Here is a 244,488-nt window from a genome sequence, read left to right as displayed (position 1 = left end):
CTGGGTGAACCCTGATCCCCACAAAGTCCCACCCAAAAGCTCTCATACCACAGCTTGACCTCAGTAAGGAATGGATCCTGACTGCTTCTGCTGGTGACTGACAAAGACGCAGTTGGATAATGATGAAGGTTTTACAGACCTGTAACGGTCTATGAGTAGTCAGGAACTGCATACCAGTGTCAGAACATTGATGATTAGAGGGATTTTTACTGGTGGGCATGAATATAACCATCAAAATATAACCATCATCTAATCCTTCTCAGATGTGCATTTATGTGTAGCCTATTCCATAAAAGGAGGTCTGTTAGAACATCTGACAACGCTGGCCAAATTTGCTATAGCAACCAGGGCCAAACCATGGTTTCAGTACCCCCATGTTCAAGGGCATTGAGGCTGCCACTGAGTTTATATAGGCAGCTCAATTCTGATTTTCCAATATATAGGCAGCTCAATTCTCAGCTCTTCAGAAATGGGTTCTTGGGTAACATTTACACAGGCAACCCAATTCTGAATATTGGCCCAATTGACTTGTCCCCCAAACATTCAATGTCTTCCTGTCTGTCCACATTCGGTTTTACATGTGACCCCTATTGGATTGCGCAGACATTGATATAGCCTCTGAAGTAGCGGACAGATGCGATGCTCATTACCTTTCACTGTTCCTTTAATTGTTATGGTGATTGACTAGGTATCGGTAGGTCATAGGCATAATAAACAAATGTCAGAGCAAAGCAGACAGTTAAGTGTCTGGACTAGGTTTGCATACCAATCATTGGAATTGTACACGTTTACAGATGCAGCCATTCATTGGTGAATGTCTTTCTTATATCCACCCTCCTTTCGTCGTCTGTAGTTTATGAATGTATGCTATGAATTTGGGAGTGGATATCAGTATCCGCTCTCAGTTAAATAAAACCTAGTGGCAGCTAAATCTCGTTCTTCAAAGGAACGCTGAGAGAAAATTGAGAATATAGTCTGGTCTCGTGTCAGTGTTCTGTGCACCATGGGTGTCATGGTAGCACACCCTGAGCATTGTACTAAGAGGAGTCCGTGCTTCCTAAGAGGTGCATGTTTTAACAGGGACGTTAGCCATTGAGCTGTCAGACAGCCAAAACATTGGGAATGTAGATTTACAGGTAATGGCGACCAGTGAATGGGCGTGGGTGGCGGACTTGTGTACCTAACAGCACTAACAGATGAAGGTGTGACCCGAGAAAGGTGAAAGGGGAGGGAGAGAGCAATTGAATGAGAGGAGAGGGAGGGTGAGGTACAGCTAGAGCGAGAGGGAAAGGGAGGGTGAGTAAGCTTGTCAGCGAGGGAGGGATCTGTTTGAGCAAGACTGTGCCCAGACACAGACAGAGACAAAACACCACACATTCCAAGGAGACAGACATGGGTGGACATGCTGGTGGAGAAGGAACCAGAAGAGAGATACTGAGAAAGTGCTAGATGAACAACAAGAGGAGAACAACAGATCAGATCTTCCCGGGCTGCCAAACCCCCTAGCGAACGGACAGTGCCCCCCCCCCCCCCCCCCCCACCTGCATAGATACCGCAGAAACCTCTGGATTATTTATCAGCCCCTAGCTGGCCTGCGGAGCTCAACATGCTGCTGCTGCAGTGCTGTCCTGCTGGTGTCAGTGCTGCGGGTTGGGTTTTGCTGACTCTGGGGCTGTCTCTACCGGCCACGCCACTGACAGAACTAGACCCAGGCTTCTCCATCTGCAGACAGAGCTTCTACAGACAGACCCCCCCTCTGGGCCTCTCCGGGGGCGACGGGGCACTACTGGCCCCCCTCTGTAACAAGCTACCGGGGGGACAGTTGTTTGCCACGCTCTACCACCCGACCTGTGACGCAGCTGTGTACTCGGGCTTCCTTGTCAGCCAAGGATGGGGGGAGACGGGGGAAGAGGTGGGGGTAAGGAAGGATTATTGTATTACTGCCATGTGGGAACAGTGCATTCATTGTAATTGGGGGTCATTGTAATGCAAGGACCGAAAAATCACTAGGTTGTACAGTATGGGTTTGTTGTTCTATGATCAATAGTATTGTATCCAGGCACTCTGTTGTGGCCCCTATTCATGGAACATTTGGAATGTAACACACCCTCTCATGCCTTATTGCTTGAGTAAACTAGTATTTGTATTTATGTGAATCTTGTGTTGTGAAGGCAGTCATCTTCTGGTTGTACCTCCATGACACTTCAGTAAAATACATCCTCCTTATTCCTACACTACTGTATTTACAAACTGATATGATACTAACTGCAGGATATATACAAATATAGTTAAGACCCATTCATCATGATGTTAATACTAATTGTATAAGGCGTTAAATATGTGCATTTATAGACAAATATAATTAGCTATTCAGTGGTCTCCATAATTATTTGGTATGATTATAGTTTTTTTCTGTCCATAAGCTTATATATAATTTGTTCTCTCCATAAGAGAGCTATCAGAGTCTAGTTTTGGAGTTTCTATGTGTTTATTAAAAGAGGTGTCAAGGAAGCATGTACAAGGCTGAAGAAAGGAACACCATATCCAACATAGCCATACCAGAAAACTAGTCAGGAAATTAATTAAAGAAGACAGAAAGCTCTGGTGAGTTTAACAGTTACACATGGTTTGGCAGGCCCAGGGAGCCCTTAACAGTGGATGACCAAATAATTCTCACCATATAAAAAAAAACAGACAGATCCAGAACACTTTCCAGGAGGTATGCATTAGCGTGCCAGTCACTACCATCTGCAAAGGAAATACGGACTCTACATGACAAGTTGCAAACCTGTAGTTTAACAGGAAAGCCAACGGCAGAATGAATTTTGAATGCAAAGGCATCTTGCCTGGAGAAGTACAAGCAAATGGCACCAAACTCATTTGACAGGGCTTCAGCACCGAGACGATGAACCCAAACATCATTTAAATCCAATGCAATGTACCTTTCATTTGCTGAAGCTGAGACCTAATACCTTAAAACAACTGAAGATGGCTGTAGGGCAGAGCATCACCTGTCTGTTCGGGTCAATAGGTCAAAGGCTTCAGGCAGTTATTGCATGCAAAGTATGTGTGCTTTGATTTTGACATTGTATTAATATGAACCAATATGTTTGTGGCCCTTAAATCGGGGACTGTTGCCATGTGTTGCCATTTCTAAATTGTGAAATCCAAATGTATAACCTCAAAGAAAAGCTGAGAATCTGTACTAAAACAAAACAGTTGTTGTTTAATTTCAAATATATTTAAGTGTATAGATCCAAAAAGACAATAAGCTTACCACCTCAATAATTCCAGAAGTTACCTGCAAATGTGTACTTTACTGTCAAAATAACCTTCTCTCACACAGACAGAGAAGGAGGAAGAGGATGACGAGAAGAAGAGTCTCCCCAAAGTGATGACTCCAGCCCTGTTCAGAGGGGCCACAGAGGAATTTCATCCTGCCCCCGACTCTCCGTTCCACCAATGGGACGCTGTGGTCGCAGAGCTGATCCGGAGCAGTGTCCTGCCCCAGTGTGGCTCCACAGGGGGCCAGCTCTATATCCTGACAGGGGCCACAGGACTGGGGCCTGAGGTGGAGGAGGTTGGGGATGAGGGCTGTGAGACTGGGGTGCTGTGGTCCGCGGTGTGCTGTGCTGGCCCAGAGGGACAGAGCGGGTTCAGCCTGGGGGTAGTTAGAGAGCCCGGAGGACAAGATGAGAGGGTGGTGGGGGTTAAAGAGCTGGAAGACATTATTGGGGTGACGGATCTATTTTCAGAGGGTTGCTTGGGAACAGATAGGGACAAAGAGGGGGACATGGTGACATTGCTCAGCGAGGCGATGGTCGGTATTGCAGCCACGAGGACCGTGACCACGGAAGAAGTTGAGGTGGGGGAAGAGGAGGCTGCAGAACCACTCATTAGTCCCTCAGTAGACAATGCCACTCTCTCCTCTGAGTCAGACATGGAGTCAACCAACAGTACTCTGCTGTATGTCCTCATATCCTCTGTCTCGCTGCTCAGCGCTCCACTGTGTCATGTAGTCTCCACCCTCAGCAGGATCCCTGGACAGGTGACTATGGATGGAACACATTACTGTCATGGCTCTTTAATGCAAAATGTGTGTCTGTGCGTCCGAGGTGGCGCAGCAGTCTAAGGTGCCCTTTCGTAGCCACAAGCTGAGCGCCAACATCTAGGTTTTAGCCTTGAATGTATTGCTAACTAATGTGCAGCTGGAAAGCCCCATAGCTGATGGGAGGATTGTGTAGGGAAGTGCATATGGCACCAGTAAAACACTCAGGCACCAGTAAAACACTAACTGAGGCTGTCAGCTGAGTGAGGGTGTCAGTGGAGTGAATGTGTCAGCTGAGTGAGGGTGTCAGTGGAGTGAATGTGTCAGCTAAGTGAGGGTGTCAGTGGAGTGAATGTGTCAGCTGAGTGAGGGTGTCAGTGGAGTGAATGTGTCAGCTGAGTGAGGGTGTCAGTGGAGTGAATGTGTCAGCTGAATGAGTGCTCATATAAATTGGCCCACATGACGCCCTGGTGTTAACAAAATCAGAATGGCTCGTCATGGAAACCTAATTTGCTGTGAGACAGACCTGTAGATGTCATTGGATATTGCAAAATTAGGGATATGATAAAAGGAAGTGAAAATCATAATAATATATAAATATTTATTTGTTTTTGTTAAAATGGTAAATTTGTATTTCCTCTCCCTAATTTCCTTTTGTCTTTTCTCCTCTTAGGTTACCTATGTCGTTCAGGAGGACATGGTGGTCCTGTGTGCTCTGCCTGGTGACACCCTCAGAGTGTTCTACAACATGGTGTCTGACCTGGTGTCTGGGGTTGGCTCAGTCACAGCCCTGGTAGTTGGGGTGGGGGAGATGTGCTTCTCCATCCTGTACTCCATTACAGCCCCTCTGGTGGGCACCCTGCTAACCAGCTGCCAGGACGGGGTCACTGGGGTGGGCACTCTGGTCTGGGATGGTGTGGGCATATTCCAGGGGCTCATGGACAGTGCCTGGTGGGCATCTGGGGTGGTTGGGGACCAGGCGTGGGAGCAAGTTGGGGGGTATGTGGGGGTGGTGGGGTCTGAAATTGGGAAGCAGCTGAATGAGATGGGTGGGGGACTGGGGAAACTGGCATGGAAATGTGGGAATGGGATGGGGAATGTAAAGAGGATGGTTGAATGGCTGGTGGTAGGAAGCATGGAAACAGTTGTGGACAATGTTATGGAAGCCTTTGGGCAGAACCAGAACTGAGGGTAGTTAGGGTGTACAGAAAATGTTCATAAATAACATTGCTGGCTTTATTTTCTTTTATTATAAATGATTTAAATACGCACCAGATCAAGACATGTATGCTGCATAATGCCAATGCCTCTACCTAACCTGTCTCTAACAACCATATCGGTACACTACATATTTTCAGATTTGTTGCTCCCTGAATTAGATTACTTCTTAATAGCTGTAAAGAAACAAGAGGCCATAAGACTACAGGCAAAGTGACAATGGGAGGGGAGTCAGAAATAAGCTGGATAGTCCTATGGATGTGTAATCTGACCAATTACAATATGGATTTGGGTGAATGGGGATACTGTATGACGTAATGTAGTAATTGCTGTTAGAACCAAAGTTATTTCATGAACTATATGCTTGCTTGAATAAAAAAGGACAATTGGTCAAAGTCATACAGACTGGTGCAATTTATGTATTTTATTTATTAATTATGAGTGCATTGGTTGATTCATTAATTCATTTTTATATCAATATATTTTCCCCAGTGTCTCCTTGTAATTTGCCCTTTCCTGATGCAAATAATTTGTCAGAAGGTATCTTTGCAAAATATATAATTTCGAAAAGGCATTCTTAGAGACCGCCGAGGTGTGGCAGAAATGAATCGAACCAAGGGGTCCTTCGAACCACATGTGCGCCAGATTGCATCACACGGATCTCACCACACCGCCGACTACAGTGTTTATCTGCATCACATATGTGACGTCTCTTTCTTCTTCATTCAAAGGTATGGGTAACTTCTTCAAGTGGTATTTGTTATGAATATCTGATTCTACTAATCGTTTTATGCGTAATTAATGGTATAGTTTAATAACTGAAAGTTCGTGTTATTAGTAACTAACTTTGCTAGCTAATAAGCTACTGCCTGCTGAAGTTGTGACATGTTGAATGGTTTGGTTAGCAATCTGGCTATCCGGCTAGCATCCAGTTCCGTTTTGACAGGTGGTAATATGGTAGTTAGCACTATCAAATAGTGCTTAAATCTGAAATTATCTGTAGACGTTTTGATCTAATGCTTATTTCCTAGATTTGTATCTAGTTCCTTACTAGAAAGACATGTAATGTTTACATAAAATAAGTTATGTATAGGTTAACAAACATGCCCAAGCCGGAGTGTTAGCTAATTATATCGCCTAGTTATCGTGCTGAAGGCTAGATTTAGTTGATGAGAGGATATCATACTTTACAGTGGTTTGCATCCAAATGCACATCTATAATATTTATTGACGCAAGGTGTCTTTTGCCTGCCACAATCTCTGATACCCCCCTTGTGTTCAGGGATGGCTTCTCTCTATGTCTCCCCCCACCCTGACGACTTCAGGAGCCTCCTGGCTCTGATTGCAGCAGAGTTCTGCCCCTCTCCGCCCCGCGCTCTTACAGATGAGCCGCCAGCTTCCCTAGCCCTTCACTCTTGCCCCAGTTTGGTGCTAGGTGATGGGGGAAGTGAGGTCCTCTCTGGAGCCAGTGCTGTTGGATGGTACCTGGCCTCTCAGGGCAAGAGGACAGGGTTGGATACTAAGCAGCAGAGCCAGGTGTGGCAATGGCTCAGCTTTGCTGACAATGAGTTAACTCCTGTGGCCTGTGCTGTGGTTTTCCCCCTGCTGGGGGTGCTGGGAGTGGACAAGAAGGTAGGAATTCAGAGGATCTCTCCACTGACAGCATCTCACATGCAGACACACATTCATGGTTTTTGATTTAGAAAAATAATACATTTCTTTGTTAATTGAAAAGATTATAGTGGTGAATATTTGTTTAGTTCCAAACGAACAAGACTGGCTGAAAAAAGGACAAGCCTTTAGACTGTACTGAAACACAATACAATTCCCTGTCTTAACGTTATTGAATGTCAGTATGTTGTTTTCTTATTCACGCAGCTTCAGCAGAGTTCTCACGCTGAGATGATTCGCATTCTCAAAGTTCTAGATAAGAACCTGGAACCTAAAACCTTCCTGGTGGGAGAGAGCCTCACTCTGGCTGACATCGCTATGACAACTGCTGCACTCCTGCCCTTCAAATATGTGAGTGGAGTCTAGACTCCTGTTTGTTTGTCTCGCACCTGTATCTTCTTCCTTGTTAAGAGTGTTCACCAAACCCATATGTTTTATTTCCTACTTGGCCCATCGACAACGCTGTTTAAACTACACTGAGGCCAAACTGTTTATGAACTTTTCATTATGAACCTTTCAGCGTTTTACGTGAAAGAGGATTCTTTATTCTGCTTCATTTATCTCTTCATAATACAAAACTTGTTTCCACATGGCAGTTCCATACTGACGGACAGACTGCATCGTCACTAGTGGTTTTAAGGGAATAGCCTACAATGTCCTCTTCACTTCTGATTTGTTCAGCCGCACATTGCAGCTTAGGCCTAAAATATATCTACTTTTAATGTCTTCGGGTACTTAATGTGTACCAAGCCGAGTTCCCATACCCAGCAGTTTAGTAGATATGTGTACTGTTACTCTATTCTATTTAAGCTATTCCTTAAAGTAAATGTTTTATCTTCTATTAGTTGAGTAAGTTCACTAGCTAACTAGCAAGTGAGTGAGTGCTGTTGTTAAGCTGATGTTTTTCTAATACAAGACAGAACTCTATTTACATTCTAAGGGGAACTGTATAGAGTCCTGCCTCAGATCTTTACCAGACTGAATTTAAACAAAAATACAACTTGTCTTCTCTTCCTGAACAATACCGGAGTAGTATTAGCTAGTCCAGGGAGGATTAGAGTGGGGGAGGAGTATTCCTGCTCGTGTCGAAAGTGAGTGTGAGGAGAATTCAAGTCAGTGCAAACTGATGGACACACTGGCAGTAGTTTCAACCAGGACTATCTCAGGCTGTTGGAATATTTTTTTTTTATATAGTCAACATTCCCTGCAGATGTCTTCTGGTCATTTATGCTAGTAGTACAGAAAATAATCTCACAAATATTCCCCTTTAAGTAATTTAGCTTTATATTGTGTGTTAAAACTCTAACCTTGGTCCTTCTCCGACGTAATTCTAGGCCTTGGAGGCGTCCGACAGGGAAGCCCTGACCAACGTGACCAGGTGGTTTCTGACCTGTGTCAACCAGCCCCAGTTCGTCAAGGTTCTGGGACAGATCTCCCTGTGTGAGAAGATGGTGCCAGTCATCTCCAAGCCCGGCGCTGCTCCGGTTCCACCTCCCGCCGTTGCTTCCAAAACCAGCCCAACTGCTGATGCTGCCGATGGTAAACAACGGAAGCCTCTTTGAGTCATTGGATTATGGTTGTTATGATCATGGTGATGGGGCGAAAATAGCTTCAGTTTAGTTGCAAGCAGTTTCAGTTGTCTTTGGGTTGCTTTGTGTCAGCAGACTTGCATGAGATGTCACATTGCATCCATGTTACATCATCTTTATATTCAAGATTAACTTTATTATTGTGAGCACACACAGTGACTTTCTGTCAAGCTGTTAGTAATGTCATTGGCAGTTTCCCGTTATCTGCAGTAGACCCATTTGCTCTCTCTCAGAGAAACCAAAGACAGAAGCTCAACTGAAGAAGGAAGCTAAGAACCGAGAGAAGCTGGAGAAGTTCCAAAAGAAGAAGGAGATGGAGGAGAAGAAAAAGCAAGAAAAGAAACTAGCACCCCCGACAGAGGTTGGAAGAAGTATAGATTGCTGGTTTCGTTTCTTATTTCCACTGTTTTACAGACCAACACTGTCTGGGTCAACTGGATCCAGACAGTCATTTTTACCAGCACTTCCTTTAACTGTATTTCAGCCTGCAAAGCGTAATGCTTTCAGTGTTGGTACTGATGGGTTTCATTGTGGCCTTTCTAGAAAAAGGCCAAACCAGAGAAGAAGGAGCTGGGAACGATCTCCTATGACGTCCCCACCCCTCCAGGAGAGAAAAAAGGTGCCAGTCTTCCATTCCCCCCCATGTCTCTAACAGCGTGCCCGTTGGTGTGTCTGGGCCAGTCTGAGTTGATGTGTTATTGTTCTGAACTCCTCTCTCCCTGTCAGACGTGCTGAGGCCTCTGCCAGATTCCTACAGTCCTCAGTATGTGGAGGCAGCCTGGTACCCTTGGTGGGAAAAACAGGGCTATTTCAAGCCTGAGCACGGGGTGAGACGACTCTTTGGTGGTTCATGCTAGTTAATACCCGACGCAGTGTGGCATTCAAACAACCAGCGGCTTTGAGATCAAGGTCCAATAATAATAAGAATCCTATGTTCTTCAGCGGAAGAGTGTCAGTGAGCCGAACCCCCGTGGAGTCTTCATGATGTGTATCCCTCCGCCCAATGTGACCGGATCCCTTCACTTAGGCCACGCCCTAACCAACGCCATACAGGACTGCCTGACTAGATGGTATATATATTTAGCTCTTCATTATCCTCCCCTGTCCCCTGATTCGCTGTTAGCAGCCTTGGTAAACCACCCGGTCTCTCAGTCCACACGCCAGACATGCAGTGGGCTGATGCATTTCCCGTTCTCCCTCTAGGCATCGCATGCGCGGCGAGACCACCCTGTGGAACCCGGGCTGTGACCACGCGGGCATCGCCACCCAGGTGGTGGTGGAGAAGAAGCTGATGAGGGAGAGGGGCATGAGCCGACACGACCTGGGCAGGGACCAGTTCATCCAGGAGGTCTGGAAGTGGAAGAACGAGTGAGTGGAAGAGAGACATTCTTCAGAAATTAGAGGCCTGTTTAGGGCTAGTCAAGTCCTGTGAGTGGTAGTATTTGAGTCCGTGCACATTTCCTGGGACTGCCTTCATATTGGAACTTATCAGCATAGTGAGCAGCTCCCCCCTCACAGCCCATGAAAGCCCTAAACCACGTGTTTTCATCCCTGCACTTCCACACATCTTGTCCTGCCTTATGGTGGATTATGTGAGGATCAGAGCCAGGTGTAGGGCATGAGGACATTCAGACCCACTTCTGTTTGTCCCTGTGCTGTAGGAAGGGAGATCGCATCTACCACCAGCTGAAGAAGCTGGGCTCCTCGCTGGACTGGGACCGAGCCTGCTTCACCATGGACCCGGTCAGTACCGTCGCTAACATCCTGCGCTACATCCCCTGTTGCATGTGGCTCTCCCAGATAATTGTTCCCCAGTGTACCCTGTACTCAGCCCCATTCTGAGCTTGTAATGTTCCCGACTCAACCGGACGTCACTCCTCCTCAGAAACTGTCCTACGCAGTGCAGGAGGCGTTCATTCGCCTGCATGAGGACGGTGTGATCTACCGGAGCAAGAGACTGGTAAACTGGTCCTGTACCCTGAACTCTGCCATCTCCGATATAGAGGTAAGAGCTGTTCAGTGTTTGAACCTTGTGTCGCCCGCCGTAATGAACATGAGCATCAGGCTGTGGCCTTGTCCAGGTGGATAAGCGGGAGTTGACTGGGCGGACCCTCCTGCCGGTGCCTGGTTACAAGGACAAGGTGGAGTTTGGAGTCCTGGTTTCTTTCGCTTACAAGATAGAGGGATCAGGTGAGACCTCAGCGCAGTGGCTGGTTTCGGGTGGGGGTGATATAATGGCTTTTGTCTGGACTGGCTGCCCGTTACTGATCTGTCTCCTGTGTTCTGGGTGTCAGATGAGGAGGTGATTGTGGCCACCACTCGTATTGAGACCATGTTGGGAGACACTGCCGTTGCCGTGCACCCTGCGGATCCCAGATACCAGGTTTCTACGGCCTCCCGTGCAGTTTAACAGCCAAGCATTCCGAGGAACGTGTTTTTATTGAGAACCATCACCTTGTCTTTCTCAGCACCTGAAAGGGAAGATGGTGGTGCATCCTTTCTGTGACCGGAAGATGCCCGTGGTGTTTGACGACTTTGTGGATGTGAGCTTCGGAACAGGTATCCATGTTGTGTGGCTCCCCATTGCAAGGCTGTGGAATGTATAGGGCGGTGTCCTTTAATGCACAACCTCCTCCCCCTTATATGGATTGGATTGTTTCGTCTTCTGAGGGCCCTCACACTGATGTCTTATCCCCCAGACGGCCCCTGTAGGAAAATGAGTGTTAGGTTGGAGCTATTGCTTTTTTTCCGGGTGGAACCATGCTCATCCTTTTCTCTCTTTCTGATTTCCCCTCCAACCCCCATATCTCCCTCCTTCCCCCCTCCAGGTGCGGTGAAGATCACCCCAGCCCATGACCAGAATGATTATGAGGTTGGCAACAGGCACAACCTGGCCTTCATCAACATCATGGATGAGAATGGCCTGCTCATCAACGTTCCCCCTCCGTTCCTGGTACAGAGCTCGCACTTTGCCACTTGACCCTTTCTTCATCTTCTTCAGTTTGGTAATGTGTTCCTCTCTCTGTCTCTCAGGGTATGAAGCGTTTTGAGGCGAGGAAGGCTGTGCTGCAGGCTCTGAAGGACCTGGGGCAGTTTAAGGAGATCAAAGACAACCCCATGGTGGTCCCTGTCTGCAGGTGAGACACATTACAGGACCATATTCTGGTCTGTGTGGAAGGTGTTGGATGTCAACAGTAACGTGTCTGTTGCTTCCGTCTCCTCAGTCGTTCTAAGGACATCGTGGAGCCCCTGCTCAAGCCTCAGTGGTATGTGGACTGTGCTGACATGGGCAAGCAGGCTGCAGACGCCGTCCGGGAGGGACGACTCAAAATCATCCCTGACCACCACCTTAAGACCTGGTTCAACTGGATGGATAACATCAGGTACATTCCACCGTCGTCGTCCTTCTGCTTGGTTTCCATCTCATCCCCCCATCTTGCACATGCTGCTATATTACGATCATGTTCACTCCCTCCGTCCTCCCATAACCCGCCCGTCTGTCCTCCCATAACCCGCCCGTCTGTCCTCCCATAACCCGCCCGTCCATCCTCCCATAATGCACCCCTCCGTCATCAGGTCTTACGTATTGTCTTCAACTCTTCCCTCTCTGTCCAGGGACTGGTGTATCTCCCGTCAGCTGTGGTGGGGTCACAGGATCCCAGCCTACTTTGTCACTGTTAATGACCCTTCAGTCAAACCAGGAGAAGTAGGTCACATTTAAAGCTGTCTCTCTGTGACTCTGTCTCTCTGTGACTCTGTCTCTCTGTGACTCTGTCTCTCTGTGACTCTGACTCTGTCTCTCTGTGACTCTGTCTCTCTGTGACTCTGTCTCTCTGTGACTCTGTCTCTCTGTGACTCTGTGTCTCTGTGACTCTGTGTCTCTATGACTCTGTCTCTCTGTGACTCTGTGTCTCTGTGACTCTGTCTCTCTATCTGTCCTGATGACAAAGTAGGGATGCCTCGTAAAATGCGAATAAAAACACAATGCAATGATGTGCAAATCATTTAATCCCTATATTTAATTGAAAATGGTACAAAGACAACTTGTAAAATGTTTAACCAGAGACATTTTATAGTTTTTAGAAAAATACATTGATGCCAGCAACATGTTTCAATATGTTGCATCACCTCTTCTTTTAACAATACTCTGTAAGTGTTTGGGAACTGAGGAGACCAACAGTTTTATATGTGAAATGTTTTCCCATTCTTGCTTGATATAAGATTGCAGCTGCTCAACAGTTTGGGTTTTCCTTTGTTGTTTTTTTTGTTTCATAATGTGCCAGATATTTTCAATGGGTGACCGGTCTGGACTGCAGACAGGCCAGTTTAGCACCCAGATTCTTACTACAGATCCATGCTGTCGTAATACTTGCAGAATGTGGTTTGGCATTGTCTTGCTGAAATAAGCCTTCCCTGAAAAACATGTTGTCTGAATGGCAGCATATCGTGCTCCAAACCCCCCCCCCCACCCCAACTATTGCACTTTTATATTGAGAAACGTATTTCTTTAATTGTTGCACTATTTTCCCGCATAGCCTTTCACACAGTGGTCTTTTGAAAGATGGTCTTCTGAAAGGCTCATCCTCTCTGGGATGCTATTTTTATACCTAATCATGTTACTGACCTGTTGCCAATTAACCTAATTAGTTGAGATGTTCCACCAGGTTATTTTTTAGCATTACACAACTTTTCTAGTCGTATGTTGCCTCTGTCCCAACTTTTGGAGATGTGTTGCCAGCATCAAAGTGAGCATATATTTTTCAAGGAATAACAGTTTTCAGTTGTCATTGTACTATTTTCTATTGAATATAGTGTTTAAATGATTTGCACATCATTGCATTCTGTTTTTATTTCCATTATACACAGCGTTCTAACTTTTTCGTAATCAGTTTTGCCCCACTTGCTACTCGCAATTGGATTTGCTAGTGATTGGAAAATCCGGAAATACTCTTTAAATGCATGTAGAGCATGTAACTAGATCACATTACTGCAGTGTCCCCCAGCGCATGTCAGAGACCCTCTCAGAGAACATCACTGTTCCTTCATAGCAGAGGCCCTCTCAGAGAACATCACTGTTCCTTCATAGCAGAGGCCCTCTCAGAGAACATCACTGTTCCTTCATTGCAGAGGCCACTCAGAGAACATCACTGTTCCTTCATTGCAGAGGCCCTCTCAGAGAACATCACTGTTCCTTCATAGCAGAGGCCCTCTCAGAGAACATCACTGTTCCTTCATAGCAGAGGCCCTCTCAGAGAACATCACTGTTCCTTCATAGCAGAGGCCCTCTCAGAGAACATCACTGTTCCTTCATAGCAGAGGCCCTCTCAGAGAACATCACTGTTCCTTCATAGCAGAGGCCCTCTCAGAGAACATCACTGTTCCTTCATAGCAGAGGCCCTCTCAGAGAACATCACTGTTCCTTCATAGCAGAGGCCCTCTCAGAGAACATCACTGTTCCTTCATTGCAGAGGCCCTCTCAGAGAACATCACTGTTCCTTCATTGCAGAGGCCCTCTCAGAGAACATCACTGTTCCTTCATTGCAGAGGCCCTCTCAGAGAACATCACTGTTCCTTCATTGCAGAGGCCCTCTCAGAGAACATCACTGTTCCTTCATAGCAGAGGCCCTCTCAGAGAACATCACTGTTCCTTCATAGCAGAGGCCCTCTCAGAGAACATCACTGTTCCTTCATAGCAGAGGCCCTCTCAGAGAACATCACTGTTCCTTCAGTCATTCACACATTGCTCTACTCAAACAAAACAACCAGAAAGCTGGAAATGCACATGATTTGGCTGGCTACTGCTCTCCCGACAAACACGCCATAAGTTGACCGTTCAAAACAAAGCCCAATGCTGCACTACAGCAAGCGACATGTGATTTCAATTAAATTAGCTGTGGAAAGAGGGGTTGAGTGTCAACAACATATAGAGTAACATTACAGACAAACATACTGTCACCGTCTGTCCAGGACATGGATGGTCACTACTGGGTGAGTGGAAGGACAGAGGACGAGGCCAAAGAGAAGGCCGCCAAGCGCTTCAACATCTCGACGGACAAGATCACCCTCAGACAGGGTAAGGCTCGTGTCCACTAAAAGGCTGATGTACTTATGAAGCGACCTGGCTGAAACGTCTCCGCTTCCTGTGTTTCAGATGAGGATGTTCTGGACACCTGGTTTTCCTCCGGTATTTTTCCCTTCTCTATCTTCGGCTGGCCCAACGAGGTGAGCCTTGCTATAGACTTTCCGTACGTCCTGGACCCACGAGGGGGATTGCGTGGGTAAGGTGTGTAAACGGTGTGTTCTGTCGGTGTGTCCAGACACAGGACCTGAGTGTGTTCTACCCGGGGACGCTCCTGGAGACCGGTCATGACATCCTGTTCTTCTGGGTGGCACGCATGGTGATGATGGGCCTCAAGCTCACTGGCCAGCTGCCCTTCAAAGAGGTATGGCTGTTTGACCTTCTGACTGGTCCTTCACTGTCATTAAATCTATATTTAACCATAGCGCCAATCCACGGAGGTCCTGGATCTTGTTGTAGTGTGGTCTGTCGTTATTCCAGGTTATACAGCTGTTACGTCTGTCTGTCCAGGTGTATCTGCATGCGGTGGGGTAGTCTGTCGTTATTCCAGGTTATACAGCTGTTACGTCTGTCTGTCCAGGTGTATCTGCATGCGGTGGGGTAGTCTGTCGTTATTCCAGGTTATACAGCTGTTACGTCTTTCTGTCCAGGTGTATCTGCATGCGGTGGGGTAGTCTGTCGTTATTCCAGGTTATACAGCTGTTACGTCTGTCTGTCCAGGTGTATCTGCATGCGGTGGGGTAGTCTGTCCTTATTCCAGGTTATACAGCTGTTACGTCTGTCTGTCCAGGTGTATCTGCATGCGGTGGTGTAGTCTGTCGTTATTCCAGGTTATACAGCTGTTACGTCTGTCTGTCCAGGTGTATCTGCATGCGGTGGTGTAGTCTGTCCTTATTCCAGGTTATACAGCTGTTACGTCTGTCTGTCCAGGTGTATCTGCATGCGGTGGTGTAGTCTGTCCTTATTCCAGGTTATACAGCTGTTACGTCTGTCTGTCCAGGTGTATCTGCATGCGGTGGTGTAGTCTGTCGTTATTCCAGGTTATATAGCTGTTACGTCTGTCTGTCCAGGTGTATCTGCATGCGGTGGTGTAGTCTGTCCTTATTCCAGGTTATACAGCTGTTACGTCTGTCTGTCCAGGTGTATCTGCATGCGGTGGTGTAGTCTGTCCTTATTCCAGGTTATACAGCTGTTACGTCTGTCCAGGTGTATCTGCATGCGGTGGTGTAGTCTGTCGTTATTCCAGGTTATACAGCTGTTACGTCTGTCTGTCCAGGTGTATCTGCATGCGGTGGTGCGGGACGCCCACGGGAGGAAGATGAGTAAGTCTCTGGGGAATGTCATCGACCCTCTGGACGTCATCACGGGTATCTCTCTGGAGGTAACTCACACAGGCCTGCGGTTCTGTTCACTGGTTCATCTCAACACCAACTCTGTCTCCTGTTGTAGTTCAGAGAGGGGTGGAGCTCTGAAGTTCTTCCTTAACGGATGGCAGGAGGTGGAATGGGAAAAAGATGCTTGACTCATTTCCTATTCCCCTCTGCTGTGATCCGTTCAGTATGTCTAATTCGGGATGCAAAGGCCCATATTAGAGTCTAAGAGTCAGGTGATGCTGTTGAACTAGATGCTGGTTATGGACCAGGTGACCTGCAGTTCTAACCCTGTGTTGATGTGTCCAGGGTCTGTATGCCCAGCTGAATGACAGTAACCTGGACCCGGTGGAGGTAGAGAAGGCCAAGCAGGGACAGAAGTCCGACTACCCCTCTGGCATCCCTGAGTGTGGCACAGACGCCCTCCGCTTTGCCCTGTGTGCCTACACCAGCCAAGGTACCTTATTCACTACCGCCACCTAGTGGTGCTCAGTGTCCTGTCCTCATGACTGACATGGCAACACTGCCCTCTCTCCTCCACACACACGTTCACTTAGCTGTCTGAATGGGGTGATTGATGTTGATTGCCCATAAGAAAAATCCCCTCAATAACCTGCCTAAAAGGAAGAAGAGATGTTAGTATGAGTGTGTCTGCATTCCCAACAACATTAACTAACACCAATTGTCATTTTGCCCTCTACTTAACCCTTAAGGGAAACATTTGGACAGTTAGGAGACAGTTTTATATGGCCGTTAAGTCAAACGCGCAGACACAAACACACAAGCTCTGTTTGCTCTGGAGATACTCACACACTCTGTCTGTGTTGGTCTCTTGTTCTCAGGCAGGGACATTAACCTGGATGTGAATCGTATTCTTGGTTACCGTCACTTCTGTAACAAGCTGTGGAATGCTGTGAAGTTTGCCATGAGGTCTCTGGGAGACAGCTTTGTTCCTTCAGAGAAAGCCCAGGTAAGAGGAGAACTTCCTCCTCCAGGGTGTCTGTAACCAGGCTCATTTAGTGTCTGACACTGCAGTGCTGTATCAGTGTTAATATATGATATACATGCGCTCTTAGGCTTTGCTGTTGATTTTCTAAAGTTACTGAGTGAATACTTCTGTCAACTCCTCTCCCTCCTCTTGCTGGCAGCTGTCAGGACAGGAGGGTGTCTCTGACCGGTGGGTTCTGTCCCGGCTGTGTGCTGCTGTGGGTTTGTGTAATGCAGGTTTCCAGGCCTACGACTTCCCAGCCATCACCACAGCCATCTACAACTTCTGGCTCTACGAGCTCTGTGACGTCTATCTGGTAACTGCACACTTGTTTGTCTGTCCATCCCTCTTTTGGTGCCAAAAGCTGAAATGCGTTATCAAATGTTGCCATGTCTGCAGGTTCTACCCATAGTAAAACCTCACACATTTAACGACTCAGTCAGTCTAAATCATTGTGAACCAATAATCAGCGTTGTATTCACACTGGCAGGCCCAGTAGTTCCCCAGACTCCAGTTCTGTTTACTGGGTAGGTTTAATAAATCCAGGAAGACGATGCTCGAACAGTCGTGTGTATTTGACTTTAGGTAACCTTGTTGTCTACAGCTACGACACCTCTACCAGAACACAGTGAATGTAGTTCTGTCCCTCCACCCTTGGTAGCTCTTCAACTGGACATTATTTCAGTTCTGCAAAAGCCTAACTCCTTCTTTGCAACAAGACCATGGTGCATACATCAATGCGTCTTGTTTCCATCTTGGTTAATGACCCTGTGAGGTTTTTCTAGATTACCTTTATGGTTCTGAATAGCTGAACGTTTTCATGTTGGTAACATTCCTGACAGTCATCAAACACATGGTTATGTGTTTCCACTGTATGGGCAGCAGTGAAGGTCAACTCATTCCATCTGGATAGGGGGCCTTGAGAGGCTCCTGTAGATGGGAGTTAAAAATGGTGTCTGCCTAGGCTGTGTGTGTGCTCTAATCCCCTACATCTCCTGGTCCCCCTGCAGGAGTGTGTGAAGCCAGTGTTCTCCAGGGCGGAGGAGGACAGCGTTTCTCAGAGCCAGGCTGCAGTCTGCAGACAGACTCTGTACACCTGCCTGGAGACCGGCCTGCGTCTCCTTGCTCCCATAATGCCCTTTGTGGGTGAGGAGCTCTACCAGAGGTTGCCACGGCGACAGTCCCAGGACGCCAGTGCTAGTATCCATGTGACGTCCTACCCTGAGACGGCTGAGGTGGGTCCTCTGTGTGTGGGGTGTCGGCGTGACCGTGGTCCTCTGTGTGTGGGGTGTCGGCGTGACCGTGGTCCTCTGTGTGGTCTCTGTAGTTCTGCTGGCACAGCGAGGAGGTGGACCGGCAGATGGACTTTGTGATGACCGTGGTCCGGACCATCCGGTCACTCAGGGCGGACTACAACCTGACCAAGACCCGGGCTGACTGTGAGTACACCTAACAGGACCACAAGCACTGGGACATATTTACTACCACCGTTGTGATACATACTGACCACTATATCCAGGAGTCATTACAACCAACCTGTTCTGACTCTGTCCTGACCCTGTCCTCCCCAGGCTACCTCCAGTGTATAGACAGTGAGACTGTGACCCTGGTGGAGCAGTACAGTCTGCAGATCCAGACCCTGTCCCTGTCCCAGACCGTTCAGCCTGTCCCGGCCACTGGGGCCGTCCCAGAGGGCTGTGCTGTGGCCATCGCCTCTGACAGGTGCACAGTCAACCTCATGCTGAAGGTAGGAGGGGCTGCATTTATCAGGGCTTCAGTGTCATTCTGTAGTTATTTATTGTGGATTCAATGTTAATCTGTAGTTATTTATTGTGGATTCAATGTTAATCTGTAGTTATTTATTGTGGATTCAATGTTAATCTGTAGTTATTTATTATGGATTCAATGTTAATCTGTAGTTATTTATTATGGATTCAATGTTAATCTGTAGTTACTTATTATGGATTCAATGTTAATCTGTAGTTATTTATTGTGGATTCAATGTTAATCTGTAGTTACTTATTGTGGATTCAATGTTAATCTGTAGTTATTTATTGTGGATTCAATGTTAATCTGTAGTTATTTATTGTGGATTCAATGTTAATCTGTAGTTATTTATTGTGGATTCAATGTTAATCTGTAGTTATTTATTGTGGATTCAATGTTAATCTGTAGTTATTTATTATGGATTCAATGTTAATCTGTAGTTATTTATTATGGATTCAATGTTAATCTGTAGTTATTTATTATGGATTCAATGTTAATCTGTAGTTATTTATTATGGATTCCATGTTAATCTGTAGTTATTTATTGTGGATTCAATGTTAATCTGTAGTTATTTATTGTGGATTCAATGTTAATCTGTAGTTATTTATTGTGGATTCAATGTTAATCTGTAGTTATTTATTATGGATTCAATGTTAATCTGTAGTTCTTTATTAGGGCTTCAATGTGGACATTTGGCCGGTCCTCACTTTGACAGGTTATGTCTTTGGGTTAGGTTTAGGGTAAGGTCAAGTTTAGAAAAAGGTTAGGTCATAGAGGTTAAGGATAGGGTTCGGTTTAGGGGATAGGTACATTTTCATTTGCAATGGTACTAAATTGCTGGTGCTCACTTTGTTAGTAAAGTGTGTGTGTGTGTGTGTGTGTGTGTGTCAAGCAGACACATCTGTATTTTACCATGCATAGTTATCAGTCATAATAGTTGCATTATAGATGTATTACTTTTTCCTGGTCATATCTCGTCGTTAATCTATCTCCAGGGTCTGATAGACTTGGAGAAGGAGGTGGCCAAACTGACTGTAAAAAAGGGAGAGCTGGAAAAACAGATGGAGAAACTCAGGGAGAGGATGGAGAAGAGTGACTACAAGGAGAAGGTGCCTGTCAAAGTACAGGAGCTGGATGCTGAGAAGGTATGAGGAAAATGGTGGAGGATGGTGTTATCCTCTCATTTGAAGGGTTTTGCTTTTTATGGCATCCTTTTGGGATGTTTAAATGGAACAGATTAAGTAGAGGAGGAATTCTGTCACGGGTCAGTGGTTTTAACTCCTGGACCATGTACACTGACTGAAAGGTTTTAAACATGTTTTCAGGATTTCTGAGCATTGCATGAAACTTGTATCATAAAAGTAATTCTGCTCTTCTCCATGTTATTCAAATTTGATTAAGTGAGCCTCTGAAGTGTGTCGTGATCTGTTCTCTGAAAGCCTTTATCTCTTATTTCCCCACAGCTGCGACAAAGCCAGACAGAGCTGGAGAAAGCAAAGGAAGCCATAGACAACTTCATGAGAATGATGTAACCTCTTTCACCCCCGTCCCCTTTTACAGTGTGGTTTGGACAATTTCTTAAGGTATCTCACCCTCCTGTTATTTTATGTCAGTCTTATGTCCCTTTCCAGGATGGATTGTCTGGGGACAAGTGAATAAACACATTAGTCTGGTTATTTCTCTGTTCTCTGTGTTTGTCCTTGCTGCCACTCCTGTGCATTCTGCTCATCTGGTGAGACGTTTAGGTCTGAGGGCTTTTCACCAGGATATGACCTGACCTGGAAAACCTCAGGGCTCTGCAGATGGGGGGGATCTCAACTGTGTACTTGTCGTGTTCTGTCCCGTCTTCTTTTGAAAACCAATTAAACGAGAAAGCCAGAGGTCCCTGGAATCCAGTGGGTTGTCATGTTATCTCTGTGTGTTGTGGTTGCTGTGGCGCTGACATGCCTGGGAAGCCCTTCCCCGGCTCCTGTCTGCTCTGTGGCGTGTTCACACCAAAGAGCCTTCCCCACCGTCAGGCCAGCACGCCAAGCCAACCGGAACCAGCAGGGCCCCAACACATTTAATAGACATCCCCAGAATGGAATCCTGAGCTACGACTAGCGCTAGCTGGGGAAACCAGATGGACACCACTGCACCACTTTAAGGGGAACTCTGGCAACGGCCTTGTGTCCTCTCCCCAGGGCATGTCTATGCCTTCATTACGTATTTCCTCAGGCCAGGCTGTCAAGCACGCCGCAGAGGACTTCAACATTCAAACGACCACTGCCGCGCGCAGCCAAATTGCTCTGTGTTCATATAATCTAAGCGAAGTTGGTTCCAGTCCATTTGGCAATGCTGTTAACTCAATGCCTTTACAGGACTTCTTTGGCCAAGCACACATGTTGATGGTGTTGAAATGAGAGCACCATCAACATTTGAGGTCCTGAGGCCAAGGGAAAGTCAGCAGGATTATGGAATTCACCAGTAACATAATATTTAGCCCAAAACCTGGTTGCCTCTGACAGGAGCATGTGGATTTTACTGCAAGTCAATGAGTGAAAGCACACATGGAAATCCACAAAGAAAGGTAAACTGATGTCAAAATCTGTTTTGCCAACTCAATCTCTGGTCCTGAATGTTCCATTTAAAGCTTTCAGTTATAGAGGGCAGTCCATAAGTATCCCAAGGATCACAGCTGATTCTGGTCAGAGGAATGTTCAACAGACGTCCTATATCGTCCCTCAAGGGGAGGGCACAAAGTGCTGAAAAACAATCCTTTTGAAAATGTCTTGCGAAAGAAAATTTTTAGACTTGTAATTTTGCTTTATTTCCTTGAATCAATACTGGAGTACTTCACATTCCCCATGTTGTATGATTGCAGTCCACCTGTTTTTGTGTATCTTTATCTAAGGTCTTTTTGGTTAACACTTCCTCAGTGCGCCCGTCATGTACAGTCTGGCTTTGTTACCAATCAGGTGTCATTGTGGCCCAACCCTGCATCCCCAAGGTCATAAACCATGTTTCATCTTGACTGAACAGGTCTGGGCTCATGACTTTGCCAGGCTCTGTGTCATAGTGACTTTGGCTCATACTGGTGTAATGGTTAGGTCAGAGGCAAGGCCTGTCTTTCTGAGTAATGCCAGAGTTCAGTCATTGTCAAGATCAGCTTGTCTGGAAACGACCAGTATATCATCTAGTGAAATACCACACCAATTACTGGAAAGAGAACTTATGACCATAACCTGGTTCTCTAAGACGGCATGAATGACGACGAGACAGTATTTTTATGACTTGGGAAATCCTGTGTCAGCCCTTACATAGGGTAGGCGTCCCGGATGGGTCAGCCCTTACATAGGGTAGGCGTCCCGGATGGGTCAGCCCTTACATAGGGTAGGCGTCCCGGATGGGTCAGCCCTTACATAGGGTAGGCGTCCCGGATGGGTCAGCCCTTACATAGGGTAGGCGTCCCGGATGGGTCAGCCCTTACATAGGGTAGGCATCCCGGATGGGTCAGCCCTTACATAGGGTAGGTGTCCCGGATGGGTCAGCCCTTACATAGGGTAGGTGTCCCGGATGGGTCAGCCCTTACATAGGGTAGGTGTCCTGGATGGGTAGGCGTCCCGGATGGGTCAGCCCTTACATAGGGTAGGTGTCCTGGATGGGTCAGCCCTTACATAGGGTAGGTGTCCTGGATGGGTCAGCCCTTACATAGGGTAGGTGTCCTGGATGGGTAGGCGTCCCGGATGGGTCAGCCCTTACATAGGGTAGGCGTCCCGGATGGGTCAGCCCTTACATAGGGTAGGCGTCCCGGATGGGTCAGCCCTTACATAGGGTAGGCGTCCCGGATGGGTCAGCCCTTACATAGGGTAGGCGTCCCGGATGGGTCAGCCCTTACATAGGGTAGGTGTCCCGGATGGGTCAGCCCTTACATAGGGTAGGACGGATGCCTCCCTCCATTGAGGCACATCTTGGTGTCCTGGATGGTATCTTAGTGAAACACCTGAAACTCTCACAGAATCTGGGTTACAGTTGTAAACTCACTTTTTGAGAAAGAGAAAAACATAGTGACCAAGTATTTCTGTAAGCCTTTGGCCATGGTTTGATTAGTCCTTGAGTCAGGTGGGTCATTCAGGGTTACCTGGGAATTTGACCAGTACCCCATGTTGATGAATTTGGTGGCCATATTAGACAAAAGTTTTCTGTGGAATTCTCAGATGGTTCAGCTTGCAGCTGAAAAGTCCCACCTTGCAGAAATGTCATGCTCATTTTATTATCTAAAAGTGGAAAAATTACATTGCTGAAGTCACAAGTGTCTCCCGAGGTTCAGCAAGTGTGTAAGGGAGTGGGGACGTATTGGGTTTCACATGATATGTGTCAGAAGGAATGTACTCTTCAGCATTCTACCTGGAGTAAGCTTACGCGCGTCCAAGCTGCCACAAGGGGTTGGTACAGCATGAAGTGGCATTACTAACCTACACAATCCTGGGCACTTCCCTGTCAAACAGGTTTTTATATTTACATACAGCTCTTACATAACAGGCATTACCACCATCTGTTATTTTGTCCTTTGTGGAAATATACAAAATAATATCACATTTTACACTGGGCCTTTAATTAAACAATTACAGCATTATTTTTTTTATTTCAGGATACAGATTTGTTTATTAAGACCATGTCCATGTGAGAAAACAAGTGAAAGGAATAGAAGTATGGCTGGCCTGGCTGTATTTAGAAAAGGTACATCTTCATGTCCAGGCTGAATCGAGCCAGGTCATGCTTACATTACGTTGAATAATTGTTACTGATCTTTTTAAAAACACAGCCAGAGAAATAAGAATGGAGGGAAGAAAGGGGTGAAAGAGAGCACCTGTTTTATTATTTGTATGAGGTTTCCTTCCTTCCTTCCTTGAAGAAAAATAGAGAAAAGCAATAGCCTGGAGGCTTTATTTTGTACCATCTTCAACCGAAAACATTGACTTCATGGAAGGGAGGAAGTGAGGAAGCATTTCGAAGGTACAGACTTCAGGGCCAGAGCCTCCTTCAGGACGGGAGTGTATGTATGTGAACAACAGACAGTCTTAACACAACAAAAACATCATCTGATCAGCCTTGAACCCCTCCCAAAGATCCATAAATAACATTCAGACAAAATAAAATGAACATTTTCATGCTGACCCTCTGATTCGTTAGTCTTCCCCGGCTCCTAGACACCTCTACAACTCCTTGCTCATCCATCGGTCTACAGACTCCAAGGGGTAGCAAATTCAGAGTAGGGGAGAGGAGTGCAGTGTGTCGTCTCAAAGTTGCGCATGTATTTCCCTGCCTGATAAAAGAAGAGAGGGAACAAGCAATGGAGAAAAAAAAAAGGACCATCAATAAACGAGCACATTTCAGATCAATGGAACTTGTTGGATGATATTTACTTTACTCAGTCAGTCTGAATTTGACAGAAGCCCACCTATGTAATTTAGCAGACATTAGTCAGCCACCTCAGAATAAGAGTAGCAGCATTAGTAGGAAGTGATTAAGTTGCCTGTCCCTCTCATTCTGTAGTAAATGGCTTCAATATGCACAGAGCGTAGTAGAAATACATTACACCAGGCGTACAGAGAGAACAGGTGACCTGGTTACTATGGGAACCTCCAGTGTTCCGCAGCATGCACAGTAATGAACACTCCACCACCTCCATTTTAACAGAGGGGACAGGTAAGACAAACGCTGGCTATTTGTTAGTCAGAGAAAAAGATCAGAGGTAGAAAGGTTTTTATCGATTCAGAAAGAGGAGGGGAATAGAAGTTCTAGAAGTCGTGTTTATAGAGAGGGAAGAAGGCAAGCCGTAGAGAGTGAGAAAGAAAATACAAGACGTTGGATAGAGTGAGAGAAGACAAGATATGGTCTAGAGCAGAGGTGTCAAACCAGTTCCGTGGAGGGCCGAGTGTCTGCAGGTCTTTGCTCTCACCTTGAACATGATTGATTAATAAGGTCACTAAGTGGTTAGGTTCTACCCTCACTTGTTTAGGTCTGAACTGGGAACCAATTTATAGGAAAACCTGCAGACACTCATCACTCTGTGGAACCGGTTTGACCACCCTGTGGTAGAGACGGAGGGATAGAAGACATGATGTTGTAGAGACGGAGGGATAGAAGACATGATGTTGTAGAGACGGAGGGATAGAAGACATGATGTTGTAGAGACGGAGGGATAGAAGACATGATGTTGTAGAGACGGAGGGATAGAAGACATGATGTTGTAGAGACGGAGGGATAGAAGACATGATGTTGTAGAGACGGAGGGATAGAAGACATGATGTTGTAGAGACGGAGGGATAGAAGACATGATGTTGTAGAGACGGAGGGATAGAAGACATGATGTTGTAGAGACGGAGGGATAGAAGACATGATGTTGTAGAGACGGAGGGATAGAAGACATGATGTTATAGAGACGGAGGGATAGAAGACATGATGTTGTAGAGACGGAGGGATAGAAGACATGATGTTGTAGAGACGGAGGGATAGAAGACATGATGTTGTAGAGACGGAGGGATAGAAGACATGATGTTGTAGAGACGGAGGGATAGAAGACATGATGTTGTAGAGACGGAGGGATAGAAGACATGATGTTGTAGAGACGGAGGGATAGAAGACATGATGTTGTAGAGACGGAGGGATAGAAGACATGATGTTGTAGAGACGGAGGGATAGAAGACATGATGTTGTAGAGACGGAGGGATAGAAGACATGATGTTGTAGAAAGGGGAAACAGTAGAAGATGAAAGTCAAGATTCTCACCAGGAAAAGAGCCAGCTGTCGTCTTCCGTCTAGTGTCATGTCCTCACCTGAAAAAGAGTTTAACTGTGTATTTCTGTCCTCTGGGAAAACCACTACTATAAACACGTGCACAGAGACAATCTATGCAGAGAAGGCGGACAGGTAAGCAATCCTAAATGACTGTATTCATCGTTAAGTGTACTGTCAAGTTGTGGTCTCTTACCGACGCTCCATGGGAAGAACTGGCCTCTCTCCGACTGATAGGACTGTAGGACCGATGTGCACCAGTCATCGTCCACCTCATAGCTACTGTAAACTGATGCCTCTTCTAAGGGGTTAGAGGCTCCCAGCCACGCCCTGACTGCCCTGACTCCATCATCTGTCATCACCTTGGGGTACCTGTGGATATGACATCATCAGAAATTCCAGTCAAAGAATATATCAAGGTTGAGTGTAGATAGACAAGGCCAGGCCTCTGTGACAACCCACCGAAACTGGAGAAGTTTAAGCAGGAGGTCGTTTCCTCTGTTGGACATGATGTCTTCTGGACCCCTGAAACAAAACACAGTTAGTGAAGCCAGCCACTGGCTAGACACTAACAGAAGCTGGTCCTTTATTCACAGTCACTCACGTGGTGGTGATTATCTCATCTTTGGTTCTCCTAATCAGAAGCACTGGTCCCTGGTACCTAAGGAAAAACTCAAATGTCATGGTCACAACCTTCACAGCGGCTCTGGGCGTAGATGCAGTGCGTTTGTGTCAGTCGCGCATCACACTCACTTGCAGAGCTGGTCTGCATTGTTGAGGTTCATGTACTGCCTGACGGTGTGAGTCACAAGCGGCCCTAAAACACAGTTTCATTGTTATGTAGGGAACCAAACACCTACAACACCAGAAAAACACTGCAAGTAAAGGTTTTGCTGGCAGGCAGAAGTAAAATAACTAGTATACTAGTATCTTAGTAGAATAAAGTATTACCCAAACTGTAATGTCCAAAGACATTACTACAAACTGGTCTTTTCCACACCTTGACCTGTGACCTAGTGTATAACCCTTGTGAGACTCACTCCAACTGTCAGGCATGACCTTCAGAGCCAGAGGCAGCAGGTCATCAAAAGAGGCGTCCAACACCACAGCCTGTATCTCTGGGTAGGACATCACCGCCCAACTGGCTGTGACCGGAGAGAAGAGGACAGAGATAGATGAGTTGGTGCCACCGGTCCCATCCACAGCTATGACCCCGCTATGACTTCCACGCTGTTGACCAACACAGGCCCTACCTGTGAATCCCCCTATGGACCACGCATAGACCATAATGTCCCTGAGATTGAAGCCCAGTCTGTGCACTGCAAACTGGATCACCACATCCATGGCATTGGCCTCGTTCTGGGGGAACGGTACACCCTGAGAAACAGAGAGATTTCCTCCTTTACTAGTCAATGCACATGGAGGCACACATCAACGGGCTGCTGAAACACAGGACGTGGGAACGAACAGATCAGAAGCTGTGTACTGTTGAGTCCCTCCGCAAACCCTCCAGACGAACCAGTTGTTCCACATAGCGCCCATTCACTCTCTAGCAGTCACACTGGAAGTATGGCACAGGGACAAACTGCTCTGATCATTAGAAACCTGTTAACACAGGAGCATGATGTAGCCCAGAGCCAGGGACACTGATGCTCACCGTGCTTCCTGCAAAGCCAGGATGGTTCCAGCCCAGCACAGAGTACCCACCTGCCACACGGACAGACAACACACAGACAACAGACTGCTTCAGTATCGAGGCGCATTGTTGGTTAAATGGTGAGAAAACGAAACAGGCCTGAGCCCAGATCTCAACGCGTTCCTTACCTTCCAACGGGGTGTTCATGCAGCCCACCTCATAGAAGCCTGCGTTCCCCTCACAGCAGATCACCTGCAGCGAGGCACAGAGCAGACACATTACGGGCCTTCACAGATCACACCACCCTGCTGGATCCGTCAAATTCTTACACAATTCTCTGAGGATCTGGTCATTTTTTTGGAAAATCAATATAACCAATCACGTTTCTGTGGTGGACCAGATCCAACCCAAAACACATCGGAGACTGAATTTACTAAGAGTTGTCAGATTCTTTTTTTTATAACATTTATTCCTTTGCAAGCCCACTAACATTATTTTCACATCTGGAAATTAATTGTAATATTTAACATGTATTTTCTGTTGAAAAGTATGGATTTGGTCCTACATTTTTTTTTTTTAGCATTTTCCTTATAACATCCCTGGCTGTGACTGACTAGAGAATGGTTTTCAGAAATATTTTCCAGCTAATTATTCACTTTTGTCTATAGAATTGTATTTTTCAGGCTCTCTTTTTCATACTATGTTCACCAAAAGTCATAATAGAAATACTTGTCATTCTAAATGAAATGTAGATATCATTATCCTTTCCTCCTTCAAGTTTATTAATAGCTAAAGGTTTCCGGTGTAGCCTAGCCATATTTATTATTTACTGCAGGCACGACTGCACATAGCTTGTAACACTGGCTAAATTCATCATGCCTCGTTCACTAATTTGACAAATGGCAGATTCAAACACATGAACAAGATAGGTAAACAGCCATTTATTCTGTTCTAATTTATTTTAATTTTTAATTCATTAAATAATCTCTATTCAAATAAATGTACATGGCAAATTGTGCAAAACAATCAAAAGGACCCAGATAAAGCAATTTACCTTTGTCAGTCATTTAAGGCAAAGACATACATCTGTGCTTATGGAGTTTGTTTTCTATGTACCAAACTCTAACTTCTGGTCTGCATGTCTTTTACAGTCTCACATCCACCCAAAATCCAAGGCAACCAACTGTTAAGTACATAATTATTCAGTTTAAATAAATGGGTCCCATCAGGTTGAACTAAATTATACAATTCTCATTTGCCAAGATAATCCATCCACTTGGTGTGGCAAATCAAGAAGCTGATGAAACAGCATTATCATTACACAGGTGCAGCTTGTTGGGGACAATAAAATTCCACTCTGAGATGTCTGACATCTTGAAAGAGTGTGCACATTATAAGCTGACAGCGGGAAAGTCCACTCTGAGATGTTGCCAAAGAATGGAATGTTTATTTGTTTACCATAAGCTGCCTCCAACACGTTTTTAGAGAATTTGGCAATACATTTGCACAACCAAAACATTTCAGCACTAACTGTCAGAAACCGTCTCAGGGAAGCTGATCAATAGTAATGTTTTTATGGTTTACAGAGCCCAATGTAATCCAGATCCTTACCAGATGCATCATTAGTGATGTACAACCCAGTTTCCAAAAAAGTTGTGACACTGCGTAAAAGGCAAATAAAAACAGAAGCAAATTATCTATCCCTATATTTAATTGAAAAATAGTACAAAGACAACATATCAAATGTTAAAACAGAAATATTATTGTATTTGGAAAAATACATGCCCATTATGAATTTGATGCCAGCAACACGTTTCAAAAAGTTGGGACAGTGGCATGTTCACCACTGTGTTGAATCACCTCTTCTTTTTATAGCACTGTAAACGTTTGGGAACTGAGGAGACCATTTGTTGTAGTTTTGAAAGTGAAATGTTTTCCCATTCTTGCTTGATAAGGGATTTCAGCTGCTCACCAGTTCGGGGTCTCCTTTGTCGTATTTTTCATTTCATAAATGTGCCAGATGTTTTCAATGCGTGACAGGTCTGGACTGCAGGTAGGCCAGTGTTGCATCCATATCTTTTACTAAAGAGCCATGCTGCTGTAATATGTGCAGAATGTGGTTTGGCATTGTCTTGTCTTGTATAATACTGTTCAGCATTAATGGTGCCTTCACAGATATGCAGTGAACTACAGTCCTCTACAGAATCGTGTCTGTTTTTAATGCAGTGCCGTCTGAGGGCCCAAAGATCACAGACATCCGATGTTGGGTTTTAGTCTCATACCTTGTGTATAAAGATTTCTCCAGATCCTCTGAATCTTTTAATGATATTATGTACTGTAGATGACGAGATCCCCAAACACTTTGCAATTTTACATTGAGAAACGTTATTCTTGAAGTGTTGCACTATTTGCCAGCGCAGTCATTCACAGAGTGGGGAACCCCTCCCCATCCTCAATTCTGAAAGACTCATCCTCTCTGGGATGCTCTTTATATACCCAATCATGTTACTGACCTGTAGCCAATTTACCTAATTAGTTGTGAGATGTTCCGCCAGGGTTTTCTTTTGCATTACACAACCTTTTCAGTCTTTTCTTGCCCATGTCCCAGCTTTTTTGAAACATGTTGCTGGCATCAAATTCAAAGTGGGCATGTATTTCTCAATAAACAAAATGTCTCAGTTTCAACATTTGATATTTTTTTGTCTTTGAACTATTTTTCATTATTGCATTCTGTTTCTCTTTACACAATTTCCCAACTTTTTGGAAACAGGGTTGTAGTTTCTACAGAGCCTAGTGCAGGTCCTTACCAAAGTCTGCCCCTGCATTCCTCCAACTCTCCTGCGGTCCACAAACATGGTGTCAATCTCATTGCCATCACAAGCCACCAGCTTATTCCTCTGGCCTTCACACTGCAGCGAAAAAAGAAAGGGAGGGATGTACAGAAATGGGTAAAAAAGACATGTTGAACATACTGTATGAATCCATGTTAGGTTCCTGTGGTGAATGAGTGTATGTTGGTTGTGTGGAGACCTACCTCCTCTACAAGCCTAGCCTGTCCCTGCTGTAGCATGGGTCTCATAGCTTTCTGAAGGAGGTATACAGAGCCAGGATACAGCATCCTCCTTCCAAACGAGTGGGCTATCAGAAAACTAGAGTGACAAAGATAGCGTGAGGGAGAGAACAGCTACAGTAAGTGATATAACCAGTAGTTATAGTTACACATTATTGAGTCTATACCTGATGATGTGGCATGGTAGAGCGTAGTGTATTATTGAGTCTATACCTGATGATGTGGCATGGTAGAGCGTAGTGTATTATTGAGTCTATACCTGATGATGTGGCATGGTAGAGCGTAGTGTATTATTGAGTCTATACCTGATGATGTGGCATGGTAGAGCGTAGTATATTATTGAGTCTATACCTGATGATGTGGCATTGTAGAGCGTAGTGTATTATTGAGTCTATACCTGATGATGTGGCATTGTAGAGCGTAGTGTATTATTGAGTCTATACCTGATGATGTGGCATTGTAGAGCGTAGTGTATTATTGAGTCTATACCTGATGATGTGGCATGGTAGAGCGTAGTGTATTATTGAGTCTATACCTGATGATGTGGCATGGTAGAGTGTAGTGTATTATTGAGTCTATACCTGATGATGTGGCATGGTAGAGTGTAGTGTATTATTGAGTCTATACCTGATGATGTGGCATGGTAGAGTGTAGTGTATTATTGAGTCTATACCTGATGATGTGGCATGGTAGAGTGTAGTGTATTATTGAGTCTATACCTGATGATGTGGCATGGTAGAGTGTAGTGTATTATTGAGTCTATACCTGATGATGTGGCATGGTAGAGTGTAGTGTATTATTGAGTCTATACCTGATGATGTGGCATGGTAGAGTGTAGTGTATTATTGAGTCTATACCTGATGATGTGGCATGGTAGAGTGTAGTGTATTATTGAGTCTATACCTGATGATGTGGCATGGTAGAGTGTAGTGTATTATTGAGTCTATACCTGATGATGTGGCATGGTAGAGTGTAGTGTATTATTGAGTCTATACCTGATGATGTGGCATGGTAGAGTGTAGTGTATTATTGAGTCTATACCTGATGATGTGGCATGGTAGAGTGTAGTGTATTATTGAGTCTATACCTGATGATGTGGCATGGTAGAGTGTAGTGTATTATTGAGTCTATACCTGATGATGTGGCATGGTAGAGTGTAGTGTATTATTGAGTCTATACCTGATGATGTGGCATGGTAGAGTGTAGTGTATTATTGAGTCTATACCTGATGATGTGGCATGGTAGAGTGTAGTGTATTATTGAGTCTATACCTGATGATGTGGCATGGTAGAGTGTAGTGTATTATTGAGTCTATACCTGATGATGTGGCATGGTAGAGTGTAGTGTATTATTGAGTCTATACCTGATGATGTGGCATGGTAGAGTGTAGTGTATTATTGAGTCTATACTTGATGATGTGGCATGGTAGAGTGTAGTGTATTATTGAGTCTATACCTGATGATGTGGCATGGTAGAGTGCGTACAGAATTGAGCACGCTGTCTGCTGCCCCTCTCAGTCGGGCCTCTGGCTTCAGTAGAGACACTCCTGCCTTGGAAGGCAGTTTCCTGTCAAACAGCAATTTACCCAGAACATTAAAGGCACTCTAGAATTAATATATACATTGAAAACAGATGCTTACTGTTACAATATACATTCAGACACTTGCTTACAAACTTATAAAAGGCTTACAATACGCAAACTCACAGATTGCTAACTTCTTTCCAGCTGAAGTCTGCCGGCCAGTGAGAGAAGTCGAAATCATAGCAACCCAGTTTTTTCTACAGAAAGAATATTAGGGATTAGAAAGAATAGATGTGGCTTGTTTGTATCCAACTGCTTGCAAAATAGGCTTGATAAAATACGGACAGGTTACATATAATTAACCATATGTGGACCAGGGAGTAGGGGGTCATCTGAGACGTTGCACTGTAGACAAGATGTTGCCATAGCAGCATTACCTTTTTGCTAGGTGTGTTGGTCTTCCTGGTTTCCTCCAGAATGGAGATAAATTGTTGATACTCAGAATTCTTCCATCTACCCCATCCTGGGAGACAACCAGACAGAGAGAGGTTTTTCATAAAAAGTTATTTACGTTAACCTGATGTAGAGTAGACAGAACATCTCGTGATCACTTGCATATCAGTTGGGTGTTCATTTATGAAAGATTAAACCATGTCACATTTAACCAGGGCTCATATTATTTTTCCAAACAGTCTAATTGTCTTAGATTTTTCCACATTTAATTTTTAAGAAAGAGAGGCTAATGAAGAATACGGTACAAAGTCTGGATTTCTCTGTGTGTGAAGGTCAACAGCTGTTTTGCTTCTTGTTGTACTGCTGTGTCTAATGAGCGACAATATAATTCACGTGGATGTTAGAATGACCTGTGGCTTGTCCTTTAACGCCTTGGAAAAATAAGCCTGAGCTCAGAGATCTAAGAAACCATGACTTCAGAGAATATGTTGTACAAAAGAACCAATGGTGGAAGATTCGGGAAGGATCCATCCAAAAATTAGCATAATGGGAGGACCTACCTCATTGTACAACCATACTGCATAAAAGTGTGTGTCCGAGGCTTGGAAGTTAGTTGTTCTGCAGAACAACAAGGGTTGATTGCTGTGCAGGCCAGCACAGCTTTATGACATCAATAGTCTACCATTGAACTCCTGAGTTGTAGGGACTTTTTCCCAAAAAAGAGAGGAGTGTACCTTTTTGTGTAACCCTACACCTTATACCTCAGTACTAAACCCAGAGGAGCGCTGCGGTACTTACCAGTAGTCTAGACATACAAAACATGCCTGTGTAGCAGATGGACACCACACACTACCTCCTCTAAAATGAGGTTCCAAAGCAGACAAATCCAGTTCAGCTGTTGAAGCATAATGTTCTCACCTCTTAGACAGGCAACTCCAAGGAGACAGACCAGTACTGTTCCCACATACTGACTGACTGGAACCAGCTTACTGCTGCAGATGTAGCCTGAAACACAGAACTGTTAGGGCTACAAAAACTACACAACACAATGACTACCACTACCATCAAGGACCCTTTCATCTTAGATCTTTACGGCAGGCGGTGTCAGAGAAAGGCCCAAAATATACAGTAGTCGATACACTGGTCCCTATACTACTACAGAGCCTGTGGTACCAGTGCCTGGAGCCATCAGAACTTTACAGAGCTTTTACCCACAGGAAATATGCCTCTTAAAAGGCTGTCAAATGAAAGATGATCAAATGAAATAATTACCCAATGTCTGTACTGGCACCATTGTTTCAGTATTGAATATATATACACACACACACACACACTACCTTTTCTGTATAGGTAGCAGAGGAGGAGAGGTGAGCTGTAGTAGGACAAAGACCACAGAGCTGAGGCCTAGAGGGAGTACATGAACAACAACCGTTACATATTAACAGAAAGTACTGTAAGCAGAGATAACGGTGTGAGCGTGCGCCTTAATGTAACACATTGGATGTCAACATAGATCCAATGTGTTACAGGCCACCGCATGGGAGGGAATTAGAGCTAGTAATAAAAACAGTCTTGATCAAAAATGAGCAAGAATTCAAGTCTCTTGTACAGTATAGCTTCATACAGTACTGACCCATCCGAGGATGCTGTCTGTGTGTTTCTCTAGGCTCTTGGGTTGGTAAGTCCATCCCTGGGGTTTGAAAAAGAAATGGAAAGTTGTTAGACAAGCTGTATTTATCTCCACCCATTAATCAGCTAGCTACCTATAAGGTTTAACTTTGCATGCACGCTAGCATGTTCATCTGCAACATTACGAAAGCAGCAGCTGTCTACCTGGAGAATCCGTTGTAAAGGCGAACTAAATAGCTTTGTTAAGAATTAATTCATTAAATGTAACTATGTAGTATTTTTCGTCTTATCATTAAGAGACTGACAGGACCATTTCAATAACACAGACTGACAGTTCCGGACCGGAACGCGAGCTGCAGTAGCGCTGAACAAAGACGCATTTATATTCTGGTGTCCTGTGGGTCAGAAAGACATGCACTGCAACTTCAATGGCCCTACCCTCCTCCCGGCTCTGCCCTCGGGTCGTGACTGATCCGGTGACCGGTGAATTCGTTGGAGATGAGGCCCAAAAAAGCAGCGAAGCCACATCCACCCAGCCATTTTTTCTTGGTTGGGTAGCTATGGAAGCCGACAAAGGACATACATTCCAAACAGAAAAAGCGCATCGAGCTTTACGCGAAATATTTTACTGTAGTGATAGGCTGCAATGACAGTCGTCACAATAATATTTGGTATAATTAGAGACAATTCTTTGGACCAGTTTATTTTGGGATGTTCGTTTATTTATTTTCACAGAGAAACATTGGCAACAAAATATAAAAAACAGTCTAAATACTTATGTCCTGAACAGATCTATCCCATTAAAAATAGATGTCCAGTTGGTGGAGAATCTTGCTTCAAGTTGTTGCCAATAAAGATGTGGAGCTTAACAGAAGGTTCAAGGACTCCTATCAGAAAGAAGAAAATGGTCTTAAAACACATGAACACTGGTAGAGGTAGACTGAATTAGGGAAACTACGTATAGTGTTGTAATTGTAATTTGTAAATGGTGAAACCAGTATGCACAATACACCACATGCATATCTTACACATATACGCCACACACACACACACACACACACACACACACACACAGAGCGAGAGAGAGAGGGGGTACAGAAAAACATAGCTACATACATGCAGACAGAGAGAGGGGGTACAGAGAAACATAGCTACATACATAGAGACAGAAAAAGAAAACGTAGGGCTTTTTTGTACCGGTCCAGTTCCTTATAGACATCATCATCCCCTCTGGGCTTCAGGTCCTGGGAAGAGAAGAGAAAGCGGAGTGGGAGAAATGGTGGGTTTGGAGGAGAAGTAAAGGAGGAGAGGAGGATATTATAGTCGAACACGGAAACATACACATCTTTATCTGCAATTGTGAGAACAAAACATAGTAACTCACCATGTACACTGAGCTCTGGGGAGAAGCCTACATAAAGAGGAGACAAAACAGGTTTTAATAACCACACTAACAGAGAAAGAGAGGGAGAGAGAGAGAGAAAAGTGAGGGAAAATAACAAGTGAAAGACAAAAATGTCCAGAGAAAGGAAATAGGCCAGCCTTGAAGCTGAGAAGAGATAAGGAGAGCATAAAGAGAATGAGAAGGGGGGAAATCATGGATTCACCAGAGAGAATTACAAAACTGACAGAATGTTTGAATCCATCACCTGTCTGACATCCTCAGGATTCTCATAGATGTTCTCCACTTCCCCAGAGTAGTGGGACAGAGACTGTTCAATACCTGTCCACACACATAAAAACACAAACACGGAGTGAGACATACCACCAGATTCTTAACATCAAATTCATAGTATGTCATTCCCCAGATAGCTCACTCCAAGTCCAAAGACAGAAAGAACAAGGGAGAAAGGGTGTCATAAAAGAAAATGGAGGAAGCCTCACCACGGCGAGAAAGGGTTTTCTGTCTCAGTAGCAACACACCAGCAACTGCAGCAACCAGGGGCACCAGGAGTAATAAAGCAGAAAGGGAAGGAAGAAAGGAGGTGCTGTTGCTCTCTGGGTAAGGAGGAGAGACAGAACCAGGACTCTCTGTATTCTCTGAAACAAGAGAAAAGAAAGAAAAAGACAATAAGGACATGAGTGCTGTCATGAGCTTTACGATTAGTGACCTTTGGTGGTATAACGTGGTCTCACCTCCAGCAGAGGACAGGTGGAGGTTTAGATCAGCAGGGAGAGACAGTATGGGAGGGGGGGTCGGTATGAGTACGGTATGTTGAGTATCATCAAAGATCTCTACAGCAAAATGCTGGCGGTCTAACACCTTATCATAGTGAAACATTCAGACTCAGTGTAAATCCTCTGTCACACTCCCTGCAGTATTCTAGATGAAAGAGTTTGATTACAGACAAGATTGGGAGGGGAGACATGGGCATATTACATGAAATATATTGCACAAGCTAGTGATTAGCACATGGTATTCAATACAACCATATGTAGACAGACGACCGACCCCATGCAGCATGACATATGTTTAGCTACATCAGTCTGGTGGGTTTGCATGGTGAGGTAAGGTGACATCATTCATGCAAACACACATAGCCACAGGGAGGCGTGGGAGGTGTCAGTTACCACGGAGACAACGCTACCTGCTCACAGGCATCAGGATTGCTACTGAGACTGAAGTCACCAGAGATGTTTACAGTGTGGAATACATTATTTTCAACTACATGTGGCAACGACCTATAGCAACTATATATTATGGAGTGATGGTGATTGCACTGTATTATGAGATTGCAACTCTTTAACATCTATGGTGGCTCTCAAAAGTATAAATCCTCCGGGGACTTTCCCACATTTTATTGATGTTATTATTTTATTTATATTTTATTATTTTCACATATCTTATGGACGTTTTTGATTAGGTCAAAACTGCTAATTAAATCCGTTTTGAGGGGTGAATACGTTGATGGCCACAGTAAATGAGGCTGACATAAACTACCCAAGAATCAGTCCTTTTTTATTTTCTTCTACATCATAAAATGACAATTTCCAGAAGTTTAAAAAAAATGTCCCTCTTCAGGCCGTGTCCTTGTGCCATGATTTGCAGTATGCTTTAGATGGATCAATAAAGGTGTAATTGACTGCTGGTGGTGGTGAGTTTGTGTGTGGTGACAATTGGAATACAGCTTCCAGAGAGTTGACCAAGGGGCCAGGCTGACCTGCTCTGTTCTCAATGCCAGCTTCTACACTGCGTGAATTATGGTAATTGGATGCTGTGAAGTGAGGCGTAAATACCATCACCCCTCCCTGGCCTGGGTGGTTCTATGCATCCTTCACTGCCATCCTCCCATCTTCATATCTCTACTTGCTTTTCTCCTTCCCTCTCTCCATCTCTCTTCTCCCAGCATCCCCTGCTCCTGTCTTTTTCCCCACATCCCCATTAAACTGTAAATAGGACACGACCACAATACAATATTCCATCACCCCTCGCAAACAAGAGCTCATTCTATATGCAAAACACCCTGTTCATATGCACTGGTCCAGCATAAGCAGTGGCGTGTCGTCAGTACCACTCTACTGTATCATTGATGTACAGGGTTATTGGTTGTGAGCTCATATTTATGAGGAGATTCGTTTAACTGTCAGATCCTTCTGGACCTGTGTATTCTTCCTCACAAACAATACATGTAAATTATTTACACAAAGCTGCGCCGTCCCTCACCACCACATATCATCTGAACGAGTGTGAGGTGTAAAGAGAGAGAGAGAGGCACCCACACACAGTATTTTAAAGACAGATACAACCACTGTAGAGATATATACTGTACAGAGGTAGTGATAGATACTGTATAGAGGTAGAGATAGATGTAAAGAGGTAGAGATATATACTGTATAGAGGTAGAGATAGATACTGTATAGAGGTAGAGATAGATACTGTATAGAGGTAGAGATAGACACTGTACAGAGGTAGAGATAGATACTGTAGAGAGGCAGAGATAGACACTGTACAGAGGTAGAGATAGATACTTTACAGAGGTTAAGATAGACACTGTACAGAGGTAGAGATAGATACTGTACAGAGGTAGAGATAGACACTACAGAGGTAGAGATAGATACTGTATAGAGGTAGAGATAGATACTGTATAGAGGTAGAGATAGACACTGTACATAGGTAAAGATAGATACTGTACAGAGGTAGAGATAGACACTGTACAGAGGTAGAGATAGACACTGTACAGAGGTAGAGATAGACACTGTACAGAGGTAGAGATAGACACTGTACAGAGGTAGAGATAGACACTGTACAGAGGTAGAGATAGACACTGTACAGAGGTAGAGATAGACACTGTACAGAGGTAGAGATAGACACTGTTGTAACGTGACCAGACACAGAGAACGGACACAGTGCCAGTGTTCTGGGCCCTGGAGGGCATTTATTAATAAAAAGTGGAAGAAACTAAATTAAACTGATAAATAAAACAAAACCCCAGGGGCAGGAACCAGCATCCCTTTCTTTTGTCTTCCACTCTCTGCCCCCCTCCCCACAGCTGCTTCCCTTCAGCTTTCCCCTACAGAGGCCTGATCTGGGCTGTTTATAGAGACTACCTGGGCTGCGTTAAAGTGCCCCGTTTCACAGCCCAACGCTGATCCGGGAGAGGGCGTGTTGACGACACACTGTACAGAAATGGTTTCTCAATGGGATTCAAGCCTGAGCTTTGGCTCGGCCTCTCAAGGACTTTCACATTGTTGTTCATAAAACATTCCTGTCTCGCTTTGTCTGTCCGCTTGCCAGCAAAAACTCAAACAGGAAGTATTCAGGTGAAGCTTACACTGAAATACCGGACAGTTGTAAACACAGAACGGATAATATTACAATATTATAATTTACAGAAAGATCTGTAAAAGCAACATCATTTCCACAGAGCTATATATCATATAGATGTTGCTTTCAGGGATTGGAACCCAAGTCCAGCCACTTACAAGAAATCATAATAGGATGTTTGATGAGCCAGATACCTGTCAAAGCATCAGTAGAGGACTAACACATAACCCTACCACGTTGTTCTTAAGGCTTGTCATGTGGCAGAGTACAAAGACACCCCAGCTGCATGCTGCCCAGTGGTGTGAGCCAAATGAGCTGAATCCCTCCTTTGCTCACTTCAAGGCAAGGACCAAACCATGCTTGAGAGAACCTGTTGTTCTGGATGACTGTGATTTTGCTCTCCGTAGCTGAGTGAAATGTTCATACAGGTCAACATTCACCGGGCCGCGGGCCAGACAGAATACCATGCAGCACTCAAAGTATGCGGAGACCGACCGGCATCTCAACAGGTGTCTCAAACTCTGACCTGGTCCGTCATACAAAACTGCTTTAATCAGACCACCATGGTCCCAGAGCCCCAGAATGCAAGGGCAACCTGCACAAATGTCTGTCATCCCGTCAGAGCTCACATCAATACCGTCATCCTAGAAACTCATGGTTTTATAGCCAATAAGAAGGCATATATGTCTATAAAACCTAAATTACCTTTGCATCGAAGTGCTGCTGATACTCCCTAAAAATAGCCAAGTTCCTCGAAACAAGTTAGAGAGAGATATCATGGGTTATGACATTTTTATTTTCCACCAATAACCAAATGACCTGAATGGGAATAACCAGTTACCGGTTATTTAGAACCCAGGTTACTTTCGGTTTCTAGTCATTCTCCATCTGTGTGAAGCCAATAAATATATGGAGCTGAGCAATATCTGTCCTGACAGGTTCGATTTAAATGCAGGGGTCCAAAATGGTGTCCTATTCCCATCTTTTGTTACCCCTTTCTAGTGTACCTTTGACTAGGGCCAGTAGTGTGCCGTTCAGGATGGAGCCCTGCAGTGAAGCTGTCAGAAATACATGGTGGGTGGCCTTGGCTCAGGTCTTTCTGCTCTAGCAAACTTGTCCTGCCCTGTCAAGGCAACAGAGTAGCCCTGCTGAATGTAGAGACCGTCTGTCACAGGCAGACAGACAGGTCTACAAGGTAAGTGCTCTGTAAAGCATTTTATAGTTTTCATGCAACTTCAGGTCAACCTGTCTGACTGACAGAGGCAGTCCCATTCAAAAAGGTGCTCTGTGGTATTTGGTTGAATCAAAGATGTGACCATAATGGGAGTGTCATGACATATGGAAGCCATGTTCAAGAGATACTGAATGTAGAATTATTCTTATTCTCTATACCACTACTATTCCACTCTCCAGAGCCTGCTGGTTCACACACACACATACATCCAGGGAAGGAGAGGTAGATAGACACACACACACACACATACACACACACACACATACATCCAGGGAAGGAGAGGTAGATAGACACACACATACACACACACACACATACATCCAGGGAAGGAGAGGTAGATAGACACACACATACACACACACACACATACAACCAGGGAAGGAGAGGTAGATAGACACACACACATACAACCAGGGAAGGAGAGGTAGATAGACACACACACACACACATACACACACACACACATACATCCAGGGAAGGAGAGGTAGATAGACACACACATACACACACACACACATACATCCAGGGAAGGAGAGGTAGATAGACACACACATACACACACACACACATACAACCAGGGAAGGAGAGGTAGATAGACACACACACATACAACCAGGGAAGGAGAGGTAGATAGACACACACATACACACACACACACATACAACCAGGGAAGGAGAGGTAGATAGACACACACACATACAACCAGGGAAGGAAAGGTAGATAGACACACACACACATATACAACCAGGGAAGGAGAGGTAGATACACACACATACACACACACACACACACACACACATACAACCAGGGAAGGAGAGGTAGATAGACACACACATACAACCAGGGAAGGAGAGGTAGATAGACACACACACATACAACCAGGGAAGGAGAGGTAGATAGACACACACATACAACCAGGGAAGGAGAGGTAGATAGACACACACATACAACCAGGGAAGGAGAGGTAGATAGACACACACATACAACCAGGGAAGGAGAGGTAGATAGACACACACATACAACCAGGGAAGGAGAGGTAGATAGACACACACATACAACCAGGGAAGGAGAGGTAGATAGACACACACACATACAACCAGGGAAGGAGAGGTAGATAGACACACACTTACACACATAAGCAGGCAGCTGGGTTTACAACTAATGGATAAGCAACTGCAATAACCCACTGTGCACTTCCCTCTATTAGGAAGGGATGTCTTCTGTGTTTAGGATCTATAGGAAATGCAGGTTCAGTGAACAAGGAGTGCCTACAGTACATGGCCATACTGATGATATAGACCTGATTATATGGCACACTATTCCCTAACCAGTACACTGGGTTTGACCAGAGCTCATAAGGAAGGAAGAATTAAAGAAAGGCATTGAAGAAAAGAATGAAAATAACTGAAGGATAGAATGAAGTGAAATACAAAAGGAATTAAGGACAGGAATAAAGGAAAGAAGTAAGTGAATTATGATAGGAATTTAGGCCAGGAATAAGGAAGAAACAATGGACACAAACAATGAAAGGAATACGTTAGAGAAGTAATGGAAGGATGGATAGAAATGTCACCCTGTAGCCTCCAGTGGCACCTTATTCCCTACACAGCGGCCTGTGGTGAAAAGTACTTCACTACTAGGTCCTTTGGAGTAAACTTTGTTTTAGGCCCATTTGTCCACTCCACCTTTAGGAGGCAATGTGATGGTGTAGACAGCTTTGATCTTCAATCCGTTCTTCAGTTCCATTGAGCAGGTGTAGATTCCAGCCGTTTCCTTGGTGGGAGGGAGGACGACCTCTGTGCTAAGGCGACCTGGGTTTAATGCGCTCCAGTTCAAAGTACGACTCTTGTTCTGATGTTTCCACAACACCTGCTTCACCTGGTAAATGGAGGATGGTGAATTGGGTTAATTCATTGAATATAGACTTGCCTGAGCACCACAACACCTAGCAGGCTCAGGAGAGTAGAATATTTGGACATGCATCCTCAGAAACATATCATGTTACGGATCGGCCTTTTATCAATCCACTCACTAAACCAGGAAGTCAAAACCCACATGCTTGAAGAAGAGCTCTCCTCTGATTAATGATTGCAGTTAGTTTGCGGGCACCTGACCTGACAGAAAAAGTTACTAGGGCTTAACATGACAAGGTATCCCTAGCTAAATACTCCTTCCCAACCAATTTGCACCTACCTATACACGCCACAACCCAGGAATGTACCTGGGCTACATTGTCAACAAAATGGAACGAGGTGCCTTATGTTGTTATGTTTTTAATCATTGTTTTCAGGTAATCTGTCCCCGTTTCGTTCCCTTGGCGTTGTCTAGTGACCTCAGGCACTCAGGGAGAGACACAATGCCAGAAGTCTCACCAGGCTAGCCGTAACAGTGAAGGGCCGAGGGAGTAATGCTGTCTGAGGGATGGTTCCGTACCTGGGAGCGCTCGGTATACTGACAGGTCAGGACGAGGCATGATAGAGAAGGACCGGCATTCACTGTGACAGAGAGACAAAGGGAAAGAGGGGTAAATGACAACTTAGGCTAGAAATAAGTGAAAGAAGGAAGTGGCAATACAATTGGTTGTCAAGGAGAGAGGGACGGCAAGGAGAGATAATGGGTGAGTAAAAAAAATGTGTCGCCTGACGGTGTCTCATCAAACTCCAATAAGGATTAATTTGTGTGTAATGACACACACACACACACACACACACAGAATGATTAGGGTGAGCGTCCCACAGGCCTGGCGGCAAGTATAATCATACGTAATGACACCCATAATGAGGCAGGGTAAAAAATACACGGGTCCGCAGGGCTGTGTGTTTGTGCGTTTGTGGAAGTGTATGTGAGAGAAAGAGACAGATGTGTGGAGCCGGGTGACAGTGACAGATCGGTTGGTTATGTCGGAGCAGCAGTGATGGGTGTCATAGTGGCTGTGATTAAAGTCTTCCAAGGCTTCCAAGATACACAGACATTTCCGTTTCACAGATCGAATAAGGACCAGAAGTCCCCGAAAAAATGTACAACATAAAAGGTCTGTCCTTTTTACTTTCCTTTTGCTCCTCACGACGACAGGAGTGAGCACAATATTTTTGGGGTCAAACTTTATGAGGTCAGTGTTAGAATTGGGGTTACTTTTAGGTTTAGGCTTTATGGATTGGGTTTAGGGTTAGACATTAGGCCTGGGTTAGGTTCAGGCTAAGAAAAAGGTTAGGTCACAAGGATAGAAAAAAAGGCTGTATGTTTGTGTGTGTGTGTGTTTCTATGTGTGTACATGCAGTAGTTTTACTGGTAGTTTTAGTATATAACAGATACAGTATCAATACATAACTGTTCTTTTTTAATCTCTCTCACTCTCTTATGCCTCATCCCTCTCTCATCTCTCTCTCATCCCTCTCTCATCCCTCTCTCATCCCTCTCTCATCCCTCTCTCATCCCTCTCTCATCCCTCTCTCATCCCTCTCTCATCCCTCTTTGCCCCAGTACCTTGGAGGATGCTGAGCTGGGTCCTTTGGCTGAACACGGTGTCATCAAGGAACACCTCACAAATGTACAGACCTCCATCATTAAGCCGCGGGTGCACCAGGAAGGAGAACAAACCGTCTTTTGGGGATGATTTCAGCCCATCCAGGCTCAGCTGGGGAGTAGTCTGCATATATCAAATTCAACCAAACACATTCATTTGTGACAGACATTTTCAGCAGCTTATAAAGTGCTTTCACAGACGTCTGGCCGGGACTCTAAAGAGCAGGACAGAAATCTGTAGAGAATCCAAGTTCCCATGCATGCACACATCATTCTCTAGTTGTACCTTGCTCTGTGCGGTCACTGTGCGGTCCCTCCAGCGGTCGTACTCGTAGATAAGAGATGTGATCTCAGATTTTTTGTCTGGGGGACGCCAGTAAAGAAGCACATAGTCGCCCTTCTTTGGAGAGCAGGTGATGGTGAGCGGGTACTGGCTGACACTGGCAGTAGATTTCAGGACACCTATTGAGAGGACCATGGTGGGGTTGAGAGAAACAAAAAGGGAGATGTGTGGAACATGGTGGGGTTGACAGAGGGAGATGTGTGGAACATGGTGGGGTTGACAGAGGGAGATGTGTGGAACATGGTGGGGTTGACAGAGAGAGATGTGTGGAACATGGTGGGGTTGAGGAAGGGAGATGTGTGGAACATGGTGGGGTTGAGGAAGGGAGATGTGTGGAACATGGTGGGGTTGACAGAGGGAGATGTGTGGAACATGGTGGTGTTGACAGAAGGAGATGTGTGGAACATGGTGGGGTTGACAGAGGGAGATGTGTGGAACATGGTGGGGTTGACAGAGGGAGATGTGTGGAACATGGTGGGGTTGACAGAGGGAGATGTGTGGAACATGGTGGTGTTGACAGAAGGAGATGTGTGGAACATGGTGGGGTTGACTGAGGGAGATGTGTGGAACATGGTGGTGTTGACATAGGGAGATGTGTGGAACATGGTGGGGTTGACAGAGGGAGATGTGTGGAACATGGTGGGGTTGACAGAGGGAGATGTGTGGAACATGGTGGGGTTGACAGAGGGAGATGTGTGGAACATGGTGGTGTTGACAGAAGGAGATGTGTGGAACATGGTGGGGTTGACTGAGGGAGATGTGTGGAACATGGTGGTGTTGACAGAGGGAGATGTGTGGAACATGGTGGGGTTGACAGAGGGAGATGTGTGGAACATGGTGGGGTTGACAGAGGGAGATATCCACACCCACAATAAGGACTATGTGCTTCTCTTTCTGAGAGAGTCCTCTATTGTAATACATGATCCAGAGGCTGCAGACTGAATACAAATTGCTGGGAAGTCACTCACCATGTGTTATATTGGTGAATGAGACCACATTCACACCTAGAGAAAGAGAGAGAGAGAGACCAGAAGAGAGGAGATGGATAGAAAGACAGAGAGAAAGAGAGACAAGAAGAGAGGAGATGGATAGAAAGACATAGAGACAGAGAGAGAGAGAGAGACAGACGGATATGTCAATAATTTAGAAATGGCATTCTCTGTAAATACAATGCTTAAGATCCCATGTTCTAATTATACAGGTGCATCTCAAAAAGTTAGAATATCATAGATTTCCCACCCGTCATTCAAATCAAGAAGTGACACCTTCATATATTCTAGATTCATCACACATAAAGTGAAACATTTCAAGACTTTTTTGTTTCAATCTTGATGATTACGGCTTACATCCATCCATCTTCTCCCGCTTATCCGGGGCCGGGTCGCGGGGGCAGCAGTCTAAGCAGGGATGCCCAGACTTCCCTCTCCCCAGACACTTCCTCTAGCTCTTCCGGGGGGACACCGAGGCGTTCCCAGGCCAGCCGGGAGACATAGTCCCTCCAGCGTGTCCTAGGTCTTCCCCGGGGTCTCTTCCCGGTGGGACGGGACCGGAACACCTTCCCAGGAAGGCGTTCCGGAGGCATCCGAAAAAGATTACGGCTTACAGCTCATGGAAATAAAAAATCCAGTTTCTCAAAATATTCGAATAAAAAATCAAATGTATTGAGCTCTAATCAACTAATTAACACAAAACACACTCAAAAAAGGTTTCCTAAGTATGTTAATTTATGCACTCAATACTTCGGGGCTCCTATTGCACAAATGACTGCATCAATGCGGCGTGGCATGGAGGCAATCAGTCTGTGGCACTGCTGAGGTGTTATGGAAGCCCAGGTTGCTTTGAAAGTGGCCTTCAGCTTGTCTGCGTTGTTGAGGCTAGTGTATCTCATTTTCCTATTGATAATACCCCCATAGATTCTCTATCAGGTTTAGGTCAGGCCAGTTGGCTGGCCAGTCAATCACAGTAATACCATGGGAGGCAAACCAGTTACCAGTCGTTTTGGCATTGTGGGCAGGTGCCAAGTCCTGCTGGAAAAGGAAATCAGCATCTCCAAAAAGCTTGGAAGCATGAACTGCTCTGTAATCTCCTGTTAGATGGCTGTATTGACTCTGGACTTGATAAAACACAGTGGACCAACACCAGCAGATGACATGGCACCCCAAATCATCACTGACTGTGGAAACTTCACACTGGACTTCAAGGAACTTGGATTCTGTGACTCTCCACTCTTCCAGAATCTGGGACCTTGATTTCCAAATGAAATGCAAAATGTACTTTCATCTGAAGAAATGAGCAACGGTCAGATAATTTTTCTCCTTCGCCCAGGTAACACGTTGTTTCTGGTTGAGAAGTGGCTTGACACTAGGAGTGTGACACTTGTAGCCCATTTCCCCAGGATTGTGGTTGTGTGTACTGAAGGCTCAGGGAGTTAGCTGGTTAGAGCTCTTCTCAGGTCGACATTCCTGTATTATACATTTTTTATTCTAATATTTTGAGTTACTGGATTTTGATTTGCATGAGCTGTAAGCCTTAATCATCAAAATTGAAACAAATACGGTTTTAATTCCTTCACTTTATATGTAATGAATCTAGAATATATGAAGGTGTCACTTTTGGATTTGAATTGCAGAAAAAAAAGAAGTTCTCAACGATTCTTTTTTTTTTTAGATGCACCTGCATATTATGGCACACTTTTCTGTCTTCATCTCTCCCTTTTTCACTTCTCCAAGCTCCCCCCTTACCCATCATCCCATAATATCTCACCATGCACAGCGACGTCTACACTGAAAGGGAATAGAGGGGTGCTGCTGTTGCCCCTGGGGTGAAAGTGGCATATATATTTCCCCTGGTCATTGGGACGTATCTGGGGCAGTTTGGCGACCACAACTCCCAATGTCTTTGCCATCCTCAAGGGGGTCCCGCCAGGGGACAGCCAGGTTACCCTGGAAATAGCAAAGCCTGGGGACACCTCGGCTGTCAGAAGAAGGGTGCTTTGCTGAGGGACAGGGGATGAAGGAAAGACAGAGACTGGAACAGAGATAGGAGATATAAGAGACCGGTCTACATGGGAAATTATGCAGGCAAATAATCACCACTGACTATATTATCAATAATAACTGTATATAATATTTATACTAATCACCAGGGAGTATGTTTTCAATAATAACTGTATATTATCAATAATAACTGTATATAATATTTATACTATGACCACTGGGTATATTATCAATATTAACTGTATACAATATTTATGCTAATCTCCACTGTATATTATCTACACTCACCTAAAGGGTTATTAGGAACACCATACTAATATTGTGTTTGACCCCCTTTCGCCTTCAGAACTGCCTTAATTCTACGTGGCATTGATTCAACAAGGTGCTGAAAGCATTCTTTAGAAATGTTGGCCCATATTGATAGGATAGCATCTTGCAGTTGATGGAGATTTGTGGGATGCACATCCAGGGCACGAAGCTCCCGTTCCACCACATCCCAAAGATGCTCTATTGGGTTGAGATCGGGTGACTGTGGGGGCCATTTCAGTACAGTGAACTCATTGTCATGTTCAAGAAACCAATTTGAAATGATTCCAGCTTTGTGACATAGTGCATTATCCTGCTGGAAGTAGCCATCAGAGGATGGGTACATGGTGGTCATAAAGGGATGGACATGGTCAGAAACAATGCTCAGGTATGCCGTGGCATTTAAACCATGCCCAATTGGCACTAAGGGGCCTAAAGTATGCCAAGAAAACATCCCCCACACCATTACACCAACACCAGCAGCGTGCACAGTGGTAACAAGGCATGATGGATCCATGTTCTCATTCTGTTTACGCCAAATTCTGACTCTACCATCTGAATGTCTCAACAGAAATCGAGACTCATCAGACCATGCAACATTCTTCCAGTCTTCAACTGTCCAATATTGGTGAGCTCGTGCAAATTGTAGCCTCTTTTTCCTATTTGTAGTGGAGATGAGTGGTACCTGGTGGGGTCTTCTGCTGTTGTAGCCCATCCGCCTCAAGGTTGTGCGTGTTGTGGCTTCACAAATGCTTTGCTGCATACCTCGATTGTAACAAGTGGTTATTTTAGTCAAAGTTGCTCTTCTATCAGCTTGAATCAGTAGGCCCATTCTCCTCTGACCTCTAGCATCAACAAGGCATTTTCGCCCACAGGACTGCCGCATACTGGATGTTTTTCCACTCTTTGTAAACCCTAGAAATGGTTGTGCGTGAAAATCCCAGTAACTGAGCAGATTGTGAAATACTCAGACCGACCCGTCTGGCACCAACAACCATGCCACGCTCAAAATTGCTTAAATCACCTTTCTTTCCCATTCTGACATTCAGTTTGGAGTTCAGGAGATTGTCTTGACCAGGACCACACCCCTAAATGCATTGAAGCAACTGCTGTGTGATTGGTTGATTAGGTAATTGCATTAATGAGAAATTGAACAGGTGTTCCTAATAATCCTTTAGGTGAGTGTATAATAACTGTATATAATATTTGTACTAATCACTACTGTGTATATTATCAATATTAACTGTATATAATATTTATACTACCACCACTGTGTATAAAATATTATACATAACAACCTGTTGTGTCAAGGACAAAGTTCTGTACCTGTGAGAATGACTAATAATATGATCTTCTCTCTCAGTTTCTTCTTTTGTTGACTTATCAGACAGGAGTACCGACCCTCATCCTCACTTTGTGGGGCAAACCGTAGAGAGAAATTCCCTGTTTTATGAAAGTTTGAGTCAGCCAATTGCATGTAAGCCTTTGCGGCTGAGCCAAAGAACCGCTCCTTCTCACTGGCCGAGAGAACCAGTTTCCAGTCGTGCATGCCAGGAGACTTCCTCTTCCAATTAATTGTCACAAAACCCATGAGAGGCCAATCAACACAGGGCAAGGTGACAGCCCTGCCCACACTTGTCACGATGACATCACTCCAGTCAGTATCTGGTCATGGACATAAAACACAAAGTAACGAGAGAGAGAGAGATGTAAGTCCAACCTGCCAATGGGTCTGTGATATTGGAAATAATGCAATTTCTGTTCAATATCTCAGGCTTTGGCCTTGCCACAGGAATAGATTAGACTTCAGAAGATATGAGTTGACTAGTCAGTGGAGCCACCATCCACACTCACGCTTAACACAGAAACACATACCTAGTTCTAGAGAGGAAAAAAAACTATTCGGTGTGCTACCTTTGACTGGACCTCTTAGTAATAGGGTGACATTTGGAACGCAGACCAGTATTTATGCCTTCCTGTTAATCAGTGGAGGATTTAGATCAGTTTGTTGTGAAATCTTAAACCCAATCTATTGCATTAAGCTACCAATTAAACAACAAGGGAAATTAAGAGCCAGCAAGACTGGAAGGATTAGAGTTGTTTGACCTCTAAAGGGTAAGCGTATTACTGAAACTCAACTGAAATACTACCTTCCTTGTACAATGTTTTATAAAAATGTATAGAATAAAGAATATTAAAAATATTCTCTTAATTTTTTACAGCTTCAAATGTAGTATAACCTTGTCATAAGTCATTAGTCATAACAAATCAATCAATCAGTCAATAAGATCCAGTGTAACACAATCATAACAGATAATGTGCAACCTAGTGAAAACAGATGGAATGTAATCCATCATTCATAACAGATAATGTGTAACCTAGTGAAAACAGAAGGAATTTAACCCATCATTCATAACAGATAATGTGTAACCTAGTGAAAACAGAAGGAATTTAACCCATCATTCATAACACAAAGTGTAACCTAGTGAAAACAAATGGAATGAAATCCAGTCATAACAAACTGAATGTAACCAAGTGAAAACCGGTGTTGTAACTTAGTCATAATAGTGGCGTGTGATAATACTGCAAGTGAAGGCAGAGTTTGCAATTATATTTATAGTGATTACATTTCTCCCTACCTTCAGCGGCTGTGTCAGACTGAGTGATGACTACCCCTGAAGACCCAAGAAGGAAGAGGAGACATCCAAACTCCATGGTCCGAGCAGAGTAAGCCCAGCAGGTACCATTGAATCACCACACTACTACAAACAGCAGCACCCTGCTTGTCTCCGGTTTACTGGCAGCGTCTCTCTGTTCTGTAATTGTCATTAACAGGGAATATGGTGATGTTCCAAATGGCCTCATATTCTCCATTCAGTGCACTACTTTTGGTCAAATGTAGTTTACTGTAGAGGGAAGACCGCACCATTAGGGGCGCAACTTGTTTCTTGTTTCTTACTTGTGCCTTAAACCGGATATGAGCAGTCTAAAACTGTGATAGTGCCCAGGAAGAGAGTGTCACTTTGGTCACTGGCTAATAGTGTGTGGTTGACTGATAAACACTTAAGAGGCCTGGCACAAAAACACACATGCTGATTCAAATGAACGCTGTTGCTCAGTTACTGAATGTTCTAGAACAAAAGGAGCATTTCACTTGAAATAATGAATACGATCGCTTAATACTGAGGTAGGAGAACATGTAGAAAATACAGCATGTAAAAGACAGAAATAAAAAAAAGATGCTGCTTTGGTTGCCTCCGAAAATAAGCAAGTCCTGGTTTGCCTCTAGATGGGAGAACAGATGCTGCTGGAAGTGGTGTCAGAGGGCCAGTAAAGAAAGCTTGTGTTTCTTGTCAAAATTGAATCCCAATGCTCAGGGGCGGTGAAAGAGACATTGCCTTTTGTAGGGAGTAGTCTGTAGGATGGGTGTCCTAAATGCTCACTACAGATCCCATGGCAGTAGCCGTCAGAAGAGTGGCGTAAATCAGGACACCAGGGTTATGTAAATGATGTTCTCTAATAATCAACCACATACTGTATAATGCTCAAAAGAAAGGGAACTAACACAAACATTCCTGACAGCCAAACAAAAAGGATAAGCTGAGAAATTGATTCAGAGATACCGAAGGTCCACTTAAGGTAAAACAAGTGAGAAATTGGGTTCTTAAAAACACCCACCAAGAGTGCTCACTTAATTAGTCCCAGGAAAAGCATTAGAAAGTGCATATCCACACCAATACAGGTGTTCAGTGTCATGCTGATCATACGGGCCCATACAGGGAAAAGACATCCTGCTGAAATACCAAGCCAGTTCAACTAGTGCAAGTGAATAACTATATAGCTACATAACAAATGTCTTCCAGGGCCTGTAACTACAACCCACATCTTCCCCCCAAGACAACATCAATTAATCAATCAAATGTATTTATAAAGCCCTTTTTACAACAGCAGTTGTGACAAAATGCTTTTACAGAGACACCCGGCCTTAAACCCCAAGGAGCAAACAACAGTAGTGTTGAATTTCAGTGGCTAGGAAAAACTCCCTAAGAAGGCCGAATTTTAGGAAGAAACCTAGAGAGGACCCAGGCTCAGAGGGGTGACCAGTCCTCTTCTGGTTGTGCCGGGTGAGATATTAAGAGTCCAATTGGAATAATTAATAAATGCATGTGGGCTAAATCCAGAGTCTATTTAAATTTAGACTAGGTCAGAAGTATGACAAGATGGACAAGGACAGGGACAGCAACAGGCCCCCCAAACCAGGTACTCTGCAGGTGTGGACCAGGACCTCATGTCCTCCTAAAGTTTAAAACGGGAGGAGACTGGGAAAATTCAGAAAATGCATTCTTCATATCAACAACGATTTATAGTGGAGAAGGAGAACTAAGTGGGGAAGGAGAACTGACCCAATCCCCCGTTACAATACTATAGCAGCGTAAAACCTTGGATCAGAAATACATACATCCTATGTATTTGCTGGACAAACCAACTTACAATAACTCCTATTAAATGAAGAACTTATATAAGCCACTACACAAATGCAGCACCTTTCACAAATGTAGCTTTTCTATTGTACCAAACATTATCTTTAAATTTTTGTATTTATCTTGTTCTCTATGTTCTCATTAGCAAACTTGCAGGCACGGTACAATCTATAATGAAATGCTGTCATGTGCTCAAATAGATGATTTTATGTTTTTTGAGATGTCTTACAAATGCCTTTCTCTCAGCATTCTCAAAGTTCTTCTGACATCACGTCTAAACACAAGCTCATTCAGACTCATTCAGCACCGGAAGTATTCATTCATCCTAGTCTTTTTCAAACTCAAATAAATAAGCTCTCAACAAAGACTTCAAAGCCTGAAGACATCTCTTAAGACCCCCTCGAGATTCTGGGTGATACACACCCAAGGTTCAATGAATAACACCCAACAGCTATAGCGCTTGCTCGAATATATTTAACATGCAATTGAACATGAAAACTGACATGAAAATTGCAAAAAACCTGCAGCCATCCGAATGATCGAAAAGTACTTCACAGGGGCCTTGACCACACTGGGAGCTGTGATTCCCTTCAGTGAAAGGGCCTCAAGTAAAATGGCAGCAGACATGAGATTTAAAAGAAACTGTTTATCAATTATCGCTTTGGGCAAAGGACTGACACAGTCCACCAGAATTCTGCTCAGATGTTAACCAATAGCAGGTTTAGGCTGCTATGGTGCCACATCCACTATTTGGGTTGGCTTACCAGTCTGCCGGCAAAAGTAACATGTCTTATATCTCAGTAGGTGTGGAAAAATAGGTGTATAACTTGACTAGCGTGTGATTACTGCACATATACTTTCTTTGTAAGGAAAGCCTGAGTCCAGACAATTTGTTCTGTCAATTATATATTCAATGTAATGCGTAGTTGAAGAATGTGTTTGAGTGTGTGTGTTCTTCAACATAAGGAGAAAGAATATATAAATAAACTGTAGCCATACATACATATTTTTATATAGCAATATTACAGACCCACAGTGTGAAATTTAGAATACAATATTCCTTATCAACCATAATACACCTCTACTGCTAGGAAGCAGTATATTCCACCAATTATTCTGGCTTGGTGCTCCGTTAACACAACCTGAATAGTTAAAACAACAATCTGCTCACTATTGTAGGTAATATCACTTTTTTGAATTTGTATTTTAACTGCTCAACTACTATTTGTGAATCCTCTAATCCGTCCTTGACCTCTTGAGAACAATACCACCAGTAAAAAAAACTCATTTTCCATGGGAAATTCAACATAAATTTGCAATCCTGCCTCAAATGTTGTACCTATATGCCTCTGGGAACAACTCCTAGCCAGACAAATAGTAGTTTTTTTGGTTTAAGTTCCTGCCTTGCAGTACAGCTGTGTCACTGCAGCCAGGTGTTTGAATCCTGGTCAAGGCATTCCAACATGGGGTGGCACAGTTTGGCTCAGCAGAGCCCAGGGTGGACAGGGCTGCCATGTCACATCACACTCTAGCGACTCCTTGTGGTGGGTCAGGAACATGTGAGCTCAATCATGGTTGTTGGAGGAGATCACATTCTTTACCTCAACACGTGTGAGCAAAAACATCCTGGTTGAGTGAGCAGTGTAGTATCAGTGTAGTACAGAGAAATAAAATATTTATCGAAGCACAGAGTTTATGAGTAGGTGATTGGAGCAATTACCATAATCATTGGGAAACATAATCCTGGACAAGATCCCAATTTGTTATGTTTTTTCATTCCAACTGAAGCCTAGTCCTTGTAGCTCTTAAATATCACCTGTGCCTGTTCAGGTGAAAGACAGCCTGGTGAATGAGGTGAAAAGAAGGTGAAAAAAAACTGGTGAAACAAAGAGCACATTCACATCACTAAAAAGTTTCATTGAGATTAACAAGACTCGTCAGCAGATTATTATGGGTACCAAATGTATTCAATCAATAATTTTTGTCACTTTGAACAAAAACATCAACTATATAACAGAAGAAATGTGAGAGGAAGACAGAGAGACAAAGAGAGAGGGGCGAGAATGTAAGATAGGGGGAACAGGCAATGAGAGTAAGAGCATGACAGACAGCAGGAACCAAGGAGTGAGAGACCAAGGGAGTTTGGGTTAAAGTGGGAGTAGTGGAACCCTGGGCTACGTGTCTTTACATCCTATAAATGTGTTTAATTAAGCTAACCGCGCTATTCACTCTTCTGAGCTCCGATACTCCATTAATAGATACACTCTTAATTACCATTGGACTGAAGGGAGAGAGACAGACAGAGGGAGAGAAACCAGGAAGAGGGGTAGTGGACGATGTAGTGAGGTAGTGGGGAGAAATGGTGGAAGAGCAACAGATGGAAAACAAATGAGAAGAAATCAACAAAGAGAAACAGTGTCAAGTGACAGGGTAGAAACCTATACATCTATTAATGGGAATAAGAGAGGACAACAAGACACTTCAATACCTGTGGCTGCTGGCAGAGAGAATGAAGGTGGAGGGGTGTACTGACCTCTTTACCCCTCCCTCGTGGATCAGTTATCACTCTAAGCTCTAGCTCAGTTTAATGAGTCTGTTGCCAACAAGCTAATATCAGACAACTATAAACTCCATTATCCTAGAAACTGACCCAAAGAAAACCTCAGGAGGGGTGAGGGGAGAAGGGGGTCTTATTGGTGAGAAGAGATGATGAAAAAAGAAGGGGACAGGAATGGAGGGAGGACTGGGTAGCAAAGGACAAGGCCTGGACAGAAACAGTCAGGGAACATACACAGAGAGAGAAACCTGAGATACCCCAGACAACAGGGACTAGACAGGGTAACAGATGAGAAGGGAAAAAGGAATTTGCCTCTGTAGTTAGTAGAAGAGTTCAGAATATCAAAAGGAAGAGGCAGAATTTTGATGTGACCAATATAGAGTGACTGAAAGCAGATGTTAGGTTTTATGTATGTTTTATGTATTGTCTTCTTTCCTGTACTGACAGTTGCTGATAACTGACTAATTGAGTAGATTATACTTACTACTACTGAGTTGTTTTATTGTTCCACCTAAATGATTAAAATGTATGCAGAGGAAGAGAGTAAAATATGGGTAGTGTTATCACAGTAGAGAAAGATGTAATTACTACATGGAATCCATGTTGTCAGCAGGCCAACATGGACATAACAATAAGGCTAGCCTCAAAGTGGGATGATAAGGGCTTTGCTATGTTGATTTGGTTGACAATAAAATGCCCTGATATGAAACAATTGATAAAAATATTATTCCCAAACTAAAACAAGGTTGTGTAAATGTTGTGTTTAAACAGATGGATGCAGGGGTGATCAACCCTGTTTATAGAGTTTCCAAGCAGCTTTGAAGCAGTAACTTTAGCACTGTTCTTTAACACTCCTGAATTAAGTCATTTGGGGATTTATGAATCACAGCTATTTGAGTGTGACAATGCCGTTGTGATGCCTTCGTGATGCCTTCCTCCGTGCTAGTTTGACGGTGATATCCTTGTCCATTATGTAGTATCTAGTGGTTATGACGTTAAAGCCAAACAACAGAGGGCGCAATAATCAACCATATGTCTCGTAGTTGCTCATTTATGTCCAGTGTCAATAATTTGATATATATTTACTACAATTTACCTTAACATTATTTAGCTTTTCATCCACAGATTGTCATATGAGTATTTTAAATCCGCATAAGGAAAATACCCACATTTCCCTACCCTGAGGTTTTCAAGATGAAAAGCAACATCTAAATGACGTGCTACTAAAGGTACTTTTCCGCTTATAAATGTACCGAATGAACATTTAAAGTTCAAGGTCTTTCAAGGGAAGATACATTGCGTTTCTTTCTGATCCTTTGACGCCCCACCGGGGGAGTCCCAGTTTTCTTCGATGACATAGTTATTCTAACAATATACAGGCATAACTATCCCATCACCATTCACAGAAATAATTATACTACACAAACAAGTCTGTCAACATATATCTTCATTTAAGCTGTTACCATCACACCATTATGTAGCAGCTCATAAACCTAGATGAAAATGTAGTTGTACTTTCTAATAAATTAGTATACACAGTAGACTGGATTTTTAAAATTCCAATACCGAGTCAAGTTTATATTTAAATGAAATTGTCTACGAATACAAATCTACTGAGAGACGGTTACGTAGAACTACAGGCAATGAAAGAAAAATACTGTTTGTTGTCCAGTCTGTGCTGGGGATTCAGACTATCCGTTTTAGATATTATTTAGATAGATTGTATACTAACACTGAGTAGCCTACTGGGAGTTTCCAAACTTCTAATCGACATAATCGAGTCCAACTAACTGTGACGTCGCTGCCATTATGACATCACATCAGTCAACCAGGCCGATTGTGCGTGGGTCGTGGATTCTCAAAGTAGGCTAGTCCAGTTGAGAGAGTGCATCCGGGCAGTCTACTTCTCATTATCTTGAAATATTTGTATCTAACGGAAAAATATTCACCTGTGTGCTTCTGTTGTAAGCATCCCTTGGACGGACTGGAGGATTTGTATACATTTGAACAAGCTCCGAGAGAAGCGCGGTCGACGAAAGGACGTTTTAATTAGACTTATTATTAGTTCTCGGTTAAGTTTTACTAGAGAAAATACTCGGATATCAGAGCTTAACAGGCCAATTGCTTTTGTCTACAAAGTACGATTAATTTAAATCAGATTTTTTGGTGGCGTACTGGGTTTTCAGGCGCACGGACAAGCATGGCGAGAGGGGACGGTCGGAATTGTCATGACTTCATAAATATAATCGGACTGTTCAGCTTGGTCACGTTGCTGACTTTTCAAGGTAAGGACGTGATAAAAAGAAATATTACCAGTAGCTTGTGCTGTAAGTGATGTCATCTCTCAACACCACGGTTTGTCAGGCTGTCACCTGCACGGGAGGTTTCAGTTTCGACCCAATCAGTATGCTCAGGTGTTTGGCTACAGGTCGGGAAATGTCTTATTTCCACGAATGCCCTTGCCTTTTTGTATTTCTTTCCCCTGGGTATTATCTAATAAGGCACGAGTTCTATATGGCCAATATACCAAGGCTAAGATCAAGTCATAGTCACGACGCATCACGGAGTGCCTGGACACTGCTCTTAGCTGTGGCGGATTGGCCCTTTGAGATGCCTAAATGATATTATCGACTGGTTACCAAACAGTATGATCAGTAACAGTGATGCAGTTTCATATACCACAGCTGTCAGCCAATCGGAATAAAGGCCCACTTACTTTATCAATTGAAACCAAAGCGACTTCAAGCGTGTTCATAAACTAATTTGTCTTAACTAGTTTCTGAGACTCCTCATCACTGTAATCTCATATGATTACCTGAGTTTCGAAGGTAGGGTAGCCTACGTCAAACTAAGGTCTGACTTGGTAGAGAAATGATGTTATTTCAAACTAAGGTGTGGCAGTCTTAGTGTATTTTTGATCTGATGCCACTAGGTGAATTGTCACTAGTCTTTATCCAGCCCCAGCCCTAGCGCTGTTATTTGTCACTAGGACGCTTCCTCAATTCCTTACGTCCCCCTGCTCCCTTTCTTTCCTCTATCTGACACATCATCATAGATTAGTTCCAGTTCAGAAGGCAGAAATGGGGTTAGAAATAGCTTTTAATATAAATGGTACGCCACGAGTGGGTGTTGTTTAGCCTGGTTGTAACAACAAAGAAAAAGTTAATTATGAAGATTTTAGGCTAGGCTGTTCCTGCTGGGAATTTTTAATTCAGTACCGAACTCCATGGGTTCCCGTCTCCATTTCCCCAGTTCACCCCTTTTCACAATTGAATTTCATCCCACAATATTATTGTTTGAGCCTATATTAATTTGGCATATATAATATTCCCCAACAGTTTCACTTTGTTTTATTTAAAGGACCAAGATAATGTTGGTGAATTCCTTTTCTTGCCACTGTTGGTACAACAATTACATTCAAGTATATAAGCAGGTACTCTTATCCTGTGTGCATAGATACATTCTTTTTCCTTCATTTCTCTTTTCCAATAGAGAGGTGATTAAATCAAGTGATGGTGAAAGGCACATTGTCTATTCTTTCTTTCCAAGCAAAGTGTTGTTTCTTTTACAGTTATTTTGGCTTGAGGCTGTAGCTCAGCTTCTGAATGTCATAGGCAATCCCAAAATATTCCCATGTACATTGCATCTTTATCTGGCATTTTGCTGTTTATTTCTAGCCAGAATCATTCCAGATTTGTGTTTTTGTAGATTGGTCTATGTAATGTATTTACAAAAGAGATTTTTTTGTTTTAATTCTTTTGCTCACCAAAATCAAAGAAGGTCCTGAGTGCACCTATAAAATGATTGGAGCGCTATTTTAGGGGTGTTCCCTGTATGTTTGAGATCATTGCGTTAGCCTATGATTACTGCATCAAATGCAAGTCCATACACTAGTATTTGTTTAAAAATATATATATATTTCAAAGCTCCTTGTCAATCTATAAACTGTGGTCACTGGAGTCAAACTGGGAGCAAAAGGTTTAAATATCTTACTGATGTTTTTGCTCTATTCAGAATGTTTTATTTAGGTGTGATTGGCTAGAGTCATGCTTCAGGCTTAATTATGTTCTTTTAGAATCCAAGAGGGGAAGACTGTTTTCATGAACAGTCAGATCACAAGTCAGACTGTTAAATTAACTTTGTCTGAACATACTTAACTTATTCTTTGCTGATGTTTTTCTTTTTGTTGGAGAGTGTAGTTTGCCAAACAGCTTTTAGCGGAACCGAACCACGGTTAGAACATTCTAAAGCCACAATCATATTCTGTTGTTACAAAGTCTTGATAACAGAAAAAAATTAAAAATAATTGTTTTTAATTTGAGGTTGTTATGAGATTAGCAATCCCAAGGGATTTTTTTCCAGACTGAAAAACCTGGGAGTAACCATTGGTAACATTGTGAAGTTAAACCACACCAACACAGGTACAGTATGCCGAATCTATCCCTACACCTGCAAAATATTAATGCAAGGTGGTACAAGCTGATCTAGCCAAGTTGTGTCTTTAATCAATGGTTGGCAATTCAACACAGTTCTCTGAATATTTTTTTTCCCCTTTTCATAGATAAAAAGGGCAACTCACTCTATTGAAACTGATGGACCATTGTCTGTTGTGACAACAACAAGCACAGAAATGCATTTTATTGTCTGATTTATTGATGGCGTAGATCTTTTCAGCACAACCATGTTTCAGAACATCTAGGGCACTTAGGGGAGAAGAGAACCCAGGCTAACAAAACATAGGTTTCTGAATATTTATGAGAGAAAACGCTAGTTTAACCAGATCAAGTGTAAACCTCTCCCACTTTATCTTGCAGACTCTTAAAAAGGAGCCTCTTTCAAGACAATGTCCTGGCCATGTTTGTGTGTTTTTTGTTGGACGATGGTTAGAGAATAATAGACCTTTTTGTTTTAGGATCAACTGTCCAGTTTTCCAATTTTTTCACTTTCACGTTTTATTTTTTAAGAGGGGAAAATCATAAAAAAAGGACATGACTATACACAGTTTAAATAGCCTTGTAAGTGAAGGTAGGCCAGGTTTAGTTTTTTAATTATATTTCAATATAAATGCTCATAAGTCAGATTACTGTAATAACTGGGTTTCATGTGCTTTAAAGTAAAGTAGATTTAAAATATAATCAGGAAATGAAGAGTATGGATGTCAGGCCACTTTAAGCCCTAACAAGACACACCCTCTGTGGGTCAGGAAGGCTTCAACCCTGTTGCCATAGTGATGCTTTCATTGAAACTTGTATAGGGGCCAGGCGTGCGTGCGTGTGCGGGTGTGTGTGTGTGTGTGTGTGTGTGTGTGATCCTCTTTTTACTATGGACTAAGTCCCCACCAAGATGGTACAACCAAAAAGTAGGTCCCCACAACTAAAACTTATATTTAGTGTTTCGGTTATTGAGGTAAGGGGGTAGGGGAAAAGGGGAGTAACTTTTCTGGTCCCCACATGGATAGACACACGTGACACTGGGGGAAGGGCCTTGTCAGGGGTAGAGCGCTAGCTACAGACACGCTGTTGGAGGGAAGCCGAAATGGAGTAGGATCACTGTAGGCCAAAATGGAGTAGGATCACTGTAGGCCAAAATGGAGTAGGATCACTGTAGGCCGAAATGGAGTAGGATCACTGTAGGCCGAAATGGAGTAGGATCACTGTAGGCCGAAATGGAGTAGGATCACTGTAGGCCGAAATGGAGTAGGATCACTGTAGGCCGAAATGGAGTAGGATCACTGTAGGCCGAAATGGAGTAGGATCACTGTAGGCCGAAATGGAGTAGGATCACTGTAGGCCGAAATGGAGTAGGATCACTGTAGGCCAACGTGACTTTGTGTAGTTAGGCAGCAGCCAAGACCCTTGAGATCCTCTTGCAGAGACTTCAGACATGTGGAAACAGGTGGTGTCTTTAGTAATGCTCATTACAGGGCTGGCTGAGGATGGTTGGAGTCAGTGGTGGAATGGTTGGATGATGGGACTCGATGATCAACTGATTCAGACAACCCCCCCCCACCCCACCCCCACCCCACCACACAACTTGAAGGCGCCACCCCACCCCCCCCCCCCCCCCCCCCCCGGTCCCAGTACATACAGAGGCCTTGTTCTCTTGTCGTTTACTTTCTGCCATCGGTCATGCTCCTGTCTGGAGCTTTTGTTTGAGCAGCACTACTCATTGGTTTATTTAATGCCCCCCACCCCCCTCCGCTTCACCTCCCTCTGTCCTCAAGGCCATGCTGTTCATGATTGTCGGAGTGAGGGAGAGACATAGAAGAGACACGGTGCCCTTTTAATTTGGACAGAATCATGTGGATTATGTTTTCCTTGTAGATGGGAGAATTTAATTCAAACTTTCATGTGAATCAAAAAGTATTTAGAGAAAAACACAGTATTAATTCTTAACTTTTTTTGGAATGTGTGAACCTTTCACTGAATGGCTGTAGGCTGTAGGTGTTATTGTAATGTTAATGAGGAGTCCTCTCCCTTCTGTGGTGGAGCTACGGGGGCGATTTGGAAAGGTTAGCTGTGTGTACGTGTGTGTGTATGTTTCTTAGACTTGTTTTGGCTGGTTTCATCATAGATTTTACTGATCTTGACATGGACACACACACACACACACACACGTGCATGCATGTACTGCAGTCTCTTTAGAGCTTAGATCAATTGCCGTTCACAATGAGCAGTAAACCTCTATTGGTTCAGACATAAAAGTGTTTGAATTCGCAGCCTAATGGAGACGTGAAGGTGATACTAAAAGAGAGAGGGAGCGTGGAATGGTGCCAGGGCACCTGTGACCCTGACTGCTGCCTGCATTGAATTTTATTTCAGTCCTAATTGTATGGATGTCTGTCACTGGTTATTGCTTTCATTAACTGACTGTTCCAGAAGGAATGGAAAAGCCCAGAGTAAGTGGAGTAAGTCAGAAGTAGGAGCGTATTCAAGTATAGAATCATTGTCGTTTTCCCTTTATAGACGTCTCCTTTCAATCAAAAACCAGAGACGGTGGTTGTTGATTTCGACAAAGATCATTAGGCAATCTGGATGCGTAGAGGGAGATTGGTAGGATTGGAGTGAATGAGACTGGGAGGGGTTTGGTTTATCAGCAGCAGTTTTATTGGTTGAATTTTAAGTGTTGCTACTGGACTGGGAGGCTGGAGAAGTAATCGCGGGGAGATGCACACGGTGCTAGATAGTGCGTAATGAGGGCCTGTAACCTGAGGCAATGCTGGTAGTCAGATGACATCCCAAAAACAAGGACCAGTCGTGTGTGTGTGTGTGTGTGTGTGCGCGTGTTGTCTGTCAGTCTTCGGGTTGTGGTGGTTGTGTCCTTTCCTAGAGTCCTAAAACTGTCTTTTTATTTTTACATTCATTACACTGAAATTCTATTAAATTGGAATTTTCACTTATAATAGACATAGCCTTTGACATTTTTTTTTTGAGGTAGTTGTTTTGGGTTTTAAACCAAACAATATCTGGTAAATAATTTCCAGCATTATTACCCATCTGCTAGTGGGGTGCACGAGTTTGTCTTTAGCTTGGTGTATAGCTAGTTTAATGATAACCATCTGTTTGTTGACATAAATACTTCCACAAAACCTTCTCAAAACTGTGAAGTCGACTTACCTGGCAGATTTATATCATCAGTAAATGTGAATCTGTTATTAAGGGCACCATGAAATGAGCAGCAGCAGCAGGCTACAGCATCACTGCTGTATTTCACGTTCCTCTCCTTTAACAGATGCACTTTTAAAGGGCCAGATGAATTATGAAATTTGACAAAACCAATTCTTCCAAACTCCAGAATTGTCTTCTGATGTCTTTTTATCATTAACTTAAGACCCAGAACATCCAATTCAGATCACATCTCTTATCAATGATCATAATTTTCGTAATGAAAATCTAAAATTGAGCCGGTATATTGTATATTATAGCAGGCATGTTGACAGGAATTGTAGTTCAGTATGTCTTCAGGGGTTATCCGAGAGCGAGGAGGAAAAGGGCAATTTTAAAGCTAGAAAAAATGTGTAGCTTGACATGCTTAATAAATAATAATAATAAAAAAGGTTTAACACCCATCTTTACAAACGCTCTGGTATGTCACTGGCTCTCAGCTAGCGGCTGCCCACCCTGGTGGTTAGGTGGCCCCTAGGGGGACGTACTCACTCTAATGGAACCTCAATTTAAAAAAGAAATGTCAACATATGGTATCAACCAATTTTAGTTATGGACTCAGAACAGCAGATTGTGCCCTTAATCATCCCTCTGTGTCATAACCTCATGAGGCTTAGTCACATTGTCAACGCACACCTGTTTACCTGCCTGAGAGTGAACAGCCTCGTCCTGTGTGACCACAGAAACCGACTGAATGACACAGAATCAAGGGCGTGGTGTTGGTGGGGGCGGTAGGAGTGTGGCGATAAATGGAGTTTGGGAAGAGAGCGAGGGGTGATGGAGAGAGAGGGAAAGATTGGAATGGAGGGAACCTGATTTTATTTATGAGCGTTGTCCCAGAAAACGTCTGACCAATATCCGTTAGGTGGCTTGCTCGAGTACCAGAACGCGCTCTCACTCTAAGAGATGGAGGTTGGGGAGGGCCAGTGATTTGTTATTGATCAAGGAAGGATGTGGTGTCCTTATGTTTTAGTGGAAACGTTGGCTCTAGGTCTCCCTCATTGTCAAACATGTTTCTGTTACTCACACTCTTCTGTCTCTCTTTATCTCTTCCTTCATCCTTTCCTCCTCCTCCTGCCACCCGCTCTAAAAGTGCGTGTCAGTTTGAAAAGCCTCTCCGATTGTCTCACTTGTTTTTCACACCTTTGTCTTTTCTCAGAGTGTGATGTATGTTCCTCCGTGACGTCACAGCCTGTCTCTTCCAATTACATGCACACACGTACTGCCTTGGCTTTTCCCTGCATCATAGTTGCAGCTGACTTTGAGAAGGTCACATTTCAAATTTCACGTTTCTCAGCATGTCTGGGCAGAGACATGGACAGAAACGGACAGGCGGGAACGGACAGACGAACAGGCGGGAACGGACAGGCGGACAGACGGACAGGCGGGAAAGGACAGGCGGACAGACGGGAACAAACAGACCCCAAAACCTCCTCATGTGCTGCCAAGGGAAGGAGACATCATTGATATTAAGAATGATGGTGGAAACTTTCCCTACCCCTGCAAATCCAACACTTAGAGATGTAAAAAGTAGAGCAAGAGAACGGATGCACTCAGTCAAGCCTTTTAACTAGTAAAGTGGGGTCTTATTTACTGTGGGCCATTTTGGCAGACAAGTGGAGCAGGAACAGATCATTTATGTTGGAAATATCCAATATAAATAGATATTACACAAGTGTTCAGTCATTTCTTGATTTCCCAATGTTCTATTCAATCTCAGAAACATGAAGTGAAGATGGCCATTGGCCGATTGCATTTTTGATGAGTCACTATGCACTTGCCTAGAGCTATCCATCTGACCAGCTCTGTTTGGCTGGCTCTTTAAGCATCCCACACTCCTTATATGGTGCGCTCATTTTCACCAGAGCCTGATGACATCACCTCAGAAATATTCCGAAAGTACCTGGGAAAGCGAACCTCAAAATGACCTGTTGTAGCTGGATGGAATACTAAGGACTAGCCCATGGGGAATTGTGGGCCCACAGAACTGGTAGAAACCGTGCACAGACTGGAGTGACAGGGTGGCCTGTTCCTGTCTATTTTGTCAACAGAATAGAGCGTGCTAAGCTGAGGTGTTTATTTACTATGATTAGTACTGACTTTGTCTAAATTGCACAGCGTGTTGAGTCCCCACCACACACCCGTACCTTTGATCCCGTCCATCTTACCAGCAGTCAGGTCTCATCTGTGTATCACTCTGTATCCCCCATAACCTCTCATGCCTTCTGTCCATCTCCTGGTCCTCCTGTCCGTCTCCATGTCACTACTAGCCTCTTAACATCCTCTCTATTATTTGGCCTTTATAATTGATCTCTCTGTTCAGTAAGCTCATGTCTTACACTCTCCCTCCTTCATCCCCTCTTCCTTTGTTCTCTGCTTCTTTTTCTCCCGTTCATCCTGCTTTAATTAGAATGTGGTTCTCTCTCTCGCTTGCTCTATTTTGCTTGCAATTTCTCTGTCTTATTTGGTGGCTCGCCCTCTCATCCTCTACTCTGTCCTTCATCTTCCCCGTGCCCCCCCCCCCCCCTCTGTTTCTTTAACCTCCATCCACCTTTCAGGTTCTCTGTAACCCTGCCAATTCAAACAGCCCTCCGCCTCTCCTCTCCACGTGTTCCTCGTGGTTCTGATATGGTCACGGCCTCCACTTCAGACCCCCTCCCAACAATGTATTTTTTCTCTTTCACCCCCCCCCCACACCCCCCATGGGTCCTCCCCGCCGTCCACCCACCTCCTTTCCCAGAAGGCGCTTTTTCAAGGTTAAGCTGCCTGGCTCCAGAATGGCACTCTATCTCTGCAACAATCGCAAACACGCATTGACACGTGTACACATACACACACATACACAGCCTCAAACTCTGCATTAGGCAGGATCACATATTTCCTTTTGAGGGAAGGAGATGACAGGAGTATGATTTAAGGAAAATAATGTATGTTTTTATTGGGACTTTAACATCATAGCCTGTGAAGGCTGAATACTGACTTTCACTGTCAGGACATTGCGGTTAAAGGCTGTAATCCACAAACATTCATTCTGGCCTCCTTTCAGTTCACCATACTGTGGTTAGTGTGTTGGATTTGGGGAAAAGTCTGTCAGAAATGGAGTAAGAGCGATTGCCATGCAGTGTGTAATCAATAGTTTGGGGATTGAATGATACCATTGTCTATGTGTGATGATTGACAGACATTTTTACTTGACAGTTAGCAATGTTCTGTAACTTCTTACATTTCGGAAAGTTTGGATGTTACTTTTCTCATTTAGGTAAAACAAATATAATCTGCACTAATTATAATAAACATATGTGACTATGAGTAATGACTGGAGACAGGATGGAAGCATACGCTATTGCATAATCAAAACTGTACCACCAACCTGCTTCTCCATTTTAAGTTTATTGTGCTCTGAAGTGAAGGGCAAAGAAAAAAAATTCAGTAGCTTAAAGTTTATTGTGGGAATATTGATGAGCATAATTGGTGTGCTTGGTGTTCACAGTTGTATTACTGTTAAAAAAAAAAAAAAAAAGGGTAGCAGTACCAGGGACTTCAAGCGAACAAAACGCTCATGAAGTCGACAACCCCCCCCCCGACACCCCCACCCACCCCCATGCTAACTTTTCCACCACTGCTTAAACAAATCCTAGGGGAAACACTGCTATGCCTTGTCTTGAGGGGTTGTCAGTTAACTCCATTCAAATCCAATCACTCTTACTCTGTGGCTCAGCAGCCAGTCAGGCATTGATGGGTAAATTATACACTGTTGTTAACAGAACAGGTATGTCATTGTTTCCTCTGAAGTCCCCCCCCCCCCCCTCCCCTGCCTTTCTCACAGGGCCACCAAGGCCTCACAGAGCAGCTTCTACCTCCCCCTCCCACCTCTGGTCTTCCCAGCTCACCTGTCTGTCTGAATGGACTGAGCTGTCTGGCTACCCCCCCCCCTTCTGAGCAAAGGTGGAGCTCTAAACAATAGTCTGCCTCTTTGGTGGTGGAAGTGGGATGAACTGATGTGGAATGTGGCCAGTCTTTCCTTGTGCTGCTTCGTTTGCTTAGTGCATGTGGGCATTGGGACAGTGTACCTTGCACGTGCTACTCCTCAAGTGGCTTGCTGTTTTGGTTGTGTGGGCGGATGTATTGCTGATTTTTCTGCTTCTCTTTTTAATATCTTTAAATGAAAACTCCTCCTTCGCGCCTCTCCTGTGTATGCACTCACTTGCAGCTGATTAATTTGTTAGTGATTCATGAGTTCTGCCCTGTCGTGCCACAGTCCCTCTGGAGTGGTTGGGCACGCGTGTGCGGTTGTGTGTTTCATGCTGAGCGACAGGCAAGGGCTGCTGGCGTGGGTGAACGGTAGAGGTGGAGGGGGGGGGTGCTCTGTTATGCCAGCCAGCTGTTATTAGAGCTGCGACCGTCTTAAACTCACATTTAAATAGACCAGGGAGGGAGGGAGGGAGGGAGGGAGGGAGGGAGGCGAGAAGGGGGGGGGGGGGGCTCCGTTCTCTAAATGAACACAAGCGTCTTTAATTTATCTCGTTTGAACTAGATGTCCCCGAGGCCTTACCTACCAACTTGTATCTCTCGCATTCTCTCCTGTCGTTCTCTCTCCTGCGTTTAACATGGAATAGCTTTATCCACTGTAGATTAGTGATATCATCCCTAGCTTTAACCCTCATCCCTGCCATTCGTCAATCCTTCGGTTCTCTTTCCTTTACCAGTCAGTTCCCTTCCTCTCTCTCCCTTCTTTTCTTCCTTGCTATCTCGCCCTGTCATTCCTTCCGGCTGACCTCATCTATCCCCCAAAACGCCTGTCTTCGTCCTTCCTGTTTCCAGCTCTCCTCATTCTTCCCTGGACCCTTGACTCGTGGTTTCTCCTAGTGCTTTGGTGTACTCGTCTCTGTTTGCCCTGGCCTACTTCTCCTCCATCTCTGTTCCCCTCTGCCTTTATTTATTTACGCAGAGTGAGCGATGGATGGAGTGGCTGGCATGTGACCGATGGCGGGCATGTGAGCAGACTCTGGGAACATTCTCTCTAAACTTGGCTAATGGTCGCTGTTTAAGAGTTGTTTTAATGTTCTGTGTGGCATAAATTAGTCAGTTCTGTTCCTATATTCCGATTTTAAGGACCAAAGTGGTCCTCTAGGGACAACAGTGGATTTCGTTTTACTGCCTAGCTTGTCTATAAACTGGTGTTTTATATGGTGTATCTGGAGTCAGAGTTTTTTTAGATACTTTTAGAACATCCCACAGACAGTTCTTTTCTCCTCCCTTCTCTAAATGGCTCATCCCCTTGTTGATGACATAATTATACAGTGTCAAATGTGACAACCGCAGCCTAGCGAAATAATGATAATGAATTTATATTCATTCCCACAGTGTGGGAAGGTGTTCAAACTACTCAGCCTGTCTGTAGAATGTTGTCTATTAGGGCTGTATATTGGGTGGTGATCATGTTGTGGTGTTAGTGTCTGCTCACTGTCCAGTGGAACTATAACGTGAGATGACCTCCCCCTAAAAGACTGTAGAGGTGTTCTGCTGTTCCGTCGGGCTGTAGATGTGTTATGGTGTTCTGTGTGTTAATAGAGGGTGGATATTGTCGCACAACAAGGCCTACTCTAAAATAGAGTATGGATGTTTTTGAACCACAGGGTCAGCTCTAATGAAGGATGGATGTTCTGGAATAACAGGGTCAGCTCTAATGAAGGATGGATGTTTTGGAACAAAAGGGTCAGCTCTAATGAAGGATAGATATTCTGGAATAACAGGGTCAGCTCTAATGAAGAATTGATGTTTTGGAACAAAAGGGTCAGCTCTAATGAAGGATGGATGTTCTGGAATAACAGGGTCAGCTCTAATGAAGGATGGATGTTTTGGAACAACATGGTCAGCTCTAATAAAGGATGGATGTTTTGGAATAACAGGGTCAGCTCTAATAAAGGATGGTTGTTCTGGAATAACAGTGTCAGCCCTAATAAAGGATGGCTGTTTTGGAATAACAGGGTCCATTCTAATAAAGAATAGATAGTGTTTAGGTGCAGCAAGATGGTCCTGAAATACCAAGGCGTTTGAGCTACCTACCTTTTTAATGTTTTTATTGATATATTTCTCCTGTTATCGTCATAACGCATGAAGTAGAAGAACTGACTCATTTCATACCTGTGTTTTTCAAACATACATTTACTCTCCTTGCCTCGTCCCCTCGATTTACCTTTGAACTGTTTCATTAAGACCAGATTGGAGTGGAAAGGAGACCGGGTATGAAGGAATTTGGTTAAGACAACCCTCATGGCTTGACTCCAGGGATAATGAGCTGGAGGAATGGAAAGACTGATGAGTTAAAATGGAGGATGAGATGAGATGAGAGGAAGGAGACAAAGCTGCACAGGAAGAGGGATATGAGTATGTGGGTAAGAGACATACCGGACTGGCCAAGTGTGCCTACTGGACCTGGATGAGGTCGTCCTCATTAGACCGGTACAAACAGTTAGTGATCAGCAGGAGAGAACCTGATAGAATATCAGTATTTAAAGCATTTATGTTTTCAGCTACATTTTATAAATATATTAATTTCGGTAGGAAATCAAGGGAATGTTTGAATTTGTCCTTGAAGACATGAACAAAATGTCAATGTTTTGTATTTTCGCACACCTTTCTGGAGAGGCAACACCGGAAAGACACTCTTTGTCTTCCCTGTTGTCTAACAGTATTGACAATTATACAATTCTGGGCTGTTGATGTCCTGATCTGGTAATGTAAACTGGTAAAAGTCTGGACCTTTAATGGTATGGCATGATTAATCTGTTATGGAAAGGTCAAATGGGCTATGAATGGGTTATGAGGAGACTAGAGCTTTTCTAATCAGTTTATATTGTTAAAAAATATACTTAAAACAAATTCTGGCAAAAATCTCTATCTTCGGAAACACTGTTCTTATATAAGTATAAGTGCTAGTGAAAAACTCACGTTTAGAAGTTAATGGTCTCTTAACTCATACCTCAGTTTTGATCAAATGCTCACATTAATCACATGCACATGCAATTCCTAGTTTGTTGGGTAACTTACTTGGCAACAAAACTCTGAATTGTTTAAGCTGCTACTTTTTTTTTTTTTATCTTGGTTCTGATAAATAGGCCTTGAGCTCTGTGCCCGGCTATTGGGACTTCTGTGAATCTGATTGGTTAAGACTCACTGAGCCTGCGGCAGCACTCCAATGTGAAGGACAGAGAGATTGCATTTAAAGATGTGTAAATAACCGCATTATATTATTTAATTTCACCTCAGTTTAACCTGGTAAGCTGATTTAAGACCCATTTGTCATTTACAAAGAAGACTTTGCCAAAGGCATAATGATGGCATGATGACATTCAGTTAAACATAAATACAATCAGAAAGAAATACAAATAAATAAATCACACCATATAAGATCACACCATCCATGACTATAAATGGATATGGTAGCAGCTCTGACAAATTGTTTCTGAAGGAGTAGGGAGTTATGAAAGTATTTCAAAACATTTCAATCTTGTGCAATATTTTATAGTAATTGTTGGCAGAGAACTGAGTAGAATGACAGAATTGTTAACTTTAGGAATGACTAGTGAGAGGTATCTACCTGAGTGCAGTTTTCTATTGGGAGATGTTAAACAAACCTAAAGAGATTTGCCTAAGAGGGATACAGTGGATATAAAATGTCTGCACTCCCCTTAAAATGCCAGGGTTTTGTGATGTAAAAGAATGAGACAAAGATAAATCAAGTCAGAACTTTTTCCACTTTTAATGTGACCTATAATGTGAACTGAAAAACAAACTGAAATGGGGTAAACATTTAAAATTAAAAGCAATTACCTGGTTACATAAGTGTGCACACCCTTAAACTTTTTGGCCATAATTCCAAAAGGCATGTTTGGTGCAAAAACAACACTGCACAACACTGCACATCGCTTAAAGAACACCATACCCACAGTGAAGCATGGTGGTGGCAGCATCATGCTTTGGGGCTGTTTTTCGTCAGCTGGAACCAGGGCAATTTTGGCACAAAACCTTCAGGCGTCCGTTAGAAAGCTGAAGATGAAGTTCACCTTTCAACACGACAGCAACCCAAAGCACAGATCCAAATCCACAAAACCATGGCTTCACCAGAAGAAGATTAACGTTTTGGAATGGCCCAGCCAGAGCCCAGACCTGAATCCAATTGATCATCTGTGGGGTGATCTGAAGAGGGATGTGCACAGAAGATGTCCTCGCAGTCTGACAGATTCGGTGCACTTTTGCAAAGAAGAGTGGGTAAATATTGCCACTTCAAGATGTGCCATGCTAATAGACTCCTACCCAAAAAGACTGAGTGCTGTAATAAAATCATAAGGTGCTTCAACAAAGTATTAGTTTAAGGGCTTATGCAACCAGGTTATTGTGAGTTTTTAATTTAAAAAAATTCCCCCTGAAAGATTTAAGTTTTTTTTCTATTGAATTGTTCACATAATAGGTCACATTAAAGGTGGAAAAGGTTCTGACATGATTTATCTTTGTCTCATTCTTTTACATCACAAAAACCTGGCATTTTAACAAGGGTGTGTAGACTTTGTATATCCACTGTATGTAAATACGCTGTTGGTTAGGGGGCTCAAATAAGTGCACTTGTTTATCCTGTCATGAGAAAATTAAATGCATGTGCTGTGGTTAGATCATCTCTAGAACATCTCTGCTCTCTTCCTTCATTTGCTACCAAATGACATGATTTACTGTTATTGCTACCAGGCTGCTCTGTGTCCGTCTCTGGCCGTAGACCCTAAGGCAATAGGCTGCCATTCGACGCGCAATAATGACAGGACAGTGTGTTCTTTTCCTAGCACTGTGTTGTTCCTTGGGGTGGAACGGCTGCTAAGGGAAGATCTCATTCGAAGAAAACTCTTTCTCAAAGCCCAGTGGAGGAGAAGGTCAGAGAGGAGGGACCTGTGGGTTTCTTATCCAATGGGTTTTATGATTATGATCAGAGCGGTTGAGCAGATGTAAGGACAAATGAAAATGTAATGTTTCTTCTAACTCCAGTGGTGTTGCATCCAGTGATGTTGGTGGCAATGCACTGAGATGATTAGTCTCACCTGCAGTCAGGTGACATTAACAGAAGGCTGCTGTCACGTGGCTCCCTTTCATTATACCATGGGAACATGGAGTACAGTTAGGACGCATGCTGTTTTCTGGTCCCCGAAAGGATTGAAGAACAAGTTGGTGTGTGTGTTTGTGTGACCTCTTGCCCATGGTGTTGTATGTTGTTTTAGCCATTGTGTCAGATGTGGGGTGGGGGTTCTGAGAAGGAACAGAGGTCATTCACTCATGAGAAAACCCACTTCTTTCCGCCCCCAGCCTTTCATCTTCACACTTACAGGCCTCTCTTGTTATCCGTCTGACATGAGAGACAGAGTGATTGAGGAAGGCAGGGAGAGGGGGATGGGATGACAGGAAGGAAGATAATGTGAGCTTTGAGATTCCTGTACCATTTCAATGAGTAACAGGTTGTTGCCATGGCTGTCTTACACCCCCCATCCCCAGGCTGTTTCTGTGGGTCTGTTCTGCATGTTTTTTGATGACTGCTCAGATGTGATGCATAGCAGCTGTTTCTAAACTCTGGTGCCTCTTTGTTTTTCTCTGCACCTCAACTGTAATCTTCATCTCTCTGTCTTTATCCTATCTCTCACCATCCTCCTCTATCCTCTGTCTTCTCCATCCTCCTCTATCCTCTGTCTTCTCCTTCCTCCTCTATCCTCTTGTCTCGGTGTCCGTCCCTACGTCCCTCTGCCTGTTTCAGTCTTCATTCTCATTTGTTTAATTCTACTCAGGCTTTCCGTTTCACTTTCACCTAATTCTGCTGGTTAGGTTGAAAGCATGACTGTGACTGGACAGACAATGCCCAAGTTTGTCCAGTCTGACTAAATTGAGCTGGGTGTTGGAAGACTGTGTGTCTGACATTACATCTAGTCACATGAAGCCAATGACTGCTGCTTACTCTAGTTAACTGCACTACATAGTTTTAGAGGACTTCTGTTGGTTCATGGTCTGTACAATGTTGACTATAATCTTTTGTAATGGTAGACTTGTGGTCTAAGTGTGATCAACTGTATGTGAGCACCACAGAGTGCAGCAAAATTGTGGAGGTAATGCCACCGAGCACGGCAAAAGGGCGGCGGTAATGCTACTGAGCATGGCAAAAGGGTGGTGGTAATGCCACAGAGCCTGGCAAAAGGGCGGCAGTAATTCCACAGAGCCTGGCAAAAGGGCGGCGGTAATGCCACAGAGCCTGGCAAAAGGGCGGCGGTAATGCCACAGAGCCTGGCAAAAGGGCGGCGGTAATGCCACAGAGCCTGGCAAAAGGGCGGCGGTAATGCCACAGAGCCTGGCAAAAGGGCGGCGGTAATGCCACAGAGCCTGGCAAAAGGGCGGCGGTAATGCCACAGAGCCTGGCAAAAGGGCGGCGGTAATGCCACAGAGCCTGGCAAAAGGGCGGCGGTAATGCCACAGAGCCTGGCAAAAGGGCGGCGGTAATGCCACAGAGCCTGGCAAAAGGGTGGAGGGCTCGTATCAAAATCCATAAAGAAATGGTTAAGTGGCCACAAATTTTGCGATGGCCTTCTAAGGATTCTTGAACGGTTCTGTATGGAGGAATGGTTTAAGATCCCTTCAAATGAATCTGAGAATGTATAGATAAAGGCTTAATGAAATGTTCCCAATAAAGTAAAGATGAATAAAGTAAAATAAGTGCTAATAATATACTTTTTTAATCCCTTAAATCATGAAGTACAATGTACTCAGCATGTTGTAAAATTACAGAAGATCTTTTCAGTACCAATCATACTGCATTTCAAACTGAGTATTAATCTCATTAATGGTCTTATCATCATTGTTCTGATGCTGTCACACCAACTACCTCCCCAGTTTGCTTGTTTCATTTTAATGTGTTTATACGGAGGCAACTTTTTTTTATTAGATTGTATCAGAATTGGGAAAAAAATTGTCAGATCCAATTGGGTTCTGGTCAAATGTAAACTATGAAGAATTCTAGATGAAGCCAGTGCCAGTCATGGTTGTCCTTTTGGGTGTATAAGACCAGTTGCCGTGTGTAATGAATTCCTCCGACCCCTCTGCCTTCATGCTGATGGATGGGACTCTGATCTCATCTGGGGTGGAAGTGAAGGATCAGCGTGGCAGATCCACTGCTAGTCAACGGCGCTCTCTGGAATGCACGGGGGGGGGGGGGGGGCACCGTTGTTGGAATTCCTTAATAGGAAATGTCTCATTTGAAATGGACAGACATATCTTCCGCTGTGCTTTCCTTGTGTGTGCATCATGGCTCCGGCGAAGAACTTCAACCCAGTAGATCGTTAGAGCTTGTGTTTATCTGAAAATTCCTGCCTGGACTGACAGTTTCAAAGCAATGATCAGTCATTCCCTGGCTCTCCTTTGAGAAACCGGCTAATTAACTGGTATATGATAAGACCACATGTGTCAGTGAACAAGTTCTACTATATAAATGTGGGTAAAATAATCCCAAAATGTGGCAAAATCGGTAGAAGTTAACAAAAATACATTTTCTGGTCTCTGTTTTTAGGCATATTTTTGGGGTTAGGTTTAGCATTATGTGTTTAGGGTTAACAGTTAGGGTAAGGTTTTGTTTTTGGATTAGGTTTTGGGGGTAATGTGTAGGGTTAGGATTAGTAAAAATTAGATTTTTGTGGGATGATCTACATTGGTATCCCCATTTACACAGCTAGGTATGCATGAGTGTTTTTGTTCCCAGCAGCGCTCCTCTCTGCCCTCTGGTGAAGTAGGTAATTTGATTCCAAACAACACCCCTCAAAGGAACGATGGGTGCTTTCTATGAACCTGTCACTCATAACAGCTTCAGTTTCTGTTCGTGCATTTATAAATACAGAGAGCAGTGTTCACTTTCATGTTTACTGAACAGGCTATTTCAGTTAGCAACAGTTTCGATTTGATGGGAACCTTAGGAGCAAGTTTCATAGCTTGATATATCATTGTAGAACTGAAACCATTTGAATGGGATATTCAAAAAGGGGTTTACCAAGCTTCATCCAGCCAATATGATTCGGTCTAGTGTGAATGGTGTCACAGCAGATGATGGAAACCAATGTGTGTGATTAAGCTCCTCTCAATTCCCCTGGCATCACTGTTCATGAAGATAGAATCAAGCCCAATGCACAGTTAATGTACAACTGTCAACTGTGAAACCGATGGCAGAATAATTAAAACCTGTTCCTGTCCTTAAGTAGATTAGATTACATCAGTGTGATACTGGAATTAATAGTTTCAGGTGTCGGTTTAGGGGGAGCATGCTGCGCCTGTAATACAATATCAGTTTGGCTACGCCAAACTGTCTACACCACTGCGTCATCCGCTTGAATTAAATACAAAATGCAAGTTTAGAAGATGGAGATCACAGGTTATTTCTAGAGTGCATTTTGCGGGCGTCAAGTTAGCATTTAAGTACCTTGACTAAAGCCGCTCAAACGTCTTTTTGTAGCAACTCATTTCTTTTTTTTTTTTTTCACAATGCTAACGCGGTTCGCACCGCTGTGTGGCTGGGGATTCACCCGTCCACAGAGTACCTGCCTGAGAATGTAGTCAAATCAAGCCGCGTCGCAGTTCAGGCCGTGAGTCTAAGTATGACGCCTGTCGTGGAGGGGCGTCGCGTCATGACAGAACCATGTCATCCTGTCCAATCCCCTGCCCCGCCGTTCATCCATCCACCCACCTGACCCCTATCACTCTTCCCTCTGTCACTTCTTCCCCTTCCCATCACACAGACGATAGATCACTGCGTCCTTCCTACAATTTTCCCATAGGATTGTGTGTCGTCATAAACAAAATGGCCCCTCTCTGCCGATAAACATTCCTGCGTACATTTTGTGTAGCTAATGACTTGTCAGTCGTGTATTCCCCCCCCCCCCCCCCCCCCCCCCCCCCAATCCTGCTTCTGCTTGAGGGCTGTCTACTTTCAGTTGTCATGGAAATGTACCACTATAGCTTGACAAGAAACCCCATTCTTAAAGAGGAGCAGGTTAATGTCCGTAGTCTGATTAATGCCACCCACTATGAGATGTTAAATAATCCTTAGGTGATAGATTCTGGCTGAAACATGAGACACTGGTTTGCTGTGCACACAGTGTTGACAACGGCAGTCACCATGGTGATGCAGGGTATTGCCCAGCTCCGCTGCTGTAGTGGTTTTACACTGATACTGGTAATGTTCAGGTAATGTGTTAGGTTCCCCTCAGTGTCTCCATGACAATGTAAACGGATCTCTTTGAGGCCTGACAGACAGCCCTATTTAAATTCAGGTGATGATAATAAAGTAAGGAAGATTATGTGCTGTTGCATCTCATCCCTCTCTCATATCACTTTACCTTCAGTGAGGTGAGATCCAATGGGAGGTGTGTGTTAAGGTGTGGGGTTTCATATAACCTGTTAACAATAGCTTGAGGGAAACCATCCTTTCACTTGCCACAACACACCAGTAATGGAGAAACGGACCACAATGCAACTGTTCTGCCCCAGCTCCCTAGAGACTCTCTTTCTTCCTCTCTTTCTCTAACGCTCTTGGCATCTTTGTTTCGAAAGCCTTGTTTGCACTTCCAGTTTGAAGTGACTCAAATCCTATTTATTCCTCTATCCGATTTAAATCAGCTTTTTCCCCTTGCAGTCCATAACAGTCAAAAGCCAGTTGGAATCGGAAATTCGTTTAACATTTTTGAGATTTAGTTTCAGGCATTTCTATTTTGTATTTAACTTTTTTTGCTGATGGATCAGTGGGCTAAAGTCAAATGTACACCTGATGAAGCGGCTGAATTCAGATATTTAATGTGCTTTATTGGAAAAGGAAACCTTATTTATGAAATAATAAAGTAGAGGAAATAGAGATTATTCGTTATGTATACAATGTTGTTTATGCTCCACTGGTTGCCCTTTTCACATGGCTACCAATCACAAATCCCTCCTTGTTCTCCTCACTGGCTTGTCAAGAGGGATTCATTCCAGTGGGCTCTAGCTTTAGGCCCGTCCTGTTCAGCTGTAGACTGTAATCAGTTGATAATATCTGACCAACCATTCACTTTAGTCCCTCAGTCAGCCTTCTGTTAGCCAAACATATGTTCAGGCATTGATCTGATGCTTGAGGCCTGATGTAATTTGACAGATTGTTGCGGATAAATACGTTATTCATATCACGTCCACTATTTTCAGCAATTGGACTGGTTCCTCCTTAGTGGGGGAGGGCTTAAATAAGCTGTGGCTCTTAACCAATGTTTGTTTGTAATTGTGTTTTGAGTGACAATCCGAGTACGTCAGAAGGAGCAGCTGTGAATTAAAGGTGAATGTTAATGATAACGACAGGAGAGCGCGGCCCCACAGCTGTGTTTGGCTAGTTGGCTTGATGGAAGTGGTGTTGTCATGGAGTCTAACCGAACCGTGGCAGATGATTCAGACTCACCCACACCATCCCACTGGTAGAAGAACACTGTTACATATTGACTCATACATTTAACAACACACACAGTAACTACATAACTGGAGACAAAGTTTTGAGCAGTACACAAGTTCAACTTGTTTTTTTTTTTAAAGCTATATTTTCAGGCATTTTAATGCTTTGACAGGAATGTGGGGACAGAGAGAAGCATGATGCAGCCAGTATATGTGCATGGGAGGCTGCCTGGACCACCCTAGGACACTGATTTATCTTCAGGGAAGCATGTTCATAGGTTAGGCAGGTAGTCGTCTAAAGGCCTTCTCTCTACCTACCAGGGAAGCGAAGGAGTGTGAGTGGCTGTTATCGTCCAGCTGTATAATTATCCTGGGGAAGAGGGAGTAACATGCTGGCAGACAGAAGTGCCTGTTTCTGCTGTAGTTAGCTGTCTGTTAATCCTGGTTGGGGTACAGTAAAGGACTAGACAGTCTGTTAATCCTGGTTGGGGTACAGTAAAGGACTAGACAGTCTGTTAATCCTGGTTGGGGTACAGTAAAGGACTAGACAGTCTGTTAATCCTGGTTGGGGTACAGTAAAGGACTAGACAGTCTGTTAATCCTGGTTGGGGTACAGTAAAGGACTAGACAGTCTGTTAATCCTGGTTGGGGTACAGTAAAGGACTAGACAGTCTGTTAATCCTGGTTGGGGTACAGTAAAGGACTAGACAGTCTGTTAATCCTGGTTGGGGTACAGTAAAGGACTAGACAGTCAGTTAATCCTGGTTGGGGTACAGTACGGGCCTAGGCAGTCAGTCTTGGTAGGGATACCGGACTAGACAGTCAGTCTTGGTAGAAGTACAGCACAGGACTAGACAGTCAGTCTTGGTAGAAGTACAGTATAGCATAGCAATAATACATAAGAGGAACTGACTGGGATAAAGTCTCCCCTAACTTTGTCCCGAGGTTTGCTTTTTATTAGGTAAGGTCTGGGGAGGTATTAGATTAGGGTTTGGGTGTGAAGATCTGTTGGCTTAGGATCTGGAAGGGTTAAGACCTCAGGGGTATTCCAGACAGATGGCGCAACAAATTTAGTGTTTGCTGAAAATATCTGGCTTCTCCGGATTCCCGGTTCTGAGCAGGGTGGTTCCAACTGTTGCTTACGTGCAACGTTTAAAATAACGTTGTCCTTTTCACTTTGCTTTCAGAAAAAAATCCTTGTAATTAGTTTTTTGAGGTAATCTGAAGAGATTTCACTCCATGTTTCCTGAAACACTTCCCACAAGTTGGATTGGCTTGATGGACACTTCTTACATACCATACGGTCAACTTGTTCCCACAACAGCTCAATAGGGTTGAGATCTGGTGACTGTGCTCGCCCCATTCTAGACAGAAAACCAGCTGACTGCTTCTTCCCTAAATAGTTCTTGCAAAGTTTGGAACTGTGCTTTGGGTCATTGTCCTGTTGGAGGAAGAAACTGGCTCCACACATTGTCTGACACATGTTCTTTGTGATGTCTCGCTCTTAATCTCACTTTCACTCTCACCCTCATATTCAATTCAGCTTTATTAGCACGACCGTTATTACAGCCGTATTGCCAAAGCTAGAGGTACAATAACAACAGGAGACTACACAATAGCAGCACCATTCGAGGTGACATCAAGAACAACTATAAACAGCATTGTAAGAAATATTCAGCAATAACAAAATGCTGAGTGAACAACAATGAGTACAAATGAACAAATAACAGTAATTACGATCGTGTTGCAAAAACTAGGGGGACACCAACCATAGACTTAGAACACTATAGAACACTCTCTCTCTCTCTCAGTGTGGATTTTTCTCTTTATTAATAATAGAGGAATGAGCCGAGGCAAGCGCTGTGCTCTCTTTTCACCAGGGGATAAATAATTCACCCTGTGGAGATGAGTGCCTGGGTCCGTGTGTGTGCGCGCGCTTGCGTGTGATTTGTACGTATGAGTGCGTTCCACTGCTTTGAATTGAATAGATTATTTTATTTCCTTGTTTTTCTTTTAGTTGAGTACTGTGCTTTTACTTTGCTTGTGTCTTTTAAATTATTGAGTGTTTGCAGAACATTCGGGATTGTGGAAAACACTGTCAATGTTATAGATTCGTTTACACGTTGTTAAAGAGGACTTCATGCTGCTTTATGACGTGGCGTTATTACCGCTTTCGTCTCTGGTTTGACTTCGTCTCACAGTGTAACTGAGTCCACTCATATAAGGGGTTGATTGAATGGGAAGTCTTACTTTGTTGGTCCCGAACATTCCCAAATAGGATTGTGTATTTAATGACTTACTCTCTATGGAACAAACTCCAAGGATGTGAGCAACAAAACATCCAGGTTTCACCCAGCTCTTCATGTCCCTGTGACACTTTGAAGCTCATTCCTGTCTTATGCCATCCATGTCAGCCTCCATCCCTCTCTTTCATTATACATCCCCTTCTGTCTCCAACTCTCTCTCCGTATTTCCATCTTTGCCACTCTCTCTTTCCCCATCATGATGTTTCCTGCTGTGCTTTAGGAGGGTTGCATGTCCCGGGATGTCATCGTCATATGCTGTGGTGTACTAGTTATACACGGTCATTCCATGGATGCTGTCAGAATGACAGACGGGAAAGAGAGAAGGGTTTTCACTGAGCTTAGTATCCCTCCAACTCCACTAACACAGCTGGAATGCGCTGTGAATACTGAAAACCCAAATGACAGAAGAAACAAACCATTTAAACAGTTCCTTGCCTTGCGCTGTGGCACAAAGCCACTGTCTCACATGCACTACCTAGGCTTTGGTCACCAGATCAAGACACCTCCTCACTGTGAACTAAACAGCTGCACTATACTACAGCCAAACCTCTGCTAATCTCCCTGCATCTAGGTATGTTGTAATTTAATGCTATCAGCTTTCTGATATCTGCTAACCATCCATGTATATTATATCCAATTATCATATGCTCATCCCCCATCATGCAGAACATTGTCATCTTTGTTTAGATGTTGTGTATGCTGTCCCTATATGTTGTTTAAAATTAGCCGTATAATACAGTAAATATACCCTTCCACATAAACCAACAATAAGGGTTAGTACTGTAGATCGACCCTCAACAACCACTTTATTAGGGACACCTGCTTGTTTCCGCATGTCTGGTCAAAGCAGGGTTCTACCACCGTAGGGCTCTGGTCAAAGCAGGGTTCTACCACCGTAGGGCTCTGGTCAAAGCAGGGTTCTACCACCGTAGGGCTCTGGTCAAAGCAGGGTTCTACCACCGTAGGGCTCTGGTCAAAGCAGGGTTCTACCACCGTAGGGCTCTGGTCAAAGCTGGGTTCTACCACCTTAGGGCTCTGGTCAAAGCAGGGTTCTACCACCGTAGGGCTCTGGTCAAAGCTGGGGTCTACCACCTTAGGGCTCTGTTCAAAGCAGGGTTCTACCACCGTAGGGCTCTGGTCAAAGCTGGGTTCTACCACCGTAGGGCTCTGGTCAAAGCTGGGTTCCACCACCGTAGGGCTCTGGTCAAAGCTGGGTTCCACCACCGTAGGGCTCTGGTCAAAGCTGGGTTCTACCACCGTAGGGCTCTGGTCAAAGCAGGATTCTACCACCGTAGGGCTCTGGTCAAAGCAGGGTTCTACCACCTTAGGGCTCTGGTCAAAGCTGGGTTCTACCACCGTAGGGCTCTGGTCAAAGCTGGGTTCTACCACCGTAGGGCTCTGGTCAAAGCTGGGTTCTACCACCGTAGGGCTCTGGTCAAAGCTGGGTTCTACCACCGTAGGGCTCTGGTCAAAGCTGGGTTCTACCACCTTAGGGCTCTGGTCAAAGCAGGGTTCTACCACCGTAGGGCTCTGGTCAAAGCTGGGTTCTACCACCGTAGGGCTCTGGTCAAAATAGTGTACTGGGTATGAAATAAGGAGTTATTTGAGATGCTGTCTGTAGTCCAACCTGTAGTCATATTGTATCTAAATGTAGCCTTCCAGTGTATTGATTAGCTGGTGATGGATAGGGCTGTGAGAAGGTCAGAGAGGGTGGGACATGTTTTACTGTCTCTTCACTTCCCCTCTTCCTGTTTTTATTATTAGCATGTCAAACCCCTACCCTGTCCACTGCTGTCCTAAGCTTTTCTATGAAGCACTCTGCTCCCTGAATTCCAAAGTGCACGTGTGTGTGTGTGTGTGTGTGTGTGTGTGTACATTGTGGTTTGCCTTTTGAAATGTGAGTAACAGTGAGGTTAACCGTGCCCTTTAGTAGAGGAGAGAAGTGAGGTCCTTCCTTACTGTGTTCAGTACAGGTCATTGTACTTATCTAAAGAGCAAAGTGTTGACACCCCAAGATAAGGCTTTATTCTGTACAGAGCAGCCCCGTTCTGTCCTGCTAATAGTTTGACAGAAGAGCGTGCACTAGAGCAAATGGCCGCGTCTAAACAAAGTTTCTATGGCTTGTATAGTAGCGTCAAGCCTACTATTCTGGACCAGCAGGAACAGAGGCTGATTGCCACTGCGTAGCATACAGCGGGCAGCAAGTACTTATTAGACCTCCTTATTGGCTCAGTCACAGGGTTCCTCCACAATGGTTCCCTGTTCCATAGGAAGTGCCCTTGTCTTCACGACGGCCCGGTGTGGACTATGTAGGAATTAGGGTTCCGTCGGGGCCAGGTGCCACTGTGCCAGTCAGACTACTCATTTGGCTTCAGCCCCAGAGAGGCAAACCGACGGCCAACTCGCAGTGTCACACTGAGAAGCAAATGCATTTGGTTTAATGCCAACGGGAGTGTAGCAGGTAATGTAGGTAATCAACCAAATCAAGGTCAGGGATTGTTGAACAAATGGACCGGTGCATTGTAGGATTTGTCCTAACAAAATGTTTAGCAATGGAAGAATTTTCCTGCCTAATAGGAAGTAAAGTCTCCGTTTTCCTCCATTTAGTAATGTTGAGCGTTACCCCTACCGAACAGACAAGAGCACACAGTGCCAGTATACAGAGGTGAAGAGGTAAGGCTATGTGATATTAGATTAGTGTTCTTTTGGCCAGAAAAAGCTCTGGTGAACACTGGTTCTGGTCTGTGTGGTCTCAGTCTGGAAGTACAGGCCATTTGGGATCTGCAAATGGACTGCGCTGCATCACTGTGACCTTTAGACAGATAGAGGACGAGTATAATGAACTGTCAGTCAGTCACCCAGCCACGTAGCTAGACACACACTGGGGCTGGCCAATGGGACAACGTCATCGTCTGTCCTAAGTGTTAGACCACCAATCGTCTTTGCCACCATCTTTGGACTATATTTTGACTTGACTTCCCGGGTTCGCCAGACCACAAGCGGCACTGTGAACAACAAGCTGGAAGCAGGGCAACATCCCAATTGAACTATTTGCTTATGTCCTCATTTCCCATGGGCCATGTCCTTCATGTTAAGAAACATCCAAAATGTGGTAGTTAGTCTGTTGACCTAATGCAAGGGAACAACAAAGATTGTAGAAAGGAGTGAGAGTGTCAAGCAGCGTGAATTGTGTAACTGGGTGCACACGTTTTTTTTCCTTCTCCACTTTGGTGATGAACTTTGCTAAGTATAATAATCAGAGAATTGCAAAACATTTTCAAGAGACTTGTGTTGTATAGGGCGATGTCAAATCACGCCTTGCCAAATGAAACCTAACCATAGCCTTCTATAAATACAGGTGCAGTAAATGTTACCATGACATGTTAGACTTGAAAAGGTTATTTTTAATGTTATGTCCTTGAATTGCGCTAGGTACTTACCATCCTGCTTTCCACCCAGTTGGTTTACAAGAGTTTAAAAACGGTTGGAAAGTAGCAGAGGGGCAAACAATTGTACCAAATAGTTTACATAAGAATTCATTTAATTCTTCATATTGCCACTATATATCCCGTATTTGTTTTTAAAAAGTAAGCTTATATAATTTCTAGACAAAACCAGGCTTACCCCAGTCAGGAACGAATTTAACGTTTAGGACCCAAACCACAGGCCAAAAAATTTATTAATATTAATTACTGTAAAAAAAGCAGGTCATAAATGTTTTATTGTTTATTTTAATTCATAACTAGGCCGCATTCAAATCTCTTTGTTTTCAACACCGGAAATTAATTATGTTGCATATTTTCAATTTTCTGCTACACATATTTTGACCTTCTTTTAGATTTGTCCTAACATTTCTGTGCTTCTAGTTATGGTTGCATGGTGGCAATGTTTTAGCCGAAAATGTACAGTACTGTAGTTAGACAATTTTTTTGTTGTTAAATTGACATATATTTTAAGCTGCACTAGGTAAGATTTATTTCAGTTAAAAAAAAACTATTACAGCATTTTGCAGTTACTCACCACTCAGAAAGCGGTTCCGCCCCAAAATATGAAAAATGTAATTACCTTTCCAAAAAAGCACTAACTCAGAGTTCGACTTTCTTCTTAGCCTTGCTAACGTTAGCTTAGGGTTCCTGGTAACTAGCTATAGAGTTGGTATTATTTTGCTTCTTTGCTGTTTTCATAGTGTATGCTGTAGTAGACAAGGAAGGAATTGACAATTTGTCATCTTGGTCCCTAGCTGCCATTATAGTTTTTTTTACAGTAAATGAACTTCGCTCCCTATGGCATACTTATGCTATATATTTCATCCAGGTAAAAGACGTGTTCACAAAATAAGCCAAGGAGGAAAGCTCCAAATAATATTAATTTGGAATTGAATTTCAGTTTTTTTACTGAAGAAACCGACCTACTGCAGCTTTAACAAAGTTGTTTTGGTGCTGGTGTTAGGGTATCACCCTGATTGGCTGTAGGTAAAACAAACCATTTTTGCAGAAATGGGTTTCATCATAATGCTGTATAAAAAAAACAGCAAAGCGTAAAAACCATGAATCCCTTCATCAATGCAATTGTTTTGTTTAATAACTGTTAACCTTCTCGAAAGTATTGAATACTAACATTGACTGACAATTAAAAAATTCTAATTAAGCCAACCAAATGGGCCCCCCCAGGCCTGGGCCCAGGACAATGTTCACAGTTGTCCCCCCGTTGGAGTCACTTACCCAGTTTTGTGATTTGTATCAAATATGTTTTATATAGTAGTCTATATATATTTATTTATTTTTATTTAGCAAATATGTCAGTTGTTAATGTGTGTTTAATACGTGGCATTATTTCACCAATGTGCCCTTTGGTTCACACAGCTCATATGGCCCTTCCATGGATTAAAGAAATGTGTAGTCTGTCCACAATGTTTGGACAGGTGTAAATCCAGACTCCCAGCATTAACGCACACACGCACACAGAGACCTGCACTGGTCCTTTGCCCTGTATTCTGAGACAGTCCTACTTTTCGCTCAAGGTTAAGTGTGCATCTCTCCTCTACTACTACACACCTCCCTCTCCTTCATACTTGCTCTGATTCCCTCTCCTGGTAACATGCTCTCATTCTGCTCCTCTCCTCTCTCTACTTACATCTATCTCTCTATCTCTTATTTGGTTTGTCAGTTGGAAGGTTTCTCTGTCAGTTGGTCGATGGCTCTCCATACATTTCTGTCTGTCTGCTAGTTTGTCACTCCTGACATGTCTGTTGGTCGGTCGTTCTTTTGACATGTATGTCTGTCTGTTACTCTGCTGAAGTCTGTCTGTCAGTCGGTCGTTCTCTTGACATGTCTCTCTGTCTGTTACTCTGCTGAGGTCTGTCTGTCGGTTGCCGCTCTCCTGACATGGCGGTCGCCGCTCTCCTGACATGGCGGTCGCCGCTCTCCTGACATGGCGGTCGCCGCTCTCCTGACATGGCGGTCGCCGCTCTCCTGACATGGCGGGCGGTCGCCGCTCTCCTGACATGGCGGGCGGTCGTCGCTCTCCTGACATGGCGGGCGGTCGTCGCTCTCCTGACATGTCTCTTCCTTCAGTCCTTCTGCTCAGCCTTCTGGCCCTCAATCCATGTCACACATTCTCTCTGTCTAATCTCATCACTTTGATGTTCCCTAGCTGTCTCTCCTCCTCTCATCCCTCTCCTTCTCATCTGTTTTCCCTCCATCAAAGGCGTGATGTTTAGTATGTAAATGTCATCGGTGTGACCAGGCACCAATCACAACGGACAGTAATAATGTGGCGGGGGTGTCTGTCTGTGTGTATTAGTAGTGGTGTCAGGACTGAGGAGGGTGATGTTTGTTCATGTGATCATTTTGTCTCATTAACTCATAAGGATGGGAAAACCTTCTCCCCAGACTATTTTCAGCTTAGGTTTAGTGTGCAAATTGCAGTTGGGGCTATGAGTTAGGGAAACACCCAGTACCATAAATGCCCTGTACTATGTGGGATCCTGATTGAGCCCCAGTCATCCCTATCTGTTCTAATGATGTCTACTCCCTGGTGAGTTGGGACTCTGCAGGGTGTTATATATTTTGAACCCCCTGGTGAGTTGGGACTCTGCAGGGTGTTATATATTTTGAACCCCCTGGTGAGTTGGGACTCTGCAGGGTGTTATATATTTTGAACCCCCTGGTGAGTTGGGACTCTGCAGGGTGTTATATATTTTGAACCCCTTGGTGAGTTGGGACTCTGCAGGGTGTTATATATTTTCTAGCACTGGGGGGGTTGGTTGTCTCATAAACCATCCTCCTCTCATCCCACTCATCTTGGCTTAGAGGGAGTTCAACTGGGCTGGGTTTCCTCTTATTGCTCTGTCTGTGACTGACAGCAGGTTTTCCTCATCTCTGTCCCTCTGGGCTTTTGGCCTGCCTTTCCGCATGATGAATGAGGTGTGTGTGTGTCTGTGTGTGTCTTCAATACAGGTCTGTATAATGACCTGTGGTGTGCAAGGTTGACTCAATCCTCCCCTGTGGAAACGAGCATTCCTGGGTTTCAATAATTCTCCCTCCGTCTCCCCTCCATTCCCTCCCACCCTCCAGATCCCAAAGCTAATGTGTAGTTAGCCTGGTGTCTGCAGGTGGGTGAAGTGAGGCTGTTGCATGATCCCTCCCAAATATCTCCCAACACCTAGATTAGACACCAACAGGCCATTCACTAGAGCATGGTAAAACCCCCAGGCCTGGATGGGCAAGTGAAGAACACACTCTCGTTCTGATTCATTGACTTCCCTTCATTGATTTCATACTATAAGAAATGGCCCCTATCTGAAGAGACATGCTGATACCTCTCTATAGCCCCATGCTAGCCCAACCTAATAAAGCTTTTAACACTGTGAGGAAGGAGCGAGCTGGGAGGGAGCTAGTACACTTCAGGAAGTGGGACCAGGGAATCAGGATGCAGCCGGTGCTGTAGGCTCTATACTAGAGGTGTTTGTAGGATCCCAAAAAGTGGAGCTGAAACCCATTTTATATGCCAAATTAGGAACCTTATTCTGACAGGAATTTTTTCATCCAAGGTTGCAAGGACACTGTCTGGAGAGTGAAAATATTTGATTGAATAGAGAATATAATTTTTTTTTCTGCCGATCCATGCCACTATCAATAAACTGGCAGCTGTTTTAAAATAAGGTACACTGTCTACCACATGCAGAACATGAGCTGAATAGCTTGGTCAAAATATTGTTTCTGCTTTTTCTGTGGTATATGAATGACACACTTTCATGATGACAAATATCACTTGAATCTAATTAATCAAGATTAGATAACAATTATTTGAAATGGTGGCCTGGTAAAAATAGACAACTAAGTTAGCCAGGCCATAACAAAAATAAATGTAATGAATTTGTTAATTGATTAAAAAAGAAATTAAACCAACAAATAAATAGCTCAGGTCGTTAATCGTGTGTATCACTCAATTATGACCAGCAAATGGTCGTCCGTCACAATCCAGCATTCCATTTCAGCAGAAATCAATGACACAAAACAAATGAATCCAGGCTGATATGCAATGTTGCCTGGCTATCATTTAATAGAATAAGATATAAGTCTTAAACTCTTGAACTATTTTCTGTTCTGTCTGTTGGGTCCACCTGTGGGCTTTTGGATCTTCTTCTGCGCCTACCCAAGCTCTGAGGCCACCAGTGGTGATCCAGCTCTAGGCATTATGGGAATGATAGTGGTTTCCACCTCAGCCTCTTCTCTAGTCAGCAATGCTCCACTGAAATGGACAAACCGCTAGAACCAGTTTAGCTGGTGGCTGTTTGTCTTGACGGGAGAAGTAGATTTCAATGGCAGCAGGGTTTAGTGTACGTCATGTTTAGACACACGCCTGTAAACACTAACAGGTGTGTCTCACCCGATAATTATCTTTGCATAGACCAGGTACGCCACAAGACACACACTGGTGCACACTCACTCAGACAGTTAATTACATTTTCACACAGACATGAACTGAAGACAATAACTTGTGTGTGTGTGTGCAGTTGTAGTTTTTGGATCGTACCAATCACATGATTTATGACCTGTGTGTAGGGGATTGGACTTTTTTTCCTCTTGCTACATGTTCCCATTTCCTCTACTATTTGCTAGGAAAGGACACACACACACACACACACACTCCCACACAGCTCTAGCAGCCTCCTGTAGTGTTGGCCTACTTGCTTACAGTGGGTGTTGTTAGTGGTGCTGCAGAACGGTACCATCATCTGTCATCAGGCAGACTGAGGCTGGCTCCCCATAGTCTCCCCATAGGCATCCTCCCCGGGTTTCTTACGTCACCTACTCTGTCAGGTGGGCACAGATGTTGGGACGGAGACTGGAAAAATGAAGCCTTTAAAAACATGACCTCATTACAGCCAGATGGAGAAGAACCTCTTGGAGAGGTCAGGGTTCAGCATTGTCAGGGAAACCGCAGGAAGCTCTGGTGAAAGATGCGCTGATGTCCTCTTCTTCCTCCCAGGGGCGGAGTCTCAGCGGGTGAAGGTGGATCCTGAGGTGATGTCATACCCGAGCCAGACGGTCACCCTGAGGTGTGCCTTCATGGAGGTTGGAGGGATACAGCTCACACAGGTCAGTGTCTGTAGGAGGGATACAGCTCACACAGGTCAGTGTCTGTAGGAGGGATACAACTCACACAGGTCAGTGTCTGTAGGAGGGATACAACTCACACAGGTCAGTGTCTGTAGGAGGGATACAACTCACACAGGTCAGTGTCTGTAGGAGGGATACAGCTCACACAGGTCAGTGTCTGTAGGAGGGATACAACTCACACAGGTCAGTGTCTGTAGGAGGGATACAACTCACACAGGTCAGTGTCTGTAGGAGGGATACAACTCACACAGGTCAGTGTCTGTAGGAGGGATACAGCTCACACAGGTCAGTGTCTGTAGGAGGGATACAACTCACACAGGTCAGTGTCTGTAGGAGGGATACAACTCACACAGGTCAGTGTCTGTAGGAGGGATGCAACTCACACAGGTCAGTGTCTGTAGGAGGGATACAACTCACACAGGTCAATGTCTGTAGGAGGGATGCAACTCACACAGGTCAGTGTCTGTAGGAGGGATACAACTCACACAGGTCAGTGTCTGTAGGAGGGATGCAACTGACACAGGTCAGTGTCTGTATGAGGGATACAACTCACCCAGGTCAGTGTCTGTAGGAGGGATACAACTCACCCAGGTCAGTGTCTGTAGGAGGGATACAACTCACCCAGGTCAGTGTCTGTAGGAGGGATACAACTCACCCAGGTCAGTGTCTGTAGGAGGGATACAACTCACCCAGGTCAGTGTCTGTAGGAGGGATGCAACTCACCCAGGTCAGTGTCTGTAGGAGGGATGCAACTCACACAGGTCAGTGTCTGTAGGAGGGATGCAACTGACACAGGTCAGTGTCTGTAGTGGGGATACAACTGACACAGGTCAGTGTCTGTAGGAGGGATACAACTCACACAGGTCAATGTCTGTAGGAGGGATGCAACTCACACAGGTCAGTGTCTGTATGAGGGATGCAACTCACACAGGTCAGTGTCTGTAGGAGGGATACAACTCACACAGGTCAGTGTCTGTAGGAGGGATACAACTCACACAGGTCAGTGTCTGTAGGAGGGATACAGCTCACACAGGTCAGTGTCTGTAGTGGGGATACAACTGACACAGGTCAGTGTCTGTAGGAGGGATACAGCTCACACAGGTCAGTGTCTGTAGTGGGGATACAACTGACACAGGTCAGTGTCTGTAGGAGGGATACAGCTCACAAAAGTCACTGTCTGTAGTGGGGATACAACTGACACAGGTCAGTGTCTGTAGGAGGGATACAGCTCACACAGGTCAGTGTCTGTAGTGGGGATACAACTGACACAGGTCAGTGTCTGTAGGAGGGATACAGCTCACACAGGTCAGTGTCTGTAGTGGGGATACAACTGACACAGGTCAGTGTCTGTAGGAGGGATACAGCTCACACAGGTCAGTGTCTGTAGTGGGTATACAACTGACACAGGTCAGTGTCTGTAGTGGGGATACAACTGACACAGGTCAGTGTCTGTAGGGGGGATACTACTGACACAGGTCAGTGTCTGTAGGAGGGATACAACTCAGTGTGTGTAGAATTTAGATTGGTGAGTGCATACTTGTTCATAAATGCAGCGGAACATTGGTTTAGTCATTGTTTTCAAAATCGACTGATTTTTGTGGGGGGTTGTCTGGGAGACCTGTGTTAAGTTAGGAGGATCAAATCAATTCTTTCTGGATGACATTTTAGTACATGAACTAGTTGTCCTTAAAATGGTCCTAAGGCAGCGAAGAGTTTGTAGTAATGTAAATTTCTCATGCAACAAAGTTGACTGTGAGTGATGGGAGGGGGAGGTGGGAGCGATGGGACGAGTGGGGAGTGATGGTGGGGGAGTTTGGAGTGATGGTGGGGGAGTTTGGAGTGATGGGAGGGGGGAACAATGGGAATGGGGGAGGGTTCCAAACAGTTTCATAACCCACGGTCTACCAAGAACAGGAAAATGTAGTCTAACCTGAAACAGGCTGTATTCACTGACTGCATTGAGACTGGTCAGTTTTACCCTAACCCCATGTGAAACCTTCTGGTTGTAAAGATCTTGTATTGATTTGTATTTTTAACTTGCAACTAGTAGGGAATTACACTGTGTAAAAAATAAAATTCACACTATTGATTTCACCATTCAGTGATTTGTATCTGATTGAAGTTATTTAGAGGATACGTGTTGATCTACAGGATCCCAAACAGATCCAGATTACCAGGTTACTCTGTCAAATGCACTGTGGAGTTGTGTATTGGGTGTTTGCATTCTGTCAGTGGGAGTTGTTCCTAACCACAAGAGGAGCTGTGGATCTCAATTAAATATGCAGGGCACAGGCAGCACAGGATTGTGGGTTAGCCACATTTCTGGGGGAGGGGCTAATTAAGTGATGTCTTTTTTGGTTGCCACACAGTGATAAGGTCATAACATTCAAAATGTTAAAAACGTTAAGTAATTGGAGAGGTCAAAATTGTGTTAATATGTTGTCAGAACTATTTAAAGGCACTAATGCTGGAAATAATGTCATGAGTTAAGACTGTCTTAACAATTTGAGTACAGAACCACAGATTAAAAGATAAACTATTAATTAGTATGTTATGTGTTATTTCCATGATCACACACATTTACTTGATCATCCAAGTTTACATGCTCTCACATATTTTTGGGCGGATATCGCTCCTTAAGGCTTTTATTGATATTACTGCACAATGCTATATATACATACATACATACATACATACATACATACATACATACATACATACATACATACATACATACATACATACATACACACACACACACACACACACACACACACACACACACACACACACACACACACACACACACACACACACACACACACACACACACACACACACACACACACACACACACACACACACACACACACACACACACACACACACACACACACACACAGCACTGCACCTTTTTCTTTCCTTCCCAAAAAGCTGAAAAGGAAGGTTTTGAGGGAGGAACACAAGGATTAAAATAGAGACCACTGCAAATTGACCTAAAAACTTTCCTTTTCAACTTTTATGCTGCATTTTCGGGATGTGTAGAACTTTAACAACTAAGTTTAAGTATTTCATTAGGACATTTCCTTATGACTACATTTGCTCCGCAGGTGTCCTGGATATATGAGACCAAGGACGGCCAGAGGATTAACGTTGCTGTGTACCACCCTAACTTTGGACCCAGCTACCCCTCGTCCCCCCTGTCTGGGCGTGTCAACTTCACCACAACCCCGCCCTCCCTCCTAAGTCCTTCAATCCAAATCTCTGATGTCCAGATGACTGACGAGGGGAAATACATCTGTGAATACGCCACCTACCCCAGCGGAAACGAGCAGGGCATTACCACACTGGTCATGCTAGGTATGCTTGTGTGCCTGTGTGTGCCTGTGTGTGCCTGTGTGTGCCTGTGTGTGCCTGTGTGTGCCTGTGTTTGCCTGTGTTTGCGTGTGTCTATGTAATGTTGTTTTATGTCCGTAGTAGTCTCCAGCCTAGTGTTATTGTCAGATCAGTTGTGTTGTTAATGTGTTTAACCGTGCCTCTAACCTTGACCTCCCCCTGGGGTCATTATTGATCCACCTGCAGGTCTGAGTACTCTAATCACATTCAGCACCCGCAGAGGGGAGGGGGGTAGGAAGAGAGTATGGGGGGGAGGGGGGGAGGAAGAGAGGATGGGGGGGGGGGGAGTAAGGATGAAGAGAGGAAGTTGGGTTACGGAGCAGAGAAGGGGTGAGAGATTGAAGGGAGGAAGCGTTGGGAGGTGGTGGGGTAAAGGGAGAGGAAGGGAGTGCAGGGATGGGGAGAAGGAGGGAGCTGGTGGGTGGGTGGGGTGGGGGGACCATTTGGTTGTTTCTTTCTGGTGTAGTTATTTGTCACACTTCTCTCTCTTTAAATACTTAAGGCCTTTATTTATATTGCCAAAGCAAGCGTAAAATAAGTAAGATTTGATAAATAAGTGAAACTAAGATTTAAACTTCTAATCTGTGGGCGTGTGGGCGTGTGGGCGTGGGCGTGTGTGTGTGTGAAGGGAAATTAAGGGAGACTGCACATATTGTTCATTATTACATTGCTTTGGGCTTCACCGGTTGCCATTTCTCATGCTGTATTTTCCCTAACAGATGGAGTTTATCAGTGGTAGATTAAAAATTATTCTGTCTGATCTGAGTGAAATGTGGGCCTGCATTTGGCAGGAGGTTAAGAAGTGCATCTGTGTTCCCACCTCCTTTTGTGGGCAGTGTGCACATTTCTGTCTGCTTAAGGCGGCCAATGTCGAGGCTGTGCTCACTGCTCGCATGGTCAGGGTTGTTCTTATAGTTTGCTGTAGTCACAGTGGTGAGGTATGCAGCCAACAGGTTTTAGAGTCCAGTAGGGTCAGACCGGGTGCTGTAGTCTTTTCTGGTGCGCTTATAAATGAATTGATATTAATGTTGAAAAGCGTGGCGCTCACGCTGCATCCCTGTCTTAAACCCTAAACCCAGAGGGAAGAAGTGTATGTAGGTTTGTTGCCAATTTTAAACACCCACATTTGTTTGTGTACGTTGACTTCATTTTGACCTTCTCTCTTTTTGTCTCTCGTTATCTCTTCTTTCCTATCCCCCCCCTCTCTTCGTTCTATCCTCTCCTCAGCCAAACCCAGGAACTCCGGCTCTGTGGTTAATGTAGTAGCCCCCTCTGTTGCCACGGGAGTCCAGCCTGTTGTCGTGGCTCGCTGTGAGTCGGCCGACGGTCGCCCCGCCTCCCAGATCACCTGGGTGACGGCTGTTAACGGCAATGCTACCTCTGTCTCTACGTCGGGCGCTAACAACACCGTGACAGTAACCAGCCAGTACATGCTGGTTCCCACAGCAGCAGACAACGGCAGAGACATCAGCTGTGTGGTGGCCCACCGGACCCAGGCCAAGCCGGACAGGATCCCCATGAAACTAGCTATCGAGTGTAAGACCACTGGGATCTGCATTAAACCTTGGGATTAGGAAGTTTGGGAATAATTAAGTTTTCCTTTAGGTAGTCCGACTAATTAACCTCTTCTGCAGTCCAACCCCAGGTAACTATCGTAGGCTATGATGACAACTGGTACCTGGGTCGGACCAATGTGGCCCTGACCTGTCAAGCGGCTGCCAATCCCATTCCAACCACTGTCACCTGGAAGACGTGAGTCTCTCGCCTCCCGCTGCTTAGAAGCACAGTGGAATAGGATCATCATTATAGTCTAAACAGCCACCCACTCTTCTGCTGGTTAGGCAGAGACTGTATCCGTTTCGAAACGTTCACGACACACCCGTCGTCATCGCAGACTTGTAGTACTTATTGTAAATATGGGTCCGGTGTCAGTGCTTCTCGTTTGTTCGTCCTTTCCCTTCCTCTCTAGCATGTCCGGTCAGCTGCCTGAGACAGTCCAGGTCAACCAAAATGTGCTCACCGTGCTGAAGGTGGATGAACTGGTCAACACCACCTTCATCTGTGAGGTCAACAACAGACTGGGCACCGGCAAGGACCAGGTCACTGTGATGGTCAGGGGTGAGTCAATATACGACTATACACTGACTGAATAGACACGCGTACACCACAAATGCACCTAAAACACACCTACTGTACATGCAGGCATACTGGGTTGTAGTGATGGCCTGTTCAGGGAGAGCCCTGTTTGGGTTTTCAATCCATCCATCCATCTTGTGAAAAGCCCTTTCAGCTATCCCTCGTTTTTGCGTACACTCCCCATTCCGTTCATGCCCACGGTTGTGTTGTCACCATACCAGCATTCTGACTTCAGGTTTAGTATCATAACGCTAGAGACCATCACGATTTCTTAAGATCAAAATGATACAATAAAAATGTGTATTAGCCAAAGTCACAGAATGGAACTTGATCCCCATATATCCAGCTACTGCTTCATACAGTTTTTGTGAATGTCGTAAAACAAGCACTGAACAGTCTTGGCAATCCTCTAAATCACTATAAAATGTGTCTGAATTCCTGAATGGGGTTCTATTGCAAAATTTTAGTGGCTTTTTCTTAACATTTTATAAAGGTCCAGATTCAGAGCTTTGTAATGGTATATAAAACACTGGTTGATAAGGTTATGGGAAATATATGCTGCTTTAAAAGTTGATAATCTGCTTTACTTTGTTCTGAGAAAAGAGGCTTGAACGATTCATACTTGCCAGAGAGCTGGTCTTTGTTTACGCCCATTCAACGTAGTTCACACTCTTTTAGGCCTTAACCCCACCCAGCTATTTAAGTATTCAAATGGGGACACTGGCCTTGCGCTAAACTGGTCTGGTTGGTCTCCAATAAACTCATACTATATTAAACCAAATAAAATGTAAAACATTTTTTGCATGGACTTGATACATCAGGTATAAACAATACAGAGAAAGGTAAAGTAATTTATCAGCAGGTTCATAATTAATATTAGCAGCTATGTAAGTGCAGATAGTTTGAGTGCAGGTGGACAGCCACTGAGTCATTATAGGGTTATAGATTAGGTATAATCACACCCGCCTGGATCAATGACCCGTCAATCGGGTCATAGCTTATTATTAAACTAAGTGACTTTCTCACTTTTGTGAAGAATAGCTAGCTACCCAACGAACAAGCTAGAAACCAGGAAATGTTTCATTGTTGCAATCATACCTGCTATGGTTGTCCTTTTCTTGTAAATGTAATCCATGGAGAGTTGTTTTATGCAAGACAAGCCAGCATTTCCTCTCCACCATTGGCACTGCAATGAAATGCCTCAATTTTGCCTGAATGTTTTGAACGGTATCAGATTCTGGGATTTCCTCAGTGTCATCCGATTCATCTTCTGAGTCATGGCATCATTGTACTCCTGAAAGTGATATCTCAACTTGAGATTTGTTCATAACATCGGCTGAATTCAGGGCAGTGATGTGGTTTTTGAAAAACCTGGGGTTGCAATTCTATTAAACAGAAGTCAGTGACTTGGCAGACTAATCAGAAGTCAGTATGTTAGCATGTCCAGTCCCTTCAATATCTCAGCCAATCATGTCTAGCAAAAGTCTTGTATTTTCTGTTGGTTTAACAAGGGTTTGAGTTTTAAATTGTATTTGTATTTACACATATACTAGTTTAAGTCACCTGAAAGTTCACATCTTCACGAATGCATTCTGCATATAATTAAGTCAAACTCCATTCTAATTGACTTAATCAAGATTTGAGTGGAATCATCTGTATGTTACACATTATACCTTGTCGTTGTGCCTCCTGTCTCGGTCTCCTCTGCTTTTTGCATTGCAGCCTGCCCTAAACTAAACATCACACAGTCTCGCTCCCTAGTAGACCATCCTCTGTAACGCAAAGTTATTATGAGGACTTATTAACCAGTTTTTGGACTTTGGCTGCCAGATACTGTTTAACATTAGTTTCTTAATTCTACTCAGTCTTTGTAGTTGACTGATAGCAGAGCCCTTTGAATTTGCTGCCAACTCTCTACAGGCAGTCAAGCTATCAATCTGGCTGGCAACTCCGAAAGGGACTATGGCATTAATTCTCCAAGAGTCGGGTTTCAACTTTGTTGGGGCAATGTCTGTAGACATGGCTGGAGTCGTGGAAAGTATTACCATCTTCCAAAGACCCGTCCGTTTTGGTGTAGTTGCCTCCTTGCCTAAGCACCTTCAGTTGTTGGCCTGTTGAGCCCGACTCTTGAGTTGCCTGTGGATTGTTTCCCATCCCAGGCCTTCGTCAGTGGGGTGGGAGGGTGGAGTTACCGTTGGAGAGGGTGGAAAATGTGCTGCTGAAAAAAACATTCCTGGGGAACAAATCCCGGGGATGATAAACAAAGACAATATGTTACTGTTTATAATTCCCCTGGTTTACAGAGGGAAGTCCTCTCAGAACTCCACTCAGGGTCCTGGCCTCTGGGCAACTCTGGGAGCAGTGTTTCGACATTGACTCATACATTCTTTTTGTCAAACTAGAAATAAACACGTTTTATTAGTCCACTGAACTTCATCAGTGAATGAGTAGCCCGCGTGGAGAAGGCATGGTGCGCGCTGTGCCCTCACTGATCTTTTTAGTGATGTTTAACAGAATTACCGAAGGATTACAAATGTTTCAGTATACTGTTGAACATGATGTGTTTGGGTATATAAACTATAGTTAGGAGAGTTAGACTGGTATGTGTCCTTGGATGCATGTTCGGCCCTGCTATTCTGCTCTTCTTGAAAGTTTTGTTTGCATTAGACCGGGATGGAAGACCGCTATCTCCTTGGTGTGTACTGTGACTAGACCAACCATTAGGCCACTCTGGACAGGGATGTTCTGTGTTCACTTGAATGCGCCCGTTTAAATAAAGAACACTCCGTCCTCCCTGTCCCTCCACGGCTTCTGCTTTTCCCTCCTTGTGTTCTCAGCCTGCACCTAGTGTGCTTCCCTCCTCTCTTCTGTCTGCCTCATTCAAAGTACATCCACCCCACTGATCGGTCGTTCACCTCAAGTCGTTTTGTGCTGACACGAGGGAACGCAGGGTGTAATGGAGAGAGTGCAATCCTCTGGTGACTGCATTCTTTAAAAGCCACCACTCCTCTCCTCCCTCGCTGTGTTCCTCCCTCCCTCCATTCCTCACCTCCCTCGCTGTGTCCCTCCCTCCACTCCTCTCCTCCCTCGCTGTGTCCCTCCCTCCACTCCTCTCCTCCCTCGCTGTGTCCCTCCCTCCACTCCTCTCCTTCCCTCGCTGTGTTCCTCCCTCCACTCCTCTCCTCCCTCGCTGTGTTCCTCCCCTCACTTGCCCATGGGTGGTGTGTTGGCTCATCTCTCTAGCACAGCGGAGGTCTCTGTGAGGCCCCACTGGGTAGTGCAGGGCTGGACACTGAAATGGGAGGCTGGGGCGGGGGGAGGGATTAAAGGAAAGAGATGGAGAGACTGAAACAGAGTTAGAAAGACTGGGAGAGAGGACAGGGGGAGGCTGGAAGAATGGAAGTCAATGGAGAGCTTTGGGGGATGGGGGGGTGGCATTTAAAACCCCTGTGGGAATGTATAGCACTGCTTCCTCCACTACTGTCGCCCCTCCATTTTCTCTCTGCCTTCGGCGTGCACGCGTGTGCGGTGCGCGCCTGTAGCTGATAGGCCGGATGCTGTACTTCTCCTCTGAGTGGATCAGTCATCCTCTGCAGCTTCAGCCCCTGGCTGGCTTCTCTCCTTCATCTTAACTCCCTCTCCTCCTGCTCTTCCTCCTGTCTCCTGTAAACTCTGCACTCCTTTCCTGTCCGTCTCCACCTTCTGCCCAGAATATTCCCTAATCTGTTTTCTTTTCTGTGGTGCAGTTTTAGTGCCAAAAGAAATAGGATTTGAATGAAAAAATAATTTGTGATGTTTAATTTTTGCAACATTTTTTGTTGAAGAAATTGAATACAGGAATTATTAAAATTGTATTTCCTATTTTGAAATGTAAGTTGATATATTTCACTCTGATTTCAAATGACATTTCAATTGAAAACATTCCCATTGAATATTTATAGATTCTGGGTCAATATAGTTGATATTCCATGAATTGTTTACTTAAGTATACTTAACATTTTAGATTAATTCAGATTCAGCTAAAAGAAAAACAGCTCAAAAATTATTCAAAGCTTCAGGGTACTGTAGCTAGCTAGTTACTATGAATAGTAGGTAAACAAAACCGCTAGCTAGCTCAGATTGCTTGATCACACTAGTGGCAGATATGCGTGTTCTTGTTCAATAGAGCCATTGGATTTGCCTTAACAAGGTTTCAATCAGCCCTGGATTGTCAGATTGTCAAATTCTCTCAGATTTTGTAAAGACAAAATCAGACTGTAGTTGCCATGCTCAAAGGTAAGCTTTCCAAAAAAGGGGCGGTGAAAGGCCATAACACTCATATTTGTCGTTTTATGAAATTCAAAAGGTTGATGAAATATTATTAAATACTATAACGGAAGTGACGTTTCCCTTCAACCCCTTCTATTGCCCAGTCACCTCCTTGATGGTTGAATAATTGTTAGTGTTCTAAGTGTAAAGCTATATAAGAATCTGAACCTCGTCTCCCCACATGTTGCTGAATGAACAGCCCTCAACCCAAGTGTGTGTCAGGGCAGTGGCAAAACAAGTAGTATCCTGACCCACTGTCCAGCCAACCGTTTATCAGGGGTTAGGTTCTGAATATTTTACTATTATTTACCATGAGTATTGAAGACAAATCCTGATGTTTTGTCGTACCTTAACCAAACCCATGATCATTTAATGCATAGATGGAGGATAGGCAGGAGGAAACGCGCGATGCTCCGAAAATGTTATCTGTGACTTTCAGGTGTCATGGTTGGCAGTGAGCAAGATGGAGGAAATCCTCTCCAAGCCCTCATGCCCTGGCTGTTTGGATGCAACTGCTCTTGCTACAAAGACAGAACAATAGAATCCTCTACATTGTATTTAATCATGATTATAACATCTAGAAGGACAGGAGTGTAATTGTATTTCTCATTTTATATAGTCTGTGAAGACATTTGCACAATTGAAGACATGCAGTTTTATGTAGTAAATTGTGATATTTCTTCACTTCATTGACTGATTTTCTCATTTAACTGTTTGAAGTTGGAAGTTCCACCCAGTTGACTTAATTAAACACATAGGTCAGGTTATTCTGGAGAGGCCAGGAAAGCATAGAGAAACATGTTTTAATCTTTTAACAATTAAGTGTAAACCATAAAGACAAAAAAAGAAAAGAACAAAACATAAAGCTACAGATCCAAGAAAAGAACCCCCCCAGCCCCTCCACAATCAACAGACATACGCCTTGAACAGCCATTTGGACAAAGGAAACTAACATGTTTAATGAATCTCTATCGAAGTTCATACAATTTAATAACTTGTCCAGTTTCCCACATATGAGGTTAATTTAGAATATTTTCTTGTTTAGTAGTCGGCGTTAGTTTACAAATGAATTATGCATTTTCTAATGTACCAATAAATGCAGAAATGTTTAACATGATATTAGTTAGTCTTTTTTATTTTTTTTAATCCAGGTAGGTCAATTGAAAATTCAAATTTTCAATGGCAACCTTGTCAGTTATACGGTTGTAACCTGAAAATGCACAGAACCACATCATTTAAAAGATAATTGCAAATAAAAAGGCAAACATTAAATGAGTACTATTGATTACAGTGAGACCCATACAGAGACGTTTCGGGTCAAGCTTAAGCATTTCTTGCCATTCCAGTCATGATTGCTTGTTGCAATAGCCCTTCACAACTTTCTTCAGAACAGTGACATGACAGGCCAGGTTTACTTACACTGATCACATCCTCCCTTTAAGTATCAATGAAGCCAGGTCACTATCTGTCCAGTATGAGGGCTGGTGTGGTCAGTTTATCAATGAAGCCATGTCACTATCTGTCCAGTATGAGGGCTGGTGTGGTCAGTTTATCAATGAAGCCAGGTCACTATCTGTCCAGTATGAGGGCTGGTGTGGTCAATGTATCAATGAAGCCAGGTCACTATCTGTCCAGTATGAGGGCTGGTGTGGTCAGTTTATCAATGAAGCCAGGTCACTATCTGTCCAGTATGAGGGCTGGTGTGGTCAGTTTATCAATGAAGCCAGGTCACTATCTGTCCAGTATGAGGGCTGGTGTGGTCAGTTTATCAATGAAGCCAGGTCATTATCTGTCCAGTATGAGGGCTGGTGTGGTCAGTTTATCAATGAAGCCAGGTCATTATCTGTCCAGTATGAGGGCTGGTGTGGTCAGTGTGTCAATCAAGCCAGGTCACTATCAGTCCAGTATGAGGGCTGGTGTGGTCAGTTTATCAATGAAGCCAGGTCATTATCTGTCCAGTATGAGGGCTGGTGTGGTCAGTGTGTCAATCAAGCCAGGTCACTATCTGTCCAGTATGAGGGCTGGTGTGGTCAGTTTATCAATGAAGCGAGTTCACTATCTGTGCTGTATGAGGGCTGGTGGGTTCAGTTTATCAAATTTAATGATTTAAAACTGAATTCCTTCTCATGCATTAACGTATATATTCAAGTAAATGTTTAGTTACATGATCTTGATTGCTGGTGAATAGCTTGGGATTTCTAACAATGAACACGTAATAGTATTGTAGTTAAGGATATATGTGTGGTCAACTTATTCCAGCTGAACTTTGGAAACTAGCTCTTGTAAGGATGAAGTAAAGAATGGCCTACTTTATTATGTATATACACTTACATTGTGCTGAATCTGTCTGTGTCAACAATTTTAGTCTTTACATGTAATCTGACCAATTATGCTTGAAGGACGTCAGAAAATGTACATACTGCCCAATTTAAATTGAGTTATAGGATTTGTTTGGCTTCTTTGTCTGCTAAACTAACTTCATAAGGCAGGCCACAGGCAGTTTCACAAAAACATATACTGTATGCGTTTTGGGTAATCCATAGCCACTAGCAGCACCTTGACCTATTTCAGAGTATATGTACAGTACTGTAGATGTACTTGACAATTCTAAATCTAGATTGGTGCTAGCTAGCTACAGTACCCCCCAATATTGTGTATTCCTGAATTCCACTAATTAGAAAGTGACGAAAGTATGAAAGACTGTTACCATTGACATTCACTAAGGTCTAATATCAAAGACATTTGCTTTCATAGAATATTTTTGGGAGCTAGTTTTTGTAGACTGTTGTTGCTTTTTCTTGCAGCTAAGAATGTGGCCTGTTCTGTTGTACTTGGCTGAAAGGAAGTTCATAGTAATCGTTCTTCTACTTATTCTAAATAGCAAAGTATCAGGATCTAGCGGATAGGTTTTAAATCTGAATGGATCTAAAAGGTTGAAAATATCATACATTGAAACTGAAATTGTATATGCAATTTGAAAATCTTAATGCAAAAAACTCCTTAGTCACTTCAAAATAATCCTCATTTTCCATTTGTGCATGTCTTAGTACAGTTTGTATTTACCTTTTCCTCCCACTTTATCTTCTCTCTCTCCACTCCCACCCACCCTGGGTCCTGTCCGGTCACCTGCCTCTTTCTCCTCTCTGTCCACCCCCCCCCCCCCCCCCTCTTCTCCGAATCACTGGCTAAAATAGTAAAAAGGGGGATGAATGAACCAAGCTTAGGCACCCACGGAGAGACAGACACTGAGAGAGGGAGGGCTAATGCAGTGGTGCGATCACCATTAATCTGGTCCAGCGGGTTGTCCAAACAGGGCAGAGAGGGAGTGACAGGCGTGAAATGGCCAGCACCTGGTCTGGTGTTGAGCAGGCTGTAGCATTAGCGGGCATCCTGTCCCTGTCCTACCCTGTCCCGCCCCCAGCTGAGTGACAGCTGACTCAGAGCCCAGCGGAGGGTCACAAAGTGACCTGGGTGGCACCCGTCTCCCGGCCAGAGTCACAAGTGGCACCCTACTCCCCTCCAGCGCACTACATTTGGTCACATGTAGTGGACTATGTAGGAGACAGTGGTGTGACTGGCACCGACTCGGCAGTGTCCCTGCTCCTCAAGCCAGGAGGGTGGAGGAAGATGGCTGTACCTCCTCTCTGTCTGCTCCCTCATAAAGCAACTGCTTAGTCAGGCATACATTTGTCTATCTACCCTGTCTATCTGTGATGCTTTAGTTTTCTTTCTTTGTGTTTCCCACTTTACTAATCATTCCTCATTCTCTCCATCTCTCATGGTCTACCCCGCCGTTGGCCTCTGTCTCTCTCTCTCGGCCTCTGTCTCTCTCTCTCTCTCGGCCTCTGTCTGTCTCTCTCTCTCGGCCTCTGTCTGTCTCTCTCTCTCGGCCTCTGTCTCTCTCTCTCTCTCGGCCTCTGTCTCTCTCTCTCTCTCGGCCTCTGTCTCTCTCTCTCTCTCTCTCGGCCTCTGTCTCTCTCTCTCTCTCTCTCGGCCTCTGTCTGTCTCTCTCTCTCGGCCTCTGTCTGTGTCTCTCTCTCTCTTGGCCTCTGTCTGTCTCTCTCTCTCTCTCTCGGCCTCTGTCTGTCTCTCTCTCTCTCTCTCGGCCTCTGTCTGTCTCTCTCTCTCTCTCTCGGCCTCTGTCTGTCTCTCTCTCTCTCTCTCGGCCTCTGTCTGTCTCGGCCTCTGTCTCTCTCTCTCTCCTTCCCCGATATCTCTCTCTCGCTCACTTTCTTCCTGCTGAGTCTGTCTCTCCCTTTTTTTAACTCTTAAATACCAGTTCTTTTAATCACTGCTTAGCTCCCCTGATCCTACTCAGAAGCCTGCTGCTCTGCTGCGGTTAGCTAAGCCACTTTCTGCCATCACCGCTGTCTCCGATCCCTGTTTCCATGCAGTGGTGTCAGGTTCTAAATCTCTCCCCACACTAGCGGAAATGGCTGCTGCTTACTATGTAAGGAAACCAACCCCGAAACCAACCAGGCTTCTTATCTACTGTATTGTACAACCCTGTTTCCAAAAAAGGTCTGACGCTGCGTAAAATGGATAAAAAAAACTGAACGCAATGATGTGGAAATCATTTGTCCCTGTATTTAATTGAGAATAGTACAAAGACAACATATCAAATGTTTAAACTGAGAGTTTTGGGAAAAATATATGCCCATTTTGAATTTGATGCCAGCAACACAATTAAAAAAAGTTTGGACAGGGGCTTGTATACAGTTTAGTACCCGGAGTCTTTTACTACGGAGCCATGCTGTTGTAATACGTGTAGAATGTGGTTTGGCATTGTCATGCTGAAACAAGCAAGGCCTTCCCTGAAAAAACATTGTCTGGATGGCAGCACATGTTGCTCCAAAACCTGTAAATATTGTTCAGCTTTAATGGTTCCTTCACAGATGTGCAAGTCACCCATGTCATGTGCACTAACGCACCCCCATACCATCACGGATGCTGGCTTTTAAATTGTGTGCTGACAACAAGCCGGATGGTCCCTCTCCTCTTTAGTACGGAGGACGCAGCGTCCATAATAATTTAACATTTTGTCAGACCACAGGAACAGTTTTCCACTTGGCCTCAGTCCATCTTAAATGAGATCGGGCCCAGAGAAGGCGACATCGTTTCTGGATCTGGTTTCTTCTTTGCATGCTAGAGTTTTAACTTGTGGATGCAATGATGCACTGAAGTGTTCCTGAGCCCATACAGTGATTTCCACTACAGAATCGTGTCTGTTTTTAATGCAGTGTAGCCTGAGGGCCCGAAGACCTCGGACATCCAATATTGGTTTTCAGCCTTGTCCGTACTGTAAGTGATGAGGTCCCCAAACTCTTTGCAATTTTACATTGAGAAAGGTGATTCTTTAAAGGTTGCTCTATTTTCCGACGCAGTGGAGTGGTGAACCCCTCCCGATCCTCACATTTGACAGAACCATCCTCTCTAGAATGATCTTTTAATACCCAATCATGTTACTTGCCTGTTGCTAATTGACCTAATTAGTTGTGATATTCCACCAGGTTTAGTTTTTTAAACCAAAATGTCTTTTTATTTCTTTATGTGTTGTTGACATAAAATTCAAAGAGGGTATATATTTTTCAAGAGGCAAAATATCTGTTTCAAAATTTGATATGTTGTCTTTGTACGACTGTGTAATGAACATAGGGTTTAAATGATTGGCAAATTTTAACCCCGTTTTCCTGTTTTTATTTACATTTTACGCAGCATCCCAACTTTCTTTTGGAAATGGGGTTGTATGCCCTGGCTTTGTGTGCGCGCGCGCGTGCGCTGCATGTCTCTGGGAGGCAGGCAACAGCAGGCTTTATTTCCAGCCCATCTCTCTCATTACTTGCGGTCACTTGGAGATTATGGTGGTGCATGACGCAACTGAAGAAACGCGTCCTGTTTTCCCCAGCCGGTGGTTGTTCTGTAGCTAAGCGCAGCGTTCTGTCTGGAGTTCTTTGGTTCCGTTTTTCTAGAGCAAGGGAGAGATTTGAGTGCATGTCTTATTGAGAGGTTTGTGTAGTGCATTGAGTATTGTGTGTTCAGTCCTTGACTGGTTAAAGTGTCCCTCCTGTGTGTTAGTGTGTGTGTGTTCATGGTAATGCTTTGGGGAGAGGGTCCCTGGGTGATTTGAAGCCCACAGAATGAGTCAATGGACTACTCTACGCGAGGCTCTTCCAAAACACACACACGCACGCACACAGACACGCACACAGATACACACACACACTGTTTACTATCAGTTCAAGAATTGCCTTCATGATCTGCATATAATATTATTTAGAGATTATTTAGATGTAGGATCATATTAACCACTGGCGGGGTTAGAATGTGCCAGGTTTCAATATCAATGGACAGGGGTACCTGAACTTAGCTCAGCCCTTCTGCTCTGAGACTCATGTCTAACGCCAATCCCCCCACAAAACTCTAAACAATTACTGTCAATAGAGCAATTGACACTGTTTTCATTCTACCTGCGTGGCCTGTCTGTGGCGTGCTCATGTATAGCGGAGGAGAGCTGGGAAGAGAAACAGAGGGGGGGACCCGATCGGTGTAGAGGGAATGTCAGGCACACATTTTGGGCTTATAAAACAGAGCTCCACTTTTCAATAGCGGGGACAGAAACGCAGGCAGACATCAGCTCTACTTTAGCTGGAAGAAGAGCACCACCCTCCTCCATCCTCCTCCATCTCCTCCGTCCCCCGTGTCATGGACTCAGGCCTCCAGAGGAGATCTTTCATGTTGTGAGGGGGACTGAAACTAAAGAGGGCTTGTACACTGTAATTGGCACAGATTCTTTTCAGTGTGTGAACACATACAGACACACTAACCACGTGGAATACAGTGCAGGTCACTGACATCGGCCAAACTCCTCTTTCTCTCTATTGTCCTCCCTAATTTCTCACTTTCTCTGTCTTGCCCTCTTCTCTTCCCCTGCTTTTCTCCTCCCTCCCTCCTCCCGCTTCCTCCTACAGAACCCTCTGCCATCTCATCCAATGCTGGCGTGGTGGCGGGTGCTGTGATTGGCTGTTTCCTGGCCCTCCTCCTCGTCGCCGCTCTCATCGCCATCCTGGTCACCCGCAGTCGCCGGCAACAGCAGGGTTACCGCGGCAACCCCGGCTCCTATGACAAGAACCTGCGCATCTTTGGCGGCGGGAAAAAGTCTAGCAAGAATGGGACGGGCGCTGGCGCCGGGGGCAACGGGGCGGGTGGCAACAACAATGGCCCCATCTACGTGTACAACGACAGTGCGCAACAGGGCCTGACTGAGAAGCCCAACCATCATGTGCCGCTGCACCTGGGTGGGCGTGGCGAGGAGGTGGTTACCACGGCGCAGGACATCCTGCTGAGCAGCGAGCTGGACGAGGCTGAGAGGAGGAAGTTTGACGAGCTCGATGACGAGGAGGAGAGGTATGACCACTTCGGTGTGGGCGGGCCCATACTGCAGCTCCGCCCACCCCACGACCAGGATGGAATTATGGGCGGCTACCTTGACGACGACATGGAGTCGCAGCGCGATGGGTCGGTCATCTCACGGACTGCGGTGTACGTGTAAACCGAGAACGAGAAGAGGAGGAGGAGGAAGAGGGGAAATGGGGTTGGAAGGAGGAGGGGGAGTGTCTTGCTTCCAGTGGACTTGATTGTTGGTTGATATGACACTGGATACCACTTTTATTTTTTCAAAAGATTTTAAATATATTTGGAAACATCTCACAACGCAGCTTGGAGAGAGAGCAAGATGAACTGGTTAAGGGAGGGAACAAAAAATGGAAGATGAGTATACTGTCGAAGTATGCTCCCTGTTCCCAATAGGAAGAAAACACTCACATGGTAACCATCCTAAAAAACAAAAGTCAAAGAAATGTTGAAACAATCTTACACTGCTTCTCTGTCGTTGTGCTCTTTCTTTCGCTTGCTTTGGGACCTTTAAGATTGACACTTCCTGAAAGAGACACATAAAGTTGGGACTGTGGAGTTAAAATTTTATCTCTGTGCAGCTGTTCCTTCTCACTAAAATGTTTCCTCACTTTTACTTAATACACAGTAGCATTGTAAGGGGTGTCACAATGAAATGGGCTACCTGCTGTTCCTGTGGGAGAGATTTGTTCCGGCGCAACTAGCTGTGTGTTTCTACTGTATGTGACTGGGGAGGTGTAGGCAGGGAAAGCGCTTAATGTAGTTGTAGCAAAGTATAGCGTCTGAAAGTTTGTATGTTGAAGTAGGCCATGCCAGTCTAGCCATCACTCTCTCCATCACTCTCTCCATCACTCTCTCCATCACTCTCTCCATCACTCTCTCTCGGTCTCATCACTCTCCCTATTGTGCCATGAACTGGACATTTTGTTTTGGACATAATGAAACTATGAACTAGGTAGTGAAGAGTGGCAGTTATCAAGATGATGGTTGAGGGAATAAAGTGTCCCTCCTGTCATCCCTGAAGAAACTGGTAGAGAGGGATGATGAAGGGATGATTCCAGTTTGGTCATGCCTGAAGAGACTGGTAGAGAGGGATGAAACTGAGATGGTTCCAGTCATCCCTGAAGAGACTGGTAGAGAGGGATGAGGATGACTTGATGGATGGATCTGAAACAGGGATGTTCTTTCCCAGGAAGAGTTCAATTGCCAACAAGCCATTAAAACACTACAGAGCTCATTGGCCGCTTTGACCAAGCAAAGTGCCTGCGAGGCTGAATAAACCTGGGTCAGCTAGTGGGTCCTGGCCAGCCAGCGGCCATGGGGTCATACTGTGCACTGTCCCGCTGTGATCATGTCCCTTTAACATTGTGCTGAGACGGCCCCCGTGGGGGTCAGCGAAGCACTCACAGTGCGTGATCACACGCCTCCTGTGACCCAACGATGTATCGCTAACAGGGTTACTGGCTCTCCTGTGGTTGGCCGGTATGACAGGTGTGTGTGTGGGGGGGGGGGGGGGTCACAGTGGAGGAAGGAGAGGGACAGGAAGGGAAAGAGGACGGCCAAGATTCTGACGGATCGCTGCGCATGTTTCCTAAACATTAGTACTTGACAAAATCACTGCCTGAGTCAGAGTTGATAGTATTTAACCTCAGAATAGGCAAATATCTCCGTCCTACAGTCACCCTGTAGATTCAGCCCACACACCTCTAATGAATTATACGTCATGACTGCTTGGAAAACATAGCTCCTAGCTTTGCACTTGTGCCCGCTACTTGTGTTTGTATGAAAGTGGTTGTCTGAAGAAATATTGATAATGTGCTTGGGTTTGTAATGTGTATAAATGGGAGCAAGGAAGCTGAGTTGTGTGTGTATATTTTGCTGTGCAGTTCATGTATACAGTACTATAGTGAATCTTTTTTTTTTTGTCAAACTCCTGTGAAAAATGTGTAAATAATGTGTGTATAGAGTTGATGAAGGAGCTGTATCTGGCCACGGTCAGCCCAGAGGGGCTAACAGCACGGGTGAAAAGTGACCCTCACAGCAGGAGCCAGGTGCCCAAGTCTGCTGAAAACATTTAATTCAGACACGTTGCAATGCATTGAATTCTATTTCGACACATCTTTTCTATCTGCGTTCCTGCCAAAACACTGGAGAAGAGAAGTCTGTTTCTGGACGGTGAACAGGGTCAAGGTAAACTCTTATCAACTGTGCTGCCTTGAGGGACAACACGACCGAGTGGAGCAGATCACTGTTTGAGGAGGAATCCCCTCCCTCTCTGCTTTTGTGCGCTCACTTGACGAGACTGTGGCCTGCTTAACAGAAACCCCTTGCTGTAGTTGACTTGCGTCATGGTTCAGCTAAGATCAAAGTATCAATCCGAGCCAGTACTGCTGTACTGAGAATGTAACCCCTTTAAACAGAACACTCTTCGATGACATTGCCTAGGATGGATGATGCACATGAATCTCCAGACAATGGCTGACTGACAACAGGATCACAAGTGAACTGACTGGATTGGCTGGGCAACCAACATACTTAAGATGGCTACACACACACACACACACACACACACACTTTAATCAGATAGAACATGTCCTTTGGAGGCAGTGATCTGTGCTGTCTCTGAGTCAGTGCTGTGTGTGTAGCTCAGGGGCTTTGGGACATCTCTGTGCCAGAGGGAGTGTAACCTGAATGGTCACTTCCTGCCCCCTTTGTCTCTTCGAGGTAGAGGACATATTACTGTACGCTGTCCCCTGCAGCCTGATCTCACACACACACACACACACACACACACACACACACACACACAGGGAAACAGCAAGACATGCCTTCCCCCAAATTAATACCTACACACACACCTTTAGTTACATTGAGCAAAACCATTCCAACTGTAATGGTCCCTGACACCCACATTAAACTCTGTCAGAACGTTCACACAACCATTCTGTTCTCCAGAGGCGGAGGGGTGTATGCTTGTACTCACTTTCCTCTTACCCAATGTTAGGGATTTAAAGAAAATGCCTTTTGAGAACACTTTGTGAGAATGCTCTGTGCCGTTTTCCCTCTCTCTCCCTTTCTGAGTGCAAAGCTTTCACTAAAATACCCAATTTGCCAATTCCTGACCTCCACTGACTAGTCTTAAACTAAAAGGCTTTTAGAAAAGCACTAACCAACCGATCTCTTTACAGCAGGTTTTGTGTTTTTTTCAGGAAATCTACTTCTTTTGACCTTCACCTCTGCTATCTGGCACAGAGGTTTTAAAATGAGAACGCTTTTAGGAAATTCACTAGATTTTCTAGAACTGGGACTAGCACAACATGAGGTTTTACTGAGTATTTTTAGATCATCTCCATCATTGTCCTGGGGCTCTAAACGCTGACTAATCGAAGCCTTCATTTCCTTGTCGCCTCGATCACTCAGCTATGAAACCACGCCCCCTGACATGTACATAGTATAGATATATAAATACAGAATCTAATGAAGGAGGCCATTACTAATGTATGGTACTGCATCTCAGCAGCAGGCATAAAGGATATTCTCTTCTGTATTGATGTTCACTTGACAAACCCTTATCTTTCTCTTTTTGCAGTGCTTTATAATTATGTTTCTGGAGTGCTTTATTTCTCGACTGCTTTGCTGTGATTTACTAGGCCAAACACGCTCACAACCTTTGGCTGGACGACATGGTGCATGGTGCCAGCTCAACAATCTTAATACAAAATGGGCTTTTTATTCGCTGTCTTGTGTGAACTTGTTTTATTTAAACAAAAAATGAATCATTTGAAAACTTGCTGTGACTGTCTTTCTATTTTCTTTTTGTATTTGGTTGCCATTAAAGTTCTCTTGATTTTTAAACGGTGAACTTTGTTGCTGTGTAGTATGTACATAAAGTAGAATAACATAGAGTACATGTATGGATCGTGTAGGCCAATACTTGCCTGGGTACATCATTTCTATTCTCTGTGAACACTGTCATGTGATGATGGAGGGAGACGGCCTCTGAACCACGGATTAATTCACGCTCATCTCATGTATTGAATCATTGATTGGTCTGTGAAGTGATCTGTCTTTTCTTGACTTTGTCTCCTTCATTTGATCTAGATGGGATTGGCCCCTTCTCATTTCCTTGTCTTGTGGTCACATAGTTTCGGTTGTGATGATGATGATGATGAAACTGTCTATTGTATAAATACCAGAGGAATGTGAAAGCGAGAAGGGTACCGAGGGCGGCCATTTTAGGTGACGTGGGTTAGCTCACATTTCAGTCCGTCCAAGGCCTAATTTGCATGTCATGCGGTTGGCTAGAGGAGCTGCTGCGGTATCGGTTGGTCCGGACGTAGAGAGTGAGAGAAAATCGCAGTGTCTTAAAGGCTTAGGAATGTGGTGTTGCTGCTTTGGGAGCGCTCCTAAAGGCAACCGCCGGAGGGGTTCTCTTATCAACAAGAGAATGTGCATGCTGGCCGAAACCTAGAGCGCTGGTCCTTACACGATAACAGGCTGCATTGTTTGAACCCTCTGACTCAACCAGACTGGTTTGGTCCAAGTCTAACAGAGGCCAAGTGGCAGGGTGTGCGTGCGTGTGCGTGTGCGTGTGCGTGTGCGTGTGCGTGTGCGTGTGCGTGTGCGTGTGCGTGTGCGTGTGCGTGTGCATGTGTGTGTGTGTGTGTGTGTGTGTGTGTGTGTGTGTGTGTGTGTGTGTGTGTGTGTGTGTGCGCGCGCGTGTGTCCATCCTGTTATCTTTGGAATACCATGTGTCACCACTTCCCAGACTGATACACAACACAGATTGTAGCCTTTTAAGTCATAATAGATGAAAAGAAAAAAAAAAACATTAACATTTTTGTCAGATGACTGTCAGTAGTTTGTCCTGTTGTCTCCACCAGAACCATTGTAGCTGAGGTCAATGATGCCATGTGTCTCAGCTCTTAGGAACACTTACAGGTGTGTGTGTGTGTGTGTGTGTGTGAGAGTGTGAGTTTTTCTGTCAATGCTCAAAGTATTTCTTCAGTCCAAACAGCCATCTGGCTCTGCTAATTGCTTTGAGTTTGAGGCTGGCAAGATGAGCAGACTGCGCGCGCGCGCACACACACACACACACACACACACACACACTGTTGTATTCTCCTGGCTGAATGCTAAAGACTTCCTCTCACAATGGAGCGGAAGTGGTGGCATCACTTGAAGGGTCTGACAAGGATACAAGCTCACTGTGTTGAAGTGCGTGTTGGGTGCTCGATACAAATATTTAAACGTTCCTCTAGTTTAAATGCAGCGACCTCTTAAACCACAACCTGGCCATTTAACCTGAAACAACATAGCCTAGATTTAAAGCCAAACTGACACTGTTGTGCCAAGCTCTCAGCGTGATCCGATCCCCAATGACCTAATATAGTGCTCTAAAAGTCCTGGAACTTAGCCGGAAGATTCTGCCGGGAAACCAGGCGTGTGTGCGTGTGCGCGTGATGCCCTAGGCTTTGTGATGGTGGCTTGGAGGCCATGTTCTGACTCCCTGTGGCAGGAGAGGGGGTTGAGAAAGACATTGGTCTGTCGGTTAGGAATAATTGTGTCTGTGTACAGCACAGCGTCCTTTAACAGCATATTCATGCGTGCAGTCACCACCAGCCAAGTGGGGCAGTTTGTTTCAGTGTCTGCCATGATAGCCGGAGGGAGCTGCGCGCGGACGTCAGAATGGGGGGGGGGGGGGGGGGGTGTTTGCCCTGCACCATTCTAAGTATATAGCGTACTGTCAATGGCTTCTAATTGTCTGAGCTACTGTGCAATCCACCACTTACAGCACTGTATTGACCAACACTTTAGCCTTTTCTACACTCCCTCAAAATGATGGCTTATCCCTGCCTTTTTCTACATTTTCTTTTTAAAACAGGATGTTAAATCTGTCCCTAACCTCACTGCTAAACTTATTCCTAACTAATCCTTAAAGGGATAGTTCAGGATTTCGATGCTAAAGAAAATATTTTGCATTCCAAGCCCCTTTCAAAAAACCTAAGGAGACTGTACATCAGTAACAATAATAAGAACGATTAACAAGAAAGTCAAAACATACATAAAAAGCAGGTGTACATGGGTGTAGCTGATTGTGGACCCAGCTTTGTGGGGAAAGCCATGGTGAAGAGGTGGGTTTTTAGCCTGTTCTTGGAGCCGGTTCTGGTGAGCTGCAACACCGAACACGCCTGGTCCCCCCACGGTACACAGTCAGGGTCTAGGAATGGTGAGAAGGAGACTACGCGAGGGAGTGTGTAGGTCGAGGACATCTGACGGCAAAACGGGCCAATCCACGGAGGGCTTTGTGAGTGAGGAGGAGGATCTTGCCGCTGACTCGGTTCTTAACATGGAGCCAACGAAGGCGGTGCAGTGTGGGTGAGATGGGATCTCGGGGCTGGCCTGGTGTCAGGACCCTGGCAGCAGACCTCTGGACGTACTGGAGCCTGTCCAGGGAAGAACTCCATCACAATAGTCCAGGCGCGAGGTCACAAAAGCGTGTAGAAGGTTTCTGCCACAGGGTCAGTTAGTGATGGGCGAAGCCTGGAGATGTTTCGGGGGTGGAACAAGGCGTTTTTAACTAATTGATACCATTTTCATGTCTCTGTGTGCGGTCTGAAGGAAGGAACTTTCCTTCAAACTGCATGTTAATGCAATTTCTAACCTGAATTAGTGTTCTAATGCCATTTAGGATATAATTGGGGACAAAATACTAACTAGCAGCACCTAATGGTTATAACGTTAGGCGAGTAGGTCACGTGTATTTGTCACTAATGTCCCTGACTTCCTGGATAAGACAGCTTGTCTGTCCGAAAGGATTAGATTATTGCGTCGGCGCATACTAGCATGCAGCTATTTCTTTTATTCTTCATTTCTGGATAGGTGTGTCAACTAAGTTACTCAAGTTTAACACATTTCCAATTTAGGCTAAAAAACAAGCCACCCACTCTAAACTACAAATATTTTAATAAAAAATGTTTCGTTTATTGTCACTCAGCAGCTAAATCACATTTGTTTTGTGTTCTCCATCAAAATCACTTCAAAGTGAAGACTAAAAGGAAATATTTTTACTATAAAGCCAAATTTAGTTTCATTATATAATCAAGTTACTAGCTAATGATTAAGGGGCAGGGGTACTGAACTCTTACCCTACAAGGTCCATAGCCTGCTTGTTTTGTGTTCTACCTCCATCATTAATGTCACCCACCTGCTGTCTCAGGTGTAAATAGGTTTGTGATTAGAGGATTGTAATAAGACCGAGTGGAACTGGCTTTGAGGTCCAGAGTTGAGTTTGAGGGATTTAGGGTTTATTCTGTTAGAGAGGGTAAACCAACCGATATGCTATACGTAAAATAAAAAAACTATATATTATATATATATATATATATATATATGAATATATGAATATGAGATGGGTTATGCTCACCTATGACTACAAGGCATTTTCCAGCTTGCAGTGCTGTTTCAACACTGTATTTTATCTTGCAGAACCTGCTGTTTGCTTAATGATTATGGCTTCTACACCTGGCTGTGTATTCAATGGATCTGCATTTCCCACAGCTACCTTGCATTGTTGCCTTGCCCAAAGCAAGTTAATATTTAACAGACTACTGCAGAAAAGATCTGAAACGTCATTGTGGTGACTACTCTGAGCTAAATACGGTTCTGTTATCAAAGGTTGGGAATTCTGAATGTGGAACTTGACTTGAAAGTGTGCGTACAGTGGCTGGATAAATTCTTTGTTTTTTTCCTGATCCTCTCTATTCTGGATTGGGCCTAATTCCAACATGACGGCTTACGCCTCAGTCTCACCAACAGTGGACAATGGTACAAGTCTTATGAATGTGTGCAACAAAACATTTGTTCTGCTAACATTTCTGTCCAGCCTGATAAATCCAATGTATGAGTGACAGAGAATGCACTGCTACTGTCTCTGCAATGTAATACTACATGGCAAACAGAGCATTTAACTGGCCTGGATTATGTAATGACAGAGGCATTACTACACAAATGCAAGCTACCATTGCTATATCATGTCAGAAGTTCATAAACCACTGACACGCGAAACAGTTCTGCTCTGTAAAGCAAAAATGTCTGCTAGTAACATTTGCCATCCAAAGTGAATATGACAATTAATTTAGCAGCTGGTAGATGATATAAAACATAGCTCACTGGAAAGATGTTGCAACAGGTCAAGGGAAGCAATTGAGTTGATGCAGATTGCCATGAAAACACATTCAGAATTTCTTTATTCAGATTCTCATTTACAGATATTACCTGGGAGTTAAATGCCTTGTTCAGTGGGAGAACAACAAATTTGATCTAGCTATGTTTTGTTACTTTTCAGATGCTTTAACCACTAGACCATTAGTTTCTCAACTCCGGTCCTCACATTCCTCAAATTCCCCAAACAGAACACATATATTGTTTAGTGATTTTATACATTTATTGTATCCCAGCTCAACCTAATACAAATAGTCAACTAATGACTTGAAATGGGTGTTTGTCCAACCGTATATGCATCAAATCAAGTTCAATTATTTCATTTAAAGCCAACCTGATTGGGTGGACTAAAAATCTATCGGAATTTGCCTTCAAAATACACAGGAAAGGGTGCTATTCCCATTCATCAGTAATTAATGTTGAATCTTCTCATATAAAAATCATCCGTACATTGCCTGCATGCAGACACAGTCGGGGAGGCAACGGATGCCCCTGTATCCCCTAGCGACGTGAGGTGTTAACTATCCCTGTCCCGAACACTGACAGGTCTGGAGCTGACAGCTGGAAGGCAGGGGTCTGTGGGTTAAAGTACCGTGCCGGGCTCTCTGTGGTGGTGCCTGATTGGCCCAGTGCCACCAGAACAGAGGGATGGTGGGGGGGTATAACAACATTGGGACGGAGAGGCCTCCATGGATAAACGTACATCCACTTGAATGCTCCTTCCACATGACTGAGAGCTTGTTTGGGAAGGGAAGTCTGGAAGGAAGAGAAGGAACGACAGGGGGGGGTTGTGTTGGTTGTAGGGAGATGTGGGGTGCAGGGTTAGGACGGAGGTGGATTTGGGGGGTGACAGGATAAGAGGGAGGGGGTGCAGAATTACCGCAGCTGTGTTGCTTTAGAGTGTGTATGTGTGTGTTCTCTGTATGTCCCCTTCAGTGGTGCACTGACCTCAACCACCACCTGCAAAAACAGACGGCAGCCGCAGATGAAAGAGGTGCGCGTGTGTTTGCGCGTGTGTTATATCTGGAACTGAATCTCTCCCTGAAGCAGTCAGAATATTAAAGACTCCTGGTTAGCTTGTGGCACTAACCTGCTGTCTGACCTGTATCACTATGAGAACAGTTCCTCCTGCTTTACTCCTTACCACGGCAGGACTGTATGTGATGGGAATGATTCTGATGAAGTGTGTGTGTTTGGCTGGGGGCGCTCTGCAGATCAGATGCATTGGCTGCTTAATTCACCATCTCAACAGGCTCTTAGTCGTGCTCCAACAGTGCACGCACGAATGAAACAGAAATACTCCGGATGATTCTCATTATATTTTTATGGGACTCTTATCACATCCAGTGTGTGTGCGTCTGTCCCTCACATGGTAGAGATTGATTGTGTGTCAGAGGTATTTGTTCAGTGATTCATTGTGTGGTCTCCGTCAGATCGTGCCTTTTCTGGAAGTCTTCTACACACTCAAAAATGGAGGTACGAAACAAGAAACTGTTCTGTACTTACAGGTACACTTTTGAAAAATGTTCCCTCAAAGGTGCAATTCTGGTCTTTATGGGGACAGAAGAGCGCCGTTTGACTAACAGAAATGGTTCAGAGTGAATTAAAACAAATAACAAACGAGTACCATTACCCCCGAGGGGAGGGGCTGCATTGAAAATGTGTGTAGGTCATTTGATGGAACAATTTGATAAGGTACCAAAATGGACTGGCACTAAAGGGTACACAGTTGTCTCTCCAAAAGGTGCCCCCCCAGCGACAAGCATTTTGTACCCTTTTAAGTAGACACCGGTCCTTGTATTTCTGAGTGTGTATGTCTGCCATGACAGTCAGGCTGAGGGAAGTGCTATGAAACCTTCACATAGCCGATGTCAGTGTGAGGCATCCTCTCTCTCACTTTCTCACACACACACACACACACACCTCGTATTATCTTGTCAATTTGTCCATCTCCTCATCTAAACACTTTTCTTCTGAGTCCTGACCTGCTGTGAGCTGTTGTGAATGGACTTTCCATCACTCCCTCTCCCTGATGCTTCCGCTTTCACCTCTTCTGTCCTGTCTTTCTCTCCGTCTCTCTTAAAGAAGAGGAAGATGGATGTTGAAAGGGGTGATATAATGCATCTGACAGCCTACCTCACTCCTCTCCTCACTGCTCCGAGATCCCATGTGTGTCCTCCTCTGTTTCGTCTCCTCACCACGGGGGACTGTCAGCCCGCGGTGTTACCATCATCACATCACTTCTTGCCTTCTGGTTGGAGAGGATAGTCAAACGCTAATATTAATAGCTAGATGTTTCTTCGTCTTTGACCTCATGCTGTGTGTCTGTACTGGTTGGGTTGGTGGTTCTGTCGTGTGTCTGTGCTGGTTGGGTGGTGGTCCTGCCGTGTGTCTGTGCTGGTTTGGTTGCCGGTCCTGCCGTGTGTCTGTGCTGGTTTGGTTGCTGGTCCTGCCATGTGTCTGTGCGGGTTGGGTTGGTGGTCCTGCCGTGTGTCTGTGCTGGTTGGGTTGCCGGTCCTGCCGTCTGTCTGTGCTGGTTGGGTAGGTGGTCCTGCCGTGTGTCTGTGCTGGTTGGGTAGGTGGTCCTGCCGTGTGTCTGTGCTGGTTGGGTTGCTGGTCCTGCTGTGTGTCTGTGCTGGTTGGGTTGCTGGTCCTGCCGTGTGTCTGTGCTGGTTGGGTAGGTGGTCCTGCCGTGTGTCTGTGCTGGTTGGGTTGCTGGTCCTGCTGTGTGTCTGTGCTGGTTGGGTTGCTGGTCCTGCCGTGTGTCTGTGCTGGTTGGGTTGCTGGTCCTGCCGTGTGTCTGTGCTGGTTGGGTTGCTGAACCTGCCGTGTGTCTGTGCTGGTTGGGTTGCTGGTCCTGCCGTGTGTCTGTGCTGGTTGGGTTGCTGGTCCTGCCATGTCTCTGGATCCCTTAGTCTCCGTAGAAACATTTCTGAGCAGAGCCCGGGTCCAAAGTCATCCTCTACATAGGGTGCAGGATGAGACCCGGTGATATATGGAGCTCTTCCATTTGGTATATCCAAGTGCAGTCGTTCAAGTGCCTCTGGGGTTTTCAGAGCGCCTGGCCGATAGCATTCAGGTTATCTGTCCTGTCCAGGTCTCTCCACAACATTGTCCATATCTGGTCTTCAACTCCGGGCTTATGCTTTCTTCTGTCCGCCACTTGACAGTGTTTCTGTTGTATGATGGCGTTAGGTGGGGAGAGTGTGCACGTGGGAGTGCCTTGTGTAGGGGTGTGTCTTTCCTAGGTTTCCTACAGTGTAGAGAATGGTGGCTTTGGCCTGCTTGACTGCCAGTGTAATGTGATGTGCGTTTGTTTGGGTTCATACAGCGTGTTTGGGTTCATACAGCGTGTTTGGGTTCATACAGCGTGTTTGGGTTCATACAGCGTACAGCGCTTAGTGTGGTTAGGTGACTTTAGGGATTTGGTTTGTGCAGTATATCATTACTGGTGCGATGAGCCAGACCTGGTACTGGGCAGGTTGAGCTGGAGGGGGAATGTTGGAACACTTGACCTGTTTCACTGAGTGATTTCTGTGGAGGAAGAGCGACGAGGAAGAGGAAATGAAAGGAGGGCGATGGGAGGAGAACAGAGGGAAAGGGAGCGATGCAGGGAGGGATGGAAGGAGGGAGGGGGCGTGAGTAGTTAAGGGTGATGGGAGGTGCAAATCAAAAGCGATGGAGGAGAGAAATGGGGAGGGTGAAGTTGAACAACAGCTGGAAGAAAACTGCCTCCACCCCCTCCTTCCCTCCTTCCCTCCTTCGCTCCCTTCCCTCCTTCCCTCCTTCCCTGTCCTTCTTCCAAGAGCCCTGAGCCTGCCTAGAATAGACTGTATATTAATCATACTTAACAATCACAGGCTTTTAAAATGCAAGAAACAAGGAAAACTCATTATTATATGTGTGTGCGTGTGCGTGTGCGTGTGCGTGTGTGTGTGTGTGTGTGTGTGTGTGTCAGAACGTGTGAGTAGGTTAATACCAGTGTGAGTTGGGGCCTCTGCTGACATCCATGCTAATATCCAATAGGCTCTGTCTGCTGTAAGAAGCCTATCAGCCTGTCCCCTATAACCTAGCTGTCCTGTCCAGCCTGTGTCTCTTGTCCCCTCTGTGCCCCTCCTCTCACCATCCTCCCCTCTCTTCGTCCTTCCTGTCCCTCTTCGTAGTGGTAATGTCTGTGTACAGTATGGTGATGACGACCATGGTCATCTATAGCCTGCCAACACTTCCAACGGTGATGCCGTGCACACACACACACACACACACACACTCAGACACACACACACACACACACTAATGTTTGGTGACATTTAACATTTTGTAGTAAAATGATTAATCTTTGTTGACATTCAGCCTTATGCATAATATTCATGATGCATACAGCAGCGACATGTCCCACACACACATCACATACACACACATTTCTGCAGGCAGTGATGGGGGGGTGGGGGGGTCGTTAAACATCTACAGTAAATGTAGACACATGCCCAGCTGGCTGTGTATGCAACTTACACTATTCTGGTGTTTGGGTAGGCTATTAATAATTTTCTGGTGGTTACGTAGGCTGCTAACACTATTCTGGTAGTTATGTAGGCTACTTGCACTATTCTGGTGTTTGGGTAGGCTATTCATAATTTTCTGGTGGTTATGTAGGCTGCTACACTATTCTGGTGGTTATATAGGCTACTTGCACTATTCTGGTGGTTATGTAGACTACTTGCACTATTCTGATGGTTATGTAGGCTACTTGCACTATTCTGGTGGTTATGTAGGCTACTTGCACTATTCTGGTGGTTATGTAGGCTACTTGCACTATTCTGATGGTTATGTAGGCTACTTGCACTATTCTGGTGGTTATGTAGGCTACTTGCACTATTCTGGTGGTTGGGTAGGCTACTTGCACTATTCTGGTGGTTATGTAGGCTACTTGCACTATTCTGGTGGTTGGGAAGGCTACTTGCACTATTCTGGTCATATTTGCACTGTTTGTCTGTCTGGGGGCATTGACAATTCAGCTGGCCTCAAAGGGGACAGTTAAACACATGGATGGAGTGTAGATCTGCAGACAGACAAATAAATAAATGGATTCAGAACCTTAGCTATTTCTTTCTGTCTTCTGCATGACTTCACCTTCCAGTCACATTCTAATTAGTGAGACATTAGTTGTCCTTTCCCAGCAGCCTCCAGAGTTATTGCCAGGTCTAAGCAGGGTTGGTGACGAATGTTTTGAAAGGAACTACCTGTTTAATGTTGTAAAAAAAAAAAAGAACAAATGGAATATAATTGGTTTTTGGCATTGTCTTCTGACAAGTGGCGTCAGTCCTACGTCACCCTTGTCCTTCAGCTGACTGATTTTAGACGATGGGGTGTCTGTGCAGGTTAGCCTTCCGTGGAGCCACAATGCAGAGTGTTTTACGGGAGTGTCTCTCTGTCTAGTGTCTGTTGGTGACATATATGAAGGTAACACACTGATGTTCGTGGCAGGTAGGTGGAGTCAACCAGCCTGACATCTCAATCAATCAATCAATCAAATGTATTTATAAAGCCCTTTTTACAACAGCAGTTGTCACAAAGTGCTTTACAGAGACACCCGGCCTTAAACCACAAGGAGCAAACAACAGTAGTGTTGAATTTCTGTGGCTAGGAAAAACTCCCTAAGAAGGTCAAATTTTAGGAAGAAACCTAGAGAGGACCCAGGCTCAGAGGGGTGACCAGTCCTCTTCTGGCTGTGCCGGGTGAGATATAAAGAGTCCAATTGGAATAATAAATACATTTCTCTGGGCTAAATCCAGAGTCTATTTGATTTTAGACTAGGTCAGAAGTATGACCAGGTGGACAAGGACAGGGACAGCAACGGGCCCCCCAAACCAGGTAATCCGCAGGTGTGGACCAGGACCTCATCTCCTTCTAAAATGTAAAACTGGAGGAAACTGAGAAAAGTTAGTAGTACATCCCTCATATCCCCCAGCACAATAATATAGCAGCGTAGTACCTTGGAACTGAGACGGGGGGGTCCGGTGACACTGTGGCCCTACCCGGGGGAGGCCCCGGACAGGGCCCAACAGGCAGGAAATCAATCCAACCACATTGCCAGGCATCAATCAATGGACCTGCGTGTATGAGTGTGGCACCAGCAGGCTGTGCTGAGCTTGAAAAAGCTGTGGGTAGATCAGAGAACTAATTACATCGTCCTGTTCAGGTGACTGCTACTGTGTATATTGTTGGGTCAGTTAAGTTTCAACACTACCAATCCACCAAGTCAACAGGTTTTCATCAAAATCCTCACAGAAAATGACAGAAACCTTTTACTGAATGGAAATGAAAAGTAAGCCCAACCCCGGTACACAGACAAAAAGACTGTTGAGCGTGGTGAGATGTTGAGAAGAGACTGAATAACTGCCCAGGCAAGAACTGTTGGAGTCAATGGGAAGTCAAGCCCATCTAGCTGTGTTTAATAGCTGCTGGTTCTGAATCATCCTTCACAGTTAGTAGCCTCTCTACTCTGAGCAACAGATCCACAACACTCACATCATCTCTGGTTCCTCCAGGCTACGATGTAGCTACACAGGTATGCACAGATACATACACACACACACACCAAACTTATACCCACAATCACCTCCCTCTCCCTGTGTGTGTGTGTGTGTGTGTGTGTGTGTGTGTGTGTGTGTTCCAGGTCCTCATTGCCGTGTCTAACTCGTTTTGACATACACTTCATGCACACACACACTAGTCCTGGGGAATGGGGCTGGTGAGAAACTGACATGAAATCAATGCAACAGCCCCTTTCTCATTCGCCTTTCCCTCCCTCTCTCATGTCAGGGTTTATTACAGGGAGTGAGGATGTTTAGGTTCTCTCATGTTACTCTCCAAGTGTACAGTAGAAGGCCTCTTTAGCTAGGTTGAATTGGGCCAAAAGCACAGCTATGTGGCTACATCACAGCTACGGGGGGTGGTGATATCGAGGCATCAATGGACTAATGAATTCTTCTAGATTCGGAGGAGATTTAGACAAAGAACTATGGCAGAGTAGTGTAGGAGGTGTGTTCCAGACTAACCCTGTAGGAACAGTTACTGCCCCAGGGTTCTGGAAGGGTTCTGGTCGGGTACAACCTAGCTGCCTGTGGTGCAGAATTATGGTGTTACATCCCCGTGAAACTTTGATACAGGAGCTTTAACAGATGCATGTTAATTCCTTCTGGTCCGGACTTTCCCTGCAGGACTGTGCCTCTTTTCCCCAGTCAATCGCCTGTTTTGTTGTAGCATTGAAGTAGCACTCACTGATTCACTGAACAGGGGCTTGATGAGAAGGTGATGACTTGAGCAAACCTTGGAAAGGTTGTATACACTGCATGGCTGGGGATCGCCAGGAAGGTGTTTGAGAACCACTGGCCCAGTGAATGTTACAGTGCCTCCAGACGCTTGGCTTTGTGTCCGCCAGCAATACCGAGACTTATCAGTATTATCAGGATGGTTTTAGCTGGGTGGATACAGGAGTACTGCTGACGAGGACGAGAGACATTGTTTGCCAGCTACCACCAAACATCCAATTCACTGACCAGGGGGATATTAGGAGTGAACGTTACTATGTTGCAGGGAAAGTGAAGGAAGTAAGGGGCCTTTGCTTTATGTCACTGACTCTGAACTGGGGGAGTTCAAGGTGGAAAAGAACGCTGTGATAAGTGAGAAGGTGTCGCATGCGTCCTCCTAGAAGGGATGAAATAAACAAAGGGGGTTGAGTTGACAGGATGAGGGGCTTCTGTGAAAGGCTGCTAGCGGACTCTGCTGTGCTCTTTCCCACTTTATTCCTCCCTCTCTCACCTCCTGTCTCATCTGTTCTTTATTAAATATGTAGCCCTGTGTCCTGTGCTGGTTGTTTAAACGGTAGTGTAGCGTGGATCACCAGAAAAGCCAAAGGGTATTTAGTCTCCTCAGGGAACAGACATGAGCTCCTCTCTACCGCTGAAAGGCTTCGGGGTGAGAGACGTCATAATGAGGAGTGGAAGGGGGTGGAGACACACACAGACCTCTTGTTCTCCGGTAAACACTTAACCTCACTGTCATGCCCACACCAGCCCTGACACATGTGTCCAGTTGAAGTGACAGCATGCCCTCAGAGATCTGGGGATGGCTCCCATTAGAGACAGCCTGAATAAAATGCAATGTGCAGCTTAGCTACTACAATGTGTATGTGCATGTGAGGTGTGTGTTTGGGGGCAGTGTGTGTTGAATGTATATGTAATTATTACCTATGTGTATGTAATATCTCTGATTACTGGGATATGATTTACCAATAAGGCATTATGGGGGTGTGGTATATGGCCAATACACCATGTCGAGGAGTTGTTCATAGGCTTGAAAAATTGGGACACTGCACTTCTGTGCTATACACTATATGGCCAAAAGTATGTGGGCACCTGACCATCATACCTATATGAGCTTGTTGGACATCCCATTCCAAAACCATGGGCAATAAAATGGAGTTGCCCCCCCCCCCCCTCCCCCCCGCCCCCTTTTGCCGATATAACAGCCACCACTCTTCTGGGAAGGCTCTCCACAAGATTTTGGTGTGTCTCTGTGGGGATTTGGCCCATTCAGCCGAAAGAACATTCATGAGGTTAGTACGAGAAGTCCTGAATCACAATCGCTGTTCCAATTCATCCCAAAGGTGTTCAGTGGGGTTGAGGTCAGGGCTCTGTGCAGCCATCTCTTTATGCACTTTGCGCCCGGGGGCCTAGTCATGCTGGAACTAGAAAGGGCCTTCCACAAAGTTGGAAGCACCCAGTTGTCTGCTGCATTAAATTAACCATTCACTGGAACTAAGGGGCCTATCCCAAACCCTGAAACACAGCCCCAGACTATGATGCCTCCTCCACCAAACTTTACAGTACACTATGCATTCTGGTAGGCAGCATTCTCCTGGCATCCGCCAAACCCAGATTCATCCATCAGACTGCCAGATAGTGAAGAGAGATTCATCACTCCATTTCCACTGCTCCAGAGTCCAGTGGCGGTGTGCTTCAGCACTCTATGGCCCCGCACTGTGGTTTACCACTTCATAGCTGGGCTGTTGGTGCTTCTAGATGCTTCCACCTCACATTTATAGCACTTACTTTTGACTGGGGCAGATCTAGTAGGGCAGAAATTTCACAAACTGACTTCCGCCAAAGGTGGCATCCTATGACAGTGCCATGTTTAAAGTCACTGAGCTCTTCAGTACGACCCATTGTACAATGTTTGTCTATGGAGATTTTATGGTTATGTGCTGGATTTTATGCACCTGTGAGCAATGGGTGTGGCTGAAACAACTGAACTCAAGAACTAGTAGGCATGTCCACATACTTTTGGCCATGTAATGTATTTGCAATATATGGTTGCATATTCCGTTGCTATCAGCCAAGCAGCATTCAAACCACCATAACATTATGACCACCTGCCTAATATTGTGTAGGTCACACTTTTGCCAACAAAACAGCCCTGACCTGTCAAGGCCTGGAGTCCACTAGACCTCTGAAGGTGCGCTGTGGTATCTGGCACCAAGACATTAGCAGCAGATCCTTTTAAGTCCTGTAAGTTGGAGGTGGGGCCTCCATGAATCAGACGTGTGTCCAGCACGTCCCACAGATGCTTGATTGGATAGAGATCTGGGGAATTTGGAGGCCAAGTCAACACCTTAAACTTGTTGTTGTGTTCCTCAAACCATTCCTCAACCATTTTTGCCTTGTGGCAGGGTGCATTAACCTGCTGAAAGAGGCCAATGCCATCAGGGAATATCGTTGCCATGAAAGGGTGCACATGGTCTGCAACAATGCTTTGGAAGGTGGTATTTGTCAATTAACATCCACATTAATTGCAGGACTCAAGTTTTCCCCGCAGAAGATTTCGGCAGTAGACAGAGATCAGCATGGACACCCTGACTGGTCTGCAGCTACACAGCCTCGTACACAACTAACTGTGATGCACTGTGTGTTCTGACACCTTTCTATCAGTACCATTATTAACCTTTTCATCAGTTTGAGCTACAGTAGCTCGCCTGTTGGATCGGACCACACGGGCCAGCCTTCGTTACCCACGGGCCTCAGTGAGCTTGGGCCACCCATGACCCTGTCGCTGGTTCACCGCTTTTCCTTCCATGGACCACTTTTGAAAGGTACTGATCACTGCAGACCAGGAACACCCCACAGGGGCAGCAGTTTTGGAGATGCTCTGACCCAGTCTTCTAGCCATCACAATTTGGCCCTTGTCAAAATCATTCAGATCCTTACTCTTGTCCATTTTTCCTGCTTCTTACACATCAACTTTGAGGACAGAATGTTCACTTGCTTCCTAATATATCCCACCCACTGACAGGTGCCATGATAACGAGATTATCAGTGTTATTCACTTAACCTGTCAGTGGTCATAATGTTATGGCTGATCGGTGTATATCCGCGTGTGTGTTTTTGTGTGTGTATTATATGTCTGCATGCACAGTGTCCTTCACTGCCCCCTATTGATTACCTCACACCACCCTTCACTGTTCCTCGCCTACTACATTGTTGCTATGGAGTTATCTATCTGAAGACCTGAACACACGCATTTAAAAGCACTCGCACGGAAGGATTTATTATGGATGTCTGATTAGAGGATGTTGTCTAGTGCTTTCTTTAATGCAGCAGTTTGATGTTCTTCAACTGTAGCATGTGAGTGCCAGTGTAAGCGGGAATACATGAATACATATGCATCCACTCTTTGTGTGTGAGGTTGTTAAGGGCGCTGCTCCAGTTCATTGTTTTTAAAAAAAACTATTTTGTTTGAATCTATGCTTACAATCACAACATGTTCCACCTTCTCCAGCTCTTACGTAACTCACTGCTCCGGCAGATGTACTGGGACAAGCTGCCTTTCATACATGCATGCAAGAAAACCAATTATGTTGGGGTTCTGACTTCTCTGTATGTAGGTGGTTATGACTAGTGCCGTGTTCACACAAGCCTCCTGGGGGAACACGGTAGGTTACCAGGAACTAGACTTACTGTGGCTCTGGTTTGCTTCGGGTTGCCTAGAGGGCAGTTAGATGTCCAAGCAGATAATGAGCTTGCTTGGCTTGTGAGTTGCTTCCTGTGTAACCCAGCATCATCAACAACAAACTCAAACAAATGGTCACAGAAGCTGATAACCATTGAAGTCCTTTTCACAACACTATGGTTTGTGTTGGAATCAACCTTAATTCACCCTTTTATTACATGTTTTGTGTTTGAATCGACCTTAATCCACCCTTTTATTCTATGGTTTGTGTTTGAATTAACCTTAATTCACTCTTTTATTCTGTGGTTTATGTGTTTGAATCCAAATGTAGAGCTGGAGTTGGGCCTGTGCAGTTCTGGATGTGCAATGTTTTCTCTCAATGGGCATAGGATTACAGGGGAGGAGAATGCATTTGGAGAGCGGGGCTATTATGTATGTGGGTGCTTGTTCCAAGTGTCTTTTACTGGCACTGTCTTTAGGTGGGATTTTTGTTTTTGAATTTTATTGTTTCTATTTATTGTTCGTCAGAATCTGTCAGAATCTGTCAGTCATCAACCAACAGCTTCAAACGCTGAGAGGGAGCAAAACTATGGTTTACGTTCTGTATGATGCCCTGTTTTCTGTGGTAACGGGTCAAATTGAAAATCTCTCTTGATTGGACCCTTTTATGCTGAAAGAAATTGGTGATTGGTCAAAATTACATTATCTTGCATAATGTGTTGATTGGTTTGTTTTTGCATTCCCAGAAGGACTGCCGATTAGCCTATTGCTGGTGTTGAGAGGGTTGTATATCAGTAGTCTGAAGTGGTCATCCATCTGTACGGAAAGTGAACAAACTTTAGCTATATTTAATTTTGGTAACGTATTTGTGTATGCTTTAAAGTCTATCTACAGATCATCAATTACATATACATTAATAATCTACTAACCCCAATCTTAAATCTCATTCTATCCCTAACTTTAACCTTTTTCCCTAAACCTTGCCCATACTTATTTCAAACCTACAGTAACCTTCACAGTTTGTTAATATTATGAAGTTTAGTAGAGCATCTGCAGGTCATAATCTGCACTATACATATAAAGTGGAACTTTATTTCAAAATCCAGGAATGAGTAGCTTCCTTCGTATTGCTTTTCAATAGCCCAGCCTAAACTGAAACTAACAAGTGCCATTTCAGAACCACTTAGTGTTAATGGAGGAACAAGTCTGGGAAATGTTAGTTTGCCTCACCCCAATCCCTTCTCAGATCCCCCTGTGCATGGCTGAGTAGCATACTCCAGCTCCAGTGGTTGATGAAATGGATGGTTTCCCTGGCAGAAGGTCACATGGCGGGTAAACCAACTGTTGACAGCAGGTGCTTGGACAGGGCCATGAAGGTGAACTGAGGTGACCTGCGCGGTTCTTATCGTGTAATAAGTCATAGCTGGTCATAGTGTGTGTGTGTGCGTGCGTACTGCCCCTTGGATTGGTACAGACTCCTTACTGCTAGTGCTCCTTCTTACCCAGACTTGTCTAATGCAGTAGCTCTTCTCCATCCTGGCTGGGCCGGGCACCTCTGTAAAGTGGAGTGTAAATATTGACGCAGAGACAGCCAGAGGGAAGCTGCGACCTTGTCAGAGAGAGCAGGAAATAGAGAGGGAGAGACCATGCCTTCTCCTGGGGCGCCAGTCTCTCTCTTAATGCACCATGGCATGGAGCACACTGTCTCTCTGCAGACAGAAGCCAAGATCAACGTGACAGACCCAATCTTTGTCTCACACACACACACACACACACACACACACACACTCTCACTTAATCGTATGCACATTCAGTCAGTCTTTCCTTTCCTTCGTCAGTCAAGCTCACATTGGCTCACTCTCCCGTCAAGCCAGCGTCCCTGACATCCATTTAATCCCCCAGACAGTGTGTATGCATGGGGCCAGCTCTGGAATCCCACTGGATGAATCCTGCCTGAGAGAAACCGCTTCAGTAGCAGGCCGTTGTAGACAGCAGAAGCCAATAGGAGGAGTCTGCAGAGGGCTTTAATGTCCTTCAGGTCTACACCGCCCACTAACTGACATGGCCTACACCGCCCACTAACTGACATGGCCTACACCGCCCACTAACTGACATGGCCTACACCGCCCACTAACTGACATGGTCTACACCGCCCACTAACTGACATGGTCTACACCGCCCACTAACTGATATGGTCTACACCGCCCACTAGCTGATATGGCCTACACCGCCCACTAGCTGATATGGCCTACACCGCCCACTAACTGACATGGTCTACACCGCCCACTAGCTGACATGGCCTACACCGCCCACTAACTGATATGGTCTACACCGCCCACTAGCTGATATGGCCTACACCGCCCACTAACTGACATGGCCAACACCGCCCACTAGCTGATATGGCCTACACCGCCCACTAACTGATATGGCCTACACCGCCCACTAGCTGATATGGCCCACATCGCCCACAACTGACATCAGAACATCTACCCACAGGACATACAACCGTTAAACAAGGCTGTCAAACAATAGAATAAATTAACTTGGTGGACTATCCCTCCAATATTGTGGAGATGTACACTGTGCTCCACACACAAACAACCTGTTATACGCAACATGTACACACTTTTACCGACGCCATACACACAAACATGCCACACACTTCACATATGCACCTATTACTGTGAATATATTTATCTGTTATGGTATACATCTGACCTATCCTGTATGTACATGGACCCAAACACCCCCAACTCTATACTGTTTCTTCTCTCCATCTCATTCCCCATCTGCTATCACTCTGAGCTTGTCCTTATTACTGTCTCTCCCCACACCTCCAATCTGTGGATTATATATGCAGTGGCTGGTTACTGGGATACGGGTTGCTAGGGAGCAAAGATGAGTGTGTATGTTGGAAATGTGACCCTGTTAAGCCTTTAGGATCACAGGGCTACAATCCTCCTCCCCTGCCTAACTCTGCCTTAACCCTCTCTTCATCCTAATCTGTGTTTCTGTCAATGGTGATCAATTCATCTATAGTCCAGACCTAATCTCTATTCCCATATTCCAGGATCAATGCCAACTGTGTTTGCCTTGTGTCTGTCGAGGCTCGATCTTACAAGTAAACAAAAAAAACAATATAGATAGATTTTATTATCAGCAACAGACGAATTGTTTGGCCGACAATCAATGAGTGTTTAATCTATTTTGGGCAAGGTCAATCACTTTTATGGCTGAGCTATAATAAACGCATAGATCTGGGAACAGTGGTAGTGTGTGTGCGCGTGTTGGTGGCAGGAGAGGGTAATAAAAACAGGCTTATCTCCGCTCATTACCCGGAGCAGATAAGAGAGTCTAAGACGCTACAGATTTGGGCTGCCGTATTAGGGAGAGATAAACAAGAAAATCCTAAATGACGGTGGCAGTGGAGGATAGCAGGATGGGACAAGGAAGAGGCAGGGAGCCTGACCAGGTCAAGGACTGCTAGGCTAGGAAAGCCAGCGTGGCCTGGGTGGGGTCATATGTGCCTAGATGAATAGATCCAAGGATTTCAGTCAGCTATATACTAGTGTGTGTGTGTATATATATGTATATATGTATGAGAGGGTGGTTTATTTATATTCGATCATTTCTCACCCTTTCATACAGAGAGGAAGACAGGCAGCTCAGAGAGGGAGAGAGAGAAAGACAGGCAGCTCAGAGAGAGGCAGGGAGGCAGGCAGGTGGCACAGAGAGAGAGGTAAGGAAGGCAGGGAGAGAGGTAGACAGTCAGGCAGCTCAGAGCGAGGAAGGCAGGCAGCGCAGAGAGACAGGCAGGCAGCTCAGAGCGAGGAAGGCAGGCAGCGCAGAGAGACAGTCAGGCAGCTCAGAGCGAGGAAGGCAGGCAGCGCAGAGAGACAGTCAGGCAGCTCAGAGCAAGGAAGGCAGGCAGCGCAGAGAGACAGTCAGGCAGCTCAGAGCGAGGAAAGGCAGGCAGCGCAGAGAGACAGTCAGGCAGCTCAGAGCAAGGAAGGCAGGCAGCGCAGAGAGACAGTCAGGCAGCTCAGAGCGAGGAAAGGCAGGCAGCGCAGAGAGACAGTCAGGCAGCTCAGAGCGAGGAAGGCAGGCAGCGCAGAAAGACAGTCAGGCAGCTCAGAGCGAGGAAGGCAGGCAGCGCAGAGAGACAGTCAGGCAGCTCAGAGCGAGGAAGGCAGGCAGCGCAGAGAGGTGGACAGGTAGGCAGACGTTCTCAGTCTAAGACCTGAAATCCCCCAATCAATCATCTGAAGACAGCCTCATTATGCACCAGCTTATGCGGTGGTGCTCTAATGTTGGAATACTTCTGCTGTTTTTAATCTGGCAACTGGCAGTGTATTAGACCATACCTGATATCTAGAATACGCCAGGAGAATGTGAACCCTGCCTCAATCTGTGGCTGAGTGCGAGGGTGTGTGTGAATGTGTTGGTGTGAGTGACAGGGATATTGGACGGCATCATTCTGCCAGCTGGACTGCGGTGCTGGACTGTGCTCTGTGCATGTGTCTGCGTGCCGCCTGGCAACATTTACAGTGCCCAGCTCGTCCTTGTTGGAGGGGAGCGCAGTGCAGTGCCAGCTGAGAGAGACAGAGGCACGCTCGGCCCGTCTGGAAGATTTCATTAGAGCGAGACGTTGCTGGCGTTCACTACAGATACTGAGGGTCTCCAGACAGTGGCTGCATCTCAATACTCTAAAAACTGCTTTTTAATCCCAACTGGTGTACAGTAACAGATTACCAGGTAAAGCTGCTACTGGTCATTATCAGTCAAAATAAAAGGAGGAAAGGAGAGGATTTCCCAGTGAAATCAAAGATGGATGGGTAGGGTTAGGATAGAAAAAGAGCCCAAAGACAGCATGGATATAGCTAAATACATTGTCCTTTTCTCAAGTGCATTCTCCTTGCCTCCTCTCTCCTCAAAGCCCATTGGATGAGAAAGCCAGAAGGGGCCATATTCAGAGATGGTTATGACAGAGGACAGAGCAGGTAGTGAGAATATTGATGGTAATACTTTAATGCTGATATTATGGAGACACAGCACTACCATGTGGACATCAGCCTGAATTACACCATAATATTTGTGCGATTGTTAAGCTGGGGCATAAATCTTCTGTTTCACCAGACCTATTGAACCTCATACATTAAACATGTCATGTGCTAAATGATTATTACGTCATAAATGTCACAATCAGTCAGAATTTGAAAGGATTTGTAAAATTGCAGTTCATCAATTATAATTGACGTTTAAATTCATTGGCTGGAGAAGCAGAGCTCAGCATACATGCCTATTGTCTGACAGAAATGAATTTACATTTGTGTGTGCTCCTTTCTTTATTGGTAGTCTTTCATGTTGATGGTATTCACATCTTACATACCGTAGCTTTAAGAGCATCAGTACCTCAGGCTTATAAATCTTACAACATTGAATTTGGGGCCAACCAATTAGCTTCCTTGGTTTACTCACCTCAAAATACTGCAGAGCTCCTCAATGCCCTTTAACACCCCTTCATTAGCATAATCCCCTGGGAAATGATGGGGAGGGTAATGATGTGTGTGTGTGTGTGTCATCATATTGTTAGCACTGGTCTTAGTGTTCATCATGGTTCATTATATGAAGGTACTTGAATGTTTCCGTTCAGTTATTGACCATATTTTTGATAAAACGGACCACAAATTGTGCCGGCCCAAACACTCACATACAACCACACACAATTCACTATAGATAATAGGCTCCAGTGTTTAAACCAGAAAAGCTTGAGTCTAAGAGTGATTGTCTCCAGGGCCAAGTTAACACCCATATGTAGAGAAGCCATAACTGTATGCTTTTAGGGTAAGTGGATAACGTTGTACATGTAGTAACTACCTTACTTGGGTCCATGTAGACTACTGACTAATTCATGGGGATAAGTTGTAATAGTCTTTTTCTGCTGCTTTTTAACCTTATCCCCTTCCCTGTCTCAGCTACTCCGCTGCCAGGGAAAGGTTCCACTACAGGCGCTGTTATAGGAGCGATCATTGGGGTGATTCTGCTGCTGGCGATCATTGGCAGTGTTGTGGCATTGGTCCGCAAGAACCACAACAAGATAAACAGTGGAGAGTGAGTGTCTGCATGTCCCCTTGTCTGTTCCTCAGACTGACTGATGATCCAAACTTGGTTTCTTCTCCCTCTGAGTGTCTGCATGTCCCCTTGTCTGTTCCCCAGACTGACTGATGATCCTAACTCTGTTTCTTCTCCCTCTGGCTTAGTGGTCCACCTAAGTACAAGCCTCCCCCCCCTAAGAAGCAGCAGACCTTAACTAGCGGCTCTACTGACAGGGTGAGTGATGGAGGACAGGCGATCAATGATTAACACCACTGGTTAAGGGTTGCTGCAGTGGGACAGCTGGTCTACTGTACATGGCTCTCAGTTACTGTTCTATGACTAAAATCATCAAGATCAGGACTTTCTACCCTAGGAGCTTAGTCGATGACAATACTGTGTGTTTGACTCTGCAGCTGAACTCTAGTAGAAACCATGAAGATAGTGAAGATGGAGCACTGGACCAGCTGCACATCTCTCCCCAGAATGGACAGCCCAGCACGGTAAGATCACAGCCACAGAGGCCACATCTCTACCCAGAACGGACAGTCCAGCACGGTAAGATCACAGCCACAGAGGCCACATCTCTCCCCAGAACGGACAGTCCAGCACAGTAAGATCACAGCCACAGAGGCCACATCTCTCCCCAGAAAAGACAGTCCGGCACGGTAAGATCACAGCCACAGAGGCCACATCTCTCCCCAGAAAAGACAGTCCAGCACGGTAAGATCACAGCCACAGAGGCCACATCTCTCCCCAGAACGGACAGTCCAGCACGGTAAGATCACAGCCACAGAGGCCACATCTCTCCCCAGAAAAGACAGTCCAGCACGGTAAGATCACAGCCACAGAGGCCACATCTCTCCCCAGAACGGACAGTCCAGCACGGTAAGATCCCAGCCACAGAGGCCACATCTCTCCCCAGAACGGACAGTCCAGCACGGTAAGATCCCAGCCACAGAGGCCACATCTCTCCCCAGAACGGACAGTCCAGCACGGTAAGATCCCAGCCACAGAGGCCACATCTCTCCCCAGAACGGACAGTCCAGCACGGTAAGATCCCAGCCACAGAGGCCACATCTCTCCCCAGAACGGACAGTCCAGCACGGTAAGATCATAGCCACAGAGGCCACATCTCTCCCCAGAACAGACAGTCCAGCACGGTAAGATCCCAGCCACAGAGGCCATATCTCTCCCCAGAACGGACAGTCCAGCACGGTAAGATCACAGCCACAGAGGCCATATCTCGGTAATACAAAATATCCTTTAGTTGACCCTTCAGACATTAAAAGACGTGAAGAGCTGAAAGCTCATTCTCCCCACCGGGTTATGGTGAAGAAATGGAGGAAGCCCGTTTATCCTATTAAGATGAATCAAATGATCTTAATAGCTTTGGCTAATAAAGAATCCATTGCCGGATTCACTTCTTAGTTTATTCTGTATCTCATTCATAATTCATCCTGGTTAAGAATTCATTCAACCAAAATCAATGAATAACTGATTATCTATTCATGATCATTCTTTCAGTTACTAACCATAATTGGCATGTTTTTCACTGTTTTTCAAAATGTGCATGAAGGTATAGGGCTACATGGGTGTTCCACTCAACTTTGCATAGATAGAATCAAGCATTTTTCTAAACTGTACCAACCTAGGAATCTCACCCACTAGTGAACCATTTGGAAGCAGTGGTTGGCAAGTTTACAAATTGGTTGGACAACATAGACCTGCAGATGTTGTTGCTGTCTGTTTGACAATTGGAAAGGGTCCCTTTAACGCTTTGCTCTCCTTTTTTGTATATGATTATAAATGGTTCTCCATTTTATTTTTGTATCTTTCCAACTAGGACCTGGATGCATATGCTGATGAGGGATACAATCACAACACAGACGAGCTGTACCACGCTGGCACCCCCTCTGGCTGGGAGGGCCGCGGGCTGAACGAACCCCCGGCCCAGGATTACCTCAACCAGTACGCTGCCAATGATTACTATTACAATGAGCAGCAGTACCCCATGGCCTCTGGGGCGACGCGGGGGAACAGCTTTGTGTCCCAGGCCATGTTTGTGTGACAACAGAGGAACCTTTAATGTGTGTGTGGGACTGAACATCTGTGTGTATGTAAAGAACACTGAAGACCGGATTTGTCTGTGTTTGTGGGAGAACCACAGTGTCACTGCCATTGGATCAGTTCCTCCTAAGTATGATTTTACAGTGAACTACAGTGAGTGTACTATACGTGTTGGGTTTTAATGACGGTGATCTGCCAGAATTAGGTATCTTTTAAACAAGGGATTCGGTTTTCAACTAAAATAAAGTATAAGATGAACACAACATGACCACTACCTGTAAGACATTTGAGACTTGTGCGTTTTATGTTGGGTATGATATTCTCTAGCAAGGCCCATCTGTGCTGTTGTGCTCGATCTCACTAGACATTTACTAAAGCACCCTGACTTTACCTGTAGTTGTTCAAAACCAGCCTTTCTGATTTCTGACAAACATGTGGGTCACAGTGTGTGTTTAGTCAACTGCTGTGTAGAAAGTCATATTTCAGACCATCTTCCTGTTGCCACATCAAGGTACATAAAATTCTTCAGATTTTATCTCCTTGCCCTTTTCTGACTTGTCCTCTTCAGTAGTGGTAAGGGATTGGTCCATGTAGATGTTGTTAATGGGCACTGATCTAGGACCTGCTTACCCTTTCTAAATCCTAACCTTAACCATTAAGGGGAATAACTCTACTAAACTGGGAATAGATTTAATGCACTCTGGAGGCTAGTAGTACACTACTCTGAGCTAAAGGGACAAGGACATAGACTAGTAGTACACTACTCTGAGCTAAAGGGACAAGGACATAGACTAGTAGTACCCTACTCTGAGCAAATCTGATATGGATGTAGACTAGTGGAAGTGGACATTAGTAGAAATCTTGAATGGACAAGGTTGAAGATTAGTCATATAATACTCTGAGCTAAAGGGCCAAGGACACTGTTTACCATACCAAAGACCATAAGGTCAGATGTATGTTCCTGTATAGGATTTGACATTGTGCAATCTAATCCTGAATCCGCGCCTGATACTCTTTTCACACAGAGACCTAAATCCCAATAGTTTACGATGCCTGCATTTTTAAATCTTATCTCAAGGGGTATGATGAAAACAACATACAAAGGCCACCTTGACCTAGTCACGATTCCTGAAATCACAAAACCGTATATACTAAAATATAAATTGCCTTAACAAAAATCAAACTATGCCACGTAACAGTTGAGTCTTTTTTTTATTCAATGCCATTGTTCCATTTTAACAGCCATTAGCTTTACACTGATGGATTTGCATCTGAAAGTGCCTCATTTATATTTTTTAATGTGAATCAAAATGAATTATGAAGGATTTTGTCATTCTTTGTGACAGCTGGCTCTGACCTGTTTTTGTTAGATTTCTATATCAAAGCGTAATGCATGATTTTTTTTTGTATTCAATAAACATTAAACTGTGTATCCTGTGTAGTCTAATTAGTTTTGGTCAGCCCTGGGTTCCTGTGTAGATCCATTGTTGAAATTCTGTATGTTGCTCTGGACAATTGTCATCTGTAACTTAAATATAAATGTATTGCTGCAGTAATATTTGATAATTTGGACACAGAGGAAAGAGCTGAATATACAAACTTCTTGTTACAATTAGATGCTTGTTAGAAAATTAACTATATATCCAGAGCCTGTATTTAGAGTTAGGCCAACGCCATTCATGCATGACATTCTAAATGCTATGGCAGCCTGTTCTTATTTAACACTGATGTAAACAACTACTTGGTATAAAACACAGGAAGAGGTTTCCAATCCAGTGAGGATTCAGTCACTCTGTGCTGCTTTGGAAGGAATACCATGCATTTTGGAGCCAATGATCACACACAGATTTGGGTCAGTGAAGTGATCTGGAAAAGAGGAAAAATTGTTAGATGTTATTTCAAAGTAGAGGGATGTACCTTTTATCTGTATGTCTTATTGATTGAACCCACCTGCTGCAAACTCTCGAATGTCTGTGGGTCTTTTGAGAAATACTTCGCTGTAAAATTCAAGTCAGACTTCACATTAGTATCCAAGCAATGAACTGTAGCAAAATGGGAAATATAAATGTACGTATTATGTATGTTTGGAGGTACAGAGTTTTGGCAGGCCTTCACAGAGCTAAATTACCCAATGTAGAATACAAGTATATTATAGGCTCACACAACAAACCTTAAAAAGTTGCTTATTAAGAGTTCCACCTCTGGATGCGCTCTCAAATATTTTTCATTGTCAATTCTTGTTTTGACCTATAAAAGACATGGACAAATTATAACCTTAGCAGATGTCATGAATGTCTAGAATGATTTTGTGAGTGTGGTTAAATCAGAGTGACATTTTACTGTGTTACAACATTATATTAAAATGTATTTAATCAGGTGTTTATGCCAATGATCAACACAAAAACGTCAAAGTGTAAAATAAAATCTGCAAATTCATCTAGAGTAATTAAAAATATAAATCAGAAAATAATTGATTTAGGTATGGCAAAAGCTTTAATTATAACTCAATAAATTGTGGAATTGTCCAACGGGGGTGAATACTTTTGAGAGCTACTTTACATTTACATGCTTGAAGAATGCATTCACAGACCGAAAACTACAATAAAGCTTGTAGGTGTCTAACCTACCTTTGGTCTACTGGTAAATTATCCACTCTGTAAATGACTTGATGTAAAATATCCGACATGATACCTGGTAAGTTCACATTCTCATATACAGTAAGCTGGGAGTAAATAAGGGATTTGTATAATTTAAAGTGTAATGTAAAGGCAACCGAAAATGTCTTGCACTTGACATAAGGCCTTATTTTACAATGGGGTTTGAAAAACAAAGAGAGGAAGCAATTCATATCTTATTGAGGATATCTTTCCAACTAAGACATTGTTGCCAGGCAGTAGCAACTTTATATTTTTTAAGTTTAACGAGTAAGTATATTTTGTTACTGCAGGTGCCCAGTATTTTGACGTCATGTATAACGTTGCAAAGCCGGCTAAAAGCATTCCGAATGGCTCTACGGTAATATAATCATATCTTCAAAACTAACGACGTTACTCCTGTCCAGAGGGAAAATTGCGCATTTAGACATGAACATTAATTACACAGCATAGCTAGCTGGCTAACGCTACTTTAGCTACCTTAAATTGTCGGAGTTTCTGTTGTTGCTCGAGGCTTAAGGCACCAAAGTCCAGTTTTTCCAGTCCACTTTCCTCATTCATTTTACTTTGCATATAAAGTGAATTCGAATTACTTCGATAGCTCACTTTCCAGCATATAATAAAAGCCTGCTGCTAGAAAAACGCCAATAACTGTTGTTGACCAGATCAGATGTTACCATGGAAACAACACTTTTAGTTATTCACTAAAATATTGTGGTTTATTTTTTGTCTTGAGAAACAAAATGCAAACGCATGTGTTCCAATTTGACTAAAATGCCAGAAATAAAGAGACAGAAATAAATTGTTTTCCCGGTTCCGAACAACGCTATTGTTTTTTTTAACGGTGGCGGAACAATAAGGCAGATAAAAAGACCACGAATTTGTGGAACGTAATTGGTCATTTTATGTGCATTAAATTGAAAAGTAAACAGACACATTTTGTTAAGTGAATTTTATTTTTAAAGTAGTTCCTTTTTTTTTACTTGAATAACTATTAATGTGTTTGAGGTGCATTTTTGGCAGCGTCCACTCAATCACGTTACCCTAATGCCGTTCACACCTACAGCGTCAAAGTAGAAAGCTTGCAGAACATAATTTTTTTTTGTGCAGCTACTGTACGCAATTACTCGGAATGCATTTATTCTCAACAGATGTTGCATGCTGCTTTTTATGAAATTGAGATAATCATTTTCGCCGAGCATATTGTGTGTCAAGCTACCTAAATTACCAATTATTGGCTAGCTTGCAGCTTGCTAACATTGAAAAAAAGTATTTACTTTATAGACTTTTCCATCCCTCTATCAGTCCCATTTCTCATGAAAACTCAAAGCAATAAAGATTGTGAAAGCAGGTTACATAACATGAGCTTTATTACAAGCCCTTTACTTTAGATTGTTTAGTTCCTAATTTTAGTTACTCAATTACATTTTTCTTAGCGGAGACAAATGACCAGGTATTCAATTTGACAAAATTAAATTGCACTACTTGATGTCCATTTTGGTCCGTGGTCCTACCATCTGGAACAGTTGGAGTGTATTGGTATTGGTCCAAACGAAAGTAGCTATGAAATGCCATTTGACATTTGAAGGCCGATGATTGGTGTCAATGTCACTGGCTAGTGGCCATAGGTCATTGCATTAATAAAGCCAGTTTGTTCTTCTGATTTCACATTCCTTTGTGTTAAACACGTTCACTACCTGCCCTTTTCTCAGCAAACTTTGCTCCCCTTTCTTGTGCAAATTAAGTCTGACTTTCAGAGATGGGGTAGCTTCTCTGAAAATCCTGCCTATAAGATCACTATCACTTATAGGGAGGATTCATGCTGTTAAAATGTTAAAATCCCATTGTTTTTACCAAAATCCCAAGTCCTTTTCTAAGTAAATAAATCAGGGTGTTACCTTATTTATCTGGGGAGGTAAGGTACCCAGAATCAGTCGATCTTTGCTTTATGGATACAAATTTAGTGGAGGGCTGGCACTACCCAACATTTTGTACAACTACTGGGCTGACAATTTTCTGAAATTGCCATTCTGGTTGCATGCTCCTGCTTTGCTCTGCTGTCCTCTGCCAGCACCTGCTCTCGCTACATTGGCAATCCTGTTGTACTTTCCACACTTAAGATCTGGTATCAGTTTTGGCGTCATTTTAAATTATTCTCTGCATCGGCTATGGGCCCTATTAATATGAATCACGTCTTCCCCTGTCCCCAATGGACACTGTCTTCTGTCTCTGGGCAAGAAGGGGTATTAAGACATTCCAAAACCTGTATAATAATGGACTTTTTTCTGGTTTTCCCACTCTGGTCTCTAAATACTCTTTACCCCAACTGTCACTTTATCCATTACCTTCAAGTGAGGCATTGTGTCTCCTCACACTTTTCTAGCTTTCGTGCCGAACCCCCTGGCCAACCCTGGGATAGTATTTTGTCTTTATTACCTCAGCAGAAGGGCTTAATCTCTCAGATCTATTTGGTTTTTCTGTCATTGGACAAGCACTCCACTGACAAAATTAAGTCTACCTGGGTGCAAGCAAGTTTATTTATATAACGCAATTAGTACATAGGAGCAATTCAATGTGCTTTAAAAGGAAAAGGAAAATATAATAATACAATTGAATAAAAACAAATACTAGAATAAAAACATCAAATAGGCAATTCAGTGTGCTAAGAAAATCAAAATGGAATAAAAACTAAATCAAACATAACTGGTAGATTCCATGGGGAAGCTATAAAAGATAAAAGGCTAACAGTGTGGTTAAGATTAAGTGCTTAGTCATATGCCTGTGAATAGAGAAGTGTTTTTAACCTGGATTTAAAAATAAATGTAGGGCCCATCTAAGATATTCTGGTAGTTTATTCCATTTGTATGTAGCATAATTGCTAAATGCAGCTTCACCATATTTAGTTTGGACTCTGGGCTTTTCTACCTGACCCGAGTTCCTGGATCTAAGAGCCTTGCTTGGTTTATAATCATCTAATATATCATAAATGTATTTGGGGCCTAAACCTATTCAGTTTATAGACTAAAATTGCCACTTTAAAACCTATTCTGTAACTGACTGCAAAGATTTAAGAACCAAAGTGATGTGCTTTGTTCTATTGGTCCTGGTTAACATTCTAGCAGCAGCATTCTGAATGAGCTGCAGCTGCTTTACAATTTTATTTGTACCGGAGCGGGAGATGGAATTCACACAGGAGTGGTGGGATGAGATGATTGACAGGTTACGCTCCACTACATCTTGTGCTCGTCTTGGCCTTATACAATTTAAGGTTGTGCGCAGAGCTCATTTTTCCAAGTCGAGGCTAGCTGAAATGTATCTGAATGTGAACGATGAGTGTGACAGATGCCAGGTCTCCCCATATGATCTTACTCATATATTCACTCAGCGCCCTGCCCTCAAAAACTATTGTGTCTCTATTCCAAATGTTGTCTGAAGTGCTGAACACTACCCTGCAACCATGGCCATTTTTGGTATTCCGGAGGACCTGTCCTCGTAGGCCCCAGGCAGACATTGTTGCTTTTACTTCACTACTGGCTTGACGCAGGATTCTGCTTCACTGGAAATCTGTTCGCCCCCCTACAGTTTGTCAATGGCTCAATGATGATATGATATAAGTACTCCCTCAGGGGCTCCAGTGCTTTCCTGGCAGGTGGCAGCCTTTTATTGACTGTTGTAATGCTATGCAGAAGCTCCCCTCTGATGTAGAACTTTTATCCTTGATTATTTGTATTGCTGCTACTGTTATAATATGCCTTCCTCCAAACACGACAAGTGGAGTTTAGACCAGAAAGCTCTATTCGTGTCTCATCAGACCACTGAGGGAAGGAGGTTGTTGACCAAGATCTCGTGATACATGGCCCCATCCATCCTCCCCTCAATACGGTGCAGTCGTCCTGTCCCCTTTGCAGAAAAGCATCCCCAAAGTATGATGTTTTCACCTCGATGCTTCACGGTTGGGATGGTGTTCTTGAGGTTGTACTCATCCTTCCAAACACGGCGAGTGGAATTTAGACCAAAAAGCTCTATTTTTGTCTCATCAGACCACATGACCTGCTCCCATTCCTCCTCTGGATCATCCAGATGGTCATTGGCAAACTTCAGATGGGCCTAGACATGCGCTGGTTTGAGCAGGGGTACCTTGCGTGCGCTGCAGGATTTTAATCCATGACGGCGTAGTGTGTTACTAATGGTTTTCTTTGAGACTGTGGTCCCAGCTCTCTTCAGGTCATTGACCAGGTCCTGCTGTGTAGTTCTGGGCTGATCCCTCACCTTCCTCATGATCATTGATGCCCCACGAGGTGAGATCTTGCATGGAGCCCCAGAACGAGGGAGATTGAACGTCATCTTGAACTTCTTCCATTTTCCAATAATTGCGCCAGCAGTTGTTGCCTTCTCATCAAGCTGCTTGCCTATTGTCCTGTAGCCCATCCCAGCCATGTGTGTATGTGTGTTATATATATATAAAAGGTACAACATAACAGCACCACAGACAAAACATTCATAGTCTTACCTTCTATTGATCAAATACTTATATCATGCAATAAAATGTAAATGTATTATTAAAAAATCATACAATGTGATTTTCTGGATTTTTGATTTTTTAAAATTACTGACCTCTTTGTAAGTAGTAAAACCTGCAAAATCGGCAATGTATTAAATACTTGTTCTCCCAACTGTAATTTATTTTATCTATAGCCTTGTTTATCATCATCATTTTGTTTACCTTTATTTTGACAAGCTACTAAACAACAAGTTATTTTTTACAACAGCCAGTACACAATACAAATGATAAAACACACATTACATGATAAAACTGCAATACATAACAATAAAACATACATATAGCAATTCTAAAATAAATATTTCACAAAGCGAAAGATAAGAACCATATATCACATTCAAATGCATTTGTCTTCAACTGAAACCTCCAGCAGTGCTCTAAATGTCCAAAGAATTAAAGCTTGAGCACATTTTCCAAATGATTGTACATCTGTGGGATCAAAAACTAATCAGTCCCGTGTTCTTGTGTTATAATTAATAGTAATATTTTTTGACAATATATTTATTGGCATTTTAATAGATTTGGAGAATACGACAGGAATAAGATTACAACAACGGAATACTCCTCACCCCACACTTCCATTATATCCACAGAGCAACAGAACAAGGGAGTATAACATAGAGAACCCTCCCCGCCTTGAACAGTTCTCCCTCCATCCCTTCCTCGCTAACGGCTAAATGAAATAAATTAAGAGTCAATACAAAATGTCTTTCACATGTAATGTCAGTAAATAATATCAGTACATTACCCAACACAGTATTTTCTAAAATATAGAAAATATAATAATGAAGAAAGATAAGCAATAATTATATTATTATTAATAATAAAGACAAATCCTGGGATTCTCCCCATATTCAAAATATTTCAGAAGGCTTAATGTATAAATTGTACATATTTTGTTCTGAGGGGATATAAGGAGTTAGTTCCAATAGCCACATCTTCTTGTTAGTGGATGTGACATTTCCAAATGATAGCGAGCAATGCATTTAATAGCTGTAATGATTTGCATTATAGTCAATTAGCAGACAGTCTTATCTAGAGCTACTTACAGTACATTTTAAAAGAGCTAGGTGAAACAACAGCACTGTTTGGTAGTAAGTGCTTTCTAATCAAAGTCAGTGCTGGAAAGAAGACCATATAAACAATATACATTAAAAATAAACAACAAGTTTACAGAAGACAGATAACAGAGGTGGTGGCCCTGGGACTATTTTAGGCACTCTATGAAAAGATGAGTTTCTGATGATTTCTGAAGATATGTAGTGGCTCTGCTCTGTAGAATATTTAAGATCTGATACAGTCTCCTGGTATAAAGTAAACCCAATGTGGCAGATTGAATTGCATCAGCTGCTGCCTTATAATAAATAGTTTTAACTGGGATAAATTGTCAAATGCTGGAAGTTTCGGTAAGAACACAAATAATCCCACCATTTGATACAAAATGCAATGATGAATCCAAAAACTGCATGCTGATCCCAAGCCAAAGTAGAATGAGCATGACCAGGTTTATGTCAATATGAAGACTAGTCTCCTCCTACACATTCTCTTTTGACGTGTCTCCTTTGGTACAGATGTAGCAGTCCTTTCTTCAGCTCATTGTTACAGATAACGTAGACAACAGGGTTGATGCATGGTGGAACCATGAGGAACACCAGAAGTGTGATGTGTTGCTTTATCCCTTCCTGAGACAACTGAAACAACAGAGTCTGCTCTTCGAGTTGCAGACAGGATAGACAGTAGAACATTGGCACCATCTGCAGTAGAAACATACACAGGTAAAAGGCTACAGTCCTATAAGCTCGTTGGTGGTGTAGTTGTAGAGCCACGACAGCCCTGTGTGCCTCCTTGTACATATACCAATAACAGAAGCAAAGAATAAAGATCGAAACTGTCGCGATGATGCTGGGGGGACCTAGGAATAGTAATTCTTGTACATGACTAAAGCTTACAGATGCTTTCACAATCCTAGGTTCACAGAGCAACCCTGCTGTCACTCTGGTGAAGCCATGGTGCGGTAAGTTGAGCAGGATCAGGTGGTTGTTACCAACAATGGCACTCAGCACCCAGACTAGCCCCAGGGCAAGCCTCGTACGCCTGGGGGTCACGGTGCCCAGGTAGTGGATGCTGTGACAGATAAATACATATCTTTCCATTGCCATGAGGGCCAGAGTAATCTGAGAGCTCCATAGGATTGTACCCAAAACACTGAACTGTGCAATGCACCACCCCCCGAACATCACAGTGCGTTGTAGCAAAAGAGATTGCAAGACCGTGAACGCTGCGACGAAGCTGTGCAAAAGACCACAAATGAGCCGATTCTTTAACAATGTGTAGAACGGTTGCCAGAAGCGGTCTTTAAGTGTCATCAATCCAGTGAGTAGAAAGCTGTTCATCACCAGGGAGAAGAGAAATAGAACGACAAAAATCGGAAGAATATGCCTTTTCCCAGATGTGATGTGCCAGTAGAAACATGCTGACATATCCAGTACGTCTTGCTCCTTTTCAATAGTTGTCCTGTTTAGAATGTGTAATATATAGAGAGAGCATTCAGTAGTGTTGAGCTTTGTTGAATCCATGGCTCTGATCAGATCTAATAGTAGTAATACTGGAAGTACTAGAAGTAGCGATTGTAAAAGTAGCAGTACCAGAGGTACTAGCAGTAGAAATGCCAGTACTTGCAGAAATAGTACTAGTAGTAGCAGTAGCAGTGCTTGGAAGAATCTTCTTACAAAAATAAGAACTCATCTGATGTCTCTCTTACATGTTGTGGATCTTATACTTGGGTATGTACCCATGTGAGGAAAAGATACACCGCTGTACATATACTTACACCACTTACCAAATGTTGCCTGCTGATAGCAGACAGCACGATACATTAGGGTAATTGGAAAGCTGTTAAGTTGTTTTTATGTAGGGAGACCATGGAAAGTGTTTAATAACACAGTACTTGGTCTAGTTAATATATATTGGACAAGGACACACTAATGCTTCCAAATTCTAATGAAATTGGTGAAAATGTGCCAGTAATTGCTTTACTGTGATGGGCTTTCTGTATGACAGCTTTGTTTAGATCTGCATTAGCTACCACCAAAGTGACAGCTAGTAATTCTGGGGTTCAACACATTGACGGCAGCAACAAAACAAAACATTTTAAATGTACTGATCAAAAAGATTAAAATGCAGACATCACAGGCATTACAGAACAAATCAGAATAAAAAAATATTATAAAAACAATAGAAGGTAAGACTATGAATGTTTTGTCTGTGGTGCTGTTATGTTGTACCTTTTATATATATATAACACACATACACACATGGCTGGGATGGGCTACAGGACAATAGGCAAGCAGCTTGGTGAGAAGGCAACAACAGTTGGCGCAATTATTAGAAAATGGAAGAAGTTCAAGATGACGGTCAATCACCCTTGGTCTGGGGCTCCATGCAAGATCTCACCTCGTGGGGCATCAATGATCATGAGGAAGGTGAGGGATCAGCCCAGAACTACACGGCAGGACCTGGTCAATGACCTGAAGAGAGCTGGGACCACAGTCTCAAAGAAAACCATTAGTAACACTACGCCGTCATGGATTAAAATCCTGCAGCGTACGCAAGGTCCCCCTGCTCAAGCCAGCACATGTCCAGGCCTGTCTGAAGTTTGCCAATGACCATCTGAATGATCCAGAGGAGGAATGGGAGCAGGTCATGTGGTCTGATGAGACAAAAATAGAGCTTTTTGGTCTAAATTCCACTCGCCGTGTTTGGAAGGATGAGTACAACCTCAAGAACACCATCCCAACCGTGAAGCATCGAGGTGAAAACATCATACTTTGGGGATGCTTTTCTGCAAAGGGGACAGGACGACTGCACCGTATTGAGGGGAGGATGGATGGGGCCATGTATCACGAGATCTTGGTCAACAACCTCCTTCCCTCAGTAAGAGCATTGAAGATGGGTCGTGGCTGGGTCTTCCAGCATGACAACGACCCGAAACACACAGCCAGGGCAACAAAGGAGTGGCTACGTAAGAAGATCTCAAAGTCCTGGAGTGGCCAAGTCAGTCTTCAGACCTGAACCCAATAGGAAATCTTTGGAGGGAGCTGAAAGACCGTATTGCCCAGTGACAGCCCCGAAACCTGAAAGATCTGGAGAAGGTCTGTATGGAGGAGTGGGCCAAAATCCCTGCTGCAGTGTGTGCAAACCTGGTCAAGAACTACAGGAAATGTATGATCTCTGTAATTGCAAACAAAGGTTTCTGTACAAAATATGAAGTTCTGCTTTTCTGATGTATCAAATGCTAATGTCATGCAATTGCAAATTAATGACTTAAAAATCATACAATGTGAGAGATTCCGTCACTCACAGTTAAAGAGTACCTATGATAAAAATTACAGACCTATGTAAGTGGGAGAACCTTTAAAATCGGCAGTGTATCAAATACTTGTTCTCCCCACTGTATGTACTTAACAGATTGGTGTCCCTGGAACTTTTAAATAATAAAGGCCAATGGGATTACTCTAGTAGCAAGACAATTATTGCGGTTGACAAAAAGAATATTACTGTAATCTTATCAATAATAATCTAATCATGTAGCTTAGGGTAGCCTAGCTAAGTGGTACCTTTGCAGTTTACCAGAAAAAAAATTTGTGAAAATTTGGTAGGTAATTCCTAATATGCTGTTCCATTTCTGTCCCCAGGAAATAACTATTTCTTATTTATCTACCCAAAATCTCTCCAATCAAAAATACTTTTCTCATTCCTTGATGCCCTTGAGTATTGTTGTTGGATGATGACTCAGCTCTGCGTTTTTCATTGCAGCAAAAGCGAATAAGGTTGGCCGGCCTTACAGCGGCAAAAATATTATAGCACTCTGTTGGCAGCCTTTACACTCTCTTCCTTGTCTTCATTGGGTTAGCTTCTTTCTAGATCTTATTAATTTGGAACTTTCTAACGCTCAGATCCACTGGGCAAGGGGCCGGAGACTCTACAGTCCTGATGGCCAGCTGCTGCTGCCCTTACAATATATCTTTAATCATATGTGCCAAAGTCTATTTGTATTTATTTATTTTATACTTTTTGTTTTGTGACACAGATTGTACTTTCATTATATGGTCTTTCTTGGGTTAAGGGGAGGGTATTTCTATGCTGTTTTGGGTGTGGGGGGTGGGGGGGAGGGTGTAATACATCTTAGAAAGAGGAGCATGTTTTTGTATTGTGTGTGTTTCGCACTGATTTCCCTCAATAAAATATTGATGACCAAAAAAAATAACCTTTAATAAAAAAGTAATTTTCCACAATGACATCACATTCAGTAAGTCTCATTATTTTATGGCTCAGCTAAGTACAATCTATTTTTCAATGTGTGATGATGTGTTAGTCTGTATATCTCACTCATTAATGTCCAACTTTATAGACTACATAATAGAGAACATTTATCAAGAAAATACAAATGCAATGATGTGCAAATCATTTAAACCTTATATACAATAGAAAACAGTACAAAAACAACATATCAAATTTTGAAAATGAGACATATTATTGTTTCTTTAAAAACATATGCCCACTTTCAGTTTGATGCCAGAAACATGTTTCAAAGGTTTTGACAGAGGCAACAAAAGACTGGAAAAGTTGTGTAATGCTAAAAAACTAAACCTGGTGGAATATCACACAACTAATTTAGTCAATTGGCAACAGTTCAGTAACATGATTGGATATTAAAAGATCATTCCAGAGAGGATGGTTCTGTCAAATGTGAGAAAATTGCAAAGAGTTTGGGGATCTCATCATCTACGGTACATAATATCATAAAAAGATTAATAGAATCCAGCGAAATCTCTGTATGCAAGGGACAAGGCCGAAAACCAATATTGGAGAGCCATGATAGTCGTGCCCTCAGGTGCACTGCATTCAAAAAATAACACAACAATGTATTGGAAATCACTGTATGGGCTCAGGAACACTTCGAAAAACCATAATCTGTGAACACAGTATGTCTTTGCATCCACAAATGCAAGTTAAAACTCTACCATACAAAGAAGAAAACATATATATACAAGATCCAGAACTGCTGTCGCCTTCTCTGGGCCTGAGCTCATTTAAGATGGACTGAGGTGAAGTTTGAAATTATTTGGGAATCATGGATGCTACATCATCCGGAATAAAGAGAAGGACCATCTGGCTTCTTATCAGCGTACAGTGCAAAAGCCAGCAACTGTGATAGTATGGGGGTGTATTAGAGCACAGGGCATGGGTGACTTGCACATCTGTGAAGGCACCATTAATGCTGAACAATATATACAGGTTTTGGAGCAACATATGCTGCCATAGAGACAATGTCTTTTTCAGGGAAGGTCTTGTTTATTTCAACAGAACAATGCCAAACCACATTCTGCACGTATTACAACAGCATGGTTCTGTAGTAACAGAGTCAGGGTGCTAAACTAGCCTGCCTGCAGTCCAGACCGGTCAACCATTGAAAACATTTGGCGCATTATGAAACAAAACATATGACAAAGGAGACCCTGAACTGTTGAGCAGCTGAAATCCTTTATCAAGCAAGATTCAAACAAATTGCACGTATTTTGGCACGTGTGCAAAAACGTGAGTACAATTGTCTACTATTTGCACAGTACCTACATACACAGGGCTTGCTGATCAAAACTGATGAGTCGATTCTCAGCGAAATTATCATACTCTTCACATCTTCTAAACATTCTTTCATTATGTGAGCCATCACATGCAAAATGATAATTTCAATTATAAAATACGTAAGACATACATGTTTATTCCATAAATATCCATGACATGGAATGTTTGTGATGTCCGATACATTGGCAAATGACCAGCCAGGTGACATAATGAAAAAGGAATTGCGAAGAGATGGGAACTTACAGTGTTACGTACCGTGAGAAGATACATTTAATTGTTTTTTACAGAACAGAAATTCTTTCATTGTTGTTGCTTTTTATTTTTCATTTTGAGGAAAATGTTCACTTCACTATCTATGACTTTACATGTAAAAAATTTAAATGTAATTCAAATGTGAATTATCTGTTTACATGTAACACACAGCTACAAAAATTATTTACTGTAGACATAGAAATAGTGCATATCTTTCTTCTGTGTACTACAGTATTGTACTGTACTTTTACCTACTGTTGAAATCGGTATCTAAAAAGCTCATTGTGATACAAAAAAGCATTCAACTAGACAAAACTTAAATTTTTGTACCATACCATCTTCTTCCGCTTATCCGGGGCCGGGTCGCGGGGGCAGCAGTCTAAGCAGGGATGCCCAGACTTCCCTCTCCCCAGACACTTCCTCCAGCTCTTCCGGGGGGACACCGAGGCGTTCCCAGGCCAGCCGGGAGACATAGTCCCTCCAGCGTGTCCTAGGTCTTCCCCGGGGTCTCCTCCCGGTGGGACGGGACCGGAACACCTTCCCAGGAAGGCGTTCCGGAGGCATCCGAAACAGATGCCTAAGCCACCTCAGCTGACCCCTCTCGATGTGGAGGAGCAGCGGCTCTACTCTGAGCTCCTCCCGGGTGACCGAGCTTCTCACCCTATCTCTAAGGGATCGTCCAGCCACCCTGCGGAGAAAGCTCATTTCGGCCGCCTGTATCCGGGATCTTGTCCTTTCGGTCATGACCCAAAGCTCATGACCATAGGTGAGAGTAGGAACGTAGATTGACCGGTAAATCGAGAGCTTCGCCTTGCGGCTCAGCTCTTTCTTCACCACAACAGACCGATACATCAACCGCATTACTGCAGAAGCTGCACCGATCCGTTTGTCAATCTCCTGTTCCTTCCTTCCCTCACTCGTGAACAGGACCCCTAGATACTTAAACTCCTCCACTTGAGGCAGGCACTCTCCACCAACCTGAAGTGGGCAAGCCACCCTTTTCCGACTAAGGACCATGGCCTCGGATTTGGAGGTACTGATTTTCATCCCCACCGCTTCACACTCGGCTGCAAACCGTCCAAGTGCATGCTGAAGGTCCTGGCTTGAAGGGGCCAACACGACAACATCATCCGCAAAGAGCAGAGACAAAATCGTGTGGTCCCCAAACCTGACACCCTCCGGCCCCTGGCTGCGCCTAGAAATTCTGTCCATAAAAATTACGAACAGAACCGGTGACAAAGGGCAACCCTGCCGGAGTCCAACATGCACAGGGAACAAGTCTGACTTACTGCCGGCAATGCGGACCAAGCTCCTGCTTCGGTCGTACAGGGACCTGACAGCCCTTAGCAAGGGACCCAGGACCCCATATTCCCGAAGCACCCTCCACAGGATGCCGCGAGGGACACAGTCGAATGCCTTCTCCAAATCCACAAAACACATGTGGATTGGTTGGGCAAACTCCCATGAACCCTCCATCACCCTGTAGAGGGTATAGAGCTGGTCCAGTGTTCCACGGCCTGGACGAAAACCACACTGTTCCTCCTGAATCCGAGGTTCTACTATCGGCCGTATTCTCCTCTCCAGAACCCTGGCATAGACTTTCCCGAGGAGGCTGAGAAGTGTGATCCCCCTATAGTTGGAACACACCCACCCTTAAATTTTTGTATATTACAATAAGCAGTCAGTGTCAAGAAGAAATGCAGAACAAACTGAAATTAGTTTATAACTTTTCCAGGGTTGACTGCCAAAGTAAGAAATCATCTAAACATTGTTATCAGTACGGCTCACACAGTGACAAAAAACTTTTCATTTTGGTGGCATTGGCCAATTTACAGACATAATAACTATATAATACTGTGAGGTTCTGTTTTGTTCCGTTTAGTTTTTGCCATTGTCCTTGAATGTAACCTGTTCTGCTTGGTTTTTGTCCTTTGTTCTACAATGTAGCGTATCGTTTTGTCAATATTGTTTCACCTGTATCTTGTTAGCCCCCTATTTACCCTGCCCAGTTCTGTTCAGCCCTTGTCGAGTCATTGAGTGTTTTTGTGTATGTGTTCCAGCCTGCCTACCTTATTCCTGACATTTTGTTGTTTTCTTGCCTGCCCTAGTTTTTGTCATTAAATCCATCATTGTCTGATAACTCTGTGCCTGGCGTCCTGCATTTCCCTAAATCATAACAAAAAACCCATTTGCAATTATGTTAGCAGAGCTGAAAACTGTGGTGCTAATTAAAGAAGCAATAAAACCTGGCCCTTAGACTAGTTGAGTATCTAAAGGATCAGCAATTGTGGGTACGATTACAGGCTTAAAATGGCCAGAAACAATCACAGAAACATCAGTCTATTCTTGTTCTGAGAAATGAAGGCTATTCCATGCGAGAAACTGCCAAGAAACTGAAGATCTCGTACAACGTTGTGTACTACTCCCTTCAACAGCGCAACCTGTCTCTAACTAGAATAGAGAGAGGACTGGGAGGCCCCAATGCACAACTGAGCAAGAGGACAAATACATCAGAGTCTAGTTTGAGAAACAGATGCCTCACAGGTCCTCAACTGGGAGCTTCATTAAAAATCAACTGCAAAACACACATTCAACATCAACAGTGAAGTGGTGACTCCGGGATGCTGGCCTTCTAGGCAGATTTGCAAAGAAAAAGCAGTAGCTCAGACTGGCTAATAAAAAGAAAATATTAAGATGGGCAAAAGAACACTGACACTGGACAGAGGAAGATTGGGGTGAAAAAGGTCAGCATCCCAGACACCTCAATTTTGAAGCAAAACAACAGGTGACGTGCTTTGGAGGACACATCCCAATCTTCAACTCTTAGAGACTGTTGGGAGTTGCTGCGATAACCAATGAAAGTTTTGATTTTCATCAACTACATAAAGTAAAGTAACTTTCATATTCTCAAAGTATTGCACTGATTATATCTGCAACAATGCAGTTTGAGTAAAATAAAGAATATGGCCTTAAAGTGTAGTCTCTCAGCTATAATTTTAGCATATTCACATCCACATTGGAGGAAAGGTTTATGAATTACAAGTCTTTAATATGTAGCCCCCTCTTTTTCAAGGGACCAAAGGTTATTGGACAATTGACTCAAAAGCTGTTTCATGGAGAGGTGTGAGCTATTCCTTCGTTATTTCTTCATCAATTAAGCAGATAAAAGATGTGGAGTTGATTCCAGGTGTGGCACTAGCATATGGAAGCTGTTGCTGTGACCCCACAACATGTGGTCAACATTAAGAACAGTGGCCAAAACAACAGTTGGGTACATTCTGAGAAAAAAATAATGCACCGGTGAGCTCTGCGTCACAAAAAGGCCTGGACGTCCATGGAAGACAACAGTGCTGGATGATCGTAGGATCGTTTCCATGGTAAAAAAAAAAACACATCATCCAGCCAAGTGAAGAACACTCTCCAGGAGGCAGGCATATCATTATCCAAGTTAACCATGAAGAGAAGACTTCACGAGAGCAAATACAGAGGGTTCACCACAAGGTGCAAAGAAGTGGAATATTCTGCAATGGCCAAGTCAAACACCTAATCTCAACACGATCTAGCAAGCATTTCACTTGCTGAAGACCGAACTTTTCTTGCTGAAGAACCACGAAGACAGCCAAGACAGCTGCAATAAAGGCCTGGCAAAGCATTACAAAGGAGGAAACCCAGTGTTTGGTGATGTCCATGTGTTCCAGATTTCAAGCAGTCATTGCCTGCAAAGGATTCTCGACAAAGTATTAAAAATGAAAATTTATTTGAACATATTATTTTATTACTTTAAATGAACATATGATTTATTAATTCAGAGCAGTTTGTGTTGAATATTAATTTGTCCAAATACATTTGAGCCCCTGAAAGAAGGGGACAGTGTATGAAAATGTATGAAGCAAGCAAGTTTATTTATATAGCACAAGGCATACATAGAACCAATTCAATGTGCTTTACAAAAAAAAAGAAAGAAGAATACAATAGCATAAAAACAAATACTGAAAATGGTTGCAATTCCTAAACGTTTCATACAATATTTTTGTTCAACCCCTTTTATTAAAGCTGAGAGTCTGCACTTCATGTCACGATTTTCGTGTGGTGTAGTGTTGGGTAAGGAACCAGGCGCAGGCATATCTCACGTTCGTGGGGTTTAATCAACAAACAAAACAACCGAACACGAACGGAAAACGAAACTAACGACTGAATGAAAATAAAGTACGCGACAACGCGTCTTAACAAGAACTCTTCAAACAGTGTATACATGTAACATTCACCACGAGACGAACTGACAATAAGAATGATCCACAATGTGGGGAGCAGAGGGGAAACATTTAAACACATACAAATTAGCAGGGACCTGGTGTGCATGATTAAGACATGTGACAAAGAACAAGTCCGGGATACATTTGTCAGTGATGGGAAATTGAGAATATATTGCACGGTGGCGCTGCTGCTCACCGCACCATGACACTTCAATTGCATGTTGGTTGTTTCATTTCAAATCCATTGTGGTGGCGTGCAGAGCCAAAATAATGAAAATTGTGTCATTGTCCAAATATTTATGGACATAACTGTAAATCTATAGAATTTGTTTATTTAAGTCAATAATGATATAATCAGCTAAGAGATCTCAGGGTCTAATTTCTCACGACAACAGAAACAAATGTAAAATATAACACATTTAAAAACTGTGTGCAACTCAACTGCACCTTAATGTTTCTCCTCTTTTAACTTCAGATTGAGAGGATGCTAACTGATCTGACTGCAGAACATGTAGGAAGCAAAATTAATTTGATATTAAAGGTGTGTGAGTGTTTGCCATTTTCCACTGAATATGTTTTGAGAATGATTTAGAGGATACATTCTGTATTTTTCCATGTTGGATTGTTTACCCCCCGAAATTAGACTCTGAGCCAGGAAAACATGGAAAACATTTCTAGTATTCTCTTTAAACAGTCACTAGAAATGTCAACTATCTTCTTACACAATTCATTAGAATGAATGGGAGGATAACAGTCAGCAGTTTTATGTATGTGGGTTTAGATATCAGTGTGTTGTGTAAAACTGTTCGATACTAGGTCAAGTACAGAGTACCTGAGAAAAGCAGAACACAGAGACCAGTAATATTTAGTACTGTCAGAGACATATTCCATTGTAGATGGCCAAAAGAAGAAAAAAACAAACAAATAATTTACATTTTTCACAATGTTTATATATTCTAGTTAGTTTTGGACTAATTTAAGAAATACACAGATCATATTTAATTTAAGTTAATGAAAATGTATTTTCATGTGTCGTTTCTATTTACTGGTTAACCCTTTTGCACGTTAGGTGGGTTATTTAACCTCACACAGCAGAGCCACCCCACGTAGTATCCAGTACTCCGGTGGTTGAGCTGTCCTCAGCTCCACAGCAGCTATGTAATTCAGATCCATCCTTACTGGTTTCTTATAAATGGGACACGAATACAACCGGGCATCCCTGACAGCTGAAATGCCCCAAGCAATAATGAGAAACATCTGTTACTTATAGATGACGTTAAAAAACTGCATTTGTTTTATGAATATAAGCCCTAAAAACATCTGAAATACTAAGTACTGTACTCACCATTGTTTTCAGCATACATCCTGAGGACAGGCATCATCTCAAACAACACTTTGGGTTTGGAGTCAATGAGCCTGCAGTTCCTCCGGTCCCAGCCTGCCCCCTCCAGGTAGAGACCATACACATACACGCCTTCAGAGGGGGGCTGGGAAATGTCCTCCTTCATCCACTTGGTCACCTCATTGCACAGCACCATGCGGTCCAGGGCCCAGCCCTTATTTGCACGAGTGATCTCCTACACACACACACACACACACACACACACACACACACACACACACACACACACACACACACACACACACACACACACACACACACACACACACACACACACACACACACACACACACACACACACACACACACACACACACACACACACACACACACACACACACACACACACACACACACACACACACACACACACACACACACACACACACACACACACACACACACCACACACACACACACACACACACACAACACACACACACACACACCACACACACACCACACACACACACACACACACACACACACACACGCAGGCCAAGTTACACAAACTGTGGTGGAGTCTAACCAGGTCATATCATTCCCCTCAAGGTAAAAATTACAAAAAGGTAGGGGCTGATCATCGGTTTGTATTCTCGCCCACTGGTATTTCAGCAGAAGCGACATCCTGCCTGCCCTCAGGGAAATTTACTACACACAGCACCACAGAAAAGAACCTCAGTTGCTGAGTTTTCCAAGTCACTGCCTCAAATTACATTGGCTCATGGCAGCAAGGTGTTCTAAGCCCTGGTGACGGCATACCAACAGTGCCCGAGGGTTCAGCAAGGACTGTCACTGTGTCGCATGGATTGGATTGATGGATGTCTGACAAGGTTGCCTGATTCACAGCAGTCTGTGACTACATGAGGTTGGTTGGGTGCCTGTGTGCTCAAAAACATAATCCTAACCCTAAATCTAATCTTAACTAGTAACTTCAACATAATTCTAACCCCAACATAATGTACCAATGTACATCACTTTCCATGTATTTATATCATGTTTACTTGTTTTCGAATCTTTATTGTGTTTGTACATTAGCAATTTGGTACTGGTTTGGACTTTTGGTTTATACATTTTTCAACAAAACATTGCAAATTGGATCTCAAAATGTCTATGAAGCTGTTACAAAATCAAGCATGTTTTTCTTCATAAATCACAAAAAATACAGTATATAAATGTGTATGGTCAATTGAGAAGAGAATATGCAAATGTGCCATCTGTACAGTACTTGTCTCATGGCAGTCAGGAAGCCCTGTGGGTTGAAGAAGCCTGTCATCCAGAAGCAGTTAGGCCGTCCTTCATAGATCCAAGCCTGAAACTGACGGTTCCTCTCCAGTAACTCTGTAAACCAGAACCCCAGAGTGCTGGAGGCCCATGATGCCTAAAACACAGCAGAACAGGAATAAGAACATGTACACTGTAACAAGTCTCATTCATCACTTAATTGCTTTATTGCATATAGGTCGGATTACACAGAAAAACATAACGGATGTTTAGAAAATGGCAGAGGTCAAAAACAAAAAGTCAGGTAAATGGTGACAAAATGACCTTCTTCCAGCGTGAAGGGATGCGTGCGTCATACATGCAGTCCAGTGCGTCTCTCAGGTTCTCACTCATGATGATGGTCCCATCAATGGCCAGCTTGAGGTCAGTCAGTGTGTTCCTCACCAGAACAATGACCCTCTGCATGCGGTCAATCTCCTGACGCAGGAAGATGTTCATGGGCTGGAGAAGACCCATCTTCTGTAGCCGCTCTCTCACCTGGATGTGTGGAGAACTCTTGATATTGAAATGTTAATGCATAGTACCATTTTGAACATCTAAAGTTAAAAACTTTAACTTCAAAGTGGATGAACCGCAACTGCTCCTTGATGGGGCATGTTTTACAAATAAGTGTCTGACATGGGATAGTGTTAGATGAATGATAATGACCTTAGGCTTGGTGTCATCCTGTGGGAGAGAGGCTATAAATGATTTTTTAAATAAATGTCTTTGGGGATTTTCTAATGCCCAATGCTGAATGAATGTGATTATTTCCAGTATGGTTAGTTAACTTAAGATCAGCCCAGCTCACCTCAAATGGTACATAGTCTGGAGGTAGTTTCTCCAACATGTCATCAGCCAACCTGGCGACAATGGCCTCCCTGGTCTCCCCCCCACCACTGGAGCTGTCCTTAGGCTGGATGGACAGGATGGTGTCCAGGACATCTTTGGCCAGCTTGCTCTGGTATGTTATGTCCGCATTGGGGTGTAGCCCAAACACCTCTGGGGTGTCGTAAGCCGGTAGGCTCTGCAAAGGAAAGACGTGGGTTCAAAGTCACTATGATATATGCATTACCAAACTACAGGAAACCATTTAATGTGCTGTTGATAGTTCTTATGAAGTGCTTATAATTAACAATGAAGGTAGTCATTAAGATGTTTTATCAGATGCTTGAACTAATGTAGGTTGTACAGTGGGGCAAAAAAGTATTTAGTCAGCCACCAATTTTGCAAGTTCTCCCACTCAAAAAGATGAGAGGCCTATCATTTTCATCATAGGTACACTTCAACTTTGAAAGACAAAATTAGAAAAAAAAATCCAGAAAATCACCTTGTAGGATTTTTTATGAATTTATTGGTAAATTATGGTGGAAAATAAGTATTTGGTCAATAACAAAAGTTAATCTCAATACTTTGTTATATACCCTTTGTTGGCAATGACAGAGGTCAAACGTTTTCTGTAAGTCTTCACAAGGTTTTCACACACTGTTGCTGGTATTTTGGCCCATTCCTCCATGCAGATCTCCTCTAGAGCAGTGATGGTGCTGTCGCTGGGCAACACAGACTTGCAACTCCCTCCAAATATTTTCTATGTGGTTGAGATCTGGTGACTGGCTAGGCGTGTGTTTGGGATCATTGTCATGCTGAAAGACCCAGCCACGTTTCATCTTCAATGCCCTTGCACGTTTCATCTCACAATACATGGCCCCATTCATTCTTTCCTTTACACGGATCAGTCGTCCTGGTCCCTTTGCAGAAAAACAGCCCCCAAGCATGATGTTTCCACCCCCATGCTTCACAGTAGGTATGGTGTTCTTTGGAAGCAACTCAGCATTCTTTCTCCTCCAAACATGACAAGTTGGGTTTTTACCAAAAAGTTCTATTTTGGTTTCATCTGACCATATGACATTCTCCCAATTCTCTTCTGGACTATCCAAATGCTCTCTAGCAAACCTCAGATGGGCCTGGACATGTACTGGCTTAAGCAGGGGGACACGTCTGGCACTGCAGGATTTGAGTCCCTGGCGGCGTAGTGTGTTACTGATGGTAGCCTTTGTTACTTTGGTCCCAGCTCTCTGCAGGTCATTCACTAGGTCCCCCTGTGTGGTTCTGGGATTTTTGCACACCGTTCTTGTGATAATTCTGACCCCACGGGTGAGATCTTGCGTGGAGCCCCGGATCGAGGGTGATTATCAGTGGTCTTGTATGTCTTCCATTTTCTTATAATTGCTCCCACAGTTGATTTCTTCACACCAAGCTGCTTACCTACAGCAGATTCAGTCTTCCCAGCCTGGTGCAGGTCTATAATTTTGTTTCTGGTGTCCTTTGACAGCTCTTTGGTCTTGGCTATAGTGGAGTTTGGAGTGTGACTGTTTGAGGTTGTGGACATGTGTCTTTTATACAGATAAGTTCAAACAGGTGCCATTAATACAGGTAATGAGTGGAGGACAGAGGAGCCTCTTAAAGAAGAAGTTACAGGTCTGTGAGAGCCAGAAATCTTGTTTGTTTGTAGGTGACCAAATATTTATTTTACAGAGGAATTTACCAATAAATTCATTAAAAATCCTACAAGTTGAAGTGTACCTATGATGAAAATTACAGGCCTCTCTCATCTTTTTAAGTGGGAGAACTTGCACAATTGGTGGCTGACCAAATACTTTTTTGCCCCACTGTACATCGCTCTGGATAAGAGTCAGTAAATGACTAAATCGTAAATGTTGAATGCGGCCTGGCTACATGTTTTCAATTTGCGAGACAAGTGTAGAAAACAACAAAATTACATCAAAACTAACCTGAATGTATGTCAGATACTGGTCCACGTTGATGCACTTGGGGATGCTGTAGCCTTTGTAGAAGTAGAAGTCAGGTCCAAACATATTTTCACTGAACCAGACCTTGGCAAAGGTGTTGAGAAGACGCTTGTCATAGTCGTCTGTCACCCTGCCGCCATATTGGATCTCCCCGATCATGTAGCGCACTGTATTCCAGGAAACACCCTGTGGAGACATCAGAAACTACAATCAACACAGGATCAGAAATCACTTAAATAGGACTCCAGTAACAACAACTAACAATTACGTAAATACACATTGCAACGTCCATACTTTCTTGATGTCCATGTCGTCCAGATGGTTTTGGACAAACTGTACGGTGGCGTTGAAGTCAGCCTGGTTGAACTCGTAGGGGATGTTCCAGCCCAGAGGGCCGTATTTCCGCCTCTCCTGGACAGTGGAGTGAAGGAACACCACAGCATACAGCATGGGCCGCCACTGCACCATGTTGCTGACATCCAGCAGGTCCTGGTTAATCCCTGAGACAACATGTAATGTCAGGGCTATGGCAGGAGGTATATCACTTGACTAATGACATCCTAACAAGTGCTCAGCCTGTCACATTAAATGACTATCTATCCCCTGCAGTTTTAGGTGTTGCCTACATCGTGATGCACGGTCGATATCGATATTCTTCAAATGGTCGGATTGTGCTAGCTACCTCCATAAGTTCTCTTCAGCCCGGCCTTCAGTCCCTGTGGAGGTTCATTGGTGAACTTGATGGACATCTGCAGCAGTGTGATGGGGAAGTGTTTGTGGACCTCTGTAGTGATCCACAGGCGGAAGGTCTCATGGACTGTGTCTGTCTCAGTTACAGTGTCCATGAGCTCATCCATGAAGTCCAGTCCCAGGTGACAGTTCTGAAGTAAGGCCCAGCCACCCTGTGTGCACATTTGGAATAGAATCAAATATATTAATTGTCCAAATTGCATTACTAAATAACTCAAAGAATGTATAATGTCATTGAGTCTGTATCTGTATACAAATATATTTGATGTCTAATTGATGAAACTTTCCTTTAATACATATTTTACACTTGGTAAAAAAACTGAGGTAAAAGTTGGGGTTTTATTTCAGAAATAGGTCCTGTTTTTCGTATGCCCCTTGTGTATGCTACCTTTCTGCCTGCATTAGATTACGGTGATGTCTCGTACATGCATGCATCTATGTCCTCATTATGTATGCTCGACACTGTATACCATGGGACTTTGAGGTTAGTTACAAACTCGTACACGTACTGAAGTAGGGAAAAAAGCGTTCCACCTGGAATGAGCATCAAAAGATTTTAAAACTAAATTGTTTAGTGACTATGATTGATTTTAAGTCCAAAATCTAAACCCTGATAGGACAATGAGTCGCTATGAAGGTTTTTGAATCTTGATCTTAATTGGAATGATGGTAATTTATGTTGTGATTTTATGTACAGTAACTTCTGTGTGCTGGCTATTCTTGCCAGGTCCCTCTTGAAAAAGAGATTGTTAATCTCAGTTTGCATAACTTGGTTAAATACAGGTTAAATAATAAAAAAACAGCAGTCAGATTATAGGGATATTACATTTGAACTTCCAGATAATGTAAATTATGTGTTGAGGTGCACTCCTGAATCAACATTGTGCCAATGTTGTCCAGTTGTCCAGTTCTGGAACATTCCGCAGGCAGCTAGCAAGGCCAGCCCCTCCCCTGCCAAACTGTATCCCATTAGGACTTCTGCAGAGTGGGCATAATATGGCAACAATCAAGTAGCGTTGGAGGGAGGCAGAGACAATATGCAGCAGCTGCAAAGGACATGTCTGTGTTGCCGCTCCCAGTTGCCCTTCATCCGACAGGAAGACAGCCATGGGACATGGGAGGAAGACAGCCAGGAGACATGGGAGGAAGACAGCCAGGGGACATGGTAGGAAGACAGCCAGGGGACATGGTAGGAAGACAGACAGGGGACATGGTAGGAAGACAGACAGGAGACATGGGAGGAAGACAGCCAGGAGACATGGGAGGAAGACAGCCAGGAGACATGGGAGGAAGACAGCCAGGGGACATGGTAGGAAGACAGCCAGGAGACATGGGAGGAAGACAGCCAGGAGACATGGGAGGAAGACAGCCAGGAGACATGGGAGGAAGACAGACAGGAGACATGGGAGGAAGACAGACAGGGGACATGGGAGGAAGACAGCCAGGGGACATGGTAGGAAGACAGCCAGGGGACATGGTAGGAAGACAGCCAGGAGACATGGGAGGAAGACAGCCAGGGGACATGGGAGGAAGACAGCCAGGGGACATGGTAGGAAGACAGCCAGGAGACATGGGAGGAAGACAGCCAGGGGACATGGGAGGAAGACAGCCAGGACACATGGGAGGAAGACATCCAGGAGACATGGGAGGAAGACATCCAGGAGACATGGGAGGAAGACAGCCTGGAGACATAGTCTAGACATAGTCTAGCACAGATGAGCACAGACTGAAGCCATACTGAAACAGGACTATACTGAGGAACTATACTTACACCCATTGTGTATACTGTATAAAAAGTTGAGACACATTATTTTAAGACAAATTGTAAATGAAATACCTTATAGAATAAAAAAAATATAAATGTGTAATACAGACGGGTGACAAATTAGAGGAAAAACCTGATTAAATGAGTGGGGGAACATAACGAATACAAATGCTTCCATATAGGTGTATTGCATGACATAATTAAGGAATTAACTTCCTGTCACGCTCTATGGCATGTATGAAAATGCAGAGCAGGCCCAACTGATTTCCATAATGGATCATGATGGGAAAAGGAAAGTGTTAGACAGCGACCTCCACCACCATCATCATCCAAACACCAAATGAGGGAATATCTTTTGGAAGAACTGTGTATTGAAGCTGTTCTGGTGGCTCGTGGTGGCCCAACAACTTATTTATGCCTAATTTCCACTTCCAAACACTGGTGTTTTACCCTAAAGTCCAGAAATGTTTCTGTTTCCATTGACACGGGCCAGCGCCAGTCGGCCACTAGGCCATGGCCGAGTTGCCCGGCTCTCACTTGGTGCCAAGTCTCGGACTTTAGGACTTAAGGCGGGGTTTGGCGTTAATGCGTTACGTGCTAGGAAAATGCCCCATGTTGTGTTATTGGAATAGCTATGTGTAGTCTATCATTTGCTGAGTCTTTAGTCTCCTCATAATGGTTTTAATCCGATCTAACAAACAGATCCCTGACAAAATAAAGAAAATAAAGCAACAGTACAGGGAATTGAAGACTCACAATGAAAGAGTTGGAATGACCAAAGATGGTATGCCATTGACTCAATATAAAAACGGAGCGCTGAGACCAAGACATAGCCTGCAGAACCTATAACAACCCAAAATTACCTCAGAATTCTGCAAAATCCTTCTATGAAAGATAGATAGTTTTGACAAAATACTCAGTAAACTGGTTTAGTTGCAGTGTCATGAGTGTAGGTGGAGGAGCCAGTCGCGGGAGTTTGAGGAAGAAATTAGTTTTATTACTCAAGTTCACACGTCGTATTATGATCAAATTGAGCATGGTGTTATTGTTCATTATATTTTACTGCCAGAAACATATAGCCTTTTATTTTTCGTAACCAGAAAACCAAATCGCGTTGATAGTTTACTCCTCCCTCCCCACCTGAGCCCCTCCTTAAGTCCTTGGTACCAAATGTATAGTGGAAACAGAAAAGTCTAGAGCCAACATTAGCATGAATCACCGGTGTCGCCCTGGTACCGTGGTAAAGCACCAGTGGAAATGCGGCATTAGACACGTTATGTTAGTTTTGCTTTAATTGACACGTCTGTATATTGTGGTGCCAAAGGAGTTCTTGAAACTTCCAGGGGACACCAGCAGGGCCAGAACCTCCTCTGCACCCCATCGGGACCTTGTCAGGGGAGAGGCAATGCTGTGTTTCAGACTCACGTTGGCCATGGTCTGCTGCAGCAGCTTGCGTGCGTGGACCTCCTGCCCCTGACCCATAGAGACGTAGCGCGTCTCAATCTTCAGCCTCTTCCCCAGGACGATGATGGAGTCAGTGGGATCGGATCCCATGGACAGGAAGCAGATGAGGGGGGTCCGGCGGTCAGACTCCTCCCAGGTCTTCTCCATGTCCAAGATCACTCCCTCTGCATACTTCTCTCCCATTGAGTCCATGATGTACTTACGGGCCTGGAGAACAACAGGTACAGATTATGTAAATACTCCCAAAACCACAGTGTTATGTCTTGGATTGATTCATGTCTTGGATTGATTCATTTAAATATTCATTAAATAATTCAATGGGAACTGGGGTTATACATTTTATTGCTTCTATTTCTGGGTTTTACCTTTAAAAGCACTTTGAGTAGCTGCTAACACAGCTTTATAAAACGAATGGGATTGACCTACCTGAGCGATGGTCCTGTCTGGACACCAGGATCGTATGAGCAGCAGGCGATGGAAACAGTCCAAGGCTTGGTCATAGGCATTAGGTATCACCTCCTCCTCAGGGGCCTCCTTATCAAACCAGGCCTTCCACTGCTTCTCATTATGACAGATCTGGACAGACACAGACACACAGCCGAGTGTGACTTTAACGCCGTAAGTGACACTGCTATGCAAAGTGAGATGAACCCCTTTAAAAAAACACAGGACCATTGCAATATGACCAGCGTGTGACAGCAAGCTGTGTCCTTGGTGGAGAACACACCTGGTCCAGGATATCTGAAAACTGCCACAGCTTGCTGAGCTCCACCAAATTGAGCCAGGTCATGTCTAAGATCCACTTGGCTGGCTTATGAGGGCAAGCCTTCAGATCCAGAGAGGCACCTCCTGCACAGGACAGAGAGAGGGGCTCCTGTCAAAGGTCGCTCAGCAACGAACAACATTTTCAAATGGAACAACTTGGTAGATTTCATCGATGACCCAATATCTCAGATTGTACTGTGGTTTGTTTCACACCTTTGATGAGGGTGAGGAACTCATCGTGTTTCACACGGTTACTCTGCATGTCAATCTTCAGCGTCAGAAGGAGGGTGAAGAGGAACTTGTGCTCCTCGTAGAGTCCCCGGGCGGCGTACTTGTGCACCTCGAACGTCATGTACTCTATAATGTTTGCTATACGCTTGCTGGTGATTGGACTTTTCATTGATCTGGTCAGTGAAATTAGAATCGAACACATTACACAGAATCACACAAAGCCCCCAAGTATAATTAACAACTTCACAATTAATTCATTCATACTTACTGAAACTCATCTGAGGAACAACAATTTAAATCCAATGGTTGAATATAAATGTGTACTGTGTATGAGCAGACAGTTTTACCTGGCTAAAGAGAGGTCAAAGATCCCCAGGAACTGTCGTAGTGACATTTGGTACATGACGTTAACCATGGACATCTCAGTGATGAGGAAGTACAGAATGCTGCCTCTGGTGGCCACTGTAACAGCACAATACCGCAAGAACACAACAGTCAGGCAACTTTTATTCTATGCTATTATCATACAGTGCCTTGCGAATGTATTCGGCCCCCTTGAACTTTTCGACCTTATGCCACATTTCAGGCTTCAAACATAAAGATATAAAACTGCTATTTCAAACCTTTTTAACAAATAAAAAAAATTGGGTGTACAAAATTATTCAGCCCCCTTAAGTTAATACTTTGTAGCGCCACCTTTTGCTGCGATTACAGCTGTAAGTCGCTTGGGGTATGTCTCTATGCCCATTCCTCCTTGCAAAACAGCTCGAGCTCAGTGAGGTTGGATGGAGAGCGTTTGTGAACAGCAGTTTTCAGTTCTTTCCACCTCAGCTGTAGATCTCTGCAGTTCATCCAGAGTGATCATGGGCCTCTTTGCTGCATCTCTGATCAGTCTTCTCCTTGTATGAGCTGAAAGTTTAGAGGGACGGCCGGGTCTTCGTAGATTTGCAGTGGTCTGATACTCCTTCCATTTCAATATTATCGCTTGCACAGTGCTCCTTGGGATGTTTAAGGCTTGGGAAATCTTTTTGTATCCAAATCCGGCTTTAAACTTCTCGACAACAGTATCTCGGACCTGCCTGGTGTGTTCCCTGTTCTTCATGATGCTCTCTGCGCTTTAAACGGACCTCTGAGACTTTCACAGAGCAGGTGCATTTATACGGAGACTTGATTACACACAGGTGGATTCTATTTATCATCATTAGTCATTTAGGTCAACATTGGATCATTCAGAGATCCTCACTGAACTTCTGGAAAGAATTTGCTGCACTGAAAGTAAAGGGGCTGAATAATGTTGCACGCCCAATTTTTCTGTTTTTTATTTGTTAAAAAGGTTTGAAATATCGAATGAATTTCGTTCCACTTCATAATTGTGTCCCACTTGTTGTTGATTCTTCACAAAAAAATACAGTTTTATATCTTTATGTTTGAAGCCTGAAATGTGGCAAAAGGCCGAATACTTTCGCAAGGCATGCAGTACATGCAGTGAGTTCTACCGAAAAACAGTCAACACTAAGTGGTTCGTGCAAGTTTAAATACAACAGAACAGAGTGATAGGCCAGCCAAACAATAAAGAACGCCAAATGATTTTGACCCTAAAGCACCCCCGAAACAAACTCCGCAGGTCAGTTTCTCTAGCTGTCCGGATGTCTGTCTCTTGAAAACAAATATCCTAACCAAGATATAACCTGCTCACCTGGTCTGTACTCCTCTCTAGCGCTGTTGATCTGGATCTCCGTTTCGGCTGCAATCTGCAGTTTCTGAGTGACGTCTTCTGCTGTGTGCTTAGTGTTGCCCAAGACAATGATGAGGCTTTCATCATCCACCAGGGAACCCTGGGTAGAGGTCAGACGATAAAGCAGGTTGTCCTCCAACTCCTTCATCTTCCTCTTGTTGGCCGTCACATCCTCCAGTAGGTATGTACGCTCCTTCTCCAACTCCTAGATATCACAGGGATCGACAAGAACACTGTTCAGACACAGACTCAGTGATGCAGGAAAACCCATTCTGGTTGGTCATCACATTCTTCAGAAGGTCTGTGTGCTTCTTCTCCAGCTCCTAGAGAGCACCGGGCAGGAATGCTTCTCAGTCAAAGAACTGTTCAGATTGACAACAACAGGCACCACATTTGGACAGACACAGATTTCTCTGCTCCTGAATAAGAATTCCCCCCATACAAGCCAGAGTTTAGACCTTCTATGATGCATTTCTAAAGGGATGGTCACGGACATAACACACAACTATGACTCACTATTTCTACAATTACAAACTCATAGCCGCTGCTAATACATTAACATGTTTATGTCCACGACGATCACAAGAATGTTATCGGGCCAGGTCCCTGACCTGTTTTTCGGTGAAGATGACCCTGCCCAGCAGCTGGTCCTCCAGACCCCTCATGGTGACTGTGAAGTCTATGATGGAGGTGCGGGCACTGATCTCCGGGGTGTACGCTGGGTTGGGGAGCTTGGTGGTGACGTAGAGACGGAACCCCCTCATCACATCCACCTCCTTGTCTCCCACCTTCACCTGAGAACACATAATGAAGGGGGGGACAATGTGGTTACATTCACACACTGCTCAACCAATGCAAGAACAAGCAGACCAAGATCCATCTCTTCTTAATGTCTTGATAGGTTCCGGTCTACTATCAGAACACCATGACAATGTTCGCCCACGGGGACTGTGGTCAGGGTGAAACACACAGGGTCATTATTAATGGATTAGATAGAATAAACAAAGATAATGTGTGTCATGTGATAATTGATAATGTGATCATTGATGCTGGTTTATACCTTGTATGTGGAGCCGGTCTTGATGAAGTTTTTCTCCAGTACATTGTCTAGTGCAGGATCCAACTCCTCCCCTACGTCCTCAATTAGCAGGGGGCGCCCCAGAGACAGACTGTCCTCCAGGTGGTTCCTGAAGTACTTGTGGTTCAGGGAGGTGATCTTGGATCAATAGCAAACTGTTATTATTGACATAGCATCACACAGTCTCTTAGCCAAAAAGGAAGGCCCCACACATCCTGAGGTCAGGTCTAAAGTGTAAGGTTAATGGAACTGCTGTTTGGAACCATACAGAAAAACATACTAATGGGGAAAAAAGGATCACAATAGTGTGAAAATGAATGCATCCTAACCTGCAGCTCATTCCTGGCTTCTTTATTCCTGATCCAGATTTTGCCCTGGGTCTGAGGGTCTATGAGGAGGGGGAAGCGAGAGGCCTTGGTGACGATGATCCCATTCTGTATGGATAGGTCATCATTGGGCAAGCCCTGAAGGTTCCACTCGCTGACTGTAGAGGCGTCAATCAGTATCTCAGTCAGGTTGAGGTTGCTTCCGAACGGGATGTGTCTGGCCTTCATCTCTTTCTGCCAGTCAGTAAGGAGAAGGTTCCGGAACTCCTGGTTAAAGGGGCCAGAATAGGACAGGAAGGCTGTGGCCAGCAGGACGTCACCTGAAACAGGGAGAAAACACACACTGGCTGGTTCATATTTTGGTTTAATATAATCCAGTAGCATCCGGTTCTATGAATTTCCTGAAAGCTACATGATCTCACTCCCCTAAAGCTTTCTAGAAAGTAAATTATATTCATTACTGTAAAAACGGCTAAAAAGAGAACGCACCAACAAGGCGCTTGGTCTGAGCGGCAAACTCTTTACTCTGTTCTGTCCAGCGCTCCTTCTCTCCAGCCAGACCACTGATGAGACTAGAAGCTGTCTGCATCTTGTGTCTGCAGCGCTCAGCATCTTCCAGCAGAGTCTGAGAGTGTGTGAGAAAGAAAGAAAGAGATATTTGAAAGAATATATTCATCATGTTTGTCAAATCCCTTCAGCAAACACTTTTGTAAAAATAGCCAATATGTTTGCTTCACCTGTTTCTCCATCATCGCTTTCTCATACTCTGCCTGCACAACATCCAGCTCTGCCTGCTTGTCATCCAGCTCAGCCTGGGCTGTCTGCAGGTCTATGTTGGCTATGGCCAGGCGGTTTTCCTGCACTGCCAGGTTAGCCTATAGGATAGCAGTACTACATGTTAATACACTACCAGGTTAGCCTATAGGATAGCAGTACTACATGTTAATACACTACCAGGTTAGCCTATAGGATAGCAGTACTACATGTTAATACAATACCAGGTTAGCCTATATGATAGCAGTACTACATGTTAATACACTGCCAGGTTAACCTATATGATAGCAGTACTACATGTTAATACACTACCAGGTTAGCCTATAGGATAGCAGTACTACATGTTAATATAATGCCAGGTTAGCCTATAGGATAGCAGTACTACATGTTAATACACTACCAGGTTAGCCTTTAGGATAGCAGTACTACATGTTAATACACTACCAGGTTAGCCTATAGGATAGCAGTACTACATGTTAATAAACTGCCAGGTTAGCCTATAGGATACCAGTACTACATGTTTATACACTACCAGGTTAGCCTATAGGATAGCAGTACTACATGTTAATACACTACCAGGTTAGCCTATAGGATAGCAGTACTACATGTTAATATAATGCCAGGTTAGCCTATAGGATAGCAGTACTACATGTTAATACACTACCAGGTTAGCCTATAGGATAGCAGTACTACATGTTTATACACTACCAGGTTAGCCTATAGGATAGCAGTACTACATGTTAATACACTACCAGGTTAGCCTATAGGATAGCAGTACTACATGTTAATACACTACCAGGTTAGCCTGCCAAGTGGCACATTCAAGGCTCAGACCTAGTTTGTGGTGGCATCAGTCAAGGGTTATCTCACCTTTAATGGGAGTACCTCCTTGTTAATGGAGAAGAAGGAGGCCATGGCTTTGGTCCATGAGGCCAGTCCAGCCACGTTTCCACACACCCGCTTGGCCGTCTCCAAGGTGTAGTCTGGCATGTCAAAGTAGGGCTGCAGTAACTCCACCATCTCCTCATTGATGCTGTCTTTTGGGAATTGCTGTAAGACCGACAACAAAGCCAAAGATCTGTCTGGGCCCCCTCACTTATAGACAACACTGATATGGGCCCATGGGCCCCCCTCACTTATAGACAACACTGATATGGACCCATGGGCCCCCCTCACTTATAGACAACACTGATATGGACCCATGGGCCCCCCTCACTTATAGACAACACTGAAATGGACCCATGGGCCCCCCTCACTTATAGACAACACTGATAAGGACCCATGGGCCCGGTGAATTATATTTATTTTCTACATTTTGATAATAGTGTCACTGTTAGTCTACACCTGTTGTTTATGAAGCATGCTTTTTTTTTTATTGTTTCCTACCTGCAAACTACCCAGGAAATTCCCCGCCGTCATGAGTTTGAGGGACTCCTGCCAGGAGGGCGTGGTGCAGTTCTTCTCTGGGTCGATCTTCACTGTGTTAACCCTCCTCTGAAACAGCAGCAGAACGCAGTCCATGATCCTCATTATCAGGTGTGGTGGCCTGCCTAGGGTCCGCACCGTGGCAATGTCCGATGGCTTGATGGTCTGGTTCATACAGGGGCAAGAAATACAGCAACCGGATGAAACCAACAAAATCACGTTTACTAGATAAAGACAAATAGAAATAGTACACTGAAGGACAAACAGTGGGCCAGGTACAGGTGACCATGACATCATGCTTGGGCCGAATGAGCCCCCTCACCCACCTGTAGTGCAGCCTCAGCCTCCTCCAGGGCTGGCTTGGCCGCCTCCAGTTTCTCTTCAGCAAAGGCCTTGTCAGCAGAGATGCTGTCCACAATGGCCTGGGCCTTATCCTTCACCTTCTGGACCTCCACCTTAACCCTCTCTGCTGCATGGGCCTTTACTGTCACTTCCTTCAACACCTGAAGCGCAACAGTCAAAACAGGACAGAAACAGGAAGAAAGGGTGTCATCACTGACTGTGGTATTGTTGAAATATTTGGTTTGAATGTACATTTCAAATTTGTGGCATTGACTATTAACACACACACACATACACACTTACACACACATTTAAGCCCAAAAGTGTTCATACCCATGCTAAATTCTGAGCCATAGTGAATTTATATTTGACCAATAGGTTTCTTTTGGCTGGAAATGACATAAACAAGTGACAAAACATGGTAATGGTAATTTGTGCTGGAGACACAATGAACTATTTTTGTTTTTAGCCATGACTTGCAGTAACTGACTAGAGAACTACTGCTCTTAAGCTGTTTATAATCAATTTATAGGTGGTTAGAATGCTCTCTCATGGTGAAAATTACAAGACCATTTTAAATGTTATAGAAACATGCATTTTCTCAAATATTTGCAATGATTTCAAGGGGTAAGAATAATGTTGGAAATGGCATTTTTCGTAATTTAAAAAGAAAATCTGTTACATTATTAATTTGTATCTCCAACACAATGTCTTACCGTGTTTTGTCACTTGTTTATGTCATTTCAAGCCAGAAGAAACCTATTGGTTTCATTATGACTCAAAATTTGCCATGGGTATGAATACTTTTGTGCTTAACTGTACATGCACCCACCATGTCTGCTTTCTCGTTGGCAATCTGCAACTCCTTCTCTTTGATCTCCAGCTCTTTGCTGAGTAATGCTACCGACACAGAAGCCTCCTTTAGCTTCTGAAGGCCTGTGTTCATTCTGAAGGGAAAACATAAGAGGATCAACCATCTCTCTATTATACACCCTATGTTCAGTCTAACCTTTACATTTAAAGAAGATAAATCCATGTAACATAGTCAAATGATGAATTCATGTCAGAATCTCAGTAAAGTACCAGTAGGGACCACATGATACATTATAATAGTATTGTATTAAATCATGTGGTAGACCCAGACAACAGACACCAGAGAATAAAGACTGATCAACATGGTGCACAGTGAAGCATTAGGTTAGGAACAAAGACCTAAATAACTACTTAAACTACCTGACTGCCAGCGACTGCACCTCCGAGTGCTTCTCCTTATAGATGGCCTTGTATCCCTGGATAAAGGACAGGTAGGACTTTGGGGTGACATGGGTGGCGCGGCGGTACCTCTGGAAGTAATCGACACACTTCTCTGCCACGCCGTCCTGGAAGGAGCCCATGCACTGAACCACCTCCCCCTTCACAGAGGCTGAACAATCCATGTCATAGGTGGACAGGAAGTGCTCTGACACTGGAGGCAGAACATTAGTAAAGTTGTGACTTATGCATGTATGGGGAAGTAGCTGCCTTGAAAGGACAAAAAAAACATGCAGAGAGACAGACAGGTAGGCATGTATGCACACACCTGCGACCAGAGCATCTTTGGGCCAGCGGCTGAACCAGTCCATAGTACAGCCAGAGATGAGAGCAGGGAACTTCAAGGCTCTGTTCCGGAACTTTTCCCCCACGGGAGAGAAGCAGAGAACCACATGAAGGTTCTGTCTGACCCTGCTCATGAAGTAGTCATGAAGGTTCTCATTGGTCGGTGGTCGCCGAGGAAACTCTCTTTTCATGACTGGTATGAGGTCACTCATGATTTCATCCATTTCGTCTCGAGCGAACAAATTTGACACCTTAAGAAACCAGCACGACAATTATGCAGATTTTGTTTTTCTGGTCAAACACAGATGGAAACATCTTTTGGAAAAAACTCTACAGCTGTATGTGTGCCCTCTATATATATATATTTGTGAGTGTGTGTGTGTGTGTGTTGGATTAATGGTCAGTTTGATGCTGACCTCTCCAGATGATAACACATTATTCATGTACTCCAGGAAAGACTCGTCCTTGATCTCGTTATCAGTGAAGATGAAGCTGATGCCTTTTCCCTGCTGGCCTGCTGTCCTGTACAGATTCTTCAGATCCTCCATTAGATTTGAAGTGTTGTATGAACTGGAGCCAGAATACACCGTCGTTAGAGGAAATGTGTGAATACATATGTTCAATCTTTCTTTCAGGTTTTTATAATTTATTATATCCTCCATTCCTCCAATGTATTTTGAGGAGTGAGAATGAAGGAGCGAGAATTAAGAGAGAACTCAAGAGAATTTAGCTGAGCCACTGTGTAATTGCAGAAATACAAGCAAAACACCAGTACCACCTACTGGAGGACAGACAAATTGAAAGGCCACATTTAATACAAAGCAAACACTGGTTACATCTGGAAAGGAACTTTATGACACTGCATATTTTAATATCCTTACTAGCACTAGAATTAATATGAAGGCAGTAGCAATATGGTGGTACACACACATTTGTAGTAGTATGGTAGTACACATTATTTAGTAGTAGTATGGTAGTACACACACATTTGTAGTATGGTAGTACACATTATTTAGTAGTAGTATGGTAGTACTGAATGTCTTAATATGAAGTCAGTAGTAGTATGGTAGTACTGTACCAATGACTTAGTATGAAGTCAGTAGTAATATGATTGATAGTACACATGACCTAGTATGAAGTCTGTAGTAGTATGGTAGTAAACATGACTTAGTATAAAGTCAGTAGAAGCATGATAGTACACATGACATAGTATAAAGTCAGTAGAAGTATGATAGCACACATGACTTAGCAGTATTATGGTAGTACACAAGACATAGTAGCATGGTAGTACAAATTATTATGATTAATATTGTAATACATACTGTATAACGTAGTAGTATTATGTTCACATTGGAGTGTGTGTAATGTATGTCCCTACCGTGTTAGTGTGATCTGGAAGGTCTTGTATCCAGCGATAAAGGAAGACAGTTTAGTCAGGCTCTGCTTGCCTGATCCCCCCACTCCAACCAGCAAGGCATTCCCTCTGGGGGTACGAATTATCCTGGAAACCTATAGAGACAGACAGACAGGCAGGCAGGCAGACAGACAGGCAGAGGAGAACTATGAAACACAATATTTTCTCTTTTATTAATGGAAGCAATTCTCAAGTGAACTGATAGAAACACTGACTAGTGACTGACTTTAAGACATGTCTTTCAAAAGTTCTGTTATTTCCTATATATACTTTCATTATAATATACAGTAGGCTTGTGTATATTACATTATTTTCTATAAATAATTAACTATATTGGTTGAAACAATGCTTATTATGGCTCAGAAACTGCTAGCACATTGGATCAGTGTGTTACTTTCCCTCTACCTTGACCAGGTGCATCATGGCGTCTCTGAAGAACACCATGTCCATGCCAGCCCCTCTGATACTCTCGTTGTATTGGCCAAGGAACATGTTGAGTCTGTCCTTCAGGCTGTCAAATGACTCGATAGGCTCATAAACCTTGGGCATATCAAAGTCGGTTTCTTCTGGCTCCTCACCTGTAGGCAATGTAGTGATTGTAGAATGACCCAACTCTCAGTTACAATGCAACATAGATAACTTCCTTCATTGGGCTATTGTAAAACTTATTTTATGACAATATTTTATGAAAGTGTTTTTTACACATACATGTAATATGCAGCAGTTGAATTTTTAACACCAATGTATAGAACACAATGCACAAACACATTAAATGACTTGTCTCATGCAGGTTCATGCAATGTACGTACGTGAAGAGACTGTACAGTACCTGGTGCTTTGGCTATACCTGTAGCTTCAGGAGCATCTCTCAGGAAGTCAACAAAGAAGCTGTCTACACCGAAGTCCACCACAGCCCGCTCTTCCTTCCCTAGCTCCTCCTCAACCAGCTTGGCTAGAGCCCTGTCGAACCAATCTATGTCCTCCGGCATGGTGAAGCGGTCTGCGATCACACGCTTACACTCATGTTTCCACAGTTGAAGCAACAGCTACAGCACACAGGGTTCAAATAAAAACAGCCTCATTTCCTGGAAGTGTTACTACATAATCTACATTCACATAAGAACTGTTGAAGAATTGTCTAGACACCTACAGTAAACAATACTTCCTCTCAGTTCATTCCAAAGAGTAACCTTTTGCTATTATTATTATAACTTTGCTATCTTATTATTGTATTATATTGATTGGTGTATTTTGGGTGGTAACGAACTCACAGTGAGGGAACTGGCCACCTCGGCACTGGGGATGAGCATGCCCTGCCACACCCTGGACAGGTCCCTGAGGTTGAAGATGTAGTGGAACTTGGCCGGAGTGGGCAACATCTTCACCTTGGTCATCTGCCACAGCTGGCGGGTCAGCGGAACAAGCCTGGCCACGGTGACACGAACGTCTTCTGTAAAGCCTCGCTGGGCACAGTAGTGGCCAGTACCAATGACCCCTGGTTAGGGACAGGGATGGGTGGACTTTGAGCTCGACAAGACTGAAATATGTTTTTTGATATTGCATGAGAAATATATAATGGAGTAATCATTATATGTATACTTTATTATACATTTCTAACCAGACAATGCAGCCCAAGATGAACTTCACTGAGAATATTAATTTATTTGCTTTTTGAAATGTACCAGAATGGGAGTTGGAAAATCCTGTTGATCAAGAAGCTAAACCATTAAGTGAAAAGGAGTCTTTTTCACACTGATCCAATTTCTAGGAGCTAAACCAACCAAATATCTTGTCAATGGATGTGTTGGAGGGCAGAGTGCAGTTGAAGATGGAGAAGTGCCTCTTCAGTCTCTGTGGGATGTCATTTCGTCCTCCTCCTGGGTGGATCATCGCTGCCAGGAACTGAATGTCCACAATGTTGGTGAACTCTCCTGGTTTCTCCAGATTATAGAACCCATTCTGTTCCATCAGCTGGCGGACTATCTCATTGGTTACCTAGAGAAAATTAAGAAATCAAGCAAGGGTTTATTATTGTAAATGTTTCCAAGGTAAACCAATAGGAAAATATGTACTTTTTGTATTTCACTGTGGCGATTAAATGAGTTTTGAGTTTGAGTCTGACTTGATCTCCCCATTCGTTGATTACTGGCATGTTGATATCGTCCACAAAGATGGACATCTTCTTCCCTGCAGGAGGGCCATAGGTGGTGCCCATTCGCTTGTCCACGTAGCTCTCTACAGTCCGCTTGAGGGAGAAAGAACCGAGCTGCAGATTTACCTTTACGCAAAATAACTAAGACAACAAAGCACACCCAGCTGAAATATTGTTCATTTACTGAAAAATAAAAGGTTCCAATAATGGATTCACAACAAAAGTAAAATGATTATAATTCATAGATGTTGCAGTATGGGAATAGATGAACCTGGGTGGTGATGTTTAGGTGTAATACCAGGAACATGTTTAAAGCTGTTCAGGTGTAATACCAGCAACATGTTTATTGTTTTTGTTTAGGTGTAATTCCAGAAACATGTTTAGTGTCGTTGTTCAGGTGTAATACCAGCAACATGTTTAATGCTGTTCAGGTGTAATACCACCAACATGTTTAGTGTCGTTGTTTAGGTGTAATACCAAGAACATGTTCAGTGTCATTGTTTAGGTGTAATACCAGGAACATATTCAGTGTCATTGTTTAGGTGTAATACCAGGAACATGTTTAGTGTCATTGTTTAGGTGTAATACCAGGAACATGTTTAATGCTGTTTAGGTGTAATACCAGCAACATGTTCAGTGTCATTGTTTAGGTGTAATACCAGCAACATGTTTAATGCTGTTCAGGTGTAATACCAGCAACATGTTCAGTGTCATTGTTTAGGTGTAATACCAGGAACATGTTTAATGCTGTTCAGGTGTAATACCAGGAACATGTTCAGTGTCATTGTTTAGGTGTAATACCAGGAACATGTTCAGTGTCATTGTTTAGGTGTAATACCAGGAACATGTTTAGTGTCATTGTTTAGGTGTAATACCAGCAACATGTTTAATCCTGTTTAGGTGTAATACCAGGAACATGCTTAGTGTCGTTGTTCAGGTGCAATACCAGCAACATGTTTAATGCTGTTTAGGTGTAATACTAGGAACATGTTTATTGTCGTTGTTTAGGTGTAATACCAGGAACATGTTTAGTGTCGTTGTTCAGGTGCAATACCAGCAACATGTTTAATGCTGTTTAGGTGTAATACTAGGAACATGTTCTATTTTGTTGTGTAGGTATAATACCTGGAACATGTTCAGGTTCGTTGTGTAGGTACAATACCTGGAACATGTTCTGTTTCTTTGTGTAGGTACAATACCTGGAACATGTTCTGTTTCATTGTGTAGGTATAATACCTGGAACATGTTCAGGCTCGTTGTGTAGGTACAATACCTGGAACATGTTCCGTTTCTTTGTGTAGGTACAATACCTGGAACATGTTCAGGTTCGTTGTGTAGGTACAATACCTGGAACATGTTCTGTTTCTTTGTGTAGGTACAATACCTGGAACATGTTCTGTTTCTTTGTGTAGGTACAATACCTGGAATATGTTCCGTTTCTTTGTGTAGGTACAATACCTGGAACATGTTCTGTTTCTTTGTGTAGGTACAATACCTGGAACATGTTCAGTTTCGTTGTGTTGGTACAATACCTGGAACATGTTCTGTTTCTTTGTGTAGCTACAATACCTGGAACATGTTCTGTTTCTTTGTGTAGGTACAATACCTGGAACATGTACAGTTTCGTTGTGTAGGTACAATACCTGGAACATGTTCAGTTTCGTTGTGTTGGTACAATACCTGGAACATGTTCTGTTTCTTTGTGTAGGTACAATACCTGGAACATGTACAGTTTCTTTGTGTAGGTACAATACCTGGAACATGTACAGTTTCGTTGTGTAGGTACAATACCTGGAACATGTTCAGTTTCGTTGTGTAGGTTACAATACCTGGAACATGAGTGGTGTTGTGGCAGAGGAGAAGTTCAGACTCTTTGCCATGTGAATTTCAGGGTCAAACTTTGACATGTATCCCTTGATGATGACTGTCTTGGCTGTGCCTTGCTCGCCTATTAACAAAACAGCCTGTGAAAAAATAAGGAGTTATTCTTGGGGATCTGACATGAAAATGACATGGCTGAGGGGTTACTAATCTTCCACTTGAAGCCAACTGAACAAACTTTGTCTACTTAACAGGGCAGCTGATATAGGATCTCCTTTGCTTTTAAATAATGAATGAGATGACACACAGAAGGGGGACTTCATCCTAGGTCCTTCATCCTACACTACTAAGATGAGAACTCATATGAATGTAGACACACACCTTGCCCTGTTTGGCAACGGTCCGAATGAGGAAGTCAGTGCGAACGTTGTCCACGTTGGGGACCAGGATGGAGCCATACTCAGGGGTGAATTCAGAGGGGTAGACATACTCCTCAACCCGCCTGTTCCAGTGGACCCACTGACCTGCACACAGAGGTTCAGACAGGATCCAGCGGTCAATGCCATACTTGAGAAGTTATTTCAGTACCAGAGCTTTTTTAAGAGGTCTAATTGTCTGTTTCTACTATAGCTGCAGGTGGACAGAGTGTTTTATAACTGGAGGATGTCTTACCGTCTGTAGTGACATAATAGTCAAACATGGTGTCCTCGCTGTCTGATGGTATATCTGGGAGGTCCAGGCGGACCTTGTCGTTGTCACGGAGCCAACTCTCCATCCTTCTCCTGTCTTCTAGCTCGAGCAGCGCGCCGATGCTCCACATCAAGGCAAACACATAGAGACGTCCCACATGCTCCCTGGACACCTCTCCTCCCTGCTCCTAAACCACAAAACACACTGTACCAAAACCCTCCAACACCTCTGCATCTAATATACTACACCCTCTGCAGTCAAAGGAAACACTTAGGTACAGCAAAGTCAAACTGAAATTCCTCCCCACATTGAGGAAAAGACCGGGGAGTAATTGTACAACAGCAGTAACCAATCAGACTGATTAACATTCCAATGTTTCCAAGATGAACAAAGGCCAGCTGACTCAGAGCTTGTTCATGGAGCTCAGTGAGATCAGGAAATTATTGTCTTCTGCAGGGTTTTCAGGAGGGTTTCAGGTGACTACCTTGGCAGGGATGAGGCCCTGCAACATGGTGGTGGTCTGCATGATGATGAAGGCCTCCAGCATGTCCATCCGATACTCCAGACACTGAACACTGAACCGGTAGAGTTCTGGGAAGGAGGACGAGAACAGCTCCCTCAACACCTCTCCTTCATGAGGGGAACGCCTCTTCAGCCAGCCCTGTATGGGGACAACACACACACATACATGTAGACAAAGATACACACACACATAGACAAAGATACACACACACGTAGACAAAGATACACACACACACACAAACACGTAGACAAAGATACACACACAAACACATAGACAAAGATACACACACACAAACACATAGATAAAGATACACACACACACATGTAGATAAAGATACACACACACAAACACGTAGACAAAGATACAGACACACACAAACAAGTAGACAAAGACACACACACACACATACATGTAGACAAAGATACACACACACACACACACACACATAGACAAAGACACACACACACATACATGTAGACAAAGATACACACCAAAACGTGGAGTGAAAAACACACACACACACACACACACTCATACTCATGCTTCATTTTGGATTCCCTATATTTCCTTGTAGTGGCAAACCTGAGTACTGTTGAATCATTCAACGTTTTAGACTATGTCATAGTGTGACAGCTGTACTGGGGGAACAGTGTGGTGCCCACCTCCAGAACGGGGCTCCAGCAGAGCACCGAGGAGCTCATGAACACCATTCCATTGCGAGACACGGTGGCTGGCGAGGCGTTGTCAATGTTGTGGGGCTCAAACACGATCTTGCAGTTGGGGGCCATGGGGATCCGGTCTCCATTGGCCAGGGTCAGAGTCCTGTTATCGTCCAGCACTGAGTTAAGGTTCTCTATCCAAATAGCATCTACTGGTCCATCCAGTACTATCCAGATGTGCTCACCTGCAGATTAGAAAGATCAGTCTCCTTAAATCCAAATCCACTATGGAGGTGTTAAGTTCCATTTTTGAACATCGAGTTAGAAACTTCCAATGAGGTCGCCCACGAATGGACTGTATGCACAATACACATGGAACGTAATACTTATGTGTATTTCTAGACACCCAGAGATATGTCTGTATTAGTAAGGTTGATGCAGAGTAGAGTGAGTTTGTGTGTGGCAGGCCTTCTCCATGTGTATACTGTTATTTGTTATAACAGAACAAGCACGGACAACAAACAACAATCCTTGTTTCAGGGATGGTCTGGTCTGTTCTTAGAAGAGTGTCTACATGCTGTGTACTAATGATTGGACTTGGAAATGTAATGATAAGATAAGACACAGTTTATATACTCAGCTGTGACTTGCATTGCCTGTTTTTAAATGTGACAGAACAGACCTGGGTTGGCCATTACTCTAGACGAATTCCAAAGAGACGATGTGTACTGCCTGTAGTTTCAGGCTCTTGCATGTGTAAGACACGTGTATTGTTAGTCCAGGTTTTCCTGACCTTTCTTGGCTCTCAGGGTCTTCCTCCAGAGGGTAGAGAAGATACCGTCTGTCCAGTCATTGGTGGCTACATCGAGACGGCCAAACATCTGAGGGGCAGTGATGGCTTTGGGGTTCATACGCATCTCTCTGTGAGGCTGACCACAGTCTGAGGGGGACAACGTGCATAGAAATGTTTGTGGACTTCAGGGAAAGGTGTGACTGACTGTAACGGTGAGTAACTGCAGTAAAAGTCTGAAAGACCAGTGTTTAGACGGGTTTGTTTGTCACCTGTCATGGCCCTCATCAGGGTGGAAATGCAGGTGGTTTTGCCAGCGCCGCTGGGCCCCAAGGTCATCATACCATGGCGGACCCTCTGGGTCTCAAAAAGCTGAATCAATTTCAGCTTCCATGGAGGGTGGTTGATCAGACCTGCCTCTGCAACCTACAGCACAAAGAGCATCCGGATGAGAGAACATCTTATAATATGGCAAAAGAGATGATATTTGAACAGAACATTTTCACACCATGACTACATTGACCCTCTTTCACATACTAGAGAAAGATTTCCTACATTAACTCATTTTCAGCAGAATTCCTGCTAAAAATTAAATCAACTCAGTTTGTTGCCGTTTGTTGCTGATTCCTTATCTAGAAAGTTTTCAGGTTGAGAGATCATTTCAGAGCTAAATGTGAAATATTACATTATATGAAATGACCTCTTGGTAGAAACGTCCTCTTACCTGTCTATCTATGGCAGCCTCCAGCTCTGGGTAGCCTGCTTTATCCAGCTGGATCCCCGGGAAGAGGTCCTCTATCAGGCTGAGGAACAACGGCTCATCCTCATCAATCTGTCAACAGACACATTACAGCAGGATGTCAATGGACTTCACCATGATGGCAACACATTTCTAACGTCTCACTACGGGTGACATGAATGTACATGTGCCATGGTTGAAAGAAGGTGTGATGGGAAGTGAACGGATCACACTCAGAAAATGCTACCCGGCTAAAACGGCAGCTCAAAGAGAACGCCGTCTATGCCTGACTGTACTCACCAGCTTGGAGAGGTTCATATCTCTGAGTACCCTCATGACGATGGTCGATTCGGTGTCGTTGGGGTTTGCTCGTTTGACGGCCCCCAATGTACGCAGGACTGACAAAATGTTTCGGAGTCCAAAGTCGTAGTGCACCTTAAAAAACAAAAGGGGTCCCCGACATGCATATAAATGGAAAGATGATCATCAACACAGGCATGTCACACAGACTGTATAGAACTATTTAAAAGTCTGGCATGTTCTCCTCTCAGAGAAATACCCCAGCAGACAAAAATATGGCACATGACATATTAATGATGTATTCTTCTGGCGGCTTAAACTTGCTTATAATTGCAATATAAAACCTGACCATGTTGTAACATACCACTTAACGACAAGTGGTATTTCTCACTGTTTAGGGTCTAGGGTGAAAGGTAAAGGCCGTTATTTAGATCACCTGTTTAGAAAGCTGCTCTTCACACAGTTTGTAGAGGGTGAAGAACTTCCTGGCCAGCTCTATGTTGTCTATGAAGCCACAGCTGGCCAGCTTGACCCGGATGATGATCTGCCTGTCAGGGACCATCATGGCCACTGAGCGAAAGTTAATCTTCAGGTTCTCTGGAAGCTCCTGACGACCTGCATAGCCTGGGTTCTAATGGGAGAAAAAACATCTAGTCATTTATAAAAAAAACACATTTTAAGAACAAATTCAGACAGATTAAGACAAAGTAATTCTAAACCTCGTCTGTTTCTGTCAAGTTCCAGTTAATGTTGTTTGAGACACAAATGCAATAATCCTTTTAGAAGTACTTTAACTTTTGAAGTAATTTTTTCCAGTTTACAGTTTAGTGTGTAAACTGGTTACCTGATTAAATAAAGCTGAAATATATAAAATGTTATTGTTTCTTGAAACTTATTTGAAATGTGTTGCTGGCATAACATTCTAAATGGCCATACATTTTTCCAAAATAAAACATTTCAACATTTGATGTGTTGTCTTTGTACAATTTTTTATTAAATATAGGAATAAATTATTTGCACATCATTGCATTCTGTTTTTATTAGCATTTTACGCAGCGTCCCAACCTTTTTGGGAAACGGGGTTGCATAAATAAATGAAGACTGCTAATAATATTAACCATAGTCAAGAAGATGCCAAATTCTGGGTTCATTTCCACGTTGTCTCCATCAGTGAAGATGAAGTTCTTGCGGCGTTCCTTCTTACAGGTTAGCACAATGGCAATCTGTTGGGCGGCCACGGACAGCACCGATAGGTCGATGCGGTTGAACTCATCAAAACAGCCCCACGAGCCTGACTGAGCTAGGCCTGCCAATATACACAACATCACACACAACATTACATGTCATTTACCACAACAGTCCTCAACAAATCACAATAACCCCACAAATCCCACTAGAATAGACCTGACACACAAAATCACCCCACATTCCTCACTGTTCAAGGTTCAGGTATATACTGTAGAGATGCCAAAGTAAAAGAGTAACAGGACTACACCAAGTTCCAGCTGGTGTGTTCCTCACACTGAAATGAGTTACAGCCTAAAGTCATTAGTCTAGAATCCCCAAATGAGAAGTAGCCTGGGATCACAACTGGTTTTGCTGTAAATGCCAGTTGGGCATAAACATAGGACTTGGTAAAACAGCACAAAACAGAGCAGACAATATGAGAGGATGCTCTGACCTTTAAAGATCCTTCCGAGGCCTCTGAAATCCATCTGGTCCGAGCAGTTGAAGACCACCACATACTTTCCCAGGCATCGGCCCATGTCTTTAGTGGTCTCAGTCTTCCCTGTCCCTGCAGGACCAGCTGGGGCTCCGCCCATGCTCATCCCCAGAGCCTGGGCCAATGTGATGTAGCACCTGGACACACACCGAGGAGACAGGTAAACCTAGTCATCAAAAACAATACTCTACCTGTCAGTGAGAGGGGTGATGACTGGTTAAACCCTACCTGTCAGTGAGAGGGGTGATGACTGGTTAAACCCTACCTGTCAGTGAGAGGGGTGATGACTGGTTAAACCCTACCTGTCAGTGAGAGGGGTGATGACTGGTTAAACCCTACCTGTCAATGAGAGGGGTGATGACTGGTTAAACCCTACCTGTCAGTGAGAGGGGTGATGACTGGTTAAACCCTACCTGTCAATGAGAGGGGTGATGACTGGTTAAACCCTACCTGTCAGTGAGAGGGGTGATGACTGGTTAAACCCTACCTGTCAATGAGAGGGGTGATGACTGGTTAAACCCTACCTGTCAGTGAGAGGGTGATGACTGGTTAAACCCTACCTGTCAGTGGGAGGGGTGATGACTGGTTAAACCCTACCTGTCAGTGAGAGGGGTGATGACTGGTTAAACCCTACCTGTCAGTGGGAGGGGTGATGACTGGTTAAACCCTACCTGTCAGTGAGAGGGGTGATGACTGGTTAAACCCTACCTGTCAGTGAGAGGGGTGATGACTGGTTAAACCCTACCTGTCAGTGAGAGGGGTGATGACTGGTTAAACCCTACCTGTCAGTGAGAGGGGTGATGACTGGTTAAACCCTACCTGTCAGTGAGAGGGGTGATGACTGGTTAAACCCTACCTGTCAGTGAGAGGGGCGATGACTGGTTAAACCCTACCTGTCAGTGAGAGGGGTGATGACTGGTTAAACCCTACCTGTCAGTGAGAGGGGTGATGACTGGTTAAACCCTACCTGTCAGTGAGAGGGGTGATGACTGGTTAAACCCTACCTGTCAGTGAGAGGGGCGATGACTGGTTAAACCCTACCTGTCAGTGAGAGGGGTGATGACTGGTTAAACCCTACCTGTCAGTGAGAGGGGTGATGACTGGTTAAACCCTACCTGTCAGTGAGAGGGGTGATGACTGGTTAAACCCTACCTGTCAGTGAGAGGGGTGATCACAAGTCTATCAGTGCAGCCCAGGAACTCGTTTTGGTAGACAAATCCCACATCAGTGATGTTGATTGTCATTTTGTCAGAGTCCTCATTGAAGTAGAAACGACACTGCTTCAGCCACTCAAAGTCTGTAGAGCTTTTGATATGCAGCCGACACTAAGAGCAGAGAAGGGTGAACACAGAAAATGTATTTTTTGATGCTCAAAAAGTCATGAGGTGAAAACAGTTTGTCAAAACTAACAAATATTTCACAATACAGCAATAATTTGCCTCAGCTCATGGAGTGAAAGAAGCATTGGAGTTGATGTACCGTTATAGCCACTGAGTCAGTCTGTGTGTCAGTCTACTTACCAGGTCATCAAAGATGTCTCTCTGGTGTACATGGATAGTAATGAGAGTCTCATACTTGGCCCGCTCCATTGAGGCCAGGTCTTTAGTGGTCATGTCTATTAGCGTGTTAAGAAGCTCAAGGAAAAACTGGTTGGTCTTGGGCATGATCTTTCGGTCATAGCGAGCGTTGGACAGGGCCTCCTCTGAGTCTCTGGTCCAGATCATCTGGACCCCCAGAAGACCAACCTGGATGGTGGAGTAAGTAAGGGAGAACAGCATAATAGGACCTCTGTAGGAGTACAATTTTCTTTCCTACTTCAGTGTTCATATCAATCTGGGACATGTTCATTTGTAGATACAGAAATATGAATGTATATTACAGTTTGTTTAACTGTCTGTTACAGTTAAACAATGGCTTTGGAAATAATTCAGACCCCTTCACATTCTCTACATTTTATTTTATTTGTCTAAACACAACACCCCATAATGACAAAGCTAGTTTTTCCTAGCCACTGAAATTCAACACTACTGTTGTTTGCTCCTTGGGGTTTAAAGCCGGGTGTCTCTGTAAAGCACTTTGTGACAACTGCTGTTGTGAAAAGGGCTTTATAAATAAATTAAAGAAAGAAAGAAAAAAAACATGTTTATTAAAAATTGCCAGTATACTGAAAATAAAATAACCGTACACTCTCATTAACATAAGTATTCAGTATTCTTCTTTTTTCAAGGACTCTGTATTTTCCTCCATTCATCCTTCCCTTAATCCTGACCAGTCTCCCAGTCCCTGCCACTGAGAAGCATCCCCACTGCATGACGCTTTGAGTCAGGAGTGGCGTCCGTCTAACCACTCTACCAATAAGCCCTGATTGATGGAGTGCAGCAGTGATGATTGTCCTTCTGGCTGGTTCTCCCATCTCTGCAGAGAAACTCTGAAGCTCGGTTAGCTCTGCCATTGGGTTCTTGGTCAACACCAAGCCCCTTCTTGCCCAGTTACTTAGTTTGACCAATGTTTTAGCAATTCCTTTAGAACTTTCCCCAGAACACAATTCTCTGAGGCCTGGCCAGGACATTGCATTACGAATTGTTGGACCATATTCCATTTACTTTACTACTTCGACCAGGACCTTTTTGTGGGTATATGGTGCCATTTTGGATGTTTCCAACCCACCTGAGCAGGGAAGGAGTCCAGGAAGTCAATAAGCTGAAAGCCTGGGTCCTGGATGGCCAGGGCAGCCTGTCTGATGACTAAGTGAAGTGACCTCTGGGACTCCTTCAGCAGGGCATTTAGCCACACCTCCACATTCCCTTCGGCCGACACCGGTCGGTCCAGCTCCACCGTCTCCCCCTCCCTAGACGAGATGGCCAGGATCCGGTCGTACATCTGTCCAGACAGCACAACCCAGACAGTCACATAACCAGAAAGGCTATACCTTATTGTGTGTTTGCTCACAAATAAGCTTTTCAGCAACAATATAACAAAAACAGATTAGACATACATATGAGATGCAGATTTGACTTGATGAGGCTAGATAATCAGTGCATTACTTTGTCGTGGAAGCGGACACATTTTATGTTGTCGAAGACGTTGAGCAGGTGTGCCTGGATGGTGTGGGAGTCCGAGGCTTGGCCCAGAATCTCCAGAAGGGCTGGGTCAGATACAAAGAAGAATCGAGGGAACAACAGACGCTTCTTTTCCAAGTACCTGCCAGTCACGTAATGAAACACACACACACACACACAGGTTAATACTGATACTAGTTTAGCACACAACATAACCACAAACATGTTTGTTTTTTGGATCCTTGTAGGGACCTAACCATAACACAATAATCCTATAACCTAACCTTAATCCAACCCAAAACCCTAAACGTAACCTCGATAACCTAACCTCTGTGCCTTAACGTAACCTAACCCTAATGCCTAACTCTAACACTGAACATAACTGGTAATATCTAAACATAAAAGTAACCCCAATTCTAAAACTATTGACTTAAATAGTGTGAGTCATTATCTCCATAAAAGCCAGCCACAAACATGTGTGGACCTTTGTTTTATTCCACCATTAATTTACTTAGTTTAGGCTTACCCCTCCTCAGTGTTCTAATATTTCAGTTCAACCTACAAAAAAAATGGTTGGCTACCCAGTGAGAGACTTTTGGCAGATCTCTAGTTGTTCCAGTAGGTGAGGCAGTAGCTGTCCCATGGTCTCATCCCCCACACAAGACTGCACCACGTTGGGCATCTCATGGGCCCGCGTCATGATCTTCACCCATGACTTGTCGATGTTGGAGAAACGCTTTGCCTCCTGTGATTCAGATGATTCAGATCAGACTGTCATTGCTTATTGCAAATTCAAAAATGTCCCCAAAAGTGATTGGGTTTTAAAAAAATCTGAGTTGGAGGATTCCCTTCCTGTTCACATCCTCCTGATTCTGGATTTCCTCTAACTAGGATTTCCGCAGAAATCTGGGTCATATTTAATGTAACCATATTGTGCTGGTCGCATAAAGCCGAAGATGTGTTTTCAGATGACTACCCATTGTGTTATTTCTTACCTTAGGTAGCTGTTTGGCTATGTCCCCACCCACAAAAACAGCCTCAAGGTAGATCCACAGGTTCTGTACTGTCATCCAGTTCTCTATGATGTCAGTGGTGTTGGAAAGATTCTGAACCCATCTCTGGATCTGGGCTTTGAATGGTGTGTTATACCTGTAGAACATTATTGATCAATAAATCCATTAACTGATTAAACAATTGATTACTACAAAATAAAGGTTGGTAGCACCCCATCTTTACCACCAAAATAGAATTAATGAATCCTAATTGGCAAGTCAACTGGATATGGGAACACTTTAAACACTCAGGCCATTTATAGACTCAAAGCACCACATGAATCAGGCTATATTTCACAGTTGTTAACAAACTTGAAACAAAGCATAAAGCGTTGTAGAATTCCAGGCTGAGTCATTTGTGCCTTGTGTCTGACCTCACAGTTATACACAGATCAACCACAACATTATGACCACCTCCCTGATATTGTGTAGGTCCCCCTTTTTCCGCTAAAACAACCATGACCTGTCGAGGCATGGACTCCACTAGACCTCTGAAGGTTATCTGGCACCAAGACTTTAGCAGCAGATCCTTTAAGTCCTGTAAGTTGCGATGTGGGGCTTACATGGATCGGACCTGTTGGTCCAGCACATCCCACAGATGCTCGATTGGATTAAAATCTTAGAAATTTGGAGGCCAAGTCAACACCTTGAACTTATTGTTGTGTTCCTTAAACCATTCCTGAACCATTTTTACTAAGTGGCAGGGCACATTATCCTGCTAAAAGAGGCCAGTGTCATCAGGGAATACCGTTGCCATGAAAGTGTGCACACGGTCTGCAACAATGCTCAAGTAGGTGGTATGTGTCAAAGTAACATCTACATGAAGGGCAGGACCCAAGGTTTCCCAGCAGAACATTGGCCAAAGCATCACACGGATTGCCTTCTTGCCATAGAGCATCCTGGTGCCATGTGTTCTCCGGGGAATGAGGCACACACTTCAAACCAAGCCAATGATCAATGGGCCTTGGCCGCCCATGACCCTGTCACCCCACAAGGGCTGCAGATTTGGAGATGGTCTGACCCAGTTGTCTAGCCATGACAATTTTGCTCTTGTCAAAGTCACTCAGATCCTTACTCTTGCCCATTTATCCTGCTTCTAACACATCAACTTTGAGGACAGAATGTTCACTTGCTGCCTCATATATCCCATCCACTGACAGGTGCCATGATAACAAGATTATCAGTGTTATTCACTTCCCCTGTCAGTGGTCATAATGAAATCACTGATCACTGTGTATCTCTAGTCTGACCTGTTGCTCATGAGTGACCCCAGCACCATGAGGCTGTCCTCCATGTTTGTAATGATCTCAGAGGTGCTGTCGCCCCTCAGCAGTAGCTCCCCTCGTGTCTTGAAGTTGGCAAAAGTGAAGGTCTTGTTGTCCCACTCAGCAATGACCTGCTTCAGCTTCTGTTCAATGTCCCTCTCCTTAACCGCACTGATGCAAATGTCCTGGGAGTTATAACACAGTTTTTGTTAAAACAATAGAATTTTTGGTCACAAGGTTCTAATCTTAATTTACCAACAAGGCCATGATGACACTGAAAACCACTATCCTGGGGTTCCCGAAATCACCTCAATTTCCTCTTTGCATTTAAGGAGCGGCGCTTCCATGATGTTGCGCAGTTTGAAGGTGTCGGTCTCCACCTCAAAGCTGTGTCCTGTCACCTCTGTGATTCTCTTCCAGTGACGTGTCATCATGGCCTTGTTGGTCATCAGCTCCAACAGGGGGCAGCACTCATTAAACTCATCAATTGTTCTCTTCAGGTCGAGGAAGGCCTGCCACTCTTTCAGGGCACGGGGTAGCTTGCGACAACTGGAAATCAGGATCCAGACAAAATGACTTTTTAGGGAAATCATTTTTTTAAGAACATGAGTGAGGAGGAATAAAGTCTTGTGTTTACTCAGATAATGTCCTTTATAGTAATGCATTTCTTTCACCCTAATTACCGTGTCTGGAAGTCTAGAAGCTCATTATTGATCCTCTCTATGTGGATGTCGGCCCACAGAATATCATAGTAACTGTTGACAGTGTCAATGACGCTGTTGTAGAGACCATAGAGCTTCTGGAGGAGGGTAAGCTGTCTCCTGATCTCCAGAAGCTGGGGGTGTTGAGTCACAGGCAGGCCAAACAGCTCCTCTCCACCAGTGTAGGTGATGTACTTACGGAACAGGTTGTCAAAGCGATTCTGCCCAAACCAGAGAGTGGTAAAGTAACTGCACAAACGGTCACATGGCATGGGCTTCGTGCGTTCCAAAACTTGCATGCTGTCATTGTTAAATACTACAGAGAGAGGTAATACATCATATTCACAATCACAAAAAAACTAGACAACCCGAAAACATCTGTGAATGTATTATTAAAGAGTAAGCCGTGTATTACTGCACTGACCTGGAACATAATGAGTCTGTCGCTGGCATCCTGGGGAGCCAGTCCAACCGCCATAGGACCATCCTGGGAATGAAAAGAAGCAATAAGCTACAAATCTCATTCACAGCATGCCAACTTCAATGTACCACACAGCTTAACTAGGTGTTGTTGGAAGTCAGACGTGTGTCTGCACCTTGTCATAGTCCTGATAAAAGTGTTCACAGTCCTCCACAAATGTCTTCACGTTGTCTATGAGTTCTCCTCTGAAGTTGGGCTGCAGGGAGACCAGCTCATTCTGGACCTCCGTGCTGCGGGCAAGCAGCTTCTCCCAGGTGTAGCGCAGCGTGTCCACTTTGTCTGCCTCCTCCTTTGCCACGGCCAGCTCATACTTATTCAGCATGGCATAGGATTCCTAGGAAAACATCAAGGGAACATCACAGTACTGAAGAAACAAACATCACAGCACTGAAGAAAGAAAGATCACAGCACTGAAGAAAGATAGATCACAGCACTGAAGAAACAAACATCACAGCACTGAAGAAAGAAAGATCACAGCATTGAAGAAACAACTAATGCAGCACAGTCTCTAAATGCTACTCACTACCAACTACAGGCAGCTGGATCTACACAAACTATGGGTAAACATTAAATCATTTAACCTTTTTATACAACAATAATGTGATTACAATGTGATTCAAGCCACTTATCCTAAACTTAAACCTCATCCTATCAGCAAACGTAACCCTCTTGGACTAACCCTAGCCTTAACCTTAGTAAGCATTTACTTTGTTTTTGATCGTTTGTTGGCAGCATAAATAAATATATGTAGAGCACCTACACACGGTTATTTTGACCATCCAAATAAAGTGTATCTGAAGTGTAGATTCTGGTGTTGTACCTCTATGGGGCCCACTTGGAAGTCAATGGAGATCTGCTGCTCTCTGATCTCCTTTAGCGATGCCATGGCGATGCGGATGTCGTCCAGGTCTTTGATCTGACGGTTCAGCTTCTTGCCTGCCTCGTCCACAAACGTGAAGATGTTCTCCATTTGTGTGCGGTACTTCCGGTTGCAGTGCAGGCCATAGTCCACCATCCAGCTCTTAGTCTCAGCAGTCAAGGCAATCTTCAGGTCAGCTGGAACACAACAAGTCTAATATTAAGCTGATAATAGATACTGTATAAATGCAGTGTAGAAACATCTGTAACAAAATAACTATTGTCAAATACTACTATGAAGATATGCAGCTGTATCTTAGACATATATTAACAATGGCTTGCGGTGAAAAGCCTAAAATGTCACATAACGAAAAGAAAGCAGTAGAAGGTTCCAGGTCAATACCTGTATAAAGGGCAAGCGCTCCTACAGTAATGTATTTTGGCTCAGCGTTGATCTCTAACTCCAGGTCTCTGTAGTAGAGGATCTGAGACTCAAACTCAGACAACAGAGGGCTGCCCTGGCTAAACCGCTGGATGGTTTCCTCCCTCTCATTCCTCCAGATGTGGTGGTAATGGCTGAAGCGCTCTAGAGCATTCATCACATCCTGCACAACAATAGATACAACGTACAGGTTGTAAAGCTACAGAAAATGTTTTAATTCTCAAAGCATCTTACAGGATATGTAACACACACAAAAGAGACTGGATAATGGTTTGGGGAAAAAGGAGAAACAGACATTATTTAGTTGTGTGTATACACCTGTACAGTACCTTCTTGGTAGAGTTGATGGAGGTGCTCAGCACAGACACCAACTTGACAATCTCCTTGTTCTCAGAAACAGTCTTGTAGTGATTCCTGGCCTGGAAAGGTATGGCCTGGGTCACAGAATCTGAGATGTCTGAGGCACTGCCATCAGCCAGGCTTGTGAAGGTGGTCTCTCCATCTTCTGACTCAATGTCACTCCTGTCCTGTCTCAAAGCAGCCTTGCGTCTCTCACTCATCTTCCTCTGTAGGAACACAAAGAGGATTATTCATGTCGTCTCTTTGTGAAAACAAAGTCTTAACCTCATGACGTTGCAGATAAAGCCAAGGCAAGCCCACCTTGGAGATCCTTTCCTTGCTCCACTGGCCGACTCCTTTACTGACACTGACCACACACTCTACAGCCCTGTTCAGGGCTTGCTGGACCTCATCTAAGGCTGGGACCATGGCAATGTTGGGGATGGACAGAGTCACACTTGTCCTGAAGATAGGATGCTGTCCACTGCTCAGGCGGCTGGGAGAATCACTCTCTGCTGTGGGACACGGACAGTGTTGGAGTGGGGAGAAATGTCATGGATGGAGCCTAACTTCATCATGCCCCCGCCATCTAACGGTGGAGCTCAAAGGGGGCCCCTTTTCTGTCAACTTTGTGACAACTCCTAAACAGTAAAATGGCTTTATAAATCCAACATTTGAGTGATTGATGGAGCGTACCCAGAAAGTGCATGAGTGAGGAGGCGTGGATGCGTTTGCGGAGGGTTTCCAGGGTGTTGCGCGTGAGCCTCAGCAGGGCGTCCACATTGCGGTGGTTAAAGTGGGACAGAAGCTCCTGGGCCTCCTCCTCCATCACCTCCAGCAGGTCTCTCTTCTTCCTCTTCTGCAGTGGGGATGGGGGCCCTGTGGTGCTGGCCACCGTGGTGTTACGGGACAGCAGACGACCTTCTGACTTACCTTCCTCCTCACCTGGGAACAGGCATGAACACATGAGAACGCCTGAATGTACACGGACACAGACCAGCCACACAGACCGGTTATGCAGACAGGTAATACAGACCGGTTATGCAGACAAGTAATAGAGACCGGTAATATAGGCCAATAATACAGACCGGTAATACAGACCGGTAATAAAGATCGGTAATACAGACCGGCAATAGAGATCGGTAATACAGATCGGTAATATAGACCGGTAATAGAGTCCGATAATACAGACCGGTAACAGAGATCGGTAATACTGACCGGTAATACAGACCGGTAATACAGATGGGCCAGACAATCCAGTAATACAGACCAGCCACACAGACCAGCCAAACAGACCATCCACTCAGACAGGTACAGACCAGTAATAGAGACCAATACCATACCTTCACTCTCTACGTGGTCAATCTTAGTCCTGCTCTCCTCTGGTAGTTTCTCCTCCATCTCCTTGTGATGTTCAAAATCCAGCAGCATGTTGATGAGCTCATTGGCTGCTTCCTCCACCAGGGAACTCTTGGTGTGAAGACTCTGAGCTTCCTTTATACACAAATCCTACCGTGACAAGAAGTACATTAGCCTACAATTAGATGTTGCTAGTACTTTTGCATAAGTACTACTACCGTTTGTACCGTTTGAATGTGGTTACAAATGATAATGAGTTGCTCTGTTACCATTAGAGACTGACCACTATAAGTGTGTTTGTAGAGCATGAGTAAAGGCTGATTGTGTATGTATATAATTACTCTGGTGGTCTGAACAAACTGGTCGCAGGACACAGGTTCATCCAGGGGCAGAACACACAGTGTGGCTCCGCTCATCCCCTGCAGCACAGCGTCTATCCTGAACTCCACCAGGTCATTGACTCTGTCCAACAGCAGCTCCAGGTCAGCTGGACAGAGTTCATAGAACAGAGGTCAGGGCACTACAGAGCAGGGTCAACAGCTACTACTGGGTCACAAAGACGCTCCACTGGGACAGCTGATGAAACTATTCCATTGACATTCACGTGCAATCCCGTTCAAACGTTTGGGGTCACTTAGAAATGTCCTTGGTTTTGAAGGAAAAGCTCATTTTTGAGCATTAAAATAACATCAAATTGATCAGAAATACAGTGTAGACATTGTTTATGTTGTAAATGACTATTGTAGCTGGAAATGGCTGATTTATAATGGAATATATACACAGGCGTACAGAGGCCCATTATCAGCAACCATCAGTCCTGTGTTCCAATGGCCCGAGGTGTTTACTAATCCAAGTATATCATTTAAAAAGGCTAATTGATCATTAGAAAACCCTTTTGTGATTATGTTAGCACACCTGAAAACTGTGGTGCTGATTTTAGAAGCAATAAAATGTGCCTTATTTAGACTAGTTCAGTATCTTCAGCATCAGTCTATACTTGTTCTGAGAAATTGAGGCTATTCCATGCGAGAAATTAGGAAGAAACTGAAGATCTCGTACAACGACGCGTTCTACTCCCTTCATAGAACAGTGCAAACTGTCTCTAACCAGAATAGAAAAAGGAGTGGGAGACCCCGATACAGAGCTGAGCAGAAGGACAAATATATTAGGCAGAGTTGCAAAGAAGGCCAGCATCCAGGATTCGCCTCTTCACGGCTGACGTTGAGACTGGTGTTTTGCGAGTAACATTTTATGTAGCTGCCAGTTGAGGACCTGGGAGGTGACTGTTATTTACATTTACATTTTAGTAATTTACAAAATATAAAAATTACAACAGAGAGGTGGTGGCAGTGAAATTACTCAAGAAAGGTATACTTTTGCCGGACCGCGTAAGTGGACTGACTGACTGACATCGTTGGCTATAACCTTCAGTATCTACATTAGAGTAAGCCTAAAATAAAATTGTTCACGGTTATGTTGTGACTATTTCTGGTGGATTTTCGAAGTACGCATCCGTGCATGCTTTTGGGGTCAGGATAGACATAAACTTTGCTGGCTGCAACCTTCAGTAGCTACGTTATAGTAAGCCTAAAATAAAACTGTTTGTATTGCGACTATTTCTGGTGGATTTTCGAAAGTACGCATCCGTGCATTCTTTTTGGGGTAATATAGGCTAGATAAAAACCACTTAAAAGAGCAGGGATTTCCATGATTCTCTCATCTTTTCAAAAAAAAAGTCAGTTATCGTCACCTATATTGATAGTTACTGTATCAATCTTTTCACGAATGAAAGAAAAAAGAAAGTTTTTGCGCCATGAAATAGCATTGGCTGTGGCTGTGTAAAGTTCAAGTTGTAAGTTAGATACTAGTAAGCCTATTACTGGCTAATAAGCTGTTAAAACGGCCTGTGGCAAAAGCCACACATTTTGCTATTGGTGGGGTTGTAAACTTAATAAGAAACGTTAGTCAGTTCAACACAATGCTTAATGGTGTATAATGAAATATATATCAAACTTGGCGTGATGTTCATGCGTGACAAAATTATTTAATGTTGAGATGTTACACTGATACTTGGCAAACGTATTAGCACCGTGGTGAAGTGGTTAAAGATACAGCCACTCAAGTGGGAGACATGGGTTTAAATCCAACAATATTTAACACTTTTAATTTCAGGCCGGCTGAAATGGGCTTGCCTGGTTCCTTTTCTGGTTTTAAGATATCCACACACTTACACTGGTGCATAGATTTCCATACGCTCTGGTAACTGAGCTATTACTGGGCTACACCAACTGAGCTACTACTAGGCTACACCAGCTGATCTACTACTGGGCTACACTGACTGAGCTACTGCTGGACTAAACTGACTGAGCTACTGCTGGACTAAACAAACTGAGCTACTACTAGGCTAAACCAACTGAGCTACCACTGTGCTAAACAAACTGAGCTACTACTAGACTAAACCAACTACACCAACTGAGCTACCACTGGGCTACACCAACTGAGCTACCACTGGGCTACACCAACTGAGCTACCACAGGGCTACACCAACTGAGCTACCACAGGGCTACACCAACTGAGCTACCACAGGGCTACACCAACTGAGCTACCACTGGGCTACACCAACTTAGCTACCACTGGGCTACACCAACTGAGCTACCACAGGGCTACACCAACTGAGCTACCACAGGGCTACACCAACTGAGCTACCACTGGGCTACACCAACTTAGCTAGCACTGGGCGAAACTAACTGAGCTACAGAAGATTCCAATGTGATATTACAGATCACTAGCTGTTTTTTTGGGGCGAGAATGTTCTGATATTTTTTTGCATGGACACTGTTACTTACTGAGAGCCCTGTTGATGCGGTTGAAGTATTTCTCAATGTTCAGTGAGGTCCAGTTGAGCGAGGTCAAGCCCGGCAGAATGGCTTCATCCACCTTAGCAACATGAGGCCTCACTAGTTGTTCAAAGGCACTTTGGATCTTAGCACGAATCCTGGAGTTATCTGTCAGAACCAGCTTTGGAAGAGATGAGTGGAAGTGAGAGGTAGTACTTAAGGTAGCAGTTATGATGCATTCACCTATAAAATATCTTATAAAAAAACATAAATCCCATCAGCCAATATTGAAGTTAATCAAAATGACAGTTCTTTTATAACTGTTGATGAATCTATGTAAAGCTTAGAGACAATGGATACAGTATGCTGCTCATTATACTTTAGTTGATCATAAGGTATCATGAAAATCCTATTGTACCTGTAGTTTGTTGTAGTTTTTCTTGAGGGACTCTTGTTTCTGCTGTAAGATGGCCGCGAAGGGAGGAATCTCCAGTTTCATCCTGGTCATGCAGTCAGTTTCCCGGATCTGAGTCACAATCTGGGGGTCAAAATTGACAAAGAGCTCCCCAGTATCGGGACATTTGACCAATAGAGAGGCTTGGAGGCCCAGCCTGGCCTCTTCGATCTAGGAACAAAAAACGAAATACATAGAGTGAAACAGAAAAAGTGTTTTTTGTGCCAAAACGAGTCACCAAAACCAAGGTATGATCTTGATTATGTACACATAAACAACATATTACACATCCAGCACTGAATGAGAGGCTTAAAAAAAGCATTATTTGTTGCAGACTGTGTTTTTAAGATGACAATAAGTAATGTACACTAACTATGAAGTAGGGATCATGTTTCACCTGCTTCATCCATCCAGAGTGGTAGAGCATCTCAAACTCCAGGAGAACCCTGGCTACACGATTGTAATTTCTGATGATGCGTTTGGCCTCAGGTGTGTCCAGCACCCCAGGGTGTTCCTGAAAGAGATCCATGGGTTCCTGGATCCTCCTGTAAAGCTGGCGGGCCCACAGGATCTTACCAGCTACCGGGGGCAGGTCACGACCAATGGGAGGATCCATCTTCTGCTTGGTGTAGATGCGGGACACCATCTCCAGGTCCTTACCATAGTTCTGAAGAATGCGTTGGTACTTCTCATCAATACCCAGGTCTGGGATGCCAAGTCTTAGTGGTGTAAGGGGGCATTTTGGATCAAAAGTTAATGAAATGGACGTTATGTGGACTGAAGTTATTATGGAGCAATACAGAGATGGACTGAAATACTGGTACCTTTCAAATTTGTTTATTACATTTAAAGCTCTTTCTGTGTTTTTAATCTTATCGAATGTATTGTCCATGAAGGTCTTCAGCTGATTCTTAAAGGAACACACAAAGAATTGTAGAATGAGTAAATATAACTAGATTATTCAGATATGACATGTCACTATGTATGTCTAAGTTCTAAAGTGGCGACTTACATGTAAGTCGGTAGTATTTTTACAAAACTCATCGTAGTCCTGATCGAAGTCTGTTCTTCTCTGATCCAGGAAGCTGTAGTGCTTTTTCTTCATGGTTAAGACCATGCTCTGAAAAGAAAATATGTAAATGTTTTAATATTTCCAATACTCTTTTATGTCTGAATTCCATTTAAAGCCAACAACTGTCAACAATGTTTCAGTTGAAAGGTGTGAAACTGTTGAGTTTAATTTCATTTTAATCAGAGTAGGAAGCCAGATGATAGAGAATGTAAAATGATGATGACATGCATGTGCTAGCTGGATACCAGCCCTTTGTAAAGACCCTCAACTAGCCTACTAGCAGAGGTGAAGAGCAGCGTATAAAATAGCCGTAATTGCTACCATACCATAAAATATGTATAGCCTAGCTCTAGAGAACAAACGTTTAACTTTCATTGTAATGTCCTTAATCAACTTCAGCTTGAATATCGGACAGCTGACAAGGAAAATGAGTGCTAAGTTCAATGCAATTAAATGAATTGAGGACACAGTGAATGTTAAATGGCAAAAAGTACAATGCAATGAAATAGATGAATAACACATATGTTTACTCAGTGAAAGGGCTTCTGATCATTTAGAGTTGAGTATGGCCATGGTGTCTGCTGGAGTTGATATTAATGATGAAGATTATGAGGCATGCAACGATGGACAAAAACAAGGACAAAGAAATTTGGGGCAAAAGTTACCTCCCATTTCCCCTGCATTTCTGCAGTCTGTCCAGCGGTTGCAGTAGAAAGAGCAAATCTACCATTACTACATTTCCCAGGGTAAATACAAATCTCTAAAAGCAAATTATTTTCAAAAGTTTTAATGTAAAATCGCCTCAAATATTATGAGGCAAGGACAACAAAACATTTCCCACAATCCACCAATTAGGTTTCTGAGAGTCACAATTATTATTAGTGGTAATCCTGCCATTCTACACATTTTGCTGTGTCCATACAAGCAGGCCTTCTCGGCTTCTAAGTATGGGTTTGGGGCTGCTCACTTGTCACCAGAAATAATAATTATTGGGTTGGGCCCCCAGAGCCTGTGACCTGGCAACCACTGTTTAACAGTGAGACCTGTGAAAAAGGTTTTTCATTTGGGGATGGATAGGAAAGACAGGAAGACTGATCAATATTTTAAGGCCATTTCTTTTAGGTATAATAAAACCAGAATTTAATGGTTACAAAACTGTTTGAAAATCCCAGATCAAAATGTTCTCTCTTCTTCCGACTGTGTACCTGAAACCTGGTTGCCATAGTTTCAAGGCCTTCGATCTTAGAATCGTTCAGGGCTGAGTAGGTAGTGATGGTGCTGAACATATTTAGGATCTTGTAAAGGCGCCGTTGGAATGTCTCAAATTTCCCAAAGATGTACATCTCACTGAAATCGAACTGTCTCTCTGAGGGGTTCTGCTCCAGCTTCTCCTTGGTCTTGTGGAAGCACTTCTGGTACTCCTGCAATGAAATAGATAGGTTGCAGATGAAAAGTAATTGGAATAGCGAGGATAAGAAAGTTATACTGTGAAAGTATTTCATTTACGAGAAGTGGTTTTGTGAAATTTGTTTGTACTATTACAGTGGAGATATCATTTATACTCTGAGCTATAACTATAATATATCTTATATTAAAGCTCAAAGCTACTGTTCCTTCAAAAAGGGACAGTAGCTTTAATTTGTGTGTGTACGAAGCATGCTATTTGAAAAATAACTTTGTGTAAGAACACAGTACCTGGTTTAGGAGGATGGCAGCTTTAAGTTTCTCAGCTACAACATCCTGAGGCTGGTCCCATATGGACACAGAGCCGTTGTTGGTGATGTAGGCTTTACAGGCTGTAATCATCTGGTTGGTAACCTAAGACATGGAGAAGCAGAAGGAGAAGCATCAACTATATATCTATAGATTTAAGTAACCTCAGGGAAAGTAATAGGGCACGATGGGGTGTTGTATATTGTCAGTATCCCACCACTAAGAGCTGTTCATATAGGCACAACACACTCCTGAGTGTCTGGACAGCGCTTAGCTGTGGTATATTGGCAATATGCCACAAACTGCTGAGATGTCTTATTGCTATTATAAACAGGTTACAATTAGGGAAGTCAAAAGTGATGTCATGCCGTGGTATACAATCTCATATACCATGACTATCAGCCAATCAGTATTTGAAGTACCCTGTTTTAAAAAAAACAAGAACATCAAAGAACAATATAGATTGTGGTACACTTAAGATAAAATGCAATGTATTGACCCACTTTTTATTGTGAGGGAGAGTCACAGGGACCTCTTCTTTCTAAATACACAATTAGTTACCTTAACAAAAAGGGAAGAGATCTTCTCTGAGGTGTTGTAGTAGCGGGAGATATTGTGGATCATTCGGATGGCATTAATCAAGCCGGGAATGGCTTCTACCATTGACACCTGTGTTTATTTCACAGCAAATACATATCATGAAATGCAGCATTTTCAAATCCATTAACATACCAGACAGTACATAGTGGATCAGTTTCAGGCACATATTAAGGTCAGGACTTAGTTCAGGACTATAGGGAATCTGCGACTGGGAAACTGGAACACTACGTACAGTAAGTCTTAAGGCAGAGGAAGATGAGTTGTCAAAGTGAACAATCTGTGCACAGTATTAGTTTCTCACAGGGTCACTGTTGTAAAGTGGGTCACAGAACTTCTCCAGTGTGTAGAGGTACTTGACATTGTCCTTGGCTTCATTGGCTGAGTCAGTGATCCTGGTGTCCAGCTCTCGCCAGGACTGAGGGCCACATACAGTCATTAGACAGATAGAGTCAATGTGCGGCATGGATGAAATCAAAACTTTAGCTAAACATTTTGGCCTGTAATAGACAAAAACACGTGTCTGCCATGTTATCCTTCTGTCATAATGTGTCCGTTTCAAGTAGCAAAGTAACAATCTAAAGGGAGGTTTTAACATTTCATTTGCAGCCTCCTCCGGTGCTATTGAAAACCAAGACAGGATCACACCTTGATGAGTTTAGACTTGGCCATCATAAGCACGCCCAGGACAGTCTTGACATCAGGGCTCTTCAGCTGATCCAGAAGGTAGTTGAAGCGGGACATCCGTTTCTTCCAGTGCTCCAGCTCGGCTCGCGGCCCCAAGTCATCAGCCTCCTTCCTCAGCTGGTCACTCTCAGCCAGCACCTAGACACAACACACACCCAGGATGGCGTCACTAGCATATTCATTCAGTCAATTCAGTAGGTAAAACGAGATTCCAATGTATTTTCTTTGTACAGTAGCTTGGGGTTTTTAAATGTTACTCCAGTCACTTATTCACCTCTTTGGACACCTGACTGAAGATATATCTCATGAGGTGGTGTCATTATAGCACCAGCGGGGCTGAGGAACCTTTGCACATTTATCCTAATTGCCTCTCTATTGTTTCTCAAGGCAGCGGGAGACCTGACCAGCTTGCTGAATGCCCTATTCCTAGCTTTCATTTTTTGACCTGTGAACTCAACTGTTTTCATACTTGGGGTGCTGCCTTTCAACACTGGAAGTAACAAAAATCATTGGAGGACGTCTTTCAATTGGAATATCATTTTACTTTGCCAAGCCTGAAGTCAATTTACCCCAAAACTCCTTCAATAGAACTGATATGTGAGAAGGAGCGGGCTTATTTCATCTGATGTTTATCATGATGCTATTGACGTTCACGCCCCATCCTTACCTGTTCGATCTGTTTGATCCATACTTTCATGCATGCCTCAATCTTCTCTGTTGCATCTGTGCTGTTAGCCACAGCCATGTAGTCTGACGGTCCTCTCAGTGTCTTCAGGTCAAATGTATCACACTCTTTTAAGTTCACCTGAAGCAAACAATCAATGATGTCAAATGTACAGTATGTTATATATGTGATTACAAATTATTTATTTGTGTGTGTGTTAGTTTGCGTGTGCTTTCTCATATCTGTCACCTTCTCCTGCAGGCTCTCTTGTGCCCCAGCCAATACAGACACAAAATTGTCCAGTGAATTGATGAAGTCCTGTTTGACAGACTGGACCTGAGGGCTGGCCAACTCTCCCCACCCGTGATTCATGTTCTTCAGAGTGGGGATGAAGATCTCAGAAAGAAGCTGCTCCACACTCTTCAGCAGGCCCACCTCCGTGGTGTCCAGCATGTTGAAGTTCACATCCTACATAAAACAACAAAGAATCAGTGCTACACAGTCAAATAGATTGAGCTACGCACTACAGGACAAATATGAGGGAAAAGGAGCTGAACAAGCCTAGTTATCACACCCTAACACGTCCAGAGAAACATAGAGATGACTCATTGTAGACAATTAGAAGAACAGACAGAATCGACTAGTCACTTTTTGCTCGCACTGTGTGCTTCAAGCCTTAAACCCTTAGGGCCGGTTTTGCAGACACAGATTAAGCCTAGTGTAGAACTAAAAAAACAAGCTCAATGGAGTTTTCTAATTAACTCGATTTGTTAGTCTTAGAATTGGCTTAATCCGTGTCTGTGAAACAGGCAGTTTGTCTTAGCCTTCTGAAAGGCATAAACGCTCTTTATAAGGACACTGATTAAGCTTTCCAACATCATGACAAAACATACACTGACAGTTACATGATGTGTTAAATAGTAAGGTGAATGCTAGCTTACTCTGTGCACATTTTCTGAGGTGATGGCTTTTGAGGGGTTGGCTCTTGTGAAGAACACACAGACACCAGTCAAAGCCACATCTTTGCCCTCGGTGACAAATACCTTGGCCCTCTTACTCCGGCTCGGGGCAACTGCTGCTGCTCCTGCCACTGACACAGGAAATGCAGTTAGTTACCCCCATATAATCTTTACAATAGGAAGGTAAGAGGCAATACTCTGAGTGGAATTATTCACTCTGTGAGAGTCAACCTATTTGTCTGCTATAATTATATTCCTTATGCTTCATACTATATATCCAATCATCTCACCTGCTTCCCCAGGGTCAACATCCTGATAGTAGAACATCACATGAGGAAGTCCGTCAGCCACAAAGAACTGCTCCATGCGCTCAATCTATGGGAGACAGGTCAATCACAACCATCATTTAATTAATTTACCTGTCATTCAATCTTGTTTGCGCAATTTATTACCATATCGGTAATCTTAAAATGCAGAAACAAATCTTTCCCCAGCAATAACTGGCAATTTGCTCAAGTGTCTGTCATGACAGACCACCATACAGAGAATTGATGTAGGTGGGGCAGTGAGGTATTATGTCCTACCTGAGTTCCCTCCAAAATGGCGTCCTCCACGTCGGCCTTGTCCAGGCCCAGGCAGGAAGCAACAATGCTGAGGATATAGTCATGTCTCCCATCTAGCTGAGCTCTCTTAGCCTCACGCTCCTCCTTCAGCTTTTGCTGAAACAGAGAGGCATCATCAGTTTAACTTGAATAAAAATGAGAACTGAAGGGATTCCTTTGACAAGATGTGGAACAGTATTTAAATGTATTTTCCAGCCTCAACACATGAAAGCAATTCAAATAGTAAAGACTGGTTCACCCTAAGCACATACTTTTAATGCAACAATCTTGCTGTTAGATATAAAAGATGACTGAAACTCCCTTTTGCTGTTTCTAGGCTTTGAGTCAGCCATTGTACAACTGTTCACGTTCACGGCGATCAATCAAAACAACAGAAATCCAGAAGAAAAAAAAATCAATTTATACTGCTGCACTGTCAGTTTTAAAAATCTCACTGCTAAATCTAACGACAGGATGAAAGTAATTTTCCGTCAGAAAACTCTCTTGAGCCATGATCCCCGAAAAAATATTGTCCACATAATCCAGACTGTTGAGCTCTTTCTCTGTGCCTTATATACTCCTACTCACCAGCTACCCAGAGGTTCAGACTGTGGTACAGACAGCAAACATAAAACATTACCCACAAACCCTGGTTAGGCTGCATAGTGGCTGGGGGCCACATGTTAAAGAGGACAGACAGAATGGGGATGTAGTAAAATATACCAGAATGAGTTGCTTGGTGGTGCTGCTAGGTAACCCTCAGAAAAAGAAAGCCAATAAATTAAGCAAACTTTGTGTTGCATTTTGTGGGCCGGATGTGAATGGTTTCAAACTCTGGATTTATTCCTTCTTTGACAGTCTGCCATTTTATCTTGAGAAGTTTTAAATTCTTTACGTGCATAGTTTAGTCTATTTTTGAATAGGTTAAACAGAGTGATGAACATCACTCCAAACCTAGCTTTAAAGGTTGCTGGTGGAGCTAGCTAATTGGTTGCGTACAACTCAAATGGTTGGTATGTTGTCAAGGAGGGCAGTCAACTGCCCAGTGTGGGGTAGTTGGACTACACAAGAAAGAAGCTGTTAGCAGCACACTGATATAGATTTTATATGTTCTTTTGAATGACAAATTTCAACAAAACATTTAATAGCTACTAGGGTAACAATTTACCAGCAGATCAGGAATACGAAGCACACTTAAAATGTTCTTACATTCCTTTGCACCTGCATGTTAGAGACTCTTTGGGAAACAATATATGAGCCATGAATAAGGTATGGTCACACACTCTGGAGTTATTAATGCCTTGGCAGCTCACTGGCTGGCCTCTATTTGCACTTTAAGATTCCCTTGAAGGGGATCTCCTGAATCTCCTCCCACAATGTGGAAGTTATCTGAATTAAACCAACAGCACATTCAAACTAATGCTCCTCTCCGCTCACTTTACTTTTGGTTACAAAAAATATAAAATATATATTTCTGGAATATTTCAAAATAATTAAAAAGTGATGGCAAAATGATTCCCTACACTTTTCAGTGATTGTTCTCTCTTGAACAACAACATTGCTTGTTTGGGGAGAGGTCAGGATGGAAGAGACGGGAGTTGATCCTTCTGTTGACAAATTAAAAATCTTTCATTTTATTTTGGGTGCACTTTGAATTTCCTGATATCAGGCATTTGTGTATAAGACTGCAAAGGGCTGGTTGAATGCAGTGCTTTATCAGAGCAAGATCTGGAAAAGACCAAAGTAAAAAAAAAAAATTGTTAGTTACTCAGTTGAGAGAAAAAAGTCTAAGGAATCCATCTGTGCAATTTTCAGCTATGACTTTCACAGCCAGGGCTACATACAGCTTTGTTGGAAGTCTGATTTCTTTTCTTAGGCTGTCTCGAATCTTTACACAAATCGCAAATTAAAGGAAAAGGCAATGACTTCTAGGAGCAGAGGCATGAGTCAAATTTACTACACTGCTTACAGGACGAAGATATAAGATGGTTAAAGATTCATGACAGGTCTTGAGGTCATGCATCATGTCAGAGGCAGCCAGGAGTTAACAAGCCTAGACACGAGAGAGCAAACACAACTACTGACCTATGTACAAATACAAGCTCCAGACATTCAAAATGGTAGCCGACTCGCACAGTGGTGCACCAGGGCACACCGGCCACTAATTCAAGGTAGTGCAGTATGTAGGAAACAGGGTGTCGTTTGTGACCTAGCCTTGGTGTGTCAGCATGTAAAGAGATGGCCAGCCAGTGCAATACTGATTCAACACTGCCTGAACAGAACCACTAGAGGAAACACATGCCAATGCCAACGAGCCAAGAATGGGGTTGCTGGGCGACTGCCCATACACAAAACACCTGCTCCATGAGCTGGCAGTGATTCCAGTCCAAGGCTTTCAGGACAAACAAATCACAGATACACAGCACACCAAAGCATCAAGCACAAGGCATATGCAATGGTGGCCTCAACTGTTTGCAGGCTTTCAGATAAGAACTAAATTGCTAGAACAGAAATGCCATGACAAAAAGAAAATACCTCAGGAGAAAAGGACTGTGAACTGTTAGAAGTGTTTTGTGTTGTGTGTTTTGTAATGCATTCAACATTTACAATGGCATTCACAAAGACAACAATTGCAAACAATGTCTATATCATACGTTGTTCAACAGTATTGATCAAAAATCTACAGAACAAGAAAAAAGCTAATCCTGAGGAGTTAATTACCTCTGGGAAGTTTTACACTCAAGCTTATAGTATAACACTTAAACAGACAACAACATTTAAACCACATCTCAGATGAAATAAATGATCTTGACCATTATCTTTTCTTCAAAAATATCTTCCATCTCCACTTTCAGCATACAAATGGTAGTGGGACAATCTCTTACCTTGATCACACTGGAGACGCTCTGTTTCCAGAGCTGTTTTCTAAAGCCTCTAGACATGACCAATATCCTAATTATCCAAACTACCAACTACAATCTAGGTAGCTCCAGATCGCTGTAGTGCTGTAGAGAAGAACCCAACGGAACGTGACTGTGATCACTCAGGAGAATAACTGGCATGCCTTGGTTTGCACTCCACCTTGCTTTAAGTCAATGGTCAGTGTCTGCTAAGATCTATAAACTGTTCAACAACTCAAAAGCCACACACATATTGCCAAGCAGCGATACAAAACACACTGCCGCAGGTTGATGAGAGCACAGCCGCGTAACACAGTGGGCTACAGTATACTGTACACCAATCCTTCACCATGCCATTGTGTAGGTGACTAAACAGTGGACATCGAGCCTTCATGATGCCCTATTACTGGGGCAGATAATGTTTACCACCTTGACCTGCTTAACACATAGAGATCCCAGACAGGGCCCATTAGTGTCATTGTGCTCCAGTACCCAAACATATACTGTCACGTCTAACTAAAGATGCAAGCAGTCTCGTGTTCCTCCACGTAATCCACTGAACTCATATGACCACAAAGGTCATAGAAAAATGACACTGAATTAAAAGGACATTGTGGAGTGTAGACTAAATGCTTACTAATTGTAAGTGCAGCATAGCCACTATGGAGAGCTTCATTAGCAAACTTATCCAAAAACAAGGGTTAGACTTATAGGAATGTAGTTACGCAGAATAAAAATATATGTACTGACTAACCAATACACCACATTTTCACTATATCAATTGTTTGCTTGTGTTCTTACAGTTGGTGACTTTACTGTTGATCAAATGTGAAGGGTCTTACATTGAACTCTGGCACTTGAGACATGGTTTTCAATTTGGAATATTGTTTCATAAAATCCAAGGTAACTAATACATGCAGCCTTTTAGCAGAAATTCAAATCTGCAAAAGTAAGATGACAATGATATTTACACCGTTTTCATAGATTTGATTAGATCAATCTACACACAATACCCCATAATAAAAGAAATTTGTGGAAAGTTATTAAAATGCAAAACCGAAATGTTATGTAACTTCTGTAAATAAATATTCTGACCCTTTATTCAACACTTTGTGGAAGTGCCTTTGGCAAAAATCAAAGCTTCTATCACAGGTTTCTCCCATTCCTCCTTGCAGATCCTCTCAAGCTGGGGAGTGTCAATGAACTTCGATCTTCAGGTCATCCAACATTTGTTTAATAGGGTTCAAGTCCGGGCTTTGGTTGGGCCACTCAAAGACATTCACAGACTAATCCTGAAGTCACTCTAGAATTGTCTTGGCTGTGTGCTTTAGGTTGTTGTCACACTGAAAGATTAATCTTTGGTTCTGAAGTCCAGTAGACTCTGGATCTTCAAGGACATCTCTGTATTTTCCTACGTTCATCCTTCCCTCAATCCTGACCAGTCTCCCAGTCCCTGCCACTGAGACGTATCCCCACTACATGATGACCCTACCAGGGAGTGATGATTGGTGAGAACCCTATAACCCAGAAAGCTGATGTGAAAGAAGAATTTCACCTTCCAATACAATAATAATCCAAAGCACACATGCAAATCGACCAAGGAATGGCTTGGAAATTTCAAATTCCTGATGTCTAGAAAAGGCCAAGTGAGAGTGTAGATCTCCATCCTATAAACAATCTGTAAACTGACCTAAAGAATGTGCACATGAGATCCCTTTACAACTTGACTTAGCTAGAGTGAGGTAAAATTGCAAAACAAAATCCAGGTGTGACAAGTTGATTGAAACCTATCCAAACTTACTTACTACAGTAATCAAACTAAGAGGTGCTCCTAAAAAGTATTAGTCATAAAAGTCATAAAAGACCTTAAAGGTGAGAAAAGTACTTGCATGATGTCTTGATTTCAACCTTTACCTAAGAAAAAACAGGATATTCAATAAGAGTGTGTAGACTTGATAGTGAAAAGTACAGTTTACATTACTAAAATAAGTCCACTACTATAACATGGCACTGGTAGCATTCCCATAGAACTTCTGTATTTTCAAGAATCCCAAGTACTATAAAATTCACATCTCTGATCTAAGCCTACAGGCTCAACCTGTCTACACAAAAGTCTAATAAAAAGCACAGAGAACTGGTATTGTATTGAGATAAAAGCCACTATTTCTTTCTTTTAACATTCATGATGAAATGCATGATATGGTCACAGTAACTCTGCGCAACTTAGAACTCTACATCAACTTACCTTGTTTTGAAAGTCTGGTTTAAAATGCAGCATCGCCACCTTCAACAAAGCAATCTATTCACGAAATCCACCCTCTTAATTTACAATAATTACTATTTATAAGAACACAGACAATAATTCTGGAGCATGCCAGAGACCTCAATCTAATTTTCCAGCCTACTATCTGAAATGATAATACTGTTTTCTCCTCAGACTGAGGCTTGCTAACTACTGTATTATTGGATCGACACCTATCAACCTGGTAACATCAAAGGCAGTGATATCGCCTTACCAATGCATACAATGGCGCTTGGGGCTGAATGGGTCTTTGTTACAAAGGCTACAGTTACAGACATGCCTCCCCTGGAGGGGTTAAACGGGCACTAGTGGTCCAATCCCTTGAGGGACTGACAAACAGTGAGTGGAGGGTGTTAAAAACCAATGCACAAATTTAGGCCTAAGGCAATATTGTTCAATTTAATGTTAGGTTAGTTCAATAGTACAACATAAAACATTTTCCCTTGTATGCATTTCTTAAAAGACAAACACCCTGGTATGCATTTTCTTCTGAAACTACAAAGGAATGACAGCAAGTGATAAAGAGTGGGATGAAAGTGCCTATCATCTAATGATGAAATAAGGATGTAGGCCTAGAATTTACCTGGTTTGAGGAGTTAGGAATATATATTTTGTCAACTGATTTCAAACAGTCACATCTAAAAAATAAATTGTAGGTGGGAGGAATTCCTCATAAATATTCATGTTGGAGAAGGGATAAAATGTTCTGAGTGTTCTGGAGGGGTCTACCTTTGCGATATATTTTAGGTGAATTTAATTCAAACAAATTCCAGCAGTGTTCAAGATTTGGCAACGTGTTCGATCAAAAAACAACCTTCTAATTTGCTATCAAATGACATATTCATTTTTATTTACAATTGTTTTTAAAAGAAATAAACCTCAGTAACAATAATGTTTTTCATTCATGAGGTTTTTCATCTTTTATGAGTCAAAGCTTGAAATCAGAAATGAACAAATGCAGGACACCCGCATACTTAGGCACACCTATCCATTCTATTGTAAGAAACTGCACTACCACAATAGTAACATAATGGCTTATAGCGGTGATGCTCAAACATTTTATCAGAGACCGACAGACGTTTAACATTTTTGTTTTAGCCCTGAACTGTCTTCGGTGATTCATATAATCAAGGGAGTCCGGATTAGTTCATAAAATAAATCAGGGGTGCTAGCTCTGGAACAGTTCAAAAACATGGAATGGCTGCCAGTCCCCACGGGGAAGTTGGAGAACTCTGCCTTATGGGATTCCACTTTGCTCAGGGAGGCTGCAACGTTTCACACTAACTGGAAGGGGCCACTGGAGGGTCAAATGAGTCCCTACAACCTTGATCTTTTTTGGTCCACCAGCTAACAGTTATTCAAAGGACAGAGGTGTTGGTGAACTGAGGTGGAAGGGGAGGGAGGAGGGGTCCAACTGGGATTTATAAGGCGTGTGTGTACCACAAGTGATGATGCTATCCTATTAAATTACAGAAAAGTACTGAGACATCATTACTCATAAAATGGTGTGCGAAGGGAATTCAGATCCCTTCGCATTCTCCACATCTTGTTGTGTTTTCGAAGGAATATATTAATAATTATACTTCTTTCTATTCAAAATACCCCATATAACCCCATAATCAGTATACAATGCCCCCTGATGACAAAGTGAAAAAACTGTTTCAGTAATGTGTACCAATTTATAGAAAAAATTGTAATATACATATACAGTGAGGGAAAAAATATCTGATCCCCAGCTGATCTTGTACGTTTGCCCACTGACAAGTATATGATCAGAATATAATTTTTATGATAGGTTTATTTGAACAGTGAGAGACAGAATAACAACAACAAAATCCAGAGAAACACATGACAAAAATTATATGAATTGATTTGCATTTTAATGAGTGAAATTAGTATTCAAACCCTCTGCAAAACATGACTTAGTACTTGGTGGAAAAACCCTTGTTGGCAATCACAGAGGGCAGACATTTCTTGTAGATGGTCACCAGGTTTGCACACATCTCAGGAGGGATTTTGTCCCACTCCTCTTTGCAGATCTTCTCCAAGTCATTACGTTTTTGAGGGTGACGTTTGGCAACTTGAACCTTCAGCTCCCTCTACAGATTGTCTATGGGATTAAGGTCTCCAGGACATTAAAGTGCTTCTTCTTGAGCCACTCGTTTGTTGCCTTGGCCGTGTGTTTTGGGTCATTGTCATGCTGGAATACCCATCCACGATCCATTTTCAATGCCCTGGCTGAGGGAAGGAGGTTCTCACCCAAGATTTAACAGTACATGGCCCTATCCATCGTCCCTTTGATGTGGTGAAGTTGTCCTTTCGCCTTAGCAGAAAAACACCCCCAAAGCATAATGTATCCACCTCCATGTTTGGCGATGGGGATGGTGATCATGGGGTCATAGGCAGCATTCCTCCTCCTTCAAACACAGCGAGTTGAGTTGATGCCAAAGAGCTCGATTTTGGTCTCATCTGACCATAACACTTTCACCCAGTTCTCCTCTGAATCATTCAGATGTTCATTGGCAAACTTCAGATGGGCCTGTACATGTGCTTTCTTGAGCAGGGGGACCTTGCGGGCGGGTCAAACACAGCAGAAGTCGAACACAGTATAAGTATAGTGTTCCTAATAATCCTTTAGGTGAGTATATATATATATATACACTCACTGTTAAACGATGCCCAACTGGCACTAAGGGGCCTAAAGTGTGCCAAGAAAACATCCCCCACACCATTACACTACCACCAGCAGCCTGCACAGTGGTAACAAGGCATGATGGATCCATGTTCTCATTCTGTTTATGCCAAATTCTGACTCTACCATCTGAATGTCTCAACAGAAATCGAGACTCATCAGACCAGGCAACATTCTTCCAGTCTTCAACTGTCCAATTTTGGTGAGCTTGTGCAAATTGTAGCCTCTTTTTCCTATTTGTAGTAGAGATGAGTGGTACCCGGTGGGGTCTTCTGCTGTTGTAGCCCATCCGCCGCAAGGTTGTGCGTGTTGTGGCTTCACAAATGCTTTGCTGCATACCTCGGTTGTAACAAGTGGTTATTTCAGTCAAAGTTGCTCTTCTATCAGCTTGAATCAGTCGGCCCATTCTCCTCTGACCTCTAGTATCAACAAGGCATTTTCGCCCACAGGACTGCAGCATACTGGATGTTTTTCCCTTTTCACACCATTCTTTGTAAACCCTAGAAATGGTTGTGCGTGAAAATCCCAGTAACTGAGCAGATTGTGAAATACTCAGACCGGCCCGTCTGGCACCAACAACCATGCCATGCTCAAAATTGCTTAAATCACCTTTCTTTCCCATTCTGACATTCAGTCTGGAGTTCAGGAGATTGTCTTGACCAGGACCACACCCCTAAATGCATTGAAGCAACTGCCATGTGATTGGTTGATTAGATAATTGCATTAATGAGAAATTGAACAGGTGTTCCTAATAATCCCTTAGGTTTGTTGATAAGTAGGACAAATGTGCCCGTCCATGGCAATATCAAAAAACGGTCCAAAACGTTAGTTCTAGCACCTGCACGTATACCTGTTTTGCACTTTGTGTCAACTACTGTTGTTTATAAATGTGCTATATAAATAAAAGTGACTTTACTTTCAACCAAGTGGGATATTGGTTAAACTCTCACACATACACACCTAGCTCGTGCGTGCGGAATGTAGTTTCTTCTGCTAACAGAACTGTCAACTTATCTGGGAGAACCGCACTGCTGATGTTACCGTGCGTCTGAGTCTCCGTAACCAGGGCAACAATGACGTTGAGTGACAGACAACTCCCCTGTCATTCTGATTAAATACTTCTCAGCTATAATATGTTTTCACATTTACAAATCCTATTTTTATTTGTCCATGTCCATCATCTTCCGCTTTATCCGGGGCTGGGTCGCGGGGGGGTCGCGGGGTCTAAGCAGGGATGCCCAGACTTCCCTCTCCCCAGACATTTCCTCCAGCTCTTCCGGGGGGGCACCAAGGCGTTCCCAGGCCAGCCGGGAGACATAGTCCCTCCAGCGTGTCCTAGGTCTTCCCCGGGGTCTCCTCCCGGTGGGACGGGACCGGAACACCTTCCCAGGAAGGCGTTCCGGAGGCATCCGAAACAGATGCCCAAGCCACCTCAGCTGACCCCTCTCGATGTGGAGGAGCAGCGACTCTACTCTGAGCTCCTCCCGGGTGACCAAGCTTCTCACCCTATCTCTAAGGCATCGCCCAGCCACCCTGCGGAGAAAGCTCATTTCGCCCGCCTGTATCCGGGATCTTGTCCTTTCGGTTATGACCCAAAGCTCATGACCATAGGTGAGAGTAGGAACGTAGATTGACCGGTAAATCGAGAGCTTTGCCTTGCGGCTCAGCTCTTTCTTCACCACGACAGACCGATACATCGACCGCATTACTGCAGAAGCTGCACCGATCCGTCTGTCAATCTCCCGTTCCATCCTTCCCTCACTCGTGAACAAGACCCCTAGATACTTAAACTCCTCCACTTGAGGCAGGCACTCTCCGCCAACCTGAAGTGGGCAAGCCACCCTTTTCCGACTGAGGACCATGGCCTCGGATTTGGAGGTACTGATTTTCATCCCCACCGCTTCACACTCGGCTGCAAACCGTCCCAGTGCATGCTGAAGGTCCTGGTTTGAAGGGGCCAACACGACAACATCATCCGCAAAGAGCAGAGACTAAATCGTGTGATCCCCAAACCTGACACCCTCCGGCCCCTGGCTGCGCCTAGAAATTCTGTCCATAAAAATTACGAACAGAACCGGCGACAAAGGGCAGCTCTGCCGGAGTCCAACATGCACTGGGAATGCGGACCAAGCTCCTGCTTCGGTTGTACAGGGACCTGACAGCCGTTAGCAAAGGACCCAGGACCCCATATTCCCGAAGCACTCTCCACGGGATGCCGTGAGGGACACAGTCGAATGCCTTTTCCAAATCCACAAAACACATGTGGATTGGTTGGGCAAACTCCCATGAACCCTCCAACACCCTGTAGAGGGTATAGAGCTGGTCCAGTGTTCCACAGCCCGGACGAAAACCACACTGTTCCTCCTGAATCCGAGGTTCTACTATCGGCCGTATTCTCCTCTCCAGCACCCTGGCATAGACTTTCCCGGGGAGGCTGAGAAGTGTGATCCCCCTATAGTTGGAACACACCCTCCGGTCCCCCTTCTTAAAAAGAGGGACCACCACCCCGGTCTGCCATCCCAGAGGCACTGTCCCCGACCGCCACGCGATGTTGCACAGGCGTGTCAACCAAGACAGCCCCACAACATCCAGAGACTTGAGGTACTCAGGGCGGATCTCATCCAACCCGGTGCCTTGCCACCGAGGAGTTTCTTGACCCCCTCTGTGACTTCAGCCCGGGTGATGGACGAGTCCACCTCTGAGCCCTCATCCTCTGCTTCCTCAATGGAAGACGTGACGGCGGGATTGAGGAGATCCTTGAAGTACTCCTTCCACCGCCCGACGACATCCCCAGTTGAGGTCAACAGCTGCCCACCTCTACTGTAAACAGCGTTGGTAGGGCATTGTTTCCCTCTCCTGAGGCGCCGGACAGTTTGCCAGAATCTCTTCGAGGCCAGCCGATAGTCCTTCTCCATGGCCTCACCGAACTCCTCCCTCAGGAGTCCCACAAGCCAACCAGGCCTGATAGGTTGATGGCATCCCTTACTTCCGGTGTCCACCACCGGGTTCGGGGATTGCCGCCTCGACAGGCACCGGAGACCTTACGGCCACAGCTCAATGGCTTCGACAATGGCGGTGGAGAACATGGTCCACTCGGACTCAATATCTCCAGCCTCCCTCGGGATCCAGTCGAAGTTCTGCCGGAGGTGGGAGTTAAAGATCTCTCTGACAGGAGACTCGGCCAGACGTTCCCAGCAGACCCTTACAGTACGCTTGGGCCTGCCGAGTCTGTCCAGCTTTCTCCCCCGCCATCGGACCAGGTGGTGATCAGTTGACAGCTCCGCCCCTCTCTTCACCCGAGTATCCAAGGCATACGGCCGCAGGTCAGATGAAACAACAACAAAGTCGATCATCGACCTGCGGCCTAGCACAGAAGTCCAATAACTGAACACCACTCGGGTTCAGATCAGGGGGGCCGTTCCTCCCAATCACACCCCTCCAGGTGTCACTGTCGTTGCCCACGTGGGCGTTGAAGTCCCCCAGTAGAACGATAGAGTCCCCAGTCGGAGCACTTTCCAGCACCCCTCCCAGAGACTCCAAGAAAGTCGGGTACTCTGCACTGTCGTTCGGCCTGTAGGCACAAACAACAGTGAGAGACCTAACCCCGACCCGTAGGCGCAGGGAAACGACCCTCAAGTACACCGGGGTAAACTCATGGCGGCAAAGCTGGGGAGCTATAAGCAAACCCACACCAGCCCGCCGCCTCTCACCATGGGCAACTCCAGAGTGGTGAAGAGTCCATCCTCTCTCAAGGAATGTGGTTCCAGAGCCCAAGCCGTGCGTAGAGGTGATCTCTACTACCTCTAGTCGGAACCTCTCAACCTCAAGCACGATCTCAGGCTCCTTCCCCACCAGGTGACATTCCACGTCCCTAGAGCTAGTTTCCGTGTCCAGGGATCGGGTTGTCTAGGCCCCCGCCTTCGACTGCCGCCCGATGCTCTCCGCACCGGCCCCTTATGGTCCCTCCTGTGGGTGGTGAGCCCATGGGAAGGCGGCCCCACGTCGCTCCTTCGGGCTGAGCCCAGCCGGGCCCCATGGGGAAAGGCCCGGCCACCAGGCGCTCGCGTGCGAGCCCCAACCCCGGGCCTGGCTCCAGGGTGGGGCCCCGGTTGCGCCATACCGGGCGACGTCACGGAACTCAAAATGTTACTCTTCATTAAGGGGGTTTTGAACCCCCACAAATATTTGTATTTGTGAGTTGTGATTAATATATTCTATATATTTACGAATATTGGGACACATCTAACTCCATAGTGTCATGTTGCCATATAAAAATAAATATATAAAAATAAAAATGTAGGGTGACAATGATTATACCTGAAACCACGAATAATGTGTCCCATATATAGCACCAGCTAAACTGGGTGGTCCAGCTATGGCCATGAAGTCGAGTTATTTTTTTTGTAGTTGGCGAACATCAAGAGAAAAACTAATTATTTGTCGCACGATATGGGGTATGGAGGGGCATTTATAGTTTATGTAGTATACCGACAGACGACTGAGACATACGTAGTTCGTCTGCGCTGCATATAGCAGCATTTTTCACTGTGGCCAATTAGTATAGAGTTGCCACAACTTTGGTCTTCGGTGTAATTGTGTTGTTTCTGTTTGTTGGTGTAGTGACTTCATCCCTGACTAGCTCTATGGTCATAAAACCTCGCGAGTAAGGCAATACCTTTTTAAACGCTCAGTATCGTTAAAATGTTTCTAAAGTAGGATTTAGGATTGTTTGTGATTTGGTGTTAGTGACTTCCCAGGTAACAATTTTCCGTTGTCACGATGTTGTTACGACGTTATCTGGCCACCAAATTAGGTAGCAGCAACGTTGTCAGCTACGTTGTCACAACCGGAAGTGAAAGTTTGCTCGTTGCCGTTACAACGTAACTAATTGACGTTGTCAGTTGGTCGCTAGCATGTTGTAGCAACGTGGTATTTCTAAGGTTGTCCGTTATTGGTAATTGTGAATCCCAGTATACTATCCAGTTTACCATTCATTGCCCTTTTCCTCCTACAGTTTTTATGTCCATACGTACAGCTATATGTACAGCTAATTCATTTCTGTCCAGTCAACATCTTGACAGTTTTCTCCATCCTTGTGTTTACCTGCTCCAACTGTTCCATGAAATCTTAAATGTGGCCAACACAATTCAGCAGGGTTCTACATTGATGTTTAGTTTTACAGTGAGGTATTATGTATAAATATGATACATTTATTTGATCAACCCCTTCCCAGATATAATAATGGCAATGCTGTTAGATCATCAGTCCAGACCAAAGGCGTCACTAGGATCACAATACATTTGGGGCTTACATCCAACTGACAAAATACAATCACACAAGCAGACGGACACCTTACTCGTCCTTGTTGTCAGAAATGAGTCTGAGTGGTCTTCAATTGTATATTCACCTTCCTCCCTTCCTCTGCCGTTGGACCCGTTGCTGCACCTGGACATGGACAATGAAAACCAGTTTAAAACCAGTATAAAACAGGTGTCAAACATTTGATTCAATTCGTTCATAATTTATTTATATCACTTTTACAATTTTGTCAAATAACTTGTTGATTCATTACTTGTGGAACTCATATTAAAAATCTTTACATGAGTACTTGTGAGGTGACTCGATGTTCATCTATGTTTGAAAAAATGTACCAACCAAGCTAGTTAGTAGCTGACTTAAGGGGCTTACCCACCCAACCCGGCAACCGCTGCCTCCTCCATTAAGTTCAATGAATCCTCGACGGCAGCTTTGCCTCCTACCCTGGCGGCCGCGGTAGCGGCAACCCGAAGCAAGGCGGCTGCCGCCCACAGGAATGAGCACAATATTTGGTAATGCAGTCGAAGCTCAACCATGTTCAACTTTAATATAATATTAACATACTTGGTGAACTGATATGACAAGTCAGAGTAGATGTTGACCAAAACGTAAGTGACATCACAGTGACTCGATCCTCAGAAAAACACTCAACATTTCTGCCTCTTGCATGCCACCCTAATTGCTGCCGTTTCGGCCGGTGTGTAAGCCCCTTTACTGAACTGTAGCTTTGAAGTAATGTTAGTTGGTTTGCTAGACAGTACTGTAATTTGATAGGAACTACCAAAGTGATTTTAGCTATATGACAGATCTAACTGCTTTGTAAAGAAATTAAATACGCTTACCTGAGATTCCTTGTCCAGAATTGATGACGGTGCTCCAGAAATGATGTTGGCTTAACGAACTAAAGTGATGTTTGTTTAACTTAGTCGTACAGTACCGTTCGCTAGCTGCAGTAGCTATTTAGCCAGGTATACCTTAAAAGAAAACGTATTTCCCAGTTTTAGTTACGTAAGATCGTTACCAAACTGGTACGTCATTAAATTATTTTTCTGTGACGTCCTGAGCAGGTGAGGAAGATGTGGTCATGCCATTGCCATCAGACAACGTTGCCACAATGTTGTAAGAAGGTAATGACACGACATGACCAATCCACTACGTCACGGTTGGTCGTGGTTACGTAACGTGTTTGCTGGGTTAGGAGTCGACCTCTTGACTACCCCTAAAATTTCACAGATTTAGGAGCTAGTTATAGCGCTAAAACGCTTTGTGAAATATTTTTAGTTCCAAAGCCACTGGTTGTTGGTTTTGGGTATTTTGTCGTTCAGAAAGTTTCATCTTTGCCCCACTCTGAGTTCTAGTGCGATCTGGATCAGGTTTTCTTCAACGAGCTCTATGTATTTTGCTTTGTTCATCCATCCCTTAATCCTGACCAATCTCCTGGCCAGGTTTAGAAATAGCTTGGTGGTTACAGTGTTCTTCCATTTCACAATGATGGAGCCCACTGTGCTCCTAACTTTCAATGCATTCTCCAGACCAATGCCTTGACACAATCCTTTAGAGAGTTCTTTGGACTTTATGGCTTGGTTTTTGCTCTGACATGCACTGTAAATCATCAGAGTGTAAATTATCACAGAGTATCTATTCACTAAAATCTAACACAACTGGTCTCCAATCAAGATTGTTAAAGACATGCCAGGCATTACCTAAGGACACATGATGTATCTGAGCTCAAATTGGAGTGTTAAAGAAAAAGGTCTGAATACTTATGTACATATTTACATTTTTTATTTTCAACAAAATGGCATACATTTCTAAAAAAGAAGTAAAGATAACCCTTAGATTGATGGGTGTGTACGTTGTATATTCTTTCAAGCAAATATTTTGGGCCATGCCAATTTGGGACTCAAAGTTACCTGGAAACACCAGTGTCTTATTCAATTGAAGATGGCTAAATAGACAACATGCTGAGACCTTTGACAAATTTCGTTGAGGGTATAGCCAGGAGTAACACTGTTTTCTGGTGGAGAATCCTATGATCCAGGGACTTTAAGGATAAAAAGGAGTTGGCCCAGAGTGCACCCAGAACCACCATCAATTGCAACGTGGTATGCTGAGACAGAACAGAGGTAAACCTTAACTCCGGAAGAATGACCAGCTCTGCTCAAGCAGAACCTGAAGGAAGATCAGGATATTACAATGAATGCTCTGTGAGGGTCTCCCCTTGCCTTAGCACCAGGATTGGAATGCCTGCCATTTATATGCATGCAGTGCCCTCGAAGGTATCCTTCTTGACTTTATAGTATTCACATTAATGGAAGGCTTCCTGCCAAGAGATTGGATCCCAATTAGGCCAGACCTTATCACGCACCTGGGTCATTAAGCCCTTGCTCCACAGTTGTTTCAATGGATTCCAGGGGAAAAAAAAAAATTATAATAATTCTACCATGAAATTACAAAAGTGGTCAAAATAGTTGATTTATGTCAAAAGTTTGGGGACAAAACTATGCAAGTAAGGATGCCATGACTTCACTTTTACAAGCTTTATAATAAAATAAAAAATATATATTATTAAATAATAAAAGTCTTAGCCGACTGATTATAAAGTTTATTTTAGCTTAAACTCTGTTGGAGAAGTAGCATTACAAATAAGAAGGTTAAAGATTACAACTACGCACTCTAGACCTGCAAACCCCAGTAATAAGTCTTTACTAGACCAACATAATGCAATGTAAAAGTGTTGGTACTATGTTTCATCAACTGAAATAGAGCGTTACAGATATTTTCCATATGCACAAAAAACTAAAGTCACATCCAGTGTCATTTTAAAGAATTTAACAGTACGTCCAACTGGCCTCACAACCACAGACAAAATGTAGCCATGCCAGCCCAGGACCCCCACATCCCACTTCTTACCTGCAGGATTGTCTAAGATCAGCTACCCAGACAGGGGTCAGATTTGCGTAAGCTAGGTTTCCACAGCTGTCAAGGACCACAGAGAAGGTCATCTCCTTGCCTTACCATGCTTGACTTCCTATTCAGGATCATGACCAGCATGCAATTCGATGTAGTAACCAACTTCTGTTAACAAATGCATTAATATCCACTTGACTGCTGAAGTTGTGCACTTTCAACTGTACTGTGCAAGACAAATTTGTAAACATTTGAAAAGAGTGCCCCATGATGGCAGTGTTAGGGATTATGGTATGGGCAGGCAAAAGCAACTTTACAAAGCAATTGAAGAGGAGTGGCATAACACGCCACAGGTCACAATCAACACCTTGATCATCTCTATGCAAAGGAGATGTGTCTTCCTGCATGAGGCAAATAAATGGTCCCACTACATACTGACTGGTTTTCTGATCTACCTTTTTTAAGGAATGTGACCAACAGATACATGTTCCCTGTCATGCAAAATCCATATGTTAGGGCCTAATTAATTTGAACAATTAACTGTAACTCTTTTTGTCCAATATAAATGTTCTAAGATTTAACGTATGACTGCAGCCTCACTAAATATGTAAAAAATCTTGTAAGCACCTCAAATTACCCTCACTAGCCATTATTTGGTATACCTGCTTGTTACTTTTCTCCAATAAAGTCATTAGAGTTTACAGAGAATGGTGCGATAAACAAAATAATTCAGTAAGTGGCGGTCCTGTTGGAAAAACCCCACTTTGTTAATGAAAAAGGAGACTGGCCAGAAAAGCCACAAATACACAAATAACCACAATAACATGTGGTAGGGCATTTCTGAATGCTCAATGTGTCAAACCTTGAATGGATGGTCTACAAAAGCAGAAGACCACGTTTGGTTCCTAGTGAACGTACTAAATAATGCAAGTGAATGTGTTTTCTGAAAAATTGTATACACAAATAGCCAAAGATATTGGAAACAGACCATAAACATCTCTATTATTGTTTCCTTGGAAATCTGAGAGTAATATTCAATGCACAACAGTCTCAAGTGCTCTTATGTAGCACAAAACTGTCTAACTATGCTGGGAATGAATGTGACGAGACAACCTCCACAAAATGGAGTCAACCTCCTGTTCAACATAGCATCAAATTCAAGACTCTTTAGATCTTCGTCAAGGTCTTTAAGGGTAACACACATAAGCACACATGCCAACTTCTTGAGAACTGTTCCCAAGCACCACACTACTGTACCATCATCAGACCAAGGGGTTTACCTGTCACAACCATATGTAAAATGAGGACTTGGCCATCTGGTGTGGCCCCTCAGACCTGGTACACTCTGCCTTTACGTCAATGAGGCCAGTTTTTACGTCAATGAGGCCAGAAATGTTGTTCTATGTCATTTACTTGCGTCATGTAATTAAGACTACTCACTTTCAAACGTCAAATGGCTGACTGAGGTATAAGTGATTCTACTCAAGATATTGCACATCCAACCCAAAATGGGACATTTTAAATAAATGTTTATTTGCAAAATCATAGACTGCATAACCTAAGTATTCCAGCTGGCTATTTGATTCCTAACTATTTGATTCCTTAATTTGTCTATTTTGCATATGTAGGTACTGGTTTGATGAATTGTGATTGTATTTTTTCTACTCATATATTGGTGTAGCTTTGACCGCAACTAGGGACTGAGTCCTTATTAGGGTTAGTTGTTGGGCATTCACTTGTCGACATACTGAAGTTGTGTGTTATTACATGGGCTCAGACTTAAGTTATACATAACGAAACTCATGAAGGCTGGGGAAAAAATTGGTTCTCATCTACCAAGGCATGTTTATAATCTCCATGCACACTACTTACCTCACCATTGACCAAGTTGTTAACAACATTTCCCCCCCCCCCCCCCCCCCCAGGTAGTACAAAATAGTTAATATTTCAACCGGAACTTTCATAATATTATCTACACTCAAAAAGTTTCATGAACTTCGCAAGAAATAGAGAATTAATCTAATTACATTTTAGTATACTTCATTTACATACATTGCTATATACAGAAACCTACAAAACTATTGGCACCAAATCTAAATATGAACAAAAAATATTATAATTGTTTTTATTGTTGTTAATCAGCTTGATCTTACATCCACAATAACATAATTGACAATAATTATTTTATTAAGAATATGCATGCCACCAGGTGTTTTTGGGGTAAAAAGAGCCATGGGCATGCAATAAAGAACCACTCTGATGTAGGGTTTGTGCCTGTGGGTCTGTGATGTTTAAGGCTGTTTTATTTCTAAAGCCCCTGAGATCCTTTTCAGGATACATGCCAACATCAACTCCAAGTAACCGTATATTTTAGGCTAAAACAGTTTACTGACCATAGAATCGAGTTTTTGCAATGGCCATCACAGTACCCTGACTTAAATCCCATTGAAAACTTGTGGGATGAGCTGACGAGGAGTCATAATCTGAAATCCTATATCCTATGTTTTCTCCCACCTCATCAAACATTATAGGAAACAACTTAGAGTTGTCATCTTGGCAAAGGGAGGGTGCAATACTAAATGCATGGGTGCTAATAATTGTAGCACGTTTTTGAAGAATAATCTATATAATTTGTTGGTGACACATTGTTAGTTTTGGTAACAATGTATTTTTTTTACTGTAAAATCAAGGTAATGAATAGCAAAAACGTTTTGTTTACATTTACCTAGGGTGCCAATAATTCTAGGGGGAACTAGATTTCATTATAACCCTATAACCTAGTATCCATTATTTTTCGCGAAGTCACTGTCACAGGTTTGATTATTAGATCAGGATGCAAAATGCATTCTGTCGTGTATTTCTTTATGTTACATTATGTTACATATTTTTAATAAGCAATCGGGTCTATTTCACAAAACCTGTGATATTCTGCTGGGGAAAAAACAACTTAGCGCTGGTGACATCATGGAACTTCCGGTTGAGATGTGAACTGTTATGCGGTTTTCTCGTCAAGTGAATGTAGGTTAACTCATAAAGAGACAATTCCGTAGTTGCGGTCGAAGCCACTATTAAAACTTTTGAAGTATTATTATGTTTTATGTAGCCTACATTTTTGCTTTATTTCGGTTTTCCACATTTCCCATATTCGTTTGTATTAAATGCACTCTACACGTTAAATAGTATTAAAAATGTAATGGCTTTTCACCAGAATCAACACAACAACAAATTATGAAATTTGTTGTTGAAGAATGGCACGTGTCGCAAATCCCTGCAGTCCCAGGCACTTGTAGAATACATTCCAATTTTAGTTGTTTTACCTAGTGGATGGTGGTTGTTGAGTTGATGTTTCTTTTCATTATAATTATTCCAGGTTACTGTATGCAGTTTATGGCAGGTTATGCTCTAACCAGAGCGATACTGTTACAATCACTTTAGGCTACTATTATCTATGTTACCTGGACAGATAGCTATGCCACCTCCTACAAAAAACAATCTCATATACACAAACGAAATGACTGTTAGCGCCATCACCAAACCTGCATTTCCTTTATTGATTCCACGGGGACAGAGGGTTGGGTGGACCTGTTTCTGAAGTTGGACTTCGCAGACCGAGTGCTGACAGACATGTTTCCACACCACCACGAACAGCATGTCTCTGAAGTGTGAAAAATAGCTACAACTTTGGAAACAGTTTTAAGTTCTCCATGTCACGTGTAATTCTTGTATGTTAGTCCCCTGGGCTGGCTCGGACTTCAGTTCTGTTCCCACCAATTATGTGTTGTTAGCTGTTCCCTTGGTAACGTAGATCTATAGGACGTCATTACCCGACAACAGGCAATGTAGCAGGCTAGACTGACAGTGTATCTACTTTCAGTTCTACTCCCTGCCATGTCATGTGCAAAGACAAGGAATGGCAAGGATTAAGTTAGCTCGAGACTGGTAGACAGACTATGCCAAAAAAAGATAACGAAGAACCTTGCGCGGTCCTATAGGTTCCACATGATGGGGGGCGAAAAACATTAACACATTTTTCTATGGAAATGCTGCTGTAGGTGTTGTCCTTGGTTCTTGATGGTACAAAGTTTGACAAAACGGATGTGATACATACAATGAATTGAACAGAAATCCCAATTATAGCAAATTATTTGTCCATTCTATTCATTTTAATTATATGCATGTAATTCTAGCAGATCATAACAATAACTATTTCAACTTTATGTGGCTGCGGCTTTCATGAACTATTGAATATATATTGATATTGTGTTCATTTATACAAAGTAATCATAGTTGTGAATTGTAATTTAAAACTGAAAACAAAATTGGTTTGGCTTGAAAAGTTTAACAGGTTTTGGTTTAATTAATGAAAATTAGTCAAATAGCTATACATTATAACGTTTTTAACATTAGTACGTTTAATGGTGGTTTGGTATCTTTCTCTAAATATTCAGGAAATTGCTCTCCTCTGTCGACCTGGTGACGGTGAGATCGTCCCGGAATCATCCAGTGTACCGTAAATGAAATGCCTTCAAATAATCCAGAAAAAGCCATACAACTGGCAGATTGCCAATACACGTTAACAACCAATTCAATCCACAACCATATCGATGACCAAGCTGAACGTTCTAGTGACTTAAAGCAGGTGATTATTATCGCTTTGTCTAAATGACACTAAAATATGACAAGTCGTCTTCCCTTACAGAACGAGACCGGTATACTATACTAGCTAGTCCAGAGGGTGGGAAGGATATTAGCCTACTGTGGGTGTCTAAAGCGAATATAGATTATAAATCAATGCACATTGATAGACGGACTTGCGATAAAGTTTAAATGGTCAATATGACAGTCACTCGGATTGTGTAGAACAAAATATTATTTGAAACATGAATTTAAAACATTAACTGCAGATGTAAACTGGTAATTTATGCTTGTTTTTATAGACTAGTTGTAGTAAAAATACAGTCCTTTTAATGCACATGCCAAAACTAGTCTCGCCCTCCGTTCTTGGTGTTTGGGGTAAAAGTGAGGAGGGTGGTGAGCAGCGCTGCCAGATTTCAATGACTGTAAACCGAAACGATAGTCTATTCCTGATAAAGAATCATAATGTGCCTGCCATTAACCTAATGTTGACGATCAGTGTTTTTGATGTTAGTTATAGGCTGAATTATAAGAATAACAGACTTTGATGTCAATCATTTAAAGCCCTCAATCCAGGCCTGATTTATCACTAATCAATACATCAACGGAAGCATGTTTAATTCTGTATTTCTTCAATATTTTTTCCAGCGATTTTCAAAGGAACTTCAAACCTAATGTATATCATTCTAAAAATAGGTGGCCTACTTGTTCAACCTAAGATTTGGTGAAAAAAGTAATTATGGATTTATAAACAATCAATAAATCAATGGAAACACGTTTACTTTGGTATATCTTCAATATCTTTTTTTTACAATAGTTGTCATAGGAATTTCAAACCTGATGTATATTACTCTGAAAATAGCTGGCCTACTTGTTCAAGCTTTGTTTTGCTGGAAAAATTCATTATGGATTTATTAATAATCAATGGAACCACGTTTTTTTCAGTATTTCTTCAATATATTTTTAAATGATTATCATAGGAACTTTAAACTTAAAGTATATTATTCTACAAATACCTGGCCTGCTTGTTCAATCTTTTTTTGGTTTTAATTAAACGTATTTCCATTGATTTATTGATTATTAATAAATCAATGAAGAGTTTTTCACCAGAACATAGCTTGTACCAGTAGGCCAGGTATTTGTAGAATAAAATGCATCAGGTTTGAAGTACCTATAACAATGACTGAAAAATATATTGAAGAAATACCAAATCAAACATGTTTCCATTGATTTATTGATTAGTGATAAATCAATAAAGATCTTTTTGACAGTTATGAAATGTGGTAAAGTATTTAGAATGTGGATTGATGTTGATGAGCATCCATAATGATACTATATTCGTCCACTGACATTTCGGCAATTACTGCTTTTCTCACGGTCCCTAAATGTGTAAGGGAACCTGAACGGAGGAACGAATGTGAATGTCTGTTGAACATGGTGGGCTCTCCATTGGCGACGAGAGCCCACCTGGCAAGACAGCAAGGGTGGACACATGTGGCTTTTTAAATTGCAATTAGTGTCTGTGTATGAGTCAATGAGTTTGTTAGCTCTCACATGGATGCACTGAGCAGGCTAGATACTGAGCCATGGGGAGCAGAAAATAATAACTAGGTAATGGAACTTCATAAAGATGGAAAAGGATATAAAAATATACCCAAAGCCTTTGAAATGCCAGTCAGTACTGTTCAATCACTTATTAAGAAGTGGAATATTCAGGGATCTCTTGATACCAAGCCAAGGACAGGTAGACCAAGAAAGATTTCAGCCAAAACTGCCAGAAGAATGGTTCAGAATACAAAGAAAAACCCACAGGTAACCTTTGGAGAAATACAGGCTGCTGTGGAAAAAGATGGTGTGGTTGTTTCAAGGAGCACAATACGATGATACTTCAAAAAAACGAGCTGTATGGTTGAGTTGCAAGAAAGAAGACTTTACTGCGCCAATGCCTCAAAAAAAGCCTGGTTACAATATGTCCGACTACACCTTGACATGCCTGACAGCTTCTGGCACTCTGTAATTTGGAGTGATGAGACCAAGATAGACCTTTATGGTCACAACCATAAGCGCTATGTTTGGAGAGGGGTCAACAAGGCCTATAGTGAACAGAATACCATCCCCACTGTGAAGCATGGTGGTGGCCCACTGATGTTTTTTGGGGGGGGTATGAGTCCAAAAGGCACAGGGAATCTTGTGAAAGTTGATGGCAAGATGAATGCAGCATGTTATCAGAAAATACTGGCAGACTATTTGCATTCATGGGACGCTCTTAGACTTTCCAGCATGACAATGACCCTAAGCACAAGGCCAAGCTGACCCTCCAGTGGCTACAGCAGAAAAAGGTGAAGGTTCTGGTGTGGCCATCGCAGTCTCCTGACCTTAATATCATCGAGCCACTCTGAAGAGATCTCAAACGTGCGATTCATGTAAAACAACCAAAAATGTTGCATGACTTTGGCATTTTGCCAAGACGAATGGCCAGCTATACCACCTGCAAGAATTATGGGCCTCATAGACAACTATTATAAAAGACTGCACACTGTCATTGATGCTAATGTGGGCAATACACAGAATTAAGAACTGAGGGTATGCAGACTTTTGAACAGGGGTCATTTCATTGTTTTCTTTGTTGCCATGTCATGTGTTATAACTTATATAGAGTTGAATATGAAAATACAGAAATATAAGAAATAAAATAAATGTATTTTGCCTGCTCACTCATGGTTTCTTAAAAAGTTGACAAATGTTACCTATTCTCGGGTATGCAAACTTTTGAGCATAACTGTACATTTATGTTTGTATGGTTCCAGGACAATGAGGTATATAATGAATTATTGATGGACAAAAAATTGTTGGTTCTGAATGGTATGTGCATTTTCTTATTTATAGTCTATTAATCTAGGCAAACACGAATCACACCTTATTAAATGGTATTAAAATTAATTTGTATTTCATGATCTCAAGGTTTTTCGGGTGCAACACATCACTAATCATTTTGAGACTTATTCTGAGATCATCGCTGCCAAATAAACTAAACCATCCTGAATATCAGATTTTACTGGTGTCGGTAAACTACTTAACACCAAGCTAGGCATAATGGCATCTCTTTCTGAAAGAGATACTGCAGTGTCATGACAATGCCATCAAATTACTGGCAGATCAAAGACAGAGGAAGATATGCTGCATCTCCCTTTGCAAGGATCACCTCGAGCAAGATGTCCTCAAGGACATGTTGTGGCACCTGAAAGAGAAATCTATTGTATTATGTAGCCATTAAATCCAGTTTGGATAAGTGGTGAATATGTAAATTCTGTTAAAATGCGGTAGATACATCTGGGGCTCTTGCAGCGGTTACTGACACATTGTGGAAGGTGTTTGGTAACATCATTCTTTAAACAGGTCCTGAGGTAAAAGAAATGCTTTGTTTCTCTGTACTCCAAATGGCATATAAGGACTGTTATCTCTGAAATACAAAACATTACTCTAAGGTAAATATTCTGACTTGCCTATGGTAGATAGGAACTGAATCAAATATGCAATAACTGTCTTGGTAAAATATTGTATAGAAAGTTAAGGAGGCCTGAAAAAAGGAGCAATGATCATTTGCATTTATGTCACTGGAATAAACTTTAAATGAAATCAGGGGCTTTTCCATGGTGATATGTATTCAAACAAACATAAATTAAATATTAGTAAATTACCTACACGATTGGATGATGTTAACTGCAGATTAAACAGACTTTAATGCTTTAAGTGTTTTATCAATAACTAATCCCTATGTAAAAAAGTAACAGTAACTTTAATATTAGACACGTTTCAGTTAGATAGCAATAAAAAGCTATAGTAACTAAATATAGTATAAACACGTTATGCATATCATGTCACCAAGGACAGAACTCAAAAGTGAATGTCAAAACTTTAGCTACCCACTGCAGCCTAAACGAAAACGCATACCGCCATATCTGCAGCACACATTTGTCTGTCTCGCAAAAGTCTCGAGTGGAAACACATCAGCCCAATTAGTGCTCCTCAAGACCCTCCCACGTTTGCTCATGATTCTCGCCATTTCTCCAGCCACAGAGCTATACAATTAGCCAAGGCTCCAATTATCCGATGAAACAGAAACCCATTAGAGCAGAACCCACGTAATGTACCTACTTGGCACCTTTCTATTCTTCGTAATGTTTGCTAATATGTTGGCATAAAAAAATATGCTATTTACCAAGGCACTAGTTGATGGGGTTTTTCAAATCTTATCTCACTTTAGGTCTGTTCCACTCCGGTCCATGGATGACCGAAACATTATCCGGTCCTGGAGGGCCAAAACAATTTTTTTCCCTACCTGGTAGTTCATTTGACACTATTGGAAAGGAGATGAAAACTGTCGGCTACGTTTTTCGGCTGTCCATGGACCGGAGTGGAATAGGCCTAAAGTGAGATAAGATCTGAAAACCCCCGTCAACTAGAGCCTTTGTAAATAGCAGATTGTTTTTCATGCCAAGATCTTAACAAACATTACGAAGAATAGTAGGCAACTTTTCGCCAGTGGGTGCCAGTGTTCGATCGCAGAATGCACCGTGTGGATTGAAGCTTTATGGAAGGTGCATGCTTATTGAATATATTAGTGCTTTACTCCAATGGAAAATACTAACATCCGACCGGTCCTCGTGACGTAGTCGAAATCTCTTGATTATTCCTAGGAAATGTGATTTTATTATCAATACAATTTTATTATTGGCCAAAGTAATTATCCCATGTTTTCCTGTTGGCTATATAGACAGGTGACGGGATTCCAGACAAGGTCCCTGATCTATTTTTACTTTTCTTCATGGTCATTGTAAAACAAAACATGTTTTGCGTGGTAATTCCAAAAGTAGTCGGTAAAATAACAAAAATAATGTCACATAGGCCAATTCTTATGTGAATAATTCGGCTTTCCTACGCAATCTAATATTCTCAGAGGGCCTATATGTTGCAGTCACTCCTATCATCCCATTTGTGGCGCACATTGCCTCAGAATCTCATGGATATTCCACCAGAGCCCCAAGACCACCCCTTTACGGACTTCCCACTCTGCCTTTCAGCTCTGGAGCGCCGCCGTTCGGAAATAAGAATGTTCATTCTTGCCAAGATGGAGGTCTCTTGCCTATTGAATAGAGAAAAGATAGCGTGCGTGTTACAGTAGAAGACAATTTCAATGGTGTTGTATTTCAATTTTCTCGTAAAACCTAGAGGAAGTCAATTCTTTGGAGATATTTTTTCCATATCGTAATTCAAGCCATGAGCTCTGGAGAGGGAATAGATGAGGCTGCTAAGGACGCGGCCGACATAGCGGCATTTTTCAAGTCCGGTAAGTCAAAAGAGGGGCGAGCACCTCCGGTAGCCTACTGTAGTGATATTGCGATCTATATTGTTAAGGTACAGATGATACACCGATAAACACCTATGGTGCGTGGATGGGCTAGTGTTTTTTTCCTTCCTTAGCAGACTTGTTGACCTTTTCTCTTCTATTGCAATGTTTTGGAAAGCGAAGCTCTTTGATTATAGTGAATCCCAGTAGTAGGCTTTTATTTTTATTTTTTTTATAAAAACATGTTTTGAATGGCTTATTAGCCTAGAAATGAAATGCTATCGATGTATTCTATCTCCGAGGTGGTTGTAGCATGCACATATTCAATTATTATTTACCCTTCGTCGTGGCCAACGAATCTTTTTCTAGTGAGTTGAACGAACGAGCATGTTAGAACCACATTCTATTGATTATGTTATCGTACTAAGATACTGATGCCGCCCATTTGAAGAGCCGCATGTTTGTAACCTATATTGAATATAATTGACATTTTGGCTAGGCGTTTGCCGCAGCCCTCAATTTGTTACCGCTATGATACAATAGCCTATATAATGGAATTGCCAAGCAGACTAACAGATGTATTTATTTAGTTTTAGATATGTGTCCCTCAGGGTGATACACGAGCATGTACCGCTGCAGTATTTCCCCTATATATTTTAATTCATTTTCTCTCTAGCCAATTTAAGGACCATATTTCCCGTTTTTCCCAGTAGGCTTTTCGTATTTAATCGCTAGTGCTTCCAGAGAAAACCACAATTTCCCCCTTCATTAATTCGTGTACAATTTTAATTCTGTTGAATTAATAGTTTGGATAGTACTTGAAGTGCCTTGGGAATGTCCTAGGAGAACGATAAGACCACCTCGGATGATTCACTGTCAGAGCAGCTGTTCACGTGGTATCAGCTGTTTCTTTAGCACCTGGTCTGTTGCCTCTTGGTCAAGAAGTCTGTTCCCCACCATCCCAATTGATGGCACAGACGGACATGAAAGATAGACAAGGAAAGATCAGTTCACACTGAATCTTTTTTGAAAGATGTCTAAAGGATTGATCGCATTGTTCAAAAAATGTTTTGTACATAATGGACAAATACTATTGAAATACAACTTTTCTGTGTGTGTGTCTATAGTAGTGTCTATAGTATCCCTTGGCAGGAGGGTGTACATAAGAAAAGCATAATTTTAAACATTTGCGTGTTAGAAAAATAAAGCAAGTAAAAATCCTTACATTAAATGGACATGGTTTTGGGGAGACTGAAAAGACTGAGCTGGTACGTCTTTTGTCAAAACATGGGTAGACATGTTTAAAGAGTTTACCTTTACATTTGAACTTTAAGGTAATCTCAGTGAAATTATGTATATGCAGAAAGTAAACATCATTGTAGGTCAATTCTCCTAACAACAATTTTGCTGTGTCTGAATTGCAATGAGATAATTCAACCAGTATGGTTGTTACACAGTTCTTTGGTAGACGTCACCAAGTCTGAAATAGAAATTCCAAAATTCAATATTCAAATCATAACTTTATCTATCATAATCTGTCATCTGGAATTTATGAAATCAATAAAAATAAATCAGAAGGCAAAGTTTTATCTATTTTATCTAATCAAACATGACCTTTTATTGAATGTAGAAAGTATATATGTATGGTATATATTATAGAATTCCAATATTGAAAATATACAAATATGCAATATCCAAAATTTGCTAATGAGGCCACACCGTGTTTTTTTCGGTTGTCTTAAAAAAAACGAATTTGAGGAAAGGATTCGCACATGAAAGGCTTTCAATTAAAAATAAATCTCTATCATGTTTGATGTAGAGTTGAAATCTATTAAAGTTTGAGTTTGAATCACAATATTATACTTTTTCACATCAACACAAACTTTTGAAAGTCACCTAGGTGTACAGCTCATTGTTTAAAAGGGATATTATGTTTTCTTTTTACCTCTGTGATATATTTATTTGTCTTGTTGCATGCATAAGCCATTTACTGCAGTGGACAGATAAATCGAAATTAATACTTAAAAAAGCCTGCACAATAAACTTCACAACCATCTCATGTCTATGAGGTTTATAAAAGCTATTTCCACTATTACTAACATAAATGTTTATCACTTTCTGCCTTGCCCTTGTCTTGTAATTCATTTCTAAATCCACGCATTGCTATTGTTGTGTAGCCACACCTCCAAAATTGCACAGAGCCTCTTTCTCAAGGCTAATGCATTGTTAAATCCACTTTCTAGTGCTATACTGTTTAATCCGTATTGCAGTATCTGTAGCCATGCAGCCATGCAGCCTCCGTTTACAAACAAGTTGACATGCCTACTTTATTTTGTCACTGAATAGAACAACACTTTCTTTACAAAAAACGACATCACAATTTATATATTAGTTTTTTAAGCCTATATTTACAGTGGGGAGAATAAGTATTTGATACACTGCCGATTTAGCAGATTTTCCTACTTACAAAGCATGTAGAGGTCTGTGAGAGACATAATCTAAAACAAAAATCCAGAAAATCACATTGTATGATTTTTAAATAATTAATTTGCATTTTATTGCATGACATAAGTATTTGATCACCTACCAACCATTAAGAATTCCATCTCTCACAGACCTGTTAGTTTTTCTTTAAGAAGCCCTCCTGTTCTCCACTCATTACCTGTATTAACTGCACCTGTTTGAACTTGTTACCTGTATAAAAGACACCTGTCCACACCCTCAATCAAACAGACTCCAACCTCTCCACAATGGCCAAGACCAGAGAGCTGTGTAAGGACATCAGGGATAAAATTGTAGACCTGCACAAGGCTGGAATGGGCTACAGGACTATAGGCAAGCAGCTTGGTGAGAAGGCAACCACTGTTGGTGCAATTATTAGAAAATGGAAGAAGTTCAAGAGGACGGTCAATCTCCCTCGGTCTGGGGTTCCATGCAAGATCTCACCTCGTGGGGCATCAATGATCATGAGGAAGGTTAGGGATCAGCCCAGAACTACACGACAGGACCTGGTCAATGACCTGAAGAGAGCTGGGACCACAGTCTCAAAGAAAACCATCGGTAACACACTACGCCGTCATGGATTAAAATCCTGCAGCGCACGCAAGGTCCCCCTACTCAAGCCAGCGCTTGTCCAGGCCCGTCTGAAGTTTGCCAATGACCATCTGGATGATCCAGAGGAGGAATGGGAGAAGGTCATGTGGTCATAGAGCTTTTTGGTCTAAACTCCACTCGCCGTGTTTGGAAGAAGAAGAAGGATGAGTACAACCCCATGAACACCATCCCAACCGTGAAGCATGGAGGTGGAAACATCATTCTTTGGGAATGCTTTTCTACAAAGGGGACAGGATTGAGGGGAGGATGGATGGGGCCATGTATCATGAGATCTTGGCCAACAACCTCCTTCCCTCAGTAAGAGCATTGAAGATGGGTCGTGGCTGGGTCTTCCAGCATGACAATAACCCGAAACACACAGCCAGGGCAACTAAGGAGTGGCTCCATAAGAAGCATCTCAAGGTCCTGGAGTGGTCTAGCCAGTCTCCAGACCTGAACCCAATAGAAAATCTTTGGAGGGAACTGAAAGTTCGTATTGCCTAGCGACAGCCCCGAAACCTGAAGGATCTGGAGAAGTTCTGTATGGAGGAGTGGGCCAAAATCCCTGCTGCAGTGTGTGCAAACCTGGTCAAGAACTACAGGAAACATATGATCTCTGTAATTGCAAAGAAAGATTTCTGTACCAAATATTAAGTTCTGCTTTTCTGATGTATCAAATACTTATGTCATGCAATAAAATGCAAATTAATTTCTTAAAAATCATACAATGTGATTTTCTGGATTGTTGTTTTAGATTCCGTCACTCATAGTAGAAAAGTACCTATGATAAAAATTCTACATGCTTTGTAAGGGGGGAAACCTGCAAAATCGGCAGTGTATCAAATACTTGTTCTCCCCACTGTATGTGTGAGGTGTAGAATTTTGTGAAACAAAGTAAATTTGTTCTGTGACTTTTCTGTGATTTTGTTTAGACCAATGCATTAAGAGTGTTTACATTTTAGTTTCAAAGCCTTGACTTCAGAATATAGAAAAGAGTGGGCAACTAGAATCCGCTGTGGGTCAGATTTAGGTTGGTTGGATGGCAAAAACATAGGTGTTATATGCAATTATGCCCAAAAAGATATTGTGTAGGAAAATAACACAGAAAAATATGGGAATCTTGTTGTAAAATGCTGATAGTAATATTAAAATTGCGTGTTTTAATATTGGTATAAAGGTATATTTATACCAATATTAAAACATGCTATTTTTATATTACTGTCAGCATTTTGCAAAAAGATTCCCATATGTTTCTGATTGTGGCCTGTGGAATGTTCAATGGCTATGCAAAGTTGCTGGATATTGTTGCATATTTCCAGGAATTGTGTACAGATCTTTGTGACCAGGGGTGTGAATGTTGAAACTTTTGAGCAACAGTGATATCCGTAATGTAAAGAAAAATCCCATAATCTTTTTATTTTATTTACAAAACTACCACTAACAGATCCCAATCATTATAAAGGAATTACAGATATATAATGCAATAATGCTGTAAAAGTAGTTGTAGGGAATGTATATATATTTGTTCTTTATATATAATATATAATATAATATATATTATATTATATATATAATTATTTATATATATATAAAGAACATGTCTTAGCAACTGTAGCAACTATATCTTCAATGCATGAGAAAAATTGCAACAGCAGACAAGGGAAATGTAGACAGACAGCAACCCTGTTGGCTGTCTTGGTATACTAAGACATTTTTATTTATCATATTTTCTGATTATGTGGTAGCTTTCTGATTGCATGATAGCTAACCCCATCAAACCAAAAGATTAAACTAGCTATCAAGCTCTTCTGTGCGTTTTCTACCCTCCAATTCTAAATACCAAATCTACCTGTTTTTTTCGATTGTTTTAACAGAAAACCTATCAGAAAATGCCTGTTTAAACATTAAGTAAATTTGTCAGTTCATAACATCCCTCATTGCAACTATGAGTTACCATGCTGAAACACGAGGTGATGATGGCAGATGAATGACATGACAATGGGCCTCACCATCTTTTCATGGTATTTCTTTGCATTTAAATTGCAATTAATTAAATGCAGTTGTGTTTGTTGTACATAAGTTATGTCTGCCCATACTACAAATGCTAGGCTAATTGAGAATACCTACTGTATCTATTAGCCTTTCAGACCAGGTGATGTTCTTATATTAAGCAATTTATGTGTTGAATAAAAAAAAATCTGTTACACTTTGTCGACTGTTGGATAAATTTAATTACTTTAATTTGACTACACTTTTTTATTGCATACAGCAACATGTTAATATGTTGATGTGCTGGTGCTATTTACTGACATTTCTATGAGACTATCTTACAAAGGCTACAATATGAGTCTATTAGGATAAGTCTCTACCAGCTTTACACATCTGGACAGCAGTTTTTGAACATTCCTTGAAAAATTGCTTAAGCTCTGACAAGTTGGATGAGGACCTTTGGAGAGCAGCAATTTTCAACTCTTTCCTCATATTCTCAATTGGGTTGAGGTCCAGGCTTTGACTGGGCTACTCAAGGACATTGACCCTTTTGTTTTAAAGCCACTCCATTTGAGCTTTGCCTGTAGTATTTTGGGTCATTGTCCTGCTGGAAGATGAATCTTCCAAATCCCTGGGCTCTTGCAGGTTGTCCTCCAGGATTTTCCTCTACATTTGCCAAACATAAAGTTGAGTTTTTAGGCCAAAAAGCTCTATTTTGATCTCATCAAACCATAGAATCTTCCTTGACTTGGTTTCAGAGTCCCCCACATGCCTTCTGGCAAAATGTAGCCAAGATTTGATTAGTTGTTTTCTTTTTGCCACTTTCCCATAATGGCCACTTTTGTGAAGCACCTGGGCTATTGTTGCAGTATGGCCAGTGTCAGACATGAAAGACTTGAACTCCTTTTGAGTTGCAACAGGCTTCTTGGTGGCCTACTCGCCCGGATACTCAGTTTCTGAGGACCGCCTGTTCTAGACAGATTTATAGTTGTGCAATATTCTTTCCATTTCTTAATATTGGACTGTAGTGTGCCCCAGGGCATATTCAATGCATTTGAAAACGTGATTATATCCTAACAGGTTGGTGCTTTTGAAGAACATTATTCCGGATTTGCTTTGAATGTTCCTTTGTCTCCATGATATACACTCACCTAAAGGATTATTAGGAACACCTGTTCAATTTCTCATTAATGCAATTATCTAATCAACCAATCACATGGCAGTTGCTTCAATGCATTTAGGGGTGTGGTCCTGGTCAAGACAATCTCCTGAACTCCAAACTGAATGTCAGAATGGGAAAGAAAGGTGATTTAAGCAATTTTGTGCGTGGCATGGTTGTTGGTGCCAGACGGGCCGGTCTGAGTATTTCACAATCTGCTCAGTTACTGGGATTTTCACGCACAACCATTTCTATGGTTTACAAAGAATGGTGTGAAAAGGGAAAAACATCCAGTATGCTGCAGTCCTGTGGGCGAAAATGCCTTGTTGATGCTAGAGGTCAGAGGAGAATGGGCCTACTGATTCAAGCTGATAGAAGAGCAACTTTGACTGAAATAACCACTCGTTACAATCGAGGTATGCAGCAAAGCATTTGTGAAGCCACAACACGCACAACCTTGAGGCGGATGGGCTACAACAGCAGAAGACCCCACCGGGTACCACTCATCTCCACTACAAATAGGAAAAAGAGGCTACAATTTGCACGAGCTCACCAAAATTGGACAGTTGAAGACTGGAAGAATGTTGCCTGGTCTGATGAGTCTCAATTTCTGTTGAGACATTCAGATGGTAGAGTCAGAATTTGGCGTAAACAGAATGAGAACATGGATCCATCATGCCTTGTTACCACTGTGCAGGCTGGTGGTGGTGGTGTAATGGTGTGGGGGATGTTTTCTTGGCACACTTTAGGCCCCTTAGTGCCAATTGGGCATCGTTTAAATGCCACGGACTACCTGAGCATTGTTTCTGACCATGTCCAGCCCTTTATGACCACCATGTACCCATCCTCTGATGGCTACTTCCAGCAGGATAATGCACCATGTCACAAAGCTCGAATCATTTCAAATTGGTTTCTTGAACATGACAATGAGTTCACTGTACTGAAATGGCCCCCACAGTCACCAGATCTCAACCCAATAGAGCTTTGGGATGTGGTGGAACGGGAGCTTCGTGCCCTGGATGTGCATCTCACAAATCTCCATCAACTGCAACATACTATCCTATCAATATGGGCCAACATTTCTAAAGAATGCTTTCAGCACCTTGTTGAATCAATGCCTCGTAGAATTAAGGCAATTCTTAAGGCGAAAGGGGGTCAAACACAGTATTAGTATGGTGTTCCTAATAATCCTTTAGGTGAGTGTAGTTTATGTTTGAAATTGTAATAACCAACAGAACATTTGGAAAAATTTTCACATTGACATTATGGTCTTTTTTGTGTTGATCAGTGGCAACAACTCATTCAGTCTATTTTGAAGTGGAGAAGTCCAAGGGGGTTGAATATTTTTGAGAGCCAATGTAAATGGTGTCTATGCTTTGATATATTAGTGTTTTAACAGTAAGAGTAACCTATTTCACTCATTGTTTACTGATTTAGATTAGGTGTCAAGAAATATTAAATCGTTTTTTAAGAAGTGTTCAAATTAGTGACATTTTGTTATGGTGATGAATTTTGATTTCACATAGTGCTCACCTTTTCCACAGTGAAATTTGTGAAAAGCGGACTATTTGGAGTCCCAAGTTATTGGCTACTGTCGCCATTCACAAACAACAATACAGCATTGATCCTACATAGTTGATTTTTCTCAATTTCTTTAAATAATGTTTAAAGAAATTGCTCACAGACATAATTTTAATGGCCATGAGGAAGGTCACGCATGCACCAAATGACATTTGGGTGGTAGGTAGGGATGTCTACCTTTTATTATCTTGAGAATGTGCCATATATTGACCAGGTAGCACCTGCACACACATTCGTGATGGGACTTACCCAACACAACATGGGATGTGGTAGCACCTCTGTTAGTGACATATCGCACCTTCTGGAACACACTCCCCTACACCTTTGTAGGCTTGAACCATGACTTCCATAACCCGGTGTGAAAGCCCCTGCTTTGACAATGCAATACCTTTTGACTTCCCTTCTGGTGTGCAAGGAATGGCTGGTTTGACTTCCTGTAGTGACTAGTCAAAAGTCAAAGTATTTTATTTACCAAATGCACCGAATAACATAGCATCATTCTGAACAATGATATTCTTGTGACATGGCACGCCACATCTACGTAAAAGGTATTAAGAAATATATAAAGCAAAAATATAAATTTAACAGTATGATGCTGCAAACTGCATAGTCACATTCATGCACACAGAAATATCTTGAACTACACCATTGCCAGTGTAACGGTCCTCATCTCACAAGAACAACCCCAGTGTGTAATGTGTTAAATGGGTGAAGCAAGGCAGCTATGTGGTGGCAAATGGCGCCTGACTACGATATTTGATACAGAACAAAAATAGAAGGCACTTTGACATAGTAAACACTAGATCTTTGTTGGAGCCATAAGTCTCATTAAACCACTGGTGGCATGAGGGAAGAGTATCTCATGACCCTGTAAACCTTAACTCGATGGGGATTGGTTCAGTTACAACATAGTAATTTGTAATCATGGTGTCAAAGAAATTTGTTAGAATTCTGGTCTGTTTCTTTGGGAGCAAGAAACGAGTACTACAATTCAATTACATGATCCACACATTCAGAATCCTTAAAAAGGTATTGGAAATTGCCTACTGATTTAGGTAATTGAAGGCTAACGAGTAAAGCTATGAATAACCCCCAAGCAGCTCTGCATTACATCAGCTTACTGTATAGTGGGGAACTGGATGATCACTGTAATCCCAGACAGAAGGTGGGGTACCTGTAAAAAACCTTTGAAAAATAGACATTTTAATGTACAGCTTCCTTGCAAGGAATACATATCAGTGGGTAACTGTCAGATTGTGGTGAGAGTTGGTGCAGTGGGGGCAGTTTTTATTTCAAATGAAATAGTTGTAAATAGATGAACAGGGGAAAAGGGGTAATACCTGTCTTACTTTGGTTACAGGGCCTTTGAAAATGCAGATATAAAGTATTTAGGGTACTTTTAAATTTTTTCCTACCCCCTATGTACAAAACCATCAGAAAGGCCGTGACCATCAGACAATACCTTATGCCTTGGAGAAGCCGTGTAAATTAAACAGTGCCAGTTCCTTTAAAGTGAATACAAGCTTCTAACAAAATATAATTATTTCCAGTATAGCCTGGACCTAATGCTTTGTATGGGCTGAAGTCATACACTAGGCATGCAATTGGGCTGCTTTGAGGAGCCTCCCTTTCGAGTGAACTGAGGAAGTAATGACAACCTCAATTAGCGCCACATCACAACATGGTGACTCAGGACACGATGGGGGATAAGAGGAAGAGGACGATGGGGGATAAGAGGAAGAGGACGTTGGGGGATAAGAGGAAGAGGGTGATGGGGGATAAGAGGAAGAGAATGATGGGGGATAAGAGGAAGAGGACTCCCAGAAGACACTGCGGTAGCCTGCCTCGACTTTCAGCTGTGTCACCGCAGCCCGTGAGTCCAGCAGGTAAACCGTCAAACTTCGGAGGAACAACCACCACCACCACCACATAAATGTTTCCAAAAACGTAAAAGGCTGCTGAGAGTGGACTTCCCCTACGCAATGCAGATCATCTGACTTACGTGATGTAGATCATCTTCCATAATAAAACTGTCTAGAATATAAATGAATTACACACTGAATAAAAGGGCTGATCCTAAAATGATTGCGGTCTCTGTTTAAAAGACACACAACTTCAAAATAATCCCATATAGGTTAAAGTAACAACCCACAGGTCCAAACAACAACCCATTTCTTATAGTGAACCCGGTAGAGTAGAGCAGCATAGAAAACAGGGAACCATTCAGAATACATCCTAAATCCCACTTAAGAGTGCTCAGCGACTAACTACAACATCACAGTTGTTGTGCCCAAGGCTTTCTAAACTAAATCCATGGGTTTCAGTACAACAAGAAAGAGCAAACGTGTGTCATTTTAAAGCTCAACAACCCAGAAGCCATTAGGCAGCCTGCTGGAGAGGGTACAGGAAGTGGAATGGCCGCTCTGGTTCTTCTAATATGACCTGAGGATGAATGGTGTTCAAGAAACCTCACAGGTCAAATGATATTTGCAATCATGTGTCCCAAATTCAATTATAGTGAATATATGGGTCCAATTCCAACTTAGGATATGTACAACTTTCCTACGCAAGCCTTTCCTACGGACTTCTAAGTATTTTATTTTATTTTTCTGAATAACTATATGCAGGTGCATAAATGGAACCTTACTGAGATAAAAAATTTGGGATAAATTACAAAAAGCCATCTGCTATACAGGGACATTGTCTTCTTTTCAACAGCTACTAGCAGATAAAAAGTTGCCATGTTCAATTGTTTAATATCCAGGCATCATTGAGCCTCGGCAGAGCAAGGCCTCACTCCCTTGTGCCTACCATCAACCTAAAGCAGATGGTGATTCAGCCACCCATCCAAAACCCCCACCAGGCTGAAGCCATGGCAATCGCCCCACCAACCCCAAACCTGTGCTTTACCTGGTGGTCCCTACCTGTTACAGTCAGCTTCCTTCAGATAGCTCTGATTTTAGCTTTTTTGACAAAGGTTGTATCACCTCTTCACATTAACATTTTACATTTTAGTGTAGTTTAGCAAACACTCTTAATCACCTGCTAACGATCAATCCATACAACCAAATGTATTTAGTAAAGCCCTTTTCACAGTAGCAGATGTAACACAGTGGTTTTACAGATACCCAGCCTAAAACTCCAAAGAGTAAGCAACAACAAGTATGGACCCCCTGTGGCTAGAAAAAAACTCCCTACTAGGGTCAGAAACTAGGAAGAAACCGAGAAAATAGTCAATTTCTGATGGGTAGCCAGCCCTCTTCCAGCTGCACAGGCCCTCGGACTAGCACCATAATCCCACCATGTCTTTAGAAGGTGGTAAAGAAGCTTGCCAGTTCTGTGTCCAGTCTGTTCTTTTAAATAGAAGCCTTAGTCAACTGTCTTAGACTCCAGCCACCCAGGCTATGGTCAGTTCACACTGCTGCCGTCTCGTAGACGTAACCGGAGCATCAGGGCAGCACTTCCAAACTCACAGTTTTTCCCCAGGCCATAAGGCTTCGCAACCAGCAACATTGATCTTTTGATTTCATGCTCTGGTCACTTTCTATGTACAGTACATTCAATGTAGCACATTTAGCACATTTTAATGTATTCATTTATATGCACTACAACACGTATATTTATAATATTTTATACTACTTACATTTCCCATTTCTACATTCTCTAGAATTGCTGCTAGTCTCTATTGTTATGTATATACTTAGTTGATTAGTTATTCGGTGCCTTTTCATGACCCCATTTTATTGATACATTAAATGCATTCCATTGCTGACCTTAGGCGAAAGAAGCTCACGGCTATTTTATTTTTACTATCAACTATCAACTATGTTTCATTCTGGTCTGCGATGACGTCTGTGCCTACTTAATCAGCGTTGCGTCAAGGCATCAGAGCCATTGGAGGGAATTATGAAAAGTGTCATTATCAATGACACATCTTGTAAATGTTTAAAGCGCTGGTAAAACGATGCTGTGATCTAGTGTTATCACCCAGTCCGATCTCACTTATTGAGGCGGAAAGCTAAATGGCATGTAAAGAAATTGTTTGCTGAGTGCTGGTACAATGGAAGGAAACAATGTGATAACAATGATGGTGCATAGGGGCTCCCATCACTTGGTTCATATTAGAGATGGAATGCAGGAGAGGTAGCCGTCGACAGAAAGAAAGCAACAGAGAGAAATGCAGAAGACAACCTCTGCATATTACAGAGTCCTGGGTCAGGGTGGAATAGGCCATTATGGCTTGCATTTATTCATCATATTCTACAAGGTCAGGGAGAATCCTCTTGCATTCTATGGTAAAGTAATTGGCAGTTGTTTCTAGTGGAGTAAAAGCAGTAAGCACAGATTGGCATTGTGCCTTAAAACAGCCTTGGTCCTGCCATCAGGCCTTCCCCCTCATAATTGGACGAGCAGCTTTTGACTGGAGCTGTTCTGTTTTGCCCCAACTAAGACCTTGATGTGGGTTCCCCCTGTATGGTGAGCATGTTTTTTAAAGCCTACTGTATTCCGACAATTGAGAACAGATGATTCAAGGCTGCTTGACTGTTATGGATGTATTCTTTTTTCATAAAAAAAGGCTAGAGTATTTTTTTTTTATCCATGGCTATTATATTAGTAATTACTGTAAACCCTAAGGCATTTTTTACTCAAATAGTTTTAGGAAGTTTAACTCAAAGTTAGTGAAAATATTGCTAATGACTTAAAATCTTTTTACGGGTAAAATAAAACATTTTCAGCATGGTCTACCGGAGGTTGATATTTTGAAATTATTTTATTATCCTTTTTTACCTTGTCCTTTGACAGATTAATTCTTCTTAGCTTCAAATGCATACAGAACCGGTCAAAAGTTTGGACACACGTACCTATTCATTCGAATTTCTTATGTTGCAGCCTTGTTTAAAAAATAAATAAATTCCTTCATCAATCTACACACAATATCCCTTAATGACCATTCAAATTTAATTTATTTCAACTTTATTAAAATAAAATGATGCAGTGAAACACAGAAATATCTCATTTACATTAGTCTTCAGACCCTTTGCTATGACATTCGAAATTAAGTTCAGGTTCATCCTGTTTCCATTGGTTATCCATGATGCTCCTATAAGTTGATTGGAGTCCACCTGTGGTACATTGAATTGATTGGACATGATTTGGAAAGTCACACACCTTGACAGTGCATATCAGAGAAGAGAAAACATCAGGTTGAAGGAATTTCCCTTTAGAGCACAGAGACAGCGCTTGCGAGGATCTTCAGACAAGAATGGGAGAAACTGTCATACCCTAGAAAAATGTAGCAATCACTGCCAAAGGTCCTTCTGTTTCAATTTTTTTTTTAATATGCAAACATTTCAGGCTGTGACATAACAACATGTGGAAGAGCTGGAAAATAGGTCTGAATACTTTCTGATTAAGCTAATGGAACTCAAATCTGGACCACGTTTGGTCCAAATTGTTGTAAGTGCAATCGGTTTCCCTTTAAACTGTTTGCATAATGACAGCATATTGCTATGCACTGTGTAGATCAGGCTAGTTATATTTGCTAGGCTGCTCACTGACCCATAGAACTAAATGAGACCATGTCCAGCAATCTGCACACAATTCTGTATAGATCTTCAGCTGTTAGTTAGAAATATGTCAAATGCATGCAGAATTCAAAGTGTCCATTTTTCAATTGTCCCAATTTGCATACAAATGAATGTCAATAAGTTGGAATTGTAGGTGAAGTGGATGATTCGCTTATGCTTAATTCAGTCAGGAATACAGACCGGTATAAATCGCAGAAGCCTCTGCTTCCCACCCACAATGCCTGGAGGCCTGGAAGAAAGGAGAAAGGTATTGTGGTCCATAAAGGAAAGTGGCAGTGGGCTGAGACTGTCTCCTTGGACTCCCTCATCTGATAAGAGAGGATCTCCTATCCATCCTTCCTACTGTATCTATTAGTCAGTGTCAGCCACCAACCCCCAATGAGACAGACACACAGCAGCCCCTTGTTTCCCATTATTGAGCAGGCGCCTGGAACCACTGAATCTCCTCTCAGAAACCGGCCTTCTAGGATGTTATCTGCCTGTCTCTCTGAGATGGTTTATCAAAAGACGCTGGAGCTCTAAACTCAGAAACACACAGGGATGCAGCCACTCTGGTGGAGAAGGGGAAGAAGGCGTGTGAAAACCAAAATAAGGCACAATACATGAGCCATGTTGAAACACATCATATAAGCTACATATGGAACAAGCCTGTGATCCTTCCCATAATTCATACAAGACGGCATATGAAAGAGCATGTATTGTTCAAAAACATCGTTTTGAATACATAATTAAGTTCTGACCGTTATACTTCTGAACAAAGCCTTTTCCCTTTTTAATGGGGTTGCGATGTGCGCACCCACACAGTTTGGTTTGAGAATTAAAGCAGCCTGGGTTACAGTGGAACTGAGCTAGGGGATGTTTGTTGTGGTGTGGTTGCGGCTGTGTGCCCTCTCAGTGCTTGTTTCCAGATAGCAGCTGTGCACAGCCTGTCAAACAGGAACTCCGCACAGAGCCAAACATCCTCTGTCCTTTGAAGACATTAACATAGATCCTTCTGGTGCTGCACTCTGCTAGTGGTCTCCTGGTTTAATTACATGTTGCTGTTCTGATTTGTATAGAAAACAAGAAAACTGAACTAGAATACATGCAGTACAATAGCAATCCCACAAATCCACAGATTATACTCTAAGTTTGTATGACATGCAAAGTTTTATTTCACTTTTTACATTTTCTGTAACTCACAGTCATTCAAATGTTATCAACCCTGCCCTTGGTGGATAGGTAGCTGTATGCCCATGCTACAATCCTGTTTCCAAAACAGTTGGGACGCTGCGTAAAATGCAACTAAAAACAGAATGCAATGATTTGCAAATCATTTTCATTCATTCATTCATCTTCTTCCGCTTCATCCGGGGCCGGGTCGCGGGGGCAGCAGTCTAAGCAGAGATGCCTAGACTTCCCTCTCCCCAGACACTTCCTCCAGCTCTTCCGGGGGGACACCGAGGCGTTCCCAGGCCAGCCGGGAGACATAGTCCCTCCAGCGTGACCAAGCTTCTCACCCTATCTCTAAGGGATCGCCCAGCCACCCTGCGGAGAAAGCTCATTTCGGCCGCCTGTATCCGGGATCTTGTCCTTTCGGTCATGACCCAAAGCTCATGACCACAGGTGAGAGTAGGAACGTAGATTGACCAGTAAATCGAGAGCTTCGCCTTACGGCTCAGCTCTTTCTTCACCACGACAGACTGATACATCGATCGCATTACTGCAGAAGCTGCACCGATCCGTCTGTCAATCTCCCGTTCCATCCTTCCCTCACTCGTGAACAAGATCCCTAGATACTTAAACTCCTCCACTTGAGGCAAGTACTCTCCACCAACCTGAAGTGGGCAAGCCACCCTTTTCCGACTGAGGACCATGGCCTCGGATTTGGAGGTACTGATTCTCATCCCCACCGCTTCACACTCGGCTGCAAACCGTCCCACCGCATGCTGAAGGTCCTGGTTTGAAGGGGCCAACACGACAACATCATCCGCAAAGAGCAAAGACGAAATCGTGTGGTCCCCAAACCTGACACCCTCTGGCCCCTGGCTGCGCCTAGAAATTCTGTCCATAAAAATTATGAACAGAACCGGTGACAAAGGGCAGCCCTGCCGGAGTCCAACATGCACTGGGAACAAGTCTGACTTACTGCCGGCAATGCGGACCAAGCTCCTGCTTCGGTCGTATAGGGACCTGACAGCCCTTAGCAAAGGACCCAGGACCCCATATTCCCGAAGCACCCTCCACAGGACGCCGCGAGGGACACAGTCGAATGCCTTCTCCAAATCCACAAAACACATGTGGACTGGTTGGGCAAACTCCCATGAACCCTCCAACACCCCGTAGAGGTTATAGAGCTGGTCCAGTGTTCCACGGCCCGGACGAAAACCACACTGTTCCTCCTGAATCTGAGGTTCTACTATCGGCCGTATTCTCCTCTCCAGAACCCTGGCATAGACTTTCCCGGGGAGGCTGAGAAGTGTGATCCCCCTATAGTTGGAACACACCCTCCGGTCCCCTTTCTTAAAAAGAGGGACCACCACCCCGGTCTGCCATCCCAAAGGCACTGTCCCCGACCGCCACGCGATGTTGCACAGGCGTGTCAACCAAGACAGCCCCACAACATCCAGGGACTTGAGGTACTCAGGGCGGATCTCATCCATCCCCGGTGCCTTGCCACCGAGGAGTTTCTTGACCACCTCAGTGACTTCAGCCCGTGTGATGGACGAGTCCACCTCTGAGCCATCATCCTCTGCTTCCTCAATGGAAGACGTGATGGCAGGATTGAGGAGATCCTCGAAGTACTCCTTCCACCGCCCGACGACATCCCCAGTTGAGGTCAACAGCTGCCCACCTCTACTGTAAACAGCGTTGGTAGGGCACTGTTTCCCTCTCCTGAGGCGCCGGACAGTTTGCCAGAATCTCTTCGAGGCCAGCCGATAGTCCTTCTCCATGGCCTCACCGAACTCCTCCCAGGCCCGAGTTTTTGCCTCCACAACCAAATCATTTATCCCTTTATTTAATTGAAAATAGTACAAAGAAAACAAATGTTATTGTTTTGGGAACAATACATGGCTGTTTTGAATTTGATGCCAGCAACACATTTCACAAAAGATGGGACAGGGGCAAGTTGATTAATGTGTTGCATCGGCTCTTCTTTTAACAATACTCTGTACATGTTTGGGAACTGAGGAGACCAAAAGTGAAATGTATTCCCATTCTTGCTTGATATATGATTTCAGGTGCTCAACAGTTCGTGGTCTCCTTTGTCATATTTTCGTTTCATAAATGTTCCAGATGTTTTCAATGGGTGACAGGTCTGGACTGCAGGTAAGCCAGTGTTGCACCCAGATCTTTTACTAAAGAGCCATGCTGTTGTAATAAATGCAGAATGTGGTTTGGCATTGTCTTGCTGAAATATAGCAAGGCCTTCCCTGAAAAATACATTGTCTGGATGGCAGCATATGTTGCTCCAAAACCTGTATATATTGTTCAGCATTAATGGTGCCTTCACAGATGTGCAAGTCACCCATGTCATGTGCTCTAATGCTTCCCCATACCATTACAGATGCTGGCTTTTGAACTGTGCACTGATAATTAGCCAGATGGTCCCTCTCCTCTTTAATCTGGAGGACGCGACCTCCATGTTTCTCAAAAATAATTTCACATTTAGATTTGTCAGACCACAGGACAGTTTTCCAAGTCGCCTCAGTCCATCCTAAATGAGCTTGGGCCTAGAGATGGCGGCAGCGTTTCTGTACCTTTTTTATACGTGGTTTCTTCTTTGCATGATAGAGCTTTAACTTGCATTTGTGGATGTAGCGATGTACTGTGTTCACTGACAATGGTTTTCTGAAGTGTTCCTGAGCCCATGTAGTGATGTCCACTAAAGAATCCTTTTTAATCTGTTTTTAATGCTGTGCCATCTGAGAGCCTGAAGATCACGGCCGTCCAATATTGGTTTTCATCCTTGTCTCCTGTGTACAGAGATTTCTCAGGATTCTCTGAATTTCTTTTATTATATTATGTACCGTAGATGATGAGATCCCCTAATTATTTGCAATTTTTTATTGAGAAACTTTCTTTTTTAATTGTTGCACTATTTGTTGGCGCAGTCTATCACAGAGTGATGAAACCCTCCCCATCTTTACGTCTGAAAGGCTCATCTTCACTGAGATGCTTTTTTATACCCAATCATGTTACTGACCTGTTGCCAATTAATAGTTGTGAGATGGTCCTCCATGTTTTTCTTAAGCAATACATAACTTTTCCAGTTGTATGTTGCCCAACCTTTTAGAAACGTGTTGCTGGCATCAAATTCAATGTAGGCATATTTATTCAAGAAAAAAAGAAAATCTCTGTTTCAACTTTTGGTATGTTGTCTTTCTACCACTTTCTATTGACTATAGTGTTTAAATGATTTTCACACCACTGCATTCTGTTTTCTTTGGAAACAGGTTGTGCAATGCCTGAACTAAAAGATGCCAGTTCCAAAACATTTCATCTCACTCTGCAGAAGAGGAATAGTCTACAAAACATTATTTTACAGACCTTTTTTCAAAGGAAGTAAAAGTTAATGCTTTCTAAGGCTAAAAATGTGAGACGACCACATTGATCACTATGTGTAAGGGCATTTTACAAAGTGTGATTTGGAATTTGCATTTTTATAGCCTATTTTGGCCCATTGTAAGACGGCTCCTATAATAAGTTAGCTCCAATAGAGAAATTCTAGTTTTGCCTTGAAAGAGTCTCCTGTGCTACATGTCTGACGTGTCAATCAGAAATGTGGCAAACAGATTTTCAGGTCCATATCAACCTGTGTATTCCTGCATCGCTAAAAAGCGATGTCTATTTATATTTTTCTCTAGAGACGTATCCCAATTTCTTTGGAATGGTAACTTTACAGTGACCAGAAAAAAAGTTATAAAACAAAAATCATTGGGAAGACATTGAATCAACTGAGCCTTTTCCCCCCAGATTTTCTATGGTGGAAATCATACAAATGGTTGCTTTCAATGTTGAATCTCCACTGCACTTTAAATCAAGTCCTCATGAACTACAGTTCATCAGCCATGTAATCCTTAGCAACATATGCTGGCTTGCCATTTGAAAAGCAGGCAAAACTAAGCTGTAGCTGTCCTCTACTACTGATGTACTACCGGATGACCCAGAAAGAAAGCAGGGCTGAACTTCCACTAGTCGACCCCACTACTGTACTGGCCTAGACATACTGTAGAAAGACCAGTCAGAAGCAAGGCTTACATAACCCACAGTAATTTCAAGTGCTATACTGTAGTTGCAAGTAGAGAAGACACTGACAGATTTGTTAAACAACAGACGTTTAATGGGTGAATTATTTAGCATTTATGCTTCACTGAAATAATTTCATTAAGCAAGCAGGCAGTAATCACAGTCTTTATGTGGTGAATTAATGTTCTTTTTTTCTTTTTTTTCTAGATTCTTTATCTCTTTCAAAATGTGAGCCAAAACTGGATGGATCCAGTCAACAAGCAGGTAATCCATTGTGTTATTTTGTTGTATATTCAGTTGAATTTATAAAATTATTGTACTACATGTACACTTACCACCTTATTTTGGGTTGTCCTCTCGGATACATGTCAGCTTGTTTATGGTCAGGAAAAGAAACAGATACTTTAATATCTACTTAGCACTCGTTTCACTCTGATTTGCAAGTTGCTGAAACAAGAACAAGCCAATATGTTTTTCTTTGTTTGGATACATTGATACAGTATACCAACATTGCTACTATTATATAAAACCTAGAGGTTATTTTACTGACCTGTTCTAGTGCACGACAGCCGATAGTTAGCGTGCAAAGCTCAATGCAAAACCTGAGATGATGCAGCATACTCACCCGTGAATGTCTTCATGGCTAACTTAGTCACCAACCTTTTTGCTCAACAAGATGACATGCAATAAAGCATGCCCACTAACACACTGGTGTGCACCTGAAGCACAACCATTAGTTCTTCTGCATGCTAACTATATACTCTCATGGTCTGCCTGTTGTTAATGTTAAAAGGGCCAACAGTGAAGTATTATACAGTTGGTTCAAACCTCACACCTGGGCTCTGATTGATTACTGATCAGTCGCTGATGTTATTTTGTTTGGCACATTCTGTTACAAGTTGTAATATTTCATAATAATAATATATAAGTTTTATGAATCACAATTAATGTGGATTTCATTCAGTTTACATAGTTTGCTCCCGAAATGGCACCAAATTCCCTACTGTAGACAGTACACTGTCTGAGCAGGGCATATACACCCATCAACCATAACATTCTGACCACCTGCCTAATATTGTGTAGGTCCCCCTTTTCCCGCCTGACCCGTTGAGGCATGGACTCCATTAGACCTCTGAAGGTGTGCTGTGGTATCTGGCACCAAGACGTTAGCAGCAGTCCTGTAAGTTGGGAGGTGGGGCCCCCATGGATCTGACCTGTTTGTCCAGCAGATCCCACAGATGCTCGATTGGATTGTAATCTGGGGAATTTGGAGGCCAAGTCAACTCCTTGAACTCGTTGTGTTCCTCAAACCATTCCTGAACCATTTTTGCTTTGTGGCAGGGCGCATTATCCTGCTGAAAGAGACCAATGCGATCAGGGAATACCGTTGCCATGAAAGGGTGCACATGGTCTGCAACAATGCTTAGGTAGGTGGTACGTGTCTCAGTAACATCCACTTGAATGGCAGGACCCAAGGTTTCCCAGCAGAACATTGCCCAAAGCATCACACTGACTGTTGTCTTGCCTGGCCATCCATGTGATGTAAAAGGAAACGTGATTCATCAGACCAGGCCACCTTTTTCCATTGCTCCGTGGTCCAGTTCTGATGCTCACATGCCCATTGTAGGCGCTTTTGCCAGTGGACAGGGGTCAACATGGGTGCCCTGACTGGTCTGTGGCTACACAGCCCCATAAGCAACAAACTGCGATGCACTGTGTGTTCTGACACTTTTCTATAAGTAGCAGCATTTACTTTTTCAGCAATTTGAGCTTCAGTAGCTCATCTGTTGGATCGGACCACACGGGGCATCCTTCACTCCCCACATGCATCAGTGAGCCTTGGCCACCCATGACCCTGATGCCGAATCCCTTCTTTTCCTTCTTTGGATCACTTTTGGTACTGAGCGCTGCAGACCGGGAACACTCCACAAGGGCTAATGTTTTGGAGATGCTCTGACCCAGTCGTCTAGCCAT

The 244,488-nt window shown here is 43.4% G+C and overlaps 8 protein-coding genes across 17 annotated transcripts in view; 4 read left to right on the top strand and 4 right to left on the bottom strand.

The window, feature by feature from the left end:
* Nucleotides 1-1,259: 1,259 nt before the first annotated feature.
* On the top strand, nucleotides 1,260-5,665 carry LOC105009362 (endonuclease domain-containing 1 protein). 2 transcript variants are annotated; one of them, XM_010868783.5, is made up of 3 exons: nucleotides 1,260-1,912; nucleotides 3,347-4,048; nucleotides 4,722-5,665. In XM_010868783.5, the coding sequence occupies exons 1-3, from the start codon at nucleotides 1,607-1,609 to the stop codon at nucleotides 5,235-5,237; spliced, it is 1,524 nt and encodes a 507-aa protein (XP_010867085.2). In that variant the 5' UTR covers nucleotides 1,260-1,606; the 3' UTR covers nucleotides 5,238-5,665. The 2 variants fall into 2 exon arrangements, with proteins under 2 accessions (XP_010867085.2, XP_010867084.2); XM_010868782.5 differs by having other exon boundaries at nucleotides 1,261-1,918.
* A 229-nt stretch (nucleotides 5,666-5,894) lies between these two features.
* vars1 (valyl-tRNA synthetase 1) lies at nucleotides 5,895-20,406 on the top strand. Of its 3 annotated transcripts, none has more exons than XM_029115923.2 (30): nucleotides 5,895-5,997; nucleotides 6,549-6,898; nucleotides 7,145-7,288; nucleotides 8,272-8,476; nucleotides 8,760-8,887; nucleotides 9,070-9,145; nucleotides 9,253-9,353; nucleotides 9,469-9,596; nucleotides 9,730-9,894; nucleotides 10,188-10,269; nucleotides 10,412-10,531; nucleotides 10,608-10,716; nucleotides 10,821-10,909; nucleotides 10,995-11,085; nucleotides 11,355-11,479; nucleotides 11,560-11,663; nucleotides 11,751-11,909; nucleotides 12,142-12,232; nucleotides 14,494-14,599; nucleotides 14,678-14,748; nucleotides 14,844-14,969; nucleotides 15,882-15,986; nucleotides 16,285-16,432; nucleotides 16,818-16,945; nucleotides 17,124-17,279; nucleotides 17,974-18,198; nucleotides 18,291-18,402; nucleotides 18,535-18,710; nucleotides 19,726-19,875; nucleotides 20,194-20,406. In XM_029115923.2, exons 1-30 carry the CDS (start codon nucleotides 5,901-5,903, stop codon nucleotides 20,260-20,262), a joined length of 3,936 nt encoding a protein of 1,311 aa, XP_028971756.2. In that variant the 5' UTR covers nucleotides 5,895-5,900; the 3' UTR covers nucleotides 20,263-20,406. The 3 variants fall into 3 exon arrangements, with proteins under 3 accessions (XP_028971756.2, XP_028971757.2, XP_028971758.2); XM_029115924.2 differs by lacking the exon at nucleotides 5,895-5,997 and adding an exon at nucleotides 6,193-6,212; XM_029115925.2 differs by lacking the exons at nucleotides 5,895-5,997; nucleotides 6,549-6,898; nucleotides 7,145-7,288; nucleotides 8,272-8,476 and having other exon boundaries at nucleotides 8,796-8,887; nucleotides 9,070-9,144; nucleotides 9,251-9,353.
* A 3,234-nt stretch (nucleotides 20,407-23,640) lies between these two features.
* Nucleotides 23,641-34,403, bottom strand: abhd16a (abhydrolase domain containing 16A, phospholipase). Its single transcript, XM_034289171.1, has 19 exons — nucleotides 34,256-34,403; nucleotides 33,822-33,878; nucleotides 33,526-33,592; nucleotides 33,107-33,193; nucleotides 32,173-32,258; nucleotides 31,919-31,992; nucleotides 31,669-31,779; nucleotides 30,178-30,292; nucleotides 29,951-30,052; nucleotides 27,332-27,395; nucleotides 27,165-27,214; nucleotides 26,761-26,884; nucleotides 26,548-26,652; nucleotides 26,261-26,324; nucleotides 26,112-26,168; nucleotides 25,970-26,032; nucleotides 25,704-25,879; nucleotides 25,502-25,548; nucleotides 23,641-24,035 (listed from the first exon to the last, which is right to left on the bottom strand). The coding sequence occupies exons 1-19, from the start codon at nucleotides 34,355-34,357 to the stop codon at nucleotides 23,952-23,954; spliced, it is 1,635 nt and encodes a 544-aa protein (XP_034145062.1). The 5' UTR covers nucleotides 34,358-34,403; the 3' UTR covers nucleotides 23,641-23,951.
* Nucleotides 34,404-34,492: 89 nt separating this feature from the next.
* On the bottom strand, nucleotides 34,493-56,673 carry g6fl (g6f-like). Of its 2 annotated transcripts, XM_034289172.1 has the most exons (15): nucleotides 56,335-56,673; nucleotides 53,185-53,286; nucleotides 49,623-49,799; nucleotides 48,310-48,648; nucleotides 46,445-46,708; nucleotides 44,650-44,685; nucleotides 43,625-43,800; nucleotides 43,300-43,462; nucleotides 42,250-42,311; nucleotides 41,502-41,694; nucleotides 35,702-35,857; nucleotides 35,467-35,540; nucleotides 35,202-35,228; nucleotides 35,015-35,061; nucleotides 34,493-34,704 (listed from the first exon to the last, which is right to left on the bottom strand). In XM_034289172.1, the coding sequence occupies exons 3-15, from the start codon at nucleotides 49,696-49,698 to the stop codon at nucleotides 34,695-34,697; spliced, it is 1,623 nt and encodes a 540-aa protein (XP_034145063.1). In that variant the 5' UTR covers nucleotides 49,699-49,799; nucleotides 53,185-53,286; nucleotides 56,335-56,673; the 3' UTR covers nucleotides 34,493-34,694. The 2 variants fall into 2 exon arrangements, with proteins under 2 accessions (XP_034145063.1, XP_019896715.1); XM_020041156.3 differs by lacking the exons at nucleotides 53,185-53,286; nucleotides 56,335-56,673 and adding an exon at nucleotides 48,898-48,959 and having other exon boundaries at nucleotides 34,494-34,704; nucleotides 49,623-49,689.
* On the top strand, nucleotides 55,819-133,160 carry si:ch73-22o12.1 (nectin-2). 2 transcript variants are annotated; one of them, XM_029116040.2, is made up of 10 exons: nucleotides 55,819-56,306; nucleotides 86,960-87,069; nucleotides 90,201-90,450; nucleotides 91,714-92,022; nucleotides 92,121-92,238; nucleotides 92,456-92,604; nucleotides 129,543-129,678; nucleotides 129,828-129,897; nucleotides 130,077-130,163; nucleotides 131,507-133,160. In XM_029116040.2, the coding sequence occupies exons 1-10, from the start codon at nucleotides 56,222-56,224 to the stop codon at nucleotides 131,729-131,731; spliced, it is 1,539 nt and encodes a 512-aa protein (XP_028971873.1). In that variant the 5' UTR covers nucleotides 55,819-56,221; the 3' UTR covers nucleotides 131,732-133,160. The 2 variants fall into 2 exon arrangements, with proteins under 2 accessions (XP_028971873.1, XP_028971872.1); XM_029116039.2 differs by lacking the exons at nucleotides 129,543-129,678; nucleotides 129,828-129,897; nucleotides 130,077-130,163; nucleotides 131,507-133,160 and adding an exon at nucleotides 103,899-108,202.
* Nucleotides 133,161-133,247: 87 nt separating this feature from the next.
* Nucleotides 133,248-135,199, bottom strand: LOC105006126 (regulatory subunit of type II PKA R-subunit domain containing 1). Its single transcript, XM_010864480.3, has 4 exons — nucleotides 134,865-135,199; nucleotides 133,901-133,977; nucleotides 133,681-133,727; nucleotides 133,248-133,596 (listed from the first exon to the last, which is right to left on the bottom strand). The coding sequence occupies exons 1-4, from the start codon at nucleotides 134,955-134,957 to the stop codon at nucleotides 133,514-133,516; spliced, it is 300 nt and encodes a 99-aa protein (XP_010862782.1). The 5' UTR covers nucleotides 134,958-135,199; the 3' UTR covers nucleotides 133,248-133,513.
* Nucleotides 135,200-149,828: 14,629 nt separating this feature from the next.
* On the bottom strand, nucleotides 149,829-217,649 carry dnah5 (dynein, axonemal, heavy chain 5). 3 transcript variants are annotated; one of them, XM_034289106.1, is made up of 79 exons: nucleotides 217,430-217,649; nucleotides 197,756-197,890; nucleotides 197,462-197,546; nucleotides 197,154-197,302; nucleotides 196,462-196,680; nucleotides 196,216-196,353; nucleotides 195,510-195,686; nucleotides 195,166-195,279; nucleotides 194,826-194,933; nucleotides 194,247-194,369; nucleotides 193,757-193,972; nucleotides 193,217-193,243; nucleotides 192,492-192,599; nucleotides 192,304-192,389; nucleotides 191,877-192,198; nucleotides 191,444-191,650; nucleotides 191,035-191,206; nucleotides 188,530-188,675; nucleotides 188,173-188,338; nucleotides 187,526-187,774; nucleotides 187,151-187,344; nucleotides 186,820-187,056; nucleotides 186,452-186,653; nucleotides 186,011-186,246; nucleotides 185,306-185,524; nucleotides 185,134-185,196; nucleotides 184,692-184,930; nucleotides 184,317-184,557; nucleotides 183,994-184,193; nucleotides 182,687-182,840; nucleotides 182,273-182,436; nucleotides 181,677-181,833; nucleotides 181,300-181,512; nucleotides 180,153-180,377; nucleotides 179,785-179,957; nucleotides 178,591-178,769; nucleotides 178,028-178,215; nucleotides 177,346-177,540; nucleotides 176,910-177,044; nucleotides 176,595-176,702; nucleotides 176,143-176,296; nucleotides 175,874-176,020; nucleotides 175,084-175,325; nucleotides 174,383-174,559; nucleotides 173,881-174,085; nucleotides 173,590-173,732; nucleotides 173,217-173,351; nucleotides 171,358-171,480; nucleotides 171,017-171,230; nucleotides 170,507-170,730; nucleotides 170,065-170,281; nucleotides 169,641-169,813; nucleotides 169,200-169,330; nucleotides 168,238-168,391; nucleotides 167,805-168,072; nucleotides 167,459-167,690; nucleotides 167,058-167,172; nucleotides 166,210-166,386; nucleotides 165,845-166,048; nucleotides 165,329-165,508; nucleotides 164,422-164,559; nucleotides 164,174-164,309; nucleotides 163,688-164,004; nucleotides 163,341-163,496; nucleotides 162,892-163,074; nucleotides 162,242-162,485; nucleotides 160,893-161,007; nucleotides 160,528-160,718; nucleotides 160,277-160,398; nucleotides 159,976-160,125; nucleotides 159,511-159,756; nucleotides 156,253-156,472; nucleotides 155,865-156,070; nucleotides 155,553-155,756; nucleotides 153,572-153,787; nucleotides 153,046-153,258; nucleotides 152,726-152,878; nucleotides 151,441-151,672; nucleotides 149,829-151,321 (listed from the first exon to the last, which is right to left on the bottom strand). In XM_034289106.1, the coding sequence occupies exons 1-79, from the start codon at nucleotides 217,517-217,519 to the stop codon at nucleotides 151,170-151,172; spliced, it is 13,968 nt and encodes a 4,655-aa protein (XP_034144997.1). In that variant the 5' UTR covers nucleotides 217,520-217,649; the 3' UTR covers nucleotides 149,829-151,169. The 3 variants fall into 3 exon arrangements, with proteins under 3 accessions (XP_034144997.1, XP_034144998.1, XP_034144999.1); XM_034289107.1 differs by lacking the exon at nucleotides 193,217-193,243 and having other exon boundaries at nucleotides 153,046-153,276; XM_034289108.1 differs by lacking the exon at nucleotides 193,217-193,243 and having other exon boundaries at nucleotides 170,083-170,281; nucleotides 187,151-187,341.
* Nucleotides 217,650-223,620: 5,971 nt separating this feature from the next.
* Nucleotides 223,621-244,488, top strand: part of triob (trio Rho guanine nucleotide exchange factor b) — a 141,452-nt gene continuing 120,584 nt past the window's right edge. For 2 of the 3 annotated variants that reach the window (XM_029115548.2, XM_029115547.2), the window contains exons 1-2: nucleotides 223,624-223,875; nucleotides 242,722-242,778. In XM_029115548.2, the coding sequence (XP_028971381.2) occupies nucleotides 223,806-223,875; nucleotides 242,722-242,778 (127 nt within the window). In that variant the 5' untranslated portion in view covers nucleotides 223,624-223,805. Of the gene's footprint in view, nucleotides 223,876-242,721; nucleotides 242,779-244,488 lie in introns of all 3 variants that reach the window. The other variant, XM_029115551.2, reaches the window with a different exon arrangement.

Source organism: Esox lucius, chromosome 20 (assembly GCF_011004845.1).
Source record: "Esox lucius isolate fEsoLuc1 chromosome 20, fEsoLuc1.pri, whole genome shotgun sequence".
NCBI lineage: Eukaryota > Metazoa > Chordata > Actinopteri > Esociformes > Esocidae > Esox > Esox lucius.
Note: the sequence above shows the minus strand (reverse complement) of the source record. Positions and strands in the feature narration are given on the sequence as shown.

Excerpts from the sequence above, each read along its gene's own strand:
- LOC105009362 (XM_010868782.5), top strand. The coding sequence starts at position 1,607 with ATGCTGCTGCTGCAGTGCTGTCCTGCTGGTGTCAGTGCTGCGGGTTGG. Across the intron at positions 1,919-3,346 it reads AGACGGGGGAAGAGGTGGGG|ACAGAGAAGGAGGAAGAGGA; the intron begins GTAAGGAAGGAT and ends TCTCTCACACAG. Across the intron at positions 4,049-4,721 it reads TCAGCAGGATCCCTGGACAG|GTTACCTATGTCGTTCAGGA; the intron begins GTGACTATGGAT and ends TTCTCCTCTTAG.
- vars1 (XM_029115923.2), top strand. The coding sequence starts at position 5,901 with ATGTGCGCCAGATTGCATCACACGGATCTCACCACACCGCCGACTACA. Across the intron at positions 17,280-17,973 it reads AGCTCTGTGACGTCTATCTG|GAGTGTGTGAAGCCAGTGTT; the intron begins GTAACTGCACAC and ends GTCCCCCTGCAG. Across the intron at positions 18,403-18,534 it reads GACCAAGACCCGGGCTGACT|GCTACCTCCAGTGTATAGAC; the intron begins GTGAGTACACCT and ends TGTCCTCCCCAG.
- abhd16a (XM_034289171.1), bottom strand. The coding sequence starts at position 34,357 with ATGGCTGGGTGGATGTGGCTTCGCTGCTTTTTTGGGCCTCATCTCCAA. Across the intron at positions 30,053-30,177 it reads AGGCTAGGCTTGTAGAGGAG|TGTGAAGGCCAGAGGAATAA; the intron begins GTAGGTCTCCAC and ends TTTTCGCTGCAG. Across the intron at positions 25,880-25,969 it reads CTTAAACTTCTCCAGTTTCG|GTACCCCAAGGTGATGACAG; the intron begins GTGGGTTGTCAC and ends TCATATCCACAG.
- g6fl (XM_034289172.1), bottom strand. The coding sequence starts at position 49,698 with ATGGAGTTTGGATGTCTCCTCTTCCTTCTTGGGTCTTCAGGGGTAGTC. Across the intron at positions 44,686-46,444 it reads TGTAGACGTCGCTGTGCATG|GTGTGAATGTGGTCTCATTC; the intron begins GTGAGATATTAT and ends CTCTTTCTCTAG. Across the intron at positions 35,541-35,701 it reads GAAAACCCTTTCTCGCCGTG|GTATTGAACAGTCTCTGTCC; the intron begins GTGAGGCTTCCT and ends GTGTGTGGACAG.
- si:ch73-22o12.1 (XM_029116039.2), top strand. The coding sequence starts at position 56,222 with ATGGCGAGAGGGGACGGTCGGAATTGTCATGACTTCATAAATATAATC. Across the intron at positions 56,307-86,959 it reads CACGTTGCTGACTTTTCAAG|GGGCGGAGTCTCAGCGGGTG; the intron begins GTAAGGACGTGA and ends TCTTCCTCCCAG. Across the intron at positions 92,239-92,455 it reads ACCACTGTCACCTGGAAGAC|CATGTCCGGTCAGCTGCCTG; the intron begins GTGAGTCTCTCG and ends CTTCCTCTCTAG.
- LOC105006126 (XM_010864480.3), bottom strand. The coding sequence starts at position 134,957 with ATGCAAAGTAAAATGAATGAGGAAAGTGGACTGGAAAAACTGGACTTT. Across the intron at positions 133,728-133,900 it reads TTAATAAGCAACTTTTTAAG|CGAAGTATTTCTCAAAAGAC; the intron begins GTTTGTTGTGTG and ends TGAATTTTACAG. Across the intron at positions 133,597-133,680 it reads CATTCGAGAGTTTGCAGCAG|ATCACTTCACTGACCCAAAT; the intron begins GTGGGTTCAATC and ends CCTCTTTTCCAG.
- dnah5 (XM_034289106.1), bottom strand. The coding sequence starts at position 217,519 with ATGTCTGTCAGCACTCGGTCTGCGAAGTCCAACTTCAGAAACAGGTCC. Across the intron at positions 173,733-173,880 it reads CTATTATGTCACTACAGACG|GTCAGTGGGTCCACTGGAAC; the intron begins GTAAGACATCCT and ends CTCTGTGTGCAG. Across the intron at positions 155,757-155,864 it reads ACGACATGGACATCAAGAAA|GGTGTTTCCTGGAATACAGT; the intron begins GTATGGACGTTG and ends ATGTCTCCACAG.